Source organism: Microtus pennsylvanicus, chromosome 13 (genome assembly GCF_037038515.1).
Source record: "Microtus pennsylvanicus isolate mMicPen1 chromosome 13, mMicPen1.hap1, whole genome shotgun sequence".
NCBI lineage: Eukaryota > Metazoa > Chordata > Mammalia > Rodentia > Cricetidae > Microtus > Microtus pennsylvanicus.
Genome location: NC_134591.1, coordinates 68894023 through 69170097, shown reverse-complemented (window position 1 = coordinate 69170097; position 276075 = coordinate 68894023). Strand labels below are relative to the sequence as shown.

The following is a 276075-nucleotide window of genomic DNA, read 5'->3' as shown; positions in this document are numbered from 1 at the left end:
CACATTCCTAGAAAGTACCAAACTCATGGGCCTGTGGCCTTTGCATATGCTGTTTCCAGGCCTGGCGACCTCTTCCTTCAGGATGAAGCAAGGTGTTCTTCCTTACCGGCTGAGTCCCAGGAATGCCACCTTCCCAGGGGGCTTTGTCTCCGACATCCGCATGCCACACAGCAGCCCTGCTGTACCAGGCTTTTTCTTTTTGGCCACCAACCAGCTCCCAAATCATGACAGGGAGACTTTACTGGTTATGAATGCTCAGCCTAGCTTAGGAACGTTTCTGGCTAGCTCTTTTAACTTAAATGAACCTGTTTCTCTTTATTTACCCTTTGCCTCTGGGATTTTTACCTTTCTTCCTTCTGTATATTTTATTTTCACTGCTTCTCAAGTCTGTCTGTCTGTCTGGCAACTGCCTGGCTGGCCCTGGGTATGTCCCTCTCTTTCTCCTCATTCTCTCCTCCTTCCTTCTCTCCTAGATTTCTCCTCCTACTTATTCTGTCTGCCTGCCAGCCCTGCCTATCCTTTCTCTGCCTAGCTATTGGCCGTTCAGCTTTTTATTAGACCAATGAGGTGCCTTAGGCAGGCAAGGTGGAACAAGTACAGCCCATCTTTACATAATTAGACACAGATCCCTATGACATTAAACAAATGCACATAACAAATAGAACACACCGTTACACAGTTAGAGTAATATTCCAGAGCGTAAACTAATGTAACCCATCTTTGCCTAGTTAAAATAATATTCCACAACACTTCACCCTTTTCTAGTACACTGCCAAAGCCCTCGTAACTTAGGACATTACTTACCCCTTTCTAGATCCATCTTGTGAGCTATTCTTTCTTCCTTTGGTGTCTAAATCCATGCAGATCTTTCCACAGAGGTAGGTGGCATCCAAGTCCTGTTTGTAACTAGATCTCCAGCCCTTCACCAGAGCTTGGCACCCAGAAGGAACTCAGTAAAAGTTTATTGCACGGACCACAACATTCCATTTCACACCCACTGGAATGGCTAACATCCAAAGGGAGGCCGTAGAGAATGGAGAGCTTTTATACATTGGCAGTAAAATGCCCATTCCCCAGGAAGGTAAACAAGGAGCTGTCTGTGCCTCAGGGACACGCCCAGGAGAAAGGGAAAGCCACGTCCACACAAAAACATGCTCACATTCATGGCAGCACTACTGTCCTGACAATGTGGACGTCCCTCAGCTGCCGTAAAGCATGGCTGTGAGACAGCATCTCACACACACACATTCGCTGTGTGACTTCACCTAGGTAAAATGTTCCGGACATCAGACATACTCCTCCGACCTCTCCATCCAAACGCAGACATGACAGACAGACGGATGGACGGACGGACGGACATACAGACACACTGGTGAAAGAAAACTCTTTGGGATTGGGGAGATAGTTAAGGCAGCAAAGTTAAGCCTTGTAAGCATAAAGAACTGAGTTTGATCCCAAAAGTCCACATGAAAATTAAAACAAAACAGCAGCTCAGGGCTAAATAAAGATACCTGTCTCAAAAATTAAGAGGTAGGAAGGAAGGGAGGGAGGGAGACAGGGGTGGGGGGAGAGGAAGGAAGGAGGGAGGGAGAAAGGAAGGAAGGAAGGAAGGAAGGAAGGAAGGAAGGAAGGAAGGAAGGAAGGAAAAGCCCAGCATGGAGGTCTGCCCTGTAATCCCAGTGCCGGGGAGGCAGACAGGCAGGTCGCTGACAGCCAGGCCCCTGGTGCTCCCTGACCAATCTGCTCAGCCTGCTTGGGGAGTCCCAAGCTAAGTGAGAGATCCCGCCTTAAACAAAAGGTGGGTTGCTCCTGAGAAGGATCCTCTGGCTGCCATATGCATCACACGGTCACACGCCCCCATGCACATGTGTACCCTCACACACACCTGTGCACCCGTCTGCCGTGATTATCACACACACACACACACACACACACTGCTGTTTACGGACAACAGGTTAGGACGCCTGAACAACAGAAAGGTAGATGCTGGCATGTGGGTCCTGGACCTATGCTCAGGGTGAGAAGCAGTTTGCAAAACAGTGTGCGCACGGGACTGGATGCTCCTTCTCGAGCTTGTGTCTTCTCATTGTCTTTCTACAGCAGTCATCCATTGCTCTTGTGACAAGGGAAGAACAGTCGCTGGACCTCGTGGCTCGGGCCTGCCATGCTCAGCACTTGGAGGATGAAATTAGTTTGGGCTACCGAGTGTGGTGGAGGAAATCTCAGGCAACCTAGTGAGACGGCTTGAAATGGAAACTGAAGAAGAGAGGGGGTGGGGGAAATGACGAGGGGGTAGGGGAAGAAGAGGAGGGGGTGGGAGAAAGGAGGAGGCTTGCACATATAGCTCAGGGTTAAAACGCTTGCATACTGTAACTGAAGCTCTAGTACAGTCCTCAGTACAGAAAAAAAGAAAAAAAGCTGGGCATAGTGGTACACCCCTTTAATCCCAGTACTCGGGAGGCAGAGGCAGGCCGATCTACAGAGGGAGTCCAGGACAGTCAGGACTACATAGTGAGACCCTATCTCAAAAAAAGAAAGGAAGGTAGGAAGGAAGGAAGGGAGGGAAGGAGGGAGGGAGGGAGGGAGAAAGGGAGGGAGAAAGGGAGGGAGAGAGGAAGAAAAGCAAAACCCCTGGATGACTTAGATACTACGTATGTATGTGTGTATATAGGCTTGCATGTAGATGCCAGAGGCCAGAGAAAGATGTCAGCTGTCCTTATTCTCTTAAGACAGTGTCCCTCTGGACCTGGTGCTAGGCTGGGGACCAGCAAGTCCCAGGCATCCTTTCTCCACCCCATAGTATTGGGGTTAGAGGCATATGTGTGAGTGCACCCAGTTCTTACATGGGTACCGGGGGATTTGAACTCAGGTCCTGATGTTCAGGCAGCAAATCATTTCCCAGCCAACATCCATCTTCCTTTTGAGACAGTGTCTTTCACTGGTCTGGAAGTCACCAAGTAGGCTAGGCTGTTTGACCAGTGAGCCCCCGGGATCTGCTGGGATCTCCACAGCTCTGGGATTACAAGCATGTGCCACCATGTCCAGATCTGCACATGTGGGCTCAGGAGGATCAAACTCAGGTCCTCGTGCTTGGGGGACAATCACTTTACAGAGAGAGCCATCTCCTCAGCCCTAGAAACCTTTTAAAAAAATTTTGGGTTTTTTTTTTGTTGTTGTTGTTTGTTTTACAAGACAGGGTTTCTCTGTGTATCTTTGGAGCCTGCCCTGTAACATACCCTGTAGACCAGACTTGTTTTGAACTCACAGAGATCCATCTGCTTCTGCTTCCCAAGTGGTGGGGCTAAAGGAATGTCTCACCACCACCCGACTAACATTTATTTATGTGCATGAGTTTATTTTTGTGCTGTGAGTGCCCAGTGCTCCAGATGTGGAGGTCAGATGATAACTTGTGGGAGGTGGTTCTGTCCTTCCACCAGGTGGGTCCCTAGGATCCAACTCAGGCCTTCAGGCTTCATAGCAGACATCGATACATGCTGAGCCGTGTCTCCAGCCCCCACTACTTTTTTTTCTAAGATTTATTTTTATTTTATGTGTGTCTGGACAGAGCGTTGGATCTCCTGGAAATGGAGTCACAGACAGCTGTGGGACACCATGTGGGTGTTGGGATTCGAACCTGGGTCCTCTGGAAGAGCAGCCAGTGCTCTTAACCACCAACCCATCTCTTCAGCCCTACCACTCCTCCTTGAAGTGACTCGCCACGTGGTCAGATGGAAAGGCTGGGTTCACTCACTCCATCCTTCTGCTGCGCTGCGGTAGCTGACCCCTGACCCCTGAACAAGCACAGATGCGTGCCCACCCGGGGACAAGTCTGGAAATGCGTTGACCATCATTTCGATGAGTGAGGGAGGGCATTGCAAGATGAACTGTGCTGAAAGAAAGGACACGGCTCCCCGAGGAGGGTTGTCACAGTACTTGGTCTGTCCTCAGGGTCCCATTCAGGGCCTCCTTGAGAAGGGAGTCCTTGAGGGGAGCACTGAAGGATAGTTAGAAGCTAAGGGGAGGGGAGGAGGTTGGTCCAGGAGACAGATTCCAGGCAGTAGGGCGGTCGTGGATCTGGCCATGGTGCTGGAGTGCCCAGGGGTCGGGAGAAGCATCAGGGGCCAGGGCAGGTGGCCTTGAAGGCTGCTGTTCTTGGGATTTAGACCTTGACCCAAAGAAAAATGGGTGCCACCTGTGTTTCACATAGAATGACATCGCAATCAAATGTACCAATCTGCTGCCATGTGGTGAGGACACTGAATGGGGACACCTTTTGGAAAAGCCTAGGCTGCTGTCGTAGTTAGGATTCTAGTGCTTCAAAGAGACACCGTGACCGCGACAACTCTTAGAAAGGAAAGCATTCATTGGGGTGGCTCTCTTACAGTTAAGAAGTTCAGTTCATCCTGGCGGTGGTGGCACACGCCTTTAATCCCAGCACTCGGGAGGCAGAGGCAGACAGATCTCTGTGAGTTCGAGGCCAGCCTGGTCTACAAGAACTAGTTCCAGGACTGGAACCAAAAAGCTACAGAGAAACCCTGTCTCAAAAATCAAAATAAAAAAAAAGTTCAGTTCATTATCATCACGGCAGGAGACATGCGGCGTGCAGGCAGACGTGGTGCTAGAGAAGGAGCTGCGAGTTCTATACCTTGATATGCAGGCAGCAGGGAGAAACTGTGCCACACGGGGAGTAGCTTGAGCATGTAAGAGCTCAAAGCACACCCCACAGTGACAAACTTCCCTCAACTAGACTACACCTATCCCTGAAAGGCCACACCTCCTAATAGGGCACTCCCTATGGGATAATCATTCAAACGCATGAGTCTGTGGGGGCCATACATAGTCAAACTACCGCAGTAGATGTACAATAGAGGCTTGGGGGAGATGCTGAGATGGGCGGGCCAGCCATGGGATGGATGGGTATGGGCAAGGGAGAGGGAGCTCTTCCCAATGAGTGCTGGGTTTCTAGGTGGTTTAGAGAGTCAGACTAGGGAGCTCTGAGTTGACAAGCTGAGGGGGAGATGTGTTTACGGCGCCCATGTGGAGATAGGTACAGCAGGACGCCCCACTTGGCACCAAAGGAAAGATTAAAGTAGAATATGGCATGATTGACAGGTGTGCTACGCCGCCTTGAGGATTGCAGGACTCCTCTTTGTTATAAGCCAGTAACGCACCCCCTGCCAGGGAGGTACCCCACAGTGGTGGCATGCATGTGGGAGCTGCCAATATCTTCATGGTCACCCAGGGAGAGAACAGGGTGAGGGGAGGGTCTGCGAGGGTATTGCGGAGCCCCCGGCCATCTTCAAAAGGGACTGGGAAGTAGAGTTATGAGGGAGAAAACCAAGCAGAGGCCTGGCCAGTGGAGGACGCATTCAGCGGTGTCAGGGGCTGCCAGGAAGGAGGTCACGTGGGCTGAGGCTGGACACTGGCTGCTGGGTTAGAGAACATTTGGTTGGCCTGACTTGGAAGCACGGGACAAAATCCAGAACATCCTGTGCTGAAGGAGACAAATGGGCGTCCTTCCAATGCTTTTTAAAAATTAGTTCTCTGAGAAAGGAGAAAGGTACGCCAGGCTGGTCTTGAACTCTTGATCCTCCTTCCACAGCCTCCCAGTATTTGGAGTCACAGAAATAGGGTTTTTGTGTTGTCGTTGTGGTGGTGTTATGTACCAAACTCAGGGTCAGAACTCTACCGTTGAGCTAGGTTTCCAGGCCCTCTTTCCTCCCCCTCCGCTCTACACGACAGGGTCTCATATAGTCCAGGCTGGTGCTGACTTCTCTATGTATCTGAGGATGGTCTTGAATTTCTGGTCCCCCTGGTTCTCTTTCCAGAGTGGTAGGATTGCAGTGCGCAGTACCGTGGAGGGCTGATACAGTTCTCGGAAGTGAGCACACGAGGCAAGTGTCTCCCAACAGAGCCACAGCCTGAGCTATAGTCTCTGCCCTACTTCTTGCAAGGATTTTCTTCCTAAGGAAACAGGCAGGCAGTTCAAGTTTGGGCCAGGATAAGGGAGGTTCTTCTGTTTGCTTTTTTTCCCCAAGAGCGTTTGGGTTGGGTGTGGGTTAGACCCTGTGTATAGGAGGGTACGGGGGGGGGGGATGGCTGAAGCTGACTTTCAATTCGCTGTTTAGTTAAAGGTGACCTTGAACTTCTGATCCTCCTGACTCCCAGGTGCTGGGATTATAGGTAGGTCACCACCATACATACATCTCAGGAAGGGAAATTGAGGCAGGAAGCCAGTGCAGAGAGCCTTGAATACTATGTAGACAATCTGAGAGTAACCCAATGAAGGTAGAGAAGACCAGTCAAGCTGCACCTGGGAATGGAGTTCAGGGAAGAGTGGAAAGTTTCAGTTTCTAAGGAGCTATAGGGGCAATTCTGAAGCTTAGGTAAAGCTAGGTTAACTCTCTCTCCCTCCTTCCCTCCATCCCCTTCTCTCTCTCCCTCTATCTCTCTTTCTCTCTCTCCCCTTATGATATGGCTTGACTGATTGATAACTCCTAGCTCAAGAGATTCCCCTGCCTCAGATACTTGACTAGCTAGGTCTACAGGCCCAGGCTCTGGGTTTTTGACTTTATCTTAGTGCCTCAGTTTCCAATCTATAAAAAAGGGGGGCAATCACAGACCCAATTCCTACAGTTGCTGTGTGGATTCCTGAGTCTGGTTTGGTCTTGTTGTCAAGGACTCACCCAAGGAGATGTTGAATGTTGAAAAGGCTGGCTTAGTGATCAGCTGCGAACAGGAAAGTTGCCGATGTTTGTAATGAACTGACCAGCAGGGGGCGGCAGATACCCACCGAGGGAGGACCACATCTGCATTGAATTATGGTACCCAAGAGAGCAATGCTGGGGACAGCTCTGAAGCCCCGGCCAGGCCGGTCAGGAATCTGTGAGAGGAACAGAGTAGGAATAGGACATACTACTCCTATCCCAGACTGGGTGAGAGCAACCAGGTGTAGCCCAGGAGGGAGGTAAGGACCAGACCTGGCCCGGTTTGGGGTCCGGGTGGGGGACTCTGTAGCGGAAAGGATGAAGAGACAGCTCTGGTTAAGAGCAACTGCTTGTGCCAGGTGGTGGTGGTAATACACGCCTTTAGTTCCAGCACTTGGGAGGCGGGGCTCTGTGAGATAGAGGCCAGCCTGGTCTACAGAGCTAGTTCTAGGACAGCCAGTGCAGCACAGAGAAACCCTCTCTTGGAAAACCAACAAGAACAGCACAACAAAAAAGAATAACTGCTTGGGTAAGAGGCAGGGCAGTGAGGAAAGGGAGCAGACCTGTCCCATGACTGAAGGAACAGAGTCCAGGCTAAGACGGGGGGGGGGGAGGGGAGCTGTGGAATGAAGGAGGCTGGGAGGGTCACCTGGGCTAGAAGTTAGAGTTGCCATCAGGGAATAGGGCACAGAGCAGGGTAAGGGGAAGGGCCCTAACAAGAGAAGGGGTATGGAGAGGATGGAGAGCGGGGGCAGACTGGATCCAGCAAGGCCGGGCTGGGGAGACCCTGGGGTGGGGACAGTGCCCCATCGCACTTGATCCTCTGGACAGTGAGTAGCATGGCAGCCTCTTCCCTTTCTTTTTCCCTTGTCATCCTTCCCTGTTATCTCAGAAGACGGTGGTCCAGAGTCAGGGATGCAAATCCATAGCAGGCTACAAATGCAGTCTCCTTGGGCTTGCGGATCGACAGCAATGGCCACGTGCAAGGTGGCCCTGGAGCATCTGAGGCCTCCAGCTGCCAGGGTGGGAAGAGCTCCCCACATTGTCATGCCCAATGCCTTATTGTATGGAAGAGAAAACCAAGACACAACTCCCTTGTGGCCGGGGGATGCCTTCCTGGAGATACAGCTGTTCAAGGGCAGGCACAGTGAGTCAGGTCAGGGCTGGAGCCCCCTAAGCTTGGACAATCCAGGCTTATTGACACCTCCAAGGGGAGTCTTTTCAGAATAAAAAATGCTGCCACACCTCCTTGGGAGCTTATGAAATCCTACGTCTCAATTCTAAAGCGAGGGTTCAGAAGAAAGAGGGTGCAATTAGCGTCTTTAATACGACTGGGTAATCTTACTTTCAAATTGAGAACAAACCGAGAGAACGCAATTATAAGCTCTTCTCACCCTGAACACAAAGATGAGAAACTTAGGCAAAGTATCTGTTAGCTCAATCCTGTGTTTATTTTTCTCACCAAATGGGGCTTATCCCAGATGAAAGAGCAGAATTTCGCCTTCTGAAAACGCAGCCATTAAGTTCTCCACGTTAATCAATGGACTAAGGGAGAGAAGTCACAAGATCACCCCGTTGCAGACATACATGCATAAGAAAGCTTTTCAGAAAGTCACCACCATTTGCATTTTCAAAAATCCTTAGAAAACCAGGAATAGAAAAAAAAAACTTAGCAAAAGTTGTATCATGGCTGGACATGTGGTTCAGTAGTTAGAGCACTGGCTGCTCTTGCAGAGGACCTAGGTTCAATTCCCAACACCCACACAGTGACTTAGAATCATCTGTAACTCCAGTTCCTGGGGATCCAATGACCTCTTTCAGACATACAGTCAAAGCACTTATACACATAAAATAATAAATAAATCTAAAAGATTTAAGGTATTAAGACCAGTGAGATGGTTAAGCAGATAAAGGAACTTACCCCTGAGTCTGGAGATCTGATATTGATTCGTGGGACCAATATGGTGGAAGAAAATCTAATCCCATAAGTTTTCCTCTGATCTCCACATGGACATTATGGTATTTATGTGTGTGTGTGTGTGAGTGCATGCACACGCGTGTGCAAACACACGGATGCACGCTCACACACATGCATGCACGCACTCACGCACACATGCTCACCCACACGCACGCACGTGCACGCATGCACACACACACACGCAAATACACAAATGTAATTTTTTAAGAAGTCGTTTGTAGTAATATGGGGCGGCGGCTGGGCTGCCTCCCCAACACCCAAGCCTCCTGCCCGGCTAGCTTTTGCCCTGAAATAATTACACGGACACTGTATTCTTTTAAACACTGCTTGGCCCTTTGCTCTAGCCCTTACTGGCTAATTCTCACATATTAATTTAGCCCATTTCTAATCATCTGTGTAGCGCCCCTAGGTGCGCTTACCGGGAAGATTCTAGCCTAAGTCCATCCTGGGTCGGAGCTTCATAGCGTGCGTCTTCCCTGGAGCAGGTAGCATGGCGTCTCTCTGAAGGCGTCTGCTCTGGAGAGGAGAGCTGTCGAGTCTGACCTCACTTCCTCTTCCTCCCGGCATTCTGTTCTGTTTACTCCTCCCACCTATCTCCTAACCAATGAGAGCCAAGCAGCTTCTTTTATTTTAACCAATGACCTTCCTCCATCAGTCGTTTAAAAGTGTGATTAAAGGCTGAGCATTGTTATATACGCCTTTAATCTCAAGCACTCAGGAAGCAGAGGCAGGCAGAGCTGAGTTCGAGGCCAGCCTGGGATGCATAACAAGTTCCAGGTTAGCCAGAGCTAAATAGTGAGACCCTGCCTTGGAAGACAAACAACAAAAGAAAGAAAGAAAAGAAAAAGGATAATATAAAAAGTGTAGCCAGAGCTGGGCGATGGTGGCGCACGCCTTTAATTCCATCACTCCGGAGGCAGAGACAGACGGATCTCTGTGAGTTTGAGGCCAGACTGGTCTACAAAGCAAGTTCCAGGACAGGCTCCAAAGCTACAGAGAAATTCTGTCTCAAAAAACAAAAACAAAACAAAAATTTTGTAGCCAAAATTTAAGGAAACATACATATCTTTAAACTTTATTTCTTTTATGTATATGATTATTTCATCTGCATGTATGTTTATGAACCACGTGTGTGCCGTGCCAGAGGCAATCAGAGAGGCTATTGGATCCCCTGGAACTGGAGTTACAGGTGGCTGTAAACCACCATGCGGATGCTGGGAATTGAACCCAGGCCCTCTGCAAGAACAGCTAATGCTCTTTACCACTGAGCTATCTCTCCAGCCCATGAAAAATACATATTTTTGAAGTATTTGGCATCAAGTCCAGGGCCTTGGACATGCTAGGTATGTGTTCTCTACCTCTGAGTTTTACACCCAGCTCAAGGGTCCTCTTTTGTTTGTTTTTCTCTTTCTAGGTTGGCCTTGAACTCATCTTGGTCTCCCAAATACTGGTATTACGGGCACACAGCACTGTGTGACCCAAATTAACGATTATTATTGTTACCTATAGGGTCTCACCCCAAAGCTGTCCCGAAGTTCCCTGTGTAGACCATGCCAGCCTCGAACATTTAGTGATCCTCCTTCTCCTCAGTGCTGGGATTGCAAAATAGTTTACTTATTTTTACTTTAGGTTCATTGATGTTTGTTTAGCTTGCGTGTATGTCTGCCTGTATGAAGGTGTCAGATCCCTTGGGACTGGAGTTACAGACAGTTGTGAGCTGCTATATGGATGCTGGGCATTGAATCTGAGTCCTCTACAAGAGCAGCCAGTGCTCTTAACCACTGAGCCATCTCTCCGGGTCCCCTAAAAGCCTATTTTTAAGGGAGATCAGGGACAGCTGAAGGTTGCCTGATGTCATGGTTACTAGTTCAGGTTGCTCTCAGGTTCTTGCTGACGTTCTGAAGAAATGTAAGGGTGGGAAGAGAAGAGGCAAAATGGTCATTACAGATTAAGTTGTTACCCACACAGAGAAACCAATACAATAATTATCAGATCAAAGATCCACCTATGAAAACTAATAGCACTTCTCCGTGTCAGCATGACTGCTAGAAAACACGGGAAAATAAAATACCGAAATACCCAGGAATCAGCTAGCGTCGTCCTGTCTCCTTTTCTCTCCCTTTCCAGAAGTCATCAGATGGGTGTTTGTGAAGAGGGACTTGGAGATGGGGTGGGGTTGGGTTGACCCTCCAGAACAGGAGCCTGGAAGCCTGTCTGGGAGACTGGTGCCCAGGCAGGGTGGGAATGGGCTGGGTGCTTACTAGTTCCTGCCGTTGAGAAGGGCCACACAGTGACATGCTCAGATCCTGCCTTCAAAATACTGTTCCCCACCAAAGACCCCTGGTCCCTTGAACAAATGGTAGAACCCAAGATTGGGGTAGAGAATGTAGAAAGGGGACCTTGGGTCATTTTCACAAGAGAGCAAGAAAGTGCCTGGAGAATGATGGGATTGACAGTTGTGGGCGGGTAGGGAGGGGAGACAGTTTTCTATAAGCGTGTAGTCCATGGTAGGTGGACCCTGCTTCAGCAGGTGGCCGGAGAGACGGCTTAGCAGTAAAGAACATTTACTGCTCTTGCAGGGGACCAGGGTTCAGTTCCTAGCACCAACACAGAGTGGCTCATAGCCATCTGTAACTCCAGATTTAGGGTATCTAATGCCTTCTGGTCTCTGTAGGCACCTGCATACACATGGCACACACACTCATGCGTGCACACACACACACACGCACACACACACGAATAATACCCTTAAAAAAGAGAAAATCGGGAGAGGGATGTGAGTGGGGAACCCAGGAGAAGTTGAAAGAAGGGTGCATGTGACTGGAATACATTGTGTGCTTATATTAAATTCTGAAAGAATAAATTTAAAATGCTATAGAATAATGAAAAAAGAGTGCTGGGGGGCCCGTGTTATAAGGAAAAGTTCAACTTGAGAAGTCTCTCACTGGTTAGCCAAGGGAGAATTTGGGGGCAGAACTGATAATGAAGGGTTCGGTTGACTAGACTAGAAAGCCAAGAGCCCAGTTGCAGCTGGATGAAACTAGAATAGTCTGTAGAATAGTCGTATAATTCTAGAGGACCAGTGCCACAGGGCCAAGGGGGACCGCCCAGCCAGTAAGTGCTGAGGCAGCGTGAGGACATGGCTTTATATACAACAGCCACGTAAAAAGCCAGCTATGGCAGCTGAGACCTGCACCGTTAGGGAGGTAGAGGCAGGAAACATCCAGGGCTCACCAGTCAGACAGCCTTGCCAAATCAGAGAGCCCCAGTTCACTGAAAGACCCTATCTCAAACAAAAGTGGAAACTCACTGAGGAAACATATATCTCTGGGTTCCACACACACTGTACACACCGTATAGACATGTGTATGTCCACACCTGCACTAAAAAAAAAAAAGACATTTTAAAAATGGTGAGTTATCCCAGCACTCAGGAGGCAGAGGCAGGCGGATCTCTGTGAGTTCGAGGCCAGCCTGGACTACAAAAGCTAGTTCCAGGACAGGAACCAAATGCTACAGAGAAACCCTGTCTTGAAAATCCAAAAAAATAAAAATAAAAATAAATAAATAAAAATGGTGAGTTGAGACAATAGAAAACAATAGAAAAATAGAAAAAAAATGAGAAAACCAGGGGTACATGTTGCAGCTAAGATGAACATTCCATGAAATAGGTTCTACACACCAAGGGGTAGCTTGGTAGGACCTGTCCGATGGCATCTCCATCGAGAGAGCAGAGCAGAGAGAGCCAACGGTGGGACACGGAATGTACTCGCTGACAGGAGCCATGGGAACAGAGTAGATCCTGAGGCTGGGGTTAGAGGCATGTACCACCATGCCCAGCTGGATTCCTCAGATGGTATTTTCTTGGTTCAGCAGGTTGAGGCATTTGCCACCAAGCCTGATGACCTGAGTTCAGCTGCCAAGACCCACATGGTAGAAAGAGAGAAGCAACTTCTGTGAGTTGTCCTCTGACCCTCTGGCCTTACACTTACACCCATGCACACGAAATAAAGCAATAAAATATTTCAAAAAAAATAATAGTTTTTCAGGAAGCCAGGAAGCTTCTGGTTATCTCCTCCTCCTCCTTCTTCTTCATAGTGTGTATGAGTGTTTTTTCATATTTTTTGCAATCCTTCAGCATACGAGTGTTTTGCCTGCATGTATGTCTGTGTGCCACATGTGTGCAGTGCCCTCAGAGAGGATCCCTGAAGCTGGAGTTACAGATGGTTGTGAGCTGCCACGTAGGTTCTGAGAATCTATCCTAAGTCCTCTGCCAAGAGCAGCCAGTGTTCTTAACCACTGAGCCATTTCTCTAAACTGTGTTTCCGGTTATCTTTTGGTTGGAAAATATAGTCTGAATAATTCAGTTTGTAAAAATGGAGTGTGTGTGTGTGTGTGTGTGTGTGTGTGTGTGTGTGTGTGTTTCACGGTCTAATATATGGCTTTTATGGAAAAAGCTGCATGTTTGCTTGACAAGATGTCAAGCAGGGCTGGAGAGATGCCCAGGGGTTACGAGCCCTCGCTGCTCTTCTAGAGGACCGAGCTCAGTTCCCAGCTTCCCAGTCAGGGAGCTCACAGCCTCTGCTACTCCGGCTCCAGAAGATCTCCCCTGTCTCTTCCAGCACCTGCACTCCCGTGCTCATACCTACAGACTTTAAAATAAATCTTTTTTTAAAGGAAAGAAACGCTCTTTGAATTCTCAAGTCCCATTTGTTGAGGACATCACTAACTGATCACAGAAACAAACTCTGATGTCACACCTCAGGGAACCTTAGAATCCTTCTCAACCCACTGGCAGGAGAAGGCCACTCATTATGGAACCCATATCCTGTCCAGTGTGTCTCCCGGGTCAGAAGTCTGACTGTGGGCCGTCAGATCTCAGCTCCCCTGTCTTTCGGTTCTCGGGAGCCCCATCTCCCTCAGATTTCTTGCCGGTACACACTGTTAATGACAGTCCTGCTGCCTACTGTGGAGAGGATTAAGTGAGAGCCAAGTGCTTAACTGAGTGACTGCCGCCCATCAAGCAAGCACCAGCCAGCCCATGCCCTCCTCTACCTGTATGCCTCCTTCCAACCTTGGGCACTGCCAGGCAACAGGAGAACCGCCTGCCTGTCCTCATCAGCTCCTGCTGTTGGCATCCGTACCCCACTCCCGTTCTCCCAGAGGCACCTCGCCCTCAGGAGTCCCATTGCACCAGGTACCACTGCCTCTAGCTGTAGAAGCAAAATCCTTGCAGCTGGGCATGGCTGTGTCACTTTGGCTAACCAATCAGACATCTCCCAGGCAGCTTTTGCAGTCAGATGAGGGACAGAAGGGTGATGGCCAGAAATGTAGTGTCTTAGGGTTGCTATTGTGATGAAACACCGTGACCAAAGCAACTTAGGTGGGAAAGGATTTATTTGACTTGCATGTCCACATTTGTGGTCTACCATTGAAGGAAGTCAGGACAGGAACTCAAGCAGAGCAGAAACCGGGAGGCAGGAGCTGATACAGAGGCCAAGGAGGAGTGCTGTTTACTGGCATGTCATTGCTCAGCCTGCTTTCTTATAGCACCCAGGACCACAGGCCCAAGGTGGCACCGCACACAATGGCTTGGGCCCTCCCCCATGATCACTAATTAAGAAAATGCCCTACAGGCTTACCTGCAGCCTGATCTTAGGGAGGCATTTCTCTCAACTGAGGCTCTCTCCTCTCTGATGACTCTAGCTCGTGTCAAGTTGACATAAAACTAGCCAGCACACCTGGTCTCTAATTTGGCTCTTGAGTGATGGTAGTAATTTTGAGGTAGGGCCTGGTAGGAAATCCTTAGGTCATTAGGTGTTTTCTTGATGGGAGTTGTGGGACTTCAGAATCAATCTCTCTCTCTCTCTCTCTCTCTCTCTCTCTCTCTCTCTCTCTCTCTCTCTCTGTCTCTCTCTGTCTCTGTCTCTCTCTCTCACCTGGCTAGAGGTGAGTGATTTTACCCTTCCATGAGCTTCTGCAAGGTGGTATCTGTCCCATCAAATCAAAGGGGCCAACCAGTTACAAACAGAAACCTCTAAAACCGTGAGCCAGAACAGACCTTTTCTCGTAAAGCTGACTTCCTCAGACATTTGTTTTAGTAACTGGAAAGCTGAGTGATACACGCTGAATAGCTTGGCATTGGCTCATGTCAAGCTTTTCCACGAAATAAACATTGGGGATGCTGTATAGCAGTTTCCTCTGCAGTTAAAGATTTCCGTCTTGGAGGGGAGTGTCTTAAGACATGGGATGTTGCCAGAAAGTGGATGGGTTATGTTGAGCATGATGTTTGTGGGGAGGTGAAACAGCAGGCTGTTTGAAGGGAAGGTGATGCACTCCATTCTGCAGAGAAGCCCTTTTTAAACACCAAACAAACAACTGGAAATAGCTTTAGGAAGTCCCTGAGGCTGACCAGATTCACTAGAGCCTCCCTCCCCAAGAACACACATGCAGGGGAGCCTGAGAACCTGATGTGGGATTCCCCTCTGTATGCTGTGAATATGTTTCATTACCGTTGTTTAATAAAGAATCTGCTTTGGGCCTATGGCAGCGCAGAATAGAGCAAGGCAGGAATTCCATGCAGAGATAGAGGAGAAAAGAAGGCAGAATCGGAGAGACACCACGTAGCTGCCAAGGAGACAGGTGCCGAACCGAACCTTACTTGTAGGCCACAGCCATGTGGCGATACACAGATTAATAAAAAATGGGTCAATTTAAGAAGAGTTAGCTAGAAATATACATAAGCTATTGGTCAAACAGGGTTGTAATAAACATGTATGTGGGATTATTTCCGGTCTGGACGACCAGGAAACAAACAAGCAGTCTCTGCTTACAAGAACCAATCTCAGAGGAGCTGAGCTGCCAAGAAGACTCAAAGAAGCCAAGCAGGAAGAAGCAGAAAGCAGCTGAGCCCCCCGGAAAGGACACTCCAGCCTGTGGAGCAGCCTGCAGGCTGTGCAGTGTGCTTCAGGTTCCCAGCTTTGTGAGCTGTCACCAAGGCGAGGTGGGTCTTGGTGACGCATTTGAGTCATTTCTGCTCCTGTAAGTAGCCTCTCACCCATATTCCTATAAGTAACCCCGTAAAACTCACTGGCTCACTAAGTTGGACTTTGGTGGCATCCATGCTTTGGTCTGTTTTGGGCACCCTAGGTTGTTAGTAGGTGTATGCGTGTGTGCGTGCATGCGTGTGTGTGTGTGTGTGTGTGTGTGTGTGTGTGTGTGTGTGTGTATTTAATCCTAGCCATTCTGAAGGTGTAAGATGGTATCTCAGAGTTGTTTTGATTTGCATTTTCATGATGGCTAAGGATGTTGAGCAACTCCTTAAATGTCTTTCAGCCATTTGAGTTTCTTCTGTTGAGAATTCTGTTTAGATCAGTATCCCATTTTTTAATTGGATTATTTGACATTTTGGTGTCTAGTTTCTAGAGGTGTTTGTATATGTTGGAGATCAGCCCTCTGTCAGATGTGGAGTTGGTGAAGATCTTTTCTCATTCTGAAGGCTGTCGTTTTGTCTTGTTGACTGTGTCCTTTGCCCATCCCAGGGTCCCCTAACCCTGCCTCTTCAGGGAGTCTCCACACATCTGCCCCTTTCTGTGCCTAAGCCTGTGTTAGAGATCAGGCAGCGGAGGAAGGAAAATGCCGGTTCATTGTTCCACAAATGAGCAGGTAATGCCGAGTTCCTCTCCAGAGCTGACCACAGGCAAATGTCACACCTGTGCTGATGGTACAAACTCAGGCGAATGCCCTGAGGTCTCAACCAACTGGGTCCTGGCTTTGGCACTCAGCCTGCTCTGGCCTCTCTGGTGTCTTTGCTTCCTGACCTCAGGGTTTTACAAACCATACAGGTTTTGGGAAAAGATAAGGCTCACAGCTGCCATCTGATTTCCACACGTGCTTTGTGACCCCTCAAAAACAAATTAATGTAGAAAATAAGTCATTGGCCTTTGTGGCCCCTCAAAAACAAATTAATGTAGAAAATAAGTCATTGGCTTTGTGTTGAACCAGCACTAAGAACCTTCTCGAACCCCAGAGGCAGGCTTGGTTTTTAAACACGTGCGTGGTTCAGAAGCGCTAAGTAACGCGGAACACAAAGTCACCCTTCTTAAAAAGTACGGAGTAAAGACTGAAGCACAAACTTTAACTCCTACCCAGCCATGTCTCTCCAGTGTCAAAGTATTCGACACATTACTACACGCGACTCGCCTGAGAGAGAAGGTCCCAGGAATAAGATGGCTGAACAAGAAGTGGCTGCTGGACTCTCACGGTGCGCAGAGGAACTTCCTGAAGACAATTCCTTTGCCGACGTGTCAGCCCTGGCTCTTCCACCGTTCTGAATGAGAGAGGGCACCTTCTGCCTGCATAGCCCAGGAGGGCGCCTTCCACTTGCATAGCCCAGGAGGGCACCTTCCACCTGCATAGCCCAGGACTGTACCCACTGGTCCCAGGGGGCTACTGGGCACTTAACCTGTGGCTACTGATGGGGGAACAGGATCTTCAGTGTCATTCATTTTTAATTAATTTAAATTTATGCATAAATCACTACCTGCGGCTGGTGGCTTCGGTGTTGGACAGTACAGCTGTGTGACTTGGGGGTTTTTAAGCCACATGAAAGGAAGCTGCAGACAGATGCCTGACACATCACCCCCAAGTGCTTGGGTTTCTGTAGCTAAAATAAGGACGCTTTCCTGCGTGGGCCGCTGTCACACTTAAGAGTTTTATCCCTAAAGATCTTTGCATAGTTTTAAAAAAATTTCATGTCTTAGCCAGGCAATGGTGGCACACGCCTTTAATCCCAGAACTCAAGAGGAAGAGGCAGGCAGATCTCTGTGAGTTTGAGACCAGCTTGGTCTATAAGAGCTAGTTCCAGGATAAGTTCCAAAGCTATAGAGAAACCCTGTCTCAAAAAGCCAAAACAAACAAACAAAAGGCTATGTCTTTACTTTTATTGGTTGAATATTTTGCTTTCATATATGTGTGTATGCCCATGTGTGCCTAGTTCCTGTGGAGGTCAGAGAAGACATCAGATCCCCTGGAATAGGAGTTACAAGGGGCTGTGAACCACTGTGTGGGTGCTGGAACTCGAACCCAAGTCCTCTGCAAGAGCAGCTAGTGCTCTTAACCACTGAGCCTTCTCTTCAGCCACTGACCTTAGCATAATTTATGCCTCCAGTGTGACATTGAAAGACTTCCTTGTGTCTATTGAGAATTTACAACCTATGGAACTCACCCCCTTGGGGCTGGTGTGATAGCTTAGTGGTTAAGAGTGTTTGCTGCTCTTGCAGAGGACCTGGGTTTGGTCCCCAGCACCCATGTTGGGTGGCTCACAACTGCCTAGAACTCTGGCTCCATAGAATGTTGTGCCCTCTTCTGGTCTCTGCAGGTACTGCACTCAATTGTAAGTATACATACACATAATTAAAGATAAAATAAGTCTTTAAAAAAAGAGGTGGTGGTGGGGTAAAATTCTAGGCCAGGTGTGGTGGCGCATGCCTGTAACCCCAGCATTTGTGAGGTGAATGCGGGAGGATCAGGAGTTCAGGGGCGTTCTTGGCTGCACAGTGAATTCAATGCCAGCCTGGACTCTATGATACCCTGTCCCAAGAAGCCAAACAAACAAAAAGAATAGAGTTCTAAATGCTTCTGTTATTTTTACAGACTTCTGAAGACAACCCACTCAACCTGTGGACATTTTTATCCCCCTAAAAAGAAGCCCATGTCCCTGGTGATCTCTCATCATTTCCCCCCACCCCCTCCTGTCCCCAGCTCAGGCCCACCCCAGGCAAACCCAGCCACTTTCCGACATCACGGATTTGCATACCCTAAACGGTTTTATTTAAATGGACTCTTTGTGTGGTCCTCAGACTCATTCCTTCTACTTTGCAAGGTTTTAAAATCCATGCTTTTTATAGCATGCACCGGTGCTTGAGGTAATGACCTGAGAAGGTGCCTCAGTTGGCAGAGCACTGGCCCAGCGTGCCCAAAGCTCTGTGTTTCAGCCCCAGCAGGGCACAAACCTGGAGCTGTGACACACGAGATGGGGATTCCCAAATTTAAGTCAGCCAGGCCAAGTCCCACAAACTTTCATGCCAGCACTTGAGGCAGAGGCAGGCAGATCTCCACAGCCACTTCCAGCCAGGGCTGCACAAGGACGAAAAATAATGCCCAAGTCATGGCATAGAATTGGAAGCTAGCTGGGGTGAAACTTACGTTACATTGGTAAATTATCGTGTACTATATGAGAAGCTGGGCTGCTCCTGCCCGGTTTCAGATCGAAGCATATTTGTCTCTGGGTCCTCACAGGCTCCTTGTTTGGGGCTGGGCTCCCCAGCTCTGTGACAGGGAAGGCAGAACGGCCTGAGAGCAGCTGGAGGGAGAAGCATTTCCGGCTAGAGATAGATATTGATTATCGATGGTATAAAAGTTCTAGCAGAGGCTGGAGAAATGGCTCAGTGGTTGAGAGCACTGGCTGCTCTTCCAAAGGTCCTGAGTTCAATTCCCAGCAACTGCATGGTAGCTCACAACCACCTGTAATGAGATCTGATGTCCTCTTTCTGGCCTGCAGGCATACATACAGACAGAACACTATATGCATAATAAATAAATCTGGGAAAAAAAGGAGTTCTAGCAAACGGAAAGTATTCGGAATCTCCACCATGGACAGAAAGCTCACATGAGGGCTCCAGTTACCTGCCTTACTTTCCCCAGTTAGTATCTGCTGGACGCTTTGAGTTCTGAATTTGGTCATATTTTGTTCTTTCCCTCACTACCCCCTCGCTCTTTTGCTCTTTACTCTTTTACCTTGGCTTGTTGTATGCTCAATAACTTTCACTCAGAGCTGAAAATATGGGTGTCACAGGTCATTCTCCAGGATCTACAGAACACTGGGCTATATGAAATCCTGTCTGAGATAAAACAACCACAGCAAAATCCATTTGCTTTTTAAAGCACTTTACAGTGTACACTCCAGCGCCTCTAGGGCACTCGCATTGGTGGGCAACAGTCTCAGGCAATCCCTGCTGCTATAACAAAATACCCTGGACCGGGTAGTTGATAAATCATGGATGTCGTGGACTAGACACGAAAATCTGTCTAGTCCACGACATCCATGTTGGTGTTTGGTGCGGGCCTGCTTCTGGCTGGTGGTATATTCTCTGTGTCTGCAACGGCAAAAGGGAATCAGTGTCTCCTTCAGACCTGTTGTAAGGATGCTAATGCGTTTGTCCCAGAACATTTTCATCACCCCCCACAGACTCCCTGTTCTGGTTCAACAGTCACACTCCCCACCCCTACTCTCTGCTCTCGGCAACCTGAACCTGCTTTCTCTCTTTGGGCCCAAAGTCCTTTCTAACACTGCTTCCAAATAAACACAGTGTAGTGATATTTTATTTATATTTTAATAAATAGAACTTGCCTGAAGATCAGAATCCAAAACTAAACCACTAGAGGCCAGGGAGTGGTGGCATACAACTTTAATCCCAGGACTCAGGAGACAGAGGCAGGTGGAGCTCTGTGAGTTCAAGGCCATCTTGGGTTACACAAGACTGATCCAGAAACAGATCCAGGTGGTGCTGGCTCAAACCAGTGTTTGGGAATCACACATCTTTAATATAAGCACTAGGGAGGTGGAGACAGCAGCGATGTGGCTGGGCGGAGAGAGGAATATAAAGGGGAAGAGACAGGAAATCTCGAGTGTGGAGTCTGAGGATTCATGGAGATGTTGTACCTGCATCACACAGGACCCCTAAACAAGACCACCACAGATCCAGTATCCGGCGCAAACACACTGGGTTTATTGATTACAAGTTAGCTAACTTGGACTGAAATCCAACACTCCGACACAGCAGGTGAGGGAGAACTCTCAGGGTAATGGGTTTTTAAAGGGAAAAACCACAAGCAGGGTGGCACAAGCCTTGGCGTTTCGGGATTGGGTAAAAGTAGACAACTTTTGAATTCGTTGGTTGGGGTATAGAGGAATTTCAAACAGTGGCTGTCAGCAGACAGGAATTTTGAAACAGCAGTTAATCAGATACCTACAAGGACGTTTGAAGCAAGCGGATGTTGTCTGGACACCCTGGTGGGTCACTTTGACCAGGGCTGACACAGTTTCTTGGGAATGTTTATGACTTTGCTGGGCTGCATTCACCCCCCTCCCCCAATTAGGTCCTGTCTAAAATGGAGTTCTTTCTCAAAATGGAGTTTGTCCTGCTCTTTCAGAGACAGATCTCTCCCTTTTGGTCTGAAGATTTGGTAGAAGTAAAAGGTCTCTCTCGTGGTTGGCTGCTTTGTTTTTCTGATCTTCAGCTTGAGCACCAATATCTGTCTCTGGGTTTTTATTATTTCTGCAACAATGTAGTCTGACTTTTTACATTTGGGTTCCTTCCTTCAGCACAGTTTCCAAGAACTTTCCAGCTACAAGTTCTAGTACATGCCTGTAATCCCAACATCTGGGAGGCTGAAGTAGAACCTGAAGGTCAAGGTTGTCCTCAGCTACAGAGTAAGTCTGAGGGCCAGCTTGGGTTACCTGAGACGCTGTCTCAGAACAAATAAACAGAAACGTGAATGTAGCTGTGCTTCGCTGTGAACAGCACACTGGTGTGTGAGTGTGAGTGTGTGCAGGTGTGTGTGTGTGTGTGTGTGTGTGTACCAGCTTTTGCTGCTTCATGAGTTGATGGACATTTGAGCTGTTTCTACCCCTTGGCTACTATGGGCAGTGCTGTTCGAAACACCAGGGTAAAACTTTTCATCTTTTGTTTTGTCTTGTGTTTGTATTTTTGAGACAGTCTTATTATGTAGCCCAGCTGGCCTTAAACTTGGTATCCTCCTGCCTCAAGCTCCTGAGTGCTGGGATCAGCCGTGTGCACTACCGCCGTTCCTGGTGGGATGACGTTACTGTTGAAACGCTGGTGTGAACTCTTGATTGTCCATCCAGGGGTGGCACCACCGGGTTATGGCAATCAGGTCTTTCCTATTCTGAGGGGCTGTAGCCCAGCTGTCCCAGGCTCTGGCTTGTTTGTTCACAGGCAGTGGGCAGATTCCCATCATCTGTGACATCAGCTGTAGCCACCCTACAGCGGGACTGTGGCACCGTGGGACTTTCCATCGTTCCACCTTGGTCTTCACTTGTATTTCCCAGGGACTGTTTACTATTTTTTGTTTTGTTTTTGCTGTGACAACCAAATGTACTTTTTTCGCTTTTCTCTTCCATGCCACTGGGCCACATCCCCACCCCTTAGACTGTGTCAGGCATATGTTCTGCAAACCTTTACTCTGTGGTCTTTCTTAATTTCTTGTGTCCTTTGATGCATGCGAAATTTTAATGTCAAAGAAATTTCCTTTGTCTGTTTTCTCTTTTGTAGTCTGTGCGTCTGGAGTATGCTTAAGAACCCATTTCGAAACCAAAGCTCACGGCCAGTGGGCCTTCTCTTTTCTTTCTAGAACTTTACAGTTTAACATTGTATATTTTGACCTCTGACCTAATTTCAGTTAAATTTTGCATATTGTGCTAGACTTTTTGCCACTGTGACAAATTCCTGAGGAAAAACGACATAAGGAAAGGATTTGTGTCCGTTTCTGAGTTTTCCCCTTGTGGCCAGCTGGATTCCTGCTCTTAGGACCATGGTCAGGCAGGAGACTATAGGCATGAAAGGCCAGATGCCTGCCAGAAAGCAGCAAGAGACAGGGACACTTGGAACAAGACATAACTTCTAGACTGGGCGGTGGTGGTACATGTCTTTAATCCCAATCAGGGCTACACAGAAAAACCAAAAGAAAGAAGAAAGAAAGAAAGAAAGAAAAGAAAGAAAGAAAGAAAGAAAGAAAGAAAGAAAGAAAGAAAGAGGGAGGGAAGGAGGGAGGGAGAAAGAGAGCTTCTATAAGAACAAGTCCCTGGTGACCTAGTTCTTCCAACCAGGCCATACCTCCAAAAGTCCCCATTTTTTTATTTTATTTTTTTTTTAGGAAGAGGTTTTCTGTGCCCACGAAGTCCCCATTTTCTTCTACACAGTCTTGGCTATTCTGGAACTCACTATGTAGACTAGGCTGGCCTTGACCTCACAGAGATCCTCTGTCTCCTGAGTGCTGGGATTAAAGGCTTGAGTCACCACTGTGTCTGGTGAAGATTTATTTATTTTTATTTTATGTATATGGGTGTTTTTCCTGAATGTATGCTTGTGTACTGTGTGCATGCCCGGTGTCCATGAAGGCCAGAGAGGAGAATTAGATCCTTTGGATCCAGTTTGTTACAGACAGTTGTAAGCTGCCATATAGATGCTGGGAATTGAACCTGGGTCTTCTGTACTTAGCCAATGCTCTTAACTGCTGAGCCATCTCTCCAGCCCGTTCCAAACTGGGTCTAACTAGACACCACCCCCCACCCCCCGAGTTGAGCATCAAGCTTTTAACACGGCAGGCTCGTGTGTGTGCAAGGCAGAGAGTCATGTCTCAACAACAGCACACACGATGTGAGGGAAGGCTTTCACTTCATCCCTAACTGCCAAGCCATCTCACGAACTGAACTTCCTTGTCTACCTAGAGCAGAGGGTTGCAGGAGTCCGTTGTTGCAAAGCTCTTCTCCAGGGAAGTCTCCAGGCACTGACCTGAGACACCAGGACAGTCCAAAAATAAAATTATGTCAAGCCTTACCGTCCATTTAGGGAAGCCTCAAAATGGCCCTTCTCCCACACCTTTGTCTAGAGAAGCCTAGAAATCTGGTAGCATCTGTGCAGTGAACTGTCACTAAGTGGTACCCTGAGTACATGCAAATAAACCTGCTCTGCTCCCAAGAATTTGCCTATGGGCAGGGGACTTGTAGATTGTGACTGCTGGGTTCAAGTCAGAACCATTTACCTCCATAAATCTACTTCCTCCTCCTGCTCCTTCCCCTGCCCTGTTCTCCTCCTCCTCCTGGTTTTGCTGCTTCTCCTCCTCCTGCCTTCCACCTTTCTTCTTCTCCTTCTGCTCCTCCTCCTGCTTCTCCTCCTGCCTTTCACCTTCCTTCTCCCTCCTCCTGCTTCTCCTCCTCCTGGTCCTCCACCTTTAATGGCATTTCATTTGTATTTTAATAAATAAAGCTCGCCTGAAGATCAAAGAGTCAAACAGTGCCACTGGTCAGCCTTATAGAACAGGCAGTGATAACACACCTTTAATACCAGTAGCCACACTAGTTTGCCGCAGAAACTGGGCAATGCATGCCTTTAATCCCAGTGGTACACCTCTTTAGTCCAGCCATAGAGAGAATTATAAAACGGGAGGAGACAGCTCACAGTCTCAGTCTCATTCTGAGATTCTTGGAGGCAGGGTCACCATTTTTGGACTGAGGTCAAGGTAAGAGCCAGTAGCTGGCTATTTTGCTTTTCTGACCTTCAGGTTGAACTCCAATTTCTCTCTCTGAGTTTTTATTACTTGTGCATCAATTGGCACCCAACAAGGGGCACAAATTTAGGAAAAAGTCATTTGTATGAGGCTTTTCAACCACCAGTCCAGGCCAGAGCTGGGACTGGAATCCCAGGTCTAGGGATTGGAACCCAAACCTAGCCACCTGGGTCAGGAAAAGCACCCATCCACCAGGGCTTAGCTTCCTCTCTTGCTGTGCCCGTTCTTGCCAGCACCCTGTGGGGCACCCACATGGCTTTCTGTGGATCCTATGGTCCTATGGCTGCCCCAGCCCCGTGTGTGTGTGTGTGTGTGTGTGTGTGTGTGTGCAATTCCCACGTGGTTACTGCAGCTTTCCCCTACTCATGTGACCCCTGTGCAACTGCTGAATGACTGCTCTGATTGGTAACTCTTTAACAAAATTCTGTTCAGTTTGGATTTGAGTTCTTCTTAGAAAATACACAGGTTTTTCTGGTCCATATCGTTATTACATCTTAAAAGTTTCAACCAAACCAACATTTTAACAGAGGCTAGTCATTTGCTAACTATAATTTTTTTTGCAGTTTGTATACCACTCTTAAGATAATGCAGATAATATTCCCATCCAAAAATTTAATAATCTTTTTTGTTTCTATCATGGATGAAATTCTAGGAGAGGTATATATGACCTACCTGGGATATATACATTCTTAGCCATAGCTGCTATCAATTTGATAATTTATATTTTATCTTTAAAGAAATGGTTTGATAACAGAGTCAAGAATGAGAAACTTTTAGAAGTGATCCAGACTTTACAGACTAGTAGTGAGAAGTTGGCTGAAAGGATTCATACCACTGAAAATGATAGCCATAGTTTGACAGACAAAATTCACTCCAGGTCAGCGGGTCATGAGACCTTACAAAATGGTTTTGAGAGATTATCTGAAAGGATTCATACTGTTGAAATTGACAAACAAAATCTGTTATAAAGTTATGACAAGCTAGCAGATAGAATACCACTCCCAGAAGGCAATCTGCACACCATCTATCCAAATAATCTCTAAAGATGAGAAGAGATCATTAATGGGAAAATTTAAAAACTTGGAATCACATATGCAGAATGAAAACCAGAAATTAATTTGTCTGATGAAATCATTAGAGATATTACAGGTCAAGAGATTCAAACTTTACAAAAGATAGTGGTAAAAAGTTTTGAATCAATTGAGAAACTTGTCAGAACTGATGAACAAGGAGAGGAGGTACAGGCAAAAGACAATAGTAAAGATTTAGCATTGCCTGTACCTCTCAGAGTCAGGGATGACTTACCAAGAGTTTTAGCTACTTAGCTTGTTATTACCTCTGAAAAGCCAACAAATACTCAATGCCCAAAAGGATATACAGATTGTGAATGGGAACCTATATGCATGAATCATCTAAAAGATATTAAGCAAGCAGTAGTATCTTATGGCATGCATTCACCATATATGAGGAAGTTGGTAAAGACATGGGCTTCAAGAAATAAGGTCACTCCACATGATTGGATTCAACTAGTCTCGGCTGTACTAGGCCATGGTCCACAGCTTCAGTGGAAGAATTTTTTTGTTTGTTTTGTTTTTCAAGACAGGGTTTCTCTGTAGATACGGAGCCTGTCCTGGAACTAGCTCTTGTAGACCAGGCTGGCCTCGAACTCACAAAGATCCGCCTGTCTCTGCCTCCCGAGTGCTGGGATTAAAGGCGTGTGCCACCACCGCAGGACTCAGTGGAAGAATTTTTGAAGAGAAGACTTTAAGGCCCTTGAACATCAAGATAGAGTCTGAGGTTTTGAGGCCTCCCAAGATCAAATTCTTTTTTTTAAAAAAAAGATTTATTTATTAAGCATACAATGTACTGCTGGCAAGGAAGGCACCAGGTCTCATTACAGATGGTTGCTGGGAATTGAACTCAGGACAAATTAGAAGATTTAAGTAATGAGGAACAAAGCCCTTATGATTCTGTCTAAAAGTCAGAATTATATGCTATTCTCATGGTACTAAGGGATTTAAAGAACCTCTCAATATAGTTACTGATTTGCAATATGTAGAAAGAGTTGTCTTGTGTTGAAACTGCTAAATTTATACCAGATGATACAGAATTGACTTCATTATTCATTCAGGTTCAAGATATAATCAGGACTAGGCTTTATCCCATATACATAATACACATCTGATCCACCCTCCTCTACTACCCTTTCTGTATTTCCTCCACCCTCAGCAAGCACTTCAGTAGGCCTTGGCTCCTCTTGGGAAGGAGTGACCCACACTTTCATTCCTGACAGGTCTATACCCTTTTGTCATCCTGCCTGAATTGTGGGGTAGCTGTTTCCCACTGCTATTAATCAGAGGACATTGCAGCACCTCAATCCCACGACAAAAGATGCCCTAAAGGACCGCCTGCACATCAAACGTAATCCTTCTTACCTCCGTTGTGGAGAAGCAATCCAGCTTTCCCTTGGTAATCTGGACCAATCACCCCTCCTAACACTGTTACTCTTTTCTTGGCCTTTTAGTTTAAGGGCATCAGAAGCCCAAAGGGACCAGGGGAAAATCTGAGCTTTCAGTCCAATGGGATGTTTGGTGTGGCTCCTGACAGGAGCGCTTTCTCTCTTCTGGAACTAAAACTTCTAGGTTAGCAGAATTTAAGTTCTTGGGAACAGGAAGCAAACATTTTTCTAGTGGGTCACTAGGGATGACACTGAGTGGAAGAACCCTTTCCCACCCCCTAATTCCTGGGCTATAGATCCTGGCTACGGAAGAAACATTACATTGGATGCTAACTCAAAGCATATACCTCCTTCTGGAGAACCCTGACCCAGCCCTCCAGGCTGCTGCCATCTAATTGATATTATAACTAGTGTTTTCAAAAGACCATTCCAGCATCTTATCAGGCCAGGAGCTTCAGGATGGTGAGGAACATGGTAAGACCAGTTGTAGTTGATTTCCTCACTCTCTGGGGGTCCACCACCCAACTCCCAAATAAAGACACAGAAGACTTATTCTTACTTATGAAAGCCTGGCTTTAGCATGGCTTGTTTCTAGCCAGCTTTTCTAACTTAAATTATCCTGTTTCTCTTTAACTATGTTCCACCTCTGACTTATCTTTTTTCATTCTATATATCTTTCTTTCCTTTTTACTCCACAGCTGGCTGTGTGACAATGGGGTGGCTGGCCCCTGGTGACCTCCTCTCCTCTTCCCTCTCCTCACTGCCTCTTCTAGTCCCCCCTATTTATCTCTCCTGCATAGCTCTTAGTCATTTAGCTTTTTATTAGCTCATTCAGCTATTTTAGGCAGGCAAAGTAACACAGCTTCACGGAGTTAAAGAAATACAACACGAAAGAACGCAGCCCATCTTTGCGTCATTAAGCCAGTATTCCACAGCATAAATGAATGTAACATATATTAAGCTCATATCCCACAACATCCTGTGGATTCCACGATTGTGGGCCCACTGTAACACTTCTCTGGCTGTGAAGTGAGTTCCTTGGTCGGAAGCAATACTGTGTGGAATACCATGTTGTTGGATAAGACATTCTGTAAGCCTATGATTGGTGGTTGTGGTAGAAGAATTAGGTGCAGGAAAGGCAAACCCATAACCAGAATAAGTAGCTACTCCAGTCAGGGCAAAGCATTGTCCCTTTCATGGAGAAAGTGGTCCAGTGTAGTCAACCTGCCATCAGGTTACTGGCTGGTCATCCCAGGGAGTAGTGTCATACTGGGGGTCAAGTTTGGTTTCTGCTGTTGGTGGATCTGGCATTGCTATAGCCAGGCCAGCTTTGGTGAGTGCAAGCTCATGATGTCGAGCCCATGCATAATGGCCCATCTCTGGCACCATGGCCACTTTGTTCACTGGCCCACTGGGCAATGGCAAGGACGGCTAGGGAAGGAGCTGGCTGTCCACAGAATGGGTCATCCTGTCTGTTTGATTCTCTTTCTCTGCTGAAGTTTATAAAATAATTTATGTTTTTATTTTTATGTGCATTGGTGTTTTGCCTGCATGTATGTCTGTGTGAGGATGTTGGGTTCCCTAGAACTGAAGTTACAGACATTTATGAGCTGCTGTGTGGGTGTTGGAAATGGAACCCAGGCCCTATGGAAGAACAGTCCATATTAACTACTGAGTCATCTCTCTCCAGCCCCCTGAAGTCACCTTTCGATGAACATTCACATGGGACACAGGCACATTTACATCCTTTGCTCACTTGGAGAAATTCAGCCACACACTACTTCACATGTCTCTCTCGCCAGTTTCCAACCGTGCTCCTTCCAAGTCCATGATCACCCAGCCAATCCGTTGGCTACAGCCCATGAGTTAGTAAACAACCATACATTTGGCCATTTCTTCTTCCAAACAAAATGTGTGACCCCACTCCTGGTACCAATTTCTGTTTTGGTTAGGGTTAGTATTGCTGTGATGAACACTATGACAAAAGCAATTCAGAGAGGGAAGGGTTTATTTGGCTTCCCCTTCCAAGTCACTGTTCATCATTGAAGGAAGTCAGGACAGGAACTAAAGCAGGGCAGGAACCTGGAGGCAAGGGCGGATGCAGAGGCCATGGAGGGTGCTGCTCACTGGTTTACTCCTTCTGGCTTATCCAGTTTGTTTTAGTGTACACCCTAGTACCCCCTGCCCAGAGGTGACATCACCCACGATGGGCTGAATGCTCCTACATCAACCACTATTTAAGAAATGCCAGGCATAGCATTTAATCCCAGGGAAGGATTAAATCCCAGGGAGACAGAAGCAGATGCATCCCCCTGTCACTTCCAGACCAGCATACATAGTGAGTTTCAGGACAGCCAGGATTACAGAGAGAGAGAGAGAGAGAGAGAGAGAGAGAGAGAGAGAGAGGCTTATGGAGGCATTTATTGTTTTCAATTGAGGTTTCCTCTCCGATGATCTAGCTGTGTCCAGCCAGCACAGGAGGCTTTAGTCCATCGTCACTTGGTCCTATTGCTTTCAGGTCCATGGTAAAACAAAGCCCAGAAGAGAAGAAGCAGGGCTGGGACCCCAATACCTGTCTAGGTCCAACTCCTTCTCAGTAGTGTCACAGGATGGGGACCAAGCCTTCAACATGTGGACTTAGGGGAATATTCAAAAATCTAACCAAGAGCAGTGGTCCCTCAGTAGGAGTGGGGCTGGGCCATGGCATGATCAGATGTGTCTTTTTTTTTTTTTTAAGATTTATTTATTACGTATATAGTGTTCTGCCTGAATGCACACCTGCTCACCAGAAGAGGGCACCAGATCTCATCCTAGATGGTTGTGAGCCACCATGTGGCTGCTGGGAATTGATTAAACTCAGGACCTCTGGCAGAGCAGCCAGTGATGTAAATCTCTGAGCCATCTCTCCAGGTCCCAGGAGTGTCTTGAAAGGGAGAGCAGGGCCACCCAGAGTCGAGAGGAACCCTCACAACCATTCTGGTGAGCAACTGGCTGTCCGGACCTGGGGCAGTGAACGGAGATGGAAGAGATGTCAGGATTGGGACATTTTAAGCAATTTTCAGTAAGATCGCCTGGAGTTGGGGATGATCATGAACCTGGGGAGGGTGGAATGAGGAAGATGCCCTGATCTATGGATTGAAAGGACTGAGGGGCTTAGGGTAGGCGGGCTCTAGAGCAGCGGTTCTCAACCTCCCTAACACTGCGACCCTTTAATACAGTTCCTCACGTTGTGGTGACCCCCAACCATAAAATTATTTTGTGCTACTTCATCACTTGTAATCTTGCTACTGTTATAAATTGTAATGTAAACATCTGATATGCAGGCTATTCGATATGTGACCTCTGTAAAAGAGCTGACACCCCCGCCTCACCCCACCCCCCTCCCGCCGCCGCCACCACCACCAAGGGCTTGAAAACCACTGCTTTAGAGCCTTATTTTGAAAAAGAAGCTGAGTTTCTGTGCTGGGAAGAGATGTGGTAGCTCGCACTGCTCAGAACACCTGCACTTCTGGCAGGGTGCGGGGGAGGGGGAGGAGAGAGAAGGCGCCAGGGCGGAAACCCTCCCTTGCCGGAAACCCTGCCCATCTCACAGGGAAGACTGAGCCAACAAGGCAGAAGTGGAGACACAGCTCCAGAGACTTCAGAAAAGCAGTTTCCTGTGGTAGTAATCCCACTCGGAATGACAGACAGGTTCCCATGAGCCCAGCCTGGGGAGAGTTCCAGGCTAATGGGAGACACACCCGAAGGCACCTTAGGTTGCTCTCTGGCATCTACATACATGTGCACACATGTGCATACACACAACACATATGTAGAATGGTAACCTGTTTCTCAAAAAAAAAAAAAAGTGCTGGGAGGTGAGAAGACCTTACTGTGAGGATTTCTTTTCCAGATTGATCTGAAAGGCAAGTGAATCTTTGGTCTTAAAAAAGCTAACCTAGGTATAGACAGGGGACAAGCTCAAGGACACTTCAATGTGAGGTTCCAGCTGCAGCCTGGCCTGTCTCTCCAGTCCCTTGGGGGCAAGACAGGAAGTGGGAACCCAGTGAAGGAGGTTGAAATTGGTCCTGCTGCTCCTCGGGTGGGGAATGGGATGGGGGAGGTAAAAGATTCCAGAGAGGGTCTTGGCAAAGCTGGGATTTCATCTTGGTCCAAAGCATTCACACACTCCCATCACACACCCCTGGGGTTAAAACTCCTCAGGCCAGGGAAACAGCTAGGCTTGCTTAGCAGCCGGCTGGATAAGCAGCCCTGAGCGTCACAGAAGTTTGAAGAAAACTTCTGGGAGAAGCGACCTCAGAGGAGTGCCCTGAGCACGGTCAGTATCGACGCTGTGAGACTTTGTGGTCCCAGCGTAGAGATGGACCACCCCTCCTCCCCACAGGGCTCAGAGTCAGGGGCGGGTGAGGTAAGGAGACCCTTCACCCCCACATCCCAGAGTGTGAGACCCTAAAAGCCAACAGCAGGCACTGGACCCAGTACACAAGATCACAGGCCACAGCCCCACGTCATTAGAGGTTGCTGGTCTCAGATTTAGCCTGTCACAGCCTTCAAAGACTGCGCTAGTGTTCACGGCCAACCCCCACCCTCACTCCACCCCCACCTAGCACTCTGAATTCACAAGATTCTGGGAGACGCTTTGCAGGGTGCTCACAGCCTTGCTGTCCAGCATAAGACCCCAATGTGCTCTTAATGACCCCAATTCTCAGGCCAGGGAGGCTTTTCTGTTTTCAATTTTCTCTCCTACCGGAGTCAATACACCACCGGCGCTCCCTGTTATTTGCTAAAGTCCAGGGTAGGCAACAGATTGGAGGTAGACTTTACTGTTGCATTTTGTATTCATGGAAACCTGAGCTCACGATTGCCTTCTATTTATAGCAAGAGAGATAGGCTTTCCAGCTCCTATTTAATTCTAAAATAAATCTATTGGTGTTAAAAAAGAAAGCCACCGGAAGTAACATAGCAACCAAGTTTCAGTTTGGGTGGTGGGGCGAAGGCGTGCCATCTACGGGGACAGGGAAAACAGCTGTCTAAAATTTGAGAGAATTTTCTAGAAGAGGAAGTGCCTTGCCTCCCACCCAGTGTCATGGACTGGAATTCGCCCTGTTGGAGTCCCTGTCCCGCTTCTTTCCAAAATACCCCGAAGATCAGAGAACTTTCCTTTTGGCCCAGCACCAACTGGCAGAGATCTGCTAGGGAGCAATTAACAACGTGGTATTGTTTTCAGGGGACCTGTTTCCTGCCTCCCCCCACCCCAAACCTTGGGAAAAAAATATATAAACAAATCACCAGGACTCAGTCAACACTGGTGGCTCATGCTCACAGCTCAGGTTTCGTGATGCTTCAAGCGACAGTAATAAAGTAGATGACAGAGTCTAGGGAAAGAGGGAGAGGGAGACTGAGAATGTCTGCGGGGTGGGGAGTGGGGAGGTAACGAGATAGAACATTAGCTAGGACCAGTCATTCCGATGTTGGGGACCCGACTCCTGGCTCCAGGGCCCACTCTGGACCTTAGGTGGCCTGTTCTCAACCGTGCCTCTTACCAAACTCTCCCTAGGTAATTCCAAACATAAATAGCATTAAGTCACAAATGCATACCTAACAAGTATGCCAAAATTTTTAAGCCTCGGTAAGTTCACTGATTGCAAAACACTAGATAAGACTGTGTAAGTTGGCTTTTGTTCTCACCACTTTGACTTGGTCTTTTCTTTTCAGACTGTAGCGATCTTCCTGGTACTCTAGAGAGTTTTAAGATTTTTAAATTTTATGTGTGTATTTGTTTGTGTATGTATATATATATGTGTGTGTGTGTGTGTGTGTATTTCTAAGTATGTATGTGTGTATGTGAATGTTTATATATATGTGTGTATATGTATGTGTGTATATATGCTTATGTATTCACGTACGCATGTTTGTATATATGTATGTGTATATGTGTGTGTGTGTATTTCTAAGTATGTATGTGTGTATGTGAATGTTTATATATATGTGTGTATATGTATGTGTGTGTATGCTTATGTATTCACGTACGCATGTTTGTATATATGTATGTGTATATATGTGTGTGTGTTTGTATGTATACGTGTGACTGTATGTATGTATGTGTATGTATGTGCTTCAGTACCTCCAGTTCCAGGGGATTTGGCACCCCACAGACACACATGAGTGTGGAGGTCATAGGGCATCCTGCAGGAGTCTGTTTTCTGCTTCCATTGTACAGGTCCTGGGTATTGGATGCAGGTCCTCAGCCTGGCAGCAAGTGCCACTTGAGCCATCTTACTGTCCCTGGACACATTGTTTTAGAGTGACCACTAGCAGCAAAGGGAGGGTAGGGTGAGGACAGCACAAGGGGTGGGGTTGGGCCAGCCCAAGGGCTGCTGCTGTGCCTGTCCAGGATTAGAATGCGGAACTGTCTTATTTTTATGTCCCTTGGTGTGTTGTCTTCACGTGTGTCTGTGCGGGTGCCAAATCTCCTGGGACTGGAGTTACTGACATTTGTGAGCTTGTCACCTGTGAGGGTCTTTGCAGTCAGACTTCAGGCCAGTGAGTCAGGGACCTCTCCTGTTCCCTACCTCCAGCTGATCGTCAGGCTAGCAATTATTCCAGTTTATTCCATGGAAGCCCCCTGCAGTACTGCATGGGGAGATCTGGATACAGAATATATTCCTTCACTGGCAGAGAAAAAGATTAAAGAATAAAGAGTAGGCTGGGCAGTGGTGGCATACATCTTTAATCCCAGCACTTGGGAGGCAGAGGCAGGGTGATCTCTGTGAGTTCGAGTCCAGCCTGGTGTATAGAGCAAGTTCCAGGACAACCAGGGCTATACAGAGAAACTTTGTCTCAAAAAAGAAACAACATCAACAAAGAGAATTTAGAAAAGAATAAAAGGGGGCTGGAGAGATGGCTCAGTGATTAAGAGCACTGGCTGTTCTTCTAGAGGACTTGGGGTTCAGTTCCCAGTACCTACATGACAGCTCACAACTGTCTGTAACTCCAGTCCCAGGAGATCTGGCACCCTCACAGACATACATGAAGACAAAATACCAATGAACATAAAATAAAAATAAGTTCCTTTTTTTTTGTTTTTCAAAACAGGGTTTCTCTGTGTAGACTTGGCTGTCCTGCAATTCATGCTATAGACCAGACTGGCCTCAAACTCACAGAGATTCTCCTGCCTCTGTTTCCCCAGTGCTGGGATTGGAGGTGTGCACCACCAATATATAATATAATCTTTTTAAAAAGTCAGATGTAGTAGTGCACACCTTTAATTTCAGGACTGGGGAGGCAGAGGCAGGAGGATCTCTGTAAACTTGAGACCAGTCTGGTCTACAAAGTGAATTCTAGGACAGCCAAAGCTACATAGTGAGACCCTGTCTTGGAAAAAAAAAAGAATGGGGGGGGGCTGGAGAGATGGCTCAGTGGTTAAGAGCACTGGCTGCCCTGGCAAAGACCTGGGTTCCATTCCCAGCACCCACACAGCAGCTCACAACTGTCTGTAACAGAAATTCTAAGGGCTCTGTCACCCCCTTCTGACGTCAGAAGGCTTTGTATGCACATGGCATACTTACATACATGCAGGTAAAACTTTCATGTACATAAAACTAAACAAATAAAAATAATGAATAGCCGGGCGGTGGTGGCGCACGCCTTTAATCCCAGCACTTGGGAGGCAGAGGCAGGTGGATCTCTGTGAGTTCGAGACCAGCCTGGTCTACAAGAGCTAGTTCCAGGACAGGCTTCAAAACCACAGAGAAACCCTGTCTCGAAAAATCAAAAATAATAATAATAATAATAATAATAATGAATAACGAATGGGAGCTAAGAAATATAGAGCTCAGTCAGCAGAATGATTACCTAGCATGCAGAAAGCCTCGGCTTCCATCCCCGGCACAGCATAAAACGCAGTATGCCTGTAATCACAGCACTCAGGAGGCAGGAGCAGGACAATCAGAAGTTCAAGGTCATCCTTGGCTACGCGGTGAGTTTCAGACCAGACTGGAATACTTGAGACCTTATTAAAAGGGTTGAAGGGCTGGGTGGTGGTGGTGCACAGCTTTAATCCCAGCACTTGGGAGGCAGAGGCAGGGGGATCTCTGTGAGTTCGAGTCCAGCCTGGTCAACAGAGCTAGTTCCGGGATAGCTAGGACTGTTACACAGAGAAACACTGTAGAGAGACCAGGATGGTCTGCCACTCACTGTCTTAACAAACACATGTGACAGGGGACACACTCTACATCAGCAGCAGGCAGGGCAAGGCCCCATACCTGTTCAACCTTGTCCTTTGGGAAATCAGGAAATACAAGTTTACTGTTACCTGTGGCTCCTGTAAGGGACAGGGTGAGTGTGTGATGTAATTACGAAACTGACCTAGCACACACAACTGGTGATGAGAAACTTTGTATCTCTTCAGAAGGAATCTTGTTGGCTGTAGGAGGAGAGACAAGGTTGCAGCTAGGTTCTGGGGGACCTGCTTGGGCACTGTAGGCATACAGGCAAATGGTAACAGAGGCAATAGACCCCGGTTCCCACCTGCTTCATCCTTCCCGCCAATCATCCACCCAGTTGGTCTCTCTCCTTGTTAACACAGAGTGGACTGAGCCTATCGCTCATGCCCTCCCCATTTCACAAGAGCCAGTGGGGATAGGAGAACGTGAGTCTGCCTCCAGGGACAAACTGGACCCCCATCTGGACCTTATATGGGAAGTCCTCTCAAGCCGCGAGAACAACAATATATATACTGTCCCCAGGTTAACCAACCCTAGACTCCTCCAAGGACTGCATTGAGCAGTGATGGCTCCTGCTCATGACAGCCTGCATCTCCCCACCCATGTGGTCCCCACCCATGTGGTCGCCATTTTTTCCTAGCTAAGCACTTAGTTCTTTCCTCCTCCTTCGCCTCCTCTTTCCCCCGTCTCATCGTCTCCTCTATTGAGTCAGATTGTCATGCCATCCGAGACGTCTGTAACTCACTCTGTTGCTGAGAATGACTAGGCTGGCCTTATACTCCCCAATAGTCCTACCTCCTCTGCCCAAACACTGAGGTTGTGGGCATACGCTCTCACGCTTGGACCCAGCCTTTACTTAGACAACTTCTAGTTTGGTATCAGAGATATGAGCAGGTAGAAGAGCTGGGCAGGGGTGGTTTGAGCAGAGACGGACCCCACTGTCTCAGTGAAGGAGTGGGTGCCTGGACGGCAAACAGTTTCTGTATCCAATCAAATATAGGCACACTAAGATTGGTGTTTGGGGTTAACATTTTCCAGAAAGCCCCGCACGGCCTCTACTTTGACAAGTTTTAACCAGCCGGGCTCTGAAACCTGGAGAGTCCTCCCTTGCCTCTGCCCTCGGGATACGGTACCCACGCTCTGGGGTGGTGGACACACCATCATTTTTACTGACCTTCTAGGGCAGGTTACCACCTGCCTGCTCTCTCCTGGCAGAGGTCAGGCAGTGCTGGGACAAGGATAATATTATGATGTGCAGCAACAACCAGAATTTCCTTAAATGGCGCTGAGCATGCTCCATGTCCAGGCACCAGCGCTTGAATCCGTGTTCACAGGGTCTCCCTCAGGAGGAGCACAGGGGCAAGTGGAATGCAGCTTCTCCCCAACCCCCAAAGAGAAATTGGCTTGCTTGTGGCTCATTTTAGGAAGGAATGAGATCGTGGATTTTTAAAGTAGTGTACAAGTAATTGGTTTCCTTATGGCATTCTGCACGTACTCAGTTTTTGGCTGAACCTCCCACCTCTCCCCATCCAGTTCCGTTATACTCCCCGGTCACACGTATTTATTACCTTCCGCACCCCTCTCTCTGAAAGCCGATTTCCCCCCTATGAACTCCTTTCTAATTACACACACACACACACACACACACACACACACACACACACACATCAGCAGCAGCCAGGTGCCTTTAAGCCCAGAAATCAGGAGGCAAAGGTGGGCCTTTGTAAGTCCGGAGCCAGCTTGGTCTACCTAATGGATTCCAGGACAGCCAGGACTATCTAGAGAACCCTTGTCTCAAACAAGCAAATGGGGAAAAAAATAACAAAGTTAGCAGCTGGGACCCGCTGATGAGAACACGCAGTGCCTCTCTTTCTAACCCCAGGTCACCTCACTGAATTTCGAGTACCATCCGTTTTCCCGAAAATGTCGTAACTTCACTTTTTTCTGTACAGCTGAAAAGGATTCCATGGTGCATGTGGACCACATGCTCATTGTCTGTTCTTCAACTGACGGACATGCAGGCTGATTCTGTTCCCGAGTAGCTGCGGAGCAGCTGTGAACACGGATGAGCGAGTGTCTCTGTGGTGTGTCTCAGGAAAGAGACAGCCGGGTCCTATCATAGTTGCAGACTGCGGTTCTGTACAGAGAATTCCGCTCTGATTTCCATAGCGTCCACGCCAGTTCACACTTTGACGGGCAGTGGCTAGAGGCTCATCTTTCCCACGTCCCTCTCAGGGACAAATGTTTCTTACCATTTGTTTTCCTGATGGCAGCTCCTCAAATCAGGTTTAATTTGCATTTTGCATTCCTCTCTCGGCTAAGGATGTCATGCACTTTGAAAAAAAAATCTCCTGGCCATTTGTATTTTTGTTTCTGAAACCTTTTAATTGATTGACTGGCCAGTTTGCTTGATTTTGTGTGTGTGTATGTGTGTGTGTGTGCGCGCGCACGTGCACATGTATGTGCGTTTAATTTTTGCAGCTTTTAGGAAGTGGCTTTTTCTGCGCAGGACTCGTTTTGATCACATGAAAGATCGGAGTGAGTGAATTTGAAGATGCAACTGAAATGTTGAAGGTAAATCCAGCCTTCTCAGGTCCTAAAAGCAGAAACTAGAAAGGTGAAGATGGAGCCACAGCGGAGCTGCCTTAGTTTCCCCTGTACCCCCCCCCCCCCAATCCCAGCAGTGGATTCTTCTTCCTCAGGTTCCCTGGCTCAGCTTGGCTCCAGCACACAGGACAATTTGACCTTACACACTTTATGGGTAGTTCGTTAGTTCAGGTTCCGATTATGAACTTGGTTGGTGCAACTCTGTTTTGTATCTGGGGCAAGACCAGGAAGTGGCTGGACCTGGTACAGGTGACATGGCAATGACTGCCCATTTTCTCCATTACAGAATAAAACAGGAAGTGTCAAGAATTTGTATGATCGAATGTAGTCTGGGGCGTCTTGTCCCAGACTTAGGTCAATGCCTTCATCTCTGGGAGCTACCAGGTTGGCATTACATAGCCTCTGCCCAATCCATGGTTGACTGCACAAGGAGTGGACATGTGATCCAACTGGGTCAATCTGGTTCTCTTTCTTGGGCCCTGGCAATGTGATGCATCGATGGGGTTACAGGGAAAACCCTGGGGAGGCCTTGTCATGCTGCAGAAGCCAGAGAGGTGGAGGAAATACTGTCTGCACCGGTGACTGATCAAATCCTGGTTTGCTGTCTTCCATGGGGTCGGAATGGCCACAGCAAGCCATCAGGAGAGCTTTTCCGTTGCCTCTCACTAAACCCTCGTTAGTACTGATAGCTGCTAAGGCATTGGGAGTACCGGCTGCCAATAGGAGGTTTAGCTTGCGCCCTGGATTCTCCCAAGGGATGCAGAAGCACAAAGCAACTCACTTGCTCAAAATTGTACAAACATTGGGGTCACATTTGAATCCAGATGGTCCGTCAGAAGTGATCTGTGGCCTGTCCCTACAGTCTTTCAGTGGGAACGTCAGAGGTTCACGCCTTCTAGCCCATCCAGGCTCACTCCAGGATGAGATTGGAGGGGTAGCAGAGGAGGGGGTGACCCAGTCTCTACCCAGTTTTCCCAGACCATTCCCACTTCCTGAAGATGAAGGGAGAATCTGAAGTCCCTGGGCTTGGGTGATTCATTACTCGGGGTTGTAAACCGTAAGCTCATATGTTCTCTTCACTTGGATTGTAGAGGCCTCTGGGACCACATTGGAAGAGAATGGAAAGGACCCTGGGCTTCCTAGAAGAGTGTCATTTGAGAATTTGACCTTTTTTCTTTTGTGGACATCAAAGTTTGGGGTCATTTACTAATACTACTTAGATAAGGTTATGGGGGGTGTATCTTGTGTCTTCTTTCTTTTTTTTAAGAAAGTGTCTCATACATCCCAGGTTAACCTCAAGCTCCACAGAAGAAGATGATCTTGAATTCCTGAACCTCCTATCTCTACTTCCTGAGTGCTGAGTTTATAGATAGAAGCCACAGACTCACTTTGTGCCATGCTAGGGCTCCTCCAGGGCTTTGTACATGCTTGTGGGGAACTTCAGGATTCTGGAGTGGTCAGCCACTTTTTTCACTCCTTGGGGACTGCCTGCGGAAAAAGAGACCTGCTGTCTTTGATTTGGGCCTGTGTAGACGGAGAGGGAAATGGGGCTTTGCTAAGAGGAATGGCGATCACAGCTGTCCAACCCCAATGCTGAACTCACTACCTTATACCATATTTAGAAGCAAAAGCTGGGAGGCAGGAGACTTAGCAGATCAAACTGGAGATCTAGGCCCCTCCCAACCACACCCAGTTAAGCCTTTGTTTGACAAGGGGATCGGCTTCTTCAATCTGCTTCTTCTGTTCCCACTAGGGTGTGGGCTTTGGGCCAGAGGCCAATTAGTGGTGCCCAGCCCCTGTCGTGGCTTTGACCTGCTGTGCTAGAGACCCTCTGTGCTCACAAGGGTCAGGAGATTCACAGAGCTTAAGGACATTTCTTTTTAAATAAGACTTATTCTCTCTCCATCTTTGTGTGTGTGTGTGTGTGTGTGTGTGTGTGTGTGTGTATGTGTGCACGCATGCGCGTGCACTTGTGTGCTGGTACCTGCAGAGGCCAGAAGAGAGCATCATTTCCCCTGGAGCTGGAGTTACGGGCAGCTGTGCACCCCCTGATGTGGGTGCTCAGGTCATCTCTAAGAGCAGTACATACACTCTTAACCTCTGCGTTGTCTCTCCAGGCCCTCAGCATCTTTTCTCAGATCAAGGCCCAGATTTTTTTTTGGGTACAGAGATCTGGCAGGACCACGGAGTTGGGCCGCTAGTGTAGCAGCCAAATGGAAGTGACATAAGTCAGAAACCAGACCCCCAGAGAACACTGAAAACCCTTGCTGCCAGCGCCAGGGAGGAAGCTTGGTGGTTGAAAGTACAAAGAACCAGATGCAGCAGAGTGCAGCTGTAATCCCTGTAATCTTGTGGCAATACAGGAAGTAGGAGCAGGTGAATTACCTAGATGGGCTGGCAAACCTAGAGGACACTGGGCTTTAGATAATAAGAGTAATTCTAACTCAACAAGGTGGAAGAAGTAAACAGACTCCCAAAAGTTGCCCTCTGACTCCCATAGGTGTGGCATGATGTGTGTGTACACACAGACACACACACACACCATTTAAAAAGGGGCCTGGTTCTGTGCACATGTTTAACACATGAGGCCCTGTCTAATCCCCAGCACCAGCTGTTTGTATGAAGAGCTATCCCCAATCTTGCCAGTCTAAGATTGCCCGCCTAGCAGGAAGCAGGATGTTAAAGCACTGTCATTCTCAAGGAAGTCTCCGCGTGGTTCATCTCATATGGCTCCATGGAAGAAGGGAGATGGACCAACGGACAGACAGGAGGATGGAGAATATACAGGGGGACAACGGGGTGGGGGGGAGAGCCCGGAGCTGGAGAGATCTTTCCTTTGCCGTCCTGCACACAGCCAAGCTCCCGCCCTGCTGATAGGAGCCTGCCTTCTGGACTCCAGTGTGGTGAAGTCCTGCTGTGCCTGCTGGGGTCTGTCTGGTCTCTGGAATCCTCTGGAATCCACTCCTAGAAGGCTGCCTAGACCTTTGCACTTGGCCTCCAGCCACCTTTTCCAGGGCTGAGAGTAGGAAGTAGCGTGCTCCCTCTCCCAGTCTGGAGCCTGCTCACAAGTCCCTTGAGAAATAAGGACAAAATGGGCACACTGTTTGGTGGTGTAAGAAAACAATGAGGTTTTTCTTACAGAGGGGGCTTCTGCGGGCCCTGTCAGGAGGGCTTTCCTGAAGGGCAGATGGGGTTGGAGGACACCCTGTGGGCCAGAGACCGGGAGCAGGGCTGACATGCTGGGAAGGTACTGGGGCTGGAGAACAGGTTTGCATGTGGTGTGCAGGGGCCGTGATCGAAGACCAGAGAAACAGGAGGTGAGCAAGAGCAGCAGGAGCTGAGAGTAGGAAGTGGGCGGAGCAGGATCGGGAGGTTCCATTTAGGACGGGATGAGGCTCAGGGTTGGTCCCTGGAGGGTATGTTGCACACTGCACAAAAGCCTAGAGAATAGACACAGGATCCCTGGCTTTATATTTTCTTTCTTTCTATCTGAGTGGCGGTGGACAGCCTTCTCTTTCTCCCTTGGACAGTCGTATTTAATGCTACAGTTGGCCCCTCTTCAGCACACCAAGGTCTGCTCTGGCTTTATCTGTAACCTTATCGTCTTCATTACCTCATAGTCCACTCGTTTATAATGTGTAATGTCTTCTTAAGGACGTCTGTCACCTTTGCGTTGTTCACTTGTGTCTGGGCTTCCTGGAACAGCGTTGGCCACACACGAGGCATCTGATACACCTTTGTGGAATGCATGAGGTTGCTAGCCTCTCCTAGCTGAGCTGAGTGCTTCCTCCTTTGAAAAGAGAATGGAGCTAAGGATGTAGCCCAAGAGAATGCTCACCAAACATGCACAAGGCCCTTGATTCCATCCCCAGCACTTCACAAACTGGACACAGACATATTGGCCCGTGTCTGTAATCCCAGCATTCTGGTGGTAGAGGCTGGAGATTCTGGAGTTTAAGATCATGCTCAGTGGGGCTGGGGATATAGTTCAGTTGGTGAAGTATTTGTCTAACATACATGAAGCCCTGGTTCGATTCCCAGCACCACCAGACGTGGTGGCACACATCTGCAATCTCAGCATGAAGGATATGATCTTGACTGCATGTCCACTGTGAGGCCATCTTGGGCAACATGAAACCCCCTCTTCTCTTTTGTTTTTTCAAGACAGGGTTTCTCTGTGTAGTCCTTGCAGTCCTGGAACTTATTCTGTAGACCCGGCTAGCATCAAACTGAGAGATCCTTCTGCCTCTGCCTCCCAAGTGCTGGGATTAAAGGGGTACACCGCCAATGCCTGGCAAGACCTTCCTCTTAAAATTGGGGGAGAACGGCAATAGAGAGACTGTCTCCATGGCTACGAAATGAGTCTTTCTGTGAAGAGAGCTTTATGTCTGGTTGACAGGCACAAAGGAAGTGTCCCTCAAATGACAGCTCACAATGGGCTTTGCTTTCTCCCCCCATCTGTGACTCCCCCATGCTGTAGAGCTGCTCCGAGGAGCCAGTGGGTCACGTGTGGAGTCAGCAACCCACGAAGCAGGCTCCTCATTCTAAATCTCTGAGTTCACTTTCATACTGAGTTGAAAGCAGGACCACAGGCAATCCAGGGAGTAAAAAAGCTGGAGCTTTGGTTGGTTAGACCTAGGCCTGAAACAAAACAATCACACCTTTTAAATATCTACCAGATTTCACAATCTTTCCTTCCCCTGGAGGCCACTCTGCCCTTTAAAGTCCCTTTCCCTTGTCCCTGTCCACTGAAGTCCCTACTCCCTGCATTTGGACTCCTGGCCCTCCCTTGATTTTTTTTTCCCCCTGAGACATGGTCTCTCTTTGTAGCTGTTTGGCTCTGGACTTGTGAACTTCCTGCCTCTGTCTTCTGTGTACCAGGATTACAGGTGTTGGGGTTACCCCATTGGTGACTCTAAAACCTTGTTTCAGGCAGGGAGCTCATGCATGGAGCTAACAAGGACAAAGTGAATGAGCAGCTCCCAGGCAAGGGAGCTTGGAGGTCAAAGGGTGGTGTTTGCCCATTTCTTTCAGCTAGGAATCGTACCTTGGAGACCAGGTGTGAAAAGATAGGAGAGGTCTATATAAGGAGCTAGCTGCCAATCAGCTAGCTAGGTGCCAAGCAGGCCTGGCACCTCGGAATCTGAGCTATATTTACACATTCTAGAGGAAATCTGGGTTCCAACAAAGATACCTTCTCAACCCACGAGCCAGCCAGGGCAGAGCCTGGTGAAGGCCTGCTTTCCTCCTCATTTCAGGGAGCATCAAAAGTGGTACCCAGAGGCAGGGAAACAACGGATGCTGGGAGACACCATCTCAGCTGATTGTTTTGTTCCATGATGAAGTTGGGACCCAGGGCTTCAGGCACATAGGTGAGTGCTACACCATGGAGCTACATTCTTCAACTGAATTCTTGAGGGATGGAGCCCAGCAGCAGGGAAAGTGTGAGAGGGCAGGAGGCAGCTGGACAAGCAGCCACTCCAATCATTAGGCCGGTCATGAGCCAAACCAGAAGTGCCCATTCCCCAACCTTGGGAGATGAGAAGCCAGGAGATGGTCCTGGGAGCCCACAGTGATGAGACAGAACACTTCTAACTCCCAGTTCAGCCTCTCAGCTCTGCCCATGTTGGGAAGACCTTCTGTACCTGGGATGTCCCTTGGCACACAGACACTGATACTATCTCAAGCCTTTTGTATCCTTGAGCTCTTCCTTGGCATTAGTGAGCAATTGCCAAGCGTTGTGCTCTGAGCTCCTTGCTGTCCTTGAATTCCCAGCTTCTTACAGACAAGGAGGTGAAATGGCCAAAGTGTCATTTACTCATCGGCCCCACGACTTTTGCCATCGCGACCTCGCTGCAAAATACATAAATAAAGAATATTTACCCAATGCTTGGACTCACTTTTTAAAAACATGAACTTATTTCTAAAGAGAAATTTCATAGCACTAGTGTAAATAAGCAGCATTTATTATTAAGATACAAGAAGAAATAAAAACAAATTCAGACATTCTTGGGTTTTGGCATCAGGCTCCTTTCTGGTCCTGAACTTACCCATGAGTCACGGGCTCTCACCGGGCCTTGATTTCCTTCCTGTACAATGGGCTCATAGGGAAATCTCAGATAGAAGGTACCCACAATGGAACTTCAGGCTCCACTTGGTCAGTGCTGGCGCTTAGGTGCTGAGGAAGATAGGATGCGGGCAACTTGGGATCCTTGCCTTCAAATCTCTGGCTGTTGGGGGTTCGAGAGGCACAAATTATAGAGGCAGCCTCAGTAGTCCCTAAGAAGATCTTCCTCTTAGGAGGAAAGGCGCTCCCAGTTAAAGGAGGTGTTTAAAGGAACCCCGGGAGCTCTCAGCAGGAACTGATCAAAGACTTCAAACTCAGCCTGGCTCTCACGGAAGAGGCCTTGGGGAAGGGAGGAGGTGGTCTCAGGGGAACAGGCGAGGCCAGCAAGCACCCAGCGGCTGGCTACCTTCCCTCTCCCATTGATCTAGAATTTATTTCCTGTGCACTTTCCAAACATGGTCTCTTAGCTCCCCCCAACAACCGGAGGAAAGGGAAACCAGTGTCTCTGCCTGTTAAAGAGCACTGGCCAGTCCCCGGAGGCCGCCAGAGCAGGCTGGTGGCCCTGGACAGTCTGGCTCCATTGCCGCAGGCAGGTCCTGGGGCCTCCAGCTGGGACCGAAAGAGCGTCCTGACTCCCTGAAGACAATAGAGGGGGAGGACCCTGCTCGAGGGGGTCTCCCTGGGCTTCCTTCTGCCTTAGCTAAGGGCGAGAAAGAAAGTGGCTGGGAAAGGGATGTGTGTGGGGATCGGAGGCACACATGATTACAGATAAGGATGTATAGGCAGAGAGAGACACACGGACTTACGAAAAGTCAAGTGGGTCTATAGACTCCTAGACAGACGCGCGGGGACAGGCACAGGAATCGAGGCTCAGACAGCCATCGAGGGACAAAGACTTCTACAAAGAAATCAAAGATAACGACGGTAGCCCGCTGCACCCCAGAGGCCAGGATCAGCTGCAGGCAGAGAGAGGGAGGCAAGGCTGGTCTCCTTGCCGGCTGCAGCCCTCGGACCGGGCCGAGAGCAACGCTACCGGCAGGGGGCGCCCTGGCAACGCGGAGGCACCGTCCTGGGGCTCGGGGCGCGGGCCGGGGGCGGGGCGGGCGGGGGCGGGGAGGCCGGCGGGCGCTCAGGCCGGGCCGCCTTCATAAACCCGCGGGGGAGGTGACCGCCAGCGTACGAACCCGCCACTGCACTCCCAAGGGCCGCCGCTCGCGAGCCGGGACGGACCCTCCCCACGAGTGCCTGCAGGTAAGGAAAGCGTGCTGCGCCCGCGGCTGGCTCGACTCCCACACGCGCGCTCCGCTGGCCCCGCAGTGTCTGTCCCAGTCACGGTGGGGACACGTGGAAGGACAGGCGTCCTGGGAACCCACAACCACTCATTCTTCTCCTGCTCCCGCGCGCATCTCTCGGGGCCTGACTGGATGATGGACGGGGCGCCCGCGGAGCCGCTGCCCAGGACCCATCCTCATACTAAGCACCTGCTCCCGGTGTCCACGCGGCTGCGTAGCCCACAGCTGCGCCCTTCGTGGTTCCAAGCCACTCTGTCCCCCTTGGTGTCTAAAATAGTTGGGGAGCATCTGGGAAGCACATGCTGGGTCCTTGGCGGGAGAGATTGGAGACCGTGTGCTAGTATCTGTTTGAGCGTGGGGGAGCCCAGGAAACAGAAGGAGCCTGCAACCGGCTCTGGAAGCATGCAGGTGAGAGTGGGCTGCTGCCTTGTCCAGCCTGGGTAAGAAAGGGTTAAGGGCACGGTCACAGCGGCAGGACCCGAGGCGGAGGAAAACCTCTTCCTCACCCTGCTTTGTCCATGGTGAACCTTTTCAACAGTAATGGGCCTGGGGGAGGGGGCCTTACAAAGGACTCTGGGGTGTGCCTGTGCATCCTTGATTAAATGAGGGTTGGAGGGGGGCTGCTGGCAGTCTGGAGGCTGAGGAGCGCTGTGAGTTCGTGGCCAGCCTGAGCTACCAAGGGAGATTGTGTCCCCAAATCATACGTGCATACACATACAAGCATACATACATAGATGTAAAAAGAGGGATGAGTCTCAGGCCTGAAAGAACTTTTGGGCCCCAAGAAGAACTCAGGCAGGCCCAGGTTCTCAGGCCGGGTGAGAAATTAGAGAGGATGACAACTGTTTATTGAGTGCCTACTATGCGCTAAAACCTGCCCTGACACCTGGCAGACATCTCGTTTACAAATGGGAACAGCGAGCTGTAACAGTGGAGGCAAGTGCTGTCAGGGTTTAAATCTGGTCGCTGGCCCTGTCCCTATGCTCTCCAGCAGAGTTGGAGAGCCCCCTTCCGGTCCTCCTGGACTGGACCTGCCTCCCTGCATCCTGCATCCTGCATCCTTTAGTCCTCCCCACCAACTCCTGCCCCAACCCCTGTCCATCTCTCTCTGCCTCCCTGCCCAGTTTCGAAACTGTTCTTGAATTCCCTGGGGGAGAACACAGCTTCTCAAAGGCCCCACTGGTGACAAGAGACAGGGCTGGGCTGGTCCCCATCCGTGTCCGTGATGGTCCCATCTATATCTTAAGACTACAATGAATCAAAAGACCCAACAGGCCAGAAAAGTGGTGCCTTCAATCCACACAAACTTACTAGCCACCAACTTTGTGCTCAGTGCTGATCCAGGTGCTGAGAATGTCGCAGTAAATGACAAAATCCCTTCTCTCCAAGTAGACATTGGCATAACAAAAGTTTTTCAGGCTTTGAAAATTTGAGTGTCACCGGGTGGGTGGTGGTGGTGCACGCCTTTAATCCCAGCACTCAGGAGGCAGAGGCAGGAGGGTCTCTGTGAGTTCGAGGCCAGCCTGGTTAAAAAAGAGGGAGTTCCTGGACAGGCTCCAAAGCCACACAGTGTCAAAACTGCTATGGTAGACTCCAAATGAGGTAATTCTCAAAGAAAGGGGTAAAGAGGTAACTAACAAAGTGTGTCATCACCGTGAGCAGTCGGCACACGGTACTGATGAAGACTGGCCATCTAGCTGTGTGATCAGGGCACAGCTCTGGTCTCATTGTAGATGGAAGTCTCCTTGAGGCTGTTCAGGAGCTGGAGTTCACAGGTCCGTAGCACCTGCTGGCGGGCGGACTCTGTGTGAATACAGCTTGCAAGGTGTTTAGCAGATTCATGTGCCTTAGAAAACAGTGGCTGTTCTCAGCTCTGGTCTCGGCAGAAATTGCATCAGAGTCCATGTACGTAGTTATGTCATTGCCTCTGAACCCTGCGTCCCCGTCAACCACCTTTGCCCGGGCTCTGCCCCTTCCCCGGCGGACTGTGCCGTGAGGGAGCAGGCTGCCATTATCGTACCCAGATGCCACCTCCTCCCTCCTGGACACAGCCTGGGAAGGGAGCCTGGAGCTCCAGGCTGGGCACAGCTCTGGGGTCTCCTGCCATCCACCTCCACCTCATTGCACAGCCTAGGACCAGGCCCCGTCCTGTTCTATCCTGCAAAGATAGGAGGTGTTAGTGATCCTTTCCCGCATGTGAAGGAACTTCTTGAAGGGCGAGTGGCTTGACCTGGGACACACAGAAGCCATCTGGGCATCCGGGGCTGGGACCTACAATGTCAAGTCCAGTGAGCTCCCTGCCATACCATTTGTGGACTTCAGGCTTCTGGGGAAGGGGAGATGGGGGTCGACCATGACATGGAATTTAGGGGTGGAACTTGAAGCTCTCCGCGCGAAGTCTATCTGACTGGACTTATTAACACAAAACCCTGGAGCTGGAGGAGAGTATTGTGGGGCGTGTGAGCCAGCCGGGCTGAGAACTGGTGCTCAGAATTCTCCACGTGGCCACAGGAATGCTGACTGAGCTCCCTCGCACAACAGCCCCATCGTCATTGGCACACCAGGGCTGGGCTGTGTGGTATGTTTGTTATTTTGGCTTTTTTTCCTCCCCTTCTTTTTCTGGAGCTGTTCTAACCTTCAGAATACAGTGGGAGGCAGTAGATTGAGAATTCATTATCTGTACTGTTGTGGGCCTCTTGGACCCTTCGTGGCCTCCTCATCCGTGATGTGAGGAGGTCATCGTAGGTACCTTGCAGAGTCGCTGAGGGTCCAAGAGGACGTAAGCGGTCTATCAACTTGAGACTTCATCTATATGGATTATTCTGAAGATTTTATGTTCTCTGGGAGGCACTTTCATAGCCCAAGGGGACAGAGCAAGGTCTTTCTAGGCACCATGACCTAGATGTCAGGGAAGGTGCTGGCTTGAATCAGTACCTTGGTTCCAGTCCTCAGCACATGTGACGTGAAGCCAGTCTCGTTTCCTCTCTGAGTGTCAGAGTGTCCCCTCATAGTGGGCCCGGCATCATTATTTGATGGTCCATGTCTAAAGAACACTCCAAAGAGCTCTCTATATTTATCCGCCTTCTCATACCCCCTCACATTTTGTAATTGCTCCCAGAAAAAGTCCATGCTAAAGTTTCCATGCTTCAAACCCCAGCCCCGCTGCGGCATGAAATCAATTGTTTGCATTTAATTTAACTTCTCAAATGAAGGGGTAAAATTTGGGATGAGGGTAGGGGCTGGGGAAGGAGATCAAGTTAAAGCAGATGTGTTTTTGTTTAACTGCAGGATGGTGGTTAAACTGCTCCCCCCCCATGTTATTACCATCGTCCCTTTTGAATTCCAGTAACCAAGAGTCGGGTTTCTCTAAAAACTGTGGTGTTCTTTCCTGGCTAGTGTGGACTTGCCCTCCCTGTATTATTATTATTATTATTGCTTTATAGTCATCGGAGGCCGCAAAGTGCTGGCTGGAGAGGAGACCTCAGAGATGCCTAGAATTGTAGATCGGCCAGGCCTTCAGACGCTGGCTGTGTACATCCGTGTCTTTGAGGCCCAGAGTGGGAAAGAGGCTTGCCCAGAGGTATCCGGTGGCTTAGACTCAGCCTCCTGGCTCTTTGGATTTTCCAAAGGTGATCCCCCACACTCACCACGCCCCTCTTGGACTTGGGCGGTCAATTTCACTGTACGTCCTTAATTTACTTTCATTTATTTATTTGAAGCAGAGTCTCATGTAGCCCAGGCTGGCATTGAAACTTGCTGTGTAGCAAGGGCAAAACCCCACCACCACCACCACGATTGCTTCCATCAAAAACACTTGAACTTTTCTGGCCAGGCGGTGGTGGCACACACCTTTAATCCCAGCACTCGGGAGGCAGAGACAGGCGGATCTCTGTGAGTTCGAGGTCAGCCTGGTCTACAAGAGCTAGTTCCAGGACAGGCTCCGAAGCAACACAGAGAAACCCTGTCTCGAAAAACCAAAACCAAACCAAACCAAACCCCTCCACCTCCGGTGTTCTGGGATTGCAGTAGAGTGCCTGGTTTATGCGCTGGGACTGGAACCCAAGACTTCGTGCATGCTAGACACGTCCTCACCTCCAGTTTCCCTTTCTTTGAAAAGCTGCAGCCACTCAAGGGATGGGGAAGATAGTGCGGAAGATGGGAGAGATCTCGAGCTCTGGAGAGAGGTGTGACGCTGGGCAAATCACCTCTCTTCTCTAGCCTCAGTTTCCCCCTCTATAAACCAAGATGTCCCAAGAGGAAGGAGGATGGGATTTCCTTAAACTTGGAATGGGTCTCACTGAGGCCCCTCACATCTGGCCTACTGTATGTGGAGGGAGGACCCAATGCCTGGATGGTTGGGGAGACTGGGGGTGGGACACTTGGCTCCTTACAGTGAGTTCAAAGCCTCAATTTAGTTGCTGGTGTTGTTAAACTCGGGGTGGTTTCATTTTACATAAAAACACTGGTTTCTGGCTTCTCTTGAAAGATCAGAAGATGTAGCTCTACGGGGCCACGCCCTTGCCTGGCCACAAGGCTGGAGCTGAGTGGCAGCTGCCTCAGCCATTTAACTACAGTTCCTGAGGCGCCCCAGTCCCTCGCACAGCCTACTCCCCTCACCAACATCGCCAGCCGCCTCTGAGTTTGTAGTTTAGGGGCAGAGTTAGGCCTTAAAACAGAGAGGCTCAGGTTGTATTTGAGTAACTATGGGTGGCCGGGGCCAGCCTGCAGGGGACTGGTTGGGACCAAGGATACAGAGGCAGTTGATCTGCTTCTGTGGCCTAAACGCAGCTCTGAAAGATACTGGTTGTGCGGGCAACCTCTTCCTGCTTCAGTGGAATCTAGGGGCTCCAGAGTGGTTTGGGGGGATGGGACATCATTGCCTGGCCTGCCAACATGTAGCTAGCGGGGGACTGCCCAAGACGTAGCTACTCTCTTGAACATGAACAACCTAGGGAGAAGGCATGCCCATGGTATATGTCACCTCACCTCATCTTATACCCATGTCACACACAGGACCTGTAACCTTAACCACAGCTCTCTTCTTCATCCCTTTGCTGGTGCCAAAAAGTCTTTGTCGACAGGTGGGTCTCAAAGTGGCCTCGGTCGGTCAGAGTCTCAGAATCACTGAGAGAGCAGGAGGGTACCATGAGAGGCTGTGGGGCCCAGTGGATAAACACGGAGCGTAGCCAGGCATAGAGTCTAGGTCCACAGGAATAAGTTGTTTGAGGGCCACAAAGTAAACTGAGGCAGGGGGACCTCAATTGCTGAGAGTGACTCAGGTCCCCTGCCCCTTGCACTTGACAGCTCTGTAATCGTGTTCCAATCCACCCCGGGCTCCCAGCACCCACGAACATATGCCCCATTCTGCCCTCTTGCTGCTGAAGAGACTCAGAGTTTGTAGATCCGTGGAAGGGTCTGGAAGGTGGTATCTGTGTAGTTAGACCAGTTAGACCTGCTGTGAGCCCCCAGCCCCTCCTGCAACCATAACCCCAGTCTTTTTGATATTCTTCTGGTTTGGGTTTTTTGGGTTTTTTTTTTTTTTTTTGACACAATTTGACCATATAGCTCAGGCTGGCCTCAAACTTTTGGCAGTCCCCCTTCTCAGCCTGCCAACTACTGTAATTACATCAGCCTCACCTGAGCTTATGTCTGAGCCTTGTCCTCATCCTCTGGGATGTCTGGGTTGAAGTTCTGTCCTTTATCTGGTGGTCAAGAGGTGCTGGGCAGAACTCTGGCAGCATTTCCATGGACCTTCAGAAGCTGTCAAGAGCCACAGTGAGTCACTTTTGTTTGGAAAACCCTAAGTGTGACCTTTACAAAGATCTACCCAATGGGGTTATTTTATTTTACTTTTTGCAGGAGAGAATATAGGACCCCAGAATTTCACTCTTGCTAGATCAGCCCCCAGCCAATGAGTTCGACTCTAGCAGCTGAGTTCCAACCTAGTCCTTTCCTTTGTCAAGAACACAGCAGGCGTCCATAGGTGAGATTCCTTTCCCTGGAAACTCCCAGTCCAGCCAGCTGCTTAGGCCGAGCCCACCTCCACCCACCCCAGAGTGACTTACCTGACCTCTGCAGAAGACCTACTCCTGTATTTGCTGCTAAATCAGGATTGTCCTGGTTGCCCTCCCCAACTTCTTCCTTCTTGGCATGCTCATTGCTGCACTGTTGTGACTGTCGCCTCTACCAGGCTGGGGGGGGGGTGCGGTGTGTGTCTCAGTTGGTAGAATGCTTGTCTGTGATTTACAAAGGCCATCACCAATGCTAAGTAAGCCGGGCATGACGGTGCGCCCAACACGTAGAAGTTCAGGGCCATCCTTAGCTGTATATGAAGTTTGAGGCCAATCTGGATTACATGAATCTGTAAAAAAGAAAAAAGGCCTGGCGCAGGCCTATAATCCCAGTTACCTAGGAGCTGAGGCAGCAGGATAATAAATTCAAAGCCTGCCTGAGTAATAGGTAAGTACTGTCTCAAAGTGTTGAAACTTGGTACCACAACAGAGAATAGACGGTTTACTTAGTGTACATGAGTCCCCGGGCTTCAGTCCCCAGTAACACACAGACCCTTTCCTTCTCTTAGTCTGTATCTGTAACATTCATGATGACATTCATTTGGTCCTTTGACAGCCCTTGCTTGGAAGTGGGAAGCAGAGATCTCTGCTTGTTGCAGTCCGAGATGCTTCTTCGCTGAGCCACAAGTGGCATAAGCCAACTTCCTGGAAGGGCCAGTTCCTTATTTATGTTGAAATAAAAAAGTTTTGTAATTCCATTTCTGGCGATCGTGGCTGACAAGCGTTCCTCTTTGCATCTTGTTCAAACCCTTATCTTTCAGCACTCATCTCCGATAGATTATTCTATTTGACCCATCCGTTTACCTAATTAGTAAGGGCCCTTTTACCTAATAGTCTGGGCCGAAGCTGGGCTACTAATGTTGAATGTCTTTATTGTCTTTAACTTGCTATTTTGTCCTTACAAAGTACAAAGCTCAGAGATGGTAAGTAACACAGTTACAAAGTATCCGCGCCACCTGGGGTTAGGCGGTTAGGTCTTAGGCCTGATCAGAAGAGCTTTTATGTTTGGGTGCAGATCCGCAGGAGACTTGCCGGTACACACTATTTTCAGTTGAACCGTCTGTCTCTGGGATTTGCAGCACAGGGTTGGGGTCCCCAAAGGGAGGGGACTTAGCACCACCGGGACTTCTAGTTCAGCCGCAGCATCTGCTCTCCCAGACAAATGAATCTCCGCCTGGCCACGCCCCTTCCTGGTCCAGCAAGCCGCTGCAGTCTTAGCAGGTGTCCTCCGGAGCACCCAGAGGGCACGGATTTGAATTCCAGCTGAGTAGCCTTGTTTTTGTCCTCCTGTCTGCACAGTCTAGTATCTTTCCTGAAGCCCCTCCTTCGTGCAAATGAATCAGGGCACTAGGCCTTTCCTAGTTCCTTGGTGACACAAAACTGACCTACTGCGTGCAGCCACTTCCCTGCCCTGCCCCTGTGTCAGACATCATCAATCCACTGTTGCTCTCTCTCCTGCTGAAGTTCCTCCCACTACAGTATGGTGCTCCAGACTACCGCGAGTCACTGGTGAGAACTGGCACACAGGAAGAAGGGACAACCCAGACGCAGATTAAATTTAGCAATGCCGTGGACCCAGGGGTGGGAAACAAATCGGTCCAGGTGGCACTCAGTTCAGTGGCATGGTCCTCCTCAGTCCTAGCGCAGGCTGCCTGTGCCAGCACTGGCTTCTGCTGTGGTGCAAGACCTTTTATGGGGCCACAGCGAGACCCCACATTTAGCCTCAGGAGGAATTCTGGTTTGTGGATCTGGCTGTTGCCCTGACTTAAGTAAGAGGGGCAAGGAAGGGGCTGTTTCAGGCTTTCCTGGAAAGAGCTGAAGGTTCCCACCTCTGCCTTGCCTAATAACCGCAACGGTGGTAACAATAATAGTAACAGAAAGGAACACCCCCCCCCCGAATGTCTTATCCATGCCCCTCTGCTAGCCTTATTTATAAGCATCCGTGCCGTTAATTAGTAGAACAGCCCAGTGTTCTAGCCACAACTTGACTCAAGGGAAGTATGTTGTTTGAGTCTCCTGCTTGCTTCCCAGTCAGTTTTGGGTCACCAGGGTCACTTAGGAGGTGACATTTCTTTTTTTCTTTTTCTTTTTTTTTTTGGTTTTTTTTTTTTTTTTTTTTGGTTTTTCGAGACAGGGTTTCTCTGTGGTTTTGGAGCCTGTCCTGGAACTAGCTCTTGTAGACCAGGCTGGTCTCGAACTCACAGAGATCCGCCTGCCTCTGCCTCCCGAGTGCTGGGATTAAAGGCGTGCGCCACCACCGCCCGGCTTCTTTTTCTTTTTTAAAGATTTATTTATTTATTATGTACACAGTGTTCAGTCTCCATGCAGGTGCCAGAAGAGGGCACCAGATCTCATGATAGATGGTTGTGAGCCACCATGTGGTTGCTGGGAATTGAACTCAGGACCTCCGGAAGAGCAGTCCATGCTCTTAACCTCTGAGCCATCTCTCCAGCCCCTGAGGTGACATTTCTTTACAAGTCAGAGTGGAGAGTGTTCTACCTTGGAACCCGAGGCCTAATCATGTGCTCCCTCACAAAGCCACAGCTCAGTCCTGGCCCTTCCTTAAACTCTAAAGGGGACTGACTTCTGCGAATGGGAAACTGAGGCTCAGGGAGGGAGGAGAGTAGGGCAAGAATCACACAGGGCGTGCACTGCCTGCTGCCTGTGTGGACCCATCCCAGGTTTATCTCAATTCACTCCATGCTGTGGGTTTGTCACTTTAACTCCCTCAGCCTCAGTTTCCAGGCTTTTGCTGTAATTCATGTTTTAAAGCCATTTCTTCCCTTTTTGTTTTTGAAACAGGGTCTCACTAATGTAGCTCTAGCTGACATGGAACTCTGTGTAGACGAGGCTGGCCTTGAACTCACAGAGATCCTCCTGCCTCTGTCTCCTGAGTGCTGGGATTAAAGTTGTGCCGCTATACTGGGCATTAAAGCCATTTCTTCTTCATGGACTCCGAGGACCCTTAGAGGCATGTCCAGTCTGCCTGCGGCACATGGCTAAAGATGGCTAAAAATGTGGCTCAAAATTAGGGATTTTTTTTTTGTAATTTTAAAAAACAAAGCTGGGTGGTGGTGGTGCATGCCTTTAATCCCAGCGCTTGGGAGGCAGAGGAAGGTGGGTCTCTGTGAGTTCTAAGCGAGCCTGGTGTACAGAGCGAATTCTGGGACAACCAGAGCTGTAACACAGAGAAAGCCTGTCTTGGGGGGTGGGAGGGAGTAACTGTTATGTGGCTCTTGAGTGTGAATTTTATAGATGACATCTTGTCACAGTGTCAAAAGGTTAGTCATAGCTGAAAGTAATGTCTTCATTTAGCAAGAGGGGGAACTGAGGCTCAGAGAGGCAAGGCAACTTGTTCAAGGTCAGATGGAGGGCAAAAGTCACCCTCAAATTTAAGTCAGGAGCTCAAGCAAAGGCCTTCCCTGAGTGTGTCCCCAGCTTTTTGTTTTAGCTCTGCCCTTCCCTGCCCAGCCGCCCTACAGGGAGGTCTCCTGGCCTGTGGTCCCGCTAATATCAGGCTGCCTTCTAGACGTTGGTCAGAGATCTCGAGCATGGTGCATGAGGTCTGATCTCACACAGGTGCCCGGCCTAGAGTGTGAGCTCCAGGAGGGCGGTGCCACAGACACCCGGATGTGGTTCAGGGCCCAGTAGGGGACTGAGGGCCCAGCACCTCCAGGCAGCACACCTGCCAGACTTCCCACAGCCCGCCAGTTCTGTGGCCTAACAGCATGTGAAGGCTTACCACCTGAGCCTCTGCTGGCCTCTCCCTGGCCAACTTGCCCTCACTCCTGTGGTCTTCCTTGCTCCGTCCATGACACTGGCTCTCCACAGCCCTGGTCTGTCCATTGGGGTGTAGAGGCAGGAGGCTTGAGAGTTCAGGCAAGCCTGGGAGACAAAGCAATATCCTGGTTTGACAAACGTAAAATAAACACAAAGTCGTCCCAGGGATCATTTCTCAAATCCACCTGTCCCCACTCCCTAGTGCACGGCAGACACTTCATACAAGCTTGCTAGATGAATAAATATTTGAAGAATAAAATCCTACAGAGATTAAGTGGTTTTTTTTTAATTGATCATGTGTGACTCCTGGGTCTCAGTTTCCACCCGAGGTCTGCTTACTGATTTATACATCAGTGCTTGTTTGCTTAAATATGGGGTAACCCGAGCCCAGCTTTGTTCTGAGCCCATCACAGGCATTTACTCATTTACTTCTTGTAACCGAGGCTCAGAGAAATTGAGCACATATTCTCCAGGTCAGACGGTTGCTGTCCAGTCCAAAGGTTTGACTGACCCCAAGGCTGCAGGTGCTCCGAGGAGCACAAAATAGGAACGCCCCACCCCCTTCATCTCCCCCAACGTAGAACCCTGCCCTGGATTCAAGAGTTCAAACGTGAGAGCGTGGAGGGCTGAGGAGAGTACTTCTGCCCAGACCATGAAACCGCTCCAAGAAAACACCCGTCCAGCCCGGTGCGGAGCACATGGTGGGTCTCGTGACCGCCATCGTTGGAGTAGGCAGCGGCGGTGCCCTAGGTAGAAGCTGCTAGAAGGAGACCCACCTGCAAACCAGGAGTGCTTTCAGCAGAGAAAGGACAGAGGTCCTGACCCCGCTCCGACCTGTGGTAGGTGCGAGAAACTTAGGGCCCTTTCATTGCCTCTCCTGGGGGAGGGGGAGTGCCTGCTGCTCTCTCTGTTTCTGCTCACCCCTGAGGACTTGGCCAATACATGGTGAGTGACTGGTCGGTCTGAGTGTGCACTCCATCTGTTAGGCTGTGGCATCTGTCTGGACGATTCGGGATGTTTCCTGTTGGCTTCCTGGCACCTCGTTGGGCTGGCCCCAGGCAGGCAGGTCCCTGTAAGCGCTCAGTCAGGGCTCTGTGTAATACTCGGGGAAGAAACAGTAGCCTCACTTCCTTGAGGCCTCTCACTTACTTTCCTGGAGGTTGGGTCCAGAGAGATTGTTAGGGATGGTGACTGACCTGTCACCGCCCCAGCTGGGGCAGACCCAATATGTCAGCTCCTGGCTTCCCTGGCACCACCCAGAGCGGAGAGTGTGCAGACTGCCATGCATGTCTCTAAGCTGGGGAAGGAAGGTCTCAGAGTTTCTAGGTGGGTGGGGAGCCATGCAGTGTGTGTCACACAGACACAGGAACCCTGAAGTGCCCAGGGCTACAGAACTGGCTGGTGGTGGTGCTAAGATTCAAACCCAGATCCTGGACTCTTTGTTCTCTGGTTTCTAGGTTGGTTTGTACCAGTCTGGGCTTGACTTTGGGGAGTGAAGCTCTGTTTCCCTCGGGAATAGTTGGTGCCCAGTTCCCATCCTGGCTCTCCTTAATCTGTTTATTAATGTGACTACGGAGAGCTGTCCTTTACTAAAGCTCCACACAGGCTGCAAAGAGGACTTGTTACCCCTCCTGTCTCATTCAAGAAGTAGGTTCTGGAGTCCTTTTCCTCCAAAGTGAAGGTGCACAGAGAAAGGGAAGGGATGCGTCCCAGGTCACAGAGTTCGTCAAAGGTTAATCCAACATTGAACACCAGCAACTTGGCTCCAGATTCTGGACTGGGCCCACTCAGTTGCTGGAGAAATCTCTGTGGGCTGGATATGCCTAAATGCTTGAACCAGTTGCTTCTGGAGCCAGACTTGGGGGGGCAGGAGTTGAGCAAGCAGCAGGATTAGATGACAGAACACCCCAGGGAGTCACTGAGCCGCCCCCTGCCCCAGAGCTGACGTGAAGGGTTTATCTGTTGTCCTTGATTCCTGGAGTCTCCAGGTCAGGGGGAGGCCACTGCTAGCTTGGGAGTACTAGTGGTGGAATTGGCCCAGCCGCCAGTTGCCAGCCGGGGCTCTGGCCTTGGGCCTGATTCTGCAGGATTTCAATCCCTTGCTTCCAGAGTCTTCCTGGGCTCCGGGAATCTCCCTGCAGTGACTTATGCAAGAGTTTTGCTCTCCAGTTTCCTCCTCCGCCATGGGCTCCCAGGCTGTGCCAGGCCTGCCTGGTTGTCCTGCTTCCCTGTGGTGGGGGAAGTGCACCCTTTCCCCCTGGGCAGCTACCCCGGCTGAATAACCAAGTGCTTCCCTATGGCTCTTGGCCAGGCAGGGCTCACAGTGCAGAGCTCTGCCAGCCTCCGTGTCCTGTGGCACATTCCAGCTGCCCAGGGTAGACTCCAGGGAGAATGCCCATCCCAATGGCTGTGGCAGCCTAGGACCAGATGCCACCAGGGATAAAGGCAGCCCTGGTAGGTAGGGCTTTGCCTCTCTCTGCCTGGAGTGGTTCCAGGTAAAGGAAGCAAGGCACCCTTGTCCCAAGAAATTCCTGCTGGGGTGGCATTTCAATGGCTCCTCGGTGGGTGCCGGTTTTCCAGTACCTGTGAAGGCAGAAAAGAGAGAAAAGAGCCAGGAAGAGGAGGAGATAGAAGGATACAAGAGGACCTCCATTTAGCTATTCAACAAACATTTATTTCTACATATTATTTTACTTATTTATTTTTTTAAAATTTATTTGTACTTTATGTGCCTTGGTGTTTTGCCTGCATGCATGTCTGTGTGAGGCATACTAGAGCTATGTCTAGTTCTAGTCCCCTGGAACTAGAGTTTCAGACAGTTTGAGCTGCCATGTGGGTGCTGGGAATTGAACCCAGGTCCTCTGGTAGCGCAGTCAAGGCTCTTAACCACTGAGCCATCTCTCCAGCCCCTACTTATTTATTTTTAAATTTGATTGTATTGTTTTATATGTGTGGTGTCTTGCCTGCATGTGTGTCTGTGTAGCACTTATCTGACTGGTGCCCACAGAGGCCAGAAGAGGGTGCTGGATTCCCCTGGAACTGGAGATGGGTCGTGGGCCACTATGTGCTGTGAATTGAACCTGGATCCTTTGGAAGAACAGCCAGTACTCTTCACCAATGAGCCATCTCTCCAGTCCCTGGTTTTATTTTTTGAGGCAGGATCTGTAACATAGACTGGCCTCAAACTCCTGATGTGGCTGACTGTGACCTTAAACTCCCAATTCTCCTGAGGTGTGCACCACCACACCCGGTTTATGTGGGGCTGCAGGTGACATGTAGGACCTCGTGTACTCTAGGTGAGTACTGTCCTCTGAGCCACATCCTCAGCCTTTCAACAGATCTGTCTTTAGTCTGCTGCCTGCAGGGCCTTAGTACATCAATTCCCAGCAAACGTTCCCTCCTTGGGGAGGGGAGCTGATCAGCTTCAACAGCCTACACAAAACTAGTGTCTTGGGTTGGAGGAAGTACAAGATGGGCTACCTAACTAGCCGGTGGCAGAATGAACAGGAAGGGCTACCAGGGAAAGTGGCTTTCATCCTATAGACAGGTCTGGTTTAAGAACCACAGCAGTGCCTGACCCTGCCCAAGCTCGATCACCTGGGAAAATCCAGCAGAAGTTAACGTTTATCTCCAATATGAACAACGATGACGAGGAATGGCCTTATGGAGGGTCAAGGGGCTCCAGGGCTGGGGTCTCTGGAGGGGGTGGCCTTTAAGCTGGAGGGTAAGAGAAAGGGGGTCACACAAAGACCTCTACAAAGAGTGTTCTAGGAGGTCAAGGGCAGACCTGAAACAGTAAGAAGAGAATAAACTGGGTATAGTGGTGATACATACCTATAATCCCAGCTTTGGGGGGTGAAAGCCAGAAGGCCAGAAGTTCAAGGTCATCCTCAGCCACCCAGTGAGTTCCAGGCTAATCTGGGTTACTTGAGACCCTGTCTCCAAAAAATTTCAGAAATAAAACAAACCAAAAGAAAGGAGAAAATAAAATAAAATAAAATAAAACTTAGGGGAAAGAGAAATTGGGTGGAGCTTGGGGTGATGTCAGAAAGATGGGTGGGACCTGGGGCATGTAGCCTTTGACCCCATGGATGCCAGAATGCAGAGCTGAGTGGCCTGTTTCTTGGTGGCCCCTTCGCAATGGAATGGCTTTGGTGCTCCCTTCAGGTACAGACGGAACTGCAAGGCCCAGGGACAAAAAGGATCCTCCCAAGGTCATGGGTGGAGGGGTGGGACTAGGCTCCCTCCAGTGTCTGCTCACGCTGCTTCTCTGGGTCTAAGCAGCTGCTTACTAATCATTTACAGGAAGTCCTGTCCTTGCCTTGTGTGACAGGTGGAGGGTAAAGCTCTTCTCGGTCTAGGGGATTTAGTGACCTGACCTGGGTTCCGAATGGTGAATCTACAGAGCCTCAGAGACAGTGAGAATAACATGGTTTTTAGTTCCTAAGATTGATTGGGCCTCTCTGAGCCAGAGTGAGTAGCAGGTCCTTCTTAAGTCTGCCTGTCTGGCATGGCATGGATGCTTGCTGTCCTGGAACTAGCTCTTGTAGACCAGACTGGCCTCAAACTCACAGAGATCCACCTGCCTCTGCCTCTGCCTCCTGAATGCTGTGATTAAAGGCATGTGCCATGACCGCCAGGCTTTGTTTTGTTTTTATGGAGCGGGGGATCTATTTGTGGTTTAATGGTCTGCCTGTCTCCAAGCAGCCTTCCCATTGCTCCGTAACTGGAGCCTTGTTTAGTTGCTTATGTTGATAAATTCAGAGACCCCATGTCTTACTCAGGGTTTCTACTGCTATGATGAAACATCGTGACCAAAGAGGCCCTGGGAGGAAAGGGTTTGTTTGGTTTACACTCCCACATCACTGTTCATCATCAAAGGAAGTCAGGACAGAAAGTCAAACAAATCAGGAACCTGGAGGCAGGAGCTGACACAGAGTCCATGAGAGTGCTGCCGATTGGCTTGCTCCTTGTGCTTGCTCAACCTACTCTCTAGAGCCCAGCACCACCAGCCCAGGGATGGTACCACCCATAATGGGCTGAACCTGCCCCAATCAATCACTAATTAAGAAAATGCTCTACAGACTGACCTTATGGAGGCCGTTTTTTTTTTTTGTTTGTTTGTTTGTTTTTTTCACTTGGGGCTCCCTCTTCTCTGATGACTCTAGCTTGTGTCAAGTTGACATAAAACCAGCCAGGACAGCTGACCTCTTGTCTACTTGACACGCAAACACACACCATTGTTGAGCCACCACCCCTTTCTTTCTTGTTCATACCAAAAGTCACACACTAGTAAAAACATCACAATATAAAACATTTTACAGATTTAAAAAGTCCCACAGCCTTCCAAATTCACAGCCTTAGCAGTTGTGTCTTTAAAAACATCCAATCTCTTTAATAAAAGCCCAAATTCTCTGTAAAACTTCAATCTCTCTCTCTCTCTCTCTCTCTCTCTCTCTCTCTCTCTCTCTCTCTCTCCTCTCTCTCGTTTGAATTAGTCTAACTGTGGACTGCTGAGCTAGTTCCAGTTCTTGAGACAGTGTTTCGTGCAGCCCAGGCTGGCCTCCAACTCACTGTGCAGCAGAGGGTGACCTTGAACTCCTGACCCTTCTGCCTTCACCTCTCCACACTGGGATTGCAAGTGTGCACCATGACATCCGGCTCTCTTGCTCTTTCACCGTTTGTACTTATTTATGTATTTACACCGAGTCTTACTGCCTTCACTGCTAGGATTAAAAGCATGTACCGCCATGCCCAGCTTCTTGTTATTTATTAGTATTAATACTGTACGTATGTAGTAGACAGACAACATGTGTATGGCTTGTCACCCCTCACCCACTTTTATACATATTTGTGGTGTGTGTATATACTAGTTAGTGTGAGCGTACGCATGCATGTGGGTATGTGCACACGTGTGTGCACTCATGTCAATGGTCAGGTTAGCCTCGGGTGTCTTCATCAATTTCTCTCCACCTTTACTCTTTGCAGGAGGTCTCTCACTGGACCTGCAGCTCATAGGCTGGCTGACCAGTGAGCTGCGGGAGTGTTCCGGTCTCTGTACCCTCTCTGCTGGGGTTGCAGGCATGCACCTCAACTCCCTGTGTTGTTAGTTGGTTCGTTCTCGAGAACATTATAGGGCTCTGAGCTCGCGTCCTCATGCTGTGCCACGGGCACCTTACTGGTTGAGCTTTCTCCCATGCTCCCCTTTGCCTTTGAGATTAGTATTTACAGCCATAGGTCTATGTAGTATGCATGTGCAAAATACATAGTTAACCTTATGAAAGGCCTTCACGCTGTATAGAAATTCTCAGTCTTCTATCGCTGAGGCTCAGCCATATTTTTGCATGTATTCTGTGACTCACTTCTTCCCCGCTGTATAATACCTCCTGTGGATGACTATTCCACAATATAAATAGATATGTTTATATATTATATATATATAATATATATAACATATATTGTTTTTTATCTTGTGCTAAGAATGGGATCCAAAATCTCAAGCTTGCAAACACTCTGCCCCTGAGCTATACTCCCAGCCTCTATGTGTGTTTGTTGGCTTTGGTTCTCTGCCTTTTGCTGATGTGGAAAGAGAGCACTCAGAAATATTGATGAACACAGGACTGGGCAGATGGCCAGCCACGCAAGTATAAGGACCTGAGTTCAATTCCCGAAACCTGTGTAGAAAGTAGGGCTTGGTGATATAGACTTGGGGTCTTGTGGTCCCAGTGTTGAGAAGCTAGAGACAGGTTGATCCTGGGGCTTGCGGCCAGCCTAATCATCATTCCAGGTTCTAGTGATAGACCAGTCTCAAAAGAGAAAGGTTGAGGAGGCGTGAGAAGACTCAGTAGGTAAAGGCACTTGCCACCAAGCCTGAAAACATATGTTCAATTCTTGGGACCCACACGGTGGAAGGAGAGAACCAACTCCTAAGACTTGTGCTTTGACCTGCCTCTCTCTCTCTCTCTCTCTCTCTCTCTCTCTCTCTCTCTCTCTCACACACACACACACACACACACACACACACAGTGGTTGTATTAATTGTCTTGAACTTTTTATGCAAGACCTTAAGATTCTGATCTTCTGAGCCAGGTGGTGGTGGCGCAAGCCTTTAATTCCAGCAGTCTGGAGGCAGAGGCCAGCCTGGTCTAGAGAGTGAGTTCCAGGACAGCCGAAAGATTCTGATCTTCCTGCGCTCTGCTCCCAAGTCCCTCCGCTGGGACCACAGATGACACTCCCACCCTGGCTGATGTGCTGGGGTGGATCCTAGAGCTCTCTCACGCTGCGTAAGCACTCTAGCAACTGAGCTACAACGAGCTACACCCCTGGCCCTACTGGGAGCTTTTAAAAGAATCTTAATTTGTGTTTAGAGTGCATGAAGTGCTTTTACAATTATTTTTGAGATGATTATATGGCTTTTCTTGTTTAATCTGTTAATGCCATTCATCATATAAAAGACTTTCCCATGAAGCCTCTCAACCTGAGCTCCCAGGCTTGACCTGGCTGAGGACCTGGCTGGTTTGCTGTGTATTTGGCTTGCGCCGGTGACATATTGTCTAGAATCGTCCATCCCTCTGGGTTTGAGGGTTGTGGTGATCATGGGCATCATGCTAGATGGTGGTTTTTTACTCTCCTTCTGCAAAAGTTCAAGTAAAATCAAGAACATTTGTTTCTTGAAATTTGGTAGTGTTTACTGGTGAGGTCATCCTTGCCCGGCGTTTTCCTTGGGAAAGATATTTCACTGTGGTCTCAGTTTCTTTATTTAGGTTCTCCACGGCTGCTTACCTCAGCTTTGGTAAGTTCTAGTTTTAGGAATTTATGCATTTAATTTACATTTTGACATTTATTTACATACAGGTCTAGCATTTTCTCATAGTTCTTTTGACTATGGTAGCTCTCTCTCTCTCTCTCTGCCTTGCACATGCTAAGTGTGAACTCTGCCACTCTTATGTCTTATGTTTCTAAGATGCGTTCTCACCTGTTGGGTCAGAAACCCCTTCCTCTGTCGTGAGGTTGGTCCCTACGCCAATAATCCGCCATTGTTGACTCATTCCTCTGCTATCGACGCTTCAGCCTTCCAGTTTGGGCTGTTACAAATCAGTCTCTGTTCAATGCTCGTGTAGGAATCTTCATGCAGATAGACTTTCGTTTCTTTGAGCTAGTACTTAGGGTGATACACATATGCAGTAGCCTTCATCTGTAACTCCAGCACTCCTACAGGGAGATAAGAGGGCGGAGCACGAGAATCCTTGAAAGCTCACACCCCCAGCTAGCCTGGTGTGCACAGTAGCAATGTACACTGTCCTGAACAAGGTGGAGGGTGAGGACCAACACCGGAGGCTGTCACACGTGTTCTGTGCATGCGTGCACTCATATAGGAGCACGCAGAGAGCTCATGGTGTGTGCATGTGCACACACACACACACACATGCATGATGGTGCTAGCTGTGGTGGTACACATGTGTAATCCCAGCAGTCAGGAGACAAGTTTAAAGTCCACCTAGTATACATAGAGACTTCCAGACCAGCTATGGCTACACAGGGAGGCCAAGTCTAAAAAAGGTTACAGGGCTATTGAATGCTCTTGTGACTAAGATGTAATAATTCTAAGTTTTTCTATGTTCTTGTTAATGATTGGTTTTTCTAGTCTGTTTATTCTTTTTTTTTTTTTTTGGATTTTTCGAGACAGGGTTTCTCTATAGCTTTTGGTTCCTGTCCTGGAACTAGCTCTTGTAGACCAGGCTGGCCTCGAACTCACAGAGATCCGCCTGCCTCTGCCTCCTGAGTGCTGGGATTAAAGGCGTGCGCCACCACTGCCCAGCTGTTTATTCTTTTTTACTTTTATATCATTTATTTATTTATTTTAAGGCAAGGGTCTTACTATGTGGCCCTGCTTGGCCTAGAACTCAGTATGAAGACCAGGAAGACCAGGCTGGCCTCAAACTCACAAGAGATCGTCCTGCCTCGGTCTCCTGAGTGCTGGGACCACACCCAGACTTATTAACTTACTGACTGATAGAGACAGAGTCTCCTGTAGAGAAGGCTAGCCTCCATGTAGCTGAGGCTGGTCTTGAACTTCCAATTCTCTGACCTCTGCTTCTGAGTGCTGGGATCATAGGCCTGTGCTATCTGCTCTCCTGGTCTTTCTGATTTGGTTTTAGGCCTTCCCATTGGTGTGAGTGGGTCTCCTTCCCTCTGCCTGGTGCTAATGCTGTCAAGGACCTCCCTGTCTTCCTGGTTCCTGTACTTTCTTCTTAGAGTGAGGGGTTGTGCATTTTATTATCAGTGCTTTTTTGACTAGTTAGAAGTCCCCTTCAGATATAACTGATGTCAACATTTAATCCGATTTTGCACTTTATCTATTGCTTTCTTAAGTATCTTTAAATAGTTTTTGTTTTTGTTTGTTTGTTTGTTTTTTGTTTTTTGAGACAGGGTTTCTCTGTAGCTTTGGAGCCTCTCCTGGAACTAGTCCTTGTAGACCAGGTTGGTCTCGAACTCACAAAGATCCACCTGCCTCTGCCTCCCGAGTGCTGGAATTAAAGGTGTGTGCCACTACCGCCTGGCCTCTTTAAATAGTTTTCAACTACTTTTTATTTAGTATGCGTGCATGCACACATGAGCCGTAGCACCTGTGTGGAGATCAGAGAACAACTTTGGGGAGTTGGGCCTGTGCTTCCATCATGTGGGGTCCCCATGATCAAACAGCAGACTTGGTGGGGAATGTGGAGTGTTACCTGCTGCGCCATTTTACCTGCCCTCTAAAATCTTTCTTTCTTTCTTTCTTTCTTTCTTTCTTTCTTTCTTTCTTTCTTTCTTTCTTGGTGTTTTTTTGTTTTGTGAGACAAGATTTCTCTGTGAAACAGTCCTGGCTGTCCTGGAACTCACCCTGTATACCAGGCTGGCCTCAAACTCCCAGAGATCCACCAGCCTCTTCCTTCCGAGTGCTGGGATTAAAGGTGTGCACCACCACCACTCCACTAAAATATCTTTTAAAGAAAGGACATTTTATAATTTTAATTAAGTCCAATTGACCATTTGTTTTTCCCTTATGAAGTCACAATAATATGCTTTTATGATTATCCCAGAGGTTTAATAGTTCTCTTACAGTTACTTTGCTGAGACATCTCACTGGTCCCCATTTTGCTCCACTCCCTCCCAGAAGTCAGTCATGTCCCCCCCGAAGTACCCTGGCTCCTGCCTGGACCTCTCTTACTTTTTTTTTTTTTTAATCTCTTTATGTGTTTTGTTTCAATGCCTGTGCAGACTGTTCCTTCCAGGGTTTGGTTGGTTTAGTTGTTTTGCTTTGTTTTGTTTTTTAGCATTTTCAGTCTTGTTTTGTGTTGCTGAGATTCCTGTTGCCCCTGTGACTTCCCTTCCCAATTTCCCAGTGCTTATTTGGAGACCTCTGTTCCCACACAGCTGATTCCTATGCTGTCTCTGATGAGTGTGTCTGTCTTTCAACATCACTGTGCTTTTGAGTGCTGGCCCTTTAGCTGGGGGTGCATTTCGGGGTTCACCTGGTTTGTGGATACTGTGTTTTGGGGGGAGGGAGTAGGCTTAACTCTTATCTTCAGCCCCAAGAAAAGGACAGACCATGCTAGAGACCTGGACCACAGGCTAGCTTGCTGTTTGGGTTTGGCCTGGTCTGTTCCCTCTGCAGGCAGTTGATACCTCAGGTCTGAGCCTCACCTTCTCTCCCCAGGAAAAGGTCTGGAGGAAGTGGTCCATCCACTCAGGTCAAAGTACACCATGGTGCAGTCGGGCATGTGTAGAGAGACTATGTGTGGGGGTCCCCTTCTCTTTCCTGTCACCCCGCACGTCTTTAATATTGTCCAGGCGGCCCGTTTCTAACCCAGGCTGCCGGCTGCGGTGGTCCAGGGACAGTAGGTGCATGTCCAGGTGTATGGACATCTTGGTGCACAGGGAAAGCAGAGAGCTCAATCTGGCTTTCAAATGGCCTTTTCCCCACTCTGGGCACATGCAAGCCCAGCTCTGGCTGCTGGGGGCTTCCGTTTCCTCAGTCAGCTGGGCAGTCACATTTGCTCCACGTTATCGGGAATAGACTTCAGGGTGGAATGCAGGAGCCACTTCTGATACTTGTTTTTTGTTTATCCTTCCTTCCTTCCCTCCTTCCCTCCCTCCCTCCCTCCCTCCCTCCCTCCCTCCCTCCTTCCTTCCTTTCCTTTCCTTTCTTAAACACAGTCTTATGTAGCCCAATCTGATCTCACTACTCAGCTCACTCTATAGCCAAGGATGACCTAGAACTCGTGATTCTTCTGAGTGCTGGGGTTACAGCCACGCACCGCTGTGCCCTGTATCTGTGGTGCTGGAGATCCAGCTCAGAGCCTCCTATGTGCCAGGCAAGCGCTCTGCCAACTGAGCTACATCGCCAGTCCCCTTCTGTTCATTTCTGATCAAGGCGTGCAGCCCCTGGCCTGCCCCACCACACCCGAAGCACGGTGCCCCGAGCTCCACCCCGAGCTCCAAAGCAGCGTCACAAAGACACTGAAGTCACCAGCCCTAGACTCTAGCTCAGTTTAGAAGAGACGGACCTGCGCCTTTATTTAATTAATTAATTTTTTTGCAGTGCCAGATGGAACCCAGTGCTCCACCACTGAGCTGCACTTTTTAAACATTAGAAACATTGCAAACAAAGCAACAACAGAAAAGAAAAACAAGAGCAAATTAAACCAGAATGAGAGGCTAGTACAGTGGTTCACATCTGTAATTCCAGCACTCGGGAGTGCCAAGCCAGGAGAATTAAGAGTTCAGGCTCTGGCTGTGTGACTTCGCAAAGGTCACATAACCTCGTTGGATTTCAGCCTCCTGAGGAAAAGCCCCGAAAGCCTGCGGCTGTCCCCTTGTAGGCCTGTGCTTTTGTGAAACGTCCGTCGGCTGAGTCACCCCAGCATGACGGCAGACTGCTTGAACTTTGAACAGTTTAGACTCAATCCTAGCTCCGCTGCTCCTATGCTGTGTGCCCTTAGACAGGTCTCTTCACTTCTCTGTGTACCCTAAAATGAGGATGACCCTACCTCAAAGTACAGGTGTATAGCTCTACAGCTCAGTGATAATGTTTGCCTGTCATGGGCTAGGTCCTGCATTTCATCCCAACACTGCAAAAATAAGTCAACAATAGCTCCTCTGGGAAACACTTTCCACATGCCTCCTATTGACTGAGGCTTTGAGCAGACGTGGCCTGCTGCATAGCGTGTGTGTGGTGGAATGGGTACAGCATTGGGCTTGACCATCGGAGGGATGGGGGTACAACATGGGGCTTGACCATCGGAGGGATGGGGGTACAGCATGGGGCTTGACCATCAGAAGGGATGGGGGTACAGCATGAGGCTTGACCATCGGAGGGATGGGGGTACAACATGGGGCTTGACCATCAGAAGGATGGGGGTACAGCATGGGGCTTGACCATCAGCCGGATGGGGGTACAACATGGGGCTTGACCATCAGAAGGGATGGGGGTACAGCATGGGGCTTGACCATCAGCCGGATGGGGGTACAACATGGGGCTTGACCATCAGAAGGATGGGGGTACAACATGGGGCTTGAACATCAGCGGGATGGGGGGTACAGCATGGGGCTTGACCATCAGAAGGGATGGGGGTACAGCATGGGGCTTGACCATCGGAGGGATGGGGGTACAACATGGGGCTTGACCATCAGAAGGATGGGGGTACAGCATGGGGCTTGACCATCAGCCGGATGGGGGTACAACATGGGGCTTGACCATCAGCGGGATGGGGGTACAACATGGGGCTTGACCATCAGAAGGATGGGGGTACAGCATGGGGCTTGACCATCAGCCGGATGGGGGTACAACATGGGGCTTGACCATCAGAAGGGATGGGGGTACAGCATGGGGCTTGACCATCAGCCGGATGGGGGTACAACATGGGGCTTGACCATCAGAAGGATGGGGGTACAACATGGGGCTTGACCATCAGCGGGATGGGGGGTACAGCATGGGGCTTGACCATCAGCGGGATGGGGGGTACAGCATGGGGCTTGACCATCAGCGGGATGGGGGGTACAACATGGGGCTTGACCATCAGCGGGATGGGGGTACAGCATGGGGCTTGACCATCAGCGGGATGGGGGGGTACAGCATGGGGCTTGACCATCGGAGGGATGGGGGTACAGCATGGGGCTTGACCATCGGAGGGATGGGGGTACAACATGGGGCTTGACCATCAGAAGGATGGGGGTACAGCACGGGGCTTGACCATCGGAGGGATGGGGGTACAACATGGGGCTTGACCATCAGAAGGATGGGGGTACAGCATGGGGCTTGACCATCGGAGGGATGGGGGTACAACATGGGGCTTGACCATCAGCGGGATGGGGGTACAACATGGGGCTTGACCATCAGAAGGATGGGGGTACAACATGGGGCTTGACCATCGGAGGGATGGGGGTACAACATGGGGCTTGACCATCGGAGGGATGGGGGTACAGCATGGGGCTTGACCATCAGCGGGATGGGGGTACAGCATGGGGCTTGACCATCGGAGGGATGGGGGTACAGCATGGGGCTTGACCATCGGAGGGATGGGGGTACAGCATGGGGCTTGACCATCAGAAGGATGGGGGGTACAGCATGGGGCTTGACCATCAGCGGGATGGGGGGTACAACATGGGGCTTGACCATCGGAGGGATGGGGGTACAGCATGGGGCTTGACCATCAGCGGGATGGGGGGTACAACATGGGGCTTGACCATCGGAGGGATGGGGGTACAGCATGGGGCTTGACCATCAGCGGGATGGGGGGTACAACATGGGGCTTGACCATCAGAAGGATGGGGGGTACAGCATGGGGCTTGACCATCGGAGGGATGGGGGTACAACATGGGGCTTGACCATCAGAAGGATGGGGGTACAACATGGGGCTTGACCATCGGAGGGATGGGGGGTACAGCATGGGGCTTGACCACCAGCCGGATGAGTACTGGGAAGACCAGAGAAGCTGGGTCTACCAGATGAGCCTAGTGGGGGAAACCCATTGGAAGTCACCACCCCACATGTGTGCAGATGGCTTTGATAGTCTTGACGTGCAGCCTGGAGCCTTCTTATCTTCCGCCGGATGTATACAGTCTCTCAGCTATGTGATACTGCTGTAGAGCCTGGAGATGGGTTCTGGTGAGCCCAGCCTCTCTCTTTCTCTCTCCCTCCCTCACTCCCTCCCTCACTCCCTTCCTCCCTGTGTCTTCCTGCACACTAACCTAGCTTACCCTTGGCAGGGTTCATTCCCTTGTCCATTGCCTTACCATTGACAGAGGTTTGACCTATTCTGTTGGCCCCTGGTGAGCAGTAGCTGCTAAGTAAACAGCAGCCTGGGGGCCATTGTTTGAGCACAATGTGGAGGCACAGGAGGTGTGAGATCCACATCAGCTGGGCCTCAGGAGTGGACAGAGGTTCCCCAGGAAATCGTGTGAGGCCCAGATGCCAGGCTGCTGGGCAGCAGTGCGCTCTCTATGGGAGAGCATTGCTGAAGTCTCTGGGCACTGGGGCAAGCAAGGATCCCAGGACACTGTGCGGTTCTGTTTCTTTTAACTTTTTAAACTGCTTTGAAGGCTGTCAGGCAGAACAAACAGCTTCTGAGGAGCTACGGCCCAGCCCCACCCCTGCTACCCAGTAACCAGGGGCAAAGGCCCCAGGCTTGGGGCCAGCACATCTGGTAAGTGGCTGGGTTCTGCCCCCTCTTCTGCTCAGGGACCTTGGGTGAGTCACGTCACCTCTCCGTACCTCTCTCCTTCCCTGAGATGGGTGTTACACAGTTCTGTATTAGCTACTTCCTGGGGGCTGACTGATCCTGGCCTGAAGGGCCCAGTGGGCAGAGTGGACACCTTCGGACCTAGCACAAGGCTGGGCACACAACGTTAAATAAAACCCATGACAAGCTGTGGGATGGTATGTGACTGTAACCATGTTGGGCAGTCCTGCCCAGAAATCCCTCTTAATTCTCCCCTCCTCCTTTTCCCTCCTCCCTTCCCTCCCTATCTCTCTCTTCCTCCCTTCCTTTCTCTCTTTCTCCCTCCCTCCCTCCCTCCCTTTCTTCTGTGACAAGGTTCTCACTATCTAGCCCTGGTTGGTTTAAACTTTCTTTGTAGCTCAGGCTAGCCTTGAACTTCAGCAATCCTCCTGCCTTTGCCTCTGGAGTACTGGGATTACAGACATGCATCATCGTGCACAGCCCTGGATTCCACACGTGTGTGGCTCATGCTCCTGTGTCCAACCACCTTTAGCTTGTTTGTCCGGTCTCTCTTCCCTTTGGTGGAAATAGCCAGCTGAGCGTGAACGAGCAGATGTGATTGTTTATCGTGTGGGGAGCTGAGGAAAACCCTCTGGACTGGAGTTCTGAGTGCAGAGTCTGGGCTCCAGGCAACGGAAAAGCCAAAGCAAACAGTGGGAGAATGAACTGGCTCCCATTCAGAGGTGAGCTTCAGGCATGCCTGCGTCCAGGGCCTGGACGCCACCGTCCGACTCGTGAGTTTCTCCATAGGTTTCTAGTCCATCCTCCCGGCCATTGTTCCCCTTTCGGGGTTCCCCACTCCCCACTCCCAGCACCGTGCCATCCAGGTGGAGAAGATCCCAGCATCTGCCAGTCACAACAGCTGAAGGGGGTGGGCTTTGCTGTCCCCTTTAGGAAGGGGAATGGATTCGGAGTAGCCAGATAGGACAGCAGGTATACCATGTCACTGCGGGGGCAGCAGAGAACACCAAAGTGGTCCTGTCTCATAAGCTGATTTTGGAAGCTTCATGGAGCGATCACCCCTGTGCTGGGGATGGGAGGCCAGCCTGGGGTTGTCCCTGTGGGCTCACTTTCTCTCAGAATGGTGACCAGGGAGAGAGGGAAGGCCGGGGACACTAGCCTACCCTTATGTGCGTAATGCCCCCAGGAGGCAGGTCACATCCAAGACAGGAGGAGCTGGATGAGAGCCGGAGTGGCCTGAGATGACATGGCTTCCTGCCAGTTCCCCAGCCCAGGCTAAAGCCAGGAGACTCTGCTGACGTAGGGTTCCATGTCACAGCCTCAGTCCATGTGGGGACGGTTCTGTTAGATGCTGGGGTGCCAAAGGCATTGCGTGAGGGGTCCACCAGGTCCGGCTGCCTCCCAGCACTCCCACACCTTGCTGAGGGAGCCCTGAGTTTTCTCTACGGGTGAGCCTGAGAGTTCTGCCCACACTAGAGAGATTGCATAGAAAGCTTCAAACACACAGTAGGTGCCCTGTGAAGACTTTCTCCTCTGATTATTATTGCTGTGTGACCTTGGCCATCTTGCTTCACTCCTCTGTGCCTGGGGAGCAGAGACAGCATCCACCAGTCAGAACTGTGCTGGCTTCCTATCACGATAGGTGACAGTGTTTTCCTTCATTGTCCCTTATCCTGTTGAATCCCCATTCCTACAGGGGCAAGAGCGGTCAGTGTGATCACAGCCTCTCCCCTGCCCCCCACCGTGGGTTTAATTCTTTGAGTTAGGCACTCATGTAGCCCAGGCTAGCTCTTCCTGCTCCCGCCATCCGAGTGTGGAGATGACAGACCTGAGGCACCACACCTGCCTTGATTAGCTCACCACAGACCAATGTTCCCGCCCCTCTGGCCCCCACAGCTGAGAGCCTCTGACACCCCAGTTCCTGGGAGCCTAACAGCAGTCACAAGCTCCATCAGAATGCAGAGAGGATGCTGTGGGGTCCCAGCTGCCAACCTCCAGCTTCTGTGTGTTCCCTGTGTCAGGCCCACTCAGCACGTCACAAGTTCAAGGCTAGTCTCCACACAGTTAGAAGCCTCGTGTCTAGGGTGCTAACCAGGTCCTCCCAGGGGGAACGCAGCCAGGACAGAGCTGGGGGTGGAAAGGGCGTCTGAGTGTGGGAGCCGTTGACTCCCATCATTCTAGGAGGATGATCTGAAGCCAGGGATTGTGGGAGAGGTAGGGTGTACCCAGGATCACATCCTGCCCAAGTCCCATGGGATTTCCACAGTATGGCTGGCTATGGGTTCTGGGGCAGGGAGCTGGACCCAGCCTGTCCCGGGAGTGACTCTAGGCCTTTCTCAACATGTGACCTCAGGCAGGTAACCTCATCTCTCTCTGGGGCTAGGGGAACCCCTCCCCCCAGGAGTCCAAGGCAAGCATGCCAAAATGAGATTTGGGAAGAGTGCGTTCTGAGTCATGAGTCACCAGGTGTCCGGTCCCTGTTGCGTACGTATTGCGCAGAGCGAGTAGTGTGGCTCATTTCCAGTCAGGCAGGGTGCTGTTGCAGGAATTTACGATCGGACCCCAAGAGGCTTCCCCAGAACAGAAAGACACCCACACGGAAGGCTGAATTCTGACGTGGTCACTTGCTGTTCGACTATGGGAAAGCTGCTTAACCTCTCTGGGCTCTTGTTTTCCCATCTGTAGAATGGGAAAAACTGTAGTGTTTAGCTTGCAGGTTACTGTGGATTAAATGAGTCAATAGAGGTACAACTGCCCTGGCTAGCCTGGGACTTGTTATGTAGACCAGGATAGCTTTGAACTCGGAGAGATCCGCTTGCCTCTGCCTCCAAGTTCTGAGATAAAAGACCTTCACCATCACACTGCCTACGTATCTCTCTCTCTGGGCTAGCCAGGGCGTCACAGCCAGACCCTGTAAGCTCGGGGCAGGATGAGGGAGGAGTGTTCTCTAATGCTATGTTTGATGTATCATCCTCTGGCGGTGTGCATAAATGAGTTCCAAAACACCAGCATCTGCACCGTGCCTTGCAGACGGCTTACTCCTCTAATAAACTCCTCCAATGGGAAGAAGACCATCAAGGTGCTGTGTGGCTCTGGAAGGTCGTGGACCCTCTCTGTGCCTGTCAGTGATTGATGGTAGTGAAAGGAAGGACTGGACTGCCACGCCTCCTGGTAATGGAGGGATTTCCACTGCCAGGGCTGGGCACAGCATGGGAGGAGCCGCAGGGGCCTGAAACACACCTCAGGGGTGCATGGCTCATGTGTGCCTTCAGCCTCTTCCCTGCTCAGCCTCCAGGCTCACGGGCCTGAGGGAGGGAGGGAGGGAAGAAGGCTGTGGACCTATAAAGTGGTGCCCTGGACCTTTCACCTCCCTCCCAGCCTGCCTGCGTCTCCTCCCACACTGGCCCTTTGCCTGCCACAGGCTGTGGCCCACAGGGTTGTCTGGTGTCCCTGTGAAGTGAGCCTTATGCCCTGGGCCTTCTGATTCCAGCTCTGATAGCCATGCCCTCACTTATGAAATCGGACTGGTGACGTGGATGAGTGAAGGCACAAGCCAGGTCCTGCTTTGACTCCGTTGGGGCCACTCCAGGCTGCTCTATCGTCAGACACCTGCTGCCTGCTTGGCCACTGTCCCTGACTGAAATACTGCGCGTCCTGCCTCTTAGCTGCCGATCCTCCTGGCTGTTCCTCTCACCTCTCCTCACTGCCAGGCCTCCTGGCGACCTTCCCTCCGAGACTACCCTTAATAGTCGGTCCTCTCTAAGGGGACAGAGCCTCATGCTGCCTGGAGGTTGTTTCTTCCCAGTGTGTATGAGACAGGCCAGGGAACGGGACCTGTGATCTCCTCAATCCGGATGCTGAACTTTGCTTCAAACACTTAGGGCAGGAAAGATCATTCTGGCCTCAGGTGAGCAGGCATGCGGGCAGGCTCTGAATGTGTGTGTGTGTGAGTGTGTGCGTGTGTATATGTGTGCGTGCGTGTGTGTATGTGTGTGTGTGTGCGCGTGTGTGTATGCTTGCACGCACACATGTCCATCAAGCTCCCCTCTGTCTCCCCCATTCTCTCTGCCCACTTCCCTGCATTCCTAGCTGCTTCTGCCCCACAAACCCTCATGCCTGCCTATCCCCAGTTCAGATTGAGCCTTCTGCCACAGGTAAAATGTCCAGAATCTTCAGGGCAGCCCCAAATCTCTCTCAGACCCTCACTCCACGAGGGAGTTACCTGATGCAGGGGCGAGACTTCTTACCTCAGTTATCCAGCTTAAGGGGCAGAGACAAGGCTCACCCTGGCAGCCTGGCCCAGTGTTGCCCTCCTGCTGCCAGGCTGCCTCTTCTAACACCCACTATTGGCCGGCCTGGCAGGCCTTGCCTGCCTCCTGGCTGCTGCACGGGCTTATCCAGCCACAGACTGCCCAAGGGCAGAGACGCTCATGCTGTGTTAGGAGGTGATGCCTGGCTGGGCCTGGGGTGAGGGCAGCTGGCAGGCAGAGCCCTTGGGTAGACTTCAGAGAACTTTCCAGAACATGAAGGGCAGTATACAGCTGTAGCAAGGCTGGGGGTGTGCCCGGATGGCCGGTGTTCCCTCCTTCAATCTTGTCCTCCTGTGTGTCAGTTTCCTGCCCAGGAGGAGACCTGAGACCTGAAGCTTGCTCTGCTGTCCTCCTGCTCCCCATGGTCTGGCTTAACACCATCTAGAGACATTCCTCTCAGATCTAACCGCAGCCCACTCCCACCAGCAGGCATCTCTTCCTGAGCCCTTAATATGAATGAATGAAATTCATTCCATCTGTGAATGAATAACGCCTGGGCAGCAAGGATCATCACAGACACCTGCCTTGGGGGAGAGGCAGGTCCCAGGTCCCCTTTGAGCCCCTGCAGCTAAAGCCAGCCTGCAGCAGGGCCTCCTGCTGGAAACCCCTGTCCCTGCTACATCTTCCCCAGTCTCTCTGCATCAGGGAGCGCTCTAAATTCCAGTTGGCAGGGATGTGACCCGAGCCGCACCTCTGCTCTCCCTGGGGCCCAGAAGGTGGCTAGCTGGAGGACATGGAGTCACCACTAGCCTCCTGACTGCCGGGACTACAGGTGTATGTCCCCATGTCTACCTCTTCTTTTTCAACTTGAGTACATCCACCCCTCCAGAAAGCCCATCTTCCCCAGTGCCCCTTTAAACCCATCCATGGAATGCCCACAACCCCCAAGAGTGCAGACAGGCAGATGCAAAATTTTCATTATGTTTTTTTTTTAAAGACTTATTTATTATGTATACAACATTCTGCCTCGATGTATGCCCACACGCCAGAGGAGGGCACCAGATTTCACTACAGATGGTTGTGAGCCACCATGTGGTTGCTGGGAACTGAAATCAGGACCTCTGGAAGAGCAGCCAGTGCTCTTAACCTCTGAGCCATCTCTCCAGCCCTTTCATTATGTTTTTATGTATGTATTTTGTGTGGCATAGAATACACCATCAGGAATCAGGTGAACACGCAGTGCTGCTTGGTTCTTCTTCTTTCCCAGGTCAGGACTCTAGTCCGGGAATGGTGTCACCAGATCTTCAAAATTCAATTTAATCATAATAGCTCCCATGGGCACACTCAAAGCTCAAAGACCCTTCTTTTTTTTTTTTTTTTTTTTTTTGGATTTTCGAGACAGGATTTCTCCGTAGCTTTTTGGTTCCTGTCCTGGAACTATCTCTTGTAGACCAGGCTGGCCTCGAACTCACAGAGATCTGCCTGCCTCTGCCTCCCGAGTGCTGGGATTAAAGGCGTGCGCCACCACCGCCCGGCTCAAAGGCCCTTCTTAAGGATTCTAAGTCTGTTGACGATTAACACTAGCCGGCACAATAGTGAAGGGTGGCCTTGAACTCCTGGCCCTTCTGCTGCCGCTTCCCAAGTACCGAAATGACAGGCAAGTGCCATCATGCCTGGTTTACTCTGTGATGTGGATGGAGCCCAGGGCTTTCTGCACGCTAGGCAAGCACTCGACCGTGTGGGCCACACCTCTGGCCCTTCTTATATCTTATAAAGTGCCCAGCACATAGTAGGTGCTTTGTTTACTGGCTGCTCAGTAATCTCTCTAGAACCTAGAACCGAGTTGGGTATACAGCAGGTGCTCAGCAAATGTTCTGGGGTCAGGTGTGGAGGAGCAAAGCTGAATGAGCAGCATCAGGTAGCCCTGCCCACAACCTCACCCAGGCCTGGGGTGGGGGATGGGACCTTTGTAGGTTCCATCTCCTCCTTCCAGCCTAATCCCCTGAGATTAGCTCAGGGGTAACCCCGGGCTTCAGAGTCAGCAGGTTTGTGTGACAACCACATCTAAAGGCTCGCTTCACTCCAAGATGGCCCTCCTGTCACCCACCCTGGACATGGTGGTCACAGCAGTTGGCGGCTTCCTCCTGTTCATGCTGGCCCTGGGCCTGCTATGCTTCTTCACCTGTCGCCTGGCCAGGCCACTCAGGTAGGAGATTCTAACTCCTGTTCCTGCTGAGTGCTCTGTCCCTTATGACTGTTCATGTGGGACAGAAGAAAGGTGGACAGTAGTCTTGGGGAAACTGAGGCCAGAAGAGGACAGTCCCCTGGAGAAGGAGATGGCGGAGTCAGCCTGGGTGTGTATGTGATTGTCAGCTAGCCGGTTGGATTTTAGTTAAATTTTCTGAACTGAGATGGGAGGCCAGGAGTACCCATGGCTGGGAGGCCGTGTGAGCTCACGGTGTATATGACCGAGCTCACAGGTAGACATGACAAGAATGCCTGGGAATGAGCATCTTCAGTGCGGTCTCTCAGATTGTCCCGGCTCTATTGACACTAACTGGAGACTGGCGTTCTGCCAAACTCTGGAGCCACTGCCTCAGAATGCCATTGTCAGGGCCCCAGCCCAGCCACTCAGCCTCCCGCTGGCCTGCCAAGTAACTGCTTCCTCACCCGAAGCCAGAGCCCAGCCAGAGCCATTGCGCTCCTGTCCTAAAGAGTCAGATCACGTAGCTGGAAGCCTGGCAGAGAGACCAGGCAATGGAAGGGGACTGTGGGACAATGGGTGGCAGGCAACTGGGACTTCCCCAAACCGGGCCCAGCAGAGTCCCCCACTCTGAGCTGCCTGAAGCCTCTGGGGTGAGGGAGGGGAGGAGTCTGAGCTGAGGCAGGAGGCTGAAGGATTTTCTGGGTCTCCAGTTCTCTGTGCCATACAGCCTTCTTAATGTGGGGCCCTGGGAATAGAGTTCAGCACCCCGGGCAGACGGTGGGCTTCAGGCTCAAAGTGCAAAGACCTTACTGTCTGGATCTGCAGTTCCCAAAGCTTCACCCTGGAGGGAAGAGACTCTGGCCCCTCAGACTAACCTTGCAGGCTGCCTGAGCCCTTTCAGTGCCCCCCTCAGTCCTTCGTCTTGGACACTAGGTGCAGAGAGTGGAATGAATTCTCTTTCTCAGGCCACAAGTGCCGTAGCTCCGCGTCCACGCCCTTTTCTCCTTCATCCCTGTTCCCTGCGCCACCCACAGTGTTTGGTCCTCTGTGATCCTTCCTCAAGTTCTGTTTGTGCTGCAGGTTTGACAGCTAATTTGCTACTACTGATACAGCACAGCCGTAGATGTGGCGTTGTTACCGGCATGTTTTCCTTAGTATGGACAGGAGCTTGCTGGGTCCTAAGCCAGTGTTAACGGGGAATTCGCCATGGTTCTTTCCATAATGGTTTCCGTAAAGTTTTGCTGTAAGGCTTTGATCATTTGACCAAGTTAAAGAAAAGTTTTGGGGGCCCACCTAGAGTGGAGTTTAGGGGCTGAAGCAGTTGCCTAGCGTGTGTGAGGCCTGGGTTCTGTTTAGAACCAAGAGTGGAAGGTGAGGAGGAGGGAGGGAAGAAGAGAAGACAAAGAGGAAGGAAACCCCCACAGTTCTTTTTAGCCTGGCTCTCCGAGGGCTCCCGCCATGTTGTTTCCATGCCCTGTTTCCTCGCCGACATTCTTACTGAGTCTCCTCAAGGTGGTGACAGTAAGCCCTTGACCTGCCAGACCCATCTCCAGCTGCCTGTTCTTCCCAATGACACCTCAACCCATCACATCCAATCCAAGTCCCTGAATTGTCCCCACAAAATCCCCTCACTCCACCTCACACCTCCAAATGCCACACCCATGCTGAAAGATGGATTCTTCCACCCTATGATCAGAAACAAGGAAAAATATGGTTATTTTTGCCCTTTCTGTTCCTCCTGACACCAGACGTACTGGCCAGTACGAAAAAAGCAAGGGGGACAGAGTGGAAAAAGCCGCGTGACTAGAAAGTAGAAAGTAAAGCTTTTTAATTAAAAATAATCGTTATATTTTATTTAGTTTGTATGTGTGTGAGTGTGCAGATGCATATGTGAGCAAGAGTGTGTGCATGCATGTGTGGCGTGTGTGGAGGTCAGAGGAACCTTTCAGGAATCTGTTCTCTCCTTCCATCCTATGGGTCCCCGGGATCGAACTCAGGTTGTCACGCTTGGCAGCAAGCGCCTTTACCCATACAGCCATCCCGCTGGCCCTTAAGCTCTTGGTAAATTACCTGCTTGTCTACATAGAAAATGCCAAGGAGCTGGGTGGTGGTGGTGCACGCCTTTAATCTCAGCACTTAGGAGGCAGAGGCAGGCGGATCTCTGTTAGTTCAAGGCCAGCCTGGTCTACAAAAGCTAGTTCCAGGACAGGCTCCAAAGCTACAGAGAAACCCGGTCTCCAAAAACAAAAAAAAAAAAACAAAAAAAAAAAAGAAAGAAAGAAAAAAAAAAAGAAAATGCCAAGGAATCCCTACTTGTACACACAACATGTTCAGAATTTACGTGAGTTTGGCATTGAAGGTCAAAATGTAAAACAACAAGGAATTTCTTTTTAGTAGCATTAAAGAAACAAAGGCGGACATATACAACAACTCCCCCACGAGAGAACTGCATAGGTGTAAATGTAACAAAACCTGTCTAAATTCTCTGTGCTGATCAAAGTGCCAGAGGGATGGAGAGAGATACTGTGCTCATGATGGAAGAATCTACACTGCACAGACAATGATGGCTTTCTCTATAGATATTAAAATTTTATTTTATGTGTATGAGTGCTTTGTTTGTATTCCTGTGCATTGTGTGTGTGTGTGTGTGGTACCCTCAGGGTTCAGAAGAGGGCATTGGAGCCCCTGAAACTGGAGTTACCGATGCTTGTGAGCTACCCTGTGGGTGCTGGGAATCAAATTCAGGTCCTTTGTGAGAGCAGTCAGTGCCCTTAACCAGAGAGCTGTATCTCTAGCCCCTATATTAATTTAAATTGATTTGTATTGATTGTGTGTGAGAGACAGCGTGCGTGCTCACGTGCCGCCGTGTATGTGTGAAGCCAGAGGTCAGCTTGCAGAGTCAGCTCACTCCTTCCACCTCGTGGGCTCCAGGGATCGAACTCAGCTCGTCAGGCTTGGTGGGAAGCCGCCTTTATATACTGAGCCACCTCATTGGTTAAATCTGTTGGTCACGTGGCGATAGAGGACAAATCAGGGACCGCCGTGTGTAGCAATGGGGACTGCTTGATCTCAAAGGGACACACAGGCTTGGGTGGCACGGCAGGTCCCCACCCTAATCATGGCGGCATTAGAGGGATCTATTCTTGTGTCAGGCCTCAGAGCCTTTGCTTTACGCTTGAGGAAATGGAGGGGTTGGGGTTGCCATAGTAATCTTGCTGCTATTTCTGGAATCAGAATGCCTATGGTCAAGGTTCCCTCCGCCACCGGCTTGTTAGTCAGCACAGGCTCCTCGTGTCTCCCCTCCAAGCCCTGGTCTTGTCATCCGTCACGGGGGATTGTAAAATGTCCTCTTTTCTCGCTGCGGAAGTTGCAAGAGATGATTCGATTTTCAAACAGCCCATGGGCAGACCGTGCACCTCATCAGTAAACAGACAGCTCCTGAACCTCAGAAGTTCCCATGGTCCCCTTTAGGCTCCACACCTACACCTTTGCACTGCCTTATTCCACTCTCTCTGGTGGAATAAATACCAAAACAAAGGGGTGCCGCATGGTTCTGCTATTGACGCCGGTGTTGCCCACGGTTCTGCTTTCCCGGCTCAGCCTTACATTGTTAGGGCCGTGTGTGTTGCTGTACGGCGTTGTCAACCGTGAGTTCTGAACTCCTGTGCGAGCTGGGATGGACACGCGTAACAAGGGCTGGTGTGGAATAAAAGGGGTGCCGTGGCAGCTGTGGTGGGTGACGCCAGGTGCCCGACGTTGCACTCATTGGCACTCTTCTGGTAGTGAGTGACCAGCACAGTACTTGTGACTCCCAGGGCTAGGTGCACAGTTAAGCGACGCATGGCCTTGGGGCGGCAGATCTAAAGCCGTGAGTCGAGGCCTCTTTAGGATCGCATTTCAGAGGCTTTCATTACATTCCTAACAGTAGCAAGATTACAGTTGTGAAGCAGCAATGAAATAATTTTGTGGTTGGGGTCACAATAACATGAGGAGCTGTATTAAAGGCTTGCAGCGTTAGGAAGGTTGAGAACCTCTGGACTAGAGGCTGCCGGTGTAAGTGGCCGGGAGAGACCAGGAAAGTTATTTTGAAAACAGAGTCGTATGTGCTAACAATTGAGGCTGTGTGAAGTTGGAGGAAACGTGTTAGAATTCATGCCGAAAGAGGTGGCTTTGGGTTTAAAGAACCGTAAATACTATTAGAATGCATTAATATTTTATAGCCACTTGAAGGCTTCTTCTGATTTTAGGATTTGCTATGAAATTATTTGGCAACTAAAGGAGAATAAAAAATTTAGATGCTGAGCAATGGTAGCGCACACCTTTCATCCCAGCACGTGGGAAGCGGAGACAGGAGGATTGCTGTGAGTTTGAAGTCAGCCTGGTCTACAGAGTGAGTTCTAGGACAGCCAGGGCTACAAACAACAGTCTCCAAAAACAAAACAAAAAGCAAAATACATTAGAATTTGGGTTTGTGCTGGTGGGTCAATGGGGAAAAAGCACAAGGACCAAAGCTTGGACACCTAGCCCCCAGTGGGAAATCCAGGCATGGTGACACATGTCTATAACCCTAGCCCTGGGGATGGAGAGGGAGACAGGAGGACCCCTGGGGCTTGCACCACATCCAGTAAGAGACCCTTCCAGAAACCGATGTGGGCAGCAATAGAGGTGGGCACTCAAAGCCTCCACAGATAAATCCAATCCACACACATGTCTATATAAACACACACATATACTATGCCCATGGTGTTTTTTCTTTAAATATTTTTATGGTTTATTTAACTTTATTTTTATGTGTGAAGGTGTCAGATTCCCTGCAACTGGATCTTCCGACAGTTGTGAGCTACCACGTGGGTGCTGGGAATTGGACCCGGGTCCTCTGGAAGAGCAGTCAGTGCTCTTAACCACTGAGCCATCTCTCCAGCCCCTGCCCATGGTGTTTTTACTGCGTGTGTTTATGTGTGTATGTGAGGGGTAGGTGGACCGTTGGATGGTATGCCATTTCATGTGTGTGGAGGTCCAAGAGCAACTTTCAGGAATTGGTTCTCCCCTTCCACTATGTGGGCTCCAGGAATCGAATCCGGGTCATCACTCTTGGCAGCGAGCGCCTTTATCTACTGAGCCCTCTCACTGGCCAAAATCGGTTTTTAAATTTGGCAGTCACCTGAGTTGACCTCGGAGTTGAGTGCGCTAGATGGAGGGTGTTCCCTCCGGATCGCTACCTTCCTCTTACCCACCCTCTCTGCACCGTTACAGTTCCTTGTTCTGGGAGGTCGGCAGTTTGTCTGTCCCAACATCTTTCATAGAGTTCTGCCGCTCCGTTTCCCATCACCAATGGGGTAATCACATCCGGCCTTGGGCTGACAGGGTAACATTATTTCCCAATGAAACACTTGATATTTAAAATCACACCTCTTCCCGTAGCATCCTCAACCAGATGGCTGGACATCCTGTAACCAGCTGCCTGTGATCACAAGAACATGACCGCGGTTAAAGCACGCTTAAGCCATTCATGCACACTCATTTTAGGTGGCTTGGGGAAAAAATTTAAGAGGAACTAATCGTTCCCAGTCTTGCCACCCTGTGCAAACCACCAGAGGATGTTTGCTGTGTTTCTTCCAGTTCTTTTAAAACAGATTTTTTTTCTTTTCTTCCCTCCCTCCCTCCCTCCTTCCCTTCCTCCCTCCCTTCCTTCCTTTCTCTTTTTTCAGACAAGTTTCCTCTATAGCTTTGGCTTAAAACATTTTTAGCTGGGCATGGTGGTGCACGCCTTTAATCCCAGGAAGCAGAGGCAGGTGGATCTCTGAGTTCGAGGCCAGCCTGGTCTACAGAGCCACAGCCAGGACAGCCAGGACTGTTACACAGAGAAACCCTAATGAAAAACCAAAAAAGAAAAAAAATATTGTAAAAAAATTTTACAGTGAGCTGAGAGTGTTACTGTATGAAGCCTGAAGCCCAGAGTTTGGTCCCCAGCACGGGGGTGGGGGCGGGGAGCAGAATAGTCTTCAAATGTCTGTTGTCGTTCTTGCTTGAGTTCAGGAGGGCAGTGGTGCAGTGGGGAGGTCAGAGGGCAGTGTGGGCATCACAGTCAGTTCCCTGCTTCCGCCCTGTGGAGTCTGCTCGGGGAACAAACCACGTTGCGTCATCAGGCTTGAGGCAAGCGCCTTTACCTTCTGAGCCACCTCCGTGGTCCCAGGGACAGCTTTCAAAGTCAGTGCTCTTCTTCCACGGAAGGTTCCGGCATCAAACTCATGTCCCCAGGCTTGCTTGGCAAATGGTTTCACTTGACGAGCCAGCTCCCCAGCTCAAGGCAGAATATCTGAACAGATATGCCAGCACAGAAGGTGTAGGTGTACCCAGGGCCGAGGAGCCTGTGAGATGCTGCTCAGTGTGTGAGTCAGACCAAAATATCCGCAGTTCAAACTCTGTGGCAAGCAGCTGTCCAGCTTGTATGAGGCCCTGGGTTTGATCTCTGGCATTGTTCCCAACCCCCCAAAAAGAAAAAATTTGGGAAAATACAAAGATCATTAACAGAGAGAGAGAGAGAGAGAGAGGGAAGGGAAGGGAAGGGAAGGGAAGGGAAGGGAAGGGAAGGGAAGGGAAGGGAAGGGAAGGGAAGAGAAGAGAAGAGAAGAGAAGAAAAGAAAAGAAAATAAAATCGAAGTCAGCTACTGAGCCGTACACCTGTAATCCCATACTTGGTAGGTATAGGTAGGCAGGAGAATCAGGAGTTCAAGGTCATCCTCAGCCAGTCTTCGGCTTCTATACCTCTTACCAAAACTGATTCGTCCTTGAAGAGAATCGGGCAAATATTGGTGTCCTAGGTACAAATACCCTTGTGAGGAAACCCGGGCTGTTTATCCCTGCTGGGTGAGGCACATGGAGTCAGAAGGTCCTGCATTCAGTTGTAGCTTTACTTCTTGAAGTGTGGTCCGTGAGCCAGCAGCAGCCAGAGCATTGCCTGAGAGCTTCCAGAATGACAGACTAGTTTAGGCTGGGCCTAGGACTGCCTTGCTGGGCGACTCCAACACTGTCCTCTAGCTGGCATGAAAAGTCTGCCCTTGGGGAGGTTAGGCAGCTGGGGTTGGGGTATATATTTGCAGGACAGGTGCATTTAGGCCCGGAGAGATGACTCAGCAGTGTCAGCTCTTCCAAAGGTCCTGAGTTCAATTCCCAGCAACCACATGGTGGCTCACAGATGCATTTATGTATGTTTGCTTGCACAGGTACTCACGTGATTCTGTCCCTGAGTGGTATTCAACAGCTTGCCGGATGAACCAAGGAACAAAGGCCTGAATGAAGAAACTGCCCTAGGGTGGCATCCACATACCTTTTCTCCTCTTTTCTAACTTCTAGGATCGGAACATCAATTAACATCTGACGCTGCCAGCCTGCCTCTTCCCACCCACCCATCTGGGCTCCGGAGAGGAACGGGTCTCAGGGTACACCATGATCTCACTATTCTTAGTACTGGCCATTGGCACCTGCCTTACCAACTCCTTTGTGCCAGGTAGGACTGCCAGGCTCAGGTGGAAGGGGTGGGTAAGCAGGGTTGGAGGAGAGTGTGGTCTGGGTTCGAGGTCATGAACATCCAAAGTATCGAAGAAGAGCCCCTCAGCTTGCTTTTGAACTTGCCTTCAGTGGGAAGGTGTGTGTGTGTGTGTGTGTGTGTGTGTGTGTGTGTGTGTGTGCAGGTGCCTACCGAGGCCAGAAGAGTGCCCCAGATCCCGTGGAACTGAGTTTAAAGGCAATTGTAAACCATCCCACATGGATTCTGGGAATCCAGCTCCTGGTCCTCTGAGTAAACAGTACATCTTCTTAACTGCTGATCCATGTTTCTGTGGGAATTTTTTGTTTTCACCCATGGAAGCATTTCTATGATGTGGTGTTGTGTTTAACCCTTTCCACCATGGAGGCCAGAAGAGGGCACTGGATCCCCTGGGACTGGAGTAACAGACAACTGTGAGCCACCACGTGGGTGCCGAAAATCAAATTGAGGTTCCCTAGAAGAGCAAGAGCAGCCAGTGCCGCTAACCCCCAAGATGCCCCTCCAGCTCTCCACCTGTTTCTGAGATGGGGTCTCTGGCTGAACCTGGAGCTTACATTTTTAAAAAATATTTGTTTATTATTTATTATGTATACAGTATTCTTTCTGTGTGTATGCTTGCAGGCCGGAAGAGGGCACCAGACCTCATTACAGATGGTTGTGAGCCACCATGTGGTTGCTGGGAATTGAACTCAGGACCTTTGGAAGAGCAGGCAATGTTCTTAACCACTGAGCCATCTCTCCAGCCCCCCTGGAGCTTACATTTTTAACTGAACTAGCTGGCCAGCAACCCCTCGGACCCACCTGACTCGTTTCCCCAACACGGGTTACAGATGCATGTCGGGGATCTGAACTCAGGTCCTCTTGCTTGTACAGCAAGACCTTTAGCCCTGAGCTATCCCCTCAGCTCATCTGTCCCGGCATTTCTGTAGCTAGAGTCAGCAAGGAGAGTCCTCCTCGGCTCCCTCCATCGTGTGGCTGCAAGTCCTGCTGCCCTGCTCTCCATGAGCCTCAGTTTCTCCATCTGTCTGGTGGAGATAACGCCACTCTTCTTTGGAGTCATTAAGGAGTTGCAGGGACTGGGCTGACTTAGTACCTGACAAGAAGGGAGCTCATGGGCTGGAGAGATGGCTCAGTGGTTAAGAGCACTGACTGCCCTTACAGAGGTCCTGAGCTCAATTTCCAGCAACCACATGGTGGCTCACAACCATCTGTTAGATCTGGTGCCCTCTTCTGGCCTGCAGAACACGGTATATATAATAAACATAATAAATCTTAAAAGTGGGGGAGTGCAGAGAATGCTGACTTCTTAGGAAGTCTCTTACTTCGGCAGAAGAGATGGGGGTGCAGAGTGTTTGCTCCAACAGTGGTGGGGTTCCTAGGTCAGCATGTTCTCTGGAGTCCAGTGAGTCCCATCCATGGGTACCCTTGGGAATCCAGGTTCACCTGGACAGGGTCCCTGCTTCTCAGCATTCCAGCCTCCTGGATATGAGAGATGAGCTAGAGACAGAAAAGGAAGAGAAGCAAAACCAAATAGACAAAAAAAAAACCCTGATGGGTCTGGGGAGATGGTTCAGTGGTTAAGAGCACCAGCTGCTCTTCCAGAGGACCCAGGTTCAACTCCCAGCATCTACATGGCACCTACAAAGAAGCTCATAACCATCTGTAACTCCATTCCTAGGGGATCCAACAGAATGATGGGTATATATATATATATATATATATATATATATATATATAGTCATATGTGTATATATTTGTTTTCATATACATTATATATTGTGTTTATATTATATATTATACATGTATTGTGCTTGTGGAGCCACCATTCAGATTAGGGAGACATTCGCAGGCACAGAACAGAGGCCAGTTTCTCAGTGCCCCTCCCAAGCACCACTCTGAATGTTCTGGACCCCATAATGGATTTATGCAATGGGTACTAATTAGTACCTTAGGACATAATGTCACATCCTGGGCATCGGTCCCTGTCATTTGTCCCTTGAGACAATGGTCTCCTGGTATTCAGTCATCTAAACAGTTATTGCTTAATACTGCCGGTTCTCTAGCAAGGCAGTTGGTGTGATATTGACTCAGCCCTTGCTAGAAACAGGCTCTGGAGTCCCCTTCGGATTCCCAATCTAGCAGAGGCTGGTTAAACGGTGGCAGGGCCAGTATTGAGAAAGATCGCGGACATGGGCAGACTGGCGTCAGTCAGGCCTGGTGTCTGCCTCGCTGCTGGGGGTAATGGGCATGTGGTCAGAATGGACTGAGGTGGCACCAAGTGACGGCAGAGGCTCTGTGACCAAGGGTGTGAGAGACTGGAATAGTCCCTGTTTGTAGAATCAGTGATCTAAACCATCGGCCTGGGGGCTGGTGAAATGTGGGCTCAGTTGGTCAGGAGCTGGGTTTGATCCCCAGCTGCCATGTTAAAAGCTAGATGTGGGGACGTAAGCTCATTATCCCAGGGCTGGGAAAGTGGGGATTGGGGGGGGGGCTCCTGGGGTTTACACAGCCAGAGCAGCTCCAGGGCCCAGTGAGAAGCCCTGTCTCCTAAGAACAAGGGACTGTATCTGTTACAGTCTCACCAGCTCCCCCATTCCATTCCCCCGGCCAGAAAGTAGAGTGAAGAACTTACCCAATGGCCAGAGCTGAACAGCAAGGCCTAGGCCTCCAGGTTCCCCTGGGGGTCTCCACTGTGAGGTCTGAAATTGGGGGTCCCAGCAGACACTTGTGACAGAGGAGGGACTGGAGCTTAGGGATGAAGACAGCAGGCAGAGTTTGGGGTGCAGGACACATGAGAGATCACTGAGGAGGGCTGGAGGCTGGGGTGTCCAAGGCTTGAGGTAGAGTATAGTCCCCCTCCCTGGGTTGTCCATGGTGGCCGTTGCCGGGCGATGTGAAATATCCTCAGAGGCTCATTTTTGGTCTCTTCCCTTCCTGCTGGGAGGAAGTGATGTAACACCTCCTCTGAGGTGGCTGAGGTGACACAGAAGGTATGCATGTTCCGAACTCTTGGCACACAGGCTGGGATCCACACAGGTGCCAAGACAGAGTGGTTCCTCAGGAGCATGCTGTCCTGAGAGGCAAGTGTGGGCCTGAACAGGCTGGAACGTGTGGCCATATCTCCAGCCCACAGATTGGCACTGTGGCCCTGGGCTGGCCCTTTCACCTCTCCTGGCCTCTGCCTCACCATGGCCAGAGTGGGAGGTCTCTGAAGGAGGTATTCATGCAGGGCCTTCAACCCTGGACTCTCAGTTCTGTAGGTGGGTCTAGTGGGGCTAGGGAAACCCATAGAGGAAGCTTTGTAAACAGATCCGGAGATGGGAGCCTAGGGAGAGGGAATACAGAGTGGGAAGAAGGCCAAGGGGCATCGTCGGAACCTCTGTGAAGCAGGTGTGTCATTTCCAGTTAGCGCGGTCCTCAAAAAGACCCTGAGTCAGCCTGGCGGTGGTGGCGCACACCCTTAATCCCAACACAAGGGAGACAGAGGCAGGTGGATCTCTGTGAGTTTGAGGCCAGCCTAGTCCACAGAGTGGGTTCCAGGATATCAGGGCTACACATAGAAATACTGTCTCAACAACAACAACAACAACAACAACAACGTAAAAGACCCCAAATCAAAAGTACAGATAACCCATTTTACAGGCAAGGAAACTGAGGCTCAGGGAAGTGATTTGCCTGGAGTTCCACAGCTATGGATTGGTTGGTACAGAAGGTAGAGAATGAAGAAGGGAGGTGGGAGAAGAGAAGAGACTCTATATTTATTTATTTATTGGTTTTTTGAGGCAAGGTTTCTCTGTAGCTTTGGAGCCTGTCCTGGAACTAGCTCTTGTAGACCAGGCTGGCTTCGAACTCACAGAGATCTGCCTGTCTTTCCCTCCCGAGTGCTGGGACTAAAGGCATGCACCACTACCACCCCACTGAGACTCCAGTTATTAACTCTACCAGGGAGGTAGTGAGGGTTAGAGAGTGAGGGGTGGGGATGGAGACTCAGCCAATCCCTTCCCAGCCACCCCAACAGGAGTGCCTTGTCCGAACACGTGATGCAGTCAACAAAGGCCGGGCTTGCTTTCTGGTTCAGCTCTTAGTGTTCTCATCAAGAAGCTCCAATCCAGCTGAGCCCACTGTAATAAACAAGCCAGGTAGAGTTTATCATTGATAGCTAGCTACCTCTAGGAACTTCTGCAGCGGTTTGTCCTTGGGAAGAGGTTAAAAATTACCCTGCTTGCTGCTGATTAAAGGACAGATATGGGTTTGGCAAGGAAATCTAACTTTTCCAGAGTTTGTTCATGCTGTGTGTCTTTGGAGGAGTCACTTGGTGTCTCTGGTCTCTGGTATCTTCATTTTGAGATGTGTGAAATTACCAGTGTCCCCAGGCTTGCTTACAGGGTTTGCCTGGAACCTGTTCACAGACCTTCATTATCTCCTCCATGTTTAGATCATCTCAGCCCCCAGGAATGAACTACTGGGGTGTCTGAAATTCTGGGGATGGATAACCAATTCCCCACTTTGCCAAATAACCACTTCTCTCTGCAGAGAAAGAGAAAGACCCCAATTACTGGCGACATCAAGCCCAGGAGACCTTGAAAAATGCTCTGAAACTCCAGAAACTCAACACAAATGTGGCCAAAAATGTCATCATGTTCCTGGGAGATGGTGAGGCTCGGGGCAGTGACTCTGAGAATGATGAGGATGGGGACAGAGAGCCTGGAAATGGTGGGGCTGGGGGCAGTGACCCTGAGAACGGTGGGGCTGGGGACAGGGATGCTGGGAATGGAGGGGCTGGGGGCAGTGACCCTGGGAATGGTGGGGCTGGGAACAGGGATGCTGGAAATGGTGGGGCTGGGGGCAGTGAGGCTGGGAATGGAGGGGCTGGGGGCAGTGACCCTGGGAATGGAGGGGCTGGGGGCAGTGACCCTGGGAATGGTGGGGCTGGGGGCAGTGAGGCTGGGAATGGAGGGGCTGGGGAAAGTGACCCTGGGAATGGTGGGGCTGGGGGCAGTGACCCTGGGAATGGAGGGGCTGGGGGCAGTGACCCTGGGAATGGAGGGGCTGCTGGCAGTGAGGCTGGGAATGGAGGGGCTGGGGGCAGTGACCCTGGGAATAGTTGGGCTGGGGGCAGTGACTCTGGGATTAGTGGGGCTGGGGACAATGACCCTCGGAATGGAGGGGCTAGGGGCAGTGACCCTGGGAATGGTGGGACTGGGGGCAGTGACCGTGGGAATGGAGGGGCTGGGGGTAGTGACCCTGGGAATGGTGGGGCTGGGGACAGGGATGCTGGGAATGGTGGGGCTGGGGGCAGTGACCCTCGGAATGGAGGGGCTGGGGGCAGTGACCCTGGGAATGGTGGGGCTGGGGACAGGGATGCTGGGAATGGTGGGGCTGGGGGCAGTGAGGCTGGGAATGGTGGGGCTGGGGACAGAGATGCTGGGAATGGAGGGGCTAGGGGCAGTGACCCTGGGAATGGTGGGGCTGGGGAGAGGGATGCTGGGAATGGTGGGGCTGGGGGCAGTGACCCTGGGAATGGTGGGGCTGGGGGCAGTGACCCTGGGAATGGAGGGGCTGGGGGCAGTGACTCTGGGATTAGTGGGGCTGGGGACAGTGACCCTAGGAATGGAGGGGCTGGGGGCAGTGACCCTGGGAATGGTAGGGCTGGGGGCAGTGACCCTGGGAATGGAGGGGCTGGGGGCAGTGACCCTGGGAATGGAGGGGCTGCTGGCAGTGAGGCTGGGAATGGTGGGGCTGGGGGCAGTGACCCTGGGAATGGTTGGGCTGGAGGCAGTGACCCTGGGAATGGTGGGGCTGGGGGCAGTGAGGTTGGGAATGGTGGGGCTGGGGGCAGTGACCCTGGGAATGGTGGGGCTGGGGGCAGTGACCCTGGGAATGGTGGGACTGGGGGCAGTGACCCTGGGAATGGTGGGACTGGGGGCAGTGACCCTGGGAATGGAGGGACTGGGGGCAGTGACCCTGGGAATGGTGGGGCTGGGGGCAGTGACCCTGGGAATGGTGGGGCTGGGGGCAGTGACCCTGGGAATGGTGGGGCTGGGGGCAGTGACCCTGGGAATGGTGGGGCTGGGGGCAGTGACCCTAGGAATGGAGGGGCTAAGGACAGGGATGCTGGAAATGGTGGGGCTGGGGGAAGTGACCCTGGCAATGGTGGGGCTGGGGACAGGGATGCGGGAAATGGTGGGGCTGGGGGCAGTGAGGCTGGGAATGGAGGGGCTGGGGGCAGTGACCCTGGGAATGGTGGGGCTGGGGGCAGTGAGGCTGGGAATGGTGGGGCTGGGGACAGGGATGCTGGGAATGGAGGGGCTAGGGGCAGTGACCCTGGGAATGGTGGGGCTGGGGACAGGGATGCTGGGAATGGAGGGGCTGGGGGCAGTGAGGCTGGGAATGGTGGGGCTGAGGGCAGTAACCCTGGGAATGGTGAGTCTGGGGGCAGTGACCCTGGGAATGGTGGGGCTGGGGGCAGTGAGGCTGGGAATGGAGGGGCTGCTGGCAGTGAGCCTATGAATGGTGGGGCTGGGGGCAGTGACTCTGGGATTAGTGGGGCTGGGGGTAGTGAGCCTAGGAATGGAGAGCCTGGGGGCAGTGAGGCTGGGAATGGTGGGGCTGGGGGCAGTGAGGCTGGGAATGGAGGGGCTGGAGGCAGTGACCCTGGGAATGGTGGGGCTGGGGGCAGTGACCCTGGGAATGGTGGGGCTGGGGGCAGTGACCCTGGGAATTGTGGGGCTGGGGGCAGTGACCCTAGGAATGGAGGGGCTAAGGACAGGGATGCTGGAAATGGTGGGGCTGGGGGAAGTGACCCTGGCAATGGTGGGGCTGGGGACAGGGATGCGGGAAATGGTGGGGCTGGGGGCAGTGAGGCTGGGAATGGAGGGGCTGGGGGCAGTGACCCTGGGAATGGTTGGGCTGTGGGCACTGACCCTGGGAATGGTGGGGCTGGGGGCATTGAGGCTGGGAATGGAGGGGCTGGGGGCAGTGACCCTGGGAATGGTGGGGCTGGGGGCAGTGACCCTGGGAATGGAGGGACTGGGGGCAGAGACCCTCGGAATGGAGGGGCTGGGGGCAGTGACCCTGGGAATGGTGGGGCTGGGGACAGGGATGCTGGGAATGGTGGGGCCGGGGGCAGTGAGGCTGGGAATGGTGGGGCTGGGGACAGAGATGCTGGGAATGGAGGGGCTAGGGGCAGTGACCCTGGGAATGGTGGGGCTGGGGAGAGGGATGCTGGGAATGGTGGGGCTGGGGGCAGTGACCCTGGGAATGGTGGGGCTGGGGGCAGTGACCCTGGGAATGGAGGGGCTGGGGGCAGTGACTCTGGGATTAGTGGGGCTGGGGACAGTGACCCTAGGAATGGAGGGGCTGGGGGCAGTGACCCTGGGAATGGTAGGGCTGGGGGCAGTGACCCTGGGAATGGAGGGGCTGGGGGCAGTGACCCTGGGAATGGAGGGGCTGCTGGCAGTGAGGCTGGGAATGGTGGGGCTGGGGGCAGTGACCCTGGGAATGGTTGGGCTGGAGGCAGTGACCCTGGGAATGGTGGGGCTGGGGGCAGTGAGGTTGGGAATGGTGGGGCTGGGGGCAGTGACCCTGGGAATGGTGGGGCTGGGGGCAGTGACCCTGGGAATGGTGGGACTGGGGGCAGTGACCCTGGGAATGGTGGGGCTGGGGGCAGTGACCCTGGGAATGGAGGGACTGGGGGCAGTGACCCTGGGAATGGTGGGGCTGGGGGCAGTGACCCTGGGAATGGTGGGGCTGGGGGCAGTGACCCTGGGAATGGTGGGGCTGGGGGCAGTGACCCTGGGAATGGTGGGGCTGGGGGCAGTGACCCTAGGAATGGAGGGGCTAAGGACAGGGATGCTGGAAATGGTGGGGCTGGGGGAAGTGACCCTGGCAATGGTGGGGCTGGGGACAGGGATGCGGGAAATGGTGGGGCTGGGGGCAGTGAGGCTGGGAATGGAGGGGCTGGGGGCAGTGACCCTGGGAATGGTGGGGCTGGGGGCAGTGAGGCTGGGAATGGTGGGGCTGGGGACAGGGATGCTGGGAATGGAGGGGCTAGGGGCAGTGACCCTGGGAATGGTGGGGCTGGGGACAGGGATGCTGGGAATGGAGGGGCTGGGGGCAGTGAGGCTGGGAATGGTGGGGCTGAGGGCAGTAACCCTGGGAATGGTGAGTCTGGGGGCAGTGACCCTGGGAATGGTGGGGCTGGGGGCAGTGAGGCTGGGAATGGAGGGGCTGCTGGCAGTGAGCCTATGAATGGTGGGGCTGGGGGCAGTGACTCTGGGATTAGTGGGGCTGGGGGTAGTGAGCCTAGGAATGGAGAGCCTGGGGGCAGTGAGGCTGGGAATGGTGGGGCTGGGGGCAGTGAGGCTGGGAATGGAGGGGCTGGAGGCAGTGACCCTGGGAATGGTGGGGCTGGGGGCAGTGACCCTGGGAATGGTGGGGCTGGGGGCAGTGACCCTGGGAATTGTGGGGCTGGGGGCAGTGACCCTAGGAATGGAGGGGCTAAGGACAGGGATGCTGGAAATGGTGGGGCTGGGGGAAGTGACCCTGGCAATGGTGGGGCTGGGGACAGGGATGCGGGAAATGGTGGGGCTGGGGGCAGTGAGGCTGGGAATGGAGGGGCTGGGGGCAGTGACCCTGGGAATGGTTGGGCTGTGAGCAGTGACCCTGGGAATGGTGGGGCTGGGGGCATTGAGGCTGGGAATGGAGGGGCTGGGGGCAGTGACCCTGGGAATGGTGGGGCTGGGGGCAGTGACCCTGGGAATGGAGGGACTGGGGGCAGTGACTCTGGGATTAGTGAGGCTGGGGACAGTGACCCTAGGAATGGAGGGGCTGGGGGCAGTGACCCTGGGAATGGTGGGGCTGGGGGCAGTGACCCTGGGAATGGTGGGACTGGGGGCAGTGACCCTGGGAATGGTGGAGCTGGGGGCAGTGAGGCTGGGAATGGTGGGGCTGGGGACAGTGACCCTGGGAATGGTGGGGCTGGGGGCAGTGACCCTGGGAATGGTGGGGCTGGGGGCAGTGACCCTGGAAATGGAGGGGCTGGGGGTAGTGACCCTGGGAATGGTGGGGCTGGGGACAGGGATGCTGGGAATGGTGGGGCTGGGGGCAGTGACCCTAGGAATGGAGGGGCTGGGGGCAGTGACCCTGGGAATGGTGGGGCTGGGGACAGGGATGCTGGGAATGGTGGGGCTAGGGGCAGTGAGGCTGGGAATGGTGGGGCTGGGGACAGGGATGCTGGGAATGGAAGGGCTAGGGGCAGTGACCCTGGGAATGGTGGGGCTGGGGACAGGGATGCTGGGAATGGTGGGGCTAGGGGCAGTGAGGCTGGGAATGGTGGGGCTGAGGGCAGTAACCCTGGGAATGGTGAGCCTGGGGACAGTGACCCTGGGAATGGTGGGGCTGGGGGCAGTGAGGCTGGGAATGGAGGGGCTGGGGGCAGTGAGCCTATGAAGGGTGGGGCTGGGGGCAGTGACTCTGGGATTAGTGGGGCTGGTGGTAGTGAGCCTATGAATGGAGAGCCTGGGGGCAGTGAGGCTGGGAATGGAGGGGCTGGGGGCCGTGACCCTGGTAATGGTGGGGCTGGGGGCAGTGACCCTGGGAATGGTGGGGCTGGGGGCAGTGAGCCTAGGAATGGAGGGGCTCGGGGCTGTGCGCCTAGGAATGGAGGGCCTGGGGGCAGTGACCCTGGGAATGGAGGGGCTGGGGGCAGTGACCCTGGGAATGGTGGGGCTGGTGGCAGTGACCCTGGGAATGGTGTCTTTGGGGGCAGTGACCCTAGGAATGGAGGGGCTGGGGGTAGTGAGGCTGAGAATGGATGGGCTGGGGGCAGTGACTCTGGGATTAGTGGGGCTCGGGACAGTGACCCTAGGAATGGAGGGGCTGGGGGCAGTGACCCCGGAAGTAGTGGGGCTGGGGACAGTGGCCCTGGGTGTGGTGGGGCTGGGGACAGTGACTCCGGGTTAGTGGAGTTGGGGAGAGTGACCCTGGGTATTGAGGGGCTGGGAGCAGTCAAATTGAGGGCATTGAGGCTAGGTCATTGGAGCCTGAGGCGATGTTTGGCTCGAAAAAAATGACTCCTGCTAGGAAGTGACAGGGCCATTTGGCGGAGGGTTCTGGGGCATAGATTTAGGAGAAGGGGACAGTCTGACATTTACAGAGCCTTGCCCTTCTGTCTGCTGCCCACTCTCCTTGGCTGTCTTGTCACTGAACTAGAGAGCTCTGGGTGCCTTGGAAGGTTGTGTGGAAGGCCTGAGAGTCTGAGCTCTCTGTCCCCACACAGGGATGGGCGTCTCCACAGTGACAGCTGCCCGCATCCTTAAGGGCCAGCTACACCATAACTCTGGGGAGGAAACACGGCTGGAGATGGACAAGTTCCCCTTTGTGGCTCTCTCCAAGGTGAGCTATCCCAGTTCCACCCTCCATACGGTGGGCTGCAAAGCTTTCAGACCTCCTGGGTCCTGTGGTCCCATCGTGACACCCGGACAAAAGCAGCCATTCCCAAGGTTTTTGGAGGCTTTTAGCTCATTGATCCAGAACCTATTGTTGGTGTGTAACACACTCAGGTAAAAGTGAGTGTGGTCCAGTTTGAATCTGTCCCAAGCTGCTCGTGTCTGAGTAACTAACACCTGCTGTTCCCTGAGCTGTGTCTTGTCCTTGTCCCTTCCTCCACTGACAGTTGCCACTGTCCTGACCCCTATACCCATGATTGATTGTGACTATTTTCTGTAAGCAGAGTCAGCCTAGTTCACACCTCCCAAGTTAGATTATCCGCGTGAACCATTCGGTACCCTGCATGCTGTGGGCAGCTGTGGTTCTTGGGAGAAAGAGGTTGAAGGGGTATATAACAAGCACCCCCTAGCCACCCAGAGTCAGGCCTCAGCTTCTTCTAGGGAAAGAGGGGGAACTGTAGTTTCTGGACCTTCAGGGAGCTCTCAAGCTCATGGGAGCCAGGAAGGTAGGTCTATAGGATCTCCCTGGGAAGTCTGGACACAGTGGTGACCATTTGCAGGGGCAGCAGAGAAGCCAGGCTGGTCTCTCAGACCCACTGTCCCCTCCCCTCAGGTGGGACATTCTGACCCACCTGCTCCCTGCCCTGTGCTGGTTCCACAGACCCAGGCTTGGAGGGAGACCCTGAGTTCTGCCAAGGCATGGGAAGCAGGCAGCTCAGTCAGGTGACTTTCTGGTTCTGGGGGACCTCAATGAGCGGCCCTCACACCTGTTCCCCTGATGGAAATGGGGACGGGGTGGCCATGCTGGGTGCCCATCCCCTGACTCTCCCTCCCACCTGCAGACATACAACACCAACGCTCAGGTCCCCGACAGCGCGGGCACCGCCACTGCCTACCTGTGTGGTGTGAAGGCCAATGAGGGCACTGTGGGAGTGAGCGCGGCCACTGAGCGTACTCGGTGCAACACCACTCAGGGGAACGAGGTCACCTCCATCCTGCGCTGGGCCAAGGATGCCGGTGAGCCATCACAGGCAGAGGTTCTGTGTCTTAGCCTGTGTCTGGGTCTTAGCCTCCCCGTCCATGCATGCGAGGGTGGAGGCAGGTTCTCCAGAGCCTCTTGTTTCCCTGTGCAGAGGAGCCAGGGAAGCCCCTCCTGAGCTGAGGAGCCTGCATGGAAGGCCTGGGTCTGTGTAATTCGCTACAGAGTGGGCATAGCAATGGAACCCCCCAATTTTGAGTGGAGGTCAGAGCCCCAAGCTAGGGCCAGCCCGCAGCAGTTCAGGGTGACTGCGCCTTCCTTCTGCCCCAGGGACTTGGAAGGCAGGGTGACAGAACCCTTCTCTCTCCATCTGAGGTCCCTTTGGGGCTGCCTAGGGCTTCCTATAGGCATGGGCTTCACAAGTCACGCATGGAGGAGAGGACCTCAGCCTGCCTCAGGTACAGGGAAGGGTGTTCAGCTGCATCTGCCTTCAGGCAAATTAGGGAAACTGATGCCCAGGCAGCCAGAGGAACTGATGGGAGGCAGTCTACAGCAGGAGGGGGAGGTAACAATCTGAAGGGCATCCTTCATCTGCAAGGTGTGCTCACCTCTCCTGTCCCACACCTCAGGGAAGTCTGTGGGCATCGTGACCACCACGCGGGTAAACCACGCCACCCCCAGTGCAGCCTATGCGCACTCGGCTGATCGGGACTGGTACTCGGATAACGAGATGCCACCGGAGGCTCTGAGCCAGGGCTGCAAGGACATCGCCTATCAGCTGATGCACAACATCCGGGACATCGATGTGAGTGCGAGTGCCAGGCATGGCTATGACAGGGCGGGGGACAGTGGGGTGCTGGAGGAGGCTGACCTGGGAAAGGCCTGGGTTCTCCATACGCCTGGGAGAGCTCTCAGACCATTAGGGGATTTGTGGTTGGAGCAGGCAGCCACTGTAAGATTTCTCTGCGGTGGGGCTGTGAGGTGAACCCTCATGTGGCTGCCACACCCCGAGAACCAAGTGCCCAAGGATTATTCCATGAATTGGAGTCTGATGCTGCACCCTATCCCCAGTATGCACTGATACCTCTCCGACATGCCCTGACATCAAGCACGCGCGTGCGCATACACACACACAATATGCACTAACACCCCCCCATACACACAATACACAATGACACTCCCCACAGTATGCACCGACATACAATGTGGTCTTAGGGGATGGTCTGCCCTACATAGTCACACTGCACAGAGTAGCACCTGCCTGCACACAGAGCTGACATGCCCAGGAAACATCCAGAGCACGCCACGCCTTTCCCAGTCTCACTCCGCTTTTGGCTAGTTTGTATGACCTTGTGCCGTTACTTAACCCCTGAACGTCCCCTCGTGCAACCCTTCTGCCATCTGGACTTGCTCTGGCAGCTCACTGCAAGAACTAAGTAAGAAAATTCCAATTGAGTTTGGTGCAGAGCCTGCCCCGTGAGGGCTCAAGTGGCAGCCCTTACATGTAAGCCACCTGTCCTTGATGTACACATTTTAACACCCAAACAGGTTCTTACACGCAGGCCTCAGCTCTTGGGGAGAGTTTCTGGGTTGTTCTTTTTCTCCTGTGAGGGCTGACAATGACTTAGACCCATTGAGCCTGACATACGGGCTCAGTGAGGCTCAGGGAAAGCCCCGAGATTCAGGTGCCCTCTCTCCCAGCCCTCCTCAGTCTCTCATGCCCCCAGCTCTCTTTCCACTGCCTTCAGGGCCAGTGGTCCTGTTGCCTTCCCTTAGGAAAGAGCCACATGGGACGTAGCCACCCACCTGGCTTTATCTCCACCTGCCAGGCCACACTCCCCCTCCTTTGCCCTCCCATTTCCCACCTGCTGGCTCCCAGGCTGCGCTGCGGGAGGCCAGAATGAGGTCATATGTGAGCACACTGGTCCCAGGGGTAATTACAGTAACTCTAGCCAGCTCGGGCAGGAGTTGCTGAGGCAGGGCGAGGCACTTTAGAAAGAGATGCTTCGCAGGCAAGTGAGAGGAGCTGGGGTCTCTTAGAGCCATGAGGGCATGAGCCAAGGAGTCAGAAGGGGAACCCTTAAGACCCCCCTCTGCCTTTACTCTCCTCTTCCAGTCCCCCCCATTTGCCCCTCTGTCACCACCACTACCCCAAAAGCCCTCCTGACCGTCCATGAAATGAAAATCCTGGTGTCCACTCTGAAAATAAATATCTCGAGCTTTAAAGAGAGAGAGAGAGAGACACAAACCCAAACCCCAAAGGCGAAGAGTGAGCCTGTTATTTGGGAAGCTTAATGAGGCCGTGTGAAGTCTCCACTGGGCTGGGAACCTCGTGCTCCGGGCAGGAAGATTGGGGGATTTCGTTCCACTCCTAAAATGCCAAGGGGTCAGGTTCTGTGGGAACAGAAGGCGCCAGAGACCTGGAGTCCTTTCCTCCCCATCCCAGTCTGCACTGTCCAGGCTCCTCACCACACGGTGAGGGGAAGACCTGGCCTCCTTGGGAGCGGATCTTCCATGGTGGGATCTTCTCTGAACGGCCATTCCCATTTTATAGACTGGGAAACTGAGGCCCTGCAAGGTCAAAAAAAAACAGGCCCTTGGTTAACAAACAGTAGAGTTGGTTTTTTACTTCAGTGTCCTTGGCCTTTCTGGGTGCCCATGGCTGCCCTAGGGGTGCCTTCCCCACATCTACTGCCTGCTCAGATGCCCAACCCTCTCCTTACCCCATAGAACCCTGGGAAATAGAATTGAAGGTAGAGGGAGAACTTTGCCCCATCTGGGGACAGTGGATCTCAGATGTCAGCCAGGGGCAGCAACTTGGGCTGTTGCCCACGGTGACAGGAGGACACGGTATGGCGGTCACCATGGGCTGTGGCTGTTATGTTCTTGGCCTCTACTTTAAAAATAGTTAGGACTTCAAACATGGATTCCCTAGGAAAACAAACAACCCCGCGTCCGTCTGCCCGCGCATCCCAGCCACAGTGGATAAAATTAGCCTGGCGGTGACTACACAGACGTGAGGCTGGCCCGTGTTTGCCCAGGCAGTGGGCTGGTTCCCAGCTGGGCTGCCCTGAGACCTCCCTGGCCGAAGCCACTCACTGTGAGAGAAGAGACTCCTGAAGGCCCCTTCCTTGGCTCTGTGCATACAGCAGAGCCACCAGGGGCTTCTGGTAGAGAAACACTGGGTTCTGGGTTTGAATCTTATCTGCGTCATGCACCACTGTGTGGCTGAGGGGCAAGATCACATCTCTGTGCTCATGTCTGTATTGAGAAAATGCTGACCGCTTCCCTTGCAGCTTGGGTAGGAGATTGAATGAGTTACTCTATTTCAGTGGCTCAGGGCCTGGCACACAGTAAATGGGTTTTCCTCCACAGGGGGTGTTAGCCTGGTGGAGTAGGCATTTAGGAACACTAATATTCCACCCAGAAGCCCCAAACCACAGTTCTGCTAGATCAGTGATTTCATTTCTCCAATCTGAACAAGTAGGAGCTGAAAGAACACGGGCCCAGGACTTAACTGGCTGGGCGAGCGTCCACACCTCCACCCAGACTCTGATGGCTGCTTTCCAGGCTGGGACGCCAGGGGCTTCTGAACAATTTAGAACCCTGGGTGTGATAACTCATGTGTCCTTCAGGTGATCATGGGGGGCGGCCGGAAGTACATGTACCCGAAGAACAGAACCGATGTTGAGTATGAACTGGATGAAAAGGCCAGGGGCACAAGGCTGGACGGCCTGGACCTCATCAGCATTTGGAAGAGCTTCAAACCCAGACACAAGGTAGCTGACGGCCGCAGGTGGGGTCAGCTATGGGACCTTGGGCCATGGGACCCCCACCTGTGCCTCAAATGTTCTCTTCCAGTGAGGGTCCTTCTTCTACCTTTGTTCGTTCTACCCCTTACAGACCTATGACCGACACTCGTGCCCCCTGCAGGGTGGGCACCAAGTGGGGGTAGTGACAGGGTTAGGGAGTCACCTGGATGGACCCCAGGCAGAGGGGGCACCTACAGAGGCACCAGAACAGAGGGAGTGTCTTGTGTCTGGCTGGCAGGAAGTTAGGATCATCAGGCATGTAGAGGGGTTACCACAGAAGCCCTGGACAATTGAGAGGGCACGGGGAGGCAGTGCGGGGCAGATGACAGAGACACAGCTGAGGAGAATTCCTGGCTGAAGAGGGAGGTGTAAAGCCCTCAGAATGCATCCCCGGGGCCAGGGCATGGGTGGGCTGGGACGGAGGCTGCAGAAAGGTCAGGTCAGGCTCTGATTCCTCCTAGAGGCCTCTGGCCCTTTAAATCTGCAACAGTGGGCCAGCCGGGCAGCTGGGTCTGGAAATGACTGTGGTCAGAGCTGAAGACAGTGGGGAGCAGCCTGGCAGCCGCTTTGATGTCACTCTGGGGTTGGGTTTCTCAGGGTTCCAAGGCAGTCCCTGGGGAGGCTTGGTGGGATGAGGTTGAGCTAAGAGTATGGTTGGGACAAGGCTGGGGACAGCCCCATGCATGGGTACAGGGTGTGGGAGCGACTGACTGTTCTCTTTCCCCTCTTGGGCCAGCTTGGACAGGCAAACCAAAGAAACACCGGCCTCTTTGCCTCAGTGTCCATAATCAGGGCCAGCAAGTCCTTCTAATTGTCCCAGGACTCTATCTGGACTCCTAGCATGGGGAAGGGCTCATACTATGGCCATGAGCTGTGCCCGATAAGTCCCTGTTGGATCCCAGATTCTGGGTGTCAATAGAAAGGCCTAGAAGTCGTTCTCAGTGCCCCTGATGTTTGTGTGTCTCAGTCTGTAAAATGGGGGACAGTCTTGAGGCTGCTGTGAGGATTGCCTGACACGGCAGGACACTGGGGACCCGAGTCCCTTCTTACGTCCTTTCTGCCACTCCCAGAGAGCAACCTAGAATATTGGGAAAACAAAACAAAACAATAAAACTGCTCCTAAGGCAGCTGCCCAGAGAAGGCAAGAGGGCTATCTTGAAGACAGCAAATTCCTCACAGTCCTGGGCCCTGGATAATCCAGGCAGAGTCTCCCTGTGTTCCTGTGCTGTGGGGGAGGGATGGGATTCCCAAGGCACAGCCAGTGAACTTCACTCCTTCCTGGCTCTCCAGGGGCCCCCCAAATACCACTTATTCCCTTCTGTAGGCATCCAAGGTCCCTGTGACCTACACATCTCACCTTTGCCCATTGACACCCTTATGGGACAAACAGCTCCCTGGTCCCAGATGGATCGGTCTCTACTTTGCTTCAGGACCCCCAGAAACTGTCACCTCCACCAGGAAGCCCTGCCTGGTCTAGCCCCCAGGATCCTTGTCTACCTGGGTTGTACACGATAATGCCCATGTATCTGTCAGTTTTTGAGTACTGAGATTCTGGGTTCCCAAGGCAGGATGTTAAATGATGAAGGGGAACTGAATACCCTGACTCCGAAGCCAGTTGGGGCTGTCCCCAGATTGCCCAGCCTGCACTGACACAGCTCTTCCCACCCCCAGCACTCCCACTATGTCTGGAACCGCACTGAGCTGCTGGCCCTCAACCCCTCCATGGTGGACTACCTCTTAGGTAAGTAGAGAAGGCAGGGACCTCATGACTAGGGCTGAAAGAGGCAGCCCCCTGTTGCAGGGCCTTTCCAGGATGCAGGGAGGAAAGGAGGTTTTTGTTTGTAGAGTTAAGCTGTTGGAAGAGATGAGCCCCAGTTGGCATAAGAACCCAAGATCAGAGAAGGGAGCATGCATGGGACAGCCAGGGCAGAGCCAGCCTCTGCCAGTCCTCAGGGTGACCACTGTTCCCTAGAGAGTAGGGACCAGCAAAGGGTGTGGGCACTCCAGAGGCTGATTGGCACAGAGGCCAGCTTGCCAGCAGGAGAGACACAGGGTCTGAGCTGCAGGAGGCTGGTGGCTCACACCGTCTTGAAGGTCAGCTCTTGCTTCCAAGATGCTCGAGATGGAGCGGCATAGAGGGTGCACTGGGCTCAGCTGGCGCACGGTGACAGGGTGAGGGATGGCTCTCATATGGGAGTAAACCGGGGACAGTGAGCAGAAGACACAATGACCCCGAAGTGTCTGCCGCTTTACCGCACAGGCCTATGTGCCCTCCAACCTCATCTATAAAAATGCACAGGCCAAGCCCCGGCCAGAGTCCATGGCCGGAGAGACGGGGTGCCATGTCTTCTTGGGTTTGAGTCGCAGGTCTGCCCTTTCACCTGCTGAAAACAGCAAGTTGCTGGGCCCCTCAGAGCCTCTGTCTCCTCCTTGGTGAGGTGGGCCATAGACACACCCACCTGTGCCCCTGGTGAGGTGGGTGTGCCCCTGGTGAGGTGGGCTGTAGGCCCTGTGCCCCCGGCGAGGTGGGCTGTAGGCCCTGTGCCCCCAGCGAGGTGGGCTGTAGGCCCTGTGCCCCCGGCGAGGTGGGCTGTAGGCCCTGTGCCCCCGGCGAGGTGGACTGTAGGCCCTGTGCCCCCAGCGAGGTGGGCTGTAGGCCCTGTGCCCCCGGCGAGGTGGGCTGTAGGCCCTGTGCCCCCGGCGCGGCGGGCTGAGGATAATGAAAACTGAGTCCCCTTCTGGATCCACAGAGCCTTCCAGTAAGATCCCTCCCTCCTACATTTGCCCCAAGCTGAGCATAGGGATTTTGTATCCTCTGTGACACCCCAGGTTTCTTGGGGTCCTCCCTGCAGACTCAAGACTCTTGGCACCCACACTCTTGCCTACACCCACAGGTCTCTTTGAACCCGGGGACATGCAGTATGAGTTGAACAGAAACAACCTGACTGACCCTTCGCTCTCTGAGATGGTGGAGGTGGCCCTCAACATCCTGATGAAGAATCCCAAAGGCTTCTTCCTGCTGGTGGAAGGTAGGGCCTGATGGAGAAGAACCTTCCAGAAACATTACTCGGGTTAGGCAGAGGGATGGTACAGCTTTCAAAGAGAACTGCCAATCTGGGGGTGAAGAGAGAACTCCCTCGTAGGAGAGGATGCTCCCAGGGAAGACTGGAAGGTCAGAGGATGGGGAACTGCCTCTCTGTCAGCCCAATCTGAGAGAGCTTCCTGGCAGAGGAGGCAGTTCTCTGAGGGCCATCCAGCCGCTAAGCACCCCCTCTGCAAAACCAGTTCCACCTGCTCTGTGGCTGTCAGGGGTCAGGGAGATGATGCTTGGGTTCTTGCCCTCATGCTACCATGGCTGCGGGGCCTTTGCTAACCATGTCTGTAAAATGAGGCCAAAACTTGTCCCCTGTTCTAGAGCGGAGACTCAGCTCCGTTGTGTTCAGAAATGTAAAGCAAGGATTTGGGGTAGATGATCCAGTCAGTGAAGAGCCTGCCGCGCAAGCGTGAGGACCTGAGTTCAGATCCCAGAACAGGCGAGAAAGTCAGGCCTGGTGATGAGTGCCGGGAAACGCAGTCCTGAAGGGGTGGTGACCAGTAGGGCCAGCCAGGTTCACCTTCAGGTTCACGGAAAGATCCTGTCTCAAAAAATGGAGGCGGAGGGGCTGGAGATATGACTCAGCAATTAAGAGCAGCTCCCAGCGCCCACATTAGGCTGCTCACAACCACTTGTATTGCCAGCTCTAAGGGATTCGACACCCTCTTCTGGCCTTCACAGGCACTTCCTACACAGAGAAAGAGAGAAGAATAAAAGTACATCTTAAGGCTGGGGAGATGGTTCAGCAGTTAAGAGTGCTTGCTGCTCTCCCAGCAAATTTGGTTCCTACCACCAACACCAGGCTGCTCACAGCTAACTCCCTGTAACTCCAGTTCTTGAGGACCTGATGATGTCTTCTGGTCTCTATGGACACTGCACACATGTGCATAACCAAGCGTGTGTGTGTGTGTGTGTGTGTGTGTGTGAGAGAGAGAGAGAGAGAGAGAGAGAGAAAGAGAGAGAGATTAAGGTTAAAAATAAAAGCTGGGGGGGGGGCGGCTGGAGAGATGGCTCAGTGGTTAAGAGCATTGCCTGCTCTTCCAAAGGTCCTGAGTTCAATTCCCAGCAACCACATGGTGGCTCACACCCATCTGGAATGAGGTCTGGTGCCCTCTTCTGGCCTGCAGACATACATACAGACAGAATACTGTATACATAATAAACAAATATTTTTTTAAAAAAAATAAAAGCTGGGTGTGGTAGTCCACACCTTTAAACCTTTAATTCCAGCACTTGGAAGGCAGAAACGGGCAGATCCCTGAGTTCAAGGCCAGCCTGGTCTACAGAGTGAGTTCAAGGCCAGCCTGGCTTACTCAGCAAGTTCCAGGACAACCAGGGCTACACAGTGAGACCCTGTCTCAAAAATAAATAAATGAATAAATAAATGAATAAAATTCTTTAAAAATAAATAAAAGGGAAAGTGATTGAGAAGACACGTAGCCTCGATCTCCAGTCTCTACACACACATCCATGTGGCCCCGTGCACACACCCATAACTAACCAGTTCACAAACCCTGGGGGAGCAGGCAATGAGAGTTAGACCTCAGTGTTTCCATTGCTCTCACTGTAATTACATAGTAGCCAAAGCAACAATGGGAAGTAACAAAGTTTCCACAGTCTTCCAGAATTTCAACAGCCCTTGCCCTCTATGGTCCCTTGCATGGCCCTGCTGAGATACGCGTGTACTCACCCCATGCAGACACACTGGCGTGTCTGCACACACGTGCCCAGTATACACATACCCGCTCAGGCTCCTCCACCCTCCAGAGGCCAGTGGCCACCAGCCCAGTTGGCTACCTTTTTGCCAAGCCCTGGGGTTCCCACCAGTGCCGCGGTCTGGCCCCAAGCAGGCCTCCGATCTGAGGAAGCGCCAGGAACCAGTGGTGGTGAACACGGGTCCCCGGGAGTGGTCCTCTTTGTGAGCAAGGCCAGGCCAGCTGCTCCCAGAACCACAACAAAGGGAAGGCCAGCCTTCCTGCCCTGCCAACCAGCCCGGCCAGCAGTGAGGGTAAAGTTAGCAGGGAGGGAGCTCCTCCTGGAGTCCCAGCTGAGGACCCTCAGAACTGTGAGTGACCACTAGGTGGCATCCTGCAGGCAGATTTAAAAAAAAAAAAGCATTTGCTAAGGCCTGCATATATACTCCAAGGGGCTAGCGTTGGGATTCAACCTGTCATTGGCCTTTCTGGAAAGGCCACCGTGACACTGCCTAGGCACTTGGGGGGCTTGTGCTGCTGTGAAGATCCAGAAGTCCTCATGCTTTCTGCTTATAGGGATGTGTTCATGGAGGAAGCAAAACTACAGGCTTCGGAATGAATCAGACCTGAGCTCCTATCCAGTACCCCCTATGGGAATGCCACACCCCCATGCTTCCTCAGATGGCCTAAGCTATCTATATATACATGGCTGAGTCACCATCCCTGCCGGGGATTGCTGTGAAATCAAACAAGATGCCTCTATCATACCCAGCACACAGTAGGGACTTAAGCGTGTTCCCCTTCCCTTCCTTTCGCTTCCCTGAAGCCTTCAGCCACCCGTTAAACAGTTGAGGATGCTGAGCAGGGAGCAGAGGGATGGGGGAAAGAGCCAAGCTCTGACCCGCATTTCTCCCTTCGCTGGGTGACTCTGCTCTGCCCACGTTCACCTTGCCCGCCCTCTGAAAGCCACTTGACCATGCCCGCCCTCTGAAAGCCACTTGACCATGTGAGACACCTGAGGTGGACCTGGGGAGTCCCTGGGGAAGGTCACTGTCATTCCCTATCAAGGAACTGTCAATCTAATGACAGTGTCCTGGGGCCTGTGGAGGCAAGGCTCCCTCCCCTGTCACTTCACGGGAAGCCTTTGTCTTGATGTCCCCAGGAGGCAGAATTGACCATGGGCACCATGAGGGCAAAGCTAAGCAGGCCTTGCATGAGGCCGTGGAGATGGACCAGGCCATCGGAAAGGCAGGTGCTATGACTTCCCAGAAAGACACTTTGACCGTGGTGACGGCTGATCATTCCCATGTTTTCACTTTCGGTGGATACACCCCCCGAGGCAACTCTATCTTCGGTGAGTGGGCCGCTTCCTGGGGTAGGAAAGCCGGCAAGGTGACTGGGACCCCATGCGAACTGAGGAAGAACAATGAGATAGTGGTCACGGGAGGGAGAATTCAAGAGAGCTGAACGTGGCGGACGGGCGAGTCGGCTGTGGCGGCATAGAGAACGGGAGAGAGAAAGGATAGATGCATGGGGGGGGGGATATTGACGGGATGAAAGGCATTGACATTTGGAAGGTGGCTTCATGGAGGTCATTTGGGCTCCTGAAGGATCTCAGGAATACCAAGCCACAGACCCTGAGGAGCTTGGCTAGGGGGCTGCCAACCAGACTTCCAGTTCTCTGTGGTGACCTATGACTCCCTTCCCTGCACAGGCCTGGCTCCCATGGTGAGTGACACGGACAAGAAGCCCTTCACAGCCATCTTGTATGGCAACGGGCCTGGCTACAAAGTGGTGGATGGTGAACGAGAAAACGTCTCCATGGTGGATTATGGTGAGACCGCCACAGCCCGGGCTGGGCGGGGAGAGGGTGTCCCTCCAGCATTGGCTGATGTGGTCCTGGAGAAGCCCAGATTTGAGTCAGAACTTCAGTTCGGGTTCTCTCCTGTGCTTTAGCAACTTGGACACAGGATTCCACCTTTCTCAGCTTTGATTTCTCTCATGAAATGCAGCTGCCTTCTGGGGACTTTACCCTGGAAGGTGAAATTGTCTCATGAGCCTAGCTTGGTACCTGGCCTGGTGGGTACCACCTGTGTTTTACCAGATGGATATTCTGTAGGGGGCTGAGAGTGTTGTTTTCTGGGTCAGGCAGGCTTGGGTTTGAACCCAGTTGCCTCTGGTGAAATACCCACCTCCACCCTGCTACCCCTGCCGCCACCATTGCCGCCACCAACCCACCCACCCCACACCCCAGCTGTCACCATCTGTCACCATTCTGGGTGCTGAGCCCTGGCTTCCTCTTCTGTGAAAAGAGCCTTCAAGCCAGTCTGGGGGTGAAGGAAAGGGGGGTGCTGCTTCTCTTATAGCATTGAGGCCCAGGCATACACTCAAAAGATGTTTCTGGCCTACAGCTCATAACAACTACCAGGCCCAGTCTGCTGTCCCCCTGCGCCACGAGACCCATGGTGGGGAAGACGTGGCCGTCTTTGCCAAGGGCCCCATGGCACACCTGCTTCACGGCGTCCACGAGCAGAACTACATCCCCCACGTGATGGCCTATGCCGCCTGCATTGGGGCCAACCTCGACCACTGTGCCTCCGCCAGCTCCTCGAGCAGCCCCGCCCTAGGGACCCTGCTGTTCCCATTGGTGCTGCTCCCCCTGAGCACTCTGTTCTGAGGGCCCACGCCCCAGGAGCTCACAATGGATAGCCAGCTCCCCTCCCTATGTGGCCCACCACCTGGCAGCCCACACTCAAGGGAGAGGCCCAAGCAGCCTCCAGCGGGAACAGAAGTTTGCTGCCCATCTTCCGTCTGGAACCCTCCATGGGCTGGAAGATCCCAGGCTCTGCCTTTACTCCCTACTCAGTACGCTTTGGCTGGCAGGGCAGGTCTTTCTCTTGGGCAGGCAGAACACAGACTGCACAAATTCCCAAAGCACCTTATTTTTCTACCAAATATATTCTCCAGACCCTGCAACCTCCATGGAACATTCCAGATCTGACCTTCCCTCCCCTCATCCCTTCCTTCTGGAACACTGGGCCCCATAGTCATGGCCAGTCCCCAAGCCCAGCCCTTTCTGGAGGGGAGACCAGGTCTGCTCAGGATGAGACTCCCAGGAAGCCACCTCCGGGGTTGGCTGTCTCCCCAGGGTGGCCACCGGACAGGACGCACACTCCCCACCCAGCTCCAGAGACACACGCCAGCCCTTCACTGAAGCGGTCCTCCTGTTTGGAACAGCAAAAAAAGAAAAAAAATTAATTTCTCTTTTTGGTGTTGGTTTAAAGGGAACACAAGACATTTAAATAAAAACGTCCCAAATATTTCTGAGACCAAAGCTGAGTCTTTGTGGTCAGTGGGAAAGAGACCAAAATAGGCCCATCACTCAGGAAAGAACTGGACTTGGGGTCCAGGGTGAGGGCATGGTGAGCAGAGACATCAGTCAAGGGGTTCACCACTCACCAGCTGCGATGATGTGGATCCCTGGCTTTGCGTCCCAGTGCCCTGGTGTATGGCAGTGGAAGACAACCTGCTTGTGGGTCATTGTGAGTTGAAAAAATAAAGAGTCCTTTGTCTCTAAACCCACAGCAGGAAAGGCTTCAGTGACCCAGGGTGCCCTCACAACATGACACCCACAAAATACATTGCGTGGCCTGGTGCAGCGTATGCAGCTCATTGCCTTCAGCAAATCCCGAGCGCGTGCCAGGCACTGTGGAAAGGCTCAATAATTGCATGGCGGTGGCCAGCGAGAAGGTTTAGCTCGTCAAGCCACTTGCCGCACAAGCACAACGACTCAGGTTTGATCCCCAGAACCCATGGAAGGTAGGAAGAGAATACTGTCCCCACGAGTTGTCCTCCGACCTTCCACGCATGTACTGCGTGACACACGCTCGCACACCATCAATCCTAGAAGGTCGTGGTGAATGGGATGGACATACGCCTTCCCTTGCAGAACTTCTAGCGACTGAGTTTCCCATGCCCACTTCCATGGGAATGCTCCAGATTTTGGGGTACACAGAGTCCCCCAAATTTACTCCTCTTGTCTCAAGTCGCTTTGCTCATGACAATGAACACTGACCCCTGCCTAGAGCTAATAACTCTGGCCTGATACTGTGTGTATATTCCTTCAGTGTCCTCTTGGAGGAGGCTTTTTCCCATCACCCACGTTTATGAATGAGGACACCCACAGAGTAGGAGGCCATATGATTGTCAAGGTCCCCCACGTTGTAGACAGGGATTTGAATCCAGATTCACTCGATGCCAACGTTCCTGCCCTTAATGACATCTTTTATTTGTTTATAATACATTTCCAAATTCCTGCCCACCCAGTCCCAGCCCGTGCCAACGACGCACAATCCACACCAGTGAAACAGGAACCAAGACCGAATAGCCGGAGTGGACTGAAGAGGACACTGAGCAAATCCTACTCCGAGCTCCCTGGCAGTCAAAGCATAAAGGGAAGCACAGCCAGGCTGATGCTGGGATGAAAAATTAAATTGTATGTGGTCTCTCCAGGACAGAGAACCCCGCCTCATCTTGAACTGTGTATTGCAATGAATTGAGGTCTTAGCACAATACCTGCACAGTCTTTGCCGGTTCTCTGGACTATCGTTTAAGCAGTTCCTTCTATTCACATGGAAGCAGTCCTTTAAACATTTCCCAGTACTCTCTGCAGCCTATCAGTGTTCACAGCTGAGAACACGATCTCCACAGGGACTGGAGACAATGGGCCTGTGAACCGTGACTTTGCCTCTCAGGCTGAATTGGGCATGAGTTGCTAAGCTGAAGAAGTAGAAACAGAAAGAGAACAAGAGGGTTGTGTGCCTTGGCAGCAGGGTGCAAGAGACACACTTGAGAGTCATGCCCAGGGTGTGGAGGAGAGGGGATGTTTCTTCTCTAGCTCCCCTCCCTCACTGGCCAAGGACTGGGCCAGAGAAAGAGCACACTGAGCTCCCAGCTTGCTTCTTGAAGGGCTGAAACCCCAGACCAGTTATAGGAATCAATGCTGGAGGGCACGGGAGCATCTGCTGAGCCTAGGGATGTGCTCAAGGGGCCAGCATGGCTGAATCAGAACCACAGACACAGTGGACTGGGGCAGAGTCTTGCAGCCCCTGACACCTGTGCCTAGCACACTGTGGGCACCGAAGACCCCTGGGAACATGCAGCTCTTCCTCTGTGGGATCCTGTCAAAGTTGTCCAGGTGCTCATGTCCCAGAGGGCAGAGTCCTGCCTCACACACATCATAGTACCACTGTAACCGTGGCTGCTGATCACAGGGGTTATGCATCCCAATCTGAGCCAGGGGTCTAGGCACTGGGCCCAGCTCTGTCCCCAGCAACCACAACCATCACAATTGGCATCCAGTGGCTCACGGGTTCCCTTGTCTTCAGGTTTCTCAGGCAAGGACAAAGATGGGCAGGCAGGTCCTCTTCATAACACAGTGAGTCTGTTTCCATGTCAACAGATGGGTACCCTGGCTAAGAGGTACAGACCCAGGCTCTTCCCACTGGCAGCTACCACCTCTACCTGCTGCACCGGTGCCCTCTCTATCCGACCAGTAGTACCTCGGTAGCAGAGCCAGGGCCCTGCTTTGCAACCTGAGCAGTCCTAGCTTCTACTTGGAGTTCATTGGTAGGAACTGGTCATGTGTCCATCCAAGTGCAAAGGGTGCTGGGAAATGTAGTTTTGTTTGGGAAGCTGCCCTTTACCAACACAGAAGCAACGTCCTGGGAAGAGATGAGCTGAAACAGCTGGGCAGCAGGAACTTCAGGTTCAACTCTGAAGAGGCTGAGGGTTGCCAATGAAGGCCCTAGGGAGCACAGAAGGTCCTACACCTGGAGAATGAGCCCCATTGCTGACATTCCTCTCCGCAGCCAGTTTTGAGGAAATTTCTCGGATGCTGGAGGCTGGGCAGCTGCGCTAAGACTGCTGCACCAGATCAGGGAAGTCTGGGGTCATGGAAGCAAGGTGGGAGATGCCCAGACACGGCCCTCAGCAATCTGGCTCCTGGTTATGGAGGAGGAGTTTAGTGCTGTACCTGAGTGCTGTCAACACTCCAATACTCTGAGATTAAGAGCTGGTGGCAGCAAGACACCGTACTCAGTGCCCCAGACGTGGAAGTGAGTTGCCGCCTAAACAAAAGGCATGCTTTGCACATCATCCTGTCTGGCAGAGAGTCTCACCCTCGCTTACAGATGGAAAAGCTGAGGCATGATAGCTCCAGGCCCCCTTGCTGGGTTTCACCCCCTCCCGTACTTCTAAGGTGTTAATCTATCCAAGGACAAGTGCTCCAACCCCACAAGCCACAGGACTGTGGGCTCCTTGGGGAGAATTGGGGAGAGACCCAGACAGTGAAGTTTGTAATTACCCCTGGGCTGAACTAAAGACCTCCCACTGGGATGCTCCCTGGGATGCAGGGGAGTGGTGATTAAGCAGTTGGGGAGGGGCTCCTGGTCCCTACATGGTTTCCTCTACCTCCATCATGGCATCAGGCCCTTTCCCCACTCCTCAGGGTCGTCAGGGTGACCCTCAGGTGAGTGGGCATGAAAGCTGACAGCAGACAAAACAGGCAAGGCTACTGGCTGGACCACCTCCACCCTGCCTGTAGGAGCACAGACACAGGCTCCTCACACAGTAGGTTATCCGCACAGTGGGTGCATAAATGCTCTCCCAAGCACATAAATGCTCTCCTAAGCAGTCCCGACTCTAGCGATTTCCTTGGTGTCTCCTGGGTCTCAGGCACTGTCCCTAAGTGCTCCTTGAAGTGCATGGGTTCACTAATTTTTTACCAACCATGTTTGGAAGGCCAGGGCTATTATCTCATTTTACAGATGAATCAACAGGATCAGACAAGAAAGGTGATCAACTCCAGAAAAATGTAGCATCAGTGAGGGTTAGAGCCAAGGCTCCAAGACCAGCAGCACAGGCTTTAAAAAAAAAATTTTTATTTATTATTGCATGTGTGCATGATATGTGTTGTGAGCATAAATATAGGTGTGTGTCACAATGCACTGTGGAGGTGAAAAGACTTTCAGGAGTTGTGTGTTTTCCACCAAGGTTTCCGGGTAGCGGTGAAACTCCGAGGCAGGCGCCCCTTTACAGATAAGAAATAAATCCTGAGTGCTGCCTGTCGGGGAGACTGTCTGGGAAAGTGGCATGAACAGGGACCCAGTTAAAAAAATGGGGGCCTGCAGAAAGCTGAAGGGCAGGTCACTGGAAGCAGGAGCAAAGCCAGGCAAGAAGGAACTGATGTGTTCAAGGAGTAAAGAGAGGATGACATACTGGAGCCCAGTATGACATACTGGGCAGTGGGGGTCGGAGAATGAGGGCCAGCCCTAGACTGTGGTGCATAGCAGTCTGTGTGTTCTGGTGGCAGAGGGGAAGCCACCATGGGACCCAAAGAGTGGAGGGCTGGGACCTGGGCCTTTGCTTTGTAAAGCAGACTTAGCTACTGTTAACCGAGCCCAGACAGCAGCGGAGTCTGCTGTATAGCCTGTGGGCCCTTGTGTCCTCAGGGACAGAGGTGGTAGTGGCTTGGAGTGGTGAAGAGTGGTGGCCGATGGCTGGATCATAGACATGTTGGGGAGCTAAAGCCAGCAGGGGTGTCTGGCCAATGGCATGTGTACAGCAAGAGCCCCAGTTGCCCACAGACAGGGTCACAGAGGTATGTAGAGTTCTGGGCACACAGGGGAAGTGATTTGCCCAAGGTTACACAGAGCCGATGGCCAGAGTGTTCCTTCCACCCCAGGACCGTCCACCTCTGGGAGAGTGAGGAGAGTCGTAGCTGAAGGGGCGCACTTGTTACCAGACTCAAGTAAGGCAAGAAGAAGCCCCAAGGATGAACTCAGACAGATCCCTCCAGCCCGGGCCACTGCCCCTGGAGGAGCCTTTTTTCAGCTGTACCCTGCCTATGGCATGGATGGAAAAGCTCACCAGGGGAGGAGGGGCTGGGGTCAGATGATTGACAAAACCATCATTTCGATGGTGGGCTTCTGCCTAGGCCAATTCAGGAGCTGGGTGGAAACCGTCCAACTATGAAGCTCCTGGTGTGTCTTCCTGGACTTAGGATCTGGAGCCTGAAGTCTTTCCTGAGCAGCCCCAAGCACCATTTGCCTGATGCCTGCTTCTGCCCACTCCCAGACCTCGGGACCCCTCCAGGTCCCCTTCGGCTTGGCTCTGGTCATGGCTCCTTTCCTGAGGCCAGGACTGAGGCCTCCCTGGCTGCTGCCCAGACCACCCAGCGCCAGGCCCTGGCGGAGCCCGTCAGGGCCTGGCCAGCCGTGGTCTGGCTCCGCCTGAGGGGCTGTGGCCTGGGAACCACTGGCTGTCTCCTCAGGGAAGCGGCTGGGTCTCCAGAACAAACATGGAACCGCAGGCTCCTCTCCTGCCCACCGAAGAGGGAGCTGCTTCTGGCTCCTAGCCACAGGCCACTCTCCAGGCCTGGCTCCCACTATGTGGGGGATGGGCTGGGGAACGGAGTGGTGAGCACAGCCCTGAACTTGGGGGACGGGTGTGTAGAAGGACTACATAGCAGGCAGAGGGCTGATGGGTCTTTGTGACCAGAGGGAGGGGCTGAGACAATTGAAGGAACGAGGCTGCGATGAGTGAGAACGTAGGTGACCCCGAGAGACCCTGGGAGACCCCCAGGAAGGAGGCTTTGGTGGAGGCCGGGGTGGAGCTCTTCTGAACCTCAAGCCAAGAACAAAGCTTTGGAATCAGACAAGGCTGGTTTCAAATCCAGACTCAGCCACATCTAAGCTGATGCGTCTTGGGAAAGTAACTCTTTGGACCCTCAGTTTCTCCCTTAAAAAAAAAAAGAAAGAAAGAAAGAAAAAAGAAAAGAAAAGAAGTTCCTGTAGTCTCTGTGTGGCAGAGTTAGGGAGAGAGGACATCGTCCCCCGGGATAGAAAATGCCCAGAGCACAGCAGAGTGGAGCCTCGAGGGATATCAGCTACAGCCCCCCACCATGGCTCTTGGGGGGGTCCTCGGCCTGGGGCCGGGGGGGGGGGCAGACCAGGACAACCTCACTGATTCACACCAGCTGGGGGATGGGCCCCATCTGACTCCACTAGAAGCCGCAATTAGAGCCCAATTTAAGGAAATGCTGGGCTGGCTCTTCCCCGGACAGATGTGATTATAGGCTCAGAGCTAAAGTGTTACTAACGGGATGACACAGAGGTCCCGGCCAGGCCACAGGGGTGTCCAGCCCAGCCCCCTTCCTATACTCTGGGGAAACAGAGGCCCCCAGTGTAGAAGGAGCCTGGCTCCAGACCCCCCTGCAGCGAAAAGGGCCATGCTCTATACTCCTCCAACTCCTACTTTCTCTGAAGGATTTACGGCAGTGTCTGGATGACGGGAGGGGCAACTGAAGCCCCCAAGCAAGGCGGCATCTCAGAGTCAGTGATGATGGCCATAAAACCACTGGCTTCTCCATGCGCACCTCCCAGGAACCTAGACCTGATCATCAAAATGAACAGTGGTAGCAGTTCCCTTCTGGAATGTTCACCAGACGCCCAACAGACACCTGCGTGCCTCGCCATCCTCACAGACCCCAGGAGAGAGCTGCTAGTGCAGGCCCCATTCTAGGGAAGGGATCACTGTGGTGCTGAGCCTCTAGTGACTTGTCCACGGTCAGGCTCGGAGGCAGGAGCAGAGCGAGGCGTGGCACAGCCCAGGTATTCCTTGTAGAGTCGGACACATTGCCCTGAGACCCTTCAGCACGAGGCCTGGGCGGGGGACTCACAGATGATGGAAATTGTGAGCAAACCAACAAGGGTGGAAGTGTGGTGGGAGGATGGGTTGGGGGGGCAGAGGAGCTGGTGAAAGAGGGGACTGATAAGCAGGAGATGGGTGCATGATTGAGTGGAGGGACGGATGTATAGACAGATGCGTGGATGGATGGGTGAATCTGTGAGCAGATGGATGGGTGAGTGCGTGGATGAGTGGATAGATGGATGGGTAGATGGATAAGTAAATAGATAGGCAGGCAGGTGGATAGGTGAATGGATGGATGGGTGGGTAGATAGGTGGGTGGGTAGATAAATGGCTAAGATGGATAGATGTGAATGAGTGGGTAGATGGATGGGTGTTTAAGTGGATGAATAGTGGGTAGGTGGGTAGGATGAATAGAGGGCTAGATGTGCAGATAGAGAGGTGGATAGACAGGTGGATAGATGGATGAATATGGATGGATGGCTAGGTGGATGGATGGGTGAATGGGTGGATGGATGAATATGGATGGGTGGATAGGTGGATGGATGGGTGAATGGGTGGATGGATGGATGGATGGATGAATATAGATGGATGGATAGATGGATGGATGGATGGATGGATGGCTGGCTGGCTGGCTAGGTGGATGGATGGGTGAATGGGTGGATGGATGGATGGATGGATGGATGGATGGATGGATGGATGGATAGGTGGATGGATGGGAGAATGGATGGGAGAATGGATGGATGGATGGATGGATGGATGGATGGATGGATGGATGGATAGGTGGATGGGTGGTAGAATGGATGGATGGATAGGTGGATGGGTGGATGGATGGATGGGAGGATGGATGGATGGGTGGATGGATGGATGGATGGATGGACAGATGGGTGGGTGGGTGGATGGATGTATAGGTGGATGGATGGGAGGATAGATGGATGGATAGGTGGATGGGTGGGAGGATGGATGGATGGGTGGATGGATGAATGGATGGGTGGATAGGTGGATGGATGGGAGGATGGATAGATGGATGGATGGATGGGTGGGAAGATGGATGGATGGATGGATGGGAAGATGGATGGATGGGAAGATGGATGGATGGATGGATGGATAGGTGGATGGATGGATAGGTGGATGGATGGATGGATGGGTGGGAAGATGGATGGATGGATGGATGGATGGATGGATGGATGGATGGATGGGAAGATGGATGGATGGATGGATGGATGGATGGATGGATGGATGGGTGGATGGATGGATAGGTGGATGGATGGATGGATGGATGGGTGGGTGGGAGGATGGATGGATAGGTGGATGGGTGGATGGATGGGTGGGAAGATGGATGGATGGATGGATGGATGGGAAGATGGATGGATGGATGGATGGATGGGAAGATGGATGGATGGATGGGAGGATGGATGGATAGGTGGATGGATGGATGGATGGGTAGATGGGTGGATGGATGGGTGGGAGGATGGATGGGTGGATGGATGGGTGAATGGGTGGATGGGTAGGTGGGTAGATGGGAGGGTGGATGGGTGGGTGGGTGGATGGATGAATGAAGGCTAAGTAGATGGATGAACGTATAGGTATGTGGAAGTTTGGATGTGTGTAGATAAGTGTAGGTGGATAGACATGTGGACAGATGGACAGATGGATGAACGGATGAATGAATATGTAGGTGGGTAGGTGGATGGACAGGTGGGTGGAGGGATGGACATGCAGGTATATAGGTGAGTGTGTGGATAGATAAGTAGATGGGTGGGTGGGAGGATATGTGGGAGATGTGTGGGTAGAGGAATGGATGTTGATGGACAGATGGGTGAGTGAATGAGTTTGTAGACGAAAAGATGGGTGATGGATAAATGGGTTGATAAGCTATTTAAGGGGCTCTGTCTAGAGAGGGCTAAAAGGGACACAGAGCGATTCCGCAGTTGCCCCCTCCAGGGAGACCCTTGAGATGAATGAACTATGGAATCATGATTGAAGCCTCACCCATCCGGGTCAGGGATCTCCAGTGCTCTGGGTCTTAGGTGTCCCATGGCTCAGATGTCCCCTAAAGAGCGTAGAACAGTACCTTGGGTCTGGTCCTCCACTTCAGAAGGCAGAGTTCCCTGCTTGAGGCCCCTCTCCTGCATCCTTAACTGGAGCTGAGCTCCACTTCTGGCCTGAGACAGAGTGGGCAAGGGAAAGAGGAGCTCTGAACCCTGTCCTCTGTCCATGCTGAGCTGCCTCTCGAGGCCCTGGGGCTGGAGCCAGTGTCCCCCCACCCCGGCATTAACTCCCAGGAACTTAGGAGTGGGGTGCTAGAGCCCTCTTCTGGCCATGTGCCCCACATTCTATGGGATGGGTTGTGAGTCCTCTTACTCAGGGACATTTACAGAGGTCCCACTGTGTGCCTGATCCTGGGGCCCAGCAGAGTGCATACGCTGCGCTGCCCGGGGACTGTGCTTGGATGGCATGTGCCCCACACCATGTCCCCCAAGGATTCTCCCCATGTGCAAATGGAGCCCCTTCCCCATTCTGGCCAGGAACTGTGCCTCTACCCTCAAACCAGTCTGTAGACTGGCTGTCCCTGTCCCTGAGAGGCCTCCCCTCACTCCTAGGACCACAGGACAAGACTGCCAGATAAAACACAGGGCGCCTAGTTCACTGTGAATGTCAGGTAAACAGGAATCATTTTTTTTTTGCTATAAGTATGTCCCAAATATTGTATGAGGTATACTTAAGCTAAAAATGAGTCTGTGTTTACCTGACATTCAAATTTAACTAGGTACCACATGTTTCTGTTTGCTGCCTGCCAACCCCTGCCCTGAAGCTCATTCCCCCAGCTGGCACCTGGCCTGGCCAGATGGTCCAGGTCGTGCCTGGACTTGGCCCCTGCATGCCGGACCTAGCTCTTGTCAGTGCTAGGACTCCTGCCCTCGATTCCAGGTGGACACCTACCTCCACCAGCCTGCACAGAGCAGGCTATGGACTGTCCGTCACGCTGCGTCCAGTCTTCTGGGCCAGGGGAGTGATGGAGTCCTAGCTGCAGAGTATAGACCAGAAGGTCAGAGACAGGGGGGGCACAGTGACAGAGGCACAGGAGACCTAGAAGGGGTGGGGATGGTCCAGGGACTGAGACAGACAGCCAAAGGTGCTGAACTGCAGTGGGGGAGGGGTCCACACTGTGGCAGAGGCCAGCCTGGGCCTCTGAATCCCAGCACCAGTGGGCTCACAGGCCTTAGGAAGCAGCATGGGGTGTCCAGGAGGAGCCCCTCCCAGGGGCACACATAGGAACATTCACAACTTCCCAGAAGGGCCCATGGGGCAGCCAGAGTGGCTTTTAAAATTAGCTTCACTAACAAGATCTGGTTATTTCAGGAGGCCCCATCCTGGGATGTCCCCTCAATAGGGCAGGCTCGGGGTGGAGGGAGGAAGGAGGGTGAACCTCTACATTCCAGGGTCCCTGGCTGAGCGCCCCCTGCAGCCTGAGAAGCAGTGAGCAGCCAGGTCCTGGTCCCCTGGTACTGAACCAGCCTGCGCCTACAGTCACCTCTTTTGGCAATGTCCTGGAGTTGGCCATAGATATCCAGGGACACCTCTGCTGTGGGGGTGGGGTAGTATGGGAGGACCCTCATTTTGGGCATGGATTCTACACCAGGTTTCATGCATGGCTCCTTAGAAGTATAACAGTGTCCCAGACCATACGTAGGTTTGTCTGTGTCAAGGTGACACTTGGAGAGTCTTGCCCACAGGGAGCTAGGGATGCCAGGGATGCGAGGTGCCCCCACTGTCTCCTGGGGCAAGAGCTGTTGTTTCCAGCACCAGGGTTATTTCTAACAGAGCCCGTTGCTTCCCGGACCTGGTACCCCCCGCCCTAGCCTTAATTCCAGCCTCGGGTTAGTGTCCTGGCTTGCTCTCCCCACCTCAGAACCAAGGGCAGGCATGGAACTGGCAAGGGGACAAGAGAAACAGCACTGTCCACTTTGATCCCAGAGGCAGGATCCATCCTCGGCCTCCCTGAGCCCCACCTTGGAGCTAGAGAGGAATGGCTGGGGCCATGCACTGCGGCCTGGAGCCTTCTTCATGCTGCACCACTGGCGCAAACAGGCAGGGGAGAGGCAGGGCCTGGCCAGGGCTTGCTCTCCTGGCTATTCACCTGTTTTTGTTGCAGGGCCCTGCTGCTCCAGCTCAGCTCTGGGATAGAGCAGGGAAGTGGGTACACAATTGAGCAAAGTCCCAGAAAGGGATGCTCAGCCCAAAAGCCTGCGGTGCTGAGGCTCAGGGAAGCATTCCCAAAGTCTCCCAACTATACCTGTGTGTGGAGCCAGCCCCTGGGACAATGTCCTCTGGACACAGACTGGACTGCATCCTCTGAAGGCTTAGCAATAAGGATGTCTACGGGTACCTCTGTTCAGAGGCCCTATCAACTCTGCTGCTGTCCCCAACCCCCGTGCGCTAGTGTCTGAGCCCTGTGGCTTCAGCTGCACCAAGACCACCATGGTGAGGCCTCATTCAATGAGACCTCATACCAGGGACCACAGAAGAGGAAGTGAAGGGCCAGATGCCTCCTTCGCCTCCCTGAGCCCCACCTTGGAGCTTGAGAGTAATGAATGGCCAAGGTCACCAGGAGAATGAACTCAGAGTCCATGTCCAGGAAGCTCTGTAGGCCTTAGGCTGGGGCGGAACGCACAGCGGAGCTGAGCTGGTGGGAGATGGGGTGACCTAGGAGGGGAACCACCAAGCCAGGGCAGCTTGGAGCCAAACCCTGCTGGTCAAGCCTGGAATCTGGGTATGAGTCACGGTCCCTGGGTGGCCTGAGGCAGCCGAGGGTCATAGCAGGACCCTGTCAAGAAAGGCATGGTACATCTTAGCCTCCCAGTGTCCTCAGCATCTTCCTGGGAAGGTGGGAGTGAGGTAGGGACACCAAACTTCTAGAGAAGCTGAGCATGGCTACTCCCTCTGAGCTCAATTGGATAGCTCAAGTTCAATGTCCCACTCATGAGTCTCCTGTGGCTCTGTCCCTGAAGAAACCTATCCTCCATGGCGCCTCCAACCAGTTGGGACCATCAGACTCCATCAGCAGCCACCACAGCTCGAAGTGACTCTTCACTGTCTTCCTGGGCTTGGCATTCATGGCCATGTGTTCTCTGGCCTCACCCTAGCCGATCTCCTTGTCCCTTCTAGGATGGTTCTGACTTTGGACCCCTCCCAATTTGAGGTGCTCTCCAGCCTCTACACACGCAGGACCATCTCCCAGAGACCTCTTCCTCCTCCACCCCTGTGGCTGGTAGTTCTACACTGTGACCGCCTGAGGCTGGGACGTTGACCTTGTCTCTGTCCCTGCTGGCAATCCTTTGGTGCCCCCTGGTGGCCACATAAGGGAAACCCTCGGGATTTGTGGGTATGAGCTCAAGGAAAGGAGATAATTGTTAGTTGATCACCTACTGTGTGCTGGCCTCTATGTCTGGTGACTTGTGTACCCCAGCTCGCTGGATGCTCACAGATACCCCCTGAAGAGGTCACAAGCTCGCCCTTCTCCAGTAAGAGGAGAATGACTTCCTTACCACCAAGCTAAGGAGAGATGGTGCCAGGGCTGACAGCAAAGCCACTTTTCCTTCATGGGGAAGGGCACAAGGTGGGGGAGGGGTGAGGGACCATGAAAAGGAGGCCTCAACTGGTGTTCACAGACCCTGTGGCTTCCTGGCCTTGAAGGTACCCCGAGGCTCAGCAGCACTGGAGGGGACAGGCTCATTCCCTCCACTTTGGGTCCTCTGGGCATTTACCTGGAGTGTGTCTAGTCGGGGTTTACACAAAGCCAGGCTCAAGTCGCAGTACAATAGCGATAAATAGAATTTATTTTGTACAACCCTTACTGACATACATGTAGCCACAGGGCTTCCAAAGTGGGTGTTGGGGCATGGCTCCTAATAGTGAACGGATACACACACACGGACGTGGCTCACAGCAGCTATGCCTGGCAGCCCCCGCCACTGCAGTGGTGGGAAGGGGATGGCCTGGACTCCAGACCAGCTGAGACCCCTCAGCCCAGAACGCCCAGGAGCGTGGGGTGGCAGGGTTAAGCTGGGTGCCGGATGAGGAGCCAGGGAGGACCCTCTTCCCAACAGGGGACACTTGGCCATCGTGTGGAGGCAGTGACAGGACGTTGGCAGGTCTGTGGTAAAGCTGGGGGCTCAGGAAAGGTGACAGGTACAACAGCCCCAGCCCTTTAGCCCACCTGGGGCCTCAGGAAGCAGTCGGTATAATAGGAGGTCCCCAGGAGGACTAATGGCCCCCTTCAGGGCGGGTGCATGAAATGGGTCTTCAGTGACCTCTAAAATAGTCTTGTCCACTTGCAGCAGAGATGCCCCGGGAAGGAGAGTGCCTTGCCCAAGGTCCCACAGCAGAAGCCCCACAGGACTCCCTGCTCAGTGCTCCCTCTGAACACTCTGCACACCTGCTGCTTCTACGGTGGAGTGTGTGCTCGCCATGTTCCCTCTCCTCCTACTCTGCTCCCCAGGAGTCCACAAGGGAACCCAGGGGACAGAGGCCCAGGTAGGGGCAATCCAGGGCCAAAGTCCCTGCCCACACCCAGAGCCCCAGTCTGGGGTGGGGGGTGGGGTGACGCTGGCAGCATCCACTCCCAGCTCTGGATGGCTCCGCCCTGCGGAGACAGCCCAGATGGGTGGGCCGGGGGGGTTGGAGGCAGGGGTACCAGGGGCTGGGGTGGCTGTGGGGCAGAGGACCAGCTGCCTGGATGTGGCGCAGCATCTTCTCCTTGTGCTTCTGAGGCCTCATCTGCAGGGAAAGGGAGATGAACTCAGAGGAAGAAGACAACGGACTGGGAGGACCAGGCATGGGCTCCTTCCATCCATGGGTACCCCGGCCTTCCCCATCAAGCTCCCCAACAACTAATAGGCAGAGCTGTGGCGGCACTATGAGCGCCACTGCAAATATAGGGAAACTGAGGCCAAGAAGCACCAAGACTAGCCCTGGTCCCCAGTCACCAAGGCACGAGATTCACCCTCCTTCACCCCATAGGATCCAGTAAGTACTGGCTGACCTGCTCAGTCCCGCCTTCTGATGAGGTGGCAGCTAGCAGCCCTGTGGGGACAGATGCAGCCAGAGGTGGGGGCAGGAGACACAGAGAACCAAAAGTTCATTGGATGAGCCCAAGTCCTCCTGGCCTAGAGGGGCATCCCAGCCGTCGGGGTCCCCTTGCTCCCTGGGTCCCTGTCCCCAATCAGCACTACCCTCTCCCAGGAGAGGTCCCTCATACCATCTGGGGTGTGTGCTGCTCAGATGTTTCCAGTTGGATCTTGATCTCGGGACACGCAGGGTCCCCCGACTTGCCGGCGTCTGGGTGGGGTGATCGTGTGAGGCCTGGGAAAGGGGGCAGGAGGGAGCCACCTCACTGGCCAAGAGGAGGCACCAAGGAGATGCAGGCGTGGATGGGTGGTTGGTAATGGGGTTCCCCAACCCTGCCAAATCCCTCCCTTAGAGATCCTCACTCTTAACTCACCTCCCAGTTACCCTTTATTGTCCTGTGAGACCAGTCCACCTGCCCTGGACCGCTGTCCCATGCTCTGGAGTACAGGACTAGTCCCTGCCCTCTGTGCCCGGCCCTCTCCCGCCCGACGCAGCTATCCTGGTACCTGGAGAGCTGCCCCCGCTCGTGGTGCTCACACTGTCGTCCAGCCATGTGCTGTAGAGGAAGGAGTCCCGCTTATGGGAAGTTCCTGAGGATGACACGCTCTCCTGGGGAAGGGGGGGAGGTCAGCCCCACCCACAACCCCCACCCACCCCCATCCCTTGTTCATTCGGCACACATCTGCGTATGTTCTCCTGGTCCGGGTCTCAGGGATAGAACAGACCCAGTCCCTGACCTCAGGGAGCTTGAAGTCTCAGAGGTCAAGAGGCTGTGAAGAACCCTGTAACTCCTCTCTAGAAGGTCAGTGGGCAGGGCCTGTGTCTGCCAGGGTACAGGCCAGGCCAATAGCAGGTACCCACTAGAAGTTAGTTAGATGAAAACAGCCAAGGTGCCGAAGGTGAGGCCCAGGCCACAGGGAGAGTGTGACTCGGCCTGGCCAAGGGGAGAAGGGAGGAAGATGAGAGCTGTGGGTGCGAAGGCCTGAAGGTGGGATCGGCCCGTGACAGTTAGGGACTGCGGAGGGGCTCAGAATGTCTGAAGGAATGAGACAAGGGCAGAAGGAGCACCTGGGCCCTCGGGGGTCTCTGTGGACAGCACTGGGGAGCCATGGAAAGCTAAGATTTGTCTGCATCTCCCCCCACCAACACCTCAGTCACAGCCAGGGTTATTCCTCTGCCCTAAGCACCTCCAGAGGCCCAAGAGGCCCCATCCCACCGCTGGGGGGGGGGCCCTGATCCCCCAGGCTTCTCACCAGGCCTGTGTCATCGCCGTCCACACCTTCCGTCTCCTCCACCACGCTGGCGAAGCTGCTGGCACTGGATGAGGATCTGGAAAAGCCTTGCAGCGCTTCCGCTCTCTGGGCAGCCGTCTCCACTCTGCCACACAGTGCCGTCAGCCAGCAGCCACGGCGGGCGCTGCCCCTCGTTCCCTTGTCCCCCACTCTCTCCAGGGAAGCTCAGCCAGGAGCCCCCAGCCAAGCACCCTCTGGCTGCCACTACAGCTCTTCCAGCCCCTTATCCTCCATGTTGTCGCCCTCTGGTGGTGGCTCCTCACTGCCCCAGGGACAGTCTGATGGCTTCGGCTTGATACTCAATAACTGTGACGCTTAGTGGCTCAGTCTAGTAACACTCACTGGTCCCCTGAGATAGTCTGCGATTATGGGACCCATCTCACAGACACGGCAGCACAAGAGGGTGGCACTCAGCCTCAGGTCCCTCAGCTAAGGCAGGACAGGGACTTGGGACTCTCACACTCAGGGCCTTTGTGTCTCCTGCCCCAAGTCTTCCCTATTGCAAAAATTCCACAACCCAATTTTGTCCCTGCTCAGCAGTCTGACTCTCCAGCTCATGATGCTGAGACCTTGACCATGAGCTCTTGACCCCCACCCCCACCTCAGGCCTCCCTGCTTCTGGTCCCACCCACTTGCCAGCCTCTCTCAACACCACTCTCTTCATAGGTTTTTCTTCTTCTTCTTTTTTTTTTTTTGTGGTTTTTCGAGGCAGGGTTTCTATGTGGTTTTGGAGCCTGTCCTGGAACTAGCTCTTGTAGACCAGGCTGGTCTTGAACTCACAGAGATCCGCCTGCCTCTGCCTCCCAAGTGCTGGGATTAAAGGCGTGCGCCACCACCGCCCGGCACTTTTTTTTGTTTTTTTTTTTTAGGTTTTTCTTCTATTTCAGATAAAACTCAAAGATCTCCCAGAGCCTCCAGAGCGATAAGCAGGTCTCTGCCCACCTTCTGACCTTGTCCCCACCCCCGCAATGGTCCAATCCCCCAGTTTGCTCCAACTGCCAGCGGCCTTTCTTTCTACCCATCAGACATGCCTCAGGGCCTTTGCACTTGCTGGCCCCTCCCCAGAACCCTATCTCCACCAGGTCCATCAGTTCCTCCCTCGGCTCTCTGTCTAAAGACCCATTAAGGATACCTCCTTCCTTCCTGCACCCCTGCTAGCGACCCTGCTCTCTGTGCAGATATGGTTTGTTAGGTATATTGTCCAGGCCAGCAGCTCTGTGGCATCCACGGGCACACAGCTTGCCACTGTGTTCCGGAATACAGAGTGGGCACAGCGTGCACGAGGCACTCAGCAGAACACCAGAAAACAAATGAGGGACTTCCTCCCCTGAGCCCAGTGGACCTGAAGCCCTACCTGTTCTTAGTTGTGGGCATCTCCGGGGAGCTCTGAGTGGAAGAGTTCTCTGACTTGGGCTCCTGTGAGACATGCCCGCTGTCTGGGGTCTTCTGACCAGCTGGAGGGCTCTCCCTGCAGGGGACACAGGGGCAGTGGGGGGACTCAGTAGAGTAGAATGAGGCCCAGGCTGTGAGGTGTGGTCATGGCATGGTGTGGCCTTAGATGGGGTAGCTGTCCCTTCCTCTCCATGTCACAGTCTCCTAAAGGATGCCCAGCCAGGACTTGGCTACACCAGGGCTTGAGCCCAGGATTTAGATTCTAAGTTCTGGTGGCATGAGACTCGGCTGGCCACTGCCGTGTGCTCATGACAAGGGACCTGCACGACAGCCCCAGGTTGCTGGCTGTTTTCCTATCGCACGCTTCTTGCTGCAATGATGCATCTCAGAGAAGCACATGCTTGGCATGTCCAAGTCTACACAGCTGAAGCAGGCTGAAGACCTCTTCTCTGCTTTCTGGGCTCAGCCTTGCCCACGGGCATTCACAGACGCTGCCAGCCCCTCTCACTGGCTGGCTGGACTGGGCAGGCTGTTTCTCAATCTGAAAGGTGCCAGTCCCAGGGAACCAGTGGAACTACTGTCAAAGCGTTTCTTCCTGAGTGAGAGTTCTCACGGGAGGGTTATGAGGCAGAGAACAGGCGCTGGTCAGGGTGGGCTGGTCAGGGTGGGCTGGTCAGCTAGGTGCCCCTGCAGGTCAGGGTGAGCCAGCAGGCTGAGTGCCCCTGAGAGCCAGGGTGAGAGGTGCGCTGGTACCCATGAAGATCACGGTGGGTGGTAGGCTGGAGCCCCCTGCAAGTCAGGGTGGGCCACCAGGAGTGGGTACCCTTAAGGTCAGAGCTGGCGGCGGCTGGCGCCCCTACAGGTCAGGGTGGGAGATGCGCTGGTACCCATGAAGGTTAGGGTGGGTGGTGGGCTGGTGCCCCCTGTAGGTCAGGGTGGGCGGCGCACTAAGTGCTCTGATGGGTCAGGCTCCCACTCACCCACCTCTTCTCCTGCACCTCCTGTATGTTCTCGATGCCAATGGCGCTGCTGCGGCGGGAGCCAAATGGACCAGACTTCTTCCTTGTGGGGCTCTTCCCAGGGACAATCAGGGACTGTGGGGAGAGACTCCGACTCAGTGCCCACCTGCCTTGCATTCCCAGTGGCCCCACCTCCCCCTGGGGCCCTGCCACCGCGCCCTGAAGCCAACAGGTGATGAGCAAGAAAGGAGAGAAAATGTGCTTTCCGGAGGGAGGGCTGCCTGATAGATGGGCAGGCTCAGAGAGGGCCAGTGCTGCTCCGGAGAACACAGAGCATGGCTGTGCTGGACCTTAGTCCGAGAAGGGCAGGGTTAGGGTTAGGCCACTAGGGTTAGGAGGAAGGACAAATCCTCAGACTCTTGCCCCTGGGCCTCATGGGAGTTGCAGCCTAAAAGTAGTCGTGAGAAAGCAGTGGTAACCCCAGCCCCTGCCAGGGCACCTGCACCCTCAGATTTCAGGCTCTGTCCCCCGAGTAAGGACACCCCCCCTTTACACACACTATGGCGGGAAGCCCGGCATCAGAAGCGTTGGGAGGTAGCAAGTGGTCCCTGTGGGGGTATGAAGGGAGGGACAGGACCTGCAGGCAGCTCGTGGTGTGGAGGGGACACAGGGAGAGAAGGATGGTGCTTCATGCAGAACCGGCAATATTGGGAGACGTGCAGCTGGGCAGAGGGTCTTTGAGTACCAGATCCCGGCAAGGACCCAGTCCAGGTTCTAGGGGCCAGGCCAGGGCCTGGGGACTCTGACCAGGTCCCAGTATCACCAGAGCTGTGGCACTCTGCCCTGCACGCCCTTGGGCCTGTCCCGGGAAGGGGGCAACGTCCCCAATATGGCCTCCGTCCTGAGAGCGAGCAGAGAAGAGCGCGTGCAGGTGCAGGCAGCTCCAGAGCCGCGGCCCCTGGGTGGGATGACAACCTCTTCCACAGCTCCTATGCCTAAGGCGCTGCCCCGGCGTCCGAATCTACTCGCGCTTTTCCCGGGAATAAGCAATGACTGGCGTGGGGCAGAGAGGTACACAGTGGAGGGAGAGAGAACACAGAAGGATGGAGAGAGAGAGAGAAAGAGAAAGAGAGAGAGAGAGAGAGAGAAACAAAGGAAGCAGTGGCAGGTGGGTACCGCAAGAGCACATGACACGGGCAGAGAGAAACCAAGGGGTAGAGAGGGACAGTGGGACACAGTGGGGCAAGGGAGGTGAGACAGGGAGAGTTGGAGGGGGTGCAAGCGGACAGGGGCGAGGAGGAATGGCAGATGGCAAAGGGAGAGAAGGATGAGGAGACAGGAAGGGTAAGAAAAGGAAACCACGTGAAGAGAGGGAGAGTTGTGCAAAAACAAAAACAGAAATGGGTCTGGTTACTGCCACGGCAGGTGCTGCTGGCTTGGTCCTAACCCGGGGCCCCTCCACAGCCACCCCCAGGAGGCCAGGCCACTCCACAGGCACGAAGGGAGGGGCTGAGAACCTGGGTTGGGGAGAAGTTGGGCCAGTTCCTAGATGACAATGGACTTGGTGACCACTGGACAGCAGAGACCTCACTTTGCTCCCCTGGCCAGACCAGACCACACGAGAGATGGTAGGGAGAGGGGAGACTCCCGCCACATGACACAGCCACACAGCACGAAGCACAGAGCCTGGCATGCAGCAGACAGGAAGAGAAGAGTGGGCGGCTGGGTAGGTACACGGATGGATGGACTGGTGGATAAACAGACAGATGAATGGCTGGGAAGATGGATGGATGTGTACGTGGGTGGATGGACAGGTGGGTAGATGGATGCGTGGATGAGTAGTATGATGGGTAGACGTGTTGTTGTATGGGCAGATGAACGGACAGATGCAGAGGTGGGTGGATGGGTAGGTGGATGTATGAGTGCATTAATGGGTAGATGTATGGGAAGGCAAAGGGCAGAGCAATGGGGGCAGTGTCTAATGTGGCCACTAGATGGCGCAAAGCAACTACATCATAACATAGGTTTGTGACATTTGCTGAGGGGGGGGGCAGACTCCTACAGAGCCTGGCAGACAATTAGTAATCATAGAGAAGGGGTTCGTTCAGGAGAAGCCCACAGAAGCCCAGTTCCAGACACATAAAAGACAGTCACAGGCATTGAGGCCCTGGCTGCCACAAACACAGAATGCCGCACAAGAAATGTCCACACAGCAACATACATCCTGACAGACAGCAGGCATCCCCCGATAATCAGGGCTTAGCACACATCACTTGTTCACATAGCAGCCCAAGTCCTGACACACAGTCAGGTGCTCACGCAAAAGCCCAGGGTTGGGGCACAGAGTAGGTGCTTACAGAGTAGGTGCCCACACAGCAGCCCAGTTTCCAACACACAGTAGGTGCCCACACAGCAGCCCGGGGGGGTGGGGGCACATAGTAGGTGCTCACAAAGTCATGTCCACACAGCAGCCCAGGTCCCGACACACAGTGATGCCCACAGCCTGACATACAGTGGTGCTTCCAGAAACCTAAGGCTTGACAGTAAATGCCCACACAGCAGCCCAGGTCCCGACACACAGTGATGCCCACAGCCTGACATACAGAGGTGCTTCCAGAAACCTAAGGCTTGACAGTAAATGCCCACACAGCAGCCCAGTCCCCAGCACACAAAGGACAGCAGGAGTTCAGTAAGGGTCAGGACACAGAGGCTGCAGAAAGTCACACCCAAATAAACAAACGGCCAGGTGGAGAAGGCCAAGGGGGTGGGGAACAGTATCCCAGTATCCTGATTGGGACACTTGGCCATTGAAAATAGTGTCTATACCAAGTCCAGTGCCCATGACGGACACATGAACAACAGGGCCATGGGAGGTGGTAAGGCCAGGCCTTAGGAGGCAGGGGAAACCAAGGGCCCGGGGCGGGGGAACAAGAGGTAGGAGGGCAGGGGAAATGGGGGGACACTCACTATTCCAGCTGCCTTGGCCAGGTCAGGGTTGTTGGGGGTGAAGCTCCCACTGTGGCTCGTAGACACGGTGTTGGGCTTCTTGTTGCTCAGTCCCATGGCATCCATAGACTGGCTCCGGCTCCGGATGACTCTCTGTGAGAGCAGGGGTAGGCGTAAAAGAGGTATGGGCTTTTTGGGGAACCTCAGGGATACACGCATCCGGTCCCTCCCCACCAGTGGCACTCAGGGTGAACCTCGGAAGCCCCACTGCTTTGTGACATAGCAGTTTCCCGGTGTGCCACACAAGAGGCAGGGATACAGAGTGCTTAGGAGTAGCTGGGCTTCGGATGCCTCACCGGCATGTTGTCTCGTGGGTGTCATGAGGAAGACAGGCAATACTGAGTATGTACATAACTGACTGCTCCTCGGGAGCCCTGTGGGACCCTCTTAGGGTTCTTTCCCCTTCTTTCTGTCTATTTCCAGACCATGCTAGACCAAATGCTTCCTCAGGAGCCAGACAGTGTATACAAACTCTGCCATCCAAGCCTTCCACAAGACAGTGGGACTGTCTAATGCGCACATTACCCAGGAGAAAACCTAGGCAGAGGGGAGTCTGGGGCCCATAGGGCCAAATACTGTGCCCTTCCCTGCAGACTCCATTGCCTTGGAGGCATGCTTTGACCTTAATCCAGGGCCCCTACTTAGAACTAGCCAGATGAGAAACTTCTAGATCCTGTGTTCAATCCATGGGTCCCTGGCTCTGGTGGCAGGGCCAGGGCTCTCTAGACCAATTTGTTGGTATCCTTTGTGGGCCACTGGACTAATCTCCCTATAGGAACCCACAGTTCCCAATGCAGCTGAGCCTGGGTGAGGTCACCTCCCACCGGTGGACTTGGAGGAGCAATCACTGCCTAGCATCCAGCACCCAGCAGCTGGTGAGTTCAGGCCCCATCCAAAGGCGGGGGCAGAAGTCCCCTTCCACTTTCTAGCTCTAGTTTGTCCTTGCTCTGGTAGATGGAGCAGGCATTTATACCCACATTATGCTAACCTAACTGTTTTACAAATAATTAAAAAACGTTTGTGCATGATGGGCTGTCACGACCCCCATTTCCCTACTCAACAGATAAACTGAAGTTTGGAGCAATGCCCGAGCTGGTAAGTGGCAGGGCTGAGCTGGAAACACAGGGACTCCATACTCTCAGCTAAATCACATAGTACCAGGGGAGGTCACACAACGAGCTCCCTCTGCAATGTCACCCGGTCCACATATGCCTCCTGAGCCCATTTCTTAGAGACATGACAGACCCCCTCCCCTCTTTTTTGCCCTCAGACTTGGCAGTCACAGTCCGTGACACCAGTGGCTCCTTGCTGCTGTCTGGAGGACTCCAGCCTTTGATGGGGCTCCCAGGTAGACCCTCCCCTGAGTCCCTCCAGCCGTTAACTGCACCCCAAACCAGAGCCCCACTTTATACTCTTCCCCCTGACTCAGACTGCCCAAAGCACAGAGCACATCTCCAGATCTCAATGCACCTGAAAGTGTAGGTCCACCAAGCTACGTCCTAATCCTAGCCACACTTCTAAGCAGAGATACAAGTCCTCAGCCAGACCCGGCCTTAGCTCCATCCCCAGGACTCAGAACAAGACCTGCCCTAACCCACCTCCAGCCACATCTCCCTCACAGAACCCCACCCCCTCAGACCCCAATTCTGGGACTAGGGCCACAGCCCCTCTCCAGGCCCATCCACACCCGGCTGCCTCCAGCTGTCATGCCCCATTCCTTCTCCATCAGCCTCAGCCTGCCCGAGCCCCATCCTGCCAGGGTGGAGCCCAGGGCCTTCACCTTGAAAGACTCGAAGAAGCCACCGCCACCGCTTCCGTTCTCCATCTTATCATCGTCGCCACCCAGGCCCATCATGGACTGGCTGTGGATGTGGAGTTCCTCATAGAGTGTCTCCAGAAGGGCAACACGTGTCCGTTCCTGTGGGTCGGCCATGAGAGACCCCAGAGATCAACCCTTGACCTGGCAATTACAGTCCTAGCTTCACCTACCCTGTGCGAGGCATGCCGAGGTCCTTAGGTACTTGTGCTGGCTTCCCCAATTCTCTAGCTCCCTCCTCCTGCACGGCATCTTCCCCCCTCCAGCCCATGCTGGACACTGGCTTCTGCTGCCTCTCACTTCACCCGTATCTCTGTCCGCCCCAGTCAGCCCCCCAAAGTCAAGGTCTGAGCATGCCTTCTCCCTCCAGGGCGGGGAGCATCCATCCCTCCAGTCCACATTACCTCCAGTTTGGCAAACTTCTCTGCTTTATAGCAAGCATACTCAGCGTTGATCAACTTCGTCAGCAGAAATTCCTGGAACTCAGGCCCCTGGGAGCCCCCAGAGTGGAGGAGACAAAAGGAGGGTCAGAAGAACACTAGAGAAAGGAGCTGAGCTCGGTGAGTCCGACTGGAGCTCCCGAGCCGTGCCCTACTGAGGCCTAAGGTCACCCTCTCCACTCCCAGAGGGCTTCTCCTTGGACTCAGCTCTCTAGCTGGGCACTACAGGGGACTCTGTATCTCTGATGGAACCCCCCAACTTGGGAGGGCCCAGCAGAACATGCAGGGGGAGGGAAGGATCAAACCAAGGTTTGCCATGTGTAGCTAGTGAGGGGTTGACAGGGACATGTGTACACCTCCCCCAAAGAAAGGACAGACCAACCAAGAGAGAAGAGATGAAAGGCCACAGTCAGCTAGTGAAAATGCCAAACAGCCCTGCCGTGTACTCTGTGACCTTGCAGAATAAGTCACAGCATTTATCAAGACAAAGAGAGGCAGCTCAGCTGAAGGGTGAAGGGGAACCTAGATTCCCAGTACAGAGTTGGCCTTCGGGTTCTCCCACTTCAGTCCTGCTCCGGGCCAGGGAAGCAGGGCTGCCTCTCACCTTCCTGAACACAGCAGGGTCCGGGAGGGGGGGCCCAAAGAAGGGCACATCGTCTCTCGCGGTGACAGAGACCTGGAAGGAGAGGAAGCTGTTTCTGTGGGATCCTGAGCCCACCCTACTCACAACATCTAGGACCCCTAAATCGATCCAGGGGGTTCAGGAGGCTCTGGGGCTGCCCAGAGAGGGAACCTTCTAAGCCAGAATTCCAGCTCCTCCAGCCACTGCCCTGAGTCTGCAGGGTGGGGCTGGTCAGGGAACTGCATGAGGACCTGAAAGCTCGGGAGGGGGTAAGAACAGACAGAATGGGAGGTAAGTGGCCCCTCTAAAGAGGGGCCTTCCTTCCTCACAGCCCACAAGCCCTGGGAAGCCCCAATTTCACCTACCTTGTAGAGGGGACCATCGGGGCAGCCCCCCTCTGCCTGCACCACCACGTAGGCGTGCAGAAAGTTGGATGCAATCATGTCTGGCACGAAGGGCGTGTTCTCATCCTGGAAGACCACAGCAACGATGTCGTTTCCAATATGCCGCTTCCGCTGCAACTGAGCACAGGGCCACAGGCGTTCACAGACTGGCCATGCAGGGTGTGGGACGGGGGTGCCCAGAGGGTGTGGGGTTGGAGGGGAGACGGGGCAATCAGAGAGCACACCTAGGGATGTTTGCTCCTGCCCACCCTCAGTATGGCAGACTTGTCTTAAGATTATTCCCGTTTCCTTGGATACCTCTGACAGATGAGAAAATGGAAGCTGAGAGAAGATTGATTCCAAGGCCTCCCAATGCCCTCGGGGACTTGAATCCAGGTCTCGAACCCGGGTCCCACCTCTCAGCCCCTCCCCTATCTCAATCCTATCTCAACACCCGCAAACATACTCCATCACTGGAAAATGAAATTAGTGTTGCTAATAGGGAAAACCAAAAGAAGAAGCCAGTAAGAATAACACAGCTCCATCATTTATAACCCTTTTAGCACCATGGGCTGGGGACCGGAGTCAAGCAGATGCCCTGATGGGAACGCTCAAAACAAGGTAAACTGAATTTTGAGCTTAGGGCTAAGAACATGCCTGAACTCCCTGTTCTTCATGGGACTCCCCACTTCCTTTTGTTAGCAACTTGGCAGCCTGTCATTGTATCTTAAAAGAGGTTCCTAACTCCTGGCTCTAAGTCTCAGGACCCCCAGGTGACCCCACCAAGCCTCTTGTTCCCGCTGTGTAAATCTGCTCTAGTCACATTCCCTCTCCCTTTAACTCATCTACCTTGTAGATGTCATTATTATCATCGCTCCACAGAGACAGAAGCCAGGGCTTTCCTACCTCCCCTCCACCTACAGCCCACCCTGAGGGGGGGAAACAGGGAAACAAGTCATTTCCGCATCTGTATGACAGGGCCGGTGCTGAGGCTGCCGCGATAGACGTGGAACAGACAAGTGGATGGGATCACAGGTGACTGTAGGAAACAGGTAGATGGGTGCCCAGGCTACCTGCTGGGCGTCCCCTTCTGTGTATGGCAGCTTGGTGGACACGTGAAACATGATCTCCTTGTTGCGGAAGTTGCAGTACACGGACTCGGTCCCCGTCTGCCCGTGAGTCACGTCCAGGCCTCCTCGGAACCTGTCCCCAGGCCCCCAAGGCCATGGCTCAGTCTCCAGCTCCAGTCAGGCCTCCCTGGGGCCAGGACGGGGCTCCCTCCCTGCTCAGGAACACGGTCCTATCTGCTCTAGTCATCTGACCCTGGGACTCACCCCTTGAAGTCCTGCAATTTGACTTTCTGGCCCAGAAACTCAAGGAACTCCACGAAGGCGGGGCTTTCCTCATTGGTGCTGAAGAGTTCCTCTTCAGATGTCTGGGGGCCACAGAGAGGGGCAAAGTCGCAAAGCTGCATTTTCTGAGTGACCCTCCCTCAGTCCCACTTCCTCCCAGAGTGGCCATGGGCAGTCCCCAAGCTCCTGGGAAACAGTGAGTGTTCTGGCAGGTGACAGTTGAGACTGGGGGGGCGGGGACGGTGAGCCACAGGCTGGGCCAGGGGAAGGGTGGGTAAACACACCTGCCCCAGCTTCTGATAAATGACTCCGAACTTGAAGTTATTGCTGATAACGTGTTCATCAAAGGTGACGATGAGCCTGGAGGCCTGCGGGAGTGCCAAGTAGTGTGTGCTGGAAGCATCGCTGTGCTCTCCCTGCCTCCACCACATGCAAACACACACACACACACACACACACACACACACACACACACACACACCATCCTCAAAACAAGGTCATAGGGATTCTCTACTGGTCCTCTGCTGCTTGCTTTCAGAGAGCTTCAGTCTTTTGCCTCTGATCAGCATCCTGCAGACCTGTGCAGGCCTGGGACCTGGCTCTGATTCTGTTGGATTTCCAAATTTTACCATGAGCCCTGCCTATTATAGCCAAGGCCACCCCAAACCACTCTGCAACGCTCAGCTCACTCCCTGACACCTCAGCAAACTTCCTCATGCTCCTGAACAGCTCAGCCATCTTGCCTTGGGGCCCCAAGCAAGTGTCCTTCCTCACTCTCAACCTGTTTTCCCCACTGAAACCAAGATGTGGGATTTGATTTCTGAGATCCCTTCCTTCACCTATCAGGATCACAGCCTGATTTAAAATATTCGGCTAGGACACCCACCCCACCCCAGGATATTTCAAGGCCATGTCTTCCAGATGACAGAAGCCACTGCACTTATGCCAGCATCGTCACAGCCATGGGAGCAGCAGGGTGGGGGCTCTAAGTACATCTGTTGTGGGGACGCACTTACAGGGCTATCAGTGTTATTCGGTCTCCCTATATCCTCTAGAAGGCAAGGACCATGGAAAAGAAGTCTAGAGCACAGACTATCCTAGGAAGCTCTCCAGACAACGTGAGATATTCCATGCAGGAGCAAGGCTCCAGGTAGGCCCTCCTTATCTGCAGTGCATCCTTAGGTAAACACAGAACCCTTCTGTGCTTTCTACCGCACACTGTGGGCCATGTATGGTCATCAGGGCAAACAAAGAGGGCCCAGCCACAAAAGGTATCAATAAGTGCTCACTCCTCCTCCTCCCGCTGTCACACACCCTGGGTGAACAAACCAGGGCAGATACCTTGGGGTAGAGCACAGGGTAAAATCGATCCACGTTGACATCTTCACATACCAACTGCAAAAGACCACAGGGAGGGGTGTGAGCTGGGGTCAAGGAGAAAGAAAGGGAGAGACTCTCTGCATCTTGGTAGGCAAGTCTAGGGAAGACAGCAGCGGACAGGAGGGGGGATGGGCTGGTCTGGAAGCAACAGAGAAGAGTGAAAGACTGGGCGCCCTCACTGCTGCTCAGACTGGAGCTCAGAGAACTGGGGCCACCTGGGACCTGTGGGTGCTGTAAAGAGAGCTAGAAGCACAGTGCAGGTACCCAGGACTACACAGGGCAGCATGCATACTGGGTGAGATCAGGGAAGAGGCTGCCCTTAGAAGCAGCTGCCATCAGGCCCAGGGACCCAGGAGGTTCATGGTTTCACCTTTGCCATCTGGACCACATTGGGGAACTCAGTGAGGCAGGAGATGGGAATGACGTCATGGTAGGTCCGACACTTGGTCCTGGGAGGAGAGAGCTACGTTGGTGAGAGACTCAACAGTGGAAAGACTTCAGGGGACCAAAGGTGACAGCAGGGCACCAAGCCTGGCTAAGGCACTACCTTGCTGTGTGGCCTCAGGCAAATTCTTGCTCCTCTCAGGGCCTCCATCAGGAAGGCAGGTACAGGGAGCTGTGCTCGAATTCTAGACCTTAGTCCTCCCTACTGTCTTGGGGTTCCCCCTTCCACTGCCCTTACCTAAGCAGTAGCCGCAGGTGCTCTTGATCCCCGATGACATCGTACTTGAGAGAGAAGACCAGGTGGCCAAGAGCAGTGTCCAGAGAATAGTAATTGAAGTGCTCCTGCAGGAGGGGCAGGGGAAGTGAGGGAGAGGAGGTCTTGGCTTCTGGGAATCAGACAGTCAACTTGGTCCCAAGCAGCAGATACCATGGGCAACAGCAGACTCTGCATCAGATTGATCTGCCCCGTACCAGTTGGGCAGCCTGAGGAGCACCTCCATCACTTTCCTGCTCTATTAGCTGGGAGGGAGGCCACTTACCTGGATGGGGCCCAGAAGTGAGGTACAGAGCCTGGCACTGTGCTCAAGAATGCCTGCTGGGACTTTATCTCTGGCTCCTTATCAAAGTCGGAGCCACCCACATGTACATCTGTGTGTCTGTATGTATATGTATGTATGCCCCAGTCCCTAAGTACCCAGCAATCGCTCTACGAGAAAAGCCAACTAGCCAGGTGGTGGTGGTATATGCCTTAATCCTAGCACTGGGGAGGCAGAGGCAGGCGGATCTCTTGAGTTTGAGGCCAGCCTGGTCTACAGAGGGAGTTCCAGGACAGACAAGGTTATACAGAGAAGTCCTGTCTCAAAAAACCAAAAGAGAGAGAGAGAGAAGGAAGGAAGGAATGAAGGGAGGCAGGGAGGAAGGGAGGGAGGGAAAGAAGGAGGGAGGGAGGGAGGGAGGGAGGGAGGGAGGGAGGGAGGGAGGGAGGAAGGAAGGCAGGAAAGAAGGAAGGAAGGAAGGATCAACCAGATGCCCATGGTGGTAAACACCTGACATTCCAGCCTAGGGAGGCTGAGGCAGGTGATCCCGAGTTCAAGTCCAGATGAGCTGGACAGTGAGGCTGTCTCAAGAAAAAAAAGAATGGTAGGAGGGGCCGGATGGCCCACTAGTTGAGAACATGTACTGTTCTTCTGAGGACCCAATGAGCTCTGTTCCCAGAACCTGTGTCAAATGGCTCACAGCTGCCTGTAACTCTAGGGTCGGGAGATCCAATGCCCTCTTCTGACCTCCACAGAATGAAGGGAGTGGGAAGGGAGGGAGGGACAGAGGCCAACTACCAAGTGTAGGGCACTGAGAGGAAAAGAAGTCAAATAGTTGATTGCCCAACCTGTGGCTCAGTGGTCCCTGAAGTCAAGGCCCGTGAGAAACAGGAAATGATGCATCCTAACTGACCAGGCAGGTTCCTGACATCCTTACCAGAAAAGAGGGTACGAGGGATGCCTATGACAGGAATGGCACCCTCTCTATGGGAACCCAGGCCTTTTGGGGGAACCTTTTGGGAGGGAAATCCCTAAACCCAGAAGTGAGGGGTCGCAGCCCCTGTCTGGCCCTGGGCTCCCCCTGCTGGCTCGGGCCTGGGAGTGGAACTGCTCAGCCACACCCGCCCTGAGAATCAATCACCCTGGAAATGAATCTTGTTTAAACATGAACGTTGCGTTTGGAGGCAGGGTGGAGAAAGAGGCAGGGCTGGGGGGTGTGCCCTCGAATTTGCAGTGCCCCTGAACTAGGTCTGTTGAATGGACCCAGACCCACAGATCCCATTGAACCCAGCCTAGGCACAGGGTGGAGAAAACCCCAAGATGTCTGACATAGATGATCTGTCCATAGAGGAGTGGCAGACACTTGGCCAGGAAGTCCAGGGGCAGGGAGTTCCCCACTAGGCTGGAGGAACTCTAGAGACACAGTGGGAGGTAGGATCATGGTCTCAGGAGATTGGTCCCTAAGGCCACCCTCACAGCCTCTTACCACCAACATGTGGTTCCTATACTGGGCACTGCCCCTTCCCTAGCCACCCCGACTCCTCCCCTCTGTCCTATTGACCTAACCCTGGTCACCACAGCCCCCTCTTGTTCTTTATACCTGCTGTACCGAAGACCCCTGCTCCACCCAGCACTGTGACACCTCCGGTAAACCTTAGAGTGCCAACTATGCCAGGCTCACAGTCCCTGACTCCTAGACACAGCTGAGAGCACTGGACAGTGGGCACTGGAATGAAGGTCCCCCTCCCTCTGCCCCAGGCTCGGCCAGGAGGTAGAATCGAGTGCTATTCTCTGGCTCCGTCCCCAGGCAAAGGCTGGAGCTTCAGCCTGCTTGGTTAGTCACCACACTGTGAATCGCCCCACCCACCCCCAACCAGACAGCACCAGTGATTTCCTAGAAGCAGCCTAGTGCCCTGGGTCCATACTGAGGCCAGCTTCTCAATTATGCAAGTGTGCTCCTTCTTCCATTAAGTGCAAGTATACACACACACCACACACACACACACACACACACACGGCTTGACTGGGAGTCTCATCTTCCTGAACATCTTTTTCTCTTTTCTTCCGAGATAGGGTTTCCCTGTGTAGCTTTGAAGCCTGTCCTGGAACTAGCTCTTATAGACCAGGCTGGCCTCGAACTCACAGAGATCCGCCTGCCTCTGCCTCCCGAGTGCTGGGATTAAAGGCGTGTGCCACCACGGCCCGACCTAGTGAATGTCTGTGAGAGCTGGTTCAGTTCTAGGCTCAATAACTGATCTTGACCAAGTCACCTCACTGAGTTTGGCTTCCTCTTCCGCGAGAGCAGCGGGGAGCAGGTAGGTGTGGTGGCGGCTACCATCAACCACACGGTTATGTGCCTTGCAGGCTCCTGTCTTAGCCCCATTTTTACAGATAAGGAAGCAGTTGAAGAAGGTTAAATAAAACGCCCAAGATAATGCGACCAAACCAACAGAAGGAGGATCCACCATTTGTACCCCAGAGTCTGCAGCACGGGTCTATTTCATGGCACACCAACAGCACCCAGTGTAATGTGGTCCCAGCACGGGTCCTCAACTCCCACCCAGTAACTTTTTCGTTTTGTTTCTGTTGGACAAGATCTTGCTTTGTGGCCTAGGTAAGCCTTCAACTTCCAGTGATCCTCCTGCCTCAGATTCCCAAGTGCTGCAATTTCAGGCCTCGCCATCCCCAGCTCACACCTGATAACTCTGGAGCGTGACTGCCTTGCTCAGTACACACTCCACAGAGTGCCACCGTGGGTGTCTGTCTACGGAGCAGTTACCGGGCAGAGTCCCTGCCCCGAGGCTGTGGTGACAACCATCCAAGTCAGACTATGACACTCCTATCTTCCCAGCCCCTCCCCTGGCTGCTGAGGGCCAGGTCTGGATCGATTTTGTTTTCCATACCTAGAGCTCAGTGCAAGACCAGGTATGCAGCTGGGGCTTGTGATCTGTTCATGCTGGAAAGCACTTACGTGGTTGGAGATGCCATTCAAAACCCTTCACTAGCATCTCCTCATTAAGGCTTCCCAGCAACCATGTGAGATGGATGTCATAATTGCCATTTTTACAGATGGGGAAACTGAGGCTCCCAGTAGATAACCTAGCTAAGGCACAAACCATGATGGGGTCTCTTTTCTTGACAACCATGCTAGACTGCCTTTTGCAACATCTGTCGAGTGAATCAATGAATCTGAGACTCAGAATTCTGGGATACTGACCTAGCTTCATGAGACTCAGAATTCTGACCTAGCTTCAGCCTAACGCCACCTCCTGTGGGACCCAGCCTCCCACCCCAGCCAGTCACTCACCTTGCCCAGAAAGTGCTTCCGGTAGATGCGCGCTGTCGGGTTGCACTCCAGTTTGACCTTGGTGGTGGGAGACTGCAGAGGCTCTGTCTCAGGGATGCTGGTGATTTCATGATTGGTGCCTTCAATCCAGTAGCCCCCAAACTGGGGCAGGAGGATGAGGGGGAAGGGCCCTTCTCGCCCCAGAACCTAGAGGGGGACTCAGCTGAGAGATACTCCACACAGCACCCACTAAAGCCCCAGGGCAACCTCTCAACCCAGATCCAGGACTAGCAGGCACTATGGGACAGTCCAGGGCTAGGAGACCCAAGGCTCTTGTCTACCCCTTTGGGGAACCTGCTTGGTTCCTTACCTCTCAGCACTACGCAAAGGGTGGGGGAGAGGGGGAGAGAGAGAGGGTGTCCCAGGGCCATGGAATGAAACGTGGGCGAGAGGCCTCAGATTCAAACAACCCCGGAACTCTCAGGACTGGAAAGTGAGTTTCCATAAGACAGCCCTGCATGAGGGCCTCCCAGGGTCATGGTAAGGGAGGGTGCGGGACTGAGGCTGGTACCTCATGGACACTTGGGTAGGGAATGTAGTCCTCCTCCGTCTGCAAAATATAAACAAACCACGGAGCAGCTGAGGTGAGGCTTTACCCTTTACACACACACACATGCACACACACAGAGACACGTACGCATGCACACACGTGCTTGTTCAAAGGCTCCCTGAGTCTGATGTCTTTAGAAGCTTTCTGCCAGGGACAGAGGCAGTACTCCAAGTAGGACCTCAGAACCCACATTCCTACCAAGCTCCTGGTGGTACCAGTCTAAGGACCGCTCTGAGACCCCAGCCCTGAATGAAGCGGCAGGCTTATAGCCCAGCACATGCCTGCAGCCTGGAAACCTTCCCCTGGGTCCAGGCACATTCTCTAGGGGAGTCTCGAATCAGAGGACCCGTGCTGAATGAAGCAGGGGCTCCCAGGCCAATAAGGAAACACAGCCATGTGATGGCAGCCACCTTTGCAGCAACTCGGCTCGAGCATTGGTATGAGGTGGCCTGGAGGGGCAGGCACCTGCGGTGAGGCAGGAGGGCAGCAAGAGCTGGCTTGAGAGCTTTCCAAGGTCAGGGCAAGGCCTTACCAGCTGCTGAATTCCCAGGGCCAGGTGCCCTGCTCAGCAACACTGGCACACAGAGGCAACTGGGACCCTCTTCCTAGACCCTCCCCAGCCCAGGAGAGTGACTGCCCAGAGTCCCGCCTGGCCCACTTACTTTGAGAGGTGGTGGGAAGGAGCATCGCTGTTCATCCATCCTGCTGCCCTGCAAGAGAAGGTATGTCGTTACCCTTCTGCCGTGCCTGCCACCGGGAGCCCTTCCTGGGCTGAAGTCCTAAGACAGATGCCCATGTATGTAAGGGCACTTGCGGAATGGGGTGTTGACCAGCTCGTTCCTCAGGCATCCCCGTGGTGATGAGATCAGGGAGGTACAGCAGCAGAGAGGAGCTGGGGGCTCTGTGCAGGAAAACACGTGCTGCTGGGAGTGGGGGCAGGGAAGCATACTCAGGCATGTGGTGTGTGTGTGTATGCGTTTGTAGGGCGGGGCTAGTGCATCAAGAGATACATGGAGGGGAAGGAGATGGAAGAGAGGGAAGTCGAAGAGGCAAAGAAACTGCAGGGATAGGAGCCGAGTCAGAGAGTTGACATGAAGGAGGCTCCAGAGCTTTCTTCAAGCCACCCCCACTCTACCCCATTACCCTTTGCTCCCATCCAGACACTCACCCATGCCGCAGACAGAGCAGAGTTTGGAAGTGGAGGGTGAGCAGGGGTGAAACAAGGGGCAGGACTGCACCCCAGGCTGCCTGGCTCACTAATGCTCCCCCACTTGCATGTATGCGTCTATCCCCTCCTCCATCCTGCATGGGGTTGCTGCACGGGAGCCTGCCAGGACTCTGATGAGCTATGTTTGTATCTACCTGTGGGGATGACTTGGGAGTTGGGACCCTGGATGAGTTCACAGAGAGGAGGCAGGTAGGGGACTGCCACGTTTAGACCAGCCCACTCTGGGGCTCCCTGACCCATCCTTACCTGCATCTTTTCAATCATCTCAAACAGATCTGTGTTCTGCAATAGAAAGGGGAGCGAGGTCAGTCCCCAGGGAAGCCCAGCTGCTACTATCAAGCCTGAAATAGGCTCTAGCCACCCAGCCGGCCTGGTCCTCTCATTAGGTACCAAGAGGAGAGCGACCAGGACTTTGTGGGAGGGGTTTTGGAAGGCTAACCCCCCCGAGTTTGGCCAGTTTGGGCACCTAGTGGGGTGAGCCCAGAACCTAGGTCCTGGGTCTCTGGCAGATGTCCCACTCAGTTTGCTTTCTTGAAGGATGAGGAAGTTATTTGAGAAGATACATCTTCCCTTCTGCCAATACAAAGGCATCAGTTCCAGGATTGGCATATGGACCCCTGAGAGCCCCCAGGACCTAGCCCTAGAGCCAAGACCCATGAGGCACGGAGCGAGGGTCTGTGGTTCCACCAGCATTCAGGAAGAGAGCCAGTTCACCAGTGCCCAGGCCAGACAGCCCTCCCTATAAGCAGTGTGGACAGGGTGGGGAGAGATGCTGGGCTGCCATTGGTCCTTCACCTGTGCACGAGCCTACATGTACAAGCTGGCCTGTCAAGGCGAAGCAGGAAACACAGAGGGTTAATGCAGCGTCTGGCAGCTGCTTGGCAGCATGGGCCTCTCCACCACCAACTCCCTTCTGAGTCTTCCTGGAAGGCGCATCCCTACCGGATGGAGACTGGCAGCTTGGGGGCCCGGCCTGGGAAGCCCCCAGAGTCTCCAGCGCAGCCTTCCCCACCCCCTAGCTCTTCCAAGGTTCAACTCAAGCAGTTCCTACTGCCCAGGAGGAGGCATCTGAGCTCACACACATGGGTTAATGTTGTGTACCAGGAGACACACACTCTGTCTGCAGGACAGACACAGGCCTGCGCACCAAGATTTGAACTGCAGCAGGCCTACCTTTTGCATGTCAACACACACACACACATACAGATCCATATGGAGCCTGTGCATGTCAACACACACAACACACACTCAGGTCCACGTACCTGAGATTCACGGATATGCAAACCCACACTGTGCAGCCTGCACCCCAGTAACTGCACACGCAAACACAGGAATTCTCCTGGCTGAGACCAGGAGACACACTGGCATGGGCCGGGACAGCCAGGTGCTCAGGGAAACAGACAGAGAATTCCAGGCATCATTGCCAGGATCAAGGCATGCTGAACAACAGACCCAAGCAGCATCTTACATTGCACACAAGAGTTCTAAGAAGAGGAAGAGGAATCCGGCAACTGCCAGGGTTGTTAAGCCCCATGGGGTCCTGAGTACAACCACCCAACACCCCTCAAGTAAGTCGTGAAGGTCACAGAACTTTTAAGCCCCCATGTGCACAGTCTGAAGCCTGCTGGTAGAACAAGACCCTGTACCATGGTCACCTGTGGCCACACCCTATACCTCTGAGTTTGGAAGAACAGATCCTACTGGTAGTTTGACAGACAGCACAGACAGACATACACTACAGTCCAGGAAGACAAACACACCTGTCAACTCGACTCAGTGTTACAACACTGCCTCCATCTGTTCAGGGGTCAGCCAGCCTCTGACCTACCCCTTCCAAAGAGACCCAGCCATGAGCTCAGGGGGTGAGGAGATCCCCTGAAAGTGACCAAACAGCCAGGCACAGTGAGACATCACAAACTGCTGCACCCGAATCACAACTACATAAACACTGACACATGGTACTGTCAGCCAGAGCGTACACACACAGCAACAAGTAACACCCACAGTTACAGCCCCACAGGCAGTAGCAGACGCCCTGACACATGGCAAAGGAAGGCTGGGAGTGGTGTGGCCAGAAACCGGGCATCCCACCTGAGCAAAAGCCACCACAAATTCACCCGGTGATACCTGTACCCCATCCCTGTAGGGAAGGCTGCAGGTAGTCCCAGTACGGTCATACACACACACCCAGTGCCACTGCAGCCCACGGCCACAGTGTCCTCACGTCTGTCCCACAGGCAGCTGTGGAAAACTGCCCATAGGACTGGGGTGCTCCGTGTGGTACCGGTGTCAGTCCAAATGCGCTCACATCCATCGTGATGGGGGCCCGGGCACAGCCTGCCGGACTTGGGATAGTCGGGCAGAATGGTGGCTTAGGGTCCCCCATCGGCCAGGCCGCCCCTGCCAGCGTCCTCACCTGCCAGCCGGCCACAGCCGGCAGCGAGCCCCTCCGTGGACGGCCTTGGGACGCTGGGGGCCGCGGCTGCGCCATCCTGAGCCCCAGCCCCGGCGGCGGCGCTGCAAGCCGGCCCGGCCGCGGGGCCCCGTAGCCGAAGCTCGGAGATCCCGTCCCGCCGTCGCTCTGCCTTCTCTGGGCTCGCCCCGCGGCCGGGCCCGAGGGGGCGGGGCGCCAGGTGCGGGAGGCGCGGGCGGGGGCAGGACGTCTAGACCACGCCCCCTCATGGGGGCGGCCCGGCTAGCGGCCTGGGACACTGCGCCTGCGCGCAGGAAGCCTTGGGCACTTATGTTAGCAGCTGTGTCTTCCCAGACTAGGAGACCCTGCCTGGGGCTTCAAGGACAAGGTTCTTGGGACAGCTGTGCCCAGGGAATGCAAAAGTCCTGGAGACTGGGATTAACTTGAACACTTCCTTAGCCGGACCCTTTTGCGCGTCTCACCATCTTCCCATAAGGCTATCCTTATTAGGCAGATAAGAAAACCGTATTCCAAGAGGTGCAATAGTTTATCGGGGACCACACCACTAGGAAAACCAGGGATCCCTAGCCTAGAGCTGCCTCATCCTCACCTCTTCTCCCTCAGCATCCGATCCTGCCTGACCCTGGGGAGCGGGGAAGCCTGGGGAGGAGAGAAAGGACGCGCGAACTCTAGGGCAGGTATTCTATAGTTTAGGTCCTTCAGGGTCTAGCTCTGGCCTTGCTACCACTTGCAGGATATATAAGGGAGTCTCTGGCACCTCTATTGGCCCAATTCGCCACCCAAAGTACAAGACCTCTTGAGTCTTCCCATCTGACACTGCTGTCCTTGTGTCTTGGGCTGGTGCCGCTACTTTGCAGTGGGGACAGGCCCCAGCCATTCCACCCATCCTCTAGACAGAGCCTGGAACATTCTGGGTGTTGCAGGGGCAGGGCTGTCTCCAGCTGGGGCCAAACCTACAGCTTCCCAGAAGTACTGCCCACTACCCAGGGCTGGGGAGCTCCTGCAAGGCAGGCAGGCAGGCACTTTCCTTTCCCTCCCAGACCTGGCCCCAGGTCAGGCTTGGGCCCAGAGAGCCAGCGGGAACACCAGCGATGTACATTCCAGACACCAAGTAGCTTCGGCTTTAATAATTAACAGCAGCAAATATTGATTTACGCAACCACTTCCAGACCTGCACACTTCCGGGCACCCATCACCATGCAGCCAGAGGAACATCCTTTCCCACACTGGCCCTGGGGGAGGCCGAGCCTGCTCAGATCACCAGCGATATGTAGGCCAGGTAGAGAGAGAGTGCTGTGCACGCTTCTAGTGTGTGTGCGTGTGCAAATCCGAGGCCAGTTGTGGCTGTACGTGACATACTGCGTTTCTGTAGCACAGAAGTGTGCGGGCGGGTTGGAAGGGGTGGGTAAGGGTGCTTACTGTCCATCTCCTTCAAGTGTTCATGTGCAAGTGTGAATAGGCTATATAGATCTATGCTTGTGTCTGTCTGTCTGTCTGTCTGTGACCTAGCCCCCGGTATCTAGGTATAGATAGGCCAAGTATATGCACTTGTATGTAGATTTTACAGTCCCCGAGTCCTGCAGAGGGCAGCTAAAGTCTATTCGAATGTTCTTCTCAAAGAGAAGAGAATTCTCTTACCCAGCCCTGACAATGCAGGTGGACTGTTAGCTCCTAATACTTTTACAGGCCTCGCCCAGTGGCGAGCTGGCAAAGCCGATAGAAGAGACACTGTCTACTCTATGTTATAGGTGGAACTTGCCCTTATGCACAGGGAGGTCATGTGCTCCTCAAACTGGTTCCAGTACTATTAAAAATATGTACAGATATAGGGTGCTGAGGAAAACTGGAGACTATCGCAGACCTGGCTTCAGCAGCCAGTAACCTGCCGGGAGCCCCAAAGGAATCACTCAGGGTCTGGGAGCTGATTTCCTGCCCTGTCAACAATTTACAGGATGGGTTCTCATTTGGGAGAGCCCTGGAATGCCGGAATAGGATAGTCTGGAGCTCACTGAGCTGTGTCAGCCCAATTGGAAAGTGGCAGCCAACTGGGTGGAGGCCAGATGATCAATGGTAATCAGAAGGGCCCACCGTGGGCTGTGTGCGGCACAAGGCTCCAAGGACATGCTACATCTACATCCATCGTCCTTCCTAGATGAAAAGACCAAAGGCCAGATGGGACAAATAAGAGTCCGGTGCCCAGGGGAAGACCTCACGCATAAATCCAGCTGCTTGAGCAAGTCACTGCCATCAAGTCTGTTTACTGAGGACCCTTGTGGCCCTGGCTGGGGCTGCCCACCAGTAAAGATAGGCAAGGGTCCCAGGAGGCTCGTATGTGACTTAGAGCACCCCTGCTTGGAATTTCTATGGAGATATCAGTCCTTAGATAACATTCCTTGGTCCTTTGTCCTCCTGGCCTAGGAAAGGTCTTATCCCAGAGCTCCGGAGGAGGTCCCTGGCAGAGCCTTCCTGGCTGTGTAACTCTGGGGAAGACCCCTACACATCTCCGAGCATTTAGATCCTATTCGGGAGCAGGCTCCCTGCCTGAGGTTGGTGAAAGGACCACGTGGCAAGGGCTTTAGTCATTGCGGAGAGCATCCTGCCACAGCAAGGGTTCGTCCCCTGCACAGGAGAGTCCATCAGCCACAGACTGGCCAGAAAGCACCAGCTGGTCCTGGCCCCACAGCATCTATCCTGCAACCCTTTGGGCAAATAACAGTATCACTGAACTCGGATTTGGATAGCCGTGGCTACAGCACAGACAGAGTGACTAGCTGAGGGACAGAGAGACGCTACAGGCAAGATACTAAGTACAAAGCAGCAGTGACGGAATTCCCTGAAACACCCACTGCCCCTTGGCCCTGACACTCTGCAGAAGCCATTCAGACACTCATCTCATGGCCAGAGCATGGCTTCTCGGGGTAAGGACCTGGCCTGCCAGGAATTTCTAGGTTTGGTACCACTCAGGTAACAGGCAAACCTTGGTTGTTGATGAACAGCAATGAAAAAGTCTTCACCCTAGGACTCGGAGCCAAAGATGGTCCAGGCTGTGGGAGAGACACTTTATCCAGTCCTGGTGTGTGGGGGAAGCAGGGGCTATTATCACATCTGGTTTATAATGGGGACAGCTGTGGCCATGGGGATAGTGGGGAGAAGGCAAAGGAGCACCGATGTCATAGTTTATCCGTAAGCCCCCCTTCTAGCACTTCTGTAGATACTGGTGCAACCTCTGAGACCACACAGGCCACCCAGTGGTCAGGAGTGGTGTCCTTTGGGGAACTTAGTTCCAGTGGCCTCGACTTGAACAGTTGACATCTTCCCAACAGGCATGTTTAGACATCTCCCAGCTCTGGCATGGTGGGGCACAGAGCAGGGCCCTAGGCTGGGGTCACTTACCTTAGGATAAGATGAGGCAGGGAGGGAAGGAGCTGAGTCCACCAGGAACAGGTCTAGTGCCTGAGGGAAGCGTTGCTTCTGGCCATCACTCTTCCTGGAAGAGAAAAAGGCGTCTGAGGTCAGAGAGAGCCTCAGGTGGGAGATTCGGGACTGCTGGAGGAGCGAGGCAAGTAGGGCTCTAAGATCTCCAGAAGGAAGGCAGGGAGCTCCCTGAGCAGGGTTGATAAGCGGGCTCCCCTTCCCAGAGGTCAGAGTTAGGGACTCCCAAGTTCTTGGTCAGTTCTCCAGCTCATTCTGAAGATGAAGGCTGAGTCGGGGACAGCAAGTGTGGCTGTAGACGTGGGAACTATTAGGTTCCCCAGCTCTCTGGGTCCCTAGTCTCTAGTGGATAGGAGCCTTACGACTGCTGTTACTAATGCCAGTAAGTGCCACACAGCGGGCCCACTGTGGCCAGGCCTACGTGAGCCACTCCCCAGGCCTTGTAGGCACGACTCCTGACTTCCACTTTAGGACATGGACTATGATGTCCGCACAGGTCACAGTCCACCCACAACAGGACACTGTTCACGACCCATCTGACATTAACCTGATGAAGCTACACCCACAGCCTTTCAAGGACAGGGGACAGGTCGAAAGAGAGTGACGTCAGCACCTGTCTGTCACACAATCCTGCTAGGTTCACCTCCCAGGTCAAGGGGAAGATGTGCCCAGTAGTTTCCAGATCCAGGGAACCTGTGGCCCGGCGAAGCAGGCCTAGCTTCTGTCGCTGCCCGAGGCCAACCTGACATGGCTGTGCCGCAGCCCCAGTTCCACCAAGGCAGGCTAGTCCTGAGAGGGTGAGTCACCTTCCAGAGGAGCTCCAGCAGCCTGTGGCAGGCCTGAGTCAGGCAGAGCCAGGCAGACACACCCAGAAGAGGGAGGACCCACGGCATTCCTGGTCTAGGGATGACCCTGGCAAGTTCTAAGCCTCTTTGCCTCTCCCTGGATCAGAGGAACTGGCCTCAGCCCTGCTTAGCACAGGGAACCCCCTACCCCTAAGGATTACTGACTTCTGACAAGGTCTGCGTCTTGACACCACTTGACTCAAAAGGACAGACCCAGTGGTAGCAACCTTTTGAGTCCATAGCATCAGTGTGGGCCATAGCATCAGGAACCAACTGGCTAGCATAGCTAGAGTCCAGGACCCAGCAGCCTCTCTGGGCCACGGTTTCCAAAACAATTCAGCATCATGACTGGCAGTCATAGGTATTTATGCAAAGGAACTCTCTCCCCAGTAGTCCCCATACAGTATTTGTGGACTGATTTCCAGGCTGAAAGCGGGCAGTAGGAAGCCATGGAGGGCTGGTGTGTGAGGGAATGTGCTCAACACAACTTCTGTTGACGCAAGGTGGGAAGGGGGAGACAGAAGAGGGGGTGGAAGGTTAGACAGAGGCCCATGGTGGTGTTCAGGTTTCAGGTACATCCTGCGGAGACCCATTCTGCCCTTAGTGCCCTGGAGTTGGTTACTTATTCACACTCTGTGTGTGTGTGTGTGTGTATGCGTGCGTGTGTGTGTATGTGTGTGTGTAGGTGTGCATGTATGTGGAAGCCAAAAGTCAGTCATGTGTTTTTCTCAATTGATCTCCATCTTTGTTTCGTTAATTTGGTTTTTGAGTTTGTTTGTTTGTTGGGGGTTTTGTTTAGTTTTGTTTTGTTTTGAGACAGGGTTTCTCTGTATAACAGCCTTAGCTGTCCTGGAACTCACTCTGTAGACCAAGCTGACCTAGAACTCACAGAGATCCTCCTGCCTCTGCCTCTTGAGTGTTGGGATTAAAGGCGTGCACCACCATGCCTGGCTCCCTCTTGTTTTTTTCTGAAACAGGCTCTCCCTGAACCAGGAGCTAGTGATGCTGATGAGGCCCAGGCATCCTCCTGCCTCTGTCTCCCCAGAGCTGGGGTTATAAACGTGTGCCATTGACTTTTTAAACCTGAGTGCTGGGGATCCGAACTCAGGTCCTCAAGCCTGTAGTGTACCTTCTGAGTCAGCTCTCAGGCCACCTGCTGACCCCCATATTTTACAGACAAAGGCTAGCTGGACTTCAAAACTTACAGCCTTGACCAAGCATAGCTGGTGCCCAACAGTGTTGTGGAACAGTCTTTGTACACTGTAAATATGTATTGCTCTCATCGTAAATAAAAAGATGATTGACCAATGACTAGGCAGGATTTTCAGGGCAAAAAGAATACTGGGAAGGAGGGCGGAGTCAGAGGAATCGCCAGCTAGAGAAACAGGAGATGAGCTTGCTGTGCTAAAAGAAGGTACTGCCACGTAGCAGAGTGTAGATAAGAAATATGGGTTAATTTAAGTTATAAGAGCTAGTTAGTAATAAGCATAAGCTATTGGTCAAACATTCATAATTAAGTCTCCATGTCAGTTATCTGGGAGCTGGCTGGAGGTCCCAACAAAACACACTGACACAGCAGTATAGAGGAATGTGACCAGGGGGTGATGGCACACGCCTTTAGTCCCAGCACTCAGAAGGCAGAAGCGTAGTGTGGGAGGTCCTTCTGTATATGTGTTGCTTTTATTGGTTAATGAAGTTTTTTTAAAAAAAGGTGGAGTCAAGGAGATGTCATGTAGTTGCCAAAGGAGGCAGACACCATGGAGCTGCCCAAGAAGCAAGAGGTAACAAACCACAGCCTCATGGTAAAATATAAAGTAATAGATTATTTGGGTCTGGGTGGCTGGGAAATGAAGGAGCAGTCTTTGCCTACAGAGGCAGATGAATCTCTGGGTTCCAGGCCAGCCTGGTTGACAGAGCAGGTTCCAGGACAACCAGGACTGAACAGAGAAGCCCTGTCTTGAACCCCCTACCACCCAAAAAAGAAGAAACACTGTTGAAGCCAGAGCAAAGATGGGTGCTCTCAGCAAGGACCACGGCCCTGGGAGCCTCTGGCTGCATGCAATGGTGGTTTCCATAGCCAGGCTCAATAATTGGTACTTTCTACCCGGTTCATGGCCCCAGAATCAGACTTCGACAGCATCAGGTCAGCTTGGTGGCAACTCCTACTACAGCAACTCATCTTAGCCTGCTTCCCAGGTCCCATGAGTATCTCCCTCAGAACTGCTGAAGCCAGAACAGGACCAGGGAGGGAGAGCACTCTAGTTCCTTTCTAGGACCCTCTTCCTCCACATAACCCCTACCTCCACTTCTCACCTCCCTGCTCTGGGCTCTCTCCTCTCTACTGAGCAGAGTCCTGGCTGTCCCCAAGCTAGGCAGCTCCTCAGCTGGATCCTAACGGACTGGAGAGGGAGGGGGAGGACTAGGGTAGAGGGCCCTAGTCCTCAGTCCTAATGGGTGGAAGGACAATCTTCACAAAAGCCTTAGATAGCCTAACAAGGTAAACTGCCTACTTCCTGTATGCGGAAATGGGTTCAGAAAGGACACCCACCTGCGGAGCAGGCTTCTGAACTCTGGTTTGAGGTCTCCAAAGTCAAGATCTGGACTCTGTAATGTGTGGCCAACCCTGAGGGCCCAATCCTGACCCGGCCATTCCAGCCTGAGGGCCAAGCACTGTTCATCACACCCCGTTGACAGCTGACGAGATGCCAGTCCCAGCAGCAGGGCCGACCATGACTCACGGATGAAGACAAGATGCTCATAGGTACTGGTTTTCTCCCTCCACCACGGTCCCAGGAACCCTCAGGCCCTCAGGTTTGGTGGCAAGCAACTTTACCTGCTGAGCCACCTTACCAGCTGGGATCTTTATTTTTTTGAGAGAAGAAACTAAAACCCTTCAAGATTGAGTACTTGCCGAAGGTCACGTTCATGAGTCCAAGACCGTAAAACTCCCAGGGATCTGGGTGAAGAAGTCATCATCCCTTTAGTCCCACATGACAGAGCCTCTCAGCAGAAAGCAGCTGCTCATTTAACACCTCACAGTAATAGACTAGCCTCTCCTTCCTTTCCTCTTCTCCCCTCTCCTCTTCCTCTCCCCCTCCCTCCCCCTCCTCCTCCCCTCAACTCTGCCTTCTGCTCAGACATTCCTGCTCCTCTCTGCATACCTCCAGTCTCTGGACACCTCCCGCCATCTTCATGAGCTTGGCCTTCTAGGTCTCTCCCGTCTCATCTACCCCACCCTCATCTCTGTCATTCTGTTTACGGGGGGGGGGGAGGTCCCCTAAATCTTGTCCCCTTCCCACCTTTCCAAAAGCAAAACCCTTCCTAACCCTCAGGCCCAGCTCAGTGAAAAATATCTCCTGTTGTTCCTACTCTAGCAGCAGGAGTAAGGGGCACCGCACTGCCAGACGCTTCATTCGGCTGCTACAGTTCACACAGGCAGCATCTCCTTCCATCGGCACAGTTGCTTAAAAAGAAAGTGTGTGTGTGTGCGTGTGTGTGTGTGTGTGTGTGTGTGTGCATGCGCGTGTGTGTGTGTGCCCATGTGTCTGCAGAGGCCAACTCACAGGAGTTGATTCTCTCCTTCTCCACGCGAGTCTTAGGAATCAAACGCAGCAGCCAGGGTGGCAAGCACCTTTACCTGCTGAGCCGTCTTGATGCCCCCCAATGCACAATGGATTTTTGAGGTGTGACTTCATCAAACTCTTATCCAGAAGAAAAGCCAGAAGCCCAGAGACGTTCTCTAACCAGCCCAAGCTCACACAGCAGGGAAAGGACAAGGCTGGGGTCTGACTCCACTACGTATGTCCCAGGTGTCCACCACGCAGGCCCCTCGTTTTGTCAACTGGTCTACCTACAGCGACTTTCTACCCCAGCCCTGGGCTTCTGCAGACATCGCTGTGGCCTTCCTGGCTCCAGGCTTGCCCTGTCTGCACTGGGAACATCCTTGGTCACATGAACAGGTTGTAGTCACATAAGAGATGACTTGTCCAGTGTCACAGGGAGAGCCAACCTGGGAACCAGAGCCAGGCACACTTTAGAGTGACATTCAGCTCCTGCAACTCCCTGGTCATCAGCCAGTTGGCCCTGTTTCCTTACCTCTTGGTGGTATCCCCCTTTCCCTGAGAAAGAGTAAGGCACGGGTCTAAGGGACAGGGCTCAGTTCCTGAGTGGGCCAGCTGGAAGCTGCTGCAGACAGCTCCTGGTTTCTTGGCAACTGTTCTGCATCTCGCTTATCGTGGCATCAAGGTAACAATAATAATCACACCTGGGGGGCGGGGTGCAGGCTCTGCGCTTTTCAAAGGCTTCTTTGCTTTATCCTCTGCTTTATTGGCTCTTCTGGGACTCTCACCGGAACTGAGCAACTGAACTGGCAGATAAGGCTCTGGCCCAGGCTCCTCATGCCCTTCGGAAGGCAAACTGAGGCTTGAGGAGGTCACAGCACTGCATGGGGGTAGCCCAGCATTCGACAACAGATTAGAGATGAAAATCCAAGCTCCCCCACAACAAGCCCTCAGGTCTCGCGAGGGTGGGAGGACCTCGGGGGATCTTGTCCTGCAGAATAGCAGGGTCCAGGCCATCTTTGAACAGAAGGGGTGCTGGAATTATCAAGGCAGGCAGAGGACAAGTGATGGCACACTTCCTCGGGGTACATTCTCCCAGCGACCCATCTGGAAGGCGGCTGGGAAGCCCCATCTTTTCTTGAACCTACAGGGCAGGAGCTGAGGGTCTATCTGCGCAGGGCTGCCTAGAAGCCTGAAGAACACTGATTTCAGGCACCAGAAGGGTAGCCCAGCTGACCCAGGGGTTCCAAACATGGAGGCCCTGGTTCATCTGGGCCCTGCTGACTTCCCTTCCCAGTCTCTGTTTCTCATGTCCTTCTCCTTGTCCTGTCCTGAGGATACCTGCCTGGCACACACATAGGCAGCCAGGTACAGCAGTCAGGAGAACCGGCCAGCTAATGAAGGATTGGGCAGGCAGAGCTAGCCAGAGGCCTAAGGGTGCCTGCCAGCCTGTGCCTGCCAGCCGAGAATGGGGGCAGAGGTTGCCCGCCAAGCGCTTCTACCCACCTGGTGAGAAAAGGGCACAGATCTCCCAGTGAGAATGGGGTTTGGGGGGCATGCCCTCCAGAGCCCCAGTCTCCCAACACAGGCCTGAGGCTTTGGGTCTAAGAGGACTCTGTTATAAAACGGGAAACTAATGACTGCCTGAGAGCTGCCCCCACCCAGGGGGCACAGAGGCCCATTGTTTTCGAAGTTCAGCCATCTGGCACAGCCCTCCTCCATGCTCCATGCCCTGCCTGCCCATCCCTGCCTGTGCCCAGGTACCAGGAAATGTGACTAGGCACAGCCAGGTGAACAGGTTTCAAAGTAGGGGGGAGGTAAGGGGCTTCTGTCCAGGCGGAGGTAGGAACCTAGGCAGCCAGACATAGGCCCGAGCTCTTCTATTCCGGGATGGCCTCCTGGGGTACCTCTGACCTCATGATGACTGGAAGGGCGCATAAGACTGGGGGAGGGGCCAAGAACCACTATTGTCAGTGATGTCCTTAAAACAACACCCCTAAGGAGATCGCTGCTGCCGCTACCCCTTTTTGACATGAGCTCAGGGTCCCCCAAACATGTTTTTAAGATGAGCTTGGGGATAGAGTTGCCCGGACCCCCATGGAGCATGCTGATAAGAGGCCTTCTACTCTAGGCCAGGGTCACCAGTGGGCAGGAAGGTGGCACACGAGGCCCTCACTATGTGCTGGCTGGGAGCCCAGATACCCGGATCCCGGAGCTGGGCCAGGCAGTGGCCTCCTAAGCAAACAGCAGGTTGGCAGGCCAGAGAGGAGGTCATGGGCTGGCCCCCACCTGGGGTGCTGGCTTGCCCAGCTCAGGTGGCCTGACTTTCTCTGTTCTCCTGCTCCCGAGGCATGGACGCTGGCTCTCACAGTACAGGAAGGAGCAGGCATGGGAGAGAACGTGGCATACATTTTTCCTGCTGGGGACATCGGCTAATGCAGCCAGGCACCTTCCAATTAACACACTGCAGCCTTCCCCCCAGGACCTCTGTACGAGATACTGAGAAACCCACTGGCAGGTAACACAATCCACGCTGTACCTGGAAGAGAAACCGCAGCCCCAGCAACCAGACAGGGACTTGCCCACGGTGACACCCGAAGCTCGCACCTTCTATTTCTAATCCTTGCCTGCACTGCCACAGGACAGAGCACCGTGTGCCAACTCTCTCAGATGGGCCTGCCACCCCCACCCTAGGCACAGGGGAAGAGCGGCCAGGGTGCCCTTTCCAGCACCCACAGGCCACAGAGTTCCACAGCTGCCTACAGTCTCTGTGCCACCCCACCCCACCCTTGACTTATTGTCCCAATCGGCCTCTGCAGCCCAGGAGGTCCCCCTTCTCCAAGCTCCTAGCATTCCTGTGCTCACTCACTCCATCAGTGCCCACGCGCACCCCCCTTCCCGCCGTGCCCTTCATTCCTAAGCTTGGTCATTTTCCCACAGCGCATGGTTTGTGCCTGTTCTGAGCCAGACAATGGTTGTTAGCAGTCCCTGCTGAATGTTGGCAGGGGGTGAGGGTGGGTGACCATGTCCCCCCCCCTTGAAAATCTGCAGTGATACCCAGATTCTCCAGCTGTGCCCAGGACTCCTCTGATTTTACCAGCAAGATGCTCAAACCTTCACAACTAAGGCCTTATTTAATCCCCCTGCACCAGTCGCACTGAGGTTTACATTTCCCAGCTGAGGGCTCCAAGCTGGGGCAGAATGATGGACAGATGATGACCTTGTCAATCATCTGCTGACTGTCTCTGCACCTCTGGGTACAGAAGGGTGTAACTGCCACTTCTCTGGGTCTCAGCTTTGATGTTGGACTTTGGGTCTCAGGCTAGACCACCCTGAAGTGCAGCTGGGAGGTCCCACCGAAGGGAGGACAGGAACTAGGGTGGAAAGATCTGCCAAGGGTTGCTTGAAACCAAAACCCAGAAGGAAACCTCTCACTGAGAAAACCTTAGATCCCTCAGGGGTGCTTTTTCTGCTCCAGGCCTCAGTTTTTTTGCCTGCAAAATGGTATAATAATCACTTACTTGTCAGGGTTGTTATATGTAATAAAATGATACCATATGTATATTCTGACTGGCCTAAATTTGAGTGTACACTGGGTGCTTTAAGATTCATGACCTTCTGTCTGCAGAGGTGTATGGGTCATAGTGTAGGCTCTAAGACCGAGCTGCCCACATGTTAGTCCAAAGTTTGATGCTTCACAGCGCTGCAACCTTGGAAAAGTTACCTAACCTCTCAGAACCTCAGTTTTCTCATCTCTAAAATCAGGATGAAGAGGGGCTGGAGAGATGGTCCAGGGGTTAGAGCACTGACTGCTCTTGCAGAGGACCCAGGCTCAACTCCCAGCACCCACACGGTGGCTCCCAGTCATCTGTAATTCTAGTTCCAGGGACACTGCACATATATGGGTCACATACATATAGACAGATAGACACTCATACACATAAAAAAGAAATAAATATACTAATTTTGGGGGGAGTTTGAGACAGGGTTTCTTTGTGTAGCCCTGGCTGTCCTGAAACTCACAGAAATCTGCCTGCTTCTGCCTCTGCCTCTGCCTCCTGAGAGCTGGAATTAAAGGTGCGTGCTACCACTGCCTGGTGTAAAATAAATAAATCTTAAACAAAACAAACCCAAAAAACCAACCCAACAAAATCAGGAAGAATAGCTGGAGAATTAGCTTAGTGGCACAGTGCTTGCCTATCGTGTATGAAGCCCTCGGTTCCATCCCCAATGCATGCACGCATTCACACACACACACACACACACACACACACACACACGCTTGCATGCACGCGCGCACACACACACACACACACACAGATTTAGAAGGAAGCATATCAACAGCACTAGCCTGTGAGGATTTGTAAGTCTATACACAGAACGTGCGTGGTAAACGCTAATCTTGAGCCTCCCCCTTTTCTTTGCCTTTCTTTTTTCTTTGCTGACAACAGACCCGGCTCTGTTCCGGGAGGTAGATATAAACAGTGAAGCAGCCAGCTGTGTGGGGGATTGGTCCCTGGAAGCCAAGGCGGAGCAGCAATGGGCTGCAGCTGGAAATGCAGAGAGAAGCCTGGGCAGAGCTTCTAAGGACCCCACCCCCAGGCTGTTTAGGACCCCCAGGGGCGGGGCTGTGGCTAAATCTCCCTGACTTCCAGGATTTCCCTAGATGCACCAGGGCAAAGAGGATGCAACCACGGTATTTCAGGTACTGTTGTCCACCTCCTGGTTGAGAGCAAAAGACACACGCTTTGGCCTGGAGACTCGATTTCTGCTTTTTCCTCTATAAACGCATGCAAGGATGCACAGAGGTCTGGCAACTTGATGGTAGCAGGGTTTACAAAAGCTAAAGTCTGGAAGGTACCTCAGCACCCATTAGAGGAAGCTGGTGAGCTGAGGAGGAAATCACGAGCAGAACACTCACACGGCTCCAAGTTCACCCAAAGCATCGCAAGAACTAAAACATTGCCAGGTCTGATGGTCAAGGCCTATGCCTGTCATTCTAAGGCTGAGACACGACGGAAAGTCCCAGGCTAGCCTGGGTAACTTAGTGGACAATGTCCCCAAATAAATATAAAAAAGGCTGAGGCTAGCTCGGGATAGAGTACTTGTCCTTGAGACCCAGGAAAAGGCTTAGTAGATTGGCAACATCTAGACTTCGGCAGTTTGGACCAAGAAGAGGTCCTCACAGCCACAGAAGACAAGCGTGGGTTTGTAACTGCAGATATGGATATGGGAAAGTTAACAGATCCACAAGAAATTGCAGGCTTTTGGGGGTTTTGTTTTCTGTTTGTTTGTTTGTTTGTTTTGTTTTGAGACCGGGTTTCTCTTGAACGCTGTAGGCCAGGCTGGCCTCAAACTCAGAGATCCTCCTGCCTCTGCCTCCCCATGTACTGGGATTAAAGGCATGTGCCACCACTGCCTGGCCAAATTACAAATTATTATGCTGCAGATAAAAAGGGTATGAAGGAAGTATTTGGTAAATAATCGATATGAAAAGAAAAACAAATAAAGACAAAGGGAAGCTAAGTGCTTACTCAGATTGTTGGGACCTGGTTCCTCTGTCTTCTCCAGTCACCTGGAGAGAAAGAAGTTGACCCGGGGAGATCAGAGCCCAGAGCCAGGAGAGAAGAGTCAGGCCCTCACCTCCCTAGCATACCACACTCTTTCCCTGAGGGCTGAGGAAGGACACTTGTGTCACACCAGCGTCCACAAAGCCAACACTGCCTACCTCGTTTGTAAATGCAAACACAGGTTCTGCGCCCAACTGGCCACCAGCTGCAGGTTGCCCCACTGCACCCCAGTCCCACTCCAGAGACATCCTGGTCACCTGGCAGGTGGGTACTGGCTGGCCCAGCCCCCCTCTCTGAGCTCTGAATAACTTTGTGTCAATCAACTTGTTTATGGAAGACTCTGACCTTGAAAGTCACCTGTCCCCCCCCCCCACCAGGGAAAAGGCTAGAGCAGCTCCACCTGCAGAGTCAGAGGGTAGGGGGCCGAGAACGGAACTAGAGACCTAGGGGTCCCAAGTTCAGTTCCTGACGGTGTCAAGATCTGTGTGTGTGGCTGTGCTTCTGAGCCTCGGTTTTCTCCACTGGGTGGTGGTGGCAGCAATGGCTCCACCCTGCAGGCTCATGGGAACGTTCTTTGGTAGTCAGCCACCTCAGGCACAGAGCTAAGCCCCAGGAGCCAGGCTGGTTGCCTTAGGTGTGTCTGTCCCTTTGGAGTGCTGGGTTCCCTGCAGCATGGGGGGGGGGGTGTGCAGCACAGGGTGGGAAGTCGCTGGGTGTGCATGACAGGAAGTAGAGGTGGCAGAGAAAGCGCTTGTGTCTAGGGTGTGCGTGGGCTGGCGTGCCAGTGTACTTGGATGGGATTGTGCCACCCACCTGCCTAATGGCTTCATTCTGCGTGAGAATGAAGATAGGCTGCCTCACGTGGCCCCCATCTCCCCTAGTCCTCCCTCCCCAACCCCTGCAGCTCCCAAGCCCCTGGGACACTTTTACAGCTCCAGGCCTTTGCACACGACCTGTCCTTGCCTTTGCAATAGCATCTCATATGATCTGTCCTTCTTCAGCCTTTCCCTTGGTTCCCACGAAACCAGGAGAGGCGCCCCACTGACCAGCACGCCTCAAAAGCCTGGGCCAGGCCCGTAGAAGCTTGTTACTAAAGTTTACTCCGTGCACTGTGCACTGGACACCCAGCTCGTCAGGTCAACACCCTGCTACTCAGGGAAGGGGTATGTTTGTGTGATCCCATGTTCCACACACAGCAGTCTGCTAGATCAGCCTGCAAAGGTGACCTTGGCGCTGACTGGGCACAGGGGCACCTCTGTAAGAGGTCTCAAGGAACCTCTGGCCTCCTGGGCAGCTGGTTGGGGAAGGCAGAGGGCTGTCACCAGGCTGGCTGAGGTAAGAGACAGAAACGTAAAATCTCTTGTTTCCCACTCCTAAAACAGAGCCTCCCCTGCCTGGACCACCCTTCCCACAACAGACTTTCCCATCAGTCCTTGGGGCCACCCCAGTCTCCTTCCAAGGCAGGCTCCTTGTGTAAGCCACATTAGCCTTTTGAAATCACTTCATCGGTTGCTTAGCTCATCTTATGTCTGTTTCCCCAACTGGAAGAAAACTTGTGGGAGGTCAGGGACCTCATTCTCTGGCTCCCTGCAAACTAGCTCAGATGAACAACCAGCCCAGGGCATGAACCCGGAAAGTGTTTGCTAAATGAAAAGCTTATAAAAAGCCTTACAGGGCCTAGCATGGTGGTATATGCATTTAATCTCAGCACTTGGGAGAGAGAGGCAGGAGGATCTCTGTGAGTTTGAGACCAGCCTGGTCTAGATAGAGTCCCAGGACAGCCATGACTAAATAGAGAGACCCTTTCTCAAAGCAACAACAAAAAGAGGGAGAGAGAGAGAGAGAGAGAGAGAGAGAGAGAGAGAGAGAGAGAGAAGAAAGGAAAGAAGAAAAGGAAGAAGGAGAAAGAAAGAGAGAGGGAGAGAAGGAGAGAGAGAGAGAGAGAGGAAGGAAGGAAGGAAGGAAAGAAGGAAGGAAGCCTTGAAGGACCGCTCTGTATAGAGGCATTTCACTTGTATTTTAATAAAGAAAGCTTGCCTGAAGATCAGACAGTAAAACAGCCCCACGGGTCAGCCTTATAGACAAGGCAGAGGAAACACACACTTTTAATCCCAGTAGTCACATTAGTTGCCATAGAAACCGGTTGTTGCATGCCTTTAATCCCAGTGGTGCATGCCTTTACTCCCAGCCCTAGAAAGGATTATAAAACAGGAGGAGACAGCTCTCAGTCTCAATCTCATTCTGAGATTCTTGGAGGCAGGACGGCCATTTCAAGCTGAGGTAGAGGTAAGAGCCAGTGGCTGGCTGCTTTGCTTTTTGGTTCTTCAGGCTGAACCCCAGTTTCACTCTCTGAGCTTTTATTGTGTTTCAGCTCTGTGATGTCTAAATCCCCATTTATGTATTTATTATGGATATAAACAGATTCAGACAAGGCAAGCGTCTAGCCCAAATGCACACAGCAAATAGCCAGACCAGGTCCAACAAGCTAGGCCTGCTGGGGCCTCAGAACCCAGGAATGAATTGAGGATGACCTTTGTTTTATAGAGATTTAAAAAAAGCCTCTGAGAAGCGATATATTCACGTCACCAGGGCCACCAAGGAGGCTTCCCTCCGGCATGTCCTCCTCGCCTTACTGGCCCTGAAGCAGCGAATCTCCTACAGCCACGGTATGAAAGAAGAAAGCCGGACTCAGGTGAGGAACTCTGCAGGGTCTCCAGCTGAGGCGCCAGCCTGAGTGGGCCAGTGCCAGGACAGCAGTAGGCAGTGTGTTCCTTCACATGGGGAACTGGGGAAGGAACTGCAGGCAGAGGCCTCCATGACAACAAGCAGACCAGCCCACTGTGTATTCATGGGCAGTGGAGTAACTGCAGTAGCCATCACGGTCAGGGGCAGTTCTGTGCCAGTTCCTAAGTGGGTCCTTGGGGCAAACTGCCTTGTGGAACTCTTTCTAGCCATGCCAGGGTCCCAAACAACCTCCCCCTTCTCTAGTTACTCTGATTCAGGGGTCTGCCTGGGGTCTGGACTCGTGTGTGGTGTCTTGACGCGAGCCTGTTTCTTCCCTGGGTCTTGGTCTCTTTCTTTGCTAAACTCTCCCTCTCTCCCACTCATTATGGGTTAAAGACCTAACAAGTGGGAAAACCGAGGCCCAGAGAGAGGCCCTTGCTTGCCAAATCCAGACAGCCTCAACCCAGGCCCAGAGACCAGAGTTTGGGGCTCAGCCCCCACTAATCACCATCAGGATACTGGGCTCCAAAGCTCCAGATGATGCAACTTCCAAGAGGAGTTCAAGGTAAGACCTGGTGTCCTCAGTGGTCAGACACGGCCCAGGCTCTGTGTCCAACACATGCCATCTGCTCTTCCCTGCCAATGATCTGCTAGAACGTTCTCTTGCACAGTATTCACTCCCCACCAAACCCAATCCCCATCTCCCCACCCCTCCATCTCACACATGCACAAAGCCACACAGCCCATCTCTATGTTGGGCCACTATAGTGAGATGGTTGGTGTTAATAGTCAACTTGAGAGACTTGAGCATCACTGCGCATGTCTGTGGGGCTTGTTTTGATTGGGTGTGAAGAGCCGCTGACTGTAGGTGGCAATTCCCTGGTTGGTATCCCGGATTGTATAATAAGTAGAGAAAGTAAGCGGACAGTAGGCATTCAAGGCTCTGCTTCCTGATTGTGGATGGGAGGTGACCATTTACTTCGAGCTCCTGCCGCCTTGCTTTCCCATCCCATGATGGTCTGCACTTTTAGTATGGCTTCATCCTTTTCTTCTCAGGACTGAGAAACTCCAAGAGCCATGGCCTCTTTGCTGTCTCCACTGCAAGCCAATCTGTTCCCTGGTTTGCACACGCTTTGGCCCTTAGAGAGTTTCCTACATTAATGCGTGAATTGGACTACTTTAGACAATAATCTTGCATAAAGACCCTGTGCCCCAAGATACCAAGAGAGCACCCCTAAACCATCCACTCACCCCAGTATCTCAGGCACATGACACTTAGTCTCTGTGGGTTAATGAGTCTTTTCTTTCACGAGGCAGGAAACATTCCTGAAGACCCACACTTCTAAGCAGCAACACGGACATGGCATGGAAATAGGAGGCCCAGAGAGGCCAAGTAGGTAGAGGAGAGCCACATAGTGAGCGAGGGGAAGCCAGAGTGGGCATCTGAACCTGGCACTGCCTAACTGCCAAGTTCTGATCTTTTCTGACAGAGGGGTAAGTCTGAGCATCAGCAAGATGAAGAGCCAAGCAAGAACAAGCAGAAACCTTGGACAAGAAGCCCAGCTTCATGGTGGGTGCTGTGCACAGGATTCATGCCAATCACTTCCCTAGGCTGTACTGCAAAACTGCAACAAGCCAGGACCCAAAGCCACCTGGAAGGGACCTGATCTTGTCTCCTGAAGCTATAGAGAAGCATCCTGGCTGAGGGCATCTCTCCGAGACCCCATCCAGGGGTTGTCCTTTTATACAGAGTGTGGGAAGGGTCAAGGAAGGTGGCTGCAACTCTAAGGCAGCAGTAATTGAGCAAAGGATGAAAGGGGAGCTGGGATACGAACAGGCAACACTGTCCAGGAGGAGGAGCCTCAGAGAGCTCCCCCCTCTCACTAAAGGGCTGTGTGTGTGCATTGCGGGTGGGGGGGATCCCCATCCCCAGAACACACACAGGCTCAGACACCCATCTAAGTTGTTTCACAGTGCAAGGGGGCCACTTCAAGGGCAGAGCCACTGGGAATGTGCGGAAAGGTGGGACAGGAGGGCCAGTGAGGTGGCTCAGCAGCCAAGCGGAAAACCGGAGTTCCGTCTCAAGACCCATGCGGTGGGTGAGAGGAGAAAACTGGTCCCTGAAAACTGTCCTCGACTTCCACAGCCTGCTGTGGCACTTCGCACAACCCCCCATAAATAAATAAATGTAGTAGAAATTAAAAAGGGGGTGATAACTGAGTCATAAGGGGCTCAAGAGGCCCATGAAGTCACTCAAAGTAGGGAAGGGCTTTTCTCACAAGGCCCCCAAAAGCTTCTAACACTCTCCTGGCCAAGTGGAAGGCCACGAGAGGTGTTTCCTAGCCTCTTCCACCTCCAAAGACTCCAGGAGGCGGGCACTCTCTATGACCCCATGAAGCCAGGTACCTAAGACTCTGCTTCCCCAGGCTAATGGCTGCTGTACCTAAACTCCCACCTTGTAGAACCCACTTGATGCGAGCCTCTCTGAACCTCGGACCTGCCTCTGACCTCATGCTCCCTCAGCCCAGCAGCCACCTGGTTCCTCGCTACACACAGGGCACAGTGAGCTCACTCCCGCCCCAGGACCTTTGCACCTGCTGCTCTCTGGATACCCCAGCTCCTCTCATAGCCAGCTCCACCCTTCCTCAAGAGTCTAGATGCTGGATCTTCTAAAAAACCTTTCAGGACTTTTCTTCCCTGCCTCAGCTTCCTCCATGGCTCGTGGGATCACTGGGATGAAGCAGGTCATTTACCTGTGTGGAGGGCAGTGGCTCAACCCCAAGCTGCTAGATTCCTCATTCACCCATAAGCCTGCTTGAGCCTTCGGTGCAAGGCTCAGAGACCAGTTTCCATCCACTTACGATCCTCTTCCCTACTCATTTCTCAAATGAGGGTACCAAGGCCCAGAGAAGTACAGCCAGTCTTGGTCAAGCAGAGATGTCTCAGGAGAAAGGCTAGCCTGTCTCAGGGTTCATAAGGAACCCTGTCAGCACACAGTAGGTGCTTAGTGGTTGCTGCAAACTCCCTGCACATAGTAGCTGTTCAATGGTGGCTGTTGATTCTCAGTTCTTGGGAACCTGTCCACACACAGTAGGTACACAATAGTTGCTTGAGGCCAAGTGAAATACAGGGTAAATGATCACAGCTCCACTCCTTTGGTTCCGGGTCACCAGGAACATGCGTGCACACCTCAGACTACATCAGCCACCCCTGTCCATCCAGGTCTAGGAACTTAGGTCCCTCTCAGAAGTGGCTGCTGGAATGCGTTCTTGCCCCTGAGCCCAGTGGGATTCCTCACTCTAGCTGAGCTAGAAGAGATAGCACTGCCTTTGGCCGTGTTTGCCCCAGAAGGTCCCTGCCCAGAGCTGGGAGCAGGTGTGGGCTCAGGAGGCAGCTGCTGGCTCCCAGCCTGGGCTCTGCCAGCTGCCCACCGGGGGCCTGCCCACCAGATGCATAATAGATGAGCTGGCCCAGCGGGCTGTACCTGCTTGGCATTTCAGAACTCCTAATGAGGCCAGCCACGGCCTCCTGCAGCAGTACCAGGCCCGGAGAGCTCTGACTGCCTGATGGCTGAGAGGAGCCACCTGAGGACAGGGGCTGCCACCTCAGCCCACCTCTCAGCTGCTGCAGCTGGAAGACTGTTGGAAGTGTCCCGACTTCCTGCCCTGGGTCGGTCCCTTACACTCCGAGTCTATCTCCTCATCTGTAAAATGGGAATGGAAGTGTACTCTGGAATAAAAAACTCCAAGTGAAACCCTCAGCACAGGACCTGGGCACACTGTCGAGGGGACACATCTTCGTGGCAGGCGACCCCTCCTTATGGGACACTCAGCACTGACTCCCATTGGGGGTATTTGCGGGCCTCTCGCCTTTCTCCATCCTTCCCACAGCGAGACTCCCATCTCCGTAGCTTCCATGCCCACCCAAGATCCCCTCTCCAGCAAAAGAGGGAGTCAGATTCAAATCCAACCCAAACCAACTACATCATTTACCATCCTCTGGCTAAATTGTGGCCTGTGAAATGGGGTCTGCTCTCAGGCCTGACGTCATGACTGACTGAGGCTTTCAGAATGATCATCGTCCTGTCTGTTAAGCTCTGCTCTGCCTCCAAGGCTCCTAATACTAAGAGCAAAGCAACTGCTTTCCTCACAGGTCTTCCCAGAAGTCCCTGCTGTGAGCAGGTCAACCAGTTGCCCTCATACCCCCTCCTGTCCTTGCCTGGACCCACCTCAAATGCCCAGCCCCTACACCAGGTAGCTGGGTCCTTAGGGCTGCAGAAGCAGAACCAGAGCTCCATTCCACGATATCCACCCAGGCCCTTGGCTGGGTGCGGCAGCCCTGCAGGGGACAGAGCCCTGCTGATCTGGGACTCACACGGGAATGTGAAGTCAAGCCCTTGAGAAATTTCAGCACACCCTGCTTGGCAGAGCACGGAGCCGGCCTCACACTGGAGACTCACGTGGAAGCACTCAGCGCCACAGAAGTTGCCTTGTAGAAACTTCCAACTCGGCACACACGTGTTGCGCATAAAGCGGTGCTCCGAGAGGGGACTGACCTGCCCAAGGTCCCCGTCTAGAACACGGCAGAGGCGGATGCCACCCACACCTGTCAGCCTTCCCAGTCTTTGCTCTTTCTGCTAACCGGGGAACAATCAGTGATGTGTCTGAGATAAACAGGGGGGCGTTCTAGGGAGAGGAAGGCGTGACGTGGGATCAGAAATGAGCTCCCTCCCCCGCCCGGCAGCTGAGGAAGGTGGCTGGAGGAAGCATGTGGGGATGGCAGGGGAGACGTGAGCAAAACCTCACGGTGACTCTAATCGGGTGTCCCTGTTGACCAGGACGTGTGAGAAATAACGGCCAGAGGGGAAGGCAGAGGCAGGCCATCATGACTTGTGGAGAAGGCTGCCACTCACTAGACTAGGGCAGGGTTGGGGGGGGCGGGGGGCCAAGGGGGGGCACGCCAAGACTTAGCACCTTGGACAGCGGCTCAAGCAATGATGGGACAGGGCAAGGAATTCTGGGTAACTGGTGCATCCTGAAGTTTCAAGATCCTTACCTGTCAGAGAGGGTGAAAGCCAGACAAGACAGCAGCTCAGTTACTCTCAGTCACCGGACCCTGTCTCTAACTCTTGGTTCAGAACGCTCGTCTGTGACAGCCTTATTGTGTCCCTGTCCCCATTAGAATCTCTCTGAGGTCTGGAGATCTCTGCTCAGAGCTAGAGACAGACAGATATGCCTGGAGGCAGCTGCTGGCTCCCATCAGGTTCCCATCAGGGTTCTGCATCAGGGCAAAGTTCAAATCCCAACTCTGTATGACCTTGGGCAAGTCATTTGCCCTCTCTCTGTCTCATCCATACATAACTAGACAGAATAGTCCCCAGACAGAGGTGTGGTCAGGATGACTCACTAAGCACCTAACACTCACAGAGGGTACTTGAAAAATGGCAGTTACTGGTGATCGAAGCCTAGCAAGGGAACCGTCCGCCTCACCTCTGTTCATCTCCCTACGCTACCCCTGCTCTGGGCATAACACACCAACCTGGCTCAGCGTGGCATCAGGAGTAGAGCTCAGAGAGGGAGAGCCACTGGCCCCAAGTGCACAGCTAGCAAGAAAGGAAGTGAGAAAGGCGCTCTGGAGCTCAGCATGGACACCGTGTGCCTCCTGCCTGCTTCCCAGGGTCCTGGGCCCATGGGGGCTGCTTAGAAACCTCATAGCAACTGGATCACCATGGGGCATGTGGACCCCAGAAAGCTCCCAGCAGGGGCAGGAACCTAGAACGGGGGCTGGAGTCACTGGGGGGCCTCCCTCTGGAGGTGAGGAAACTGCAGGAACAGCTGGCAGGGCCATGTGATATCGGTGCCAGGGAAGCCAGGAGGCACCCGCCTGTGGGGCATCAGGTGCCTGGGGCTGTGAGAATCCCGAGGTGACTCTGTGCTTCCGCCCACTGCCTGGCACCTCTTGGTGTTGGGGAAGCTGCAGATGCCACCTCCTCCAGAGAGAGAGAGGCCTCAGACACAGGAGACAGCTCTGGGGTTGGGTATGAATGGGTCTAGAGTTTGGGGGTCAGTGAGAAGGCAAGCCACCACCTGCCCAGCTGGGAGCCACAGCGGGGAAAGGACTGGAGAACGGAAAAGCAAGGAAAGATTTGGAGGAAGCCCTCTCATAGACCAGCCCAGGTTTGCACGCCTGACTTCCCCAACCTCACACTACTAAATAGGCATCTCTACCCCCGTTTCCCAGATGAGAAAACAGGTTTGGAGAGGTGGTAAAGCACCGGTGATCACCCAGCCAGCATGGCTCTGAGGCTGACCTTCACAAAGAACTGTGGGAAGAGAATATATTGGTTCTGGCAGGAAAGATCTCCCACGCCCTTCCTAGAGGGAATGATGGGTCTGATTATAGAGAGTAGGAATGGATTGGGGGTGCCCCCAGGGAGCAGCCAAAGTAGCCAGATGCCCTTGAGAGTCCCCGGTACTCACCACACACTCTGATGAGGGGAGAAGGATCTGTCCACCCTGAAACACAGCAAGCGGGCAGCCCATGAGGGGACGGACATCCATGGTGACCCTGCAGGGCACACCAGATCCTTTCCAGTCCATCCTGCCCCCTGGTGGCCTAAGGAGGTACTGCTGCTAAAGGTACCTGACGTCCTCAAAATCTCCTGGGTGACCAGGCCTTAATTAAGGTCGGTTTAGACACCTAGGGAGGAGGGTTGAGTTTGCAAGTAGAGACCAGAAGCAGGATTGGGGTCTGGGAACCAGGGAAGCAGGGAATATAAGTGTTGGCAAGAGGGGAGTCAGAAGTAGTTCTGAGTCAAGCAGTGTAGGACAGTGTGACTTCAGTTTAGGGTCAGAGCAGGGTACAGGAGTGTGGACGGGGGTGTGTGTGTGCTAGAGTGGGGTGCAGGAGTGTGGACAGGCCGGGGGGTGTGATAGGTGTCTATGACTTATGGCAGAACCCCATGCCCCCTCCAAGTCCCCCCGCCTTGTCCTAGCTCATATTCACCCAGGAATCGCCTGGGCTCCTGGACAATCCTCCCCTCACCCCAACACATGTCCTTGCCTGAGCACATGGGTTCTCCCCAAACTGTATTCCCTGTAAGCCCTGCCTGAAGGAGGGTGGGTGGACAGGGCCTTCCCCAGCTTCTCACCCCACTGTCTTCGAGAGGGCACCTTAGGGTGTGGAAGCACCAGGGCTCCACCCTTCCTAGTGGGGTTCCACAGGACTGGGCAGCTGCTGGGAAAACAAATACCTCTTGCCTTCTGCCTGAGGTGAGCAGGGAGCAGAAGGGACGGAAGGCTGGGTTGCTTTGGCTGAGGTTGGGGTGCTGAGCTAGGGAGCAAAGTAGACCCTGCTTGGGAGAGAGACTGAGGAAGCCAAGGCTCACGCAGGGTCACAGAGTGGAACTTGTCCTCACCTTCTGGGCTGCCCCTGGACGTCATGACCAGGAAACCCCACCCAGCCCAGGCTCCTTCCTAGCTTTGGCACTTGTCTGTCTGCCCACCCTGTCCCTCTGCAGGAGGTCCCTCAGAGGCCAAGCAGCCAGGAAGAGAGCACCTCGGTCAGGACCTCGCCTGCACACAGCTAGCTCATGGGGCTCTGACTGTACCCCAAAGCATCATACCAAACCTGAGCCGAGTCCCTCTGACAGCGATGAGTCCAGGCTGGCAAAGGGTACAGAGTCCCTTGGCTGGCCCGGGAAAGACCACTGGGCTCAGTCTGTGTAACCAGCACCCTCTAGCTTGCCAACTCTCTGCTACTGGCAACAATCCCATCCCTTAGCATCCCTCAGGCGGGTGCTTAGGATCAATGAGGTGAGTCACCCTAAGATGGACCATCTACTACCCTGCCCCCAGCCCTAGCCTCCAGGTCAAGCGGGAAGCATATAGGGTGTTTGGCTTCCACAAGGTGAGATGGTCAGAGTTGGGGCAGGGGCTTCTGATGGCTCCTAGGGACCAACTTTCAAAGCCTCAGTAGAGAGATGACAGAGACAAAGTGGAAGTCCCTGTAGGGCCTTCTGAGACTGTCTACCCCACCACGTAGACCTAGCAATACATCCATCCAGTTGGAACACACACACACACACACACACACACACACACACACACACACGTCCAGGCATCTTCCACACACTCATACTGCAATCCGCACTTACTCTCACCCCCACACGTGCATGTGAATACCCAACAGAGCACGCGGGAGCTCATTCATCCCACTCACGACTTGGATGGAAGTTCGCCTCAGCCTCCGCACCCCTCCCCACCACGGGGGCCACCGCACCCAAGCAAGACCCGCACAGCATTTGGCTTCGCACTCACACCTACCCTCCGTAGGCGCCGAAGGTGAAGCTGCGCTTCCGGCTGCTCATGGTGTCCTGGCCACTGCCCGCAGCCTGCCGAGCGCGGGGTCACCTTGGCAACGCGGCCCCAGACTGGACCTTGTGCGCCCCGGCCGCTCGCCAGCTGAGGCCCCAGCGCAGAAAGGACCGCTTGTTCGCTCCAGGCTGCGGGGCTTTCCGAGAGCACCACCCCCACACGGCCCCATCCACACAGCCACCTCCAGTCCTCCCCTAGAGACGCGGAGGGTGTCCCACTGGCACGGTTGGGTCAGCTTGGCCTCCAGGGCGATGAGAAGCTGAGTTAATGCGGAGACAGATGGTGCACAGCCCATAAGCCTCGGGGCTGATGCCCTGTGGCCCTTTCTGCAGGTTAGAGAATGAGGAACCCTCCTGTTGTCCTAGCTGAAGCTCCGGCAGGAATTTCAGAATGATCCCTCAGCAGAGAGGGGAGGTCTGGAAATCCGTCTAGCCAAGGACCCCTCAGGCATTGACCTTTGGAGACAAACAGGGCTGGATCCTAAAGTCCCCTCATACAGTCCCTCAGCAGACACAGACGCTCTCTCCTCTACACCCAGCCAGCCTAGGGCATTGCCCTGACACTCCTCGGGATACCAGCTGACAGTGGGACACACTGTCTCACCCCTGCAATGCTCCTTCACCCCTGTCTACGGAGGCTCCAGGAGCCCCTGCTTGGGGGAAGTTTAGGGACTGCAGCGATAGAGAAGAGGGCTAAGGGCCCATCAAAGGGACAAGGCCAGGTGGCAAGGATCCTCAGAAGTGCTTTTGTAACTGAGCTAGGGCGAGGCTGGCTCCTTCATCTCTTGGGAAATGACAGTTATGACCGGCAAGGGTCTAGACTCCAGCTTGCTTCACCCAGACAGGGCTGGGCAGGGCTGGGCTGGGCTGGGCTCACAGCAGTTACTGAGCCTGCTGCCTCAGCCAGGCTCCACCCCGCACCCCCCACCCCATGCTGTCCCCTTTGCTCTGAGCTCAGATGAGCTGAGGGGCCATGAGGAGCGGCCTGAAGGGTTCAGGGCTGCTTTGAGATCACAGAGTTCTTGGTTTTCAGCTTTGGAGGAGGGTTGGGCTCCCTCCTGGCCCTCTTGGCAGGGTGCTCAGAGTGGGGTTGGGGGTAGAGGAGACTGTGCTGGACCCCAGCTGCGGACTCCACTGAAGAGGGACCCCCTCTGCAGGGCAGTGTGAAGAGCGTGCTCTGTAGGAGGGGTCAGGTAGGGCTGGATGGTGAGGAGGGCTGAGTCTGGGAGTGTAACTAAGAGTCACCTTCTGAGAAGAGAACAAATCTCCCCCTCACCCCCGCCTCCATCACCTTCTGTGGAGAAGCAGGGGTTTCCAGAGAGGAGCTGGATGGGGCAAGGGGAACCTGAATCCAGCCTGGGCAGTCGTGTGTTGGGGGCTGCCCAGCCCTTGACTCGCACAGGACTCCGGTCCTGGACTCTAGCCTCTGTAGGCTGAATGAAAGGGCCAGTTTCTGAGTGGGTTCTGAATGCCCAGTCTGGCAGGGTGGCCAAGGAGCTGCCAACATGCCAAGTTTCCCAGCTGGGCCTGGCCCCAGAGAAGTCCCCCTGATGCTGGGACAGAAGGCCCTTAAGATGGGCTGTGGGGGCTGAAGGGTTCCCACCAAGGACAAAGAGCCCAGTGTGGGATCTATCTCTGAGCTCTGCCCAACTGCAGCTGCCCAGTTGGCAAGAGATGGGGGTGGGACGGTCAGTGAGGTCATGTTCTCTCAGCCACAGATGCGGAGGGCACTCCTTGGCCGGCCCCTGGCCCCTCAGGCCGGCAGCCATTAAATGTACCCTCTTAGTCCGCAAGAATTCACTCGTTATGCCGCAGCATGGATACTGGAGATGAATGGCCAAGGGCAAGGGGTGGGGAGGCCTGCATCCTGTGGGGTCTCCTAGGGTTCCAACCGAGCTTTCTTGTCCATCAGCTGTGTGACCTAGGGCAAGGTGCTTAACCTTTCTGTGCCTCAGTTTTTCCATCCGCAAAGTGGGGCCGGTATTGAAGGTGCTAATTATCCAAAAGGTTTGACTGCACATTAATTAAACTGCCAGTCATAAAGCACTGGGGACCCTGCCTGGCACAGTGTGTGTGGTAAATAAAACCTTCACTGCAGCATGACTTGGAGGAGGCTGAATCAGACGGGTTTGCCTCATTCTACAAGGATAGCAAAGACTAGTAATAGCAAACTAACTCACTGGCCACCCAGGTGGAGACGCAGGGCCACACAACTATGAGAAAGAATGGGCTAGGTGTGGTGGCCTGTGCCTGTAATCCCAGCACTCACACTTGCGAGGGAGAGGGAGGTGGATCTCAGTGAGTTCAAGGACAGCCTGGTCTACACAGACAGTTCAAAGACAGCCAGTACTACATAATGAGACCCAGTCTCGATAGATTGATGGATAGATGGATAGATAGATAGATAGATAGATAGATAGATAGATAGATAGATAGATAGATGATAGATAGATGATAGATAGATGGTATATAGATAGATGATAGATAGATAGATAGATAGATAGATAGATAGATAGATAGATAGATAGATAGATAGATAGATAGATAGATAAAATAGACCCAGACATGGCAGTGCACACTTCCCTGTGTCTCAAAAAGGGGGTGGGTGGGTCTGGGTGCTGCTGGAGAAATTGCTCAGTGGTTAGAGCACTGGCTACTTAGAACCTTGATTCTGTTCCCAGCATCCACATGGTTCACATGGCTCACAACCATCTGCAAGTCCAGTTCCAGGGGATACAAAGCCCTCCTCTGGCCTCAGGTACCAGGCTGCCTATGTTACACATACATACATACGTGCATACGTACCTGCATACATGCAGGCAAAATACTCATACACATAAAATAAAAAGTTTAACGGGACGGTGGTGGCGCACACCTTTAATCCTAGCACCCGGGAGGCAGAAGCAGGCGGATCTCTGTGAGTTCGAGGCCAGCCTGGTCTACAAGAGATAGTTCTAGGACAGACTCAATAGTTAATAGCTCAATAGTGAAACCCTATCTCTAAACAAACAAACAAACAAAAAGTTTAAAAATAGTGTTGAAGAACGAGGCAAATCTGTGTTTGAGTATACAGTACACAGGACAGATTCCAAGACAGACACATAGAGAAACAGCACGACAAGAGACCCATACCGACCACTACAGACTACTGCGGCAGGGGGTGGTGCTTGCAGGCTGGCACTGGGGAATGACGGCTGCACCTGTAGGAGTCCCCATTCCTTGGGGACTAGAAAAGGAAGCTACAGGCTGGGGTGGTGCTCAGTTGGCAGAGTGCTCGCCCTAGCATGCATGAAACCCTGGGTTCACTCTCCTGCACTAAATGAAACCAGGCATCAGGCCCACGCACAGTGCGCACGTCTTTAATCCCAGGACTCAAGAGGCAGAGGCCAGTGAATCTCTGTGAGTTCTAGGCCAACCTGGCCTACAGGGCCAATTCCAGACCAGCCAACACTGCATAGTGAGATCCTGTCTCAATAAACAAACAAATACTAGAACCAAGTGTGGTGGCTCACACCTCTAATCTCAGTGCTAGAGAGGTGGATGCAGAAGCATCAGGAAAAGGCCATCCTCAGCCACGTGAAATCCTGTCTCAGTAGGAAAACGGAGCTGGGGTGTCCTCTGGGGTTAGCCTCCTTCTGGGAAGAAACCTCCTCTTCTAGGCCTCCTGAATCTGTACCCAAGTTAATGGAACACACGTCAAACGTGATGAAGAAGGGAAGGTGCGGGGGTGGAGAACAGCTCCTTCCCCAAGCTCACCCCAGGCTGAACTCTGAGAGTCCTGCCCACCTGCCTGCAGCACTCCTTAGCCAGCAGGGAATGGAGCTCAGCAGGGAACTGGAGGAGAGAGTGGAGCGATGGGCAAGCCCTGGGAAGATCCCAAGCTGGGCACCACATGCTACTCCTGAGTTCTTGCCAGGGTCCCCAACCACTTCCTTCCCTCTCAAGTTATTCCCATTCAGGAATATGTTCAGGGCCTCCTGGGCAGGAGACATGGCGGGCCTGGGCTCCCTGCCCTGCAGGAATATGCTCGGGGCCTCCTGGGCAGGAGACATGGCAGGCCTGGGCTCCCTGCCCTGGTCTTGGCAGCTCCTGAGTGGCTTGGCTAGAATCTGGTTCCTCCCAGGGCTCAGGTTTGCTCATGTGTTAATCAATCTCTTTCTCACCAGGCTAAAAGCCCAACAGTAGCAAAATACACTCGTCCAGAAAGAATTTCACCAGCCACGGAAGCACCCTCATCCTTCTAGCCCGGTTACATCCATCCAGTCCCAGGATCTGTGATCTAAATTCTAGTGTCAGGGTTGGGGTATCCCCTGGGAAAGGAAGAGGTGTGGCTCAGCTCACACCCTCCCCTAGCAGCTACGGGTGATGCCTCTGCTGTCCCCGTTCTGGTGCTGAGCACTGACATAACACACTCCCTGGAGGACCCGAGTACACATCTGTACACAAGGCTTCCCAGATTCACGGGCACTTGAACTTCTCTACAGAGCACACAGACAGATGTCTAACTTGCGCCTAGACAATACGTGTAGATCTGCTCCCGTTAAAGTCAGCCCCCATGACATGCACATGTCAGCTCACACACACACACACATGTGCAACGGTCAGATGAAGTTTCCTCGCCTGAGTCACAAATCTCAAGTGTGCTCACCTACTGACTGTGGCTAGGTTTGCATGCCCACAGGACGCACAATCTTCTAACTATGATTGTCTTACATTTATTATACAGTGTGCGTAAGGCACGCACACACAAGCATCTTGCATGGTACCCAGCAAACTGCTGGGGAAACGTGAGATAAAGAGAATGGCCTTTTGTGAGTCAGAGATGTGTGCAACCAAGCCTGGTATCCCAGAGGAGAGCGCAGAGGGGAGGGAAAAGCCACTGTACTGTGGTACAGCAGGGACCCCCTTAGCCTCCCTGTTTTACTGTCTCTGCTAAGTGTATGTGTGGCCTTCCCTGCCCCTTCCCTTTCAGGGTAGCTGGTTAAAACTCAGGCAGGTGCCCACAGCACCTACCAGAGCAGCAGGCTGACTGAGCCCTATTCCCTGGGTCAGGAGACCTGGATCTAGCCCCCAGGTCTGTGAGACACTTTCTATTCCCCAGGACAAGCCCCTTCCTATTCTGGACTCCGCTGGCTCATCTGTCATTCCCTTCCACACAGCTGGCCAGTCTAGGACCTCGTGAGCTTCGGCAGAACCACGAAGCTCCCACCTTGGCTGTGGTTCTCAATGAGGACATCTCCGCCCCTGAGAAGCATTGGGGAAATACAGGAAGGTGGTTTTTAATTTAGCAATTACCGATAGTCACCACAGCAATTCAGAGAGTGGCAGCCCAAAGAGCTATTCAGGGAGAGTCCCAGCCAAGGCAGACTCCTGCGTGTGCGCGCGGGTGGGTACAGTCTGGTAAGTCAGCCTAGCCCCTAAGTGCTTCGTATGCTAGTATTGATCTGTGCTTTTTTTTTCCCCTTTGCGGTGCGGGGACTGGATAGAACCCATGACCTTGAATAAGCCAGGCAATTGGTCTTCCACAGCTCCAACCCCGTGAGTATCTTTTTGATGTGACTTTAATCCATAATGAAATTTTCTGAGGTTCAATTACTGGAGCCAGCCAGAGCTGAAGGTCAGGTGCAGCAGTAAGATTTTCCACTGTTAAATGGAAAAGTGTCTCTGTCATAAATACCAAGGGTTTGGTTACTTCTGTGACTCTTGGAGTGTGGTCATGCCAGGGCATTCACCCAGACAAGTGGAGCACCGTTTGGTTCCCTTATGGTGACATGTCAGTGACTTCTGAAATGAGCTGAGCAGGTAGGCTTATTATCTAGGTGTGTTAAGTCTGGAAACGAAGGCTGCACTTTATCTGAATAGTCTCTGAATGTAGCGCAGGAGTCAGAGGCGGTCCCTGGCGCCCTCATCTGGCTATCGATGAAATTGCATGCTAGAGCAGGCAGCACTCCAGGACCAGGGACAGCGCTCCAGCCCTAGCCCCCAGCAACTCTCTGGCAGAGTGGAGACACTGTGCCCTCAGAGAAAGTGTCTCAGACCCCGCTGTGACACACCTTCTCCCTCCTCCCCTGCTGCGGAGGCGGCCCCACAGTCTGTCCTTGCCCTTCCCTCTAGGCTGTGCCTCTCCAGGCCACAATGGCACACCTGCATGCCACAATGGTGGCACCTGCTTTGCCGCCTACCGTGTTCCTCCTGCCTTTCGTTCCTCTGAGAGGATTGCTGAGTTGCACCTACGCACCCTGGGGCCTCTGTGATCCTCACAACAGCCCCAGGATCTAGATAATACAAGAACTGCTCATCTGCCATAAGTGATGGGAAAACTGAGGCTGGCAGCAGCTCCCCGGGTGCTCCTCAAGACCCCAGTCCCCACCATTCATGCCCAGAAAAGCAGTAGCTACCCACTACCAAGGCTTTGTGCCAAGCATTTAGCCCGCTATCCTGTAAGTTAGGTCGGATGGCTGTGCCCATTCCACAGGTTAGGAAACCCAGGCTCCTGGGGGCTGAAGGGCCTGCCCAAGAGTTGGGGGTGGAAATGTCCTGAGATGGTCACTCACTATTCTGCTCTGGTTTCCACAGGCTGGAGTGGATGAGGCTGGAGCTCCACACCCTTCCCGAGGAACTCAGTCTCTCCATTTGTCCAGGCTTTAACCTTGCAAGACACACAGTAGGTGCTTAACAGATACAAGCTGCTTGGTAGATACCACACCTTCCAGTCCAGACAGAGTTCTATAAGCAGAGCCACAGAGCCTGGGCGCAAAGCCTGGACACAGGGCAGGGCAGGGTTCACTGTGTGGGTAGGGACATAGGAACAAGAGCTGCTCAGAGCAGGGGCCCAGCTCCCATGACTGGAGTCGGATGCTGAGCGGTAGCAGAGGCGCTGCCTGGTGCTCACGAAATAACAGGGTGGTTATTTATACCCATGGTAGCAGGTGCACCCGCTGGGTCCTGCCCCATTTCTCGCAAGAGGAGGTCAGGTACACCATGGGCACTCAAGAGAGTGCAAAAGCCAATCTGTGGCTGGCTGGGGACAGGAGAGAGGCAGCCATCACAAATGAGGCAGAGTGGACGGATGTCTGGATCTTGCACCTCACTGCCCAGTCCCTGGCTCTCAGCCTGGTCACGCTAAGCACTTGCTAGGTGTTCAAGGAATGTGTTAATGGTGTCCTAGGCCAGTGAAAGACAGGAAGAAAGTCAGTTTTATCCCTATCATGACACACATGGTCTAGTGCCAGCTTGAACTTGGAACGAGTCAGGCCTGTGTTCGAATCCTCCTGCTCCACTATTCCTGACTGGTGACTTTGGATCTTTTCATAAATTTTCAAAGCCTGGGATCTTTAACAGGTGATGGCAAGGGCAGCAACTGTATTTATCTCACAGGGTTGCCTTTAGAACTCAAAAGTTCTCAGCCCTAACCCAGGAGGAACCAATAAATAAGGACACACAGTCGGGCATGGTATGTATGTCTGTAATCCCAGCCTTGGGGAGCTGAGGCAGGAGGATTATAGATTCTAGGCCAACCACCAAAACAGAAACGTGTGGCTAGTGCATGTAACCTCAGCACTTGAGAGACTGAGGCAGGAGAATTGCCATGAGTGTAAGACCAGACCACTCTAGACAACACAGTGAGACCCTTCAAAAACAAAAGGCCAAGTAAGCAAAATTGAGATAGGTGTTTAACATGGTTAATGACAGTCCTGGTATGGCTATGACCTGTCCAGGAGACCCAGACCCTGAGCCAACCTCCACACTAGCTCACAGAGTAACTCGGAAAAGGTTCCAACCCCCTCTGGGCCCCATTCTCTGTCTACAAAAAGGGCTTTCCAAAGGCTCTTCTCACTCTGCTTGCCAAGGTAGTCCAGGCCCCTGGGCATGGTGGGCAAAGACACCTCTTGGACAGGGGCAGAGGTGTAGTTCAGACTCTGAGACCCTCCTCTCAACCTGCAAGACCTAGCTCTGAAGCCCCTAGTCCCACCTCCCACAGACTAACCCTGGGGCCCAGCACCCCAGACTGGAATGGGGCCGAGAGTGAGGGGTGCCTCTAGTCTGGAACCCAAACCGTCCTCAGCCTAAGAACTGCAGGGAAGCCCTTGATGGGGTCTAGACCCCTCATTTCACAGATGATGGTCTTCGTAGGACTGAGTCACATCTGGGTGGCCTCCCTGAGCCCTGGGGGGCACCATGACTCGTGTGGCAGCTGCTACTCCATCTCAAGATGAAACTAAGGTTCAGGGAGATGGGCCTTGGCGGGTATGCGCATGACCCTGTTTCTGGGTCCATCCCTTTCTACTCGAGGCACCGTGTTCTAGGGCTCTGCGATACCACTTCTACTAGCACAGGGTTGGCTCTGAGGGGCCCACATGGCGACAGGGCAAGAATCGGGAAAGGTCCCTAGGGGCCCAGCGAGGCCCTCCTTCCTCCCTGTCATGAGACATCCACGTTCTCCATGTTGGCACTGGCAGGCTGAGGGACAGAACTGATAGGGAGAGCCCCTGTCCTGGTGGCAGCCTCGTTCCCATGGCCTGAGCAAACTTCCTAGAGCTGCTGGGGGATAGTCCTCCCCCTTCATCAGCACCCTGTTCCTCCTATCTTCCTCTGTACACCCCTAATTAAAATCTCAGTCCACCGAGTGACCTCTGGAGGCTGCTTAACATCCCCGAGCCCCTTAGAGCTGATAATAACAGTTGCTGAGGAGTCAATGGGATGGGTCCATGGAAAGCATTGGCATGGAACTCATACAGTGAACAGTAACTGCTCAATTAATGCCCCTCCAGGGTTCTGCTGCTCCGCCCACATTCAGCATATCCTCCTAGAATCCCAAAGGCTGCCATGTGGTTCCCATCCTGCTGGGAAGGACTGTATACATTTGGGGCAATGGGGAGCAAGTCCCAGGCTTCTCTATCTTTAGGGACAACTACCTGCACCTTTCCAGTTGTAAGTCTGGTGGCAGGGATGGGTGTGGTCTCGGCCCTAAGGGCCAAGCTTTGTTCCCAGTAATTAGAACTCAGAGAGACAGACCACAAGGCGGGAGGTAGGTGTGAACAGGCAATGCCACAGTCCGCTCACACCTAAATGTAGCCCTGCGACGTCCTTAGCAGGCCACCAGGACTGGCACAAGGGCCTGCAGCAGCTGACCAGAGGACAGGCGGCCTCTCTGCTGATTTCCAAGGTCAGAGAAAGGGTGTCAGGAAACCTCATCCTAGCACACCCTGAGGTCAGGATTTGGCCCTCTTGGAGAATAAAGAAATCAGAGGCTCCCCATCAAGCTCTGGTCCTAAGCGGTCAGTCAGGGGACACTAAGGTCACCCTCCACTAAGGACCTCCACCTGCCCCTAGAGTCCTGAATCAAGAAAGGGACCTTGGGCAGGGGAATTGGTCCCTTAGAGATTCAAGTCAGATCTCGGGGGCAAAGGGCTGAACCCCACAGTCCAGCCTCACTTTTTCCTCGCAAGTCCGTGGCCCTGGTGGACTTGAGGAGGTGGCTTGGGTGTCTGATCTGCACCTGCTGTCCCTTGTTCACCTTGCCAACAGCTCCAGCTCCAAATTCCCAAGGGCGCCTGAGGAACAGGCAGTTACAGAAGCTCCTTGACTCCCTAAGCGAAAAACACCCCTGGGTTTTCAAACAGCATAGCCATCATTAGCTCCTGGAGCTCTGTGGCTATCACGGACTTCTCCCAGGCCACAGACCTAACAGCAGACTCAGAACCTACTTCATTGCCCTCCCCCCCCCCCCCCCCCGCTAACAAGGCAGAGGCAGGGGGACAAGGTGCCAGCCTTCTGTGAACTCTCAGCTATGCTGTTCTCGGCAGAGCTGCTGTCTTGAACCCCCTTCACCTGCTCCAGAGATAAAGACAGTGTGGTGCTTTTGTCTGTACTCGAGGAAGATGAGGGTCCAGGGAGGAAGGAGCTGGGCGGTACTCACCCAGCACAGGTGCCAGAGGACAGTGCCTGCATCAGGCACTCTTCCCTGGTTACTGAGTCTGGCCATGTATCCAGGGGCTGTATGCTGAATGCCCAGCAGACTCCTTAGTGACTTTGGGGCAATGCAAAGACCTCAGGCTGGCAGACAAGCCGTTAATAAAGCAACTCACTTTGTCACCCCATCCAAAGTCCCCAACCTTGGTCACACCATCAGCCTTGCCTTCGACCCTCTCACCGTGCAACTCGGAATTCTCTTGACACCAAGGTTACCATGTACTAACACCTAGCATGTGCCAGGCCCTGACCCCTCAGGAGGAAATATTGCCCAAGTGCCAATCACCTTGAAAACGTGTTGTCATGGGAGAAAAAAAAATCCCACTACCCCAAACACTGACGGAAAGTTTGAGCTGGATATAGCGATGTATGCCTGAATCCCTTGCACTTGGAAGGCTGAGAGAGGAGGATTACCATGAGTTCAAGGCCAGTGTGGGCTACATAGTGAGAACTTATCACAAAAACAAGAAAGGAAAGGAAAGGAAAGGAAAGGAAAGGAAAGGAAAGGAAAGGAAAGGAAAGGAAAGGAAAGGAAAGGAAAGGAAAGGAAAGGAAAGGAAAGGAAAGGAAAGGAAGGGCTGGTGAGATGGCTCAGTGGGTAAAGGTGCTTGCTGCCAAGTCTGACAACCTGAGTTTGATTCCTGGGACCCACATGGTGGGTGGAGGGAACGGACTCCTGCAAGGTGTCCTCTGATGTCCACATGTGTGCTGTCATGCCTACATGCATACACATGTAAATAAGCTAATAAACAAATGTCTTTTTAAAAAGGAAAGTGAGGAAAAGGCAGGAGAGGAAACACTGTGAAGTGTGTAAAAAAAGATTTTTCTCCAGGCTTTCCTGGGGTTTGCTCCTCTGTACATTTGAGTGTTTGCCTCTGAGCCCAGCCCTATTTATCCAAAGCGGTTCCCAGGGATTGTGCCGACATCCTCACTACACCTGCAAGAGGAAAACAGACAGGAGCTCAACACTCCTGTGTTGGGGAGAACTCTGAGTTTCAAACAGAAGATGACTTGTTCAAAGCCACACAGCAGAGCTCTGACTTGAATTCTTTGCTTACGGACGACCCTCACCAGCCTTGAGCCTGGCCCTGCACGGGCTAGGCAAGCCCTCTACCCCTGAACCACAGCCCAGCTTTTTATCTGGAGACAGGGTTTCTCTAAGCTGCCCAGGCTGCCCTTTAACTCGCTCTCTACTCCAGACAGGTCTTGAATTTTCACTCCTCCCATGCACCCAGGCTCCAGATAGCTGGGATTCCAGGCCTGGGCCACCAGGTCCAGCATTTTTCATTATTCCGTTGTTTTAGATTTAATCTCCATATGTAGCCCAGGTTGGTCTTGAACTCGAGTTCCTCCTTACTTTGCCCTCCCAGTGGCCACTACTGAGCCAGTTCGGATTGGATTTGGATTCTTGAAGAGTCCTATCCAGCGTCTTTATTTATTTTATTGGGGTATTGTTTTTGGATGTGGTCTGTCCGCACAGTTCTGGCTGGCCTTGAACTTGTTACTTGCTGGCTTCAAACTCCCAGAGATCTGCCTGTCTTGATTTCCCAAGCGCTGGTATTAAAGCTGTACACGACCACCTATGTTAATCTTTTTAATACTTAAAAAAACAAAACAATACACAGTCCCTGCTTTACAGATAAAGAAACAGAGCCTCAGGAAGACGGAGGGAAATGCCCCCAAACCACGGATCTTGTCCAGAGAGTCAGAAACACAGATTCGGGTCTGCTCACCCCGACAGGAGCATGACCTCAGGCTGGTAGAGCAGTCGAGGCACTCCGAACCTCATCTCTCTGCAGGCAACAAGCACAGTAACACAACCCACAGTGACTGCCACTCCCAGCTCACCTCTGTCCCCAGTCCTCCCAGTGAGATCCTCTCTGATTTTGGGGTGCCTCCCAACAAGCACCTTTCGGATGGATTCCTCCTTGCCTCTTTTCTGAATCACCTGCTTGTCAAACGTCAGTCTTCAGCCCTAAAAATAGAGCCTGTCGTGAAGGCTAAGAACATCCGTGCTGCAGAGGGATACTACAGCTGTGGCTCCTGCCCTCGGGGCCCCCTCTGCCTTGGCCTGATCCCAGGATGGCTGCCTCTGGAATCCAAAGTCCATGGTAGCCTAGGCTAGACCTAGAGCTTCTGGCCCATAGAAAGTCCCCAGCCTGAGTCCTCTCATGATCACACTGCCCAGCTGAGCCTTGCTCCTTGGCAAGGGGCCTGCCTCTTCACACCTCTGACCCAACTCACTACCCAGCTGGACCAAGCTGCTTCCCAGAACCTGAGTTGGGTTCAGAGAGGGGAAATGATTTGCCCGGCTGCACCCCCAGCTAAAGGAAGGGCCAAAGCTTGGGCCAAGGATCAGCACTCTCAGAGGTCTGGGGTTGGGGCCCAAATGATCGTGATGGAACCCACAGCCCATCATCGCCCCTAACCCACCATCGGCCTGCCCAGGAGGCCTCCCCGCAGCCTACACAAACACCTTTCAGTAGTAGCTTCCCAGCGATGCCAACCTCTAAGAAGCTCGGCCAGGGTGCCAGGGCTCAGCCTAGCATTTGTTCTGCCTTGGAAAAAGGGGGAGCAGAGGTATCCAAGGATCTCCTGCATTCACACCAGCTGGCCCCCTAGCCCTCCTCGGGGGTGGCGGGCTGTTCAAAGCAGAAAACAGAGCTTGACCTGATAAGGCAGCAGAAGAAAGGGAAGCAGGGGCTGTGGCTGTTCCAAGCCTGTGCTGGGTCCTGTGTGGTCTCAGGAGAGACCCGAGGATCACATTGGCACCCTCAAGGCCAGGTAAGACTCTCAAACAGTCCTTTGGATAAGTGCAGGGTGGGAACAGGGGCAGGTGATGGGGGGGGGGGGCAAACATGGCGCAGTTTCAAAGGCTGTCCTTCCATCCCTAGCTGGGTTCAGAGGGAGCACAAAGGGGGACTAAGGTAAGGGTTGGTTGGGGAGCGGGATGTTCAGAAGGGCCACTGCCACCCTCCAAGGGTGACAAGGCAGTTACATCCCACGCACAGGAAGCTGATGCCAGGCACGTGTGCAAGCGTGTATCCATGTGGGCGCCTGAGCATGTCTGCCAGGTTCACTTTTAAGGGCATGGGGCCTCCACGTGTTTGTCTCTGCAGGTTCGTGCGCCCTTGCAGCACACGGGAGGCCACTGAGGTAGAAAAGCCCCAGAGATGAAGGCTTCAAGGAGCCTCCCCTTAGTCACGGAGGTGGCATCTGTTGGGGTGGTGTGTCTCTTGTGGGTGGGGTCACCCAGGGTAGAGGGTGTCTGTGTGTTCCTGAGTCTGGGTCTCTGGGTATCTGTGAGCCAAGCTGTGTTTGTGTTTGGGTCTGGCTGTGCAGGGCATGGGGTTGTTTGCCCAGCAGATGTGGCTACTCAGTAGTCTGACAGCAGAACAAAGGCCTTGAAGACAGACAGGGGTCATGGAAGACTGACTGGCCTCAGGAGTCCTTGAAGGGTCTCTGCGTTCTGAAACATGACAGCGGGGTAGGGACAGGAGCAGAAGGCAAGGCTCTCAGGCCTCCTTTACTCCCTACCTGTGCAGACCCTGGTGTGGGGCTGGGGGTTTGTGTGCCTTGAAATCCAGGGAGAAGAGAACTTCAAGGCAAAGAGGAGGCTTGCTGCACCCCAACAGGCCAGAGAAAGGATCCTGTGTGACCTGTAATGGGTAATGTCTAGAGCAGCAAGAGGCTCCTGAGACCATACTAGGCCAATATCTTAGGAGAAAAGGGGGCTTTTCTAAATGAAGTAATGAGCTGGCTGAAGCCTGGTGGGGAACATCATAGCCACGGGAAGGGGCATCACTGCCAGTACAGATTCTAGACCTCTCCGTCTCACCCAGTTCCATCCAGAGGCGCCTCCCCTCCCCTCCACACAGGCAGCAAAGGACCACAGCCCATAGTGAGCTTGGCCGGATCTCCACCAGGAGAATTGACTGTAGCCAGGTGTGTTGGTGCACACCAGGAGGCAGAATCAGACAGATCTCTGTTCAAGACCAACCTAGTCTACCATAGCAAGTTCCAGGCCATCCAGGGTTACATAGCGAGACCCTATCTCAAAAAGATTAAAAAAAAAAAATCTGATTGCAGCCCTAGCACCAGGTAACTCAGGGCCACACACAGTCTGCTCAGCCTGGCCAGGCCTGTTTCCCCACCTGTGCCACGGAGATCTCATCCTGCCGTGCAAGGCTGCTGGAGCCAGAGAAGGTGCACAGGGCAGGTGCCCACACCACAGGTTAATCATCACCCAAGAATCCTGTGCAAGGTGAGAGGCATACCCACTCACTGCCCAGGTCTTTCCACTGCCAGGGGGCTCTGGAGTCAGGCTGAGGTGCCAAAGGGAAACCCCATGGGGCAGGGGTCTGAACACAACCTGTTCCTGCTGCCCTATGGGTTCTGAGCTCACCTAGACACCAATCAGCGCTATTCTGAGCAACTTCTCCCCTGAACCATCATCTAGTCGGCCCTGGATTGGTGGGGTTGCACACATGCAGTTAGCTCCCTTGGACAGGAAAAGGTACAATCTCACCCCCACTTCCTCTTGGCCTTGCTCCTGCTTCATACCTGGCAGGATTCTCTCCCCATCTCTCCTGCAGGCCAATAGGTGTCTGGCCCTCTGACTTTGGCAGGGAAGGGGCTGAAGGACAGACACAAATGCCAATATACCATGTGAGGAAGGGGTGGGATGTGCTTCCTAACCCCACCTCAGGCCTATGCTGTGACAGCCACCCGCAAGGTCAAGCATTGGAGAGGGACGGATAAAGGGGTCGGTCAGACAGACACACACACAGAGAGGGGAGGACCCAAGATTTCTTCAGGAAGCTGTCACATCACAGGGCTCCCAAAGGGCCTGCAGGGCACAGAGGTGACTGCCAGTGAATTCAACCACCAACCCTCAGAGCCTACCGAGCCAGGGGTGGCAACAAGGACTTCGTGACGCCAGTGCCCCGCTCGGTGCTGGGTACGGACGAGCACGGATGAATTATATATCTGGAGATGCAAGGACATCAAGGCCCAGGGCGATAGCCAGAGGACCCCCACTTCCCTGGTCAGAGGAACAGAGTACCTCCCCTTGGGGATGCCGGGCTGGCCTCTCCCCAGTGCGCCCACTTCCCCCCCCCCCCCCGTTCCCTCCGGAGGGTGACAAGGGTGACGGAGCCTAGGACTCAGGAAACCTAAGGGTGGAACCCGAGTCTGCCCGCGTCATGGCTGGTGCCCGCTGGGGTCCCCCCCTCGCCCGCCCAGCCACGCCGCCATCTAGCCTGGCCGCGCCCCTCCCCGCCCGGATCTCCTACATCGAGTCGGCACTCACCCGGGGCCTCGGCCGGGGCGTCCTGGGCTTGGCACTCCGGTGCCCTCAGCTGCTGCTGCAGCTCTGCCGGGACGCGCTCGCCACCGCCGCCGCCACCGCCGCCGCAGTTCGGGGAGGGGGACGTCACGTGACCGCCGATCGCTCCTTCCCGGCGCCGCTTCCCCCCCTCACTGCGGAGCCTGAGCCCCAGGCGCGGGAGCGGCAGGGAGGCCACCCCTGCTGAGCGCCCCTGTCTAACAGGTAGGGAAACTAGGGCCCAGAGAGGTGTAGGGACAAGCTCAGGACTGCACAGCCAGACAGCAGCAGTGCTGGGGGCTCTGAGGACAACTTCAGGGCGATTGGAGAGTTGGGGGGCGGGGGTCACGACACTCTTCTACGGGAGACGCTGGGGCAGGAGTAGAGAGAGAGAGAGACCCACTAATCAGTGACTCCCTGCGTCTCCTTAGGTTCTTCTCTACCCCACCTTAGGCTAGGACTGGAGGGAAGGCACAAGAGGACCAAGAGCAAACCCTACATCTAGTCAGAGTGACCTCGGAGAACCCCTTAAGAAACCTGCCCAAGGTCACCTAGCAAGCTGACTACAGGATGAGCTCTTGGGCCTGCCCACCAACTCTAGCTGCTGTTGGTGAACACACCCCTCTTCCCGAGGCCAGGGGCAGAGACGACTGTATAGGTGCAGACCTGTTCGAGAGCCTTCTGGTTAGATGCAAGATCCTGACCAAGTTACAGAACATCGGAGCAGACCCTGACTATCTCTGGGTCTCACTCATTGTTCTAACTGGGGAAACTGAGGCCGCAAGGGTGGGAGAGAGAACTTCCATCTTGTTCATCCCGTTATATTTGGGGCTGTCTAAGGTCATGGTAGGACTTAGGAGAAACTACTCAAATCCTGATTTCATGTTTCTTGAGCACCTACCTTCCACTCCCACTCTTACTTCCTGAGCCACAGGGACTACGTCTCATTAAGGAAATGATCTGGGTCTTTGGCAACCCTTACAGCAGCTGCTGTAGGACTTGGCCAGACTTCAGACCCCCAGGGACCTCACTCTCCTCAAGGGAGATTAGGGGAAATCCCTCATGCCCTCCTCCCCCACGGGAAAAAGGTTGAGGAGCAGCGGGCATGCTCTCCCAGCAGTGTGAGTGGGGTGGAGGCCACAGCCCAGCGCCACACTGGAATAGCCAGACTGCCGAGCCGCTGGAGGCTGGTTTCCAGCTTTTCCAGAGTGTCGATGATGCTGGTATAGTGGCCCCGGACAACAAGGGTACCACAGGCAGCTGAGGCACTGATGAGGCTCCTGGAGAACACCCTGGCAGTCCATTTGACGTTCTATAAATACTCTAGGAGTCAAAGCTAGAAATAGAGGAAAGAAATTAAATGAGGTTGTTCCAGGGCCTCGTTGGGATGGGACCCTGACGTGTGGTGGCAACTGTCTCTGGAAGTAATAATCTTTGTGGACCCAGTACTAACTGGGAAAGAACACCCAAGTGCCTACATACCTTCTGGTCAGAGTGTGATAGACGAGCTTCACCCATCTCAGAAGTCCAAATTCCAGGGTTCTCCTAGGCATCCTTTGGCTTTTTGTACACAGCAGAGCAGAATGTTGAATTCAGTTTTAAGCACAATCCCGTGCCTCTTCCTGCTTCCTAACTCCTTTCCCAACAGTGGCCTCTTCCCTCCCAGCTGTGTGAGTACGTGGTTCAGCACCTGGAGCCCGACAAAGGCCCTGCAGACAGATGGACAACAGCCTGCTCCAGGCAGCTTATTAGACTGAAGTGTCCCATCTGGGCCCAAGGGAAAAGCAGACAGCGGGTGGTGGGGGGTAGAAATATACCAGGGAGCTAGAGCTGATGTAATCCCAACTCTCCAGGAGACAGGAAGATCCCAAGTTCAAAGCCTGCCTAAACTACTCAGAATTTAAAAATTCCCTGGACAACTTAGCAAGACCCTGTCTCAATTTTTTTCTGGGGATGGGGGTAGGGGTAGCAGGAGACAGGGTCTATTATGTAGCTCTAGATGTCCTGGAATTCTCTATGTAGACCAGACTGGTTTTGAACTCAGAGATCCATCTGCCTCTACCTTCCAAGTGCTGGGATTAAATTTATGAGCCACCATGCTCAATTTAAAACAAAACAAAACTAGGGCCTTGAACGCGGTTGGGCGGTAGAGCACTAGGTGAGGATATAGCTCAGTCGGTAGAGTGCTTGCCTACCATCAGGAGACCTTAGGTTGCCAGCACCACACAAAGCAGGGACGGCAGGAGGACAGTGAGCCCAGAACTCAGGTAGAGGAAGGTCTTCCCCTCAGGCATCTGTCGAGACTCCAGAAACAGAAAAACAAAAAGGAATCTTGCGTGGATCAAAAAGCCCAGCTGCCCTGTCGTGGGCCTTTGTCCTTCCATGCTCTCTGGACACACAGATTAAAAGCTCCGGGGCCATGGTGCTTACTTGCACGGGGGAACTGAACATGCCTGACACCGGCTAAGGAGAGAACGAAGGCTTTTATGTCCCAGGCCTGTTTCTTTAGAATCAAGGAGCTTTTCAATTACAGCCGGTTCCTCTTTGCAGAAAGCCTCTTCAATGAGAGGCTTATAATCTCTTGTGGTTCTTGGAGGGCACCATTCTGAGATGGCCAGAGGCCCCGGGGAGGAGACAACACGTGCCTATGAAGGGGGCTGGGTGCACAGCCTGGCATGGACTGAAGATTGGACAAAGGCCCTGGAGCTTTGCTTTCTCTGGCCTATTTCAATCCAAACCACTCAGCACTGACCACTCACACATGGCTGCTCTAGGCACTAGCTTTCTTGTCCTCACTGAATATGCTCCAACCCTGCTACCACCTTGCCCTTGCATTCACTAAGATGGCTTCAAATGCTGACATCTGAGGCTGAGAATGGAAACATAGATGGCACATCCGCGGTTTCTCAATAGTGTGCGTGTTTGTTCTAAAACAGAAATGATGTCCCTTGGGAAAGACACCTCTGCTAGCTCTGACAAAGGGAAGAAAAGCAAGGCAGAGATGTCCCACAGGGCTTGCATCTAGGAAACACGCATGCTAAGCATCCCTCAGGCAGGCTGTGCAGAGGCCTAGGGGCTAGGTAGTGAATCTTCAGAAGAGATGTTGGCCCAACCCCAGCTCTCTTCTCAGACATGCCTATCGGAGAAAATCTGGTGGACCCTGAGAACGCTATGGCCGGGGCTGCCAAGTAAGATGACCACGTTCTGGTGGCAGTGGCCTAAGCCAGACCAGAACTGGGACAGCTTTCTCAGAGATGGTTCTAGGGACAGGCATTTCAACCTTAAGTCTGACTCCCAGTAGAACAGTACACTCTAGTTTTAGAATCTAACAAGCGAGGACATCCAGGGCCTCTTTCATCTGGGGAACCAGTAACAGGCTCTGGAGGGATAAGACACTGCTGCCGCAAAGTCTTCACACATCAGCTACCCAGAGGCAACTCTGGGACTGCTAAGCCCTCAGCCAGCCCTGGTTGGCAACTTTCCAAACGCACACCTGGAGGATCCTCCAGGGAGCCAATGAGCCGAGTGTGGGAACATTGCTGGACCTGCCAGAAGGCCCCACTTTCTCCTTCTACCCGGCAGGAAGAATGTTTGACAGTGTCTACACAGCCAACTTCCGTATGTTCAACTGGGAACACTCTTGTCCAGGATCATAAAAGGAGCTGGTTGCCCTTGGTTACAAAACAGGAGTGGCAGAGGCAGGAACACCCAGATACAAGTGTGCAGAGGCCAGTGTGCCAGCCGGCCATGGTCCAACCCAGGCAGTGACTTGCCTGGAGCATGTCCCCATTTCCTGTGGCCCAGGGCTTGCCTGGCCTGGCAGCATAGCCTATATCTGGAACCCAGCAGCCTCAACAGTTGCTGCTGCAGGGCTGGATCCTCTATGCCCAATAGCGATTTTAATGACAGGCTCTGGCTGCCCCTGAGGTGCTAGCCAAGCCAATGCAGGAAGTTTCTTTCACTGTGTATGTTCCGGGGGAGGGAGCAGATGACACAGAGTGACACAGGCCCAAGGATGCAGCTCAGTTGAGAGTGCTTGCCTCCAACGTATGAGGCCCTGGGGTCAGTCCAGAGCACCACTAAGACCAGGTGTGTCAATGTTACACCTGGACTCCTTACAGACCGGAAGATCAGAAGATCATCACTGCCTACATGGTTTTAGATCAGCCTAGCTAACTAAGTCCCTGTCCCCACCACCACCGCCAAAAAAAAAAGGGGGGGGGGAGGTCAATACAAGCAGGAAATGGTAGCCCATACCATAGTCCCAACACTGGGGAGGCTAAAGCTGGACCACAAGTTCAAGGCTAGGCTGTGCTACCTAGTTAGGTCCCTGTGTAAAAACAAATTAAAACAAAGGCTGGGAATGGTGCCTCAAGCCTTTAATCCCAGCACCTGGAAGGTAGAAACTTCCAGGACAGCTGGGGATAAACAGAAAAAACCCTGTCTCAAAACCAACCAACCAGGGCTAGAGGGCTGGCTTAGCAGTTAAGAGTGGTGCTGCTCTTCCAGAGGTCCTGAGTTCAATTCCCAGCAACCACATGGCGACTCTCAACCATCTGTAATGAGATCTGGTGCCCTCTTCTGGCCTGCAGGCGTACATGCAGACAGAGCACTGTTTACAGAATATCTTTAAACAAGACAAAAACCAACCAACCCCGTTTCTCCTGCAGAGTTTTGCCTCCCATGGTCAGGGCACACAAAAGGCTTAGATAGCAACAATCCCGAAGGCAGACCAACATCAGCTTGAAAAGGGCCCAGAGCTCCGAGAAGTGGCAATATTTCCTCTCCTCCTTCCTACAGCCTGCTGAGTGGTAACTTGGCTCAGCGCAATAGGTTCTGGAGTTTGTCGGGAACACACAAGGGACACCTGTTTCCAATCCTCAACTCGAACAGTTATTACTTGTAAAACTTCAATAATCCATGAACAAGCAAAACCACAGAAAGAGCTATGAAGCACCAACAGGCATCTGGCACCTGCACACCCTTACAGGGATGTTACTATGTTCTTGGCAACGGCAATCAAAACAACTGAAGCTGCCCTTCTGGGGCAAGAACTGTCCATCGGAAAGGCAGAAGTCTTCTACACACATTCTAACCATATTTGGAATGCCTTTCAGCATGCCCCTGCAGGTAAACAGGTACTCAAGCCGTGTATTGTTTAGCCACTGTCCATGGTGATATGGGCTAAAGATCTATGAAAAAGGTTAATGGAGCACCTGGCCAGCCACCGCTGCAGCCTGCAGAGCTCCCAGCACAAGGAATGCGTTCGTTCTTGGTGAAGGCTGGGGGGCGGGGGTGCACTCTGGATCCCCCAGTGCACTTTCAGACTGCATGAACACCTAATCCTCCAGATGCTGGGTGAGCACAGCAGCAGATGCTCATGGGATGAGGAAACACAAGCAAGGCCACAATCTGCAGCTTTCCTTGCTAACAAAGTAAAGGGTGGAATTACTAGGAAACCAGGTGGACCTTCCTACACACCCAGCATGTCAGGGCCCTCAGGGAAGCTGTGCAGTGTTGTCTGCCCTTTCTTTTTGGGGTCTGAATTGTACTGAATCTGGTCAACACTGTTCACATGCCTACACTCTGCACTACCACCCTGAACCCTGACTACCCTTGAGCACTTGGTGACCTGCCTGGCTGCTTATGGAAAACGAAAGGCAGGCTTCCCTGCTCTGAAAAGACAAACCATCTCTTAGGTATCAAAGCAGGCCACTTAAACGGAGTATCAGTGTCTGCTGTTGGCCAGGATCTGATCAGACCTGGGATGGAAGACCAACACTGGCAGGTCAAAGGACAAAGAACTCACTCTGGACTAACATCCGTGGAAACAGAGACACAAGTGTCTTTAATTTGGCAGAAAGGTTGACAGTGATTCTCAACAATAAAGTTCATAAATACAGAAAAGAAGTTTTCTCTCAGGGAATGAAGACATCAAATGATAGCCTACATGTCTGGTAATGGCAATAATCGTTTCAGCATAGGCGACTCTTACACATTTGCTTGAGATTAAAGAATGATCAGAAATATACAAAGGAGAGCTGGGGATGTAGGTCAGTAAGCAGAATGTGTGTTTAGCCTGCATGATGGGGCTCAGCACATTATGAAATCTGTCACAGTGGCCACATGCCTGCAATCCCAGCACCTGGGAGGAAGTAGGAAGATCAGAAGATCAAGGTTAACCTGGTTACATAGCGAGTCTGAGGCCAGCGGGGTTACAGGAGACTCTGTCTGGGAAAACAAAAAGGAAACATACAAAGAAGAAGCCTGGAGTGTAATGCTCTGGTTTAATGCCATTTCTGAAGGCAGCTTTAGAACCCAGTAGAAGAGCTAGCCTATGCTTTAAGTCCACCCCATCTCAAAATACAACCAAACAGCAAGTATTAATAAGCAGGAACATGGCAACTGTTAAGTACAAGTGCATATTCTCCAAAATTTATCTACTTCAAGCTGTGAAGAAGCCAAAGCCCAGGGATCCCGAGCTGCTTGGGGGTGGCCTTGTTCTGGGACCTGAGCTGCAGCTCCAATAAGGCTCGGTAGTGTGAGGGGTGCAAGGCGGAGCCACACAGGTTGTCAGGGCGGAAGCATACTGCAGCACACTGAAACTGGGTCTGCCCCACCTGCATGTGCCTGACAAGAGTTAATGGTGGTTATTTTAACATGATGTAAAGAAACACAAGCTATGCAACTGGCTCGTCCACATTCAATCCCAGGAAGAGGGGGAGAAACAACAGCTCTTGTCGTTTATCCGCACTACCACCTGTTTGTGATGCTTTGTCCAAGAGTCACAAGCTCTGGGCTTCTTTGTAAGGTCATCTGTCAAATACCTTATGACCTGCTGAGTGTCATAGGAAAGAGTGAACTCTTTGAGTGAGGCTTGGTCCCGTTTCTGTGGTGCTCAGGAGGACAGATCTGGAAACCAGGGTCACTTGAGTCCCTGTGTCCACAAGAAGGCGTAACTTTCCTGGGAGGTATATGGCTCTCCTGGCCCTGCAGAGGGCACCTCACCTCCTCCGGAACACAAACTCGTCATTGCAAACACAAACACCACATTTGGAGTTTTACCCTAGCAGCCATAGTACTGACAAGAGGGCTGTGAAAAGATGCTGCTAATGTTGAGATCAGCTCTTCTTAGATCAGTTAGGCAGAGATTTAAACAAACTAGAGGTTAAAAAAAAATGGCCGCAAACATATCCACACCGACTCAACAGAGAAAATGCAAAAAGCCAACCGTTATCCCAGCCCTTCAACCCCAACCTCTCGCTCCATTCAAACCCTTGTGTCCCGTGGATACAGGTGCTGCTTAGGCTATTCACTACCAACAGTGATCCTGAGTTGGAGACAGCACACCCGCATACTCTTTTGTTTCTCTTTTCAAAATGTCCCTCTGCGGTGTGTCAGAAGAATGCCTTTCAAAGACAAGTGAGGTCTGAGGAAAGTGGAGCTGGAGGTCGGGAGGGCCCCTTCTGCCAGTCCAGCTTGCACTCTTCCGTCCCGTTCTTTAGACGTGCAGGGAATGCTTGCTTTGCTGCTAGGAACTGAGCATTTCCCACCATCACTGCAATGATGGAAGAAAACTGAAACAGTGCCGGGTTTAAGAGGGAGAGCACACGGCTCTTCTCCCCAGCACCGACAGACGGCGAGCAGGCGGCAGGGCTATGGCTGCCCTGCAGTAGAGCTCTGAAGACATGTTCCATGGTGGCAAATTCTTCATATTCATGCTTTATTGATAGACGAGTAAGGGTCAAAGACAGGTACTGATTAGTAGGTCGTGTCTCTAGACAGTCACTTGGAGTTCAGAGCAGGATGCTATCCCACGCACTTCCACACAAATCCACGATTGGCCAGGGCATCTGTATGAAACTGACCAGGACTTTATTCCCTCCTGTGGCTCCAAATCTCACGTGTAAACATGATTTACTCCACTGCTACGCTGCTCACTCACCCTCTCCCTCCCACCACCGCTTAAATAGAAAATCTGAAACATTTCCTTCGTCTGATGCCCATCAGTGCAATCTGCTTTATTTGACATAAGGCAATTGGGACAGTCTCTTTGAATGGATTTTTGCCTTTTGGAAGAGCCAGGTAATAGTTTAATTCTTAAATCCACTTTTTCTTTAATGCCCTAACACGTCAAATTCCTCTTCCTTTCTGGTTATTCCTTGGCAGTCAGCAAGTGATCAAAGATTAATGTCCAAGCAGACCCGTACCTGAAATAGAACACACATGGAGGGAGGGCTAAAATTAAGAGTTTGTGTATTCTGTTTGGCAAGAATGTGTCAGCAGGGAATATCGCCCATAACAAATGAACACAGGGGCCCTTGGCACTGAAGATCAAGACAAAATACCAGCAGACTCCAAGCTCTCAGAGAAATCACATTTTGGTTGACAGCCATGGATTCCTATGCGTATCACACAAGCTAACTGGGTTTGATTGATGCTTTCATTTTACAGCTACGTCCAAAAAGGAATATTATGCTTTGATTTATGTAGATCTTGCCAGGAGTTCCTTTGTGGAGCTCAAATGCAGACAAAAGAGCAACACGGGGAGGAAGGAGGTATTTGGGCCGGGAGCTTTGGCACTGCCCGGTGAGGAACTGCTGGCAGTTGATTCAATCCCATTTGGGGAAGTTATCTGAACCTGCCAACAGACCCTGGGAGTGGTGAACAGAGAAGCAGCTCGGCAGTTCTTGCATCTGCACAGGTACAGTACTGAGAAGACAAGGCAGCGCTGTCTCCACCTGAAAATCTTCATGATTAATGAAACCGGCACTGACCTGATAGAAGCCTATACTCTGCCGGCACCAATTCTTACCCTTCACATACCAGCTGCCCCGATGAGATGGAGCTGATAGGAGATTTGGGCAGAAGGTTAAATATGAATCTAGAAATGTTATTCATTACTTCCCAGCCTCCCTGAAAGCAGACCAAGGAAGTGCCCCTCTCACACAGGCCAGTCTCAGGCCTCGGTGCGGACAGCGAGAACGAGAAGCTGGGATAGAAATGATTTCAGCGAAAATTAATTCCAGTCACAAGACTTGGATTGGATTAAATTTTAAAATCAAATTCCAGCCTTCACGTTAATAAAGAGTCCCAGTGTGTCTCTGACATGGAAGAAGCACGACAAAGGCCTTACCTTTAAATCCCTCTTCCGGCATACAAACTGCAGAAGAAAAGAATTCCAGAGTGAAAGACAGTTACTGCGAGCATGTCAAATGCCTCACGATGAGGAGTTTAAAATAACTTCTAATTGCTTTAGTCACCTGGAATGGTTCCTTTTGAACCCATGGTAGCAATGATCTGTTGGCCTCGTCATCAAAGTCACACACGTGTTATTTAGAAAGGCAAGCGTCTGTGGCATGCCTGGAAACCTCACGGCTGACCTCTGGGAGCTGTCTTCTCTCCTCCTGTCACTCCCACACGACAGATCCCACTGTGAGATTCTCTAGCAGTTTTTCTGATATTTAGTTTCCTTCCTTTTTGTTTGTTAAAGATTTAATTTTTATGTGTATGAGTGTTTTTTCTGCACACCATTTCTGTGTATCCCCCATGCACTGACTGGTGCCTACAGATGTCAGAAGGGAATTGGACCCCCTGGAACTGGAGTTACAAATTGTTCTGAGCAACCATGTTGATGCTGGGAAGCAACCTGGATCCTCTACAAGAAAAACAAGAGCTCTTATCCGCCACTCCAGCTCTATCTGAATTACTTTTGAGACAGAATCTCACACTATGTAAGCCACACTGGCCTAGAACTTGTAGCAATTCTCCTGTCTCAGTTGTACAAGTGCTAAATTACAGTTTTCTTTCTGAATAAGATATTTTTATTGTTTTCCATATCTTAACCTCTGACAACCTTCCAGTGAAGAACATTTAGCTCTTCTATCACCTAGCCCACCTTGGCAATACCCAGTCTGCATGCCAGCCGCCAATGGTGCTTTCAGTTCCACTGCTTACATGCTCTTTCTTTTAGAGCCTGGCAATTCCTGCAAAAATCACATGCTTTGTCTCTTCTGCATCTAGCTGCAATAACCTCTTCAAGGCCGTCACCATCGCTTCCATCAACCATGCATAAAGCTCATCCTAAAATCTATGTCCAGCTCCCAAATCTGGACCAATGCCTATACTACTTGATGCACACAGCCTGGGCTCTGAGATCTCCCTTCCCATCTCCTAGTACTTCTTGTCCCATGCCTGGTCCCAGTAACTTCCTTCTTAAGAGTTTAAGAGTGTATCCCCAAATGTTGCCCCTAGGCTTACCTTTTTTTTCCAGTTTCCTCATGTTAATAATCAATGCTTTCTACTTCCCAAACTGGGGAGTTTTCTACTTTAAGAGCAAGCATGCAGTAGTTCTCTTTCAAGGTTCAAAGTAAAGCCCAGGGTCATTCAGCGTCTATCTATAACCCCATATCCAAAATTCATCACCAGGTCCTGAAAGCATGGTCTTTACCTTGCATGACATCATCCATTGCAGCATAGTCTGCAATTGGTTCATCAGCCTAGAAAACAAATGGAGACCGTTCAGAGCCACGAGGGAGGAGGGGCTTAGGGAAAAACAGGCTAACCACCCCCTGAAGCCTAGTCCTGGTTCAAATATTGGCTACAAATCCTGTCTCACAGTTCAAACCCTTAGCGCTTCAGTCCTACCCTTAGAGAAGCAAACTGGTACTTCCAGTCTACAGAGGACTTGTTTTGGATGAAACAAGCTCAGATCCCTCAGGGCCAGTAGCTTGGCTGGCTCCGTCAGCAAAAGTTTGGTTCACAGGTGGCTAATGAGCAATGCTCCTCGTCCATTCAGTGTTGCCTAGCTTTGTACAAAAAGTTGGCACTGGGCTGGAGGGGCCTTGCTCAGACTTAACAAATGCTCTGGCAAATGTAGATGTAGGCTCCTTTGGCCCACTGTACGAGGCAGAGCGCTGTTATCTTCCCCACAAACAGCTTTAAACAAGGAAGGTGCGAAGGAGCCGTGTCTAAGGGGAGATAACTGCAAGGGCAAAGTGGATGACCAGTCCAAACTCCAGCTGCAGACTTGCGACAGAAGCCATGTAACGAGCTAGTCTAGAAGGTAACAACTCAACAGGTAAACATTATCATTCCACAGACTATAGTTCTGGGAAAAGCCAACAGTCAGGATGGGAGGACCAGACATGCCAGACGTAGATGTGCCTGCCTCGTTGTGTCAGGGTAAGTTACAAAAACATGCCCACCCAGGTCGGGTATCTTTGGGATTGTTCTACCGGGGTTTCCTATGTGGCAGAACAGTGTGCCTCAGCACCCCTCTCTTCTATACATGTAGAGAGCATCACTAACTCCAAAATTTTCTTTCTGAGCTTGTTATAGGATATCTAAAGTACAAAATGTTTATAACCAAACTCCTTAAATGGGTTACTTAAAACAGTAAAAATATTGTATGAAATTACCTCCAGGTTGTGTATATGGGGTACATATGACACATACCTCATTATATATACAAATATTTCAAAGTCCAAGATCTCTGGTTCTCTGCACTTCAGACAAAAAAGCCTCAGCCCATGCTCCTAAAGCAATAAGAAGTGCAGGCCACGCCACTGTGCTATCAAATGAAATCACAAGAAGCCCTCCTCTCCTCAAAGAGATTTTTATAATTGCTGTGTCCTGGCTAGTTTTCTGTCCAACTTAACACAAACTAGAGTTACGTGGGAAGAATCAGATAGGACTGTAAGCAAATCTGAGGGTCACTTTATTGACTAATGATGATGTGGATGCTGCTGTGCCTGGGCAGGTGGTCTGGGGTAGTATAAGAAAGCAGGTGTAACCAGGCATGGCACACATTTTTGATCCCAGCACTCCAGAGGCAAAGGCAGGCCTGTGAGTCCCAGACCAGCCAGCACAACATAGTGAGACCCTGTCTCAAAAAAAAGAAAGCTGCTTGAGTAAGACACAAAGTGTAAGCCAGTAAGCAGTACTACTCCACAGCTGCTGGCTCCAGCTCCTGCCCCTCCTTCATGACTGATTACAACCAGAAACTGAAATAAACCTTCCTTCCCAAGCTGCCTTTGTTGTCATGGTGTTTATCACAGCAAAAGAAACCTATTTTGTTAAAATGATAGATGAAAAAGGGTGAGCAATCCTTTCACAGGTCACACACCTCTTCTCTGCTCTTTCTTAAAGAGGGAAGCATTGCAAAGAAGCCACACTAGTCTAGACTCCAACTAGTCCAAAATAAAACAACCCAGGCACAGTGGTGCATGGCTGTAATCCTAGCAACCATGAGGCTAACGTAGAAGGCCAACCTAGGTTATATAGACCCTGTCTTAATACAACAATAAAATAAGCAAACCAAAGGAATGTGTGCACACATGGCAAGTAAAACCATGAATGCAAGAAGAGGAGGTGCCAACAAAGAAATCATAACCACAGACCAGGTCATTGAGCTGAACCCAGTGTGGTGGGTGGTTCATGGGCTGACAGTCAATCCTGACCCGAGCTCAAGCCTCCCTTTCGTGAGTGGAATAAAAAACAGATCTGTGGTCTGGAGAAGCTGGCCTCTTGTCAGAGAAAAATCAACCTGGAGCAATCAGGCAGAGATGGATGGTGATAGTTTTGGCAGTGCTGTCTGTCCTGACTGTCTACAGCACAAACACCAAGCCACATAGAAATCCAGAGAGGACCAAGAGGAGATAGCCATTTATCTTTAGTTCACAGGCAGTGGTAGGTATTCTGCCATCACCGCAGCTGATGGTGACTGTGAGGACCTAGTGGTGTGCTGGCCTCCTCTCAGCCTCTGTCAGAGCTGGATAACCAAGAGGGAGCAAAAGCTCCCAGCCCCTGAGAACTCCTGCCCTTCAAGGACCCACGTTGCTTCACCACCACAGCATATCCTTTACCAGGGATGCAGCACTGACACCCGAGGCCCCAGCTGGACGGCCGCTACTTACCTTTAATAAAATGACAGACTCAGGAATGACACCGAGGGCCCCAAGGGTGGCACGGTCATCATTTAAAATCTTTCCATCAATTGACAAATTCTGGTCAAAGGGAGCGACTGAAAATGCATGCATGATCTGTGGCAATACAAAAGAAACAATGTCTATACAAAGGACAACACTGAGCCCTGTAATACCCTTGAAAACATAAAACAGATTCTAAAAAACAGGAAAAATCCAAAGGCTCCAAAGTACAAAAGCAGCCAGCCCACTTGCTACAATGCTAGAGAGTGTCCCTAGGAGGCCAAGCCTCAGGAATAGAGAACAGAGACAATTAGACATTCAGGTCAGTTGATTCAGTGTCCTGTTGCCTCCCCAAGTCTATCAGGGGGAGCTCAAAGATAGGGCTGTGTTGTTTGCACTCACACTTCATCAAGATCACCCCATTCCTAAGGTGCAACACATCATAAGCAAGCACATGGTCTCATTCAAAACCATTTCCACGAACAAGTATGAATGCTCACCTAAAAGTATTTTTAGGCTTGAGTTGTCTGGTGCCTATAGTTCATTTATGGAGGGGTTAATGTATGATGCCTCTCTGAATTTAGAGGTTCCATTGCAGAACAAATCATACACACAGAATTCCAGGCTGGCTTGAGACACTCATTTCAGAAACATCACCACCACCACCACACACACACAAAATTGGACAAAATTGTTTCTAAAGGCAAGGTTTGGGTTTCTCTGCGTAGCTCTGGCTGTCCTGAATTTGCTCTGCAGAATGGGCTGGCCTCAAACTCAGAGAGATCCACCTGCCTCTGCCTCCTGAATGCTGAGAGTAAAGGTACGCAGCACCACTGCCTGTTGTGGGAGCTGCAGGCTGCGTTCCTGCCTCCCCAGCTCCTGGTCGCCTGGCTAGCTTATGCGCTGAAATAACAACACACAAACTGTATTCTTTTAAACACTGTTTGGCCCATTAACTCTAGCCCTTTCAGGCTAATTCTCATATCCCGATCAACCCATCTCTAATAATCTGTGTAGCATCAGTCTTACTGGGAAAGATTCAGCATGTCTGACCTGGCAGCTTGCTTTATGGCATCTGTCTGCCTCTGAGAGCAGAGCTATCGCATCTGCCTGGGAGAGGGGAGCATGGCGTCTCTGAGCTCACTTCCTCCCAGCATTCTGTTCTGTTTACTCCTCCCACCTATGTTTTAACCTATGAGGGCCAGCCAAGCAGTTTATTTTTTAACCAATGACCTTCCTCCATCAACTGCCCACCTACATTTATCTCCTTAGCAAGCAGCCTGGATGGACTGTGTCATTCGGACAAACTGTCAATATTCTTAGACTCAGTGTTGAGTCTCTGGGGACCAAAATACAACTTCAGAGAAGGGCTACGTGCTGTATCCCAACAGTGGCCAAGCAACAAAAGTCAAATACATTCCAAAACACATAATCCCTTCAATGTCTTTCAGATTCAGAAAGTTTTAAAAGAATTGATGGGGTAGGCCTTTATTTCCAGCCGCTAGGGAGGCTGGGACAGATCAGCCAGTGTTAACTTAGTGAGATACTGTCTCAGTGAGGGCACACTCATCTAGTATAACAAGGCCCTAAATTCAATCTGTGCTATCTCAAAATAACCAATAATAGTTTAAATCATTTCTGGATTGTAATTACATTCAGAGAGCAGAAGGAATCTTGAAAAGGCTCTCAGACACCAATAGTAACACTATTACCATTCTTCTTCTTCTTCTTCTTCTTCTTCTTCTTCTTCTTCTTCTTCTTCTTCTTCTTCTTATTATTATTATTATTATTATTATTATTATTATTATTATTATTATTTAAAGATTTATTTATTAAGTATACAATGTGCTGCTGGCAAGAAAGGCACCAGGTCTCACTACAAATGGTTGTAAGCCACCATGTGGTTGCTGGGAATTGAACTCGGGACCCCTGGAAGAGTAGCCAGTGCTTTTACCCTCTGAGCCATCTCTCCAGCCCTCACTATTACTATTCTTAATAGGTAAGGCAGTTTTAAAAACATTCATGTGAAATTTTTAATTAAGTTATTTATTTTGACTTAGGTTCTTACTATGTTTAGCACTGAGTGTCCTGGAACTCACTATATAGATATGCTGGCCTCCAACTGTAAGAGATCCAATCGCCTCTGCTGGAATTAAAGGCATACATTACTACACTCAGCCAAGATATTCTTCAAAAGTAATTCTTTAGCACCCAATCTTATTATACTGTTATCCCTGATGCTAAGGGAGTCATCCAGCTTTCATGCTTTCTTCTACTTGGTGGCAGAAAGACGGGTCATCTGTAGGAATTCAGTCTCCAGCTCCCTGTGCAGCAGAAAGGACTGGGGTAATGCTTACCGCAGGACTGACTTTAAAACTGGCTACAGATAAGAGCTCTGGTCAGGTAAGAATGATACCTGGATTTCTCAAAAAGACATGAACACCCAGAGGTGACAAGGGCACGGTACTGCCAGTGAGCTTCCTGAAGCAGCAAGCCTTGTTCCTACACTTCCTGCTGTGTAGGATGTACAGACAAGGCTAACTCTGCCAACCCCAGACCAGCATACCAATGTGGAACAGGTTCATCAGCACATCCAGCAGAGCTTCGATGGAGATAGGTGACGGTGACTTCACACAGGTAAGGTCGCATTCATTCCCCTCAATATAGGATGGCTTCTTCTCTTGAAATGCCCACTCCATGAGATGGGTAAAGCCTCAAATCCCTTGAGATAGCAATACCATCTCTGAGGGACTGACACACTGTGCTGTGAGTACAGACAAAGGCACGTAAGTGTGTTCAACAATGACTGTGGCCTTCATGAAGCCAGCACACGACAAGTATTGCACTAGACACTGGAAATCTACACTAGGAAAATCCCTCTGGGTAATGCAGGACAGGTGGTTCAGCAGTCCTTATGGAGTGACACAACTTAGGTGCAGGATTCTAACAGGGACTATGACAAGGTATCCCAGAAGAGGTGCTGGGAGAAGACAGCAGTGGTTTCGAAGAAGAGAGACAAATCAAGGCAGGGGTCCACGGACAGTACAGAGCCTGAGTGCCAGCGTACAATACAGGCTGCCTGATAGTGACCTGCTTCCTAACTGTGGACATTCCAGGAGCAGCAGAGCATGGTGCCAGACTTCAATTACCCACATAACTGAGGCAAGGAAATGCAGACGCTTCAGCCACTTCACCCTGTGCCCAAACACCACCCCCCCTCCTAAGGGCCAATGACACACAACATCTTTAGGGAAATAAAATTTTGCACTGGAGAAGGGAAGTGGAAGAATGACTACTTAGCGTGAGTTAGGTCTAGATTTGAGTATTTGTTTAGCAAAACAAACCAACAGGGGAGAAGCATTACTGGATTATTGGATGAACAAACAACTATGCAAAACAACAAACTTTAGTTTTTTAAAATGGTTTCAACATTTACTTATTTTATGTGTATGAATCTGATGCCTACACGAATGTTACGTGCAACACTTATATACCTAGAGCCTACTAGCCTTACAGATGGTTGTGAACAACCATGAGGGTGCTAAGACCTGACCTGAGTCCTCTATGCAGCAAGTACTCTCAAGAATTTCTTAACTACTGAGCTGCTCCTCTAGCCCCCCAAAGCAACTTTAAAATTCTAAGCAATAGCATATGGGAAAGCATCTATCTATACAACCTTGATTTACACTGTGGCAGACTGTCACCCAATTCACCTAGAGCAGTGTGCCCAAAGGAAAGGCTTCATTCTACAAAAGAAAATGAAGTACAACCCTTTTTTTTTTTTTTTAAAAAAAAAGCACCTACTGGGGCTGAAGAGATGACTCAGCAGTTAAGAGCCCTGGCAGCTCTTTCAGAGGACCTGGGTTCATTTCTCAGCAACCACATGGCAGCTCACAGCTGTAACTCAGTTTGAGCTGATACCTGTACCCTGATACAGACATATATACAAGCAAAACACCAATGCACATAAAATAATTTTAAAGTGTCTACAAAAGAAAAAGAAGTACCTACCGCCACCAACTGAGAACTACATGTATGCCACATAGCTGCAGCGGAAGGGTCACAGCTAGCCGCTGTTCTTAAAGCACTGGGCAGCAGGGGGAAATTCCATCCCGCCACCCTTTCTTTCAGTCCTGTTTGATTCACAAGAGCGGGAGATGAGAGGAAATACCACAAAGAAATCACTGAGGAAAAAGCGTGTGGGGGTTTCATCTGAACAGCTGCTGCCGTGAAGCAGTTCATCCAAGCAGGTAACACACTCTTCCCAGGGGGAGAGGTTATTTTTGCTGCCTTCTGATTTATTCTTCAAAAACAGCAATCCATAATAAGAGCAGCACAGGCCTCAGAAACGTCCTTGTCCACAGGGGCTCTTTTTGTAATTTAAAGGTTTTGAATGCTCGAGGTTTACCGCTGACAGGCAGAAAACCGGTGATGGAAACAAGCCTTCTCAGATGTAAAGGGCACAACAACAGAGGGAAGATATTATGCCAACACATTTATTTTCAGAGCCGTGGGTTCAACCAAGGGAAATGCTGTTCTCAGGACAATCTGGAACACATAACACCCTCAAAAGAAGCCTGTACTTTTGCCTCAATTACAATGATAAATATCAGCAACAAGAAAAATGCATTGCCATGAATGCCACCACATAAAGGCAGCAAACAAGGGAGCGTGGTCAACTTTTGGAGATCCTACAGTGACTCAAACCACAGGGGCCAGATTGTTTTTCATGGACATCTTGAATTTATCAGCTCTTTCTACTGAGAGTTTGAGACATACTATTGGAACGCACACTTATGGAGCTTTCCCTGATACCAAGAAGTGATACCATCACAAAGAATTTGGGTAATTGCCTATGTGTGTGACCTTATAGATTTCCAAGTGACAGTATGGATGGGGCATTAAACAACAATTTGGAAAAGGCTATTATATAAAAAAAGATAAAGATGAGTTAAAAACCTAGCAAACAGGGCTAGTGAGATGACCTGGGGCAAAGGCAATTTCTGCCAAGCCTGATGATCCAAGTTCGGTACCTGAGACATACACAGTCAAAGGGAATCTAACTTTCATGGGCTGTCCTTTGACCACAAGCACAATGCGCCCATAAACATATCTACATACAAAATAAATATACATACACAAAATAAACATATTCACACACAAAAAAGTAAACAAATAAATAGATGTAAATATATTCTAGCCAATAGACAATATGTCACCAAAAATACTAAGAAATGAGAGGCATAGGCAGGAGTTTGATTTGAGTCAGCCTGATCAATTTAGCGACTTCAATATAGGATAGGCAGGAATTCTTAGCAAAGCTCAAAAACAAAAGCAAGGGGAACTGGAGAGATATTAACAGAACACTGTTCTTACAGAGGTTCACAACTGTATGTAAATCAAGCTCCAAGGGATCCCACAGCTCTCTGATTTTCTAAGGCACAATACAGACATACATGCAAATAAATAAAAAATTTAATCGGAGCTGGCATGCTGGCTAGCTTTATGTCAAGCTTGATAAGCTTGAATCATTTGAAGGGAGGTAACCTCAATTGAGAAAATGCCCCCATAAAGACCAGCAACAGGGCATTTTCTTAGTGAGTGCTGGGGGAGGGTCCAACCCGATTGTGGCTGGGGTCATAGATAGGCTGGTGGTCCAAGGTTCTATAAAAAAGAAGGCTGAGCAAAGTGTGGAAAGCAAGCCAACAAGCAGCATTCCTTCATGGTCTTTGCAATAGCTTCTGCCTCCAGGTTTCAGCCCTGCTAGAGTTCTCATTCTGACTTCTTCCATTGAAAAAGTACAATTTGTAAACCAGATAAACCCTTTCCTCCCCAAGATGTTTTGGGCATGATGTTTCATCACAGCAACAACAACCCAAACTAAGATAGGTGCTGTGACTGTGCCCGACCATCTGCATTAGGTTTCTAGTACATGACGGAAGAAGAGAACACGTTTCCCCAGAAAAAAACTGTCCTCTCACTTACCATACAGACAGACCCACATGCACGCAAAAGAAACAAGAAAATGTTAATAACAGCAAAGAACTTTTGAACAAGCTTGAGACTCCATGTTTGATCCCCAGAATCTACATTAAAATGTGGGCGTGAGCTGTCCAGTGATGGCACACACCTTTAATCCCAGCACTAGGGAGGCAGAGAAAGTCAGATTTCTGTGAGTTCAACACCAGCCTGGTTTACAGAGCAAGATCCAGGACAGGCTCCAAAAATCTCAAAAAAACAAAACCAAAAAGTGGGTGTGTAGGGCTGGAGAGACGGCTCAGCAGTTATGAGCACTTGTTACTCACCTGGTGGCTAACAACTGCCTATAACTCCAGTTCCAGGGACCTGATATTCACTGACTTTAAGCAGATTAGGTTCTTGCCACATACTTGGTGGATATACATATACTCAGGCACACACACATAAAATACTTTAAAAATCTGAGTAAGAGGACTGGAGAGAGAGCTCAGCAGTTAATAGTAAGGGCTGCTCTAACGGAAGACCTAAGTTTGGTACTCAGCATGCATTTGGGGTAGCTCTCAACTCCCTCTTCTGGACTCTACAAGCTATACTCACCTGTACACATACTCCCACACATGCAATTAAAACTAATTAAAAACATATAGGCATGGCAATGTATACTTGTAATCCCAGTGCTGGGGAGAAAGGAAAAGGAAGTTACCTAGATCTTTGCTGGTCAGCTGACCGAGCCTTATATGGCAAGCTCCAAGCCAATAGGTAACCCAGTCTCAAGGAACAATTAGACCCTTGAGCTGGTTCAATAGGAAAAGACACTTGCTGATACATAGTGTGGTAGACCACACCTTTGGTCTTGGCTCTCAGGAGACAGAGGCAGACAGATCTGTGAGCTTGGACTACCTGCAGCTGCACAGTGAGTTGCAGGCCAGACAGAGCTATGTAGTGATGCACTGCCTCAAAAACCTATGTGAATGAATGAATGAATGAATCCCCAACCAAAAAAAGCCAAACCCAAGTTTAATCCCTGGAACGCTCGTAAAGGCTCTCTTCAAATCTCTACATGTGTATCATGGCCCTGCTCCCACATCCCCCTCAGCATACACACTTTACACACACACAGTAAAATTTTAGGAGCTGGAAAAAAGATTCAGTGGTTAACAGTGCTTGATTTTCTTGCGGAAGACACAGCAAGAATTCCCAGCACCCACATGCTGATTCTCAGCCACCGGTAACTCCAGTCCCAAGGAATTGGAGACATGTTTTTCTCTTCTCTGCAGGCACCAGGCACCCACCTGGTCCACATGCAAGCAAAACACTCATACACAGAAACTGAAAATTTTAAAATAAGATGGGAAAAGGTGCCAAGATAGATAGTTTTGGCCTCCACATGCATGAGTGCACACACACATTCACACAGGCATACACGTGTGCAAACCAAATAGGAAACAAAACAACAACAAAAACAAAGTGTGCTGAGAGCCTCTGGCTCATCCTCATAAGCAGTTCCCAGTGCTGTTTGTTTCTCCCTCAGTAACAAACTCACAGTTCAGGCAGGAAAAGAGAGAACAATTATCCTGAAGTTTGTTGTGGAATAACAAGCTCTCTCGAGGCCTCCCACCTGAAGAAAAGTGTATGTGCATAAGCTATCACTTGCCACTGGATACAAAGACTGGCTACTGTGAAAACTAGGAGGTTTTTTTGGTCCAGCTAAGAGGTTGTGGTCACAGTGACAGTAACAACCCTCTGTGAAAGAAAGTCCATGTCAGGTTTAGCACTGATAACACCATGGGGGACCTAAAGAAACTGATAGCACCCAAATTGTACAAGGTCATTCTTGCAAAGCAGAAGTGGTGGCACACACCACTCATCCCAGCACTTGGGAGGCAGAGGCACAGCCTGGTCTACAGAGCAAGTTCAGGACAGCCAGAGCTATACAGAGAAACCCTGTCTCAACGCTCCCTCAACAAAAAAGTGATACATGATCTTTAAGAACCATGTTCTATCTCTGGGATATTACAGAATCAATGCCAGGATGAATCTGGAGCTTTACTACCAACAGGGAGGACTTCCTTGTGCTTGGTGCCCTTTTAAACACTTCACACCAATGGTAAGGAATGTGGGCACACACCTTTAATCCCATCACTCAGGAGTCAGAGGCAGGCAGATGTAGTACCAGGACTGCCAGGGCTGCACAGAGAAACCCTATCATGAAAAACCAAAAACCAACCGAACAAACAAACATTTTAACTTGGGGCCCTACAAGCATTTAAAACTCAGAAAGTCCTCTCCCATTGGAGTACTACCATAAGCAGTTAGATTAGTAATGCCTCAGTCCCAGAAAAAAAATGTGGGGAGGAACTCACAGAATCCTTGAGAGTCCAGGCAGACATTCAATTTCCCTCACCTGAATCTTCAGTTCTTTTAATGTCTGATTAGCCGACACCAGCAGTGCCTTCTCTCCTCGCACCTTTCTGTGCCTCGTGCTCCGCCGGATAACCTGCTTCTGGTAGGCCACGTAGCCCTGTTGGGACGTCTTCTGTCGCTTGGTACCTCCATTGCTCTAAAAACAAGATCCCAAAGAGATTACCCTATTCGGGAGGTTCTTCAGGCAAACAGAAGCTGGATACAACTGCTCCGGAAACCCTCTGACTCCAACACAGGGAGTCCAAGGTTCTACAGATTAGTGGGTTCACATATACGGGGTGTGTGCGTGTAAAAATGAACTTATAACTGCCTGTAAGTAATTTAAAAGCTCGTTATAAAAAACACTTAAAAAGAAAACAAAGTTTCACCTCCAATCAGGAACAACAATAAATTAACAGTTGTTAATTTATTAAGTTGACCTTCTTCTAATCCTGGCACTTGAGAGGTAAGGCAGGAATTCTGAAGGCCAGCCTAGGGCTAGACAACAAGGCCCAGGGCTGGTGAGACGGCCATCAATGCCAAGTCTGACAGTTATGTAATATCTAATTAATATGTTTAAACTAGTTCTCTTGATGCCTTCCACTTGAAGGCAAGTATGCGTGCACACAGTTAAATATCACTTACATATAGAGAAAATGGCTATTTTTTTGTTCCAGTTAAGAAATTGTGACCACAATGATCAAGCGATCAAGGTAGTTTGCAAGAACCCTCTGGTTGTTCCCCAGGACCCACACAGGGCAAGATGAGAACCAACTCTTGCTGTCTTTTTAACCTCTACTGCATCCACACATATATACACAAAATAAACAAACAAATGCATTAGAAAGTTAATTAAAAAAAAACCCAAATGAGTCAATAAATTGAAATTTCAAGATTATAGAATTATGTAAATAAATTTTAAGTTCTTTTACATGTTTTCTTTGGGGGAGGGGTGGGAGTCATGTACCGGAGGCTAGTCTACAGCTCCCTCAGTCTCACCATTTCCTTGGGGGGTGGGGTGCCACAGGCCTAGTCTACAGCTCCCCCTGTCTGAACTAACCCTCCTGTCCCCACCTTCATAGTGGCAAGATTATAGCAGTATGCCAACACTTACACTTTATGGAGCTGGGGACGGAAAGTAGAGCTCCTACATGCTAAGCGTGCACGCTACCAACTGAGCCACATCCCTGGCTCCTTTTGAGAATGATATGGAAGTAAATATCAACTATAAAATCAAAGATTAGGCTTTACTCAAGCAATGTGCTTCTTGTTGTATCAGTGGTGAAGGGAAATGGCTTCGACTATAGTCCTGTGAAAGCAAACAAAAGAACACCCGAGCACAGCTTGCACATTATAGAAATGCTGATCTCCAGAGTACAGACCACTGTTAAGAACCAAGGCGAAGGTGGACTCCAAGACCCTTGGCTAGATGGAAACCACCCAAGTCACACAGACCATGCAGTTTCATCAACTCGGGTTCAGAGGACACAGGGAATCGTGCCTGCTAGCTTCTCTCAAATGCACTAGACACATTACATGGGAAGCTGTGTTTACCTCTGGAATACTCAGAATCAAATATTTAGAGCAGCATGATCGCTGCAACTTACCTAAACATCCACAAAAGCACAGACTATATATATACAGGTATGATACAGGCTGTACCACCAGTCTTCAGAAAAGAGAATAGCAAGGAGCCAAGTGTTCTAGAACATTTTTTTTTGGTCTGTTTTGAAAGTGTCTCATTATGTAGGTCTGCCTTGAACGTGCTATGTTCTCCAGGCAGTGGGTGATCCTGTCTTCCCAGAGCTGGGATTGGTGTGTGGTGGCTCTCTACTTACAAAGGCCTCACCGAGAGGTTAACAAGAGGTCCAGTTCGCCTGTTAAGCAGGCCAGAGAATAAAAGTGGGATTTTTCAAAATCCTTTTTTTCTGGTTTAATTATATCTGGATAAGATAACTGTAGCTCTTCTCTGGCTTCTAAGATGTCACTGAGTGTCAATTGTGGTGAAAGGCGGTGCTGGGGTCACTGGACACATGTGCCTCATTCATATTATGAATGTATTTTGCAATTCATAAAGCAGCTACAAGGGCACAGACTCCACAAGAACCTGGTCTCAGGGTGCTGCCCACTGGCAAGGTTCTGCCCACTCTAGCCAAAGCTTGCATGCGCACAAATGTGTTTCTAAGATTCACAAGAAAAAAAATCAGCCAAGTTAGCAGTCCTGAAAACAACATTTGACAACTCGACTGTGAAGAGGGGTCATCTACAGACAACAGGATCTACTGTACAAATCCAACCTCACCTCATGTCCCACCCACAACTAAGATCTTCTCAAATTGACTGTATAAAGGGTCTAAAGGCTTTTCCTGGAATTATTGTTCTTTAACTCATCTCAACCCACTAAAGCCAGCACACTGGTTGTTGTTCCTTTCCCGGCCACTGGTTTTAAAAGGCTTCCAATTACCTAAGTGATATCCACTGAGTGTATCATTAACCTGAATTTCAGATAACACGGAAAGAACTGGGTTGATCTGGCTTAGAGAGGAGGGAAGGGGATTTGCTCAACTCCATTAAGGAGCACTAAGGCCTCGATTTATGGCAGGGATTTACTGCCCTGCAGTACAACCAGCAACCATGTTCTGAGACAAAACAGGGGGAGGGGAGGGTGACATTTTGAAGACACTAGGTATCCCCCGGGACTAGTTACTATGCTCTAAACAGAGGGTTAGAAGAGATCCCGCCCTGCCCTGAACCAAAAGTATTTAAAACATTCTAGAGTATTACAATATCCAAACATGGAGAAGGGAGATGGAAGAAAATTATAATGTGTACAAAATAATTATGGCGTAAAAAGCAATGCTCTCCAACATTCTGCATCATATTTGTACACGTGAAATCTTTTGCCATCCACAACTGAGGACAGCACTTCCACACCCACCTGAAAACATCGCTGTGGTCATGACCACAGTGAACAAAATGCTGTTCAGAGAAACAGCCAGCATTTCAAAGTCTGAATCACATGAAAATGTAGAGTTTGCTACACAACTTGGGCTGAAAATCAAGCTGAAAACAGAGACCAACAAGAAACACATCTGCAAACTCCTAGGTCCATATCACAGCTAGGCAATGTGGCCACACCAGTAAACCCAGCACCCTGGAAGCCAAACAGGAAGACTACGGGATCAAGGCCAAACTTGGTTACGTGGCACTGCAAGGCCAGCAAGCCTGTCTCAAAAAGGAGAATAGAGAAAGAAAGAAAACACACCCGCACAGATATGAATAGGGTAATCGAGCACCTCAGTTAGAAAACAAGCCGAAATCCCACATTACCACAGAATGCACCAAGGCCACTGACTACCAAATTTAACAAAGGAAACTACAATCTGTCTGCCCACGGTCAAAGGGCGGCTCATAAAACCGTGTGGTTTTGTTACTTCATGGGTTTTGTTGCTCTGTTTGTTTTTTAAGGTTATTTTTAAGATTCCAACAAAGCATGGACAATAAATACTGGTACATCCTTCTACACTAGCATAGCTGGGTAACTACAAGCAACATTTACCTTGAGGCAACCAAGACTTAAGACTTTTTTCAAAAAGTTTATTTATATTTAATGTATGAGTGCTCTGCATGTACACCTGCCAGAAGAGGGCATCAGGTCCTATTATAGATGGTTGTGAGCCACCATGTGGGTGCAGGGAATTGAACTCAGGACCTCTGGAAGAGCAGCCAGTGCTTTTAACCTCTGAGCCGTCTCTCCAATTCCCCTAAAGACTTTCTTATTCTACATTAAAAATAAAGCAGTAATATCAGTGTGTACTGATAGACCGACAAGTCCACAGACTGTTTTCTGCAATGGAGGAGGCAGAGGACCACTCCAACAGAGAGGAGATGAATGTAATTTAACTACCCTATCTCAGGGTAAAAATATTACAGGTATTAAAAGTCAGACATTAACTAGAAATAGCATGGTTTTAAAAACATCAGTATCAGCTGGATGTGGGTGCACTAACATTAACCCAGACAGAGGCAGACAGAGAAGAAAGAGCAAATGAAGACAGAGAAGACTAGAGGCAGGCAGGCATCACAGTAAATTTCAGTTCATTCCAATCTGGGGTTTGTTATTCCAGAAGACCCACATATGGTTCCCAGCATATTAACCAAGAGGCTCTTCTGGCCTCTGTGGGTACCTGTACTCACATAGTGAATACATATACATACACATAAATCTTCTTTTAAAGCCTGAAAATGTATAAAGTGATCTACAGACTATTCAAGGAACACAATGATCTGTTTATTTTCCAGAACCTGAAGCTCATTCACATATCCATTTATACTTCCTATAAGAATAATTTTCTATATATTAGGATAGGGAATCCTAACAGAAAACATTCTTTGGGTTTTGTTGAGACAACCTTGGTCTACAGAGCTAATTCCAGGGCAGCGACAGCCATGGCTATATAGAGAAATTGTCAGGGTATAAAAACAAAACAAAACAAAACAACAACAACAAAACCCAAAAACCCAAAAACTTGCATGGCTATTGAACATACCAAGATACACATGTCTTGTTTTAGTATTCTTTTGCTGCTTAAAATATACTTTTGCCTTAAAAAAAAATTTATTGTTATTAAAAATTTTAGCCATAGGCTGGGCGATGGTGGCGCACGCCTTTAATCCCAGCACTCAGGAGGCAGAGGCAGGCGGATCTCTGTGAGTTCGAGACCAGCCTGGTCTACAGAGCTAGTTCCAGGACAGGCTCCAAAGCCACAGAGAAACCCTGTCTCGAAAAACCAAAAAAAAAAAAAAAAATTTTTTTTAGCCATGCAGTGGTAGTGCACACCTTTAATCCCAGCTCTTGGGAGGCAGAAGCTGGCGGATCTCCATGAATTTGATGAGGCCAGCCTGGTCTACAAGAGCTAGTTCCAGGACCATAAAACAGAGAAACCTTGCCTCCAAAACAAAACAAAAATATTTTAAGGGTGTTAGTGAGGTGGCTTAGCAGTTAAGAATGAGTACCACTCTTGCAGAGGTCCAATGTCGGTACTCAGGAATAACACTGGATGGCTACAAAGGGACAGCCCAGGCTTCTGAGGGGACCTAAACTCATGAGCACATACCCACACCCAAATACATATAATTATTGTCTTAACTGCATTTTATTTCTTTTGTGTCATTAGCATGTTTGTGGTCAGAAGACAACTTGCAGGAGGAGTTGGTTCTCTACCTCTCCAATATGAGTTCCAGGGACTGCAGGTCATCAGGTCTGGCTGGTGCCTTTATCCCCTGAGCCATCATCACAAATGGTGTCAGATCCTCTGGAGCTGGAGTTATAGGAAATTTTAAACTGCCTGATGTGGGTGGTGGGAACCAAACCCAGTTTTCTGTAAGAGGACCAAGCATTCTACTAAGCAGACCTGGGTGACCACAAACCTCCACTGCAAGAGAGCAGGACTGTGCTTGTGCCACCACACCTCATTACAGCCTTCCTTCCTTTTTCATTTTTCTAAAGACAGCCTCCCTTTGGTCCAAAGTGTCCTCAAACTCACAGGTGGGCTGTCCTGCTTCAGCATCCTCAATGGTCTTAATCACAAACTGCCCCATTCAGCACTTTTATCTTTATTTGCTTGTTTTGAGACCAGGCTGTTTTTGAATTCTCTAAGTAGACCAGGCTACCCTCAGGCACAGTGATCCACTTGCATCCACCTCCTGAGTGCTTTAAAGGTGTGCACCACCCCAGCCACCGCACCTAGCTACTTTTTCCTTCTTAAAAGAAATTAATTCTAAAGAAAACAAAATACAGAACAAGTGGAAAGGGGACTAAGAACGATGTCCCAACCAGGGAAGAGACACCAGAAGCATGGAGTGAAAGAAGGCACAATGATGCAAAGACCTTCAATGCATACTTGATTAAAGTCAGGGTCTTTCTCTCCATCTGGCTTAGCTTCTTCCTTGTCCTCTTCTGTCTCAGAACTACTCACATTCAACTCTGGGGCGGAGTCCTTCATCACCTGAATGCACCAGGATCAGAGAAAAATGAGTCAGGCCCTAAGTGAGCATTTGGTAGGGGAAGAGGTTTCCCTGGGAGAAGTGGTTGAATCAGGAACCAGGGCAGCTTTCTTTGATCTTTAACTTCTTGTAACCTAACCCTGCGGCCTCCCGGGCCCCAAAGTTTTGTTTACTCATGTACCTTTATTTTATTTATTTTGAGATGGGGAGTCTCCCTATTGTACCTCTAGCTGTCCAAGAACTCACTATATAGACCACACTGGCCATGAACTCTGCTGGGAATAAAGGCGTATGCCACTACACCTGGCTTAGTTATATTTTTAATTGTGTTTTTTAAATTTGGTTTTCTATTAATTGTTTTTCTTATTTAGTTTTAATTGTCTTTTTCATTCTGAGACACACAGTTCAGGTGCCTCAAAAACCAGAAACATCAAATCCCATGGAACTGGAGTTATGGGTTATGACGCACCTGACATAGGAAGTGAAAAACAGAAAAAAGAACTGCTCTTCTGCATAACACTGTGGATATGGCTACTAAACTCAAATTATACAATGGCTGCTTCTTCTACGATGCAAATCGGCTGACGGTCAAAAGGATTAAGGATATTCAGGGGGAAGTGGAGATGCTTACATTATGTTCCTGTTCTCAGCATGTTTGGAAATAAAAGCCTTTGTTTCAATTTATAAAATACAACTCTACACCTATAATGGATTAATTAGTTAAGGTAGCATTCTTAAGCAATGGATTTAGTAACCAACTGCCTTTAATTCTCCCAAACCCTGGAATGTAACTGACTGGTGTACGTGCTCTCCTCCCAAGGCCAATACTAATACAGAAGAATGCTCTGAAACCACTCCTCCCCACTTCACCTGCACTTCAGATCAAGGCTGAGGCCCAGCCTGGCTTTCCTTATCCTGTTATGCTCCCAGCTCTATTCCCACATCTAAAACCACAGAGAGGGCAATTTTTTAAACCAAAACTCAGACAGCACTGGAAATTCTCCTACTATTTTCCAATTGCCCAAGTTTAATGCTAAGTGGGCAGATTTGATGCCCTACATCTCCCAGTCATGCCCACAAGAAGAGATGGTACCTTTTTGTTGTCCACAACTTTGTGGACATAGATGGTGGCCTGGGTGTATTCTCGAAGGTCCCTCTGCTGTTGGCACAACAAGCCTTCTCTGCAATCTGGACAGAGATCTAGAAAACAGTAGAGCAGAAGTAAGTGAAGAATTGCTTCAAAAACCCGTATCAGTTACTACACAGCATTTTCAGTAACTGATATGTTAGGCTGCATGCAAATGATGAGGAAATCTGTGCACTAAATGTTCAGAAGAGGACGGCTCAGGGGTCTGCCAGAGAAGAGAGCACTGACAGACCCTTCCCTTCCCCCTTAAACTGTCAACTTTTAATGAAAGGAACAAAGAGTAACATGCAAACTTACCAGGCTCAGAAATATACTGCACTTCAGAAGGGTTTACGCCTCCCACTTCAATTCTTGTGATTTTAATTACTTTATCCACAACAAAGAGCTTTTGAATCATTTGCCATTCGCTGGGCCATATGAGAGCTATACTGTGCAAAAAAAAAAAAAACAAAAACAAAAAACAACAAACAACATGCCTTAAGACACGTGGAGAGCGACAGAGCAAACATCCTACAACAAAATCAGTACCACCAACAATTTACTGTAAGAAACAAGAGGGGAATGACTTATTAAAAATGAAACCAGAGAAACAGTGAAACTTTATGAATAGTTCTGATATGAATCTACACTCACAAGCTAGATAAAATAAATTAGCTGTGAAAGAAAAGGTACAGGATAAGGCTACTTATAGAAAACACATAATTATACAATTAAATGTGCAATACTTTTGACTATGTACACATAAATTCTGCTTTGGGTTTTTTTTTTTTTTGGTTTTTCGAGACAGGGTTTCTCTGTAGCTTTGGAGCCTGTCCTGGAACTCCCTTTGTAGACCAGGCTGGCCTCGAACTCACAGAGATCCGCCTGCCTCTGCCTCCCAAGTGCTGGAATTAAAGGCGTGCGCCACCACCGCCCGGCCTCTGCTTTGGGTTTTAAGCCAAGGTCTCAACACGTGGCTGAGGTTGGCACAGAAATTGTGACTGTCCTGCCTATGTTTCAGTATGCATCCTTTAAAATGATGACTTTTTGAGACAGATGACTCAAAATTATAGTAGTTACTGCAAGACAAAAGGAGAGGAAAATGAAAATAAAAAGGAAGTTAAGTACTAGGGGCCTTCAACTATAATCACATTGTCTGACTGTCTGCTGGGATTCTAGTCATGTACCACCACACCCACACGATGGGCCGTGTACCATCCCAGGTCCTGACGTATGTTAGGCTCTAGGCACTTGGCCACATCCCCAGCTCTAAGACCATACTGTTTCTAAATGTCATAATGGCAACACAGCAATGGAAGAAGTGACGAGTCTAGAAAATATGTATTTTTTCACTGATTTTCTTTAAATGACCTCAGAGATCATTAAAATACAAACAAGCTCAGTCCAGCTTCATCCCACAGCACTTTTTAAATTCTTCTATTTACTTATGTGCTGCTGTGGGCCAGCATCTTTCTCTTCGCTCTAAAGAGTTGACAGCTGTAGAAAAAGACAGCTATTAGGTGTGTGCAAAAGCAACTGTGGTTTTCACTTGCTGAAATTGCCACGTAAAATGAGAAGACATTTTTAATTGATGTGGTAATGTCATTTATCATTTGGATGTACATTTCTCACTTTGTACTTAGCTAATGACTATTGTTATCAATTTTATGTTTACTTAATATTATGGAAATTATGTTAGATAAAAATCAAATTCAAGCAATTTTCCTTCTATGGGTTGTAAACCAGCAGAGACAGCTTGCAATAAACACAGCATTTGTTCAAAGAACTGCTAAGAATGTACAGTGCAGTGGAAATCCAAAATGTTTTTCAAAGGAGATGAGAAGTATAGAAGCTGGCCATGCATTTGACAATAAATGACCCATTGGGATCAATTACTGAGGCTGACCCTTTTAAGTAGGCAAAGGTTGCCAATGAACTCAGTGTGGAGTATTATTCTGCTATTTGAAGGAAATTGGAAAGGTAAAAAGGCTGGGCAATTGGGTGCCTTGTAAGGTGTGGGTGTGTTGGTACATGTGACTTTGAACTACTGTCCTATCTTAATTGTGTGCAATGAAGAAACATCACTCAATCCAATTTTGATGTGCAATAAAATGTAGAGTGCATATGACGCTTGGTACAGCCAGTTTAAATGGCTGGTCCGAGAAACTCCAAAATGTCTGGTCACTGCTATCTGGTGCTGGTCTGATCCACTGCAACTTCTGAACACCCACAAAATCCTTACCCCTGAGAACCACACTCAACAAATCAAGGAGATGCACCAGAAACTGCACCACCCACAGCCAGTCAGAATCAGTTAACAGAAAGGGCCTAGCTCTCTAAATGTTCAACCACACAACTTCAAGAGCTGAATGAACAGGGCTGGGAAGTTTAGTCTCATCCACCACCTTCAACTCACTCCTTCTGACCAACCGACTACCTTCAAGCATCTTGACTGTTCTCAGAGAAAACACTTCCACTGCCAGCAGGTTGCAGAAAATGCTGAGCACAGAGTTGAAAGTACTGGAATACATATATTTCTCATTGGCAAAAATGTTTGTAATATTTCCAGAATTGATTAATAAAAATGTTTGAGTCTTGTTTTAATCTAAAATTTCAGTCTGAAACTGCAATTCCTTTTGCACAAACCTAATACAACCAAGACTACACTGACTATATGACAGGTAATGAAGCTGACCTAGAGAAAGACTGCCAGACAAAGGAAAACATCCAGGTAACTTGTTGACTGTGGGAGAATAAAAGCCAAGAACAAATTTCCCCGGGTGGCTGTATATCCTGCATGAAGAAGCAACCAATCCATCTCTTTTTGAAGACAGGTGTCCAGTCACAGGTCATATTTAGAAGGAACACAGTGAAGTAGCTCAGCGCATTCCTAATAGACCTTCATGCTAGACAAAAATCCCCTAACCACACTTGATCACTGGGGACAGAGAGCCACACGAAGAGAAGAAACTCACAGTTTTGAGTCTTCTTTGGTGAGGGAAGGAAATGTAAACATGAGTCCTCCGTGTGGACACAGAAGGGCAGAGTTCCCAATTGATGACACAGGAGTAGACCTTGCAGGCTTTCTATTCAAACAAGACAGGAGGTAAATTCAACACACTACTGCATGAGGATAGTTCTTATTTATTTTTGATTTTTCAACACAGGGTTTCTCTGTGTAGACATGGCTGTCCTGGAACTTGCTTTATAGACCAGGCTGGCCTCAACCTTGCTGAGATCTGCCTGCCTCTGTCTCCCAAGTGCTGGGACTTGTAACACCATTCCCAGACAGATTTTAATTTGGGGGGAGTGGGGAGTTTTCATGTGCCTATAGCGGGGTGGGGGTAATATGTATGCCTGTCGTCTATGTGCAGGCACGTGTGTACTAGTACACAACTCAAGTGTGCGGAAACCCAGGGATGATAGCAGGAGTCTTCATGACTTTCCCGAGCCTCTTACTTGAAGCAAGAGCTCACCTAGATGGGCTACTCAACTAGCAAACAGGTTCTGGAGACACCCAGGCTCTGCCTTCTGAGAACTCAATTACAAGTGAGCCTTCATTTGCACAGGTTATGCAGATCCAAAAGCTCATGTCATATGTGCTTCTAACAACTGAGCCATGAATGTCCACAGCCTGTAATATTTTATTTATTTATTTATTTTTGTTTTTAAGACAGAGTCTCACTGTGTAGCCCTTGCTGTCCTGGAACTCACTATGTAGACCAAACTGTCTTCAAACTCAGAGATCTGCCTGCCTCCGCCTCCCGAATGCTGGGATTAAAAGCATGCACCATTACACCTGGCTCCCCAACATTTCTTTTAAATAATAATTTTAAACTAGAGATACATGTAAAAGGATATTATTAATTAAATATTTGTTCTGGGTTTAGCTGTGTCACTTCGTAGAAAACAAAGGTTGTCTGTGTGTGCCAGGAAAAGTAATCACGAATGCACCATTAAGGGAATCCATGCATTTCTTAAAAATACCAGTCAACCCACAAAAAGTAAAGAAATTTCTTTTTTTACCTAACAAATTTCCGCCATTCGTCTAAAAAGAAGTGTGACACAATATAGAGAGTATCCGTATCCTGGAAACAAGAAGCACAAACATAATGTGTTAGCTTCATCTCCCCTCTGCACCCCTTAAATTGTCAAGGTGATTTTCTTTTTCAAATTCATGTTGTCATGTAACTTGCTAGGTAGCTCAGGTTGTCCTCAAACTCAGAACACAGAACACAATCCTCCTGCAGCCTCCCACACTGCTGGGGTCATAGATCTGAGTGACCATACCCAGTGTGAACCACACTGTTTACAACGCAAATAAATGTATCCCCCACTCAAGCTGTGCAATAAAATGGAAACAGCGGGCTAGTCTGTCTCCCAATTAGGAAAGGATGTGAAAAAGGAGAGGACTGGGATGATCTGAAATACTTTTGGCTGAGGCCTTTAAAGTCGTGGGACTTTTTCCCTCTCTGTGGCAATCATGGTACCTCTGGCCAGTTACTGAGACACGGTCTGTTTTTGTCCTGAAACAAATTCGGAAGGGAAGCCTTCTGTTCATTTGCGATCATTTTATGTAAGGCTTCGTTTTCTTCCCCTTCTCGTTCTAATATCTGAAAAAGATGGAAGCAGTTAAGCTGTCTCTCTTTGACAACATGTTTCCCTCTACATATACACCCGTTCCACGGGAGGGGCACGCCATTCCCACGGTACCTTGCACTGCGAGCAGCACTCTTTGTAACTTGGGAACTCAGGAGCCTTTGGGAAATACTGCCGCAGTTTACTCCAGGCCTCTTGAGAAACGAGCCTCCTTTCATTTTCAGATATGCTTAATCCCCCTAATTTAAAAGAGAAAAAATTTGCTTATAAAAACAGGGATGAAAGAAGTCAACATCTATTCCTTAAACATTTTAAAAGTGTATATATATTTCTGTGTGCACCTGTGTAGGTGTGTAAGTGTGTGCAGGTCAGAGGACAGCCGGCAGGAGTCAGCTCTCACCTTCTACCACATGATCCCAGGTGTCAAACTCAGGTAGGTCAGACTGAATCACAAGCACTTCTACTCAGAGCCTAATTCCTGTTCACTATCCTAATGGAGAGTCTATAGTGCTCTCTTTTCCTGCTGTTCAGTAACCTCTGATTCATTTGTGAGTTTCAGCACTGTCTCTAGCTGCAGTGTCAGCATGAGCATACACAGGCTTCTACCCACCTTAGGATGCTAGGCACCATCCCCAGGGGTTAAGAGTACTTCGTTTCCACCCACACACAAAATTGCTAATTCCCTTAAAAGACTATGCTCGACTTCTCAAAGTATCTTGCAATGAGCAGTATGTTCACGGATGTATGGACCTCAAACTGTTCTCTTTAAATCAAAGTTAAGTAATAAAACAATGTCCTGACTAATCTAAGCCCTTGCCACTCAACCTCTAAATTTGTTCCCTAATTGCAATTGGTTTTGGGACTTTTATTTTTCCTTTTAAATTTTATTTTATATGTTTGGCTGTCTGTCTGTGCACCACATGGGTGCCTGATACCAATGTAAGTCAGAAGGCATCAGAGTCCCTGGAAGAGCAATCAATGCTCTTAACCACTGAGCACTTGGCTTTCTTGGAGCAAGCTGTATCTATGTAACTCAGGATGGCCCTTTAGCCTCCTGTACTGGGATGCTGTACAGGCGTGGGCTACCACATCCAGCCTGCAATTACTTTTGAAAAATCCTCTGGCTGTTCAAAGATCCCAAAAGACAAGAAAAGAATAGGGGTCATGGCCACTCTGCCACTTTTGTAATGTCAGGAGGGCTATAATCTGAACCACAGTAATTTCAGTGAGGCTCCTCGATTTACTGTTCAATCACATGCAGCCTGTCTGACTTCTGGTTATGTTGTATTTTTTTCAACTATGCTAAAGTAAAATATGAGTGAACTGGGCTGACTGACATGGGTTTCATTGCTGAGAGGCCCATATGCAAGTTGTGTTCATGCCCACTGGGCAGGTACCTACAGATGAGTTACCGAGCAATGCAGCCACCACAGCACCTGAGCAACAAACATGCCTTTGCCATGCCAAGTATGGTCTAATAATACAGAATGTAATCTTCCTGAGTTAATTCTAGTCCTCAATTCTTCTGACCCTTTGAATAATCTCAAGGAAAGGCTACCTTGAGCCAGGTGTGGTGATGTACTATAAGACTAAAATAAAATATAGTATAGTAACTGGAGCCTGAGGAGGTCAAAGGTTCAAGGTCAGCCTCTGCTACAAAGAAGGACTGTCTGAAGGAAAGTGGCAAGCAAATGGCAAGAAGGTCCAACAATAAAGAGTACTGACTGCTCTTCCAGGGGATCTAGGTTCAATTAACAGCACCCACATAGCAAGCAGCTTAAAGCTGTCTCTAATTCCAGTTCCAGGGGACCTGACACCCTCACACAGACATGCATGCGGGCAAAACATCAATAAACATAAAATTAAAAAAAAATCATTGGAATGATGAAACACACATAGCAACATACAAATGTTGAACTGCAAGAGAGAAAGAAAAAACTTAACTAGGTTACAATCCTATGAGCAACTTACACAAAATGAGAGACAAATCAAATATACATAGGATATTGACATAAAAATTTTGCTAAAAAATAGGATACTTAAATAGGGCTAGATTGTTGCTCTTGCAAAGGACCCAGGTTCAGTTCATAGCACCTACAAGTCTGCTCATAGCCAACTGTCATTTCAGAGGGTCCAATGCCCTCTCTTCTGGCCTCTACAGGCACTGATGTATAGATGCAGAGTACAGAACTAAATTCAGTGCTCTTAACTTTGGTGCTATCTCTCCATCCCCATGTATAGACACATCTGCACATACATCTGTATCTCTCTCCAACACACAAACAGGATGTACGCAATACAAGAAAATTACACTGTTGGCAAATGTCAAGACATAACCAGAGTAACAGGCAAGATGGCTGAGCAGAAGAGTGGTGCCATGAAAGCCAGTCAACTTGAGTTCAACCTTGCAAATCATGTAAAGGCTGAAGCAGAGAACTGACTTCACACAGAAGCATGTCCCCAGATAAGGATAATGAAGTTTACAAAGCTAAGAATGAACTTTTAAAAGGAAGTGATCAGGAGCTGGGAAGAGAGCTTAGTGTTTAAAAGAATGTTTTGTTCTTGCAGAAGACAGGAGTTTAATTCCCAGCATGCACCTCAGGCAACTTAACTACCTGTGATTCCACTCGAGGAGCTCCAATGCCTCTGGCCTCTATGGAGGCCAGCACTCATAGACACATACTCACACAGACATGCTAAAAATTAAAATAAAATGCCACCAGATTTACTATGATACAGACCTGCCCCACAGACCTGGTGTGGGCATCCAGAGGTTGAGAAAATGGGATTCAAAACTTGGTCTAGCCTGGTGTTGCACTCAGAATCTCAGTATCCAGGAGCTGAGTCATGGGGATTAATTTAAGTTTGAAACTAGCCAGAGCTATTGAGGTTTCTCAATAAATGAATGAATGAATGAATGAATGAGCATATAAATGCAGTATAAAAGAAAATCAAGAATTATATTTAAAACCATTGGGTATTACCTTGGTTGGCTTAGAACTTGCTATGAGTCCAGGATAAAAAGAATTCTCAGGAAGGTGTGCTGACACATTCCCGTAATCCCAGCACTTAGGAGGTAGAGGCAAAAGAATTCTGAGTTGATGATACCCAACCTGGACTACATAATGAAATCCAAACAGAACTTTAGGGAAAGGAAGGAATGAAACATGGTGGGAGCTGATGCCAAACGGACAACAGATACAAGCTTCTAGCTTACCATGAGGACACAGGATGTCTTCATTAAAATTTAATTCCTCCTCCTCTTCTTTTTTTTCTTCCTTTGATTCATCTAATCAAAAAGAAGAGACAATTACAGCTCTGGCTGTTATAGTTAAAAATTAAAGCAGCACAACTTTAAGCAAAGAAACTTCAAATAATTCTGAAAAATCAAGGCAATTGAGACTTGTACAAGCGCGCAGAGCAGGCTATACCTCCCTTCCCTAAGAGGAAAGGAGAAAACCTCAACAACAGCGAAGGATTTGAAGAGTTATGCAACGACCCTGGCTTGCACTGTGATCCCGGCACTGAAGACAATGAAGGTGGGAAGATCAGGGCAGGCTTGACCTGTGTGGGAAGTTGTCTCCTCCCGGCTCCGCAGACAGGGTTTCTCTGTGTATCAACAGCTCTGGCTGTCCTGGAACTAACTATGTAGACCAGGCTAGTCTCAAACTCAAAGAAATCTGCCTGCTGCTGCCTCCCAAGAGTTGGGATCAAAGGTGTGTGCCACCACTATCCAGCTATTTATTATTATTATTATTAATATTATAAAAGGAAAATAAGTTGACTTAGGAATCAGAGGTGGGTGGATCTGAGTTCAAGGACAGCCTCATCAACAGAATTATACAATGAAACCCTGTCTGGAAAAAACAAACAAACAAAAGCTTATCCAATAAAACATGCTTTTTCTCAATCTGAAAATTTATATATTCTATTAGCTCTCGTCAAGTGTCATCTACTACCACTTTCACCTCCCTGCCCTGAGCGATTCAACAGACCCTTACATGGATATATGATATTTATGAAGTCTGCGTCCCTGTCATCACCTCCCTGACCTTGTCTACACTGTCACCATGTATAATCCTAGACACTGGAAATCAATCAAGGAAGAAATCTTCAACATTTGGAGACTGAACTAGTTCTTCTTTTTCTCACCCTCCCCCCTTTTCTTTTGTTTGGTTTTGTTTTGTTTTTTGAGACATGGTTTCTCCATATCTTTGGAGCCTGTCCTGGAGCTGGCTCTGTAGATCAAGTTGGCCTCAAACTCACAGAGATCCACCTGTCTTGGACTAGTTTTTCAATGGCTTTCCAGGTTAGGAGACAGTTTCATCACACTCAGTCTATCCTGCCACGTGTGAAGAAACACACCTATGATCCCAGTACTTGGGAGGTGAAGGCAAGAGGACTATAAGTTCAATGTTAGCCTGGTTGATGGGGCTCCTCAAAGTGGGGGAAATGTTACAAGTTACTTAAAAAGCTAAAACAATGACTTAAGTGTCACACAATGGTAGAACACTTGCTCAGCACGTGCAAGTCTCTGAGTTTGATTCCCAGTGTGTCAAAAAACCAAAACAGAACCATGCCCCCCCAAAAAAACCTTAGGTAGAGAACTAGGGGCAAGAAGAACACAATCAGATACATTCTGTCATCTGTCACAAACAGAAGTTATTTCTTGAATGTGAGATGGTAACCTCAATAATAACTTTGGAAAAGGTTAAGTGTCAACACCAAGTTAATCTCTTGTATCAGACTCCTAAACTCTTGATATTAGCAAGTCAGAGGCAAGCATCTAACGCTCCCTAGTCATCCAGGAGCCTGCACCCATCACAGAGCAGTGTGTGCCAATTACACATGTAGCTGACTCTCTGGCCTGCTGGGAAAATAGTACAGGATGAAGCACTGCAGGTAAACTGGACATCACATAGCATAACGTGTAAGAACGCTCGCTACCTCTGTCCCCACACACTGACTGTGGAAAAGTGAACCGGATCCGGTTAGTACACACATCCATACAGTGCCTATGCAGCCAGCAGTGCAGCACGGTCCCTGAAACCCCAGCAGGTTTCTTGCCTCCTGGCAGGGACTGGGAGAGGGAGGAATGACACATTGTTACATTTAAGCTTCAAAAAGTCTGAGGCTGAGTGTACTGGTGCACAATTTTGATAACAGCAATCTAGAGGCAGGTGGATCTATGTGAGTTCAAGGCTAGCATGGCCAACATAATAAGTTCCAAGATAGGCAGAGCTACATAAGAAATCCTGTCTCAAAACAAAAATAACCCCACCCCACCCCACCCCCCCAAAAAAAAGAATGGGAAGAGGAGTTGAAATTAGGCCTATTACAGGGAAAGCAAAATGGAAAATATTTTCAAGATAGCCCAATGTAAAGACATTTCTATTTTCTAAGTCTACATAAGATGAAGAGCTGATGTATGAAGTGAGAAGGTGTGTGCTAGGTCAGATGATACCACTATAACTGTAGCAAGGGTTTTCTAACGACAAGAGCACACAACTGAAATCAATGCTAAGCCCTTGCATCACAGAAACAATAAAATATCTTCAGAAAGAACAATAAAATATCTTTTCAAATTTAAATTGTATGTATATGGGTGGGTGTTTGAGCACTGGCATGTAGCCTTGGTGCCAAGGAGGCCAGAAGAGGGCATCAGATCCCCTGAGACTGGGGTTGACAGGCAATTGTAAGCCACTTTGTGGATGCTAGGACTTGAACATGGGTCCTCTGGAAGAGCAGCCACTGTTCTCATTACTGAAACACCTCTCCAGATCAATAAAATATTTTAATCAAAAGGAAAACTAACTGCAGGTCATGGTGGGGTAGCTACAGTCCCAGCATTTGGGAGGCAGAGGCAGGCACATCGTTGCCATTTTGAGACCAGCCTGTACTATATAGTGAGTTCCAGGATAGCCAGGGCTACAGTGAAACTGTCTAAAATGAAAAAAGAAAAGAAAACCTAAAATTTGAAAATGCACAGCTCAAGAGAATGGGAATCCAGCTAAGCAGTAGATAACATGCTCAGCAAATGGCAAGTTTAGTCCTCCTACCCATTCAAGACACAAACTAGAACAGCTCCTTTCTAAAAGGAGCATCATCTGGGAATCCATGTTAAGTACAGACATTATAAGCTGTAATGCTTAGTCAGGTGTGGTGCGCACTTGTAACTACAGCAGTAGAGTGCGGCAGGAAGATGTCAAGTTCCAGGCCAGTGCTAAATAGTGAGCTTGATACCCTGACACACACACATACACACAGACACACACACACAAAGGAAACAAGAGAGAAGAAGAGAGGAGAGAAGAGAGGGAAGGAGGGGAAGGAAGGGAGGGAGGGAGGGAGGGAAAGGAAGCAAGGAGTGGAAATAATGGTTAAGTGTAGAAAATACATAATTTCAACAAAGCTTAACAATTTAATATAACAGCAGGACAGTAGTGGCGAATGAACACCTTTAATCCCAGTTCTTAGGAGGAAGATGGAAGTGATCTCTTGAATTGAAGAACCCCAGACTGGTCTACAGAGCTAGTTTCAGGACAGGGCTACACAGAGTTACCCTGTCCCGAAAAACAAAAATACAAGCATATAAATGTCAGTATTTGGGAATAAACTCAATAGAGCTGTAAGTTAGTGGAGAGGTAGCATACTTGCCGAGTTAGTGTGAGACCCTGGGTTCTAGGTCAAGTACCATAAAATAACAAAACAAAAGGGTGTGAGGGAGGAAATCGGGTGAAAATAACTATTCACAAGTCACTAACGACATAGCACTAGTGAGCATAATTGACCTCAAAATTAGTGATGGCCAAAATCACGAGTCTCCAGTTTAGACCTAAGTTATTCTAAATGCCTTTGGCATCTGTTTACTGCTAGGTTTACAATAACATGATTTCCTGTCTGAAAGCAGGGCTCAAAAAGAAAGAACAAGTAATAAGTTTTCCAAGCCCTGCCCTCTTTGAGGCAGAGTGCAGAGGTCACATTGGTCATTGGCTGCTATCCTAAAGCCAAACTGCTGAGCTCAACAGCCTGCAGGGCTTTCTGAAGCCCATTACCCTCCCCTCCCTGGAGGCTGGAGCAGAACTGACATGACTCTGCACGTGAGCGACTAGGTGGCACTTGAGCCCAGAGCTCACTAAAGGAGATGCCCCCAAGGCTCTGTTGAGTCTGTGAGTGGAATTTCAAAAGTTTGAACATCTATTATTTGCCCTTAGCTGTTTCTGAGACCTTGAGACTTAATAAACATCTTAACATACAGGGGCATAAATTTTTATTAAGGCAATTTTACTGAAAATGAAGATTGAAAGGCTAGGGCCTAGTGTTTCCCACGGAGCACATGAGCAAGCTGAACACAGTGCAGTTGTGGGGAAATGGCGGGAGGGGGACCACAGTGCAGCTTTGCCATGGAGATACTTCAACTCTGCAAGCACTCGTGAATGTTCAAGAAAAGGCTAGGCACAGAAACCTACAGTGCAAAAGCAGCAGCAGCTGGGGTGGTGGAAGGAACCCCATGGATAAAGAGAACAAAGCCACCCCCCACCAAAAAAAACTACAAAGATTCTAACTCTGGAGTCATGGATTCCCCCATCACCTTTACTGAAGGGGCTCCCGTTTATCTTCCCGTTGCTTTGCTCCGCCTCACCATCCTGCTCATCTAGTTGTTCAAGGGCCAGCTGGCGCCAGCTGCGCAAGGAAGACTTTCCTACCCAAAATCCATCATTGCTGTGGAAAAGAGAGAATGTTAAGCCCTAGCAGGTGACTCTTAGTGTTCCCTCCTTTTATGTCTTTCCCCTGAAGCCCACAACTAAAATGATTATAAACAATCAAATCACTACTGTGCACACAACTGTTTTTAATCCGATTCCTGGTTCGAGCCATTTTCATGCCTCACTACTCAACTCCAGGTGTCTATTGCTTTGTTTCCACTCTAGATCATGCTCTCTTTCTCATACGTTGAGTTCAAATCCGTTTCAATCATATTCAACTTTCTTCCACTTGATCACTACTCTTAGCACACACAACTCTTAGCATCTAAGTTGGCACAAAGATACTTGGGTATACACACCCTTACTGATGTCACAGAGGAGGCCTTGTAGAATTGGGCCAAAGGGAGACCAGGCTGAGGTCTGCTAGGAGATACTTAGGAACAAATGACATGAACACAGCAGGTGCCATCACTTAATGACTCTTGGTTGAATTAGAGGTGCTCTGTGGAGTGGGGTTTGACACCCAACACCCACTGAGTCCCCCGTTCGTCTCAGCATCACTTCATCCTTGCTGAAGGAGACACTACCTTCCCAGGCCTGAGTGATGGTTCTCCAGAAAAGCTTTCTGTACTCTAAGTCTGAGTATTGGCTCACGTGGTCAGGTTCAGACCTCTCCCCTTCCTCTTTTACAGAGCGAAGGCTGTGTCTGACTCAATTTATTTTCACAGAGTAAGCACTGCAAAAATTCATTTTTTAAGACAATTCTAATTTAGCTGGGTGATGGTGATACATGTCTTTAATTCTAACACGCAGGAGGCAGAGAGGCAGGTGGACTGTGAATTCAAGGCCAATTTGGTCTACAGAGAGTTCCAAGACAGCCAGAGCTACTCAGAGAAACCCTGTTTCAAACAAAACAAAATTTCTAGTTTAAGGCTGGAAAGAGGGCTCAGTGGTTAAGAGCACTGGCTGTATTTTCAGACAACCTGAGTTTGATTAAGAGAACCCAAAAGATGGTTCACAGCTGTCTGTACTCTATTCCCCAGGGATCCAATGACCATTTGCATCTTCTGTGGGAAACATACATAAACAAGATGTACATGCAGGCAAAACACCTACACATAAAATAAATAAATTTTTTAAATTAAACTAAGAAATGTGTATGCGGTGTGTTTTGCAATGTTTAAAGGTGCATGAGCACATATATGTTTAAAGGTACAAAGTGCACATGTATGTTTAGAGGTGCAAGGTCAGTGGTCTTCCTCTTTATTCACTGAGGAGGGGTCTCTTTACCCGGAGCCCACTGCTTCTAGCTTGTCCCAGGAATCCCCCACTTCTGCCTCCTGGGACGACCATGTAACTCTTTATGTGGCTATTCAGGACCTGAACTCATCTTCATATTAGCAAGGGAAGCCCACAGTCCACAAGATCATCTCCCCAACCGCAGAAAGAAAAATATTTTTGTTAAGCATCCTGGGCTCAGCAGTAAAGGCGCTTGCTGTCAAGCATGGCAGGACCTGAGTTCAATTCCTTAGACTACACAGTGAAAGGAGAGAACTACCAACTGAAAGCTGTACTCTTTCATGTCTACACGGGTCAGGAAACGTGCACACGCCCACAAACATGAACAAACACACATACACATGTAAGTGAATACTGTGGGGGGAAAAAGTAAAGGATGCTCACTCGCTCCTGTAGCCCAAGATGTCCTCCTGTCTTAGCCTCTAAAGTGCTAGGAATACAGCTGGATTCCTAGCTACTCTCATGGTACAGGTTTTACTTGAGAACTGCTCGGCTACCAACCTTCACTTAACAGTCAACTCTTTCCTAAAATGAGCAAGCAGCTGTCTGATTACTGCCTGGCAATGTTGTAGACTCTCATAAACAGCATGCTGTGTAACATACCCCTTCATTGTTGTTTTCAGCAAATTGTTGACGGTTTTGTAATCTTCATTTAATTGGCTCTTCAGGCGCAGTACACGACAACGTTCTACAACACAGTCCTTACACAGAGCTTTCACTAAAGGCAAGAAAGACAATGAAAATAAACTTCATTCTCACACAGACTTCCTTTGAGAATGTTTCCAGTACTAAACAAAATACACAAGAATTTTAAATCTAAACCACAAATTCCTGCCACTCCCCAAAACAGGATTTCTCTGTTTAACAGCCCTGGGAGACCTCAAACTCACAGAGTTCTGCCTGCCTCTGCTCCCGAGTGCTGGGATTAAAGGCGTATGCTACCACACCTGGCCAAATCAAATTATTACAATAGTCTTTCTATATCCCGATCTTGTTGATCTAGATACTCACTCATACATTAAGTTTTCTAAATAATGAAGACAGTGTTTATCAACTATAGTAGTTAATCAAACGAATCTAACTAGAGGAGGGAGGGTCAACAACATATCCAACAACTATACATGTAACAGTCTTCATGCAGACATGACTTCCCAAGCACAGAACACTGAAGGGATGAGAACAATAGAGGACATAGCACAGTGCACAGATGCTCTAGAAATCACATGCTGTTTCTGTGTTTAAATTTCATTTGTTATTACTGTGGGTATATAATACACGTGCACATGCATGTGCCACAGTACACATCTGAGGACTACATGGAGTCTGTTTTTTTTTCCATCAAGGGGGTCCCGGGAAGCATTCAGGTCAATGGGCTTTGTGGCAAGTGCTTCCACCTACAGCGACATCACATCGGTCCTGAAATGTGATTCCTTGAAAGATCTTACGGGAGTCGGAGAGATGGCTCAGTGGTTAAGAGCACTTGTTCTTGCAGACGACCCAGGTCAATTCCCAAGACCAACATGGTGGCTCACATCCATAACTACATTTCCAGGGGATGATGCCCCCTTCTGCCCTTCTTGGCACCAGGCATACACATTATACACAGACATACATGCAGTCAAAACACCTATAAAAAGATTTAGCCAGGCAGTGGTGGTATGCGCCTTTAGTCCCAGCACTCAGGAGGCAGAGGTGGATGGATCTCTGAGTTCAAGGCCGGCTTGTTTACAAAGTGGGACAGCCTGGGATGGGACAGCCATGGATACACAGAGAACCCCCCCCCCTCCAAAAAGATTCCCATTGCGTAATTTATTAATTCTGGATGGTGAGTACTTTAGAATGCAAAAGGCCTAGAGCATATAATTAAATGTTAAGCATAACCAAAAGTAGCACTTCACTTCAGGAAAGAGGAACTGGAGGTCATGCAATTCCCTTAGCCTCAGTGGAGATTAGCATAGAACCCATGTGGCCAGTTGCTCATTAAAAAGAACATGTAGTGTAGACATACTAAATAAATAAAAATTTTAAATAGAAATAAATAGACACTTGCTTGAGAAGAAGTAGCCAAAACTAAACAAATTGGCTATTTTTGGCTATATAGCTTCTGTACATTCAAGAACTAAGCAGATTTAGAAACTAAGAAGCAATTTCCCAAACCTACACAAGCAAGACAGAATGAGCTTTGCAAACAAAGGCTCAAGGCTTTGAGAAAGATTAGTGTATGTGCTGGGAATCCATTCTGTCTGCACTCCACCAGTCGCCTAGCAGCACTTCAGCTCTACTTGGTGAGCCCATTTTGCAAAGTATAAGAATGCTCAGTCTCTCAGTTAACTTCAGGTTGTCATCCAGTACTGATCTCAGAGAGTAGAGTGTAAGCCGAGAGGATGGACACTCTGACTTACCAGTTAGTCTTGGACCTCCTCCATAGCGACTGTAGAAAATGTCAGCCGCATATTCCGATATTCTCTTCATAATTGATATTTTATCTGGATGAAGCTTGTCGTGGGAACATAGGCAAGCATGATTATCAATAGGTTTGGTGGGTGTTGATTCATCCAACCACTTCTGCAGCCATTCAAGAGAGACAAATTCATAGGCCTCTGAGAAAAAAAGGAATGGGAAGAAACTATGTACTTTTACAGTTTTGGACTAGGTGATACAAGTCATTGTCCTCAAAAGACAGCACAAACTTTGTCCAAAGTCAGCAGGATCAGAAGAATCAGTGGGAGGTGTCTGATGTGTGACTACAAATCCCAGTTAGCTAGCACTTCTGTGACCTCGCGTTATCCATGGAAACACATCTGCACAGAGCCCTATGGGATCGGCGGGTATTATTAGCCACATTCTACAAGAGGCATCCACAGAGAGAAGTGCCTTGCTTGAGAGCACAGCAGAGCTTCCATGAGGACACTTGGGTGCTGAATGGAAAATCATCACCTCATCCCTTACTCTGCACAACTGTGTGATATATATCTGAAGATTAAAATGAGAAGTCAGGATCGAGCTGAGTTAAAAATTTAACATTGTCACCTACAACCACACTTCACAAGCTCATTTCATCATTCAACTCTCCTGAATCCAGGATGGGACTGGTGTTAAGAAAAAGTATTTATGATTTCCCCAAAGTCTGTGTTACGATCTATTCATTTCATTGTTATTAATTTCAAGAAAATAATGCATTTGAAATAAGTTCTAGGGCAGAGTACACTAGAACAGAATTATCAGTTTTCAAATTCAAAAACTAAGAACACCAGACATTTCAAAACAAATTTTAACTTGGGGAGAGGGAGTCCCAGAGTTCCCCAAAAGGCAAAGTTAAAAATAAAGGGACAGCTTTGATTACTTACAAAGATCTCCAGTGAGTCCCAGCATAAAACATAGAAGAAAACACACAAAGGTTGAATTCATGTATTTGTATCGTGTGCTACTTCTGGCGAGATCTGAGGGGCAGACACTTTAACGCAAAGCTCACTGTGACCAGTTTCACATCCCCGGAGTCACACATCCAGAAAGTTAACTCCCACTTCATTTTAGTTCAAACATTTCAATGTTTTGACAAAAAAAAAATTGGCGTATCAGATCCACTTTTGCACTGAAACTGGACAGCAAGGGGCAGCACTAGGCAGCTGCAGGGGGAGATGACCTGCCTGCTGAGACCAAAGTCTAATCCAAGTTCTGCCTTAGAAACTCAACGTGAGCAAGTCACTTAAACTCTCTAGGCTTCAGATCTTTAATTTGCAAAATGAAGGTAATAATACCTGCCTTCTACCTACCTCACAGAGATGTTGCTGAGTGTAAAAGATAAGATATGTGAAGCATTTTGAGCTTTTTGGAAGAAAAGAGATATAGAAAAGTTAATTATACATACAAACAAAATCTATAAGAGGAGACCGTAAGACACAGGACAGGTAAAATGGTCGTGGCATCCTACAAGTATCAGCATGACAAGGGCTGGGGTGTAGTTCAATGATGCGCTATTTGCCTAACATGAGTGCAGCCCTAGGCCGAATCCCCAACACCATCAACAAATGAAAAGCAAAACAATAATACATACATGCTTTTAGTGAGGCACACAGCTCAGAGTAGAGAGACTGCCCTGACTGTGCACTGCCCTTGTTCAATCCCCAGTACTAGTATCACCCCAGACCCCCAAATCATACCATAACCAATTATATTCAAAACACCTCCCTCATTCTGTGCTGTTTATCAGGTTTAGGCTGAGTGTAAAAGGAAGGTGTGTGTGAGGGTGACCCTTATCTGTGGGAAATAAAGTCTTCAATATTAAATACTTCCTATACAAAGTCAGAGAGTAAAGTTTTGAGTATTTTCAAGGAGAGTGAGGGATTGATACAGGTTCCCACTTAAGGAATAATTCTCCAGGTTCTGTTCTTCCAGCATCCACAGAAAAGTGAAAAGAGGGCGACACCTTCTGTTGGGGGGATGGGCCAAATGGATCTGCCTATTGAAGCTGGCAGTGGTGGCTCTCATCTATAATCCCAGCACTCAGGGGACTAAAGTGGGAGGGTCACCCGTGTTTGAGGCCAGCAGGAGCTACATGGTGAGTTCCAGACCAGCTTGAGCTACAGGGAGACCTTGTCCCAGAAGACAAAAAAATTAACCACTATAAGGAGGAAGTCCTTGGACGATAAAGACACACAATGAATATGTGCTCAAAGGCAGGTAGGTCCAAGGTAACCTGTCCAATCATCTACTAGAATCTCACTGAAAACTTCCCAAATGAAGTTTGCTATTTTAGCTTTTAAATGATTATAAATTAATGTAATATCCCAAGATTGGGGGGAAAATCACTTCTGCCTTTACAGTAGCAGACACTGTACACAATACTGATCTAACCTCCTACTCATCATTACCCAGCTTTGGCTTCAGTGTGCTGGGGTACTGGGAGAGCAAGCATTAGCTACGGTGATGCCCCTGTAATCCCAGCACCAAGGAAGCTGAGGAAGGAGAACTGTCATGAATTTGAGGCCACCCTGGGTTACTGAGCAAGGTCATCTTGAAATAAGTCAAATATCATGAGTGAGTTTGATGTGAGGTCCAAAATAAATAAAATTTAAAAAATGGATTTTGAGTATAACAAAGTTAAGAGTCCTGAATAATAATAGCATGAAAAAATATAACCGTTTCTCTAGAATTCAAGCACCTTCAAGTTTAAATAACAGCAGCCAAAATGATAATGTGATTTTTCATTTACACTGAGACTTGGATTTTTAGGACAGGTGGCCTTTCAAAAGAATACTCATACAACAATATAAAACGATGATTGTTTTAGAATGAGGAGTTCCCAATAGGTAAGGATCCTGATTGGTCGAGGTATAGAAGCCATCATGGCGCCCTAAGAGTGAGTGGTTCACGATCCAGGGTCTCTCCAGACACAAGCATGCACTTTGCCCCACAAAGCTTCACCCTCACTCCCTCATGCCATTCTGTCTTCGGGGCAGGAATCCTCTTTTCCTTCTGCACAGTCCAAGAAACTGACGACAGTTTGGAGAAGAGATTTCTATGGCCAACACTTTAGACTGGAGGCCCATGAACTGAGAGCTCTTACTCCTGAGTTTATTTCCTAATAAATACAGGTCAGTGACTCTTTCAGATACTTCTAGCACTTAAACACAGTTCAAGTACCAAGTCACAAAGAAGGAAGTGAATCAAATCAAGCAGCAGTTTGGTGTGACATTTTTCCTCCTTTGGGTGCTGGGTCGGGACCTATCTTTTCAAGCACATGACCCTCATCTGAGCTGTACCAGTCACAGGAGGAAACACCTCAAGACTATTCATACTGGCCTAGGGATGTAAGTCTTCTTTGATATAAATTATAGCAGCAATGGAAAATTAATACAAAAAAGTGAAACCATCTTTACAATTTTATGCTTGAATGCTTATTTTAAGTTCATACACATTGCTCTCCTCCATATGCAGGAGCGAGGCTGGCAGATGTATTTTGTGATTTGACAAACAATTCATAGCCACTGAAGGCACAAGGTAAATTTGAATAAACAAGGACACATAAACAGATGAGCAGGTTGTATCAGAGGTGAACTAGATAAGATTTTCTACCTCAACATTTTATATGAAAAATTGTACACACACACACACACACACACACACACACACACATCAGTTAATACTCTTAGAAAACAAAGTATTTAAAAACAGAAGAAAGGCCACAGTGATCCAAGCAGATCTGGCTTTAGAAACATTTTATCTCACAGAAGAAAAAAAATTGGTTTTAAGACAAAGTTTCATTATGTAGACCAGGCTAGCCTCTATCTCACAGGGATCTGACAACCTCTGCCTCTTCAGGTGCTGGAATTAAAGGTATGCACCACCATGCCTAGAAGTAAAATATCTTCTTTAAAAACATTTATGACAGTATGTGTGTGCATGGTGAGGAGGTTGGCATGCAAGCATACAAAGGTCAGAGAAGAGTCTGTTAAAGTCAGTTCTTTCCCACCATGTGTGTCCTGGGAATCAAACTCAGGTTTTTAGGCTTGGCAACAAGCACCTTTTCCCCTGAGCAATCTCTTCAGCCCACAGTAAAAAGGTCTTTACAGGTCAAAAATGCAGAGAGTTGACCTAGAATTTATCATTCAGGAATAGCCTCCCAATTCAAAAAGGAAGTGACAACATTATATAGGATGCTTGATATCTAGTTACTGCCAGTTTCCATAGTGATTTTAGAGTGTTTAAGCTGGCCTCTAGGAGAGAAAATTGGTTTTTCATAAACACTTTTACAACATTTAAAGATTAAAGCACCACAAAAGCAAAACCCCAGACATTCAATGGCAATAGTGTTGTCCTGGAATATCTCACAGACCAGTTCCAGCAGGCAACCTTTGGTACAGCTCCTTCACCTCCTCGTGTTTCGCTTTGCCTTTGTCCACACTCTGCCTGCGCATCTCAGCCATTTCAACACACCACTCCTCAAACTTGGAATTATCCCGATCCACCAGCTCTTGAAGAAAGGCTATCCAAGAGAGAAACACAAAAACCAATCTTACCCTCTCTTCCAAGGACAAAGATTACACTGATATGCACATTATCATCTAGGGATGAATGAATGGAACCCTCTACTGGTGAAACCGAAGGTGGAATGCAGTCAGGTGATCCCTACCCCGACTGCCCAGAAACATCAAATGGCTCTACACTACAGTGTGTAGGACAGGCCAGGGAGACCAGTTTCTTTAGCTCTACAAGTGGAACAAAATAAAACCAAGCATCAATTTAAGCTACCTTCTAACACTGACAATTGTTTCTGCCTTTTTTGGGAGGTTGGGGTAATAGAACATTCCTAAGGCTCAGTCATTCCAAAAACTCAGTAGTTGTTGATTTGTGACCAGCACTCACTTTCATTGACATCTACCATACTGAAGAGACCTGCTACAATGTGAGCAGTCTGGTGATGGTCACTAATCCACCTGGAAGTACAGAATTCTACAGCATCTCCAGAAACAATTTAGAAAAGTGATTACCTGGGACTTGAACCACTGTGTGATTCTTTTCCTGGGTTTGCAGTCTATAAACCAACATGTATGCATTTCGAGAACAATGAGTTCCTTTGCCACACTTGGGTTTACGGGTCTGGGATTTAGAAGGCTCTGCTGGGATAAAGAAATAAAAGACAACTTGACTAGATGGTCCATACCTTAGGGATTTGGGGGATACATAAAAAAATTACTTATATGCTCAGTGCACAAACATCCCCCAAAGGCACATTTAAAAAGCTGCGTGCAGTGGCACACACTTGCAATCTCAGTACTCAAGCAGTGGGGATAGGCAAATCCCTGGGGATTGCTGGCCCTAAACAATAAACTCCAACCTATTAGAAACCCTGTCTCAAAAAAACAAAGTGGATGGCACCCGGGGGACCCGAGATTGACCTGACTTCTGCATACACCCGAGTGCACGTACACATGCATGCACACACACAATTTCTAGGAGTGGAGATCTGGCTCAGCAGTTAAGAGCACGGGCTATTCTTGCAGAGGAACAGAGTTTTCAGTTCCCAGCACCAAGTGTTAGTTTACAACCAAATGTAACTCTGCTTCCGGTTCTGCCACTCTTCTGAAGATCACACAACCTGTTCTGGCCTCCATGGGCAGAAAAGCCTGTGGTACACTTATAAACAGGAAAAATAAGCACACACTCAAAACAAAACAAACAAAAACTATCTCAAAAATTCCAAATGAAAAAGTTATTTAAGTATCAGAACAGAATACTGACAAGCAAAGAGATTCTCTTAAGCTCTTTGAAAATTGAGAACTGCCATATGTATAAAATGGATGGTAGACCCTCACAAGACGTTTAAAAAGACTTATTTTTAAATTGTGTGTGCGCGCACACGTGCATGCAGATATGTGAACATAAGTATAGGTACCTGTGGAGGAAGCCCTAAGCACATGGAGCTGGAGTGCCTGTGAGCTGCCAGATGTGGGTGCGAAGAACCAGACCTTTTATCCTCTGAGAGCAACAAGTACATCTAGAAAAAGTTTCTGTGTAGCACTAGCTGTCCTAGAATTTAGTCTGTGGACCAGGTTGGCCTCGAACTCACAGAGATCTGCCTGCCTCTGCCTCCATAGCGCTTGGATTAAAGGTGTGTGCCATCACCACCCAGCATGCACCAAATCCTCAGCTAAGCAACTGCTCCAGCTCCCTAAGACTTTAACTCTTACAACTCCGTAACTCCATTGCCACAATGTAGACAGCTACAATAAACTTCAGTAAGAAACACACAAAATGAAAACACAATTACTTACAATCTAAGGCTTACCTTATGAAAAGTACAATAAAATAAATTTGATCTTAACAGTGTTACCATAAAAAAACACTACATTGAAAATTAGGAACTTTAAAAAAAAAAAGCTGGGCGATGGTGGCGCATGCCCTTAATCCCAGCACTCGGGAGGCAGAGGCAGGCGGATCTCTGTGAGTTCGAGACCAGCCTGGTCTACAGAGCTAGTTCCAGGACAGGCTCCAAAAAAGCCACAGAGAAACCCTGTCTCGAAAAAAAAAAAAAAAACAAAAACCAAACAAAAAAAAAAAAAGCCCACCACAGACCTGTTTAGAATGCTTATTCCCCAGCTAGTGGCAGAACCTAGAACAGGTGTGAAGTTTAGGATGAGGCAGACTGGCAGCTATAGTGTGGTAGGGCTGGTCCTTATTCCTAGCGCTCTCTACCGCAAAGTTCATCTTGGATATCCACATACTTCAGCCGTCAAGAGCTGAGCTGCTTACTCAAGACCTTCCCCGCCATGAAGGCCCACAATGCCCTAAAATCATGAGCTTCACTTTTCAAAGCTTTTCAGCCTTCAGCTTTCTATGTCAGACATGCAACACTAACAAGAAAAGCAACAGTCAGCCAGGTGGTGGCGCACGCCTTTAATCCCAGCACTCGGGAGGTAGAGGCAGGCGGATCTCTGTGAGGCCAGCCTGGTCTACAAAAGCTAGTTCCAGGACAGGCTCCAAAGCTACAGAGAAACCCTGGCCCCAATTCCCCCCCCCCCCAAAAAAGGGAAAAAAAGTCACAGTCTATAAATGGAATGAGACTTAGAGACACTAAGCCAGCAAGGCAGGCCTAGGAGCCAAGAAACCTTGGCAACTCAGCTGTGAGCCAGGTGTGCTAGTGCACAGGTGTAATCCCAGCTGTACCATGGCAGAGGAACCAAGAGGCACATCCAACCTGGGACTCTCTCAAAATAACTAAAATCTTCAGTATATCAAACAATAATACCAAAATAATTAAAAAAAAAAGTTCAGATCCCAGGTGGCGAAGTGAAAAAGATCACTGGCTCCCATAAGATCTGACAACTCACTGGGAAACAAAGCTACAGCTGATGATAACAGCTGAGCTGATGAGAGGGATCATGAGACCATGCTCAGAACACAGGTTTTCTGCCACAGTTACTAACGTCTCAACTCAGAAAGAAGATGGCATACTTCTTCTGGGAACCTATAACCATCCTTCCCCTGCCCAGGGAATAAACTATAACTGAAACTGACCCCTTCATCTTCATGCTTTCCTGGTCATCTCTGGGGCAAAATGTTTGGTTTTTCTTGAAGCACGAACTGCTAATAAGAGATGCCTAGTGGTGTTAAATATCCTTAATAGGCCGGGCGGTGGTGGCGCACGCCTTTAATCCCAGCACTCGGGAGGCAGAGGCAGGCGGATCTCTGTGAGTTCGAGACCAGCCTGGTCTACAAGAGCTAGTTCCAGGACAGGCTCCAAAAAAACCACAGAGAAACCCTGTCTCAAAAAACAAAAACAAAAACAAAAAAATCCTTAATAACCATTAACAATCTTGATGCATGACAGCATCGAACATTGCCAGTAAAAAAAAAATAATAATATTTTAAGACAGGCATGGTGGTGCACACCTTTAATAGAGTACTAAGGGGGCAGAGGCAGGCAGATTTCTGAGTTCAAGGCCAGCCTGGTCTACTTATTAAATTCCAGGATAGCCAGAGCTACATTGTGACCCTGTCTCAAAACAACAACCACAACAAAATTTATATTTTAAAAGGGCACTCACAACTTAAAGGTTTTACCTAGATCTTCCTCAATCCCTAGTTGTAATTTCTTCCCCTCCATCTTCTCTATGTCTTCATCATTGAACTTGTACCATTCTCCAGACTGAGGATCTTTCACATGGGCGATGTAGTGGCCAGAATAAGCACTCACTCCTCTGTGGATGAGGACGGCACTGAGTTCATACACAAAGGACCCACCTACAAGGAGAAAGGGGCATAAGAATACTCTCCATGACAACATACCTTACAGCTTTAGCCTAAACTGATAACAATGTTATCAGTTCTTTATCCATCTGACCAAATACAAAATGTGACACCGAAGAGCCAGGCATAGTAGTTGTACCCCTACGACCCAGCATCCCAGAGACTGAGGTAACAGGATCAACAAGTTCAAGGCTACTGTGTGTTATGTGCAGCTAAACTACTCAAATGGGCGGAGATAAAATAAGGTGACTTTTCTTCCTTTTTACAGTATTGGCAACTAAAACAAGGAAGGCTGAAGCAGGAAGATTACCACAAGTTGGACGACAGCGTCAGCTATATATTACATACAAACATATATGTATGTATATATTCCATAGAAGGCTGGAATATACGTGAGCCACGTCTCAAAACAACCAAAACTTAAAATGGGGGGGGGGGGGAGAATAAAACTTTTTTTTTTGGTCTGGCCTGGAACTCAGCTATGTAGATCAGGCTGGACTCAAACTCAGAGATTCATTTACCTGCCTCTGCCTCCAGAGTTCTGGGATAAAAGGTGTGTACCTCTATGCCCAGCTCAATAAAACCTTCCAAAGTTTGGAAAAAGTAGCTGGGTGTAGTGGTATATGTCTTTAATCCCAACACTGGGAAGGCAGAGGGATCTCTGTAAATTCCAAACTAGCCTGATCTACTGAGACCCTGTTCAAAAGGAAGAAAAAGAAAAGAAAAACCAGGTTAGGCATGCAAATGGTATACAAACATACATAAAGACAAATCACTCCAACACATACAATTAAAACAAAATGTAAAACAAAAAAACAATCAAAACAAACCTAAAAGGCAGCCAGTGGTTCCAGCACCCACAGACAGGCTCACAGTCATCCATAACTGGATCTAATGCCCTCTTCTGACCTTCGTAGACACAAGGGATCTACACACACACACATACAGGCAAAGCATTCAAGCACATTAAGAAAAAAGAAGGTGGTGCACACCTTTTATCCCAGAACATGGGAGGCAGAGGCAGGTGGATCTCTGTGAGTTCGAGACCAGCTTGGTCTACAAGAGCTAGTTCCAGGACAGACTCCAAAGCTGCAGAGAAACCCACTTAAAAAAAAAAACAGAAAAAAAAAAAGAAAGAAAGAAAGAGAAAGAAAAAGAACAAAACTAAAATAAATTCTTTTTAAAAAGCTACTTACAATAACTAAGCATAATTCATCAGCACAATATATGGGACCATTCCTATGTCTATAGATACTTAAACTGTTAGGATCTGGAAACTTTCAGAAACAATACAGTAAAAAAAAAAAAAAAAATCAAAAAAAAAAGAAAGAAAAAAAAACCACATCCAACTTTATTTTGTTGCTGTAACTCTTAAAACAGTTCATCACTCAATCAATAAAAATGCTGGACCCTGTTTTAGACTAGAAAAAAATATTAGTTGACTAAAGGAACAAAATCCCAGGATACTTGTAACTTGGTGAGTAGGACATTAATAAAGATTGGTATGTGGGTCAAAACTCTGGGCTAGGATAAAAATACTAGTGAGAAGGGACACAAATATTTCTGAACTGGGCCAGGGAGAATCCCAGGGCTCCTGAGGTAGAATGGAAAGCCAGGAGACAGACCTGGTTGGAAGCTTTGGGACCAGCTAGCCTTGGAGTACACAATATACATAGCAGCAGAAACAAGACAGACCCCACTCAACAAGGTTGAAGACAAGAACTGACCCCCAAAGTTGTCGCCTGACACCTCCAGACATACACTATGACAAACACACCCTGGCATGTATAAATGCATGTATACACAAAATAAATATTTTTTAAAGCAAAGTATAGGTGGTTTGCCTGTCATCCCAGTGCTGTATAGATAAGAGACAATTGGATTCCTGAAGCTCATATACCCTAAGTGACAAGTCCACGTTCAGTGAGAGCATGCTAGGAGAATGAACGAATGAATGAATGAATGAAATAAATGGAAAAAGGAAAGGAAGGAAGGAAGGAAAGAAGGAAGGAATGAAGGAAGGACGGAGGAAGTAAATAGCTCTTGAAGTAGACTCCTCACATCCACATGCATGCATACAAGTTTACCCACTGTAACAGATATGAAGCCATACATACAGAGATACACATACAACTAAATAAGGTGACTCCAGAGCCAGACTTCCTACAATATGTTTATAATTACTGAGACAGTCAGGGTTAAACAGCAAGACTTTGTCTCAAAGGGGCTGAAGAGATAGATGCTCAAGGAGTAAGAGCAAGGAAGAGCATTTGTTGCTCTTGCACAGTCCCGCCGGGTCCAATGGAACTGACGCCCCCTTCTGGCCTCTGAACAGCAGGCACATGAGTGTGCACATACACTCATTTAAGAACTCACACTTAGGGAGAGTAAAAATAAACTTCGAAAGGAAAGCTGCCTCGCCTTGCAGAGCAGAAGAAAAAAAGACAAAGAAACTTCGTGGCCACAGATGGACTCTAAGTTCCTAAGTCTGGGTGGTCCTCAAGCCTTACTCTCTGATGACAGCTAACTAGGCAAGTGTTCCAGAAATAGGCCAAGGGTCTTTATGGAGGAAGCTGAATCTGTCCCATTCTAGGAAAATCTCTTTATAGATCATTTCTGATGAAGAAAGCCAGCATGTCCAGTCATGCCTCTCAGTAACAAGCTTGCGACCCTCGAGAAACAAGGACCTTGAAAATGCCAATGAAGAGCGGAGAACAGCACAGGGGGCTGTAGGACAGGGCTGACGGCACTGTGTGTAGGAAAGCAGGTGTGACTAGCCAGGAAGGAATCAACTGGAGTAGGGAGCAGGACATAAGGAGGGGCAGTGGGGAGCGCAATGTCAGAGAATTAAATGACAAATCTAAATGCCCCATTAATTTACATCCTAACTAAAATAGTTCTTTTAAAAAGAGAGGGGCTGTGTGAGAATAAGTCTAATTAGAGAAATAAATCAGTAATTATATCAAGCATAAACAGATAAGTCAATCCAGATAAAGTCCATGATGTCCAGTTAGACTGAACCCTACTTTGAGGACACCTGGGATGGTGTTTTCTCCAGCCACCCTCCCCACCCAGAGCAGCAGCACAGTCGGGCAATTATGTGTTACCATTTATCTGGCACTCTCCCAGGAGGCAAAAAGAATAAACCAAAAATGCAAAAATGCTTGGGGGAGGGGGTGTGTGAAGCCAAGTGGTGGTGGCACACAACTTTAATCCCAGCACTCAGAATGCAGAGGCAGGTCTACATGGTGAGTCCCAGGACAGCCAGTACTGTTACACAGAGAAACTCTGTCTCACAAAAAATGGGAAGGGGAAGGGAGGGAAGGGAAGGAAAAAAAAGATGGGAGGAAAGCACCCAGTGGGCTTTAGGTTGCTGCAATGCTTTTCCTCTTTTAGGTAGTTCATGCAGATATTCACTTTCACGGTATTTACAGAACCACATTTTTATTTTGAAATTTTATCAGTGTTTTATATATTTTATCAATGTGTTATATTTTTAATATATTATGTATAAAATAAACATACAAATTATATATTATATATAATAAACATAATTTATATATATAATAAAAAGACTGAGCAGGATCCGATGGGACAGGTAAAATTTAAGTGTGCTTACTCTTACAAATGAAAAATAAAACCTTGTCAAAGAAACTGCTGTCTACAGAGCCTGAAAACAGGGACCTGAGGAACGCTGCAGTGTGCAGCATGGAGAGCAAGCCCCAGGTTCATCTCAAGCCAACAATAATCACAGCTTGATCAAAAACAGTACCTTTGTGCTCCACATAAGGTTCCATATCCAGACTCTCCGAGAAGCCGATATAGGCATTGAGCTTCTTCTTGTGTCCAGTTTGCCTACCATGAAAAGGACAGACAATATCGACAGTCACCCATCAGCACAGTGTGTACATGCTGCCAGCTCCCTGACAAGCCCCACAGCAGCTACGCTCTATCTGGTGGTCTAGCACACATGAGCAGAGACTGATCCTTCTGCAAACAGAGCTCACTCCAAAGCAGAGACTGGATTCCCATGTGCAGAGCCACAAATGAAAGAGTCCCAAGGAGAGGAAAATTTTGTTTGGAATATACGATCATACAGAGTATCAAGGTAATCCGGTCAGGTACTTACAGTTTCGTTTTTTCAAGACAGGATTTCTCTGTAGCTTTGGAGCCTCTCCTGGAACTAGCTCTTGTAGACCATGTTGGCTTCAAACTCACAAAGACCCACCTGCCTCTGCCTCCCAAGTGCTGGGATTAAAGGTGTGCTCCACTACCGCCTGGCTTGTTTTGTTTTTTTGAGTAAGGGTTTCTCTGTGTAGCCTTGAAACCTGTCCTGGAACTCTGGCCTCAAACTCACAGAGATCACCTGCCTCTGCCTCCCGAGTGCTGGGGTTAAAGGCGTGCACCATCAAGATTATAATTAAAAAGCTAAAAAATTAATTAATAGTATTCACAACCACAGGTCCTCTTTACATCTCCAGCTCTCATCTATACACAACTGTCTTCTTTAAGACTGGGGGGGGGGGGGTAGGGTTTGAGAGGATTTCTCTGTATAGCCCTGGGGGTCCTGAAACTCAAGAGATTCACCTGCCTCTGTGCCCCAAGTGCTGGGACTAAAGGCGTGCACCACCACTGTCGCCTGGCTTCTCTTTAAGATTCTTATTGCACTATCATGAAAAATATATGTAAGAACCAAAGGCTTCATGTGAGTCATTGTACCATTGACTTGTTACTCGTGTAACACTCACCTGTCAAACACAAAACGCATCAGCTGCAGGTTCAGAGTGCAAGGAAGGCTCAGGAGCCGAATTTTCCTCGTAGCATTCTGTTTGCTTTGGCAGTTTTCACAGAAGTATCGGTTGTCTCCTTCTAATTTTTCTTCCTGATCAGGAATAAGACACACCAGTTAGGAGGGATGTGAAGAAAGCAATGGAAGCTCTGGAGTAAAGCACAATTATGTTAGTTAGCAGCTCCCATCCGACTGAAGACACCACACTCCTCCTCCGTCTGTGGTATCCTCCCTAATCAAAATCACTTCATACCTCAGGCTCCTAAGTTTAGGAAACTGGCCATAGTCCCTTTCCTCTCCTTACATGCTTTATAAAATTCTCATTTCTCCCCTTCAAATAAAACATGAATACAACCTTTGTGCATGTGTATGCTGTGGATTAAGCCCAAGGCACTCGACACGCTGAGCAAGCAAGCTCTCTGCCACAGAGCTATCAGCCAGGTCTCATGCAACACAGAATAGTCTTTACTTGAAATAACTGAAGTGGCTTTGAACTCCTGCTTTGCCCTTCTATCTCCAGCATTCAACTCTATCCTCACCTCACAAATAATTCCTCTCCCTCCCAACCCTGCCCCTCTCAATCTTCTCCCATCTTAGAAATAACAATATTCTTCCAACTAATCAGGCCACAAACCTTAAAATCCCTTGACTTTCACCTTCGTACTCAGTGCGTAAGTTTGACTGATTCTACTTTGAAGATAGAAAAGCCAGCTAGTCAGTTAACCACGGGTTAACTGAAGACATGAGCACTACTCACCATGTCTTCAGTTAACCCATCCGTCCTGGCAGCCCTGCATCCTGTTCTGCCCAGGCCCTGCCCTTCAGCCTTTCTCTAGACAGCACTCACAGTCATCCCGGTAAACACTGTGTCTCTCCCAGGATCATAACTATGATGGCCCTGAAGTCTCACTTGATGTATAAAAGTCACACTTCAAACCAGGCCTCTCTGCAACTATTCGTTTTTTGTCCCTCTTCCTTTGCGCAAGCACTATGCTTCACATAACCTTCTTGGCCTCGAACCACAGGTCAAGTCACCACAGCTCTGCCCTCAATGTTTCAAATGCCCACTCCGGTATCACTCACTCCTGCTGCTCTAACGGTTTCATTTCAAACTGCAGCCAGCCGCACCTACATGAAGGAGAACCTTCATAGCACATGCAGAGGCAGACCACTACACATTCTACTCTTATTTATTTAGAGTCCCTGGTAGTCATGCTACTGTACTACAAACTCCATTGAGGCTGATTTTGCTTCATTTGGCCAATAGCGTCAGTCCAACATCACCATGATGCTTACAAAGTAAACGCTCAGGAAGTCTTTAGATGGATAAAGTCAACGCATGATTAATGGTTTCAGCTACCACTGTGTACAAGACAGAGAACGTACACATGACACTGTTTAAAGACAGGAAGCTGTGTACTCCAAGCTCATTTATAACACTGCCCACCTGGTAAAGATTGATAATGAAGCCTTCTTCACACGGAAGGAAAAGGAGTCACCTCTATCTCTGCAGAACTCCAAACACACAGAAAGCAGAAACGTGGAGGGAGGGGCTATGTTCCCACTTAATGGGAATATATCTATCTATTACATAACAAGATAGTTAGCTTTTTATGGTAACAAAGATCAGATTTCCTTAAATACTGTGCTATCTGTAACCACACATAATTTCACATACAAATGAGCATGAAAATCCTAAAAGCAGCTAAGATGCAGGTTGCGTTGGTACATTTTAGTTCCTTTTGGACCTTTATAAAAGTAGGTATTTCTTATATGGAAAAGTCTCCAATAATGGATGTACCCATGAATCAAAATGCCATCCAAAACAGCATGGAACCACCAGTGACCAGAAGCCACGTATGCTGAGATGCAAGTACCTTCAGGAATTCGGAGATGCAATCTGTTAACTGCTTGTGGCCTTGGATGTTTAACTCCAGTTCATAGAACTTCGATAGAAGCTTAGACTCTCGGCCACACTGATTGCAACTGCAATGTAAAAGCAATAGAATTAAGATCTGATTGACAAAAGCAACCCAGTGTCATTACAATACATGCTAGACAGGGGAGTGTTTAAAACCTTCATTATTTTGTTAGAGAAACTGTAGCATATGAATTACAGGGAGAACAAAGATAAAGGCTGACTAGGGAATCAGTCACTTAAGGACTAGGACATTCCAAAGAGCTACTGAACACGATTTAGTTTTCTAACCAGTTCTAACCCTACATTTCAGCCCACACTACATGGCCGTCACACAAAGACTTCAGCCATACAGTTCCCAACACCTGTTGGCATTCAACTGCAATTGGCAAAGTAGCTGCTTTCATGTTCCCATGGAAATGTACTGCTATAAATACTTCAGATCCCATGATAACCCATCACTGTGACAACAGGGGACTGAACTGAAAGGTAATGCCATGAGAGCTGCAATACTCACACAGTCACATAGGCATACTCCCCACAGAACTGCTGTTGCACAATGTTCCGTACATCTGGGTTCTTCTGTTTAGACAAAGTGTCTTCCAACAACGACATAAAGAGCTTGGAAAACTCTTGAGCATCCTGCAGTTTGAATTAATGAAAAAAGTTGTATCTTGCTTCATGACTTCTCATACAAATGCTACTCAGAAACTATCTGTATTTCCACCTTAGCATTTTACAAAAAAGACTACAGCTATACCGAATCAGTCCCACAAATCAGTTTTGACAGATGTGGACAGATATACATATGTACAGGCAAACACCCAGGCATAAATTAAAAACAAAACACAATTTTTAAACAAGGAAGGGGGTCGGGTGGTGGTGGGGCACACCTTTAATCCCAGCAGAGGGATTAAAAGGCAGAGAGAGGTGGATCTCTTTGAGTTCTAGGCCAGCCTGGTCTACAAAGTGCATTCCAATACAGCTAGAACTATACACTGAAACTCTTTTGGAGGGAGAGGGGCAGAAGGGAAGAATATAGTCAGGCTGGAGAGATGGCTCAGCAGTTAAGAGAATTGGCTGCTCTTCCAGAGGTCCTGAGTTCAATTCCCAGCACCCACATGGTGGCTCACAACCATCTGTGATGAGAGCTGGCGTCAGTCGTCCTCATCAGCTTAGACCATGAACCCAATATGGATAAATTCAACAGAACCGTCATAAATGGGCTACCCATGCAAGCCCATTGCAAACGATAAAATGACAAGCATAATAAGGAACACATCACATCAGTCAGTAAACAAGAGCAGTAAAATCCAAAGTAGACCCGGGTGGTGGTGATGGCGCATGCCTTTAATCCCAGCATTTGAGAGGCAGAGGGGGCAGGCGGGAGGCAGAGGGGGCAGGCGGAGCTCTATGAGTTCGAGGCCAACCTGGTCTACACAGTGAGTTCTAGGATAGGTTCCAAAGTTACAGAAACCCTATCTCAAACAAACAAAACAGTTCAAGGTAGAATTTTCTTTTAGATACGTTATCACTATATAGGCCTGGTTGGCCTGGAACGAAAGAGATCTGTCTGCAACTGCCTCCACCTCCCAAGTGCTGGGATTAAAGGTCTCGACCACCACACCCAATCAAAAAGTGCATTTTAAGAAGCACCCTACTCATCTTCCCTGGGAACACTAAGAAATAGGTGAGTATTTTGAAGATGAGGAGGGAAGGGTAGGAGGGGATAGGAGAGAGTACTGGAGCTAGCTGCTCTTACCTGCTGCTGTCCAGTATCCAAGCCCAAGGCTTTAACAAATCCTGAAGGATCAATGTATCGCCTGTTACTATTTTGAAGCAAAGCAAATAAGTACTGTAGATGCTCGCAAATTGTCTGAGGCTCATAATCTATTAAAAGAAAAATCCAAGTTTCACTTTAAAAAAACAAAAACAAAACTACCTAAACCCAGCCAGACATGGTGGTACACATGTCCAGAAACTCTGCACTTGTGAGACAGAGCAAGAGGATCAGGAGTTCCAAGGCATCTTGGTCAGCCTACTAGAATGTAGATGTTACCTTTTTCAACTTAAAACAAGCAAACTAAAAGAGCAGATGTGGTGTCGCCCACCTTTAATTCCGGTACTCCAGAAGCAAATGCCCCTCTGTAAGTCTGAGGCCAGCCTGTTCTACACTGCGAGCTCCAGGGCAGCCAGGGCTAAGCAGACAGACAGATCCTGTCTCAACCCCCAACACACACACACACACACACACACACACCACGTAGGGCAGTTTGAGATGGAACTGGAGAGATGCTCAGGAGTTAAGAGCACTGGCTGTTCATCTAGAGAACCTGGGTTCAATTCCCAGCATCCACATGAAGGCTAACAACCACCTATAAGTACAGTTCCAGGGAGTTCAATGTCCTCTACGTGGTGCACAAACAAACATGTAAACAAAATACTCATACACAAAAAATAAAAGATTAAGAAATTTATTTTTATTTTATGCATATGAGTGTTTTGGCTCATGTATCGCCAGTTGCTCAAGAAAGCCAGAAGTGGGCACTGGACCCCTGGGAACTGGAGTTATAAATGGTTTGTTTATAGCCAGTGTCTTCTGTATAGCCAGTCTCTCTCCTCTCCCCCTCCTTCCCCCCTCCCCTCTGTTTTTCAAGACAGGGTGTGTAACCAGCCCCAGCTGTCCTGGAACACTCTGTAGAACAGGCTAGCCTGGAACTCAGAGAGCTGCGTGCCTCTGCCTCACAAATGCTGGGATTAAAGGTGTGCACCACCACCACCCTCAAATCTCCTTCATAAAAAATTAAAATAATTTTTTCAATGATTCACTTATTAGTTGATTATGTATATATTTTGAATCCCAAGTATGTTTACAGCACCACACTTGGCATGAAACCAGAATTCATGTTTCCTCCTTTGTAGTGGATTCATAAGAGATTTGGCTGGCAATACCCTCAGCAGGGAGCCCCTGCTCCCATCACTACAGACCTTTTTCTCCATGGACACCATCTCCCCTTGTGTAGTCACTACGGGTGCTTGGGCATAAGTACAGTGCCTGTCGAAGCTCCAAGTTGAGAAACCACACCTGGAGAAAGGTGTTGACATAACAGGTGGCTCCCAGGTTAGTCAGGCCCACAAACGAATTCTACAGAAACACAAGAGTCATATAGCAACATTAGCCTCCACGAAACTAAAGATTTGTAAAGAGCATTATTCATAACTTTACACCCAATCAGCTCAGCATGATCACCTGGACCCCTCTTAGCTGCAGGTGGAGCAGAGCTTTCATGGAGGCCTTTTATACTTTTGCCACCATTGCAGCTGACCACAGAAGAGGCTTCAGACAGCAAGAGTGCTCATCTCTACACTACTGTCATCTCAGTCTCTTAACCCTAAAAACAGAACAGGTGCGCTGAAACATGTGTGCGCAGGCTTTTGATCACACTTCTAAATGCACTTAATAGAAAGACAAAATGAGGCTTCTAGAAGAGCTGGGAGACAGAGAAAAGGACCCCCTTCTATTTCAGAGATCTTGAACTTAAAACAAATATCCCTTTTAACTGGGAAAATATCAATACAACAGAGCTCACTGATGCACGCTGGGCTTCTTAGAAATACTAACACATTTTTAAAGCCTTTATAAATAAAGTGTGGGTGTGTGTACACACGTACAAATATTACACAAGACAGATGCCATGAAAAGCAAAGAAAAACCATCATGGCAACTTGTATTAGCACCTCTCCTTGAAGACAGAGTGCAAACCAAGACCGCCGCCTAAGAGCTTTGCTATACTGTGTGATTGTCTGTTTTTGTTTTGTTTTGTTTTGTTTTTTTAAGACAGGTTTCTCTGTGTAGCCCTCGCTGTCCTGGAACTCACTCTGTAGACCAGGCTGGCATTGAACTCAGAGATCTGTCTGCTCTGCCTCCAAGTGTTAGAGGCATGTCCCACCACCGCTTAGCATGATTACCTGTTGTTAAAGCATGTTGGGAGCTAGAATGTAGCTCAGTATAGAGAACCCTGGGTTTGATCCCCAGTACAAATTAAATAAATAAATGAATAAATAGTTTTGTGCAATTAAATGTGGCTACTATGGTTTACCTAGACTTTCCAAAATCAAAAACAAAGAATTCCACCAATGCACAGGACCATGAAGTCTCCAGTTCTGACACCTACACAGGTTACCAAAATGGTTAACCATTTGTGCGTTTGTGGTGATTTCTTTCTGCTTCTTTTTTAGAACAGAAAGGGAGTTCTGGGGATGGCCGCAGGGCCTCCCTCCACTGCTGTGGTACATGTCCACATCACAGGTCTTTGAACACAGGAAGTGAACAACAGACATGGCCGACCACCCACAGCCACTCACTCACCTTTTTCCTCCTCTCACAGTTGGGATCATCAATGTTATGAAAACTATTCTCATCTATTTCTCCTAACCAAATGTGCTCGCCAATTCCAACTAAGCAATTCGGATTTCCTCTGCAATTTCTTCTACAAGAAAAGAAAAAAAAAAAGAATTAAAAGATTCCTAGGAAGTGAAAAGAGAAGATTGAGTTTTCATTCTTTCATTTAATTACTTATTAGTTTATATATCTTTCCCTCACCCCTTACCCCAACATAACACATAACAGGGTTTTATGTGTGGCCCTGGCTGTCCTGGACCTCGTTCTGTAGACTAGGCTTGCCTCTACCATTACCACTTAAGATAGGATTAGGCTTTTTGTTGTTTTTGTTTTTTGAGACAGGATTTTCTTTGTGTAACCCTGGCTGTCCTGAAATTCTGTATAGTTCTTTTGTTACTAGGATGGGGTTAACAGCTTCTCAGCACAGGTAGAGAAAGGAACTCAGCAACCAACAAAAGCAGAACACATTCCAAGTTGGACAAATCCAAATTTGGGGGCTGGGGTAAAGCTAAACCACTTGAACACAATCATTAATCAGAACACTCAATAAGCAGTACCCCCAAGATAAAGGATTTGCTAATGAGCCTGGTCCTTGTTCCTTTAACAAATCCTGACGTCTAAATATTCTCCATTAAAAATTCTAAGGCTAGCCGGGCGGTGGTGGCGCATGCTTTTAATCCCAGCACTCGGAGGCAGAGGCAGGCCAATCTCTGGGAGTTCGAGGCCAGCCTGGTCTATAAGAGCTAGTTACGGGACAGGCACCAAAGCTACAGAGAAACCCTGTCTCGAAAAACCAAAAAAACAACAACAACAAAAAAAACCTCTAAGGCTCCTGAGGGAAATAAATTATTATTTTTTTTTTTTTTGGTTTTTTTTTTTCGAGAGAGGGTTTCTCTGTGGTTTTGGAGCCTGTCCTGGAACTAGCTCTGTAGACCAGGCTGGTCTCGAACTCACAGAGATCCGCCTGCCTCTGCCTCCCAAGTGCTGGGATTAAAGGCGTGCGCCACCATCGCCCGGCGGGAAATAAATTATAAGATGAGCACACACTGTCTTGCTGTGCCCCTAAAAAAATGATGGCACAGCTGAGCAGTGGTGGTGCACAGCTTTAATCCCAGCACTCGGGAGGCAGAGGCATGCAGACCTCTGTGAGTTCGAGCCCAGTTTGGTCTACAGAGCAAGTTCCAGGACAATACTCCAAAGCTACACAGAGAAACTCTGTCTTGAAAAACAAAAATGAACACAAATTGGCAGCGGCAGAGAACCCACTGGTCAAATCCAGCACAGAAAATAGTTAAGTCATTACAACAGGGCCTAGGAGGCTGAGGCCAGAAGACTGCAGTGTAGTGGTATTACGTTTATATTTTTATAAATAAAGTCTGCCTAGTGATCAGAGAGTAAAGCAGGCCACTAGTTAGTCTTACAGACCAGGCAGAAGTAACACACAACTTTAATCCCAGTAGCCACACTAGTTGCCATATAAACCGAGCGATGCATGCCTTTAATCCCGTTGTACACATCTTTACTCCCAGCACTAGAGAGGATTATAAAACAGGAGGAGCCGGGCGGTGGTGGCGCACGCCTTTAATCCCAGCACTCGGGAGGCAGAGACAGGCGGATCTCTGTGAGTTCGAGACCAGCCTGGTCTACAAGAGCTAGTTCCAGGACAGGCTCCAAAACCACAAGAGAAACCCTGTCTCGAAAAACAAAAAACAAAAAACAAAAAACAGGAGGAGACAGCTCTCAGGCTCAGTCTCATTCTGAGATTTCTGGAGGCAGGATCGCCATTTTAGACTGAGATCGAGGTAAGGGCCAGTAACTGGTTGTTTTACCTTTCTGACCTTCAGGTTGAACCCCAGTATCTGTCCCCGAGTTTTTATTTATTGTACATCACTGCAGTAATTGGAGGTCAGCCTGGGCTACACAGAAGACACTATTTCAAAAAAGAAAAGGAAGCCACAGTAACTCCCAAGTGTAATTCCAGCACTCAGGAGCAAAAGTCAAAGGACACTGGAGGCCAGCTTGGCTACACACTAAGCTTCCAGAGCTAAACACTGAGATCCTGTCTTCATGAGACAGAGGGACAGATGGAGAAAAGCTGCTTCTACACAGAAAAAAAAGTCAATTATGGAGCAGCTGTGACAGAATCAGAACTCACCAGGTGACATCCTTTAAAATAAAGTCACAAGGAAAGCTAACGAAGAAACAAGACTGCAATGTCTTCTAGTAGCTCAGCACAAGCACATTAACTCCGAGAAACCCAGTGACTCCACTCCAAGCAAAGAACAAACAGATCCACTCGACAGTCCCTTGCCCACCTGGGCACTAGGAGGCAGTATCACTTCTGCATGTTCTGGTCAAAAGCACGCAACTTTTGCCATGAGCATATACCCCACAATCCCAATCTCAGAAACAAAAAAGGAAATGTCATGCACATAAAGAAACAATTTCAGATTAAGAGAAACTAGAAACACGGCTGAATGTAACAGGCTCGTGGGTCCTCCTTTCCCTTTAGAATATATCACTGGGACGTATGCGCAGATCTGTGAGCTTTGTCGCCAAGGCTATGCTGACAGCAGAAGACTAGAACATACCTCCAGAAATGGTGTAGGGGATTATGCTACTTGCTGCCACGTCTGAAAACTTGCCATGTAGCCTTGGCTGGCTGGCCTGAAACTTGTGGTAATCCACCTGCCTCTGCCTCCTGAATGCTGGGATTACATGTATACCACCTGGCTCCCATTTTTTTAAATTACATTTATTCATTTGCAGGGAGGGCACATACCACACATGCATGTGGAGGTCAGAGAACAACTTCCCTTCCACCACATGGATCCCAGAAATGGAACTAAGGCTTAGTAGCAAGTGGCTTTACCTTTCGAGCCACCTTCATGGCTCTGTTCTCTTATACTCTCTGCAGTGAGACACACAATCTATACATGAAAGAAGTAACTTTCAAGGTGTTACAAAGATACTGTCTTTCAAGGATGAGCCCCCTGACAGCTATCTAATCTTAAGTAGTAAATGAACTCAGCAGGTTGTGTGTATGGCGTGTATGTATAAAACAATAATTAAAGAAAGAGAGGTCAAGAAGTTGAGAGGAGCCAGGCCAGGTGGTGGTAGTGCATGGCTTTAATCCCAGGACTCAGGAGGCAGAGGCAGGAGGATCTCTGTGAGTTTCGAGGCCAGCCTGGTCTACAGAGCTGGTCCCAGGACAGCTAGGACTGTAAAACCTTGTCTCGAGGAAAAGGAAAAAAAAAGAAGAGGAGTGGGGGAGCAAAGAGGTGCAAGGGGGAAACATGGGACAGAAATTATGTAAGCAGTGATCACATAAATGAAGGGGGGAAGGAGGGAGGGTGGGCAGGCAGACGGGATGGTAGTGCACACCTTTAATCCAGTACTCAGGCAAGTTCCAGACCAGCCAGAATGACGCAAATGTCTCAGAATGAACATCACATGGGCTAGAGGGATGGCTAAGTGGTTAAGAGCCCATGTTGTTCTTTCAGGGGACCCAGGTTCAATTCCCAGCATCCACAGCAGTTCACAACTGCCTGTAACTCCAAGATCTGGCACCCTCACACAAACATAAACATAGACAAAAAACACCAATGCACATTATAAACAAATAAAGTAAGTAGATGAAACTTTAAAAACTAAAAAAATAAATGAACATCATGTGATTTGGTTGGGCAGACAGTTCTTTCAGAAAGCAGCTGCTGTGGATGGCTTGGTACTTAAGTCTCCTGTTCCTGATGTAGGTTTCCCCGTTCTTTTCCATCCTCTACACATCGCCCACTTAACTGGCTCTATGGCTGGCTTCAAAGAATGGCTGTCTGTGACCTAAAAATTTCAGTAAAACTTACAAAAGTTAAGCAAGAGGTTTTGGTAATTTGTATTGTTTTTCCTTTGTAGTTCTGCCCTCCTCCTCCATCCTTAGAGACAATGTCTCACTGAGTAACCCTGGCTTGGCCTCAACTTCAGAGATTCTCCTGCCTCTGCCTCTGAGTTTTGGAATTAAAGGCACATACACCATCTCTGTAAATTAATTTTATTTTGTTGCCTTTGAGACAGAATCCCATGTAGCTCAGGCCGGCCTCAGCACTCCTTAAACTGAGGTCCACCTAGACTCCTGATCCTCATGCTGGGATTACAGGAGTGTGTTAGTCATGCTTAGCTTCACATTCTTTCCTTTCTTTCTTCTCTCTCTCTCTCTCTCTCTCTCTCTCTCTCTCTCTCTTTATTGGTTTTCTGAGACAGGGTTCCTCTGTAGTTTTGGAGCCTGTCCTAGAACTCGCTCTTTAAACCAGGCTGGCCTCGAACTCAGAATTCACCAGCCTCTGCCTTCCCGAGTGCTGGGATGAAAGGCGTGCTTTAAAAAAAAAAAAAAGATTTATTATGTATACAGTGTTCTCCCTACATGTGTGCCTACACACCAGAAAAGGGCACCAAATTTCATTATAGATGGTTGTGAGCCACCATGTAGTTGCTGGGAACTGAACTCAGGACCTCTTGAAGAGCAGCCAGTGCCCTTAATCACTGAGCCATCTCTCCAGCTTTTTTTTTTTTTATTAAAAAACATAAACACTAAAAGGGCTGGAGCAATGACTCAGCGGTTAAGATCACTGGCTGCTCTTTCAGGGGACCTGGGTTCAATTCCCAGCACCCACATTGCAGTTCACAACTGTCCATAACTTCTGTTCCAGGGGATCCAATACCCTCACATAGACATATATGCAGGCAAAATGCCAATGCACATAAATTACAAATAAATTATTAAAAACAAACATTAAATGACAAAAATTCTAGCCAGGTGTGGTGGCACATGCCATTAATCCCAGCAGTCTATGAGTTTGAGGCCAGTCTGGTCTACATAGTTAGCAGCTGTTTTATTACAGGACTGCTGAAACTGGTCGATCACTCTAGAGAAAATGTTGTCTCAGCACTCAGGTGGTTGAAGAAGAGTTTCAAAATCAAACAGGAAATGCTCAGCTAAACAGCTGACTCACATTTGGGGACCTGCTCACCTCCAGAATGTGAGGAAACAGGTTACACTATCACTTTTAATTAAGAACTTTTAGACTTTCTTAGCTAAGGAATTGATGTAAGTCAGCTATGACAACCAAAGACCGCTGTGCTGGGTGCTCACCTGCAGTCTCAGCCTTGAGCAGCTGACGGGGTTGTTAAGCGTGAGACCAAACTGGACCCCAAAGCCAGTGCAGCTGGAAGAACTGAGGGACTGTAAAACTAAGCCTATGCACAAGCATGCAGAAGAGCACACACAGCCTCAAAAACACAATTATTTTTTGTTGTTGTTTTCTGAGCCAGTTTCTATAGCGACTGATATTCACTTTCGCCTAGATGGCCATGGACTATGGATCCTCTGGTTTTAGCCTCCCAAGTGCAGACATTAGCAGACGTGTACCATCATGCACACCCACCTGAAACAGAACTCTTCAGCTAATTTCATTTCTTGCAAAGCAAAGGGGGCTGACTGGACATAGGCAATATGCTTCGTTTGCTTGTGTGTTTGTTTGTTTTTCTAGACCAGGCTGGCCTCAAAATCAGAGATCCACCTGTTTCTTCCTCCCAAGTGCTGGGATTAGAGGTGTGTGCCACCACCATCCAGATTCAATTTTTTAATTTTGTGTGTTCGTGCTATGAAGAGGACAATCTGCAAGGTCTGTTCCCTCCCTCTTCCACAGTGTGAATCTCCAGCCTGGTCAGTCTTGGCATCAGGCATCTTTACTGGCTAAGCCATCTTATGTGCCCTTTATTCAGTTTTTTTCCTTTCAAGTTTTCAAGCTCATTTCCTGGGAGCTATAGAGCTTGGTGACAGCTATGGACGTGGCTCCAGGTTAAAAGCCCAGTGCTGGAGACATCTGTGTGGGTGGTTTATACAGAGTGATGCTGTCAGAAAAGTTTCATTTTACTATTAACAGATATGCTGGCAGCATTTGGCCTTCCAGACCAGTCACAATGTACCCCAGTAAAAGTAGGGGGTGTGCTTATGTATGAACAAATCCTGTCACTGCAGCAAAGTAACGAGGCCTAGAGATTCATAAATTCTAGCAAACACAGAGATGAACTAAAAATGACAGAAGAGAGAGATACCTTAGATGAAAGACAAAGTCCCAATCATTAAAAATGGCTCAGAACAGGCATGACGAACTGATCAGCACGAAACTTCAGAAAAACAAGTGCTATGTTAACAGGAGACACAGTGCGCTGTAGCAGAAACCTCACCAGAGAGTACAGTATTACCCACTGGGAGTCTCCAAGGGCTGGTAGAATGGATTCCCTGAAGGAAGACAGGCGAGCATCCAGGGAGAGAACAGCAAGTGGAAGGATAAGGCTACGAAGCCAGACTAGGAAAGTCAACCAGCACACCAGAGGGTCTGGTTAAAAAGTGGAAAGCTAAAGAGGTCGTGGAGTAGTCAGGAGCTGAAGACACCCGCCTTTAATCCCAGCATTTGGGAAGTAGAGGCAGGCTGGTCTACACACTGAGTTCCCAGGACAGCCAAAGCTACCGAGAAACCGTTTGTCTCTATTTTTAAAAAAAACAACCAAAAACAAAAAACAAACAAACAAACAAACGAAAACAAACAAACAGAAGACCGTGGAGAAGAAGCCAGACCTAATCCAACAGTAACAAGTAGCCACAAAAAGCCTTTCCGCAGAAAAAGAATCTATAACTGCTTCTCCATCAAGGTGCTTACCAGACTTAGCTCAAGTTTCTCTAAGTTTTTTGTGCACCTTGTACACGCAGGAGCCCTTGGCAGCCAGAAGAGGGCGTCAGACCTTCTGTAACTGAGTTACAGGTGCCTATGAGCCACCATGTGGGTGGCTGAGAACCAAAGTGAACCCAGGTCCTCTGCAAGAGCAGTCAGTGCTCTTCAGCACTGAGTCATCTCCCCAGCCCAAGAACTCTCCTTTACCCGTGGTTTTGCAAGACAAGCTTTCTGGCTCTCTGAGCATAGGCTACTCTTCCAAAGGTTTCAGAACATCTCTATTTACCTTTCACCTAAGAGTCAAGCTGCTAAAAACACTTGACAGCATTAAAGCAGGAACTTTGATTTAAAGCTTTCAACTCCTTGGAACAATTTAGAAAGAAAAATTCCTCATGGCAAATGAACTACTAAATCAGTAATCAGACTACTGGGACAAAGAAGTCAGCTCACTGTGGCAGCAGTGTCAAAGGCCGCCATACAGGGACCTCCTCCAGGCCTGAAGAGGCCATTCCTGGTACCATAAAGAATTCAAATTAAAAAGAAAACAAAAACAAAAAAACTAAGCTAAGCTGCTTACCTACCCTTGCTTGCCAAATAAAGAAACAGAAAATAAAAATAAGAGTTGCGGCTCAGTGATAGAACCTATGCTGACTGGTACAGCTGAGGCCTAAACAGAACAGAGACCGTCCAGGGCCTTCTGTCACCAGGCTGCATGCTGTATCTTCATAGATCACTGTTTCCCACAAGAGAAGAAACAGTTCTGTCAAGACAGATGATCAGTATTTTGAGATGCCCAGTAGTGGGTTTCTTCACCAATGCAGTAAGTCAGATCAGGCCGAATTAGTAAAACCAGGTTTAATCTGAGCAAAGCTGGGGGAAGAAAATAGGAGAGAAATCACATGGCAGCTCCAGGGACCAGAGCTCTGTAGGCATGATCATGAAGGATGATGTAGGCTCTGGGGGAGGAGCCAACCCTTGGAGGGTCTGGGCAGGGTTTGTGATGCCAATGTTGGGGTAGAGGGGCCAGCTGGAGATTCCCAACAACAGGGTCTCACTCTGTAGCCTCTGCTGGCCTGGGCGACCTTACTGATCTTGCATGTATAACAATCTGTGCTTGGATTACAGACAACTTGTTTTTACGGTGGGGATAGAACACAGGGCTCCTGCATGCTAGGCAAACACTCTACCAACTGAACCTCCATCTCCAGTCCCAACTTTGTTAAAGAGTGTACTTAGAGGGCTGGAGAGATGGCCTGGCTGTTAAAGGCTATGGTCAACCAAAAAAATATAAGAATGTACTTTGCCAGTGGTGGTAGCATATGCCTTTAATAGAAGCACTCAGGAAACAGAAGCAAGTGGATCTCTGAGAGTTAGAGGTCAGTCTACAGAGTGAATTCAGGGCTCCAGAGAAGTGGGGGGAGGGGCGCAGAGCAAAGTAATAAGGTATAATTCCAGCTCCAAAGGCTGAAGCAGGAAACTTGCAAGGTCAAGCTGGGCTACACAATGAGTCATTATCTCAAGAAAACCTAAACTCCCCGTGGGGAGCTGTGCGTCTTGTGCCTTAGAGCCTGGAGGGATTAAAGTCTCTAAGAGTAGACAGGCTAGATAGATAGGCAACATTCAAGCAGGACAAGACATTGGCTTTGCAGCACAAAGCCTTCTAAACCAGTAATAGTATGGCACAGTGAACTCAAGGGCCAGGTTGGTCTACACATCAAGGTCCAAGATGGACAGGGATATACTGTGAGAAGTTTATACCTAAGCAGGCTGTGAGGATGCCTGCCGGAGACAGAAAGGGAGAATCACTTAAATTCAAGGACAGTTTGAGCAATGGTCTGAAACCCAAACAAAAGAGGTGCACGCCTTTAATCCCAGGATTCAGGAGGCAGAGGCAGGCAGATCTCAGTGAGTTTGAGGCCAGGCTCATCTACAGAGTTCCAGGACAGCTAAGACTATGAGAGAAACCCTGTCTTCGCTCAGTGGAAGATCCCAGAGCCCACACAATGGCAGGAGAACAAACTCAGCTGTTCTCAGACCTTCGCTCCACTCACCCACCCCAAGAGGAGTCTTGAGGACTTAGTACCATTGTTCTTACCCTGTGACTTTTTTTTTTCAAAGCAGTTTCAGAAATACAAACAGTCCTAGAGGCAGGGCATGCTAACACAGGCCTTTAATCCTGGGAGGCAGAGGCAGGAAGATGGAAAGATGGATCTCTGAATTCTAGGATTGCTTGGTCTAGGTAGTGAGACCCTGTCTCAAAACAAGCAAAAAACAAACAAACAAACAACAACAACAAAAAAAAAAAAAACGGGGTTGGGAGGTGGAGGAATGTAAAGGTGCCTTATATACAACCCCTGGGTATGAGCCCCAGCACCTCACAGATAGGATGCAAACTTGGGCGGTAGACGGAGGAGAAATTGAAGGCCATCCTTGCCCACACAGAATCAGAGACCAACATTAGCTAAGAGACTCGGTCTCCGAAACAAAACCCTAAAATAATTTCTGCAAAGAAAATATTGAGTTGGGCAGTGGTGTGGCATGCCTGTAATCTCAGCACTCAAGGCCAGTCTGATCTACAGAGATAGTTCCTGGACAGCCAGGGCTACACAAGGAAATCATATCTCAAAAAAACAAAACCAAGCTAGGCACTGGTGTTGCATGCCTTTAATGCTAACACTTGGGAGGCAGAAGCAGATGGATCTTTGGAGTTGAGTCTATAGAGTGAGTTACAGGACAAGCTCCAAAGCTACAAAGAAAACCTGTCTCAAAAAACCAAAATATAGCCGGGCAGTGGTGGTGCACGCCTTTAATCCCAGCACTTGGGAGGCAGAGGCAGGCGGATCTCTGGGAGTTCGAGGCCAGCCTGGTCTACAAGAGCTAGTTCCGGACGGGCACCAAAGCTACAGAGAAACCCTGTCTCGAAAAACCAAAAAAAAAAAATACATATATATATATATATATATATATAATAAAAAACATCATAAAACCACAAAAAAGGACAAATGTAAAAACTGTGAAGAAACTGGAATCTTCATACACTGCTTGTGAAACACTGAGAAAAAAGTATTTTCTCAAAATGTTAAAGACAATTGCCACTTGACCCAACAATTCCCCTCCCCATTCAGAGTAAACAAATGCACTCCTGTCTCCAGGAGAGCAGTTTACGACTGGCAAAAAGAAATGATCTACAGGTCCATCAACTGAAAAATGTTGCTGGGCATGGTGGCAAATGCCTTTGATCCCAGGGCCTAAAAGGCAGAGGCAGGGACGACACAGTCAGACCTTATCTTAAAAACAAAAAATAGAAAAAAGCTGGGTGTGGTTGCATGAACCTTTATTCCCAGCCCGGGGGGGGGGGGGGGGGCTGTGTGTGTGTAGAGGCAGGAGGGTTTCTGTGAGCTGAAGGTCAGTCTGGTTGACAAAGTTCCAGTACAGCCAGAACTGTTACACCACAGAGAAACCCACCCACCCCCAAAAGGAAGGAAAAAACAGAAATAAAAGGAAGGAAATAAAATGGCCAATGAGACCTGAAAGGGGATTCCTCTGCAGCAGAGTTTGCTAATCATTTGCAGGGTTCAGGCAGGAGGCAATCAACAGACACTAGACACTACATCACTTCACACCCACTGTGAAATCTGGGAGTGTCATTCGTGTAACTCAGGTGCTTGAACAAGGCTCTGGGTTAGAGCTGCAGCACCAACAGAATGGCACATGCCTATAGTCCATCACACTCATAATTTCATAAAGTTACACTACTTTCTAGCAGGACTGTAAATCTCAGGTAAGCATGTACAGGGTGCGCACGCACCCCCCCCCCCAGCCTGGACAGCCTAGTGAGACTTTTTCTTTTTTTTTTTTTTTTTTTGGTTTTTCGAGACAGGGTTTCTCTGTGGTTTTGGAGCCTCTCCTGGAACTAGCTCTTGTAGACCAGGCTGGTCTGGAACTCACAGAGATCCGCCTGCCTCTGCCTCCCAAGTGCTGGGATTAAAGGCGTGCGCCACCACAGCCCAGCTGAGACTTTTTCTTAAGGATAAAGAGGAACTACAAAAGGAATGGCTTGGTAGTTAAGGGTTTGGTTCTCAGCACCCATACAGTAATTGAAAACCCTTTTTAAAACCAGGCCTGATGCCATGCACTTTTAATCCCAGCACTTGGTATAATGGATTAAGTAAAATGCTGCAGATCCCCGAGTGGCTGCAGTGACAGAAACACTGCAGGTCCCTGAACAGTGGCAGTGGGTCCCGAGAGCAGTCAGTCCCAGGCAGGGAAGGCTTAGTTCCCTGAGTGAAGAGACAGACAGATGGGCAAACAACAACAAGACCACACGACACAGGTCTCCGAAGGTAGCTGGTCCCAGGCAGGGAGCCACATGGCAGGTGAGAGCCAGAGACTGGATAGGCATGCCATGCAGAGTGAGGTTGGATATTTATTTAGTGGGTTATGGAGGGGAAAGGAGAGAAGGGGAGAAGAATAAAGGGGGAGTAAGAGGAGAGAAATGGGGAAAGGCAGAAGCTACCTCTTAGGGAGAGGGAAAAGGAAGGATGCAGGCTGCAAGCAGGAAGATCTGCCTACCTCAGCATATGGGGAGGGAGTGGGCGGGGCTTGTTCTCTTAAAGGGACAGGACAGAGCTGTCTGAGCTACAGTTTTAGGGCAGCCAGAACTATACAGAAATTCTTTTTCAAAAAAAAAAACCGCCGGGCGGTGGTGGCGCACGCCTTTAATCCCAGCACTCGGGAGGCAGAGGCAGGCGGATCTCTGTGAGTTCGAGACCAGCCTGGTCTAAAAGAGCTAGTTCCAGGACAGGCTCCAAAACCACAGAGAAACCCTGTCTCAAAAAAAACCAAAAAAAAAAAAAAAAAAAAACCCAAAAGAATGAAAACAAAAAGAAACCCAAAATCTTTTTATTTCCAGTTCCAGGGGATCGGATGTCCCCTTCTGACCTCCATGCTTATCAGACACATTGATGTTGCACACAGGTGGCACACACACACACACACACACACACACACACACACTGGTGGTGCACAGAGTTGGTGTATACATATGTGTACACACACACACACAAGCAAAACACTCATATGCAAGAAACAAAAATATTTTCTCAAAAATCCTAAAACATACAAAGTCTCCAGCCCTACAAAAAGAAATAGGAAGCCAGACTGTGACGGCACACGTCTTTAATCCCAGCACTTGGGAGGCAGAGGCAGGCGGATCTGTGAGTTTGAGGCCAGCCTGGTCTACAAGAGCTACTTTGAGGACAGGTTCCACAGCTACAGAGAAACCCTGTCTCAAAAAGAAAAAAAAAAAAAGGAAAAAAAAAAAAACCTTGGATACAATGGACTCTGCTAAGATTTCCTACAACTTTCAAAAAGGATTGTTTCCAAGTTTAAGTGTATGTGTGCTGATGCGCAGGTATCCATAGTATTAAGCTGGCTTTGCATACCGTGGAGCTGGAGTTACAGGTGGTTGTAAACCACTTGATGATGTGGGTGTTGGGAAAAATTAGTTACCCCTCCAGGTCCAGATTGGACTCTTTATTTTATCCCCAATACCGGGAAATTGAACCAAGTACCTCAAGCATACAAAACAGCCACCCTACCCCCAAGCTAAACCTCCAGCACTGTAACTGTACACTTCAAATGAGTACCCCAGAAAAGCTGTTTGAATTCCATACTGCACAGACTGATGTCATTCCAGAACTTTGAGAGGAGTCCAAGCTGTACTTATGAACAGATAGCTACCTGGAGATCAGAACGATGCCCCTACTTTACGTATATCTCAAATGAGGCAGCTCCGAGGCCGTAAACTAAGGCTTTTGCATCTTCCGGACCTCCCTAAGCAACGGAGCTACTGAGCATGCCCAGCTCAAGACTAGCACAATCATTTCGATTCAACACACCAGACCAGATTGCAAGGTGGGAAAGAGAAAAATCACTCCAAGCCGATGGACTCAACGTAAACGAAGAGGGTCGAGAAAAAGAAAACCAAGCAAATTTGAGTTGCACCACTCAAATTCTTACTCTGCAAAGTGGTGTGGAGTTCGGGTGCCCAAAAGAAATAGGTACCAGATCAAAGAGAGAGCCGGCCAATGAGACTGGGGAGCCGATGACGTAGGTTGACCAAGTGTTTTTTTTCTAAAGCGGCTCTCTGCAAACTGATACTTAGGGTATCAGGCCTTCTCGGTGTGCAGTGACAGGAGACATAAACGTGACAAAGTTCGCTGCCGGCAAGTTCCTCTTTTACACACGGAAAAAGGCACAGTTGGGGCCAACACCGGCCAACCCTCCGATGTTTACTACGCCCTATCTCCAATCATCTCCACCGCCATCTTCTAGATGAGAGCCCAGCAGCCGCATCACTCCGGAGGCTGCGAAGCTCGGGGAGTGCAAACCGAGAGGCGAGGCACCTGCACCGTGCACCTCCGTGGCCCGTCACCCACTCCGCCTCGGCCGCGTAGGAGCCTCACCTGCACACGCCTCGGATACAGGGCTCCAGCCAGATGCGGTAGGCGGTCTCGATGTGCTCCTGCGACACCTCCTCGGGCCTCACCGTCTCCGCCCAGCGCCAGGCCGCCTTCTCCAGCTGCAGCCGGGGAGCCATGGCCTTGATCGAAAGAGCGCTTGCCGAAGCAGGCGGCCGCCGGCGCCTCCTCCGCCTCCGCCCTAACGGGCTCCGGCACCTGCCAGCCGAAAGAACCGAGTGCTCCCCTCAGCCGGAGGACCAGTCAATCACCTGCGCGCGCGCCACAGCCGCCGCGCCCGCCCGCCCGCGCCCAGCCTGCACGACCAGCCGCAAAGCACTGCCGCCGATACCCGACAGCCCCCGCGCCGAAGGACGTTGGAGGTATACGCCCAGACAGAGTCTGCTCATGCGTGCTCCCAGCGGGCCCCGCGCCGCAAGCACCTATAAAATGACGGTCAGCCGACAGCAAAGAAGCTGCCCAACGGCAGTTTGCCACGTCCTCTCCGCCATCGTGAAGGCTATCGCGCCTCAGCCTCCGTCCGCTACTCGGACGAGTGGGCGCCCGTCCTTGTTTTACATATTTCCCCTATTACTGTGACGAATTCACCCGAAAGAGTACTCAACGCACACCATAGGGCCGCCGGGACTGTGGGGTGGGACCTGTTAACAGTAGAAACCGGGTCAGCCAGAGACTCCAGAGTCGGCTCCCTGGAGAATGATTTAACTTGAGTCTGGGCGGATTCCGACTTCTTTCCCGAGCCCTCTGACGTCACGGGGCGTTATGTGCTGTGCCGGTGCTGGAACGGAACTACATTTCCCAGCTTGCACCGCGGTCTGCCTCTCGTGGAGTGAGAGGCATGCTGCGATTTGTAGTCTTAGAAGTGGGAAGTTCAGTCTTTGAGTTGCAGAGTGTGGAGGCGCACGCGCAGGTCCCTGGCGGGTATTTCTTTACTGTAAGCTGTCTTCTAATTTAGAAGTCTATACTTTGACCTCTTAATTGTTTATGGAGGCTACACCCTAGCTCCCAGCTGTGAAACAGTGTCCTTTTTGCAACTCCTTCCCTTTGCACCTAAGGGCTAAAACCTCAGTGTTTTGTGACTGAACGGAGCACTTCCTACAAAAGAGAGGACGTTCTGGAATTTTAAACAAGCACTAAATTTCTTTGTAATCTGCTCTGCCCCCACCCCCACCCCAGTACCCTTGAACAGATCATTAGCTAATTTAACGAACGAAGGAAGGCAAGATTTGGTCCCTGTGGCTGAGGTTGAGTTTGGGGTTGAAAATAGAAAACAAGGTGTGGTGAGTCAGGGTTGTAATTTATACTTGTGGGCCTATAGCACATAAAATGACTCTGTCTACATACACACACGCGCGAGCGCGCGTCCTATCTAGGTGGTGACATTTAAAAACTGAAACTGGAAAAAATAACTCAGCAGTTAAGAGCACTGGCTGTTCTTCCAGAGGACCTGGGTTCAATTCTCAGCACCCACATGGCAGCTCACGACTGTCTGTAACTCCAGTTCCAGGGAACCCAAAACCTGACAATCTTTACACAGACACACATGCAAGCCAAACATCAATGCACATAAAATAAAAATAAATCATTAGGGCTGGAGAGATGGCTCAGTGGTTAAGAGCACGGCCTGCTCTTCCAAAGGTCCTGAGTTTAATTTCCAACAACCACATAGTAGTTCACAACCACCTGTAATGAGATCTGGTGCCCTCTTCTGGCCTGCAGGCAAGCAGGCAGTCAGACCACTGTATACTTAATAAATAAATAAATCTTTGAAAAAAAATCCTTAAAAGTAAATAAATAAAAATAGATACATTCCTCTAAAAAGCGATTGAGAAAGAGGAGGAGGAGGCATTTGTAGAATTGCAGAGCTGGTTGGGTCCTGCCAAGGCCAGAGGTAACAAAGGCCTGAGCTAGGGCATTGTAAAGTAGGTGGTGTAGAAGCTGAATTGCTAAACTGCTAATGAGCTGACCGCTATTGCTTTGCTCTATGCTAGTAATTGACTCCCAGTACCAGGTCCTGGCCGTTTCCTCTGCCAGCTGCCTCCCTGTCCCTGTTTGCACATGATGACACATTACTGTGCTGTCCACTACAGTATGCTGGTTTCTCTGATGTGGATAATGAAGTAGGCAGAATTTCTACAGAAGATACAGAAACCACAGAAGGAACAGGTTTAGGTATTTTGTTTTATTTTGTTTCTTTTGGGGAAGAAGTTGGCACAGGGTTTCTTTATATAACAAGTCTGGCTGTCCTCGAACTCCCTTTATAGACCAGGCTGGCCTCAAATTCAGAGATCTGCCTGTCTCTGCTTCCCAAGTGCTGGGATTAGATGTGTGGCCACCACCTGCCTGAAGTAGCAGATTTCGAAGGGAGAGGAATGGAGAGCTGGAAGTGGAGCAATGGAGGGCAAAGAGTGAGCAGCTCGCACGGGAATGAAAATGGGGACATGAGTGCTTCCTAGGTCTGGGCCAGCGGAAGGTTATGAGGGAGAGGACAGCCAGAGGCATCTGGACCGGTCCTGATGAACCAGGCCATGAAAGGAGTGGGTGAGAGGAGCAAGGAAATGTTGTGTTGGGTGTTGGGTTCATGAGTGTCCGTAGGATGAATTTTAGCCTTCGCAGCCACGGGAGAGTCAGCCTATGGTGAGCTGACTGACAGTAGCTTTGCAAGGTTTTTTTTGTTTTGTTTTGTTTGTCGCACATTCAATTCACACCTTTAGCAAGTCTATTTCCAGATACCAAAACGTCTGATCTGAAACTCCTGCAAAGACACAAAGGCCAAAGCAGTTTCTAGCCACAGGACTTCTCAGTTTGCAGAGTTGCCCACAACCAAGTTTTGCATAGGCTTTGAAACTAACTGTAGGAAACTCAGGATAAGATTTACATACTTGAAACAGAAGGTACGGGTCACAAAAGGTAGCAGTCTCACAGGAGGCAGATCAAAGCCGACTCTGGAATCCAACCAGCTGCAGAGTTTTGCAGGAACTCTCGCTATGGATATGGGTGGGGAGAAGGTTTTTATTGTAGTTATGAGGGAGAGGACAGCCAGAGGCATCTCTGGAAGGGTCCAGGCTGAACCAAACCATGAAGGGAGGGGAGGAAGAGGAAGAGAAAGCGAGGAGGGAGGGTAAATGGACCAAGCTGACCTTGAGAGGAGCCAAGGAACAAGCAACCCAGAGTGTGCAAGGTCAAGAGAGTGCATGGTCAAAATGGCTGGGGTTGGGGGAGGGGAAGCCCAGCCCCTGGGCTGGAGTGGTGTAGGGTAGCGAGCAGATGAGGAGTGTCAGGAGAAGCTACAGGTACTGAGGAAGACTTACCCTGGGTTTCTGTGGGATCTGACAGCGACCTTAAAGCCTCATATGGACTGAGAAGCTCTGGACAGGAAAGTTGACTTGAAGATGACAAATATGGAAGCTTCCAGTCATGACAGCCACATACCAAACCCACTGATCTTACCGCTGTGAGACTCCAGGGGAACCCATCAGTAAACAGAATCTTCTATTCTATTCTATAAAACCCCAAGACCACATGCACACAGTCTCAGCTTAGGCAGAGAAACTGTGGCCCTTTGGTTGTTCTGATGAGAACAAACCCACTTTTGAAGATGCGTGTTCATTTATTTCCAAGTCACTTCTATCAATGTGGATTTAACAGATAGGATCAAAATGCATTGTAATTGTGCATCAAAATCTCAATACATAAAAATTATACTCCAATATAATAAATTTATGAATTAAAAATAGAGGAAGGTTTACAGTTCGAATAGATGGCCTCTCAGAAGGGTCAGGAATATGTGTGTCAGGACACCGAGGAGAAATCTGAGTCTGGGGCACATACTGCATCATGAATTTTCAATCCCCACTGGTCCTTTCTCCTCAGCATCCAAATGTGCAGGGTCTTCCCTCACTTAACAAGCCATCTCCTGGCCCTCTCCCAGCTGTGGTACCACTTCCCTGTTCCCCTTCGTACTAAAACTACTGTAAAGAATTCCCCATATTTTCAACTTCCCTTCCAATTCTTCCTTAAACCAAACAGGTTTCTTTGCTGTCACACCCACAAAAAAAAAATAAAAACAAACATTATCAAAAGACAAAATTCAACCAGGTATGATAGCAAACCCCTGGTATCCCATCAGAAGTGAGAGGATTGCCCCAAGTTCAAGTCCTTAGATGACTTGATGTTCAACATAACAATTTCTAAAACTGGACGTGGTAAGGGCAGGGGAATGCTTGTACTGGCTTTGGAGTGTGACTCTCTCCTTCTCTAAATCCAAGCATGTTTTAAAAAAAATTCAGAGTCTCTGTCTCATAACAGAAGAGCCACCTGACTGGTAGTGATTACAATAGGCACTGGATTTTTAAATTTTCCTGGGAAATTGTTGGGTCCAGGGAGGTTGTGCAAAGATGAGAACACCACCAAGTCTAATAAACCAGAAGCAAACTTTATTCCAGAGACCAGATTCTAGGAAAACCAGAAGCAAACTTAAAAATAAAAAATAAAAATTAAAAAAACACTCAAGGTCCAAATCAGGAGCAGAAGGAGAGAGAGCACGAGCAAGGAACTCAGGACCGCGAGGGTGCACCCACACACTGAGACAATGGGGATGTTCTATCGGGAACTCACCAAGGCCAGCTGGCCTGGGTCTGAAAAAGCCTGGGATAAAACCGGACTCGCTGAACATAGCGGACAATGAGGACTACTGAGAACTCAAGAACAATGGCAGTGGGTTTTTGATCCTACTGCATGTACTGGCTTTGTGGGAGCCTAGGCAGTTTGGATGCTCACCTTACTAGACCTGGGTGGAGATGGGAGGTCCTTGGACTTCCCACAGGGCAGGGAACCCTGATTGCTCTTCGGGCTGACGAGGGAGAGGGACTTGATTGGGGGAGGGGGAGGGAAATGGGAGGCAGCAGCGGGGAAGAGACAGAAATCTTTAATAAATAAATAAATAAAAAAACACCACTGGGTACAGAAGCTTATAAGCTAGCTGAGACCACAGCCAGAGATGGTGTTTGTTAGGCTGTGGCCAAAGGCCAGTTTCTGAACTCATCTTTTATAGTTAGAGCACCAAGCATTAGGTCTGAACAAAGGAATTTTTATGATCTTACCCTGACCCATGGGTCAATCAACGAGACCCTAAGGAGGGGAGTGAGTTCTAACATCAATGAGTAACTAGGCAGCTATCATGAAATATGTTTTAGAGTAGATTACAGTGAAGGTCACTAATTGCAAGAAAACAGATGTCTTTAGCAATTAGTCAGAAAAGGGACTGCTAGTAATACTAGAAGGTTAATAAATTAGAATTAACTGGTTCTTAGGTTGAGAACTTAGAAGATAGCAGAAAGTTCTTCACACTATTTCAAGGTAAAACTCAGATACAGACTGCCATACTTTACAACCTCTATTATCAGAGCTCATTAGTCAAATCCGTGTTTCTTCCTTGTCCACTGTCTCTCCTGGTACCTCCAGGCAGTATAAACCTCTATGCCTCCCCTTTAATGGTACCAGTTTTCCATAACAGAAACAGTGCCTAACCCAGAGGTCACGTATCTCTGTATCCTAAAGGTTAACTCAGCTCACATCTGTCGTTTATCAGGGATGGCCAGGACACCACTCTCAATTTGCAGGGAGAAGCTCTGGCCTTGTAAATAAAACAAAAAAATTGTAAAATGGGATGACCTAAGCTGATGCAGGCTTCCCAAACATCTGAGAAAATAGCTCACTGTGAATGACTGATCCTTGATCTGCTGAGAAAGCTGCTGACAGTCTGCTCTCATTCTCCTAGACTTATAACTTTATATTTCTTTATTTCTACATTCTTATTTTTGGAATCTACATTTTTATTTTCTTATTCTTGGACTTTTCAGAAATCCCTCAGCCCCACTTTTGCTACTATAAAAACCTAACACCAACTGAGCTCGGGGCTCTTCAACCCCTCCAATATGTTGGACACATGTAGAATCTGAGTTTGCAAACTTGTGTAAGAATAAATGCTCATTCTCTCCCCACTTCTCCCCTTCCCCCTTTTGTCTCTCTCCCCCCCCTCTCTCTCTCTGCCTCTCTGCTCTTCTCCCCATCTCCATTTCCCCTCCATAACCCACTAAATAAATATACAACCTCAAAAAAAAAAGGCTCTTTGATTTTACATAAAGGACTTGATCTCCTAGTTGGTTTTGGGGGGACTCCGTGATCTGGGCAAAACAATACTGCTGCTGGTGGATCTAGGAAAACAGTGCGCAGCCACCAATGCATTTAACTATGTAGAGACATCAGCTACTTTCTAGGAGTATGTTTGAATGATTACAGGAGGTATTAACTAACCACTTATTCTGTGTCCCAGTGGGGCAGACTAAAACCCAAAATGGAAAGCTTTATTTTAAATTTCATTGACTGGGGGCTGGAGAGATGGCTCAGTGGTTAAGAGCATAGCCTGTTCTTCCAAAGGTCCTGAGTTCAATTCCCAGCAACCACATGGTGGCTCACAACCATCTGTAAAGAGGTCTGGTGCCCTCTTCTGGCCGGCAGACATGCACACAGACAGAATATTGTATGCATAAAATATTGTATGTATAAATAAATTTAAAAAAAAATAAATTTCATTGACCTTCAGAGCACTGAGTGTTGTGGGAATTTGATCCATTCTGGGCAATGACATTTGATAGTTGGGGTTGTAATGGTAAAATTAAAAACACTGCAGGTCCCCAAGTGGTGACAGTGGGCCATGTGGTGGCAGGCAACGGGGACCAGAGAGCAGCCAGTCCCAGGCCAGGATGGCTGCAGGTCCCTGAGCAGTGGCTGATCCCAGGCAGGGAGACATGCGGCGTAGGCATGCAAGAGACAGAAACATGGATAGGCATGCCATGCAGAGTGAGGTTGTATATTTATTAAGTGGGTTATGGAAGGGAAGGGGGAGAAGAAGAAGAACAGAGAGAGAAGGGCAGAGAGAGAAAAGGGGGAAGGGGAGAATGGAAAAAGGCTGCGTCTTTGAGAGGAAAATGGAAAAGAGAAGGAACTCGGGCTGGAAGCTGAAGATCAGCCTATCTGGGGGAGGGGGAGGAGTGGGCATGGATTGTCTTTTAAGAGACAGAACAGATTATTAGAGAGGTGACTAGCCCTATGGGTGTAGTTTTTTTTTTGATACGTGATGGCATAAGAACTGAAGTGGGGTCTCTCTGTCTCTGACTTGGAAGGCGTTTGATACACAGTTTGGTAACATGCTTTTCTTATTTTTTTCTGGTGGGCAAACAGGCAACAATGTTGCTTTTTCCTATACTTGTGAGTATGAAATTCCCATTTTATCCCTTAATAAGTCTTTTTTTTCCAGACATCCGTGGATTTCTCACTTTACCAGGTGTCCATGTGATCTGACCCCAAATGGCCCTGCTGGGAACTACTGCCCCGTGTTTAATAAATGCACTCTCGGGTGGACTGAGACAGCAGGCAGGGAGAAAAGCTCTTCCCTGGGGGAGGGGTCAGTGCTTGGCAGGCTGGGAGTTGGAGTCTGGGGCAACTCCCAGGTCAGGGGCTTCCAATCATCCCAGACTTCTTGGATATAAGGGTGTAAGAGGGTTGGGGTGATGCTCCCAACTTAATATTACAGAATGGAAACCAAGATATGTGTTACCTTGGGTAAGTGGTTTTGCTTTTATTTTCACAAGAAAAGAAAAACTATGGATACCATCAAAATTAACACTCTATTTGACCAGGAGAGGTGTCTTTAATAAGAAGTGATAGTTCATCAACCAATGTGACAATTCTACATGTCAGAAAGAAAAGTTACCAAATAAGGATGGAGACAGGGTTCTGCTCTCTCTCTCTGTACAGGAAAACAGAAATACCCATCTTCAAGAAGTCAAAAAACCCGAGACATCTAGGCGTCTAAAGTAAAAAGGAAAACTATCCAAAAAAATTACCAAGAAAAAAAAATCTGACCTGGTGATACCAATTCTCTACAGGGTAAAATCTCACCACTTAAAGATTAATATTTCTTTTTTCTTTTTTGTTTTTGTTTGTTTGTTTATTTTTCGAAACAAGGTTTCCCTGTAGATATAGAGCCAGTCCTGGAACTTGCTCTGTAGACCAGGCTGACCTCGAACTCACAGAGATCCTCCTGCCCCTGCCTTCTGAGTGCTGACATTGAAAGTGCGTGCCACCATTGCTTAGCAAGATTAATATTTATTAATCTCTCAAAAAAGTAAAGTCCCAACTAATTAAACTTTAAAGCTGGCTTTGGAGTGTGACTCTCTCCTTCTCTAAATCCAAGCATGTTTTAAAAAAAATTCAGAGTCTCTGTCTCATAACAGAAGAGCCACCTGACTGGTAGTAGTTACAATAGGCACTGGATTTTTAAATTTTCCTGGGGAGGTCTATTTCTAGCAGTTGTAAGGCAGGTCCTAGATCAGTACCTGAAATACCTGAGACTTAGAATTACTAACAAATTTAGTTAATTACTTAAAAGCAGCACATTCCCGTATGGAGGTTCGAGTTGGTCAGAATATCAAGAAACCCAGAGCTTGCAGGCAGTTGTGAGCTGTGAGGTTACTGGCCTAAGCTCAGGCCAGGCATTCGTGGATCTGAACTTAGAATGCAAGCCTGTGTTCCAGGTGCATGATTAGAGCCACTGCTCCCGTAGTCAGGCTCGGCCTGATCAGAGCAGGCCTGGCAGAAGCGGAAAGCAGTGGGCGGCTGTAGCTGGCTGAACCAAGCCAAGTGGACACGGGCTGGCGGTGGACCAGCCCGAGCCAAACCTTGTAGAACTGCCGAGAGCAGTAGTTCAGCTGTGCAAAGTCCGTGGGGCCTGGGCGGGGCCCAGCAGTGGTGTGGATTCAGACCACGTTGGCGCCAATTTGTTGGCATATAAAAGAGTTCCACAAACGTCTGGAAGGAAGTATAACAAAGGTTTACTATTTGAGGATAAACTCACAGAAAAGGTAGCTAGCCATCTGCCATCCTCGGCATGTGCTGGAAACTGGACAGGAATCCAGCAGCCAAGAGGCATGGCATGCTTTTCATCTGCATTTATAATGCACGAGACCATGCCCAAAGTAGGCCGGTATCTTAAAAGTTATTGGTTGAAGGAGTTCCCACAGCATGGTTTAGAATGGATTGGAGTGTAAAGACCCTGGGGCAGGAACCCTTGGTTAGAAACTGAAGCAACACTGGGTCCCATGAGCCATCCCTTACAGCTTCTCTAGGCCTTTGGTGTCCTGAGATTTTCTCAAGCTCAGTTTCCCACATATCCAGGAAGGCAGCAGAGCCCCCCCCCCCCGCCCCCAGAAGCCCAGCAGTCAAGCCGGATCTATGGTTCCCAGTTCCTGTCTGCCTTGTCTTCTCTCCAGCTTGGGGCCCCAAATCTCCACGGCAACCCTTAGATGCAATTCTGATCCAAAGGAAGAAGACTTAGAAGGGGGAGTCCAAAACATAGTGAGGACCTGAGGAGCTGGCCTCCCTGCTCATTGTGCCCTGTGCACTTCCAGGAGCAGCCAGGCCCTGCACCCAAGTTTCCCCAAAGACCCCCAAGGGGATTCCAAGGTCTTCCCCTGCTGGGTACAGAGCAAGGATGACTTTTCTTTGGCAGCTTCCCCAAAGGCTGTTCCTTCTGGGGACAACTGCTCTGGCTGTGTCTGCTCTGGGGACAGGTGAGTGGAAGAGCCTGGAAGGGGCACACCCGAAACTCTTATTCCCAGGTTTTCCTCAGCCAGCACTCACTCTGGTAGGCAGTCTCTTGATAAGGGAGGCTGGGTCTTGCTTAGTATCCTCAAGCCTATTTCAGTCCCTCTGAAGCTTCTAGAAGGATCCAGAGGCAGGGGTCTATGGATGGGCAGGTAGCCCTTGGGTCTGGGGCTGTGGATGAGACAGTGTGCACTGGGCATTCCTGCATCCTAGCCCCGATGTCACTGCTTCCGCTCCGCTGTGTCTCCTTCAGTCAAGGGGCCAGGGGTGCAGTTCAGTGACAGCCAGGAATGTTACACAGAGAAACCCTGTCTCGGAAAACAAACAAACAAAAAGACGAATAAGGCCCCGGGGTTTCATTCCCATACCACATAAAAAAATTTAGAGCTGGGCAGGGGTGGTGCACACCTTTAATTCCAACACTCTGGTGGCAGGCACAACTCTGTGAGTTCAAGGTCAGCCTGGTCTGCAAAGCGAGTTGCAGGACAGTCAAAGCTAGACAGAGAAATCCTGTCTCAAAAAACTTTGGGGGGGGGGGGGAGAGACAGAGAGAGAAAGAATAGCCATGTGTGATTCCAGAGACCAGTACTTGAGCAGCCAAAGCATGTCATCCTTGCAAGAAGGTTGCTCTAAATAACTTTCTCAGTCAACTTTTAGAAGCTGGAAGGAAAAAGAGCTTCCCAGCTCTTTTCAGGCTGTCATTTATTGATTGATTGATTGAGATTGATTGATTTTTACAATACTAGATGTTGAACTAGAGCCTCCCAGGGATTAGGCACGTGCTCGCTCTACCTCTGAGCTACATCCCCAGCCCACTGCTTTCAGTGTTTAGGGCAGAGATACACTAAATTACCCAGGCTGCCCTTGAACACCCTCTATAGCTCAGCAGGCCGCGGCTTTCATCCTCCTAGCTGGTGTTACAGGAACTGCTGCACAGCACCCTGCTACTCCCGCACAAATGGCTGAGGTGCCTATTTAACACATCATAGCAGATTTGGCTCTCAGGCTCTCCCTGTATCCCTCAGTCCCTACCTGTAACAGGGCCCTCCCGGCTGACACACTCCACCTCTACCCTGAACTCTCCAGCCCAGGAGGCTGGGCTACTCTTCCCTATGTAATCCAACCATTTTGGTTACCCATTTTCTTTATATTTTGGGCCTCCTGGCTGCTGCACCTGGCTCCCCTCTCACCCCTCTCACTTCCCTTCCTCCCTTGCCTCACTTGGCCTGGCTCAGTCTAGACTTGTCCACTCTGGATTCTCCCAAAGGTCCCTGCCTCTGGCTATGCCCTCCCATATGGCTACAATAACCTGTCTCCTCCACCATCCCTAGGAGCAGTCAGCCGTCATATCCTTTCTTTTTTTTCTTTTTTCTTTTTTTTTCTTTTTTCTTTTTTCTTTTTTTTTGGACAGGGTCTGAATTTGTAGCCCATGCTAGCCTTAACCCACCGTTACGAAGAATCCTGTACTCCAAGAATACTGGTTTTACAGGCAAATACCCACTACCCTAGGGGCTGAAGTCCAAAGCTTTTGAATAAGGAGCTGTGTGGCTTAGAATTACCATAAAGTGCTCACCAAAATTCATCCCTGTTTTGCCAACAAGGTTCATAGAGGATGTGCGAGATGCTGGGATCAAGCATGGAGGGCGGGTCGGGGACAGCGTGATTATACCACAAGATCCCTGCTCTCTCCCCCTCAGCGGACCTGACAGACATGTGTGGACAGACATGGCAAGGGGATGCGCTGCAGCTGCGCTCGCACTCGGCTTCTCGCAAGTTCTACTTTGTGACTCCGAACACCGACTGCATGCTGTGGCTGCATGCCGCGACCCCTGAAGACAGGATGCGCTTCCAGTTCCGCTTCTTCCTGGTCTACAGCTTGTCCTCTGCCACCCGGATCACCGCAGCTACCGTGCCCACCAAGGCCACCCGGGCCCCCAATGCTTCCTCGCCCGACCCATGCGCACCAGGCTCCTACCTGCAGTTCTATGACGGCCCGCAGGGGGCGCCCCGAGCCCTTGGACCCCCGACCTGCGGCCTGACCATCCCCGCCCCTCTCACGTCCTCGGGACCCTGGCTTGGTCTGCGCTTGGTCACGAGGGGCCGCCAGCCCCGTGTGGATTTCTTGGGCGAGGTGACCTCTTTCCGCCTGGGTGGGTTGGGTTTGATGGCCAGGGTGAGGTGAGGAGAGTCAGAGTAGAAGATGAGATGCTCAGACGGCGGGAAGGGAGGAATGGGGTCCCAGCTGGGGAAGAGTGCGTGTCATGGAACCAGTGAGGGACGAGAGAGATCTACCAGTCCTGCTTCCTTCTAGCCCTGACACACACTTCTGGATACACTTGGAAGCACACTCACATAGGATACCAGTTTCACGCTCAAACCATACCCATATTGCACTCACAATTAAATACACACACACACACTCATCTTTTTTTTTAAATTTATTTTGGTTCTTCAAGACAGGGTTTCTCTGTGTAGCTTTGGCTGTTCTGGTTCTTTACTTTTTTTTTTCTTTGGTTTTTGGTTTTTCGAGACAGGGTTTCTCTGTGGTTTTGGAGCCTATCCTAGAACTAGCTCTTGTAGACCAGGCTGATCTCGAATTCACAGAGATCCGCCTGCCTCTGCCTCCCGAGTGCTGGGATTAAAGGCGTGGGCCACCACCGCCAGGCCTGGCTGTTCTGGTTCTTGCTCTGCAGACCAAGCTGGCCTTGAACTCACAGAGATCTGCTTGACTCTTGAGGCTGGGATTAAGGGAGCCCAATTTGTCTTTGACCTAGAGATCTTTCTGTCTGTGCTCCTGAGGTCTGGGTTCACAAGCCTTCTTCAACATTATGACATTATGCCTGGCTCAAACCTAGGTTTTTCTTGTTTTGAGACAGGGTTTCTCTGTGTAGCTTTGAAACTTGCCCTTTAACTCGCTCTGTAGACCAGGCTGGATCTGCCAGCCCCTGCCTCCCAAGTGCTGGGATTAAAGACATGTGCCACCACTGCCGGCTTTTTTTTTTTAAATAAATAAATCTTTAAGAAATAGTAAATTAAAGAGTCTGGGATGTGGCTTGTCCAGCTCAAAGAAGGCCCTGTGTTTGATCTCCAGCATCGCATAAATCAGGCATGGTGGTGCACCCTGTAAACACAGCAGTTGGAAGGTAGAGGCGATAGGACCAGAAGCCAAAGGTCATCATCAGCTGCATAGCAAGTTCAAGAACAGTCTAGGCTACCTAGTTATGAATTCAGTAGGTGTTAACCATCACACCACCACCACCACCACCATCAACTATCAGCACCACTACCACTATCACTGTGTTCATTGCCACCAGGATTGTACTGCTGTCTCCCCAGGAAACACCTTTCTCGTATGTACTGACAGCAGCCCTGTCCTGCCCCCACCCCAAGCAGTTCTGCCACTGTTGTAGGAGCTGGTTTAGGATCCTTACTCCCAGCTCCCCTTTTCTACCCCAGGGTTTTGCGGCACCTACTTCCGCTGTCGGAATAGTAGGTGTGTGCCCCGGAGCCTGCTGTGTGATGACAGGGACATGGACAACTGTGGTGACGGCAGTGACCAGGACACCCAACCCCCAGCCAGCTGCAGAGGTCAGTGACGAGGGTTGCTCGGACCCCACTGCATAGCAAAGCGGAGAGGCTTGTTGGCCCTACTACCCTTCTTCTGGATGGCAGGGCCTGCGTGGGGAGGTGGCATGGAGCAGGGAGGAGTGTGGCCACAATGGTAGTCAGGTTAGAGACCAAGGGGGTGAGAGCCAACGAAACAGGGAAGGGTCTAGTCCAGCTTATGACCTGAGACCTTGGGAACGAGGCTGTTCTTCACAGGACCCGAGGGAGGACCTGTCTCAGTTATTTATTTCAGTTAATTATTGCCAGCCATTCCAATGACATCTGGGATATGGCGGATGCTTGAGTAACAATAGCTAACTGATTAAAACAGCAAATTTCATGACACCTTGGTTTCCTCGTCAGAAGGGGATGGGGGTCGTGACGCCTAACCTAGCAGGCACCTCAACTGTGAGTACTGTCAGTTGAGTGTGTCACACAGAGCATGACTCTTGCTGCACAGAAGCTGCTCACCCAGGTTGGTCTGTCCCGTGTCTTGAGAAGCAGCTCTAATTATAAGCCTGCTGAGTAGGAGATCAGACCTCACCTCCAGCTGTGTGACCTTGGCCAGATGTTTTATCCCCTCTTTGTCCCTCATTTCCCTTATTCTAGGAATGCGTTGTAAGCAGTTTCTCTGCATCTCAGCAGATGCTCCCAAATAGCCGTTCAGAAGTTTATTAATTATACATGCTCAGCCGATAGCTTAGGCTTGTCTCCAGCCAGCTCTTTTTTTAAAAAAAATATTTATTTATTAAGTATACAATATTCTGTCTGTGTGTATGCCTGCAGGCCAGAAGAGGGCACCAGACCCCTCTACAGATGGTTGTGAACCACCATGTGGTTGTTGGGAATTGAACTCAGGACCTTTGGAAGAGCAGGCAATGCTCTTAACCTCTGAGCCATCTCTCCAGCCCCCTCCAGCCAGCTCTTACAACTTAAAATAACCCATTTCTAGTCATCTCTGTGCTGCCCCAAGGCACGTTTACCTCATCTCTGAACTTCCCTTGTGGCTTCTTCTGCATCTGGCTCATGACTCCCTGACTGAGCCCTTTCTTCTTCCCAGCATTCTCTCTGCCCCCCCAAATCCTGCCTAGCTATCGGCCCATCAACTTTTTATTAACAGCGAGAGCGACGGATCTTCACAGTGTACCGAAGGATTATTCCACGGCAGTGGGGATTGCAGAGCAGTCTCATGGGGCGTGACACCGCTGTGTCCTGTGAAGGGGCTCTCAGGGTGCTGTTACTCTCACAGGTCCTTCTCTGGTACCCACGCAGACCCTGAGAATGGAAGATGACAGTTCCAGGCCTCCGACTCTCCCCATGGCTCTTGGCTCTGCAGCGGAGAGGACCTCTCCAGCAAGCCTGGCACCCATCACACAAGAAGTGTTGGAAGGTAGCTGGCGTCTGGTGATGAACCTCTTACATTCTTCTACCAAGATCCTACTTGGCTCAGTTAGGACAACGCTTGCTGCACAGAGTGAGAACTTGACTTTAGATCCCACCGCCTGAGTATAAAACCAGGCTCAGCGGGGTGGATCTGTAACCCCAGCACTGAGAAAGCCAGTCTAGCCCAAAGGGCAAGCCTTGGGTTCAGTGGGAGAGACCTTGTCTCAGATGGCAAAGAAGACCTTGTCTCAGGTGGCAAAGAAGAGAGCGAGACAAGGAAGCCTCCTGGGTTGGAGAAATGGCTCAGAGGCTAAGAGTGCATGCTACTTTTGCAGAGAACCTGAGTTTGGTTGCCAGCACACAGCTGGGCAGCTCACAACTGCCTGTAACTCCAGCTCCAGGGGAACTGATGCCTCTGGCTTCCAAGGACACCTGCATGCATGTGCAAATGCCCCCCCCATAACTAAAAATAAACCTTAAAAAAAAGAGGCTTGCTGGGCATGGAGGACTATGCCTTTAATCCCAGCTTGGCCTCGAACTCACAGAGATCCACCTGCCTCTGCCTCCCGAGTGCTGGGATTAAAGGCGTGCGCCACCACCACCGGGCAAAATAAATAAACCCTAGAAAATTAAGGGGAAAAAAAGATAAAAAAAATAGAGGGCTGGCAAGGAGGCGTAAGCCTGGCAGGCTGACTTCAGTCTACAGACTCCACATAGTCGTCCCTGGACCCCCAAACCCTCACCCCACCATAATATTACTTGGGATACACATACACTCACACACACACACACACACACACACACACACACACACACACACACACGTCCCGTCTATGTGATGTCAGGACATTGGTCTCCAGGTGGAAGCTCACTGGACTCTCATTCCTCCCACAGGTGCTTGGATCCGGTGGGTGGCTCTGGCCTCCTCGATACTGTTGACCTCCACTGGCCTCCTCTGGTGGTGCTGCTGCTGCCCGGGTTGGCACCCAGGGGCTCACAGGCTCTGTCTCAGATGCTGCACATCCTGCGATGCTTGCCACCTGTGTCCTGGTCGGGTGGCTCCTGGGGATCTGTGGCTGAACTGGCCAGCTCTCCAGAGCCAGGGAGGCCGTCCTTAGGGGGCTGTCTGGGGCCTGACAGGCCTGAGCTTCAAGTTCTGTTGACTGGCTGACGTGGAACAGGTCACTCGGTTCTTTGAGCCTCAGTCTGCCTCTCTGGGAAATAGGCTGAGTCCTGTTTCCCAAATAGGGCAGAGGTTGCAGAAAGCAGAGTAATTAGGCATGCTTTGCTCTTAGTTATCCCTCATTGTCCAGCACAGCAGCTTCCATGCTGGGCTTTGCTCTGAGTGAATTCCTTTTAGAAAACAACAGCTGGCTACCTTTGAAGTGGGCAGACGGACTCTAAACAGATGCTGTAGCATGAACAGCGAGGCCCAGGCGGGGAATAACAGACTAAATATCACCACCTATGACCATGTCAGATCTAATCAGAACACACTGACACAGGGGTTCTCTCCAGGTCTGGGGATATAGTGCAGGACTTGTCTAGCATGCACAGAGCCCTGGGTTCTATCCCCTCCCAACACTTCATAAAGCTGGATATGGCAGTACACACCGGTCATCCCAGGACTCAGTAGGAAGAGGCGGGAGCATTGGTGTTCAAGGTCAACCTCAGCTACATAGCAAGTTCAAAGTCAGCCTGGTTACAGGAGACTCTGGTTAACACCAAAGCCCCCTAACAAACAAAAACCATATAAACAGACAATAACAAAATATGAGGGCCTTGGAGAGGTGGTAGCTCAGTGCTTAAAAACACTTGTTGCCAGGGCTGGCTGGCGGTTCAGAGGTGAAGAGCGCTAGCTGTTCTTACAGAAGACTCAGGTTCAATTCCCGGCACCCACATGATAGCTCTCTAGGTCTAAGGGATCCGATACCCTCACACAGACATATGTATAGGCAAAACACCAATGCACATAAAATAAAAGTAAATAAATAATTTTTTAAAAGAATACTTGTTGTAGGGATTGGAGAGATTGTTTAGTGGTTAACAGCCCTAACTGCTCTTCCAGAGGTCCTGAGTTCAATTCCTGGCAACCATCTCTAGTGGGATCTGATGTCCTCTTCTGGCATAAAGGTGCCCATGCAGATAGAGCACTCATACATAAAATAAATAAATAAATCTTAAAAAAAAAGAATACTTGTTGAAGATCTGCATTCTCTTCTTGTCACCAACTTGGCAGCTCACAAACATCTGTAACTCCAGCCCCAAGCAATCTGACACTCTCTTCTGGCTTCCTTGGGCATTCGTACCAGGCATGCATGATACATACACACACACACACACACACACACACACACACACACACACACGCAGACAAAACCCTCATAAAAATAACTAAACCTAAAAATAAAGTTTTTTTTTTAATGAGCCTATCAAAACCATATCAGAAAAACCAAGTTAGGTGTCAGTGAATCACACCTATAATTCCGGCACTTGAGATGTTGAGGTTGTCCTGAGTTTGCCAGCCTGGGCTACAGAATAACACCTTGTCCTAAAAGTACAAAAACAGGGGCTGGTTCCTGGCACGGTGGCACACACCTTTAATCCTAGCACTCAGGAGGCAGAGGAAGGCAGAGTTTGAGGTCAGCTTGGTCTACATATCGAGTTCTAGGACAGAGAAACCTTGTCTTGAAGAATCAAACCAGGGGAGGTGGCTTAGCGGTTGAGAACACTGGCTGCCCTTCCATAGGACCCAGGTTTGATTCCCAGCTCCCACATGGTGGTTCACAACGGTAATTCCAGCCTCTGGGGATCCGACATCTTCTTCCAGCTTCTGCAGTTATTAGACACACAGGTGGTGCACAGAAGACACATGCAGACAAAACCCACATATGTGTAAAAGAAATAAAACTTAAAAATACAAAACAAGCCGGGCAGTGGTGGTGCACGCCTTTAATCCCAGCACTCGGGAGGCAGAGGCAGGTAGATCTCTGCGAGTTCGAGGCCAGCCTGGTCTACAAGAGCTAGTTCCAGGACAGGAACCAAAAAGCTACGGAGAAACCCTGTCTCAAAAATCCAAAAAAACAAAACAAAACAAAACAAAACAAATGACGACAAAGGAAGAAAAGCCAGGCCTATGAACCTACACCAATGGATGATGTAACCTCTTGCCCTGGATCAT

At 50.1% G+C, this 276075-nt stretch overlaps 4 protein-coding genes across 31 annotated transcripts; 2 read left to right on the top strand and 2 right to left on the bottom strand.

Annotated features, from left to right (window-relative positions):
* Positions 1–44516: 44516 nt before the first annotated feature.
* Alpl (alkaline phosphatase, biomineralization associated) lies at positions 44517–106629 on the top strand. Of its 2 annotated transcripts, none has more exons than XM_075945735.1 (12): positions 44517–44661; positions 83086–83239; positions 87812–87931; positions 93558–93673; positions 94569–94743; positions 95335–95510; positions 98341–98484; positions 100189–100258; positions 101412–101546; positions 104468–104659; positions 105020–105139; positions 105717–106629. In XM_075945735.1, exons 2-12 carry the CDS (start codon positions 83179–83181, stop codon positions 105980–105982), a joined length of 1575 nt encoding a protein of 524 aa, XP_075801850.1. In that variant the 5' UTR covers positions 44517–44661; positions 83086–83178; the 3' UTR covers positions 105983–106629. The 2 variants fall into 2 exon arrangements, with proteins under 2 accessions (XP_075801850.1, XP_075801851.1); XM_075945736.1 differs by lacking the exon at positions 44517–44661 and adding an exon at positions 73072–73183 and having other exon boundaries at positions 105717–106620.
* Positions 106630–118830: 12201 nt separating this feature from the next.
* Positions 118831–181353, bottom strand: Rap1gap (RAP1 GTPase activating protein). 25 transcript variants are annotated; one of them, XM_075946738.1, is made up of 26 exons: positions 165780–165844; positions 163935–163970; positions 144718–144811; positions 139137–139172; positions 138325–138372; positions 137624–137662; positions 137074–137259; positions 133469–133572; positions 133157–133235; positions 132748–132801; positions 131691–131774; positions 131389–131489; positions 131128–131257; positions 130037–130192; positions 129654–129725; positions 129014–129100; positions 128574–128711; positions 126755–126886; positions 124763–124840; positions 123813–123922; positions 122791–122904; positions 121398–121521; positions 120651–120753; positions 120275–120378; positions 120059–120099; positions 118831–119793 (listed from the first exon to the last, which is right to left on the bottom strand). In XM_075946738.1, the coding sequence occupies exons 1-25, from the start codon at positions 165821–165823 to the stop codon at positions 120091–120093; spliced, it is 2262 nt and encodes a 753-aa protein (XP_075802853.1). In that variant the 5' UTR covers positions 165824–165844; the 3' UTR covers positions 118831–119793; positions 120059–120090. The 25 variants fall into 25 exon arrangements, 15 of the variants coding, with proteins under 15 accessions (XP_075802853.1, XP_075802863.1, XP_075802865.1 ...); XR_012907563.1 differs by lacking the exons at positions 163935–163970; positions 165780–165844 and adding an exon at positions 181113–181228 and having other exon boundaries at positions 120275–120409; XR_012907565.1 differs by lacking the exons at positions 163935–163970; positions 165780–165844 and adding an exon at positions 181113–181228 and having other exon boundaries at positions 120651–120700.
* A 5595-nt stretch (positions 181354–186948) lies between these two features.
* Usp48 (ubiquitin specific peptidase 48) lies at positions 186949–258559 on the bottom strand. Of its 3 annotated transcripts, none has more exons than XM_075946008.1 (27): positions 258225–258559; positions 245000–245120; positions 243619–243775; positions 242393–242520; positions 241148–241272; positions 240590–240698; positions 238672–238805; positions 237696–237778; positions 233738–233917; positions 230665–230793; positions 230010–230159; positions 225577–225774; positions 223778–223892; positions 221761–221891; positions 217387–217458; positions 214284–214408; positions 214061–214183; positions 213597–213658; positions 212546–212656; positions 209889–210019; positions 209538–209644; positions 208342–208446; positions 202440–202595; positions 194045–194170; positions 191578–191626; positions 190264–190290; positions 186949–189337 (listed from the first exon to the last, which is right to left on the bottom strand). In XM_075946008.1, exons 1-27 carry the CDS (start codon positions 258356–258358, stop codon positions 189315–189317), a joined length of 3111 nt encoding a protein of 1036 aa, XP_075802123.1. In that variant the 5' UTR covers positions 258359–258559; the 3' UTR covers positions 186949–189314. The 3 variants fall into 3 exon arrangements, 2 of the variants coding, with proteins under 2 accessions (XP_075802123.1, XP_075802124.1); XM_075946009.1 differs by having other exon boundaries at positions 230665–230790; positions 258225–258526; XR_012907491.1 differs by lacking the exons at positions 186949–189337; positions 190264–190290; positions 191578–191626; ... (8 more) ...; positions 214284–214408; positions 217387–217458 and having other exon boundaries at positions 226522–230159; positions 258225–258541.
* Positions 258560–267792: 9233 nt separating this feature from the next.
* Ldlrad2 (low density lipoprotein receptor class A domain containing 2) lies at positions 267793–274012 on the top strand. The gene is made up of 5 exons (XM_075944625.1): positions 267793–267871; positions 269603–270055; positions 271362–271493; positions 272761–272901; positions 273789–274012. Exons 1-5 carry the CDS (start codon positions 267793–267795, stop codon positions 274010–274012), a joined length of 1029 nt encoding a protein of 342 aa, XP_075800740.1.
* The last annotated feature ends 2063 nt before the right edge of the window (positions 274013–276075 follow it).

Coding starts and splice junctions, on each gene's coding strand:
- Rap1gap (XM_075946738.1), bottom strand. CDS start 165,823: ATGAGCAGCCGGAAGCGCAGCTTCACCTTCGGCGCCTACGGAGG. Junction 137,260..137,623: donor CCTACCCAAGTGTCCATGAG/GTACCAGCCTCA, acceptor GTCCCCCTCTAG/GTTCTGGGGCGAGAAGGGCC. Junction 133,573..137,073: donor GGAAGCACTTTCTGGGCAAG/GTGAGTGACTGG, acceptor CCCCTCCTGCAG/GAGCACTTCAATTACTATTC.
- Ldlrad2 (XM_075944625.1), top strand. CDS start 267,793: ATGACTTTTCTTTGGCAGCTTCCCCAAAGGCTGTTCCTTCTGGGGACA. Junction 267,872..269,602: donor TGTGTCTGCTCTGGGGACAG/GTGAGTGGAAGA, acceptor TCTCCCCCTCAG/CGGACCTGACAGACATGTGT. Junction 272,902..273,788: donor CACACAAGAAGTGTTGGAAG/GTAGCTGGCGTC, acceptor TTCCTCCCACAG/GTGCTTGGATCCGGTGGGTG.
- Usp48 (XM_075946008.1), bottom strand. CDS start 258,358: ATGGCTCCCCGGCTGCAGCTGGAGAAGGCGGCCTGGCGCTGGGCGGAG. Junction 238,806..240,589: donor GCATCTCCGAATTCCTGAAG/GTACTTGCATCT, acceptor ATTCCTGATCAG/GAAGAAAAATTAGAAGGAGA. Junction 189,338..190,263: donor GCCGGAAGAGGGATTTAAAG/GTAAGGCCTTTG, acceptor GTTCTATTTCAG/GTACGGGTCTGCTTGGACAT.
- Alpl (XM_075945735.1), top strand. CDS start 83,179: ATGATCTCACTATTCTTAGTACTGGCCATTGGCACCTGCCTTACCAAC. Junction 83,240..87,811: donor TACCAACTCCTTTGTGCCAG/GTAGGACTGCCA, acceptor TTCTCTCTGCAG/AGAAAGAGAAAGACCCCAAT. Junction 98,485..100,188: donor GCTTCAAACCCAGACACAAG/GTAGCTGACGGC, acceptor TCCCACCCCCAG/CACTCCCACTATGTCTGGAA.